Source organism: Petromyzon marinus, chromosome 10 (assembly GCF_048934315.1).
Source record: "Petromyzon marinus isolate PM22_M1 ecotype Great Lakes invasive population chromosome 10, UKy_Petmar_22M1.pri1.0, whole genome shotgun sequence".
In the NCBI taxonomy this organism is placed as follows: domain Eukaryota; kingdom Metazoa; phylum Chordata; class Hyperoartia; order Petromyzontiformes; family Petromyzontidae; genus Petromyzon; species Petromyzon marinus.
The window spans coordinates 692,193-959,149 of NC_133676.1; the positions used below are offsets into that span (position 1 = coordinate 692,193).

The 266,957-nt window shown below is 54.4% G+C and overlaps 2 protein-coding genes across 2 annotated transcripts; both read left to right on the forward strand.

Annotated features, from left to right (window-relative positions):
• Window positions 1–64,672: 64,672 nt before the first annotated feature.
• Window positions 64,673–84,552, forward strand: LOC142924186 (uncharacterized). Its single transcript, XM_076065994.1, has 12 exons — window positions 64,673–66,777; window positions 68,396–68,553; window positions 70,084–70,220; window positions 71,459–71,605; window positions 72,622–72,760; window positions 77,314–77,395; window positions 79,043–79,215; window positions 80,211–80,271; window positions 81,409–81,526; window positions 82,015–82,465; window positions 82,802–83,520; window positions 83,820–84,552. The coding sequence occupies exons 2-12, from the start codon at window positions 68,455–68,457 to the stop codon at window positions 84,160–84,162; spliced, it is 2,469 nt and encodes an 822-aa protein (XP_075922109.1). The 5' UTR covers window positions 64,673–66,777; window positions 68,396–68,454; the 3' UTR covers window positions 84,163–84,552.
• Window positions 84,553–91,151: 6,599 nt separating this feature from the next.
• LOC142924187 (uncharacterized) lies at window positions 91,152–186,268 on the forward strand. Its single transcript, XM_076065995.1, has 10 exons — window positions 91,152–91,494; window positions 107,750–107,893; window positions 170,209–170,276; window positions 171,897–171,968; window positions 179,137–179,218; window positions 180,885–181,057; window positions 182,053–182,113; window positions 183,266–183,383; window positions 183,872–185,230; window positions 185,533–186,268. Exons 1-10 carry the CDS (start codon window positions 91,152–91,154, stop codon window positions 185,870–185,872), a joined length of 2,760 nt encoding a protein of 919 aa, XP_075922110.1. The 3' UTR covers window positions 185,873–186,268.
• The last annotated feature ends 80,689 nt before the right edge of the window (window positions 186,269–266,957 follow it).

The following is a 266,957-nucleotide window of genomic DNA, read 5'->3' on the forward strand; positions in this document are numbered from 1 at the left end:
GAGTGAGTTTGTGGTTGAACGAGTGAGTGGGAGGATGAACGAGTGAGAGGGAGGGTTATTGGGTGGGTGAACGAGTGAGTGGGAGGGTGAATTAGTGAGTAGGAGGGTGAGTGGGTGGGTGAACGAGTGAGTGGGAGAGTGACTGGGTGGTTGAACGAGTGAGTGGGGAGGGTGAGTGGGTGGTTGAACGTATGAGTGGGAGGGTGAGTTGGTGGTTGAATAAGTGAGCGGGAGGGTGATCGAGTGGTTGGAAGCGTGAAATACGAGGGTGAGTGGTTGGGTGAACGAGTAAGTGGGAGGGTGAACAAGTGAGTGGGAGGGTGAGTGGGTGGGTGATGGAGTGAGAGGGTGAATGTGTCGGAGGATCAGTGGGAGGTTGAGTGGGAGCGTGAACCACCGAGTGGGAGAGTGAGTGAACGAGTAAGTGGGAGAGTGATTAGATGGGTGAACGAGTAGGAGTGTGAGTGGCAGGGTGAACGAGTAAGTGGGAGGGTGAACAAGTGCGTGGGAGGGTAAGTGAACTTGTGAGTTGGAGGGTAAGTAGGTGGGTTAACAGGTGAGTTGGAGGGTGAACAAGCGAGTGGAAGGGTGAATGGGAGGGCGTACGAGTGAGTAGGAGTGTGATTTGGAGGGTTTGGGAGGGGGAACAAGTGAGTGGGAGCGTGAACGATTGAGTGGGATGCTGAGTGGGTGTGTGAACGAGTGAGCGGGAGGGTGAGTGGATGGGAAGATGAATGTGAGGGTGAGTGGGTGGGTTAACGAGTGAGTGGGAGGGTTAGTGGGTCGGTGAACGAGTGAGTGGGAAGGTGAGTAGGAGGGTGAGTAGGTGGGCAAACAAGTGGGTAGCAGGGTGAAAGAGTGAGAAGGAGGGTGAGTGGGAGGGTGTGGGAGGGTGAGCGAGTGAGTGGGGTGTTGAGTGAGGGAGTAAGCGGGAGGGAACGAGTGAGTAGGTGGGGGAACGAATTATTTAAAGAGTAAGTAAGTGGGAGTGAGTGAGTGGGAGGCTGAGTGGGTGGGTGAACAATTGAGTAGCAGGGTGAGTTTGTGGTTGAACGAGTGAGTGGGGGTTGATCGTGTGAGTGGGAGGGTTAGTGGGTGGGTGAACGAGTGAGTGGGAGGGTGAATGAGTGAGTAGGAGGGTGAGTGGGTGGGTGGTTGAACGAGTGAGTGGGTGTGAGTGGGAGGGTGAACGAGTGAGTAAGAGGGTGAGTGGGTGGGTGAATGAGTGAGTGGCAGAGTGAGTGGGTGGGTGGGAGGATGAACGAGCGAGTGGGAGGGTGAATGAGCGAGTGGGAGGGTGAACGAGAGATTAGCAGGGTGAGTGGGTGGGTGTGTGGGAGGGTGAACGAGTGAGTAGGTGTGTAAATGAGTGAGTAGGAGGGTGAGTGGGAGGGTGAAAGAGTGGCAGCAGGAACAAAAGGATGGTAGGGTGAGTGAGTGGGAAGGTGAGTTGGTGGAAGGATATGTGGGAGGGTGAGTGGGTAGGTGGGTGAATGAGTGAGTAGGAAGGTCAGTGAGAGGATGAGTTGGTGGGTGAACGAGTGAGTTTTGAGAGTGAATGAGTGAGTAGGACGGTGAGTAGGACGGTGAGCGGGTCGGTGACCGAGTCAATGGGAGGGTGAGTGGGTGGGTGAACGTGTGAGTGGGAGGGTGAGTGTTTGGGTGAACGAATGAGTGGGAGAGTGAACGAGTTCCTGGCAGGGTGAACAAGTGAGTGGGAGATTGAGTGTGAATATCCGGCAAAAACAACCCGCTACCTCCTCGTTGGTGCCGGACGGCAATGCTGTGGTGGGCAGTGCCGTAGGGGGAGGGCCAATATTAGATTGGCCATTCCCCTCATGGCGTTTGTAACCACCACAGCGGCCAAACGGTGGCTCTGGACAGGTGCGAGTGGCTGGTAACCCCTCCACCTTCAATTAATTACCACCAAACCACGACTGAAAAATGCACTTAAAAAGCTTGTGCCGGAGGCCCAGGTGGACAGAATGGGGATTGTCTCCTGGCCAAACCCCATTTAGCGGAGCCAGGAGACCGAAACCTTACCCTCGGGGCTTCTCCAGAAACAACAAAAAAACACTACGGGTGGCCACGTGGAATGTTCAAACGCTCACTGCGGAGGAAAAGCTGCAACTCCTCTGTCGGGAGCTGGACCGGTACCACCTTGCCTAGATCTTTGTGGTATTCAGGAGGTCCGGTGGACCAGCTCTGGCTCCTGCCACTATGAGGGGTGGACAGTCCTCTACTTGGGGCAGGAGACTGTCAAACAACAGGAAGTGGCTCTTCTTGAGGTGTGGGAAGCTGTAAGCCCCAGGCTACTTTGGGCTCGCCTTCCATCATCCAGAGGTGAGGAGTGGTGGTCGTGGTTACTTATACCCCACCCCAAAGACGAACATCCGTGGAGGAATGCAGGCAAGGCCGATGAGTCAGATGCCTTCTATTACCTCCTGTCATAGGTGCTAGCTAAAGTGGCCCTTCAGGATAGAGTCATCTTGTTGGGTGACTTCAATGCCCGAGTTGGTCATGATGCTGGCACCTGGTCTGGAGTGATTGGAAGGCATGGGTCAGATCAGAACAATAACAATGGCAGGAAGTGGCTAGATTTTTGTGCAGCCCATGGGCTTGTCATTAGCAACATGCTGTTCCAGCATCGGCGCATCCACACAACATCATGGATGCATGCCGGGACTAAGCAAGAACATCTGCTGGACTACATAGTGACGGAACAGTGGATGCGGGCCCATGTCCTTGACACCAGGACCTACCGTGGAGCTTATCTGCCCTCTGACCATCGACTTGTCATCTGTAAGATGCGCCTGCCATTCTTCCACTCCGTTGGTGGGTATACTACCCAGGATCCCATTTAAACCCATAGTGGCATAGTCTCAGCTAGCTGATGAAAGTTGCAAGCGAGAATTCCATCATCACTTGCAGCTGGGGTTGTCATCGTCCCCCACTTCTCCAGATGTCGAGGGGAAATCAGCGATATTTAGGACTGTGGCTCTTGCAGCTGCAATGGCTGCTTTGGGTACACGGTCCAGACCTCCCCAGAGACCCTGGCTGACAGAGGAGGTGTTCAGGCTGAGTGAGACAAAGCGCCAGGCCAACTCTCATCGGCTAGAGCATCCCACGTCGGAGAATAAGGCTTACCGCAGCCTTTCCTCGGAGGTTCGGAGAGCCGTGAGGTACTGCAGGGTTTGGTCGAGGTCGTGGGTTGCTGAGGATATGAATTCTGCCTCAATTGCCCGCGATCACAAATCGCTCTTTAACGCCATCAAAAAAGTAACCTGCAGCACCATACCTATTACCATCATCAGGAGAAAGAACGGTGATCCAATCTCCGACCCCCAGGAACAGATTCGCAGATTTGCTGAGCATTGCCGTGAAGTCCTGGGGCAGGGGAAATCCCTCCAAATGGAAAACATCGTGGGACAAAGTGTGGATGACCCTGCTGAGACTGCAGTGCCTCATATATTGGAAGAAGAATTCACCCCCTGGCTGAGGTGCCATCTGTTAAGGAAGTACTGAAGACGATCCGGAGTCTGAGATGAGGAAAGGCACCAGGCAAAGATGATCCCCCAAGCGAAATGCTTGAGGGAGGGTAACGTCTGTGCACAGACTGCCCTACATTACATCATAATAACAGTCTGGACCACTGGATGGGTTCCGCAGGATTGGAAGGATGGCCTGGTGGTCCTCTTCTTTAAAAAGGGGGATTGCACAGACTCTAACAACTACAGGGGAAGCTCACTCCTAAGTGTACCAGGAAAGTTCCTGGAAAGGATTGTTCACCATCGCCTTGCTAGGCACACTGAGGAGAGGCTTGCGGAGCCCCAATGCGGTTTCAGGAAAGGGCAGTCCTGCACAGATGCCATATTTTCTGTCCGTTTGCTACAACGAGACCTATATATCTGCATTATTGACCTGGACAAGGCATATGATACCATAGTAGGTCTGGGCTCTGGGTTGTTCTTCGTGCTTTCAGAGTCCCTGACCCTCTGCTCTCGATCATTAAGGACCTTCATGATGGTGAGGGGGCCCGGGTAAAACTACGTGGCCGGAGTCGGAGCCATTCCCTGTACACCTTGGGGTGTGACAGGGATGTCCTCTGGCTCCCACATTATTTAACGTCTATTTCACGTAGTTCACAAAGCATTAAATAATTATAATAGGGTTTTTCTCCTTTTTTCTGGCAACAAAACTGAAACCTTTTTACAAGGATTCATGTCTGCATTAACCACAATACCTGCAGTCAAAATGCAAAGAAAAAACATACAATGATAATATATGCATTTTCATGGAAACTGATTGGTCCACACCAAAGGATGGCTTTCTTTTGAGCCTCGACCCAATTGGTGCTCGACCAGATGACGCCAAAAGTATGTTTTTTGTTTGCATTTTGACTGCAGGTATTTTGGTTAATGCAGACATGAATCCTTGTAAAAAGGTTTAAGTTTTGTTGCCAGAAAAAAGGGGGAAAAACCTATTATTACATTTTGGTACTGGTGTAGTGTTCGATTTCACTTGGACAACGTTTGTCTTTCTTCGAACACCGCTTTATTTACAACTCTCCGCATGTCCTCAATATTCCAGTTTCCATGTCGCCACGGCTCGCTCGCTGTGCTTCACTCGACTCGCTCGCCACCTTGGTCTGTCCACTCCCCACTATCACTGCGCTTACTCCACCACTAACTTCTTCGTCTCCACTCTACGCTATCACCGTCGCTATCCTCTCTCCACTGCTAACTATTTCGTCTCTGCTCTCCGCTATCGTCACGCTCTCTCTACTGCTAGCTGCTTCTCTTCTTCAGCTCCACTATCGTTACGCTCTCTCTTGTTCTAACTCTGTCTCCAAACTCCGTCTCCAACTCCGTCTCCAAACTCTGTCTCAAACTCTGTCTCCAACTCTGTCTCCAAACTCTCCAACCAACCAACTCCCCAACGAACTCCGTCTTCCCCTTCGTCTCTTCAGCTGCTCCACGTCTTGCCTCGTCCAGCCCCCAACTCCAACTCCCCACTCCCGACTCCAACTCCCGACCTTATCCCCGCTCTCATTACACCCCAATTAATTAACCCGCGTCCCAACGGCACTCCGCGTGCCCGTGCAACTGTTACCTCGCCAGACTTCAAGCCTTGACAACAACACCAACCAATCACAGCCGTCCTTGGCTCCCCCAGCTTAGTTGTCCAAACATAACCTATATTGTATTTTCCTTCGCTACAGGCTGACCCAACATAACCCGTAATGACTTTGCCTTCGCAACAGGCTGACCCAACATAAGCCGTACTGTCTTTGTTCCATGCAATCACACTGTTTGCACTACGCACCTTCCTACTCCACTACACTGGCAAAGGAGGTCTATTGCTCAACCATGTTATGTATGACGATTATCTGGGAATTGCTGCTAACTCAGAGGAGGAGTTAGAAGCCCTGCTGCTGAACCTGGAGCTTTCCACTAAGAGGTGGGGCCTTACCATCAGCTCCACCAAAACTAAGCACCTGCCTGGGTATTTTGTACCATCGGACACTCCACCCGCACAGCTCCCAATTGATGTTGGGGCAGTTGTGGAGAGAGTGGAGAGTTCATCGGTTGCATAACGCTGTGTGGAAGCTACCTGGTCTGTCGCTCCGCACGAAGCTTCAGGTCATTACAGCCACAGTCATTTCCTCCCTTCTCAACGCTTGCGAAACGTGGAGCCCCCTAATGGAACATCTTCGCCGGAGAGAAACATTTAGACTGGCCTGTCTACGATTCATCCTGTGTGTAACCAGGCTGGATTGTGAGGAGCTCACAAATCCTTGAAAGATCTGGACAAAGTCTCATTGGTGAGCTCCTCCGGCAGGCAAGGATGCATTGGCTGGGTCATGTAGCCCACATGCCCAGCCACCGCATGCCTAAACAGCTTTTGAATGGCCGGATCGAGAGGGCTAAATGGACGCGGGACAGGCTAGGGAAGAGATGGAGTGATATGACACAGGAGGATGTGGAGCTGAGTGGACTTCAAGATCGGCCTCTGTGGAGGAAGCTCGTGAAGCACGCTACTGGCAGTTAGAGGCAATCGCCCTCCATCAACAACGGAGGGCAGAGTGGCGACGATCACAACAACGAGCGGAGCGCCGGGTGTCTAAAGCACAGCAAGTTGACACAGTAGGGGGCACCGGTGGTGCATCAGGCGCTCATCTCAGTCAGTCGACGTGTGGAACCTGGGTCTGTCACATGACCTCGTGCCAGCGCCATTCGCCACTTAGTGGCGAATGACGGTTGATGTTATTGCAAATGAGTGAGTAGGAAGGTGAGTGGGAGGGTGAGTGGGTGTGTGAACGAGTGAGTGGGAGGGTGATTGGGTGGGTGAACAAGTGAGTGGGAAGGTGAGTGGGAGGGTGAGTGGGAGGGCGAACGAATGGGTGGAAGGGTGAGTGAGTGGGTGGAAGGGTGAGTGGAAGGGTAAGTGGGAGGGTGAATGGGAGGGTGAGTGGGTGGGTGAATGGGAGGGTCAGTTGGTGGGTGAACGACTGAGCGGCAAGGTGAGAGGGTAGGAGTATAAGTGGTAGGGTAAGTGGGTGGGTGAACGAGTGAGTGGAAGGTGAGTGGGAGGGTGAACACGTGAGTTGGTGTAGGAACGAATGGATGGAAGGGTGAGGGAGTGGGAGGGTGAGTGGGTGGGTGAACGAATGTGTGGGAGGGTGAGTGGATGGGTGAACGAGTGAGTGGGAAGGTGAGTGGGAGGGTGAGTGGGAGGTGAACGTGTGAATGGGAGGGTGAGTGGGTGGGTGAACTAGTAAGTGGGTGGGTGAATGAGTGAGTAGGACGGTGTGAAAGGGTGAACGAGTGATTTGTAGGGTGATGGTTTGGCTGAACGAGTGTGTGGGAGGGTCAACGAGTGAGTGGGAGGGGGAGTGAGTGGATTCGTGAACGAGTGAGTTGGTTGGTGTACGAGTGAGTAAATGGGAAGGTGAACGAGTGTGTGGGAGGGTGAACGAGTGAATAGGAGGGTGAATGGGTGGGTGGACGAGTGAGTGGGTGGGTGGATGGACGAGTGAGTAGGAGGGTGAGTGGACGAGTGACTAGGAGGGTGAGTGGGAGGGTGAATGAGTGAGTGGGTTGGGAACGAATGGATGGAAGGGTGAGTGGGAGCGTGAGTGGGAGGGTGAACAAGTGAATGGGAGGGTGAGTGGGAGGGTGAACGTGTGAGTGGGTTGGAGAAGGAATGGATGGAAGGGTGAATCGGAGGGTGAGTGGGTGGGTGAACAAGTGAGTGGGCGGGTGAATGGGTGGGTGAACGAGGGAGAGGGAGGGTGAGTGGGTGGGTGGGTGGACGAGTGCGTTGGAGGCTGAGTGGACGAGTGAGTAAGAGGGTGAGTGGGAGGGTGAACGAGTGAGTGGGTTGGGGAACGAATGGATGGAAGGGTGAGTGAGAGCGTTAAAGGGAGGGTGAACGAGTGAGTGGGAGGGTGAGTGGGAGGGTGAACCTGTAAGTGGGAGGGTGAGTGTTTGGCTGAACGAGTGTGTGGGCGGGTGAACGAGTGAGTGGGAGAGTGAGTGGGTGGATTCGTGAACGAGTGAGTTAGATGGTGTACAAGTGAGTAGGTGGGTTTGGGAGGGTGAACGTGTGAGTGGGAGGGTGAGTGGGTGGGTGAACGAGTGAGTGGGACGGTGTGGGAGGGTGAACGAGTGATTTGGAGGGTGAGTGGGTGGGTGAACGTGTGAGTGCGAGTGTGAGTGTTTGGCTGAACGATTGTGTGGGAGGGTGAACGAGTGAGTGGGAGGGTGTGTGAGTGGATTGGTGATCGAGTGACTTGGATGGTGTACGAGTGATTAGGTGGGTTTGGTGAGTGGGAGGGTGAGTGGGAGGGTGAACGAGTGAGTGGGTGGGTGGACGAGTGAGTAGGAGAGTGAGTGGGAGGGTGAACGAGTGAGTGGGAGGGTGAGTGGGAGGGTGAGTGGGATTTGAACGTGTGAGAGGAGGGTGAGTGTTTGGGTGAACGAGTGTGTGGGAGGGTGAACGAGTTAGTGGGAGGAAGAGTGAGTGGATTCGTGAACGAGTGAGTTGGATGGTGTACAAGTGAGTAGGAGGGTGAGTGGATGGGTGAACGAGTGAGTGGGTTGGGGAACTAATGGATGGAAGGGTGAGTGGGAGAGTGAACGAGTGAGTGGGTGGGTGAGGGAGTGGATTCTTGAACGAGTGAGTTAGATGGTGTACGAGTGAGTAGGTGGGATTGGGAGGGTGAACGAGTGTGTGGGAGGGTGAGTGGGTGGGTGAACGAGTTATTTGAATGGTGAGAGTTTGGGTGAACGAGTGTATGCTAGGGTGAACGAGTGAGTGGCAGGGTGAACGAGTGAGTGGGTGGGTGGATGAGTGAGTAGGAGGACGAGTGGGAGGGTGAACGAGTGAGTGGGAGGGTGAGTGGGATAGTGAACGAGTTATTTGAAGGGTGAGTGTATTGGTGAACGAGTGTGTGGGAGGGTGAACGAGTGAGTAGGAGGGTGAGTGGGTAGGTGAACGAGTGAGTGGGTGGAGGAACGAATGGATGGAAGGGCGAGTGGGAGCGCGAGTCGGATGGTGAACGATTGAGTGGGAGGGTAAATGGGTGGGTGAACGAGGGAGCGGGAGGGTGAGTGGGTGGGTGGGTGGACGAGTGCGTTGGAGGCTGAGTGGACGAGTGAGTAAGAGGGTGAGTGGGAGGGTGAACGAGTGAGTGGGTTGGGGAACGAATGGATGGAAGGGTGAGTGGGAGCGTGAATGGGAGGGTGAACGAGTGAGTGGGAGGGTGAGTGGGAGGGTGAACCTGTGAGTGGGAGCTTGATTGGGAGGGTGAACGAGTGAGTGGGTGGGTGGACGAGTGAGTAGGAGGGTGAGTGGGAGGGTGAACGAATGAGTGCAAGGGTGAGTGGGAGGGAGAACGAGATATTTGAAGGGTGAGTGTTTGGGGGAACGAGTGTGTGCGAGGGTGAAAGAGTGAATGGGAGGGTGAGTGGGTGGGTGAACGTGTGAGTAGGAGGGTGAGTGGGAGGGTGAGTGGGAGGGTGAACGAGTGAGTGGGACGGTGTGGAAGGGTGAACGAGTGATTTGGATGGTGAGGGTTTGGCTGAACGAGTGTGTGGGATGGTGAACGAGTGAGTGGGAGTGTGAGTGAGTGGATTCGTTAATGAGTGAGTTGGATGGTGTACGAGTGAGTAAATGGGAGGGTCAACGGGTGTGTGCGAGGGTGACCGAGTGAGTGGGAGGGTGGATGGAAGAGTGAGCAGGAGGGTGAGTGAACGAGTGAGTGGGAGCGTGAGTGGGAGGGTGAACGAGTGAGTGTGTAGGTGAACGTGTGAGTGGGAGGGTGCGTGTTTGGCTTAACAAGTGTGTGGGAGGGTAAACGAGTGAGTGGGAGGGTGAGTGGGTGAGTGAACTAGTAAGTGGGTGAGTGAACGAGTGAGTGGGACGGTGTGGGAGGGTGAACGAGTGTGTGGAAGGGTGAATGAGTGAGTGGGAGGGTGAGTGAGTGGATTCGTGAACGAGCGAGTGGGTGGGTGGAGGGGTGGACGAGTGAGTAGGAGGGTGAGTGGGAGGGTGAACGAGTGAGTGGGTTGGGGAATGAATGGATGGAAGGGTGAGTGGGAGGGTGAGTGGGAGGGTGAACGAGTAAGTCGTTGGGTGGAGGAGTGAATGGGAGGGTGAACAAGTGATTGGGAGGGTGAGTGGGTGGGGGAACGAGTGAGTGGGAAGGTGAGTGGAAGGGTGAGCGGGAGGGTGAACGAGTGTGTGGGTGGGTGAGCGAGTGAGTGGGAAGGTGAGTGGAAGGGTGAGTAGGAGGGTGAACGAGTGAGTGGGAGGGTGAGTGGGACGGTGTGGACGGGTGAACGAGTGATTTGGATGGTGAGGGTTTGGCTGAACGAGTGTGTGGGATGGTGAACGAGTGAGTGGGAGTGTGAGTGAGTGGATTCGTGAATGAGAGAGTTGGATGGTGTACGAGTGAGTAAATGGGAGGGTGAAGGAGTGTGTACGAGGGTGAACGAGTGAGTGGATGGAAGAGTGAGTAGGAGGGTGAGTGAACGAGTGAGTGGGAGCGTGAGTGGGAGGGTGAACGAGTGAGTGTCTGGGTGAACGTGTGAGTGGGAGGGTGAGTGGGAGGGTGAACGAGTAAGTCGTTGGGTGGAGGAGTGAATGGGAGGGTGAACAAGTGATTGGGAGGGTGAGTGGGTGGGTGAACGAGTGAGTGGGAAGGTGAGTGGAAGGGTGAGTGGGAGGGTGAACGAGTGAGTGGGTGGGTGAACGAGTGAGTGGGAGGGTGAGTGGGAGGGTGAGTGGGAGGTGAACGTGTGAGAGGAGGGTGAGTGTTTGGGTGAACGAGTGTGTGGGAGGGTGAACGAGTTAGTGGGAGGAAGAGTGAGTGGATTCATGAACGAGTGAGTTGGATGGTGTACAAGTGAGTAGGAGGGTGAGTGGATGGGTGAACGAGTGAGTGGGTTCTGGAACTAATGGATGGAAGGGTGAGTGAGAGAGTGAACGAGTGAGTGGGTGGGTGAGGGAGTGGATTCTTGAACGAGTGAGTTAGATGGTGTACGAGTGAGTAGGTGGGATTGGGAGAGTGAACAAGTGTGTGGGAGGGTGAGTGGGTGGGTGAACGAGTTATTTGAATGGTGAGTGTTTGCGTGAACGAGTGTATGCTAGGGTGAACGAGTGAGTGGGAGGGTGAACGAGTGAGTGGGTGGGTGGACGAGTGAGTAGGAGGGCGAGTGGGAGGGTGAACGAGTGAGTGGGAGGGTGAGTGGGATATTGAACGAGTTATTTGAAGGGTGAGTGTATTGGTGAACGAGTGTGTGCGAGGGTGAACGAGTGTGTGCGAGGGTGAACGAGTATGTGCGAGGGTGAACGAGTTAGTGGGAGGGTGAGTGAGTGGATTCGTGAACGATTGAGTTGGATGGTGTACGAGTGAGTAAATGGGAGGGTGAACGAGTGTGTGGGAGGGTGAACGAGTGAGTAGGAGGGTGAGTGGGTAGGTGAACGAGTGAGTGGGTGGAGGAACGAATGGATGGAAGGGTGAGTGGGAGGGTGAGTGGGAGGGTGAACGAGTAAGTCGTTGGGTGGAGGAGTGAATGCGAGGGTGAACAAGTGATTGGGAGGGTGAGTGGGTGGGTGAACGAGTGAGTGGGAAGGTGAGTGGAAGGGTGAGTGGGAGGGTGAACGAGTGAGTGGGTGGGTGAACGAGTGAGTGGGAAGGTGAGTGGAAGGGTGAGTGGGAGGGTGAACGAGTGAGTGGGAGGGTGAGTGGGAGGGTGAGTGGGAGGTGAACGTGTGAGAGGAGGGTGAGTGTTTGGGTGAACGAGTGTGTGGGAGGGTGAACGAGTTAGTGGGAGGAAGAGTGAGTGGATTCGTGAACGAGTGAGTTGGATGGTGTACAAGTGAGTAGGAGGGTGAGTGGATGGGTGAACGAGTGAGTGGGTTGGGGAACTAATGGATGGAAGGGTGAGTGGGAGAGTGAACGAGTGAGTGGGTGGGTGAGGGAGTGGATTCTTGAACGAGTGAGTTAGATGGTGTACGAGTGAGTAGGTGGGATTGGGAGGGTGAACGAGTGTGTGGGAGGGCGAGTGGGTGGGTGAACGAGTTATTTGAATGGTGAGTGTTTGGGTGAACGAGTGTATGCTAGGGTGAACGAGTGAGTGGGAGGGTGAACGAGTGAGTGGGTGGGTGGACGAGTGAGTAGGAGGGCGAGTGGGAGGGTGAACGAGTGAGTGGGAGGGTGAGTGGGATGGTGAACGAGTTATTTGAAGGGTGAGTGTATTGGTGAACGAGTGTGTGCGAGGGTGAACGAGTGTGTGCGAGGGTGAACGAGAGTGGAAGGGTGAGTGAGTGGATTCGTGAACGAGTGAGTTGAATGGTGTACGAGTGAGTAAATAGGAGGGTGAACGAGTGTGTGGGAGGGTGAACGAGTGAGTAGGAGGGTGAGTGGGTAGGTGAACGAGTGAGTGGGTGGAGGAACGAATGGATGGAAGGTTGAGTGGGAGGGTGAGTGGGAGGGTGAGTGGGAGGGTGAACGAGTAAGTCGTTGGGTGGAGGAGTGAATGGGAGGGTGAACAAGTGATTGGGAGGGTGAGTGGGTGGGTGAACGAGTGAGTGGGAAGGTGAGTGGAAGGGTGAGTGGGAGGGTGAACGAGTGAGTGGGTGGGTGAACGAGTGAGTGGGAAGGTGAGTGGAAGGGTGAGTGGGAGGGTGAACTAGTGAGTGGGAGGGTGAGTGGGAGGGTGAGTGGGAGGTGAACGTGTGAGAGGAGGGTGAGTGTTTGGGTGAACGAGTGTGTGGGAGGGTGAACGAGTTAGTGGGAGGAAGAGTGAGTGGATTCGTGAACGAGTAAGTTGGATGGTGTACAAGTGAGTAGGAGGGTGAGTGGATGGGTGAACGAGTGTGTGGGTTGGGGAACTAATGGATGGAAGGGTGAGTGGGAGAGTGAACGAGTGAGTGGGTGGGTGAGGGAGTGGATTCTTGAACGAGTGAGTTAGATGGTGTACGAGTGAGTAGGTGGGATTGGGAGGGTGAACGAGTGTGTGGGAGGGTGAGTGGGTGGGTGAACGAGTTATTTGAATGGTGAGTGTTTGGGTGAACGAGTGTATGCTAGGGTGAACGAGTGAGTGGGAGGGTGAACGAGTGAGTGGGTGGGTGGACGAGTGAGTAGGAGGGCGAGTGGGAGGGTGAACGAGTGAGTGGAAGGGTGAGTGGGATGGTGAACGGGTTATTTGAAGGGTGAGTGTATTGGTGAACGAGTGTGTGCGAGGGTGAACGAGAGTGGGAGGGTGAGTGAGTGGATTCGTGAACGAGTGAGTTGGATGGTGTACGAGTGAGTAAATGGGAGGGTGAACGAGTGTGTGGGAGGGTGAACGAGTGAGTAAGAGGGTGAATAGGTAGGTGAACGAGTGAGTGGGTGGAGGAACGAATGGATGGAAGGGTGAGTGGGAGGGTGAGTGGGAGGGTGAACGAGTAAGTCGTTGGGTGGAGGAGTGAATGGGAGGGTGAACAAGTGATTGGGAGGGTGAGTGGGTGGGTGAACGAGTGAGTGGGAAGGTGAGTGGAAGGGTGAGTGGGAGGGTGAACGAGTGAGTGGGTGGGTGAACGAGTGAGTGGGAAGGTGAGTGGAAGGGTGAGTGGGAGGGTGAACGAGTGAGTGGGAGGGTGAGTGGGAGGTGAACGTGTGAGAGGAGGGTGAGTGTTTGGGTGAACGAGTGTGTGGGAGGGTGAACGAGTTAGTGGGAGGAAGAGTGAGTGGATTCGTGAACGAGTGAGTTGGATGGTGTACAAGTGAGTAGGAGGGTGAGTGGATGGGTGAACGAGTGAGTGGGTTGGGGAACTAATGGATGGAAGGGTGAGTGGGAGAGTGAACGAGTGAGTGGGTGGGTGAGGGAGTGGATTCTTGAACGAGTGAGTTAGATGGTGTACGAGTGAGTAGGTGGGATTGGGAGGGTGAACGAGTGTGTGGGAGGGCGAGTGGGTGGGTGAACGAGTTATTTGAATGGTGAGTGTTTGGGTGAACGAGTGTATGCTAGGGTGAACGAGTGAGTGGGAGGGTGAACGAGTGAGTGGGTGGGTGGACGAGTGAGTAGGAGGGCGAGTGGGAGGGTGAACGAGTGAGTGGGAGGGTGAGTGGGATGGTGAACGAGTTATTTGAAGGGTGAGTGTATTGGTGAACGAGTGTGTGCGAGGGTGAACGAGTGTGTGCGAGGGTGAACGAGAGAGGAAGGGTGAGTGAGTGGATTCGTGAACGAGTGAGTTGGATGGTGTACGAGTGAGTAAATAGGAGGGTGAACGAGTGTGTGGGAGGGTGAACGAGTGAGTAGGAGGGTGAGTGGGTAGGTGAACGAGTGAGTGGGTGGAGGAACGAATGGATGGAAGGTTGAGTGGGAGGGTGAGTGGGAGGGTGAGTGGGAGGGTGAACGAGTAAGTCGTTGGGTGGAGGAGTGAATGGGAGGGTGAACAAGTGATTGGGAGGGTGAGTGGGTGGGTGAACGAGTGAGTGGGAAGGTGAGTGGAAGGGTGAGTGGGAGGGTGAACGAGTGAGTGGGTGGGTGAACGAGTGAGTGGGAAGGTGAGTGGAAGGGTGAGTGGGAGGGTGAACTAGTGAGTGGGAGGGTGAGTGGGAGGGTGAGTGGGAGGTGAACGTGTGAGAGGAGGGTGAGTGTTTGGGTGAACGAGTGTGTGGGAGGGTGAACGAGTTAGTGGGAGGAAGAGTGAGTGGATTCGTGAACGAGTAAGTTGGATGGTGTACAAGTGAGTAGGAGGGTGAGTGGATGGGTGAACGAGTGTGTGGGTTGGGGAACTAATGGATGGAAGGGTGAGTGGGAGAGTGAACGAGTGAGTGGGTGGGTGAGGGAGTGGATTCTTGAACGAGTGAGTTAGATGGTGTACGAGTGAGTAGGTGGGATTGGGAGGGTGAACGAGTGTGTGGGAGGGTGAGTGGGTGGGTGAACGAGTTATTTGAATGGTGAGTGTTTGGGTGAACGAGTGTATGCTAAGGTGAACGAGTGAGTGGGTGGGTGAACGAGTGAGTGGGTGGGTGGACGAGTGAGTAGGAGGGCGAGTGGGAGGGTGAACGAGTGAGTGGGAGGGTGAGTGGGATGGTGAACGAGTTATTTGAAGGGTGAGTGTATTGTTGAACGAGTGTGTGCGAGGGTGAACGAGTGTGTGCGAGGGTGAACGAGTTAGTGGGAGGGTGAGTGAGTGGATTCGTGAACGAGTGAGTTGGATGGTGTACGAGTGAGTAAATGGGAGGGTGAACGAGTGTGTTGGAGGGTGAACGAGTGAGTAGGAGGGTGAGTGGGTAGGTGAACGAGTGAGTGGGTGGAGGAACGAATGGATGGAAGGGTGAGTGGGAGGGTGAGTGGGAGGGTGAACGAGTAAGTCGTTGGGTGGAGGAGTGAATGGGAGGGTGAACAAGTGATTGGGAGGGTGAGTGGGTGGGTGAACGAGTGAGTGGGAAGGTGAGTGGAAGGGTGAGTGGGAGGGTGAACGAGTGAGTGGGTGGGTGAACGAGTGAGTGGGAAGGTGAGTGGAAGGGTGAGTGGGAGGGTGAACGAGTGAGTGGGAGGGTGAGTGGGAGGGTGAGTGGGAGGTGAACGTGTGAGAGGAGGGTGAGTGTTTGGGTGAACGAGTGTGTGGGAGGGTGAACGATTTAGTGGAAGGAAGAGTGAGTAGATTCGTGAACGAGTGAGTTGGATGGTGTACAAGTGAGTAGGAGGGTGAGTGGATGGGTGAACGAGTGAGTGGGTTGGGGAACTAATGGATGGAAGGGTGAGTGGGAGAGTGAACGATTGAGTGGGTGGGTGAGGGAGTGGATTCTTGAACGAGTGAGTTAGATGGTGTACGAGTGAGTAGGTGGGATTGGGAGGGTGAACGAGTGTGTGGGAGGGTGAGTGGGTGGGTGAACGAGTTATTTGAATGGTGAGTGTTTGGGTGAACGAGTGTACGCTAGGGTGAACGAGTGAGTGGGAGGGTGAACGAGTGAGTGGGTGGGTGGACGAGTGAGTAGGAGGGCGAGTGGGAGGGTGAACGAGTTATTTGAAGGGTGAGTGTATTGGTGAACGAGTGTGTGCGAGGGTGAACGAGAGTGAGAGGGTGAGTGAGTGGATTCGTGAACGAGTGAGTTGGATGGTATACGAGTGAGTAAATGGGAGGGTGAACGAGTGTGTGTTTGAGGGTAAACGAGTGAGTAGGAGGGTGAGTGGGTATGTGAACGAGTGAGTGGGTTGAGGAACGAATGGATGGAAGGGTGAGTGGGAGCGCGAGTCGGATGGTGAACGAGTGAGTGGGAGGGTGAATGGGTGGGTGAACGAGTGAGTGGGAGGGTGATCGAGTGAGTGGGTGGGTGGACGAGTGAGTAGGAGGGCGAGTGGGAGGGTGAACGAGTGAGTGGGAGGGTGAGTGGGATGGTGAACGAGTTAGTTGAAGGGTGAGTGTATTGGTGAAGAGTGTGTGCGAGGGTGAACGAGTGTGTGCGAGGGTGAACAAGAGTGCGAGGGTGAGTGAGTGGATTCGTGAACGAGTGAGTTGGATGGTGTACGAGTGAGTAAATGGGAGGGTGAACGAGTATGTGGGAGGGTGAACGAGTGAGTAGGAGGGTGTGTGGGTAGGTGAACGAGTGAGTGGGTGGAGGAACGAATGGATGGAAGGGTGAGTGGGAGGGTGAGTGGGAGGGTGAACGAGTAAGTCGTTGGGTGGAGGAGTGAATGGGAGGGTGAACAATTGATTGGGAGGGTGAGTGGGTGGGTGAATGAGTGAGTGGGAAGGTGAGTGGAAGGGTGAGTGGGAGGGTGAACGAGTGAGTGGGTGGGTGAACGAGTAAGTGGGAAGGTGAGTGGAAGGGTGAGTGGGAGGGTGAACGAGTGAGTGGGAGGGTGAGTGGGAGAGTGAGTGGGAGGTGAACTTGTGAGAGGAGGGTGAGTGTTTGGGTGAACGAGTGTGTGGGAGTGTGAACAAGTGTGTGCGAGTTTGAACGAGTGTGTGCGAGGGTGAACGAGAGTGGGAGGGTGAGTGAGTGGATTCGTGAACGAGTGAGTTGGATGGTGTACGAGTACGTAAATGGGAGGGTGAACGAGTGTGTGGAGGGTGAACGAGTGAGTAGGAGGGTGAGTGGGTAGGTGAACGAGTGAGTGGGTGGAGGAACGAATGGATGGAAGAGTGAGTGGGAGCGCGAGTCGGATGGTGAACGAGTGAGTGGGCAGGTGAATGGGTGGGTGAACGAGGGAGAGGGAGGGTGAGTGGGTGGGTGGACGAGTGCGTTGGAGGCTGAGTGGACGAGTGAGTAAGAGGGTGAGAGGGATGGTGAACGAGTGAGTGGGTTGGGGAACGAATGGATGGAAGGGTGAGTGGGAGCGTGAATGGGAGGGTGAACGAGTGAGTGGGTGGGTGGACGAGTGAGTAGGAGGGTAAGTGGGAGGGTGAACGAATGAGTGCAAGGGTGAGTGGGAGGGAGAACGAGATATTTGAAGGGTGAGTGTTTGGGGGAACGAGTGTGTGCGAGGGTGAAAGAGTGAAGGGGAGGGTGAGTGGGTGGGTGAACGTGTGAGTGGGAGGGTGAGTGGGAGGGTGAGTGGGTGGGTGAACCATGTGAGTGGGAGGGTGAGTGGGAGGGTGAGTGGGAGGGTGAACGAGTAAGTGGGCGGGTGGGTGGACGAGTGAGTGGGTGGAGGAACGAATGGATGGAAGGGTGAGTGGAAGGGCGAACGAGTGAGTGGGATGATGAATGGGTGGGTGAACGAGTGAGTAAGACGGTGAGTGGGAGCGTGAGTGGGAGAGTGAACGACTGAGTGGGACGGTGTGGAAGGGTGAACGAGTGATTTTGATGGTGAGCGTTTGGCTGAACGAGTGTGTGGGATGGTGAACGAGTGAGTGGGAGGGTGAGTGAGTGGATTCGTGAATGAGTGAGTTGGATGGTGTAGGAGTGAGTAAATGGGAGGGTGAACGAGTGTGTGCGAGGGTGAACGAGTGAGTGGGAAGGTGGATGGAAGAGTTAGTAGGAGGGTGAGTGGACGAGTGAGTGGGAGCGTGAGTGGGAGGGTGAACGAGTGAGTGTGTGGGTGAACGTGTGAGTGGGAGGGTCCGTGTTTGGCTGAACGAGTGTGTGGGAGGGTAAACGACTGAGTGGGAGGGTGAGTGGGTGGGTGAACTAGTAAGTGGATGGGTGAACGAGTGAGTGGGACGGTGTGGGAGGGTGAACGAGTGTGTGGAAGGGTGAATGAGTGAGTGGGAGGGTGAGTGAGTGGATTCGTGAACGAGCGAGTGGGTGGGTGGAGGGGTGTACGAGTGAGTAGGAGGGTGAGTGGGAGGGTGAACGAGTGAGTGGGTTGGGGAATGAATGGATGGAAGGGTGAGTTGGAGGGTGAGAGGGAGGGTGAACGAGTAAGTCGTTGGGTGGAGGAGTGAATGGGAGGGTGAACAAGTGATTGGGAGGGTGAGTGGGTGGGTGAACGAGTGAGTGGGAAGGTGAGTGGAAGGGTGAGTGGGAGGGTGAATGAGTGAGTGGGTGGGTGAACGAGTGAGTGGGAAGGTGAGTGGAAGGGTGAGTGGGAGGGTGAACGAGTGAGTGGGAGGGTGAGTGGGAGGGTGAGTGGGAGGTGAACGTGTGAGAGGAGGGTGAGTGTTTGGGTGAACGAGTGTGTGGGAGGGTGAACGAGTTAGTGTGAGGAAGAGTGAGTGGATTCGTGAACGAGTGAGTTGGATGGTGTACAAGTGAGTAGGAGGGTGAGTGGATGGGTGAACGAGTGAGTGGGTTGGGGAACTAATGGATGGAAGGGTGAGTGGGAGAGTGAACGAGTGAGTGGGTGGGTGAGGGAGTGGATTCTTGAACGAGTGAGTTAGATGGTGTACGAGTGAGTAGGTGGGATTGGGAGGGTGAACGAGTGTGTGGGAGGGTGAGTGGGTGGGTGAACGAGTTATTTGAATGGTGAGTGTTTGGGTGAACGAGTGTATGCTAGGGTGAACGAGTGAGTGGGAGGGTGAACGAGTGAGTGGGTGGGTGGACGAGTGAGTAGGAGGGCGAGTGGGAGGGTGAACGAGTGAGTGGGAGGGTGAGTGGGATGGTGAACGGGTTATTTGAAGGGTGAGTGTATTGGTGAACTAGTGTGTGCGAGGGTGAACGAGTGTGTGCGAGGGTAAACGAGAGTGGGAGGGTGAGTGAGTGGATTCGTGAACGAGTGAGTTGGATGGTGTACGAGTGAGTAAATGGGAGGGTGAACGAGTGTGTGGGAGGGTGAACGAGTGAGTAAGAGGGTGAATAGGTAGGTGAACGAGTGAGTAGGTGGAGGAACGAATGGATGGAAGGGTGAGTGGGAGGGTGAGTGGGAGGGTGAACGAGTAAGTCGTTGGGTGGAGGAGTGAATGGGAGGGTGAAAAAGTGATTGGGAGGGTGAGTGGGTGGGTGAACGAGTGAGTGGGAAGGTGAGTGGAAGGGTGAGTGGGAGGGTGAATGAGTGAGTGGGTGGGTGAACGAGTGAGTGGGAAGGTGAGTGGAAGGGTTAGTGGGAGGGTGAACGAGTGAGTGGGAGGGTGAGTGGTAGGGTGAGTGGGAGGTGAACGTGTGAGAGGAGGGTGAGTGTTTGGGTGAACGAGTGTGTGGGAGGGTGAACGAGTTAGTGGGAGTAAGAGTGAGTGGATTCGTGAACGAGTGAGTTGGATGGTGTACAAGTGAGTTGGAGGGTGAGTGGATGGGTGAACGAGTGAGTCGGTTGGGGAACTAATGGATGGAAGGGTGAGTGGGAGAGTGAACGAGTGAGTGGGTGGGTGAGGGAGTGGATTCTTGAACGAGTGAGTTAGATGGTGTACGAGTGAGTAGGTGGGATTGGGAGGGTGAACGAGTGTGTGGGAGGGTGAGTGGGTGGGTGAACGAGTTATTTGAATGGTGAGTGTTTGGGTGAACGAGTGTATGCTAGGGTGAACGAGTGAGTGGGAGGGTGAACGAGTGAGTGGGTGGGTGGACGAGTGAGTGGGAAGGTGAGTGGAAGGGTGAGTGGGAGGGTGAACGAGTGAGTGGGAGGGTGAGTGGGAGGGTGAGTGGGAGGTGAACGTGTGAGAGGAGGGTGAGTGTTTGGGTGAACGAGTGTATGGGAGGGTGAACGAGTTAGTGGAAGGAAGAGTGAGTGGATTCGTGAACGAGTGAGTTGGATGGTGTACAAGTGAGTAGGAGGGTGAGTGCATGGGTGAACGAGTGAGTGGGTTGGGCAACTAATGGATGGAAGGGTGAGTGAGAGAGTGAACGAGTGAGTGGGTGGGTGAGGGAGTGGATTCTTGAACGAGTGAGTTAGATGGTGTACGAGTGAGTAGGTGGGATTGGGAGGGTGAACGAGTGTGTGGGAGGGTGAGTGGGTGGGTGAACGAGTTATTTGAATGGTGAGTGTTTGGGTGAACGAGTGTATGCTAGGGTGAACGAGTGAGTGGGAGGGTGAACGAGTGAGTGGGTGGGTGGACGAGTGAGTAGGAGGGCGAGTGGGAGGGTGAACGAGTGAGTGGAAGGGTGAGTGGGATGGTGAACGGGTTATTTGAAGGGTGAGTGTATTGGTGAACGAGTGTGTGCGAGGGTGAACGAGAGTGGGAGGGTGAGTGAGTGGATTCGTGAACGAGTGAGTTGGATGGTGTACGAGTGAGTAAATGGGAGGGTGAACGAGTGTGTGGGAGGGTGAACGAGTGAGTAAGAGGGTGAATAGGTAGGTGAACGAGTGAGTGGGTGGAGGAACGAATGGATGGAAGGGTGAGTGGGAGGGTGAGTGGGAGGGTGAACGAGTAAGTCGTTGGGTGGAGGAGTGAATGGGAGGGTGAACAAGTGATTGGGAGGGTGAGTGGGTGGGTGAACGAGTGAGTGGGAAGGTGAGTGGAAGGGTGAGTGGGAGGGTGAACGAGTGAGTGGGTGGGTGAACGAGTGAGTGGGAAGGTGAGTGGAAGGGTTAGTGGGAGGGTGAACGAGTGAGTGGGAGGGTGAGTGGGAGGGTGAGTGGGAGGTGAACGTGTGAGAGGAGGGTGAGTGTTTGGGTGAACGAGTGTGTGGGAGGGTGAACGAGTTAGTGGGAGTAAGAGTGAGTGGATTCGTGAACGAGTGAGTTGGATGGTGTACAAGTGAGTTGGAGGGTGAGTGGATGGGTGAACGAGTGAGTCGGTTGGGGAACTAATGGATGGAAGGGTGAGTGGGAGAGTGAACGAGTGAGTGGGTGCGTGAGGGAGTGGATTCTTGAACGAGTGAGTTAGATGGTGTACGAGTGAGTAGGTGGGATTGGGAGGGTGAACGAGTGTGTGGGAGGGTGAGTGGGTGGGTGAACGAGTTATTTGAATGGTGAGTGTTTGGGTGAACGAGTGTATGCTAGGGTGAACGAGTGAGTGGGAGGGTGAACGAGTGAGTGGGTGGGTGGACGAGTGAGTGGGAAGGTGAGTGGAAGGGTGAGTGGGAGGGTGAACGAGTGAGTGGGAGGGTGAGTGGGAGGGTGAGTGGGAGGTGAACGTGTGAGAGGAGGGTGAGTGTTTGGGTGAACGAGTGTGTGGGAGGGTGAACGAGTTAGTGGAAGGAAGAGTGAGTGGATTCGTGAACGAGTGAGTTGGATGGTGTACAAGTGAGTAGGAGGGTGAGTGCATGGGTGAACGAGTGAGTGGGTTGGGCAACTAATGGATGGAAGGGTGAGTGAGAGAGTGAACGAGTGAGTGGGTGGGTGAGGGAGTGGATTCTTGAACGAGTGAGTTAGATGGTGTACGAGTGAGTAGGTGGGATTGGGAGGGTGAACGAGTGTGTGGGAGGGTGAGTGGGTGGGTGAACGAGTTATTTGAATGGTGAGTGTTTGGGTGAACGAGTGTATGCTAGGGTGAACGAGTGAGTGGGAGGGTGAACGAGTGAGTGGGTGGGTGGACGAGTGAGTGGGAAGGTGAGTGGAAGGGTGAGTGGGAGGGTGAACGAGTGAGTGGGAGGGTGAGTGGGAGGGTGAGTGGGAGGTGAACGTGTGAGAGGAGGGTGAGTGTTTGGGTGAACGAGTGTGTGGGAGGGTGAACGAGTTAGTGGAAGGAAGAGTGAGTGGATTCGTGAACGAGTGAGTTGGATGGTGTACAAGTGAGTAGGAGGGTGAGTGCATGGGTGAACGAGTGAGTGGGTTGGGCAACTAATGGATGGAAGGGTGAGTGAGAGAGTGAACGAGTGAGTGGGTGGGTGAGGGAGTGGATTCTTGAACGAGTGAGTTAGATGGTGTACGAGTGAGTAGGTGGGATTGGGAGGGTGAACGAGTGTGTGGGAGGGTGAGTGGGTGGGTGAACGAGTTATTTGAATGGTGAGTGTTTGGGTGAACGAGTGTATGCTAGGGTGAACGAGTGAGTGGGAGGGTGAACGAGTGAGTGGGTGGGTGGACGAGTGAGTAGGAGGGCGAGTGGGAGGGTGAACGAGTGAGTGGAAGGGTGAGTGGGATGGTGAACGGGTTATTTGAAGGGTGAGTGTATTGGTGAACGAGTGTGTGCGAGGGTGAACGAGAGTGGGAGGGTGAGTGAGTGGATTCGTGAACGAGTGAGTTGGATGGTGTACGAGTGAGTAAATGGGAGGGTGAACGAGTGTGTGGGAGGGTGAACGAGTGAGTAAGAGGGTGAATAGGTAGGTGAACGAGTGAGTGGGTGGAGGAACGAATGGATGGAAGGGTGAGTGGGAGGGTGAGTGGGAGGGTGAACGAGTAAGTCGTTGGGTGGAGGAGTGAATGGGAGGGTGAACAAGTGATTGGGAGGGTGAGTGGGTGGGTGAACGAGTGAGTGGGAAGGTGAGTGGAAGGGTGAGTGGGAGGGTGAACGAGTGAGTGGGTGGGTGAACGAGTGAGTGGGAAGGTGAGTGGAAGGGTTAGTGGGAGGGTGAACGAGTGAGTGGGAGGGTGAGTGGGAGGGTGAGTGGGAGGTGAACGTGTGAGAGGAGGGTGAGTGTTTGGGTGAACGAGTGTGTGGGAGGGTGAACGAGTTAGTGGGAGGAAGAGTGAGTGGATTCGTGAACGAGTGAGTTGGATGGTGTACAAGTGAGTAGGAGGGTGAGTGGATGGGTGAACGAGTGAGTGGGTTGGGGAACTAATGGATGGACGGGTGAGTGGGAGAGTGAACGAGTGAGTGGGTGGGTGAGGGAGTGGATTCTTGAACGAGTGAGTTAGATGGTGTACGAGTGAGTAGGTGGGATTGGGAGGGTGAACCAGTGTGTGGGAGGGTGAGTGGGTGGGTGAACGAGTTATTTGAATGGTGAGTGTTTGGGTGAACGAGTGTATGCTAGGGTGAACGAGTGAGTGGGAGGGTGAACGAGTGAGTGGGTGGGTGGACGAGTGAGTGGGAAGGTGAGTGGAAGGGTGAGTGGGAGGGTGAACGAGTGAGTGGGAGGGTGAGTGGGAGGGTGAGTGGGAGGTGAATGTGTGAGAGGAGGGTGAGTGTTTGGGTGAACGAGTGTGTGGGAGGGTGAACGAGTTAGTAGAAGGAAGAGTGAGTGGATTCGTGAACGAGTGAGTTGGATGGTGTACAATTGAGTAGGAGGGTGAGTGCATGGGTGAACGAGTGAGTGGGTTGGGCAACTAATGGATGGAAGGGTGAGTGAGAGAGTGAACAAGTGAGTGGGTGGGTGAGGGAGTGTATTCTTGAACGAGTGAGTTAGATGGTGTACGAGTGAGTAGGTGGGATTGGGAGGGTGAACGAGTGTGTGGGAGGGTGAGTGGGTGGGTGAACGAGTTATTTGAATGGTGAGTGTTTGGGTGAACGAGTGTATGCTAGGGTGAACGAGTGAGTGGGAGGGTAAACGAGTGAGTGGGTGGGTGGACGAGTGAGTAGGAGGGCGAGTGGGAGGGTGAACGAGTGAGTGGGAGGGTGAGTGGGATGGTGAACGGGTTATTTGAAGGGTGAGTGTATTGGTGAACGAGTGTGTGCGAGGGTGAACGAGAGTGGGAGGGTGAGTGAGTGGATTCGTGAACGAGTGAGTTGGATGGTGTACGAGTGAGTAAATGGGAGGGTGAACGAGTGTGTGGGAGGGTGAACGAGTGAGTAGGAGGGTGAGTGGGTAGGTGAACGAGTGAGTGGGTGGAGGAACGAATGGATGGAAGGGTGAGTGGGAGGGTGAGTGGGAGGGTGAACGAGTAAGTCGTTGGGTGGAGGAGTGAATGGAAGGGTGAACAAGTGATTGGGAGGGTGAGTGGGTGGGTGAACGAGTGAGTGGGAAGGTGAGTGGAAGGGTGAGTGGGAGGGTGAACGAGTGAGTGGGTGGGTGGACGAATGAGTAGGAGGGTGAGTGGGAGGGTGAACGAGTGAGGGGGTTGGTAACGAATGGATGGAAGGGTGAGTGGGAGCGTGAGTGGGAGGGTGAACGAGTGAGTGGGAGGGTGAGTGGGAGAGTGAGTGGGAGGTGAACGTGTGAGAGGAGGGTGAGTGTTTGGGTGAACGAGTGTGTGGGAGGGTGAACGAGTTAGTGGGAGGAAGAGTGAGTGGATTCGTGAACGAGTGAGTTGGATGGTGTACAAGTGAGTAGGAGGGTGAGTGGATGGGTGAACGAGTGAGTGGGTTGGGGAACTAATGGATGGAAGGGTGAGTGGGAGAGTGAACGAATGAGTGGGTGGGTGAGGGAGTGGATTCTTGAACGAGTGAGTTAGATGGTGTACGAGTGAGTAGGTGGGATTGGGAGGGTGAACGAGTGTGTGGGAGGGTGAGTGGGTGGGTGAACTAGTAAGTGGAGGGGTGGACGAGTGAGTAGGACGGTGTGGGAGGGTGACCGAGTGAGTGGGTGGGTGAACGAGTGAGTGGGAAGGTGAGTGGAAGGGTTAGTGGGAGGGTGAACGAGTGAGTGGGAGGGTGAGTGGTAGGGTGAGTGGGAGGTGAACGTGTGAGAGGAGGGTGAGTGTTTGGGTGAACGAGTGTGTGGGAGGGTGAACGAGTTAGTGGGAGTAAGAGTGAGTGGATTCGTGAACGAGTGAGTTGGATGGTGTACAAGTGAGTTGGAGGGTGAGTGGATGGGTGAACGAGTGAGTCGGTTGGGGAACTAATGGATGGAAGGGTGAGTGGGAGAGTGAACGAGTGAGTGGGTGGGTGAGGGAGTGGATTCTTGAACGAGTGAGTTAGATGGTGTACGAGTGAGTAGGTGGGATTGGGAGGGTGAACGAGTGTGTGGGAGGGTGAGTGGGTGGGTGAACGAGTTATTTGAATGGTGAGTGTTTGGGTGAACGAGTGTATGCTAGGGTGAACGAGTGAGTGGGAGGGTGAACGAGTGAGTGGGTGGGTGGACGAATGAGTGGGAAGGTGAGTGGAAGGGTGAGTGGGAGGGTGAACGAGTGAGTGGGAGGGTGAGTGGGAGGGTGAGTGGGAGGTGAACGTGTGAGAGGAGGGTGAGTGTTTGGGTGAACGAGTGTGTGGGAGGGTGAACGAGTTAGTGGAAGGAAGAGTGAGTGGATTCGTGAACGAGTGAGTTGGATGGTGTACAAGTGAGTAGGAGGGTGAGTGCATGGGTGAACGAGTGAGTGGGTTGGGCAACTAATGGATGGAAGGGTGAGTGAGAGAGTGAACGAGTGAGTGGGTGGGTGAGGGAGTGGATTCTTGAACGAGTGAGTTAGATGGTGTACGAGTGAGTAGGTGGGATTGGGAGGGTGAACGAGTGTGTGGGAGGGTGAGTGGGTGGGTGAACGAGTTATTTTAATGGTGAGTGTTTGGGTGAACGAGTGTATGCTAGGGTGAACGAGTGAGTGGGAGGGTGAACGAGTGAGTGGGTGGGTGGACGAGTGAGTAGGAGGGCGAGTGGGAGGGTGAACGAGTGAGTGGAAGGGTGAGTGGGATGGTGAACGGGTTATTTGAAGGGTGAGTGTATTGGTGAACGAGTGTGTGCGAGGGTGAACGAGAGTGGGAGGGTGAGTGAGTGGATTCGTGAACGAGTGAGTTGGATGGTGTACGAGTGAGTAAATGGGAGGGTGAACGAGTGTGTGGGAGGGTGAACGAGTGAGTAAGAGGGTGAATAGGTAGGTGAACGAGTGACTGGGTGGAGGAACGAATGGATGGAAGGGTGAGTGGGAGGGTGAGTGGGAGGGTGAACGAGTAAGTCGTTGGGTGGAGGAGTGAATGGGAGGGTGAACAAGTGATTGGGAGGGTGAGTGGGTGGGTGAACGAGTGAGTGGGAAGGTGAGTGGAAGGGTGAGTGGGAGGGTGAACGAGTGAGTGGGTGGGTGAACGAGTGAGTGGGAAGGTGAGTGGAAGGGTTAGTGGGAGGGTGAACGAGTGAGTGGGAGGGTGAGTGGGAGGGTGAGTGGGAGGTGAACGTGTGAGAGGAGGGTGAGTGTTTGGGTGAACGAGTGTGTGGGAGGGTGAACGAGTTAGTGGGAGTAAGAGTGAGTGGATTCGTGAACGAGTGAGTTGGATGGTGTACAAGTGAGTTGGAGGGTGAGTGGATGGGTGAACGAGTGAGTCGGTTGGGGAACTAATGGATGGAAGGGTGAGTGGGAGAGTGAACGAGTGAGTGGGTGCGTGAGGGAGTGGATTCTTGAACGAGTGAGTTAGATGGTGTACGAGTGAGTAGGTGGGATTGGGAGGGTGAACGAGTGTGTGGGAGGGTGAGTGGGTGGGTGAACGAGTTATTTGAATGGTGAGTGTTTGGGTGAACGAGTGTATGCTAGGGTGAACGAGTGAGTGGGAGGGTGAACGAGTGAGTGGGTGGGTGGACGAGTGAGTGGGAAGGTGAGTGGAAGGGTGAGTGGGAGGGTGAACGAGTGAGTGGGAGGGTGAGTGGGAGGGTGAGTGGGAGGTGAACGTGTGAGAGGAGGGTGAGTGTTTGGGTGAACGAGTGTGTGGGAGGGTGAACGAGTTAGTGGAAGGAAGAGTGAGTGGATTCGTGAACGAGTGAGTTGGATGGTGTACAAGTGAGTAGGAGGGTGAGTGCATGGGTGAACGAGTGAGTGGGTTGGGCAACTAATGGATGGAAGGGTGAGTGAGAGAGTGAACGAGTGAGTGGGTGGGTGAGGGAGTGGATTCTTGAACGAGTGAGTTAGATGGTGTACGAGTGAGTAGGTGGGATTGGGAGGGTGAACGAGTGTGTGGGAGGGTGAGTGGGTGGGTGAACGAGTTATTTGAATGGTGAGTGTTTGGGTGAACGAGTGTATGCTAGGGTGAACGAGTGAGTGGGAGGGTGAACGAGTGAGTGGGTGGGTGAACGAGTGAGTAGGAGGGCGAGTGGGAGGGTGAACGAGTGAGTGGGAGGGTGAGTGGGATGGTGAACGGGTTATTTGAAGGGTGAGTGTATTGGTGAACGAGTGTGTGCGAGGATGAACGAGAGTGGGAGGGTGAGTGAATGGATTCGTGAACGAGTGAGTTGGATGGTGTACGAGTGAGTAAATGGGAGGGTGAACGAGTGTGTGGGAGGGTGAACGAGTGAGTAGGAGGGTGAGTGGGTAGGTGAACGAGTGAGTGGGTGGAGGAACGAATGGATGGAAGGGTGAGTGGGAGGGTGAGTGGGAGGGTGAACGAGTAAGTCGTTGGGTGGAGGAGTGAATGGAAGGGTGAACAAGTGATTGGGAGGGTGAGTGGGTGGGTGAACGAGTGAGTGGGAAGGTGAGTGGAAGGGTGAGTGGGAGGGTGAACGAGTGAGTGGGTGGGTGAACGAGTGAGTGGGAAGGTGAGTGGAAGGGTGAGTGGGAGGGTGAACGAGTGAGTGGGTGGGTGAACGAGTGAGTGGGAAGGTGAGTGGAAGGGTTAGTGGGAGGGTGAACGAGTGAGTGGGAGGGTGAGTGGGAGGGTGAGTGGGAGGTGAACGTGTGAGAGGAGCGTGAGTGTTTGGGTGAACGAGTGTGTGGGAGGGTGAAGGAGTTAGTGGGAGGAAGAGTGAGTGGATTCGTGAACGAGTGAGTTGGATGGTGTACAAGTGAGTAGGAGGGTGAGTGGATGGGTGAACGAGTGAGTGGGTTGGGGAACTAATGGATGGACGGGTGAGTGAGAGAGTGAACGAGTGAGTGGGTGGGTGAGGGAGTGGATTCTTGAACGAGTGAGTTAGATGGTGTACGAGTGAGTAGGTGGGATTGGGAGGGTGAACCAGTGTGTGGGAGGGTGAGTGGGTGGGTGAACGAGTTATTTGAATGGTGAGTGTTTGGGTGAACGAGTGTATGCTAGGGTGAACGAGTGAGTGGGAGGGTGAACGAGTGAGTGGGTGGGTGGACGAGTGAGTAGGAGGGCGAGTGGGAGGGTGAACGAGTGAGTGGAAGGGTGAGTGGGATGGTGAACGGGTTATTTGAAGGGTGAGTGTATTGGTGAACGAGTGTGTGCGAGGGTGAACGAGAGTGGGAGGGTGAGTGAGTGGATTCGTGAACGAGTGAGTTGGATGGTGTACGAGTGAGTAAATGGGAGGGTGAACGAGTGTGTGGGAGGGTGAACGAGTGAGTAAGAGGGTGAATAGGTAGGTGAACGAGTGAGTGGGTGGAGGAACGAATGGATGGAAGGGTGAGTGGGAGGGTGAGTGGGAGGGTGAACGAGTAAGTCGTTGGGTGGAGGAGTGAATGGGAGGGTGAACAAGTGATTGGGAGGGTGAGTGGGTGGGTGAACGAGTGAGTGGGAAGGTGAGTGGAAGGGTGAGTGGGAGGGTGAACGAGTGAGTGGGTGGGTGAACGAGTGAGTGGGAAGGTGAGTGGAAGGGTGAGTGGGAGGGTGAACGAGTGAGTGGGTGGGTGAACGAGTGAGTGGGAAGGTGAGTGGAAGGGTTAGTGGGAGGGTGAACGAGTGAGTGGGAGGGTGAGTGGGAGGGTGAGTGGGAGGTGAACGTGTGAGAGGAGGGTGAGTGTTTGGGTGAACGAGTGTGTGGGAGGGTGAACGAGTTAGTGGGAGGAAGAGTGAGTGGATTCGTGAACGAGTGAGTTGGATGGTGTACAAGTGAGTAGGAGGGTGAGTGGATGGGTGAACGAGTGAGTGGGTTGGGGAACTAATGGATGGACGGGTGAGTGGGAGAGTGAACGAGTGAGTGGGTGGGTGAGGGAGTGGATTCTTGAACGAGTGAGTTAGATGGTGTACGAGTGAGTAGGTGGGATTGGGAGGGTGAACCAGTGTGTGGGAGGGTGAGTGGGTGGGTGAACGAGTTATTTGAATGGTGAGTGTTTGGGTGAACGAGTGTATGCTAGGGTGAACGAGTGAGTGGGAGGGTGAACGAGTGAGTGGGTGGGTGGACGAGTGAGTGGGAAGGTGAGTGGAAGGGTGAGTGGGAGGGTGAACGAGTGAGTGGGAGGGTGAGTGGGAGGGTGAGTGGGAGGTGAATGTGTGAGAGGAGGGTGAGTGTTTGGGTGAACGAGTGTGTGGGAGGGTGAACGAGTTAGTAGAAGGAAGAGTGAGTGGATTCGTGAACGAGTGAGTTGGATGGTGTACAAGTGAGTAGGAGGGTGAGTGCATGGGTGAACGAGTGAGTGGGTTGGGGAACTAATGGATGGAAGGGTGAGTGAGAGAGTGAACGAGTGAGTGGGTGGGTGAGGGAGTGTATTCTTGAACGAGTGAGTTAGATGGTGTACGAGTGAGTAGGTGGGATTGGGAGGGTGAACGAGTGTGTGGGAGGGTGAGTGGGTGGGTGAACGAGTTATTTGAATGGTGAGTGTTTGGGTGAACGAGTGTATGCTAGGGTGAACGAGTGAGTGGGAGGGTGAACGAGTGAGTGGGTGGGTGGACGAGTGAGTAGGAGGGCGAGTGGGAGGGTGAACGAGTGAGTGGGAGGGTGAGTGGGATGGTGAACGGGTTATTTGAAGGGTGAGTGTATTGGTGAACGAGTGTGTGCGAGGGTGAACGAGAGTGGGAGGGTGAGTGAGTGGATTCGTGAACGAGTGAGTTGGATGGTGTACGAGTGAGTAAATGGGAGGGTGAACGAGTGTGTGGGAGGGTGAACGAGTGAGTAGGAGGGTGAGTGGGTAGGTGAACGAGTGAGTGGGTGGAGGAACGAATGGATGGAAGGGTGAGTGGGAGGGTGAGTGGGAGGGTGAACGAGTAAGTCGTTGGGTGGAGGAGTGAATGGAAGGGTGAACAAGTGATTGGGAGGGTGAGTGGGTGGGTGAACGAGTGAGTGGGAAGGTGAGTGGAAGGGTGAGTGGGAGGGTGAACGAGTGAGTGGGTGGGTGGACGAATGAGTAGGAGGGTGAGTGGGAGGGTGAACGAGTGAGGGGGTTGGGAACGAATGGATGGAAGGGTGAGTGGGAGCGTGAGTGGGAGGGTGAACGAGTGAGTGGGAGGGTGAGTGGAAGAGTGAGTGGGAGGGTGAACGTGTGAGTGGGTTGGAGAACGAATGGATGGAAGGGTGAATGGGAAGGTGAGTGGGTGGGTGAACAATTGAGTGGGATGGTGAATGGGTTGGTGAACGAGTGAGTGGGTGGGTGGACGAGTGAGTATGAGGCTGAGTGGACGAGTGAGTAGTAGGGTGAGTGGGAGGGTGAACGAGTGAGTGGATTGGGGAACGAATGAATGGAAGGGTGAGTGGGAGGGTGAGTGGCTGGGTGAACGAGTGAGTGGGAGGGTGATTGGGTGGCAGGATGAGTGGGTGGGTAGGTTAATGAGTGGGAGGGTGAGTGGGAGGGTTAGTGTGAGGGTGAACGAGTGAGTGGGAGCGTGAGTGGGAGGTGAACGTGTGAGTGGGAGAATAAGAGGGTGGGTGAACTAGTAAGTGGGTGGGTGAACGAGTGAGTGGGACGGTGTGGGAGTGTGAACGACTGAGTCGGAGGGTGAGTGGTAAGGTGAACTAGTGAGTGGGTTGGAGAACGAATGGGTGGAAGGGTGAGTGGGAGCGTGAGTGGGAGGGTGAACGAGTGAGTGGGAGGGTGAGCGTTTGGCTGAACGAGTGTGTGGGAGGGTGAACGAGTGAGTGGGAGCTTGAGTGGGAGGGTGAACGAGTGAGTGGGTGGTCGGACGAGTGAGTAGGAGGGTGAGTGGGAGGGTGAACGAGTGAGTGCAAGGGTGAGTGGGAGGGTGAACGAGATATTTGAAGGGTGAGTGTTTGGGTGAACGAGTGTGTGCGAGGGTGGAAGAGTGAAGGGGAGAGTGAGTGGGTGGGTGAACGTGTGAGTAGGAGGGTGAGTGGGTGGGTGACCTAGTAAGTGGGTGGGTGAACGACTGAGTGGGACGGTGTGGAAGGGTGAACGAGTGATTTGTACGGTGAGGGTTTGGCTGCACGAGTGTGTGCGAGGGTGAACGAGTGAGTAAATGGGAGGGTGAACGAGTGTGTGCGAGGGTGAACGAGTGAGTGGGAGGGTGAGTGGGTGGCTGAACGAGTGAGTGGGTTGGGTGGATGGAAGAGTGAGTAGGAGGGTGAGTGGACGAGTGAGTGGGAGCGTGAGTGGCAGGGTGAACGAGTGAGTCTGAGGGTGAGTGAGTGAGTGGATTCGTGAACGAGTGAGTTGGATGGTGTACAAGTGAGTAGGTGGGTTTGGGAGGGTGAACGTGTGAGTGGGAGGGTGAGTGGGTGGGTGAACTAGTAAGTGGGTGGGTGAACTAGTAGGTGGGTGGGTGAACGGGTGAGTGGGACGGTGTGGGAGGGTGAACGAGTAATTTGAAGGGTGAATGGGTGGGTGAACGAGAGAGTGGGAGGGTGAGTGGGAGGGTTAGTGGGAGGTGAACGTCTTGACTCACACATCACCTCACCTCGTCTCTCCTCACCTATTGACTCAGCTCTTCTGCCTCTTAATCACCCATCTACTCACCTCGACTCTCCTCACCCATCACCTCACCTCGTCTACCTCACCCATCACCTCACCTCGTCCCCTTCCTCACCCATCGACTCACCTCGTCTGCCTCCTCACCCCTCACTTCACTTTGTTTCCCTCCCATCACCTCACCTCGTCTCGTCTCCCTCCCATCAACTCACCTTGTCTCTCCTCACCTATCAACTCATCACCTCGCCTCGTCGCCTTCCTCGCCCATCAACTCACCTCGTCTGGGTTCTCACCCATCACGTCACCTCGTCTCTGCTTGCTCATCACCTCAACTTGTCTCCCTGCCATCACTTCACCTCGTCTCTCCTCACCCATCACCTCGCCACGTCTTTCGGCAACTGTCACCTCAACTCTTCTAACTCCTAATCACTCATCTCCTCACCTCGCCTCCCTCCTCACCCATGACCTAACCTCATCTCTCCTCACCTATCTCCTCACCTCGTCTGCCTCCTACTCACCCATCACATCACCTCGTCTCTCCTCACCTATCACCTCAAATCGTCTCCTTCCTCACCCATCAACTCCCCTCGTCTGCCTCCTCACCCATCACTTCACCTCGTCTCCCTCCCATCACCACACCTTGTCTCTCCTCACCCATCACCTCACCTCGTCTCTCCTCACCCATCACCACATCTCTTCTACTTCACCTCGTCCCCTTCCTCACCCATCACCTCACCTCTTTACTGCTTACTCATCACCTCACCTCGTCTCCCTCCAAACCCATCACCTCACCTCGTCTCTCCTCACGCATCACCTCACCTTGTCTCTCCTCACCCATCACGTCAGCTTGTCGATCCACACTTAACACCTCTTCTGCCTCCTAATCACTTATAACCTCACCTCGTCTCTCCTCACCCATCAACTCACGTAATATGCCTCCTCACCCCTCACTTCACCTCGTCCCCTTCCTCCCCCATCAACTCACCTCGTCTGCCTCCTCACCCCTCACTTCACCTCGTTTCCCTCCCATCACCTCACCTCGTCTCCCTCCCATCAACTCACCTTGTCTCTCCTCACCTATCATCTCATCACCTCACCTCGTCCCGTTCCTCACCCATCACCTCACCTCGTCTCTGCTTGCACATCACCTAACCTTGTCTCTCCTCACCCATCACCTCATCACGTCTCCCCCCCCCATCACCTCACCATGTCTCTCTTCACCCATCACCTCACCATGTCTCTCTTCACCCATCACCTCACCTCGTTTCTCCTCACCTATCAACTCACCTCTTCTGCCTCCTAATCACCCATCGCCTCTCCTCGACTCTCCTCACCCATCACCTCACCTCGTCTACCTCACCCATCACCTCAACTCGTCCCCTTCCTCACCCACCAACTAACCTCGTCTGCCTCCTCACCCCTCACTTCACCTCGTCTCCCTCCCATCAACTCACCTTGTATCTCCTCACCTATCAACTCATCAACTCACCTCGTCCCCTTCCTCACCCATCACCTCACCTCGTCTGCCTCCTCACCCTTCACCTCACCTTGTCTCTCCTCACCCATCACCTCACCTCGTCGGCCTCACCCATTCACCTCACTTCTTCTCCCTCCTCACCCTTCACCTCACCTTGTCTCTCCTCACCCATCACCTCACCTCGTCTCTCCTCACCTATCAACTCACCTCGTCTGCCTCATAATCACCCATCTCCTCACGTCGAAATCCTCACCAATCACCTCACCTCGTTTACCTCACCCATCACCTCCCCTCGTCCCGTTTCTCACCCATAGACTCACCTCGTCTGCCTCCTCACCCCTCACTTCACCTCGTTTCCCTCCCATCTCCTCACCTCGACACTCCTCACCCATCACCTCATCTCGTGTACCTCTCCTCGTCCCCTTCCTCACCCATCACTTCTTCTCATCTGCCTTCTCACCCATCACCTCACCTCGTTTCTGCTTACTCATTACGTCACCTTGTCTCTCCCCACCCATCACCTCACCTGCCTCCTCACCCATCACCTCACCTCGTCTGCCTTCTCACCCATCACCTCACTTCGTCTCTCCTCACCCATCAGCTCATCTCGTCTCTCCTCAACCATCACATCACCTCGTCTGCCTTCTCACCCATCACCTGACCTCGTCTCTCCTCACCTATCACCTCACCTCTTCTGCCTCCTAATCACCCATAACCTCACCTCGTCTCTCCTCACCCATCAACTCACCTCGTATGCCTCCTCACCCCTCACTTCACCTCTTCTCCCTCCCATCAACTCACCTTGTCTCTCCTCACCCATCACCTCACCTCGTCCCCTTCTTCACCCACCAACTCACCTCGTCTGCCTCCTCACCCCTCACTTCACCTCGTCTCCCTCCCATCAACTCACCTTGTATCTCCTCGCCTATCAACTCATCACCTCACCTCGTCCCCTTCCTCACCCATCACCTCAGCTCATCTGCCTCCTCACCCATCACCTCACCTCGTCTGCCTTCTCACCCATCACCTGACCTCGTCTCTCCTCACCTATCACCTCACCTCTTCTGCCTCCTAATCACCCATAACCTCACCTCGTCTCTCCTCACCCATCAACTCACCTCGTATGCCTCCTCACCCCTCACTTCACCTCTTCTCCCTCCCATCAACTCACCTTGTCTCTCCTCACCCATCACCTCACCTCGTCCCCTTCTTCACCCACCAACTCACCTCGTCTGCCTCCTCACCCCTCACTTCACCTCGTCTCCCTCCCATCAACTCACCTTGTATCTCCTCGCCTATCAACTCATCACCTCACCTCGTCCCCTTCCTCACCCATCACCTCAGCTCATCTGCCTTCTCACCCATCACCTCACCTCGTCTCTCCACAGCCACCACCTCACCTCGTCTCCCTCCTCACCCATCACCTTACCTAGTCTCTCCTCACCCATTATTTCTTCTTCCACATCACCCATCACCTCACCTCGTCTCCCTCCTAACCCATCAACGTACCTCGTCCCCCCCCCCCCAACCCATAAACGCCAACCCTTAAACACCAACCCTTAAACGCCAACCTTAAACACCAACCCATAAACGCCAACCTTAAACACCAACCCATAAACGCCAACCTTAAACACTAACCGTTAAAAGCCAACCCTTAAACGTCAACCTTCATTAAACGCCAACCCTTACACACCAACCCATAAACGCCAACCTTAAACACTAACCGTTAAAAGCCAACCCTTAAACGTCAACCTTCATTAAACGCCAACCCTTACACACCAACCCATAAACGCCAACCCTTATTAAACGCCAACTCTAAAAAGCCAACCCTTAAACCCCAACCCCTAAACATCAACCCTTAAACACCAACCCTTAAACGCCAACCCTTAAACACCAACCCTTAAACGCCAACCCTTAAACCCCAACACTTAAACATCATCCCATAAACACCAACCAGTAAACACCAACCCTTAAACACCAACACTTAAACGCCGAAGCTTAAACGGCCAACCCAAAAAACACCAACCCTTAAACGCAAACTCTAAAACGCCAACCCTTAAAGCCCAACCCTTAAACACCATCCGATAAACATCAACCCGTAAACGCCAACCATTAAACACCAACCCTGAAACGCGAACCTTTAAATAGCATCCCTTGAACGCCAACCTTGAAATACCAATCCTTTAACGCCAAAGATTAAACAACCAGGTAAAAACTTAACTGTTTAATGGTTATTCCATCATATCTGCCGGGTACTAGTCTATTTTTCCGAGTTAATTTCCCCCCGGATCCCCAGCGTTTGGCATTGTTGCTGCATTGGCATTGTTGCTGCATTGGCAGTGTTGCTGCATTGGCACTGCTGCTGCATTGGAATTGTTGCTGCATTGGCGTTGTTGCTGCATTGGCGTTGTTGCTGCATTGGCATTGTTGCTGCATTGGCATTGTTGCTGCATTGGCGTTGTTGCTGCATTGGCGTTGTTGTTGCATTGGCATTGTTGCTGCATTGGCGTTGTTGCTGCATTGGCATTGTTGCTGCATTGGCGTTGTTGCTGCATTGGCATTGTTGCTGCATTGCAGTTGTTGCTGCATTGGCGTTGTTGCTGCATTGGCGTTGTTGCTGCATTGGCATTGTTGCTGCATTGGCGTTGTTGCTGCATTGGCGTTGTTGCTGCATTGGCATTGTTGCTGCATTGGCATTGTTGCTGCATTGCCGTTGTTGCTGCATTGGCGTTGTTGCTGCATTGGCGTTGCTGCTGCATTGGCATTGTTGCTGCATTGCACCGCTCGTGTGTCCCAGTTAACTTCCCCCCCGCATCCCCAGCTCTCTCGGCCTCCCACTGCCAGCCCCACCTATTTCCTCCCTGTCCAGCTTCACGTCCCTCTCCGAGCGTCCACGCAACGCCCCCCCCTACCCCCCCCCTCTCTCTCCCCTTGCCCCTCCCCAGTCTCTTACCTATATAACCTCTTACCACGGCATCTCTCTCCCACTTCAGCAAAAACAAATCTTGCTGTGGTTTTTCCCACCTGATGATGATTGCTTGTGTTGCAATCGAAACGTCGCGATTTGTTTTATTTGATTTTATTTCTAACTACGTGACTTTACCGAAAGAACCAAAGAGTATGGATTCCTGCAGTCACGAAAGCTTTAAATGAAGATTTAACCTTACCTTTATTATTTTTCTATCGACGCGACTCTACCAAAATAACCAAATAATTATTTCCGGCAGTCACGAAAGTCTAAGTCAAAACTTAGCCAGATCTTCAAACCTCAAGATATCAAAATACAACTCGTGAATAAAAAGCACGGATCACTGGATACAGACGGGGAACAAAGATTAATAAAACCCTAGGAATACATGTGGTAACAACTATGTCATCACAAAACCTTGGTTAAACATAGACCAAATAATACTTAGTAAGCATTAGACCGAGGGCCATCTAGAAGAAATACAATGCAAAACAGGTCAATCACACACAACCAAGATAATATGTATTCCATAGAATCAGTCTCCCAACCGCCTTTGTCTTCCAAACCACGACGGACGCACTGTAAACACTGCTCAAAACATACCTTGAGTCACTTAAAGAGTCAACACCGCAAAAAGGGACACATTCTAAGATAAGGTGTGGAAAATCAGGTTTATTGTTCTCGCAACTCACAACCCATCAGAGTGAACGGAAAACATGGTAACGGGAGGTCAAACTTCAAGAGACGGCGCCCCTCTTCGTGAGAGACAAGAAAATGTAACACCTCCAACCGGGAGGGAAGAGGAGGAGGTAGAACGCAGCCTGACAAAAGGAACCCCTCCTCCTTCCAGATTAATTATTGCAGAAAGTTGAAAAACTAGAAAAACACACTTAGGGGCAATTTGGAGCATCTGTTTCCATTGATCGCGGGGTGGCTTGCGGAGGGGGACGGGAACCAGGTCTTGATGAGACTTAACAGTTACTTCAATAAATTAAAACAGACACACACACACGTACACCGGACAAACAACTGCCCCCACAAGCTGAGAGCGAAATCAAAGGAATTCCGGTCCTTTCTGAGAAGGCGAGCCGAGGGGAGGGAATTTCAGATATAAGCAGAGACACAACACACACAATTCAGTTCTGCAAGTGGCAGGCTCCGGCAATCTGTCTCTGTAACAGGCACATCGATAGGGAGCTGCATCGGCGCTAACCACTGCACCACCGCTCCCCTAACAGACACACACACAGTGCGCTAACCAAAGAGTATGGATTCCTGCAGTCACGAAAGCTTCAAATGAAGATTTAACCTTACCTTGATTATTATTTTTCTATCGACGCGACTCTACCGCTCCCCACACACAGTGCGCTAACCGCTGCACCACCGTTCCCCACACACAGCACGCTAACCACTGCACCACCGCTCCGCACACACACAGCGCACTAACCACTCCACTACCGCTCCCCACACACACAGTGCGCTAACCACTGCATCACCGCTCCCCACACACACAGTGCGCAAACCACTACACCACCGCTCCCCACACACACAGTGCGCTAACCACTGCACTACCGCTCCCCACACACACAGTGCGCTAACCACTACACCACCGTTCCCCACACACACAGCACGCTAACCACTGCACCACCACTCCCAACACACAGAGCACTAACCACTCCACTACTGCTCCCCACACACACACACACACAGCACGCTAACCACTGCACCACCGCTCTCCACACACAGTGCGCTAACCACTGCACTACCGCTCCCCACACACACAGCGCACTAACCACTGCACCACCTCTCCCACACACACAGCACACTAACCACTGCACCACCACACAGAGACCCACAGACTCACCACAGAGACACAGACTCACCACACAGACTCACCACACAGAGACTCACCACACAGAGACCCACAAACTCACCACAGAGACCCACAAACTCACCACAGAGACCCACAAACTCACCACACAGAGACCCACAGACTCACCACACAGAGACTCACCACACAAAGTTCCACAGACTCACCACACACAAAAACCTACACTCACCACACAGATCCACAAACCACACAGAAACCCACAGACTCGCCACACAGAGACTCACCACACTGAGACCCACAAACTCATCACATAGACCCACAGACTCACCACACATAGACCCACAGACTCGCCACAGAGATCCACAGACTCACCACACAGAGACCCACAAACTCACCACAGAGACCCATAAACTCACCACACAGAGACCCACAGACTCACCACACAGAGACCCACAGACTCGCCACACAAACTCACCACAGAGACCCATAAACCACACAGAGGCCCACAGAGACCCACAGACTCATCACACTGAGACCCTCACTCATCACACTGAGACCCACAGATTCACCACAGAGACCCACAGACTCACCACACAGAGACTCACCACACAAAGTTCCACAGACTCGCAACACACAAAAACCTACTCTCACCACACAGAGATCCACAAACCACACAGAAACCCACAGACTCGCCACACAGAGACTCACCACACTGAGACCCACAAACTCATCACATAGACCCACAGACTCACCACACATAGACCCACAGACTCACCACAGAGATCCACAGACTCGCCACACAGACTCACCAAACAGAGACCCACAAACTCACCACAGAGACCCATAAACTCACCACACTGAAACCCACAGCCTCACCACACAGAGACTCACCACACAAAGTTCCACAGACTCACCACACACAAAAACCTACACTCACCACACACAAAAACCTACACTCACCACACAGAGATCCACAAACCACACAGAAACCCACAGACTCGCCACACAGAGACTCACCACACAGAGACCCACAAACTCACCACAGAGACCCATAAACTCACCACACAGAGACCCACAGACTCATCACACTGAGTCCCGTGTAGGCACCTTCAGGCTGCGTCGACCTAGAGGAGGCCCAGATAGGGTTCAGATTTTCCCGCCACCGCCTCCAATCTCCATAACCCGGAAGTAGACGCGGGGGTGGTGGGTGGTGCCCAGGGGAGGAGCTGTCGGTGGGCGTGGTCGCGTTGTAAGACGTCACTCGACGGGGCGTGGCTGCAATAACGTCTCTTCAGAATTTTAGACGGATGTGAAGGAGGCGGCTGCTGCTGGATCTACGGCTGCTTCATTTTCATCATCGACTTTCGAGCAGGTTCTGTCGAAGCCATCCACTCGAAAATCTTTACGAGGTGAGCTGTGTGTGTCCGTGTTGTGGATTCGTGGTGAGTGTGTGGGTCCGTGTTGTGGGTTCGTGGTGAGTGTATGGGTCCGTGTTGTGGGTTCGTGGTGAGTGTGTGGGTCCGTGTTGTGGGTTCGTGGTGAGTATGTGGGTCCGTGTTGTGGGTTCGTGGTGAGTGTGTGGGTCCGTGTTGTGGTAAGAGTGTGTGGGTCCGTGTTGTGGGTTCGTGGTGAGTGTGTGGATCCATGTTGTGGGTTCGTGGTGAGTGTGTGGGTCCGTGGTGAGTGTGTGGGTCCGTGTTGTGGGTTCGTGGTGAGTGTGTGGGTCCGTGGTGAGTGTGTGGGTCCGTGTTGTGGGTTCGTGGTGAGTGTGTGGGTCCGTGTTGTGGGTTCGTGGTGAATGTATTGGTCTGTGTTGTGGGTTCTTGATGAGTGGGTGGATCCGTGTTGTGGATTCTGGTGAGTGTGGGTTTGTATTGTGGGTTCGTGGTGAGTGTGTGGGTCCATGTTGTGGGTTCGTGGTGAGTGTATGAGTCCGTGTTGTGGGTTCGTGGTGAGTGTGTGGGCCCATGTTACAGGTTCGTGGTGAGTATGTTGGTCTGTGTTGTGGGTTCGTGGTGTGTGGGTCCGTGTTGTGGGTTCGTGGGAAGAGTGTGGGTCCGTGTTGTGGGTTCGTGTTGAGTGTGTTGGTCTGTGTTGTGGGTTCGTGGTGAGTGTGTTGGTCTGTGTTGTGGGTTCGTGGTGAGTGTGTGGGTCCGTGTTGTGGGTTCGTGTTGAGTGTGTGGGTCCGTGTTGTGGGTTCGTGGTGAGTGTGTGGGTCCGTGTTGTGGGTTCGTGGTGAGTGTGTTGGTCTGTGTTGTGGGTTCGTGGTGAGTGTGTGGGTCCGTGTTGTGGGTTCGTGGTGAGTGTGTTGGTCTGTGTTGTGGGTTCGTGGTGAGTGTGTGGGTCCGTGTTGTGGGTTCGTGTTGAGTGTGTGGGTCCGTGTTGTGGGTTCGTGGTGAGTGTGTGGGTCCGTGTTGTGGGTTCGTGGTAAGCGTGTGGGTCCGTGTTGTGGGTTCGTGGTGAGCGTGTGGGTCCGTGTTGTGGGTTCGTGGTGAGAGTGTGGGTCCGTGTTGTGGGTTCGTGGTGAGTGTGTGGGTCCGTGTTGTGGGTTCGTGGTGAGTGTGTGGGTCCGTGTTGTGTGTTCGTGGTGAGTGTGTGGGTCCGTGTTCTGGGTTCGTGGTGAGTGTGTGGGTCCATGTTGTGGGTTCGTGGTGAGTGTGTGGGTCCGTGTTGTGGGTTCGTGGTGAGTGTGTGGGTCCGTGTTGTGGGTTCGTGGTGAGTGTGTGGGTCCATGTTGTGGGTTCGTGGTGAGTATGTGGGTCCGTGTTGTGGGTTCGTGGTGAGTGTGTGGGTCCGTGTTGTGGGTTCGTGGTCTAGTGTGTTGGTCCGTGTTGTGGGTTCGTGGTGAGTGTGTGGGTCCGTGTTGTGGGTTCGTGGTGAATGTATTGGTCTGTGTTGTGGGTTCTTGGTGAGTGGGTGGATCCGTGTTGTGGGTTCTTGGTGAGTGTGGGTTTGTATTGTGGGTTCGTGGTGAGTGTGTGGGTCCGTGTTGTGGGTTCGTGGTGAGTGTATGAGTCCGTGTTGTGGGTTCGTGGTGAGTGCGTGGGTCCGTGTTGTGGGTTCGTGGTGAGTGTGTGGGTCCGTGTTGTGGGTTCGTGTTGAGTGTGTGGGTCCGTGTTGTGGGTTCGTGGGAAGTGTGTGGGTCCATGTTGTGGGTTCGTGGTGAGTGTGTGGGTCCGTGTTGTGGGTTCGTGGTGAGTGTGTGTGTCCGTGTTGCGGGTTCGTGGTGAATGTATTGGTCTGTGTTGTGGGTTTTTGGTGAGTGTGTGGGTCCGTGTTGTGGGTTCTTGGTGAGTGTGGGTTTGTATTGTGGGTTCGTGGTGAGAGTGTGGGTCCGTGTTGTGGGTTCGTGGTGAGTGTGTGGGTCCGTGTTGTGGGTTCGTGGTGAGTATGTGGGTCCGTGTTGTGGGTTCGTGGTGAGTGTGTGGGTCCGTGTTGTGGTAAGAGTGTGTGGGTCCGTGTTGTGGGTTCGTGGTGAGTGTGTGGATCCATGTTGTGGGTTCGTGGTGAGTGTGTGGGTCCATGGTGAGTGTGTGGGTCCGTGTTGTGGGTTCGTGGTGAGTGTGTGGGTCCGTGTTGTGGGTTCGTGGTGAATGTATTGGTCTGTGTTGTGGGTTCTTGATGAGTGGGTGGATCCGTGTTGTGGATTCTGGTGAGTGTGGGTTTGTATTGTGGGTTCGTGGTGAGTGTGTGGGTCCATGTTGTGGGTTCGTGGTGAGTGTATGAGTCCGTGTTGTGGGTTCGTGGTGAGTGTGTGGGCCCATGTTACAGGTTCGTGGTGAGTATGTTGGTCTGTGTTGTGGGTTCGTGGTGTGTGGGTCCGTGTTGTGGGTTCGTGGGAAGAGTGTGGGTTCGTGGTGTGTGGGTCCGTGTTGTGGGTTCGTGGGAAGAGTGTGGGTCCGTGTTGTGGGTTCGTGTTGAGTGTGTTGGTCTGTGTTGTGGGTTCGTGGTGAGTGTGTTGGTCTGTGTTGTGGGTTCGTGGTGAGTGTGTGGGTCCGTGTTGTGGGTTCGTGTTGAGTGTGTGGGTCCGTGTTGTGGGTTCGTGGTGAGTGTGTGGGTCCGTGTTGTGGGTTCGTGGTGAGTGTGTTGGTCTGTGTTGTGGGTTCGTGGTGAGTGTGTGGGTCCGTGTTGTGGGTTCGTGGTGAGTGTGTTGGTCTGTGTTGTGGGTTCGTGGTGAGTGTGTGGGTCCGTGTTGTGGGTTCGTGTTGAGTGTGTGGGTCCGTGTTGTGGGTTCGTGGTGAGTGTGTGGGTCCGTGTTGTGGGTTCGTGGTAAGTGTGTGGGTCCGTGTTGTGGGTTCGTGGTGAGCGTGTGGGTCCGTGTTGTGGGTTCGTGGTGAGAGTGTGGGTCCGTGTTGTGGGTTCGTGGTGAGTGTGTGGGTCCGTGTTGTGGGTTCGTGGTGAGTGTGTGGGTCCGTGTTGTGTGTTCGTGGTGAGTGTGTGGGTCCGTGTTCTGGGTTCGTGGTGAGTGTGTGGGTCCATGTTGTGGGTTCGTGGTGAGTGTGTGGGTCCGTGTTGTGGGTTCGTGGTGAGTGTGTGGGTCCGTGTTGTGGGTTCGTGGTGAGTGTGTGGGTCCGTGTTGTGGGTTCGTGGTGAGTGTGTGGGTCCATGTTGTGGGTTCGTGGTGAGTGTGTGGGTCCGTGTTGTGGGTTCGTGGTGAGTGTGTGGGTCCGTGTTGTGGGTTCGTGGTCTAGTGTGTTGGTCCGTGTTGTGGGTTCGTGGTGAGTGTGTGGGTCAGTGTTGTGGGTTCGTGGTGAATGTATTGGTCTGTGTTGTGGGTTCTTGGTGAGTGGGTGGATCCGTGTTGTGGGTTCATCCGTGTTGTGGGTTCTTGGTGAGTGTGGGTTTGTATTGTGGGTTCGTGGTGAGTGTGTGGGTCCGTGTTGTGGGTTCGTGGTGAGTGTGTGGGTCCGTGTTGTGGGTTCGTGTTGAGTGTGTGGGTCCGTGTTGTGGGTTCGTGGGAAGTGTGTGGGTCCATGTTGTGGGTTCGTGGTGAGTGTGTGGGTCCGTGTTGTGGGTTCGTGGTGAGTGTGTGTGTCCGTGTTGCGGGTTCGTGGTGAATGTATTGGTCTGTGTTGTGGGTTTTTGGTGAGTGTGTGGGTCCGTGTTGTGGGTTCTTGGTGAGTGTGGGTTTGTATTGTGGGTTCGTGGTGAGAGTGTGGGTCCGTGTTGTGGGTTCGTGGTAAGAGTGTGGGTCCGTTTTGCGGGTTCCTGGTGAGTGTGTTGGTCTGTGTTGTGGGTTCGTGGTGAGTGTGTGGGTCCATGTTGTGGGTTCGTGGTGAGTGTGTGGGTCCGTGTTGTGGGTTCGTGGTGAGTGTGTGGGTCCGTGTTGTGGGTTCATGGTGAGTGTGTGGGTCCGTGTTGTGGGTTCGTGGTGAGTGTGTGGGTCCGTGTTGCGGGTTCGTGGTGAATGTATTGGTCTGTGTTGTGGGTTCTTGGTGAGTGTGTGGATCCGTATTGTGGGTTCTTGGTGAGTGTGGGTTTGTATTGTGGGTTCGTGGTGAGAGTGTGGGTCCGTATTGTGGGTTCGTGGTGAGTGTGTGGGTCCGTGGTGAGTGTGTGGGTCCGTGTTGTGGGTTCGTGGTGAGTGTGTGGGTCCGTGTTGTGGGTTCGTGGTGAATGTATTGGTCTGTGTTGTGGGTTCTTGATGAGTGGGTGGATCCGTGTTGTGGATTCTGGTGAGTGTGGGTTTGTATTGTGGGTTCGTGGTGAGTGTGTGGGTCCATGTTGTGGGTTCGTGGTGAGTGTATGAGTCCGTGTTGTGGGTTCGTGGTGAGTGTGTGGGCCCATGTTACAGGTTCGTGGTGAGTATGTTGGTCTGTGTTGTGGGTTCGTGGTGTGTGCGTCCGTGTTGTGGGTTCGTGGGAAGAGTGTGGGTCCGTGTTGTGGGTTCGTGTTGAGTGTGTGGGTCCGTGTTGTGGGTTCGTGGTGAGTGTGTTGGTCTGTGTTGTGGGTTCGTGGTGAGTGTGTGGGTCCGTGTTGTGGGTTCGTGTTGAGTGTGTGGGTCCGTGTTGTGGGTTCGTGGTGAGTGTGTGGGTCCGTGTTGTGGGTTCGTGGTAAGTGTGTGGGTCCGTGTTGTGGGTTCATGGTGAGCGTGTGGGTCCGTGTTGTGGGTTCGTGGTGAGTGTGTGGGTCCGTGTTGTGGGTTCGTGGTGAGTGTGTGGGTCCGTGTTGTGGGTTCGTGGTGAGTGTGTGGGTCCGTGTTCTGGGTTCGTGGTGAGTGTGTGGGTCCATGTTGTGGGTTCGTAGTGAGTGTGTGGGTCCGTGTTGTGGGTTCGTGGTGAGTGTGTGGGTCCGTGTTGTGGGTTCGTGGTGAGTGTGTGGGTCCGTGTTGTGGGTTCGTGGTGAGTGTGTGGGTCCATGTTGTGGGTTCGTGGTGAGTGTGTGGGTCCGTGTTGTGGGTTCGTGGTAAGAGTCTGTGGGTCCGTGTTGTGGGTTCGTGGTCTAGTGTGTGGGTCCGTGTTGTGGGTTCGTGGTGAGTGTGTGGGTCCGTGTTGTGGGTTCGTGGTGAATGTATTGGTCTGTGTTGTGGGTTCTTGGTGAGTGGGTGGATCCGTGTTGTGCGTTCTTGGTGAGTGTGGGTTTGTATTGTGGGTTCGTGGTGAGTGTGTGGGTCCGTGTTGTGGGTTCGTGGTGAGTGTATGAGTCCGTGTTGTGGGTTCGTGGTGAGTGTGTGGGCCCATGTTGCAGGTTCGTGGTGAGTATGTTGGTCTGTGTTGTGGGTTCGTGGTGAGTGCGTGGGTCCGTGTTGTGGGTTCGTGGGAAGAGTGTGGGTCCGTATTGCGGGTTCCTGGTGAGTGTGTTGGTCTGTGTTGTGGGTTCGTGGTGAGTGTGTGGGTCCGTGTTGTGGGTTCGTGGTGAGTGCGTGGGTCCGTGTTGTGGGTTCGTGGTGAGTGTGTGGGTCCGTGTTGTGGGTTCGTGTTGAGTGTGTGGGTCCGTGTTGTGGGTTCGTGTTGAGTGTGTGGGTCCGTGTTGTGGGTTCGTGGGAAGTGTGTGCGTCCATGTTGTGGGTTCGTGGTGAGTGTATGGGTCCGTGTTGTGGGTTCGTGGTGAGTGTGTGTGTCCGTGTTGCGGGTTCGTGGTGAATGTATTGGTCTGTGTTGTGGGTTTTTGGTGAGTGTGTGGGTCCGTGTTGTGGGTTCGTGGTGAGTGTGTGGGTCCGTGTTGTGGGTTCATGGTGAGTGTGTGGGTCCGTGTTGTGGGTTCGTGGTGAGTGTGTGGGTCCGTGTTGCGGGTTCGTGGTGAATGTATTGGTCTGTGTTGTGGGTTCTTGGTGAGTGTGTGGATCCGTATTGTGGGTTCTTGGTGAGTGTGGGTTTGTATTGTGGGTTCGTGGTGAGAGTGTGGGTCCGTATTGTGGGTTCGTGGTGAGTGTGTGGGTCCGTGGTGAGTGTGTGGGTCCGTGTTGTGGGTTCGTGGTGAGTGTGTGGGTCCGTGTTGTGGGTTCGTGGTGAATGTATTGGTCTGTGTTGTGGGTTCTTGATGAGTGGGTGGATCCGTGTTGTGGATTCTGGTGAGTGTGGGTTTGTATTGTGGGTTCGTGGTGAGTGTGTGGGTCCATGTTGTGGGTTCGTGGTGAGTGTATGAGTCCGTGTTGTGGGTTCGTGGTGAGTGTGTGGGCCCATGTTACAGGTTCGTGGTGAGTATGTTGGTCTGTGTTGTGGGTTCGTGGTGTGTGCGTCCGTGTTGTGGGTTCGTGGGAAGAGTGTGGGTCCGTGTTGTGGGTTCGTGTTGAGTGTGTGGGTCCGTGTTGTGGGTTCGTGGTGAGTGTGTTGGTCTGTGTTGTGGGTTCGTGGTGAGTGTGTGGGTCCGTGTTGTGGGTTCGTGTTGAGTGTGTGGGTCCGTGTTGTGGGTTCGTGGTGAGTGTGTGGGTCCGTGTTGTGGGTTCGTGGTAAGTGTGTGGGTCCGTGTTGTGGGTTCATGGTGAGCGTGTGGGTCGGTGTTGTGGGTTCGTGGTGAGAGTGTGGGTCCGTGTTGTGGGTTCGTGGTGAGTGTGTGGGTCCGTGTTGTGGGTTCGTGGTGAGTGTGTGGGTCCGTGTTGTGGGTTCGTGGTGAGTGTGTGGGTCCGTGTTCTGGGTTCGTGGTGAGTGTGTGGGTCCATGTTGTGGGTTCGTAGTGAGTGTGTGGGTCCGTGTTGTGGGTTCGTGGTGAGTGTGTGGGTCCGTGTTGTGGGTTCGTGGTGAGTGTGTGGGTCCGTGTTGTGGGTTCGTGGTGAGTGTGTGGGTCCATGTTGTGGGTTCGTGGTGAGTGTGTGGGTCCGTGTTGTGGGTTCGTGGTAAGAGTCTGTGGGTCCGTGTTGTGGGTTCGTGGTCTAGTGTGTGGGTCCGTGTTGTGGGTTCGTGGTGAGTGTGTGGGTCCGTGTTGTGGGTTCGTGGTGAATGTATTGGTCTGTGTTGTGGGTTCTTGGTGAGTGGGTGGATCCGTGTTGTGCGTTCTTGGTGAGTGTGGGTTTGTATTGTGGGTTCGTGGTGAGTGTGTGGGTCCGTGTTTTGGGTTCGTGGTGAGTGTATGAGTCCGTGTTGTGGGTTCGTGGTGAGTGTGTGGGCCCATGTTGCAGGTTCGTGGTGAGTATGTTGGTCTGTGTTGTGGGTTCGTGGTGAGTGCGTGGGTCCGTGTTGTGGGTTCGTGGGAAGAGTGTGGGTCCGTATTGCGGGTTCCTGGTGAGTGTGTTGGTCTGTGTTGTGGGTTCGTGGTGAGTGTGTGGGTCCGTGTTGTGGGTTCGTGGTGAGTGCGTGGGTCCGTGTTGTGGGTTCGTGGTGAGTGTGTGGGTCCGTGTTGTGGGTTCGTGTTGAGTGTGTGGGTCCGTGTTGTGGGTTCGTGTTGAGTGTGTGGGTCCGTGTTGTGGGTTCGTGGGAAGTGTGTGCGTCCATGTTGTGGGTTCGTGGTGAGTGTATGGGTCCGTGTTGTGGGTTCGTGGTGAGTGTGTGTGTCCGTGTTGCGGGTTCGTGGTGAATGTATTGGTCTGTGTTGTGGGTTTTTGGTGAGTGTGTGGGTCCGTGTTGTGGGTTCTTGGTGAGTGTGGGTTTGTATTGTGGGTTCGTGGTGAGAGTGTGGGTCCGTGTTGTGGGTTCGTGGTGAGTGTGTGGGTCCGTGTTGTGGGTTCGTGGTAAGAGTGTGGGTCCGTATTGCGGGTTCCTGGTGAGTGTGTTGGTCTGTGTTGTGGGTTCGTGGTGAGTGTGTGGGTCCATGTTGTGGGTTCGTGGTGAGTGTGTGGGTCCGTGTTGTGGGTTCGTGGTGAGTGTGTGGGTCCGTGTTGTGGGTTCGTGGTGAGTGTGTGGGTCCGTGTTGTGGGTTCATGGTGAGTGTGTGGGTCCGTGTTGTGGGTTCGTGGTGAGTGTGTGGGTCCGTGTTGCGGGTTCGTGGTGAATGTATTGGTCTGTGTTGTGGGTTCTTGGTGAGTGTGTGGATCCGTATTGTGGGTTCTTGGTGAGTGTGGGTTTGTATTGTGGGTTTGTATTGTGGGTTCGTGGTGAGAGTGTGGGTCCGTATTGCGGGTTCGTGGTGAGTGTGTGGGTCCGTGGTGAGTGTGTGGGTCCGTGTTGTGGGTTCGTGGTGAGTGTGTAGGTCCGTGTTGTGGGTTCGTGGTGAATGTATTGGTCTGTGTTGTGGGTTCTTGATGAGTGGGTGGATCCGTGTTGTGGATTCTGGTGAGTGTGGGTTTGTATTGTGGGTTCGTGGTGAGTGTGTGGGTCCATGTTGTGGGTTCGTGGTGAGTGTATGAGTCCGTGTTGTGGGTTCGTGGTGAGTGTGTGGGCCCATGTTACAGGTTCGTGGTGAGTATGTTGGTCTGTGTTGTGGGTTCGTGGTGTGTGGGTCCGTGTTGTGGGTTCGTGGGAAGAGTGTGGGTCCGTGTTGTGGGTTCGTGTTGAGTGTGTGGGTCCGTGTTGTGGGTTCGTGGTGAGTGTGTTGGTCTGTGTTGTGGGTTCGTGGTGAGTGTGTGGGTCCGTGTTGTGGGTTCGTGTTGAGTGTGTGGGTCCGTGTTGTGGGTTCGTGGTGAGTGTGTGGGTCCGTGTTGTGGGTTCGTGGTAAGTGTGTGGGTCCGTGTTGTGGGTTCGTGGTGAGCGTGTGGGTCCATGTTGTGGGTTCGTGGTGAGAGTGTAGGTCCGTGTTGTGGGTTCGTGGTAAGTGTGTGGGTCCGTGTTGTGGGTTCGTGGTGAGCGTGTGGGTCCGTGTTGTGGGTTCGTGGTGAGAGTGTAGGTCCGTGTTGTGGGTTCGTGGTGAGTGTGTGGGTCCGTGTTGTGGGTTCGTGGAGAGTGTGTGGGTCCGTGTTGTGGGTTCGTGGTGAGTGTGTGGGTCCGTGTTCTGGGTTCGTGGTGAGTGTGTGGGTCCATGTTGTGGGTTCGTGGTGAGTGTGTGGGTCCGTGTTGTGGGTTCGTGGTGAGTGTGTGGGTCCGTGTTGTGGGTTCGTGGTGAGTGTGTGGGTCCGTGTTGTGGGTTCGTGGTGAGTGTGTGGGTCCATGTTGTGGGTTCGTGGTGAGTGTGTGGGTCCGTGTTGTGGGTTCGTGGTGAGTGTGTGGGTCCGTGTTGTGGGTTCGTGGTGAGTGTGTGGGTCCGTATTGTGGGTTCTTGGTGAGTGTGGGTTTGTATTGTGGGTTTGTATTGTGGGTTCGTGGTGAGAGTGTGGGTCCGTATTGCGGGTTCGTGGTGAGTGTGTGGGTCCGTGGTGAGTGTGTGGGTCCGTGTTGTGGGTTCGTGGTGAGTGTGTGGGTCCGTGTTGTGGGTTCGTGGTGAATGTATTGGTCTGTGTTGTGGGTTCTTGATGAGTGGGTGGATCCGTGTTGTGGATTCTGGTGAGTGTGGGTTTGTATTGTGGGTTCGTGGTGAGTGTGTGGGTCCATGTTGTGGGTTCGTGGTGAGTGTATGAGTCCGTGTTGTGGGTTCGTGGTGAGTGTGTGGGCCCATGTTACAGGTTCGTGGTGAGTATGTTGGTCTGTGTTGTGGGTTCGTGGTGTGTGGGTCCGTGTTGTGGGTTCGTGGGAAGAGTGTGGGTCCGTGTTGTGGGTTCGTGTTGAGTGTGTGGGTCCGTGTTGTGGGTTCGTGGTGAGTGTGTTGGTCTGTGTTGTGGGTTCGTGGTGAGTGTGTGGGTCCGTGTTGTGGGTTCGTGTTGAGTGTGTGGGTCCGTGTTGTGGGTTCGTGGTGAGTGTGTGGGTCCGTGTTGTGGGTTCGTGGTAAGTGTGTGGGTCCGTGTTGTGGGTTCGTGGTGAGCGTGTGGGTCCATGTTGTGGGTTCGTGGTGAGAGTGTAGGTCCGTGTTGTGGGTTCGTGGTAAGTGTGTGGGTCCGTGTTGTGGGTTCGTGGTGAGCGTGTGGGTCCGTGTTGTGGGTTCGTGGTGAGAGTGTAGGTCCGTGTTGTGGGTTCGTGGTGAGTGTGTGGGTCCGTGTTGTGGGTTCGTGGAGAGTGTGTGGGTCCGTGTTGTGGGTTCGTGGTGAGTGTGTGGGTCCGTGTTCTGGGTTCGTGGTGAGTGTGTGGGTCCATGTTGTGGGTTCGTGGTGAGTGTGTGGGTCCGTGTTGTGGGTTCGTGGTGAGTGTGTGGGTCCGTGTTGTGGGTTCGTGGTGAGTGTGTGGCTCCGTGTTGTGGGTTCGTGGTGAGTGTGTGGGTCCATGTTGTGGGTTCGTGGTGAGTGTGTGGGTCCGTGTTGTGGGTTCGTGGTGAGTGTGTGGGTCCGTGTTGTGGGTTCGTGGTGAGTGTGTGGGTCCATGTTGTGGGTTCGTGGTGAGTGTGTGGGTCCGTGTTGTGGGTTCGTGGTGAGTGTGTGGGTCCGTGTTGTGGGTTCGTGGTGAGTGTGTGGGTCCGTATTGTGGGTTCTTGGTGAGTGTGGGTTTGTATTGTGGGTTTGTATTGTGGGTTCGTGGTGAGAGTGTGGGTCCGTATTGCGGGTTCGTGGTGAGTGTGTGGGTCCGTGGTGAGTGTGTGGGTCCGTGTTGTGGGTTCGTGGTGAGTGTGTGGGTCCGTGTTGTGGGTTCGTGGTGAATGTATTGGTCTGTGTTGTGGGTTCTTGATGAGTGGGTGGATCCGTGTTGTGGATTCTGGTGAGTGTGGGTTTGTATTGTGGGTTCGTGGTGAGTGTGTGGGTCCATGTTGTGTGTTCGTGGTGAGTGTATGAGTCCGTGTTGTGGGTTCGTGGTGAGTGTGTGGGCCCATGTTACAGGTTCGTGGTGAGTATGTTGGTCTGTGTTGTGGGTTCGTGGTGTGTGGGTCCGTGTTGTGGGTTCGTGGGAAGAGTGTGGGTCCGTGTTGTGGGTTCGTGTTGAGTGTGTGGGTCCGTGTTGTGGGTTCGTGGTGAGTGTGTTGGTCTGTGTTGTGGGTTCGTGGTGAGTGTGTGGGTCCGTGTTGTGGGTTCGTGTTGAGTGTGTGGGTCCGTGTTGTGGGTTCGTGGTGAGTGTGTGGGTCCGTGTTGTGGGTTCGTGGTAAGTGTGTGGGTCCGTGTTGTGGGTTCGTGGTGAGCGTGTGGGTCCATGTTGTGGGTTCGTGGTGAGAGTGTAGGTCCGTGTTGTGGGTTCGTGGTAAGTGTGTGGGTCCGTGTTGTGGGTTCGTGGTGAGCGTGTGGGTCCGTGTTGTGGGTTCGTGGTGAGTGCGTGGGTCCGTGTTGTGGGTTCGTGGTGAGTGTGTGGGTCCGTGTTGTGGGTTCGTGGTGAGTGTGTGGGCCCATGTTGCAGGTTCGTGGTGAGTATGTTGGTCTGTGTTGTGGGTTCGTGGTGAGTGCGTGGGTCCGTGTTGTGGGTTCGTGGGAAGAGTGTGGGTCCGTATTGCGGGTTCCTGGTGAGTGTGTTGGTCTGTGTTGTGGGTTCGTGGTGAGTGTGTGGGTCCGTGTTGTGGGTTCGTGGTGAGTGCGTGGGTCCGTGTTGTGGGTTCGTGGTGAGTGTGTGGGTCCGTGTTGTGGGTTCGTGTTGAGTGTGTGGGTCCGTGTTGTGGGTTCGTGTTGAGTGTGTGGGTCCGTGTTGTGGGTTCGTGGGAAGTGTGTGCGTCCATGTTGTGGGTTCGTGGTGAGTGTATGGGTCCGTGTTGTGGGTTCGTGGTGAGTGTGTGTGTCCGTGTTGCGGGTTCGTGGTGAATGTATTGGTCTGTGTTGTGGGTTTTTGGTGAGTGTGTGGGTCCGTGTTGTGGGTTCTTGGTGAGTGTGGGTTTGTATTGTGGGTTCGTGGTGAGAGTGTGGGTCCGTGTTGTGGGTTCGTGGTGAGTGTGTGGGTCCGTGTTGTGGGTTCGTGGTAAGAGTGTGGGTCCGTATTGCGGGTTCCTGGTGAGTGTGTTGGTCTGTGTTGTGGGTTCGTGGTGAGTGTGTGGGTCCATGTTGTGGGTTCGTGGTGAGTGTGTGGGTCCGTGTTGTGGGTTCGTGGTGAGTGTGTGGGTCCGTGTTGTGGGTTCGTGGTGAGTGTGTGGGTCCGTGTTGTGGGTTCATGGTGAGTGTGTGGGTCCGTGTTGTGGGTTCGTGGTGAGTGTGTGGGTCCGTGTTGCGGGTTCGTGGTGAATGTATTGGTCTGTGTTGTGGGTTCTTGGTGAGTGTGTGGATCCGTATTGTGGGTTCTTGGTGAGTGTGGGTTTGTATTGTGGGTTTGTATTGTGGGTTCGTGGTGAGAGTGTGGGTCCGTATTGCGGGTTCGTGGTGAGTGTGTGGGTCCGTGGTGAGTGTGTGGGTCCGTGTTGTGGGTTCGTGGTGAGTGTGTAGGTCCGTGTTGTGGGTTCGTGGTGAATGTATTGGTCTGTGTTGTGGGTTCTTGATGAGTGGGTGGATCCGTGTTGTGGATTCTGGTGAGTGTGGGTTTGTATTGTGGGTTCGTGGTGAGTGTGTGGGTCCATGTTGTGGGTTCGTGGTGAGTGTATGAGTCCGTGTTGTGGGTTCGTGGTGAGTGTGTGGGCCCATGTTACAGGTTCGTGGTGAGTATGTTGGTCTGTGTTGTGGGTTCGTGGTGTGTGGGTCCGTGTTGTGGGTTCGTGGGAAGAGTGTGGGTCCGTGTTGTGGGTTCGTGTTGAGTGTGTGGGTCCGTGTTGTGGGTTCGTGGTGAGTGTGTTGGTCTGTGTTGTGGGTTCGTGGTGAGTGTGTGGGTCCGTGTTGTGGGTTCGTGTTGAGTGTGTGGGTCCGTGTTGTGGGTTCGTGGTGAGTGTGTGGGTCCGTGTTGTGGGTTCGTGGTAAGTGTGTGGGTCCGTGTTGTGGGTTCGTGGTGAGCGTGTGGGTCCATGTTGTGGGTTCGTGGTGAGAGTGTAGGTCCGTGTTGTGGGTTCGTGGTAAGTGTGTGGGTCCGTGTTGTGGGTTCGTGGTGAGCGTGTGGGTCCGTGTTGTGGGTTCGTGGTGAGAGTGTAGGTCCGTGTTGTGGGTTCGTGGTGAGTGTGTGGGTCCGTGTTGTGGGTTCGTGGAGAGTGTGTGGGTCCGTGTTGTGGGTTCGTGGTGAGTGTGTGGGTCCGTGTTCTGGGTTCGTGGTGAGTGTGTGGGTCCATGTTGTGGGTTCGTGGTGAGTGTGTGGGTCCGTGTTGTGGGTTCGTGGTGAGTGTGTGGGTCCGTGTTGTGGGTTCGTGGTGAGTGTGTGGGTCCGTGTTGTGGGTTCGTGGTGAGTGTGTGGGTCCATGTTGTGGGTTCGTGGTGAGTGTGTGGGTCCGTGTTGTGGGTTCGTGGTGAGTGTGTGGGTCCGTGTTGTGGGTTCGTGGTGAGTGTGTGGGTCCGTATTGTGGGTTCTTGGTGAGTGTGGGTTTGTATTGTGGGTTTGTATTGTGGGTTCGTGGTGAGAGTGTGGGTCCGTATTGCGGGTTCGTGGTGAGTGTGTGGGTCCGTGGTGAGTGTGTGGGTCCGTGTTGTGGGTTCGTGGTGAGTGTGTGGGTCCGTGTTGTGGGTTCGTGGTGAATGTATTGGTCTGTGTTGTGGGTTCTTGATGAGTGGGTGGATCCGTGTTGTGGATTCTGGTGAGTGTGGGTTTGTATTGTGGGTTCGTGGTGAGTGTGTGGGTCCATGTTGTGGGTTCGTGGTGAGTGTATGAGTCCGTGTTGTGGGTTCGTGGTGAGTGTGTGGGCCCATGTTACAGGTTCGTGGTGAGTATGTTGGTCTGTGTTGTGGGTTCGTGGTGTGTGGGTCCGTGTTGTGGGTTCGTGGGAAGAGTGTGGGTCCGTGTTGTGGGTTCGTGTTGAGTGTGTGGGTCCGTGTTGTGGGTTCGTGGTGAGTGTGTTGGTCTGTGTTGTGGGTTCGTGGTGAGTGTGTGGGTCCGTGTTGTGGGTTCGTGTTGAGTGTGTGGGTCCGTGTTGTGGGTTCGTGGTGAGTGTGTGGGTCCGTGTTGTGGGTTCGTGGTAAGTGTGTGGGTCCGTGTTGTGGGTTCGTGGTGAGCGTGTGGGTCCATGTTGTGGGTTCGTGGTGAGAGTGTAGGTCCGTGTTGTGGGTTCGTGGTAAGTGTGTGGGTCCGTGTTGTGGGTTCGTGGTGAGTGTGTAGGTCCGTGTTGTGGGTTCGTGGTGAATGTATTGGTCTGTGTTGTGGGTTCTTGATGAGTGGGTGGATCCGTGTTGTGGATTCTGGTGAGTGTGGGTTTGTATTGTGGGTTCGTGGTGAGTGTGTGGGTCCATGTTGTGGGTTCGTGGTGAGTGTATGAGTCCGTGTTGTGGGTTCGTGGTGAGTGTGTGGGCCCATGTTACAGGTTCGTGGTGAGTATGTTGGTCTGTGTTGTGGGTTCGTGGTGTGTGGGTCCGTGTTGTGGGTTCGTGGGAAGAGTGTGGGTCCGTGTTGTGGGTTCGTGTTGAGTGTGTGGGTCCGTGTTGTGGGTTCGTGGTGAGTGTGTTGGTCTGTGTTGTGGGTTCGTGGTGAGTGTGTGGGTCCGTGTTGTGGGTTCGTGTTGAGTGTGTGGGTCCGTGTTGTGGGTTCGTGGTGAGTGTGTGGGTCCGTGTTGTGGGTTCGTGGTAAGTGTGTGGGTCCGTGTTGTGGGTTCGTGGTGAGCGTGTGGGTCCATGTTGTGGGTTCGTGGTGAGAGTGTAGGTCCGTGTTGTGGGTTCGTGGTAAGTGTGTGGGTCCGTGTTGTGGGTTCGTGGTGAGCGTGTGGGTCCGTGTTGTGGGTTCGTGGTGAGAGTGTAGGTCCGTGTTGTGGGTTCGTGGTGAGTGTGTGGGTCCGTGTTGTGGGTTCGTGGAGAGTGTGTGGGTCCGTGTTGTGGGTTCGTGGTGAGTGTGTGGGTCCGTGTTCTGGGTTCGTGGTGAGTGTGTGGGTCCATGTTGTGGGTTCGTGGTGAGTGTGTGGGTCCGTGTTGTGGGTTCGTGGTGAGTGTGTGGGTCCGTGTTGTGGGTTCGTGGTGAGTGTGTGGGTCCGTGTTGTGGGTTCGTGGTGAGTGTGTGGGTCCATGTTGTGGGTTCGTGGTGAGTGTGTGGGTCCGTGTTGTGGGTTCGTGGTGAGTGTGTGGGTCCGTGTTGTGGGTTCGTGGTGAGTGTGTGGGTCCGTATTGTGGGTTCTTGGTGAGTGTGGGTTTGTATTGTGGGTTTGTATTGTGGGTTCGTGGTGAGAGTGTGGGTCCGTATTGCGGGTTCGTGGTGAGTGTGTGGGTCCGTGGTGAGTGTGTGGGTCCGTGTTGTGGGTTCGTGGTGAGTGTGTGGGTCCGTGTTGTGGGTTCGTGGTGAATGTATTGGTCTGTGTTGTGGGTTCTTGATGAGTGGGTGGATCCGTGTTGTGGATTCTGGTGAGTGTGGGTTTGTATTGTGGGTTCGTGGTGAGTGTGTGGGTCCATGTTGTGGGTTCGTGGTGAGTGTATGAGTCCGTGTTGTGGGTTCGTGGTGAGTGTGTGGGCCCATGTTACAGGTTCGTGGTGAGTATGTTGGTCTGTGTTGTGGGTTCGTGGTGTGTGGGTCCGTGTTGTGGGTTCGTGGGAAGAGTGTGGGTCCGTGTTGTGGGTTCGTGTTGAGTGTGTGGGTCCGTGTTGTGGGTTCGTGGTGAGTGTGTTGGTCTGTGTTGTGGGTTCGTGGTGAGTGTGTGGGTCCGTGTTGTGGGTTCGTGTTGAGTGTGTGGGTCCGTGTTGTGGGTTCGTGGTGAGTGTGTGGGTCCGTGTTGTGGGTTCGTGGTAAGTGTGTGGGTCCGTGTTGTGGGTTCGTGGTGAGCGTGTGGGTCCATGTTGTGGGTTCGTGGTGAGAGTGTAGGTCCGTGTTGTGGGTTCGTGGTAAGTGTGTGGGTCCGTGTTGTGGGTTCGTGGTGAGCGTGTGGGTCCGTGTTGTGGGTTCGTGGTGAGAGTGTAGGTCCGTGTTGTGGGTTCGTGGTGAGTGTGTGGGTCCGTGTTGTGGGTTCGTGGAGAGTGTGTGGGTCCGTGTTGTGGGTTCGTGGTGAGTGTGTGGGTCCGTGTTCTGGGTTCGTGGTGAGTGTGTGGGTCCATGTTGTGGGTTCGTGGTGAGTGTGTGGGTCCGTGTTGTGGGTTCGTGGTGAGTGTGTGGGTCCGTGTTGTGGGTTCGTGGTGAGTGTGTGGCTCCGTGTTGTGGGTTCGTGGTGAGTGTGTGGGTCCATGTTGTGGGTTCGTGGTGAGTGTGTGGGTCCGTGTTGTGGGTTCGTGGTGAGTGTGTGGGTCCGTGTTGTGGGTTCGTGGTGAGTGTGTGGGTCCATGTTGTGGGTTCGTGGTGAGTGTGTGGGTCCGTGTTGTGGGTTCGTGGTGAGTGTGTGGGTCCGTGTTGTGGGTTCGTGGTGAGTGTGTGGGTCCGTATTGTGGGTTCTTGGTGAGTGTGGGTTTGTATTGTGGGTTTGTATTGTGGGTTCGTGGTGAGAGTGTGGGTCCGTATTGCGGGTTCGTGGTGAGTGTGTGGGTCCGTGGTGAGTGTGTGGGTCCGTGTTGTGGGTTCGTGGTGAGTGTGTGGGTCCGTGTTGTGGGTTCGTGGTGAATGTATTGGTCTGTGTTGTGGGTTCTTGATGAGTGGGTGGATCCGTGTTGTGGATTCTGGTGAGTGTGGGTTTGTATTGTGGGTTCGTGGTGAGTGTGTGGGTCCATGTTGTGTGTTCGTGGTGAGTGTATGAGTCCGTGTTGTGGGTTCGTGGTGAGTGTGTGGGCCCATGTTACAGGTTCGTGGTGAGTATGTTGGTCTGTGTTGTGGGTTCGTGGTGTGTGGGTCCGTGTTGTGGGTTCGTGGGAAGAGTGTGGGTCCGTGTTGTGGGTTCGTGTTGAGTGTGTGGGTCCGTGTTGTGGGTTCGTGGTGAGTGTGTTGGTCTGTGTTGTGGGTTCGTGGTGAGTGTGTGGGTCCGTGTTGTGGGTTCGTGTTGAGTGTGTGGGTCCGTGTTGTGGGTTCGTGGTGAGTGTGTGGGTCCGTGTTGTGGGTTCGTGGTAAGTGTGTGGGTCCGTGTTGTGGGTTCGTGGTGAGCGTGTGGGTCCATGTTGTGGGTTCGTGGTGAGAGTGTAGGTCCGTGTTGTGGGTTCGTGGTAAGTGTGTGGGTCCGTGTTGTGGGTTCGTGGTGAGCGTGTGGGTCCGTGTTGTGGGTTCGTGGTGAGAGTGTAGGTCCGTGTTGTGGGTTCGTGGTGAGTGTGTGGGTCCGTGTTGTGGGTTCGTGGAGAGTGTGTGGGTCCGTGTTGTGGGTTCGTGGTGAGTGTGTGGGTCCGTGTTCTGGGTTCGTGGTGAGTGTGTGGGTCCATGTTGTGGGTTCGTGGTGAGTGTGTGGGTCCGTGTTGTGGGTTCGTGGTGAGTGTGTGGGTCCGTGTTGTGGGTTCGTGGTGAGTGTGTGGGTCCGTGTTGTGGGTTCGTGGTGAGTGTGTGGGTCCATGTTGTGGGTTCGTGGTGAGTGTGTGGGTCCGTGTTGTGGGTTCGTGGTGAGTGTGTGGGTCCGTGTCGTGGGTTCGTGGTGAGTGTGTGGGTCCATGTTGTGGGTTCGTGGTGAGTGTGTGGGTCCGTGTTGTGGGTTCGTGGTGAGTGTGTGGGTCCGTGTTGTGGGTTCGTGGTGAGTGTGTGGGTCCGTATTGTGGGTTCTTGGTGAGTGTGGGTTTGTATTGTGGGTTTGTATTGTGGGTTCGTGGTGAGAGTGTGGGTCCGTATTGCGGGTTCGTGGTGAGTGTGTGGGTCCGTGGTGAGTGTGTGGGTCCGTGTTGTGGGTTCGTGGTGAGTGTGTGGGTCCGTGTTGTGGGTTCGTGGTGAATGTATTGGTCTGTGTTGTGGGTTCTTGATGAGTGGGTGGATCCGTGTTGTGGATTCTGGTGAGTGTGGGTTTGTATTGTGGGTTCGTGGTGAGTGTGTGGGTCCATGTTGTGGGTTCGTGGTGAGTGTATGAGTCCGTGTTGTGGGTTCGTGGTGAGTGTGTGGGCCCATGTTACAGGTTCGTGGTGAGTATGTTGGTCTGTGTTGTGGGTTCGTGGTGTGTGGGTCCGTGTTGTGGGTTCGTGGGAAGAGTGTGGGTCCGTGTTGTGGGTTCGTGTTGAGTGTGTGGGTCCGTGTTGTGGGTTCGTGGTGAGTGTGTTGGTCTGTGTTGTGGGTTCGTGGTGAGTGTGTGGGTCCGTGTTGTGGGTTCGTGTTGAGTGTGTGGGTCCGTGTTGTGGGTTCGTGGTGAGTGTGTGGGTCCGTGTTGTGGGTTCGTGGTAAGTGTGTGGGTCCGTGTTGTGGGTTCGTGGTGAGCGTGTGGGTCCGTGTTGTGGGTTCGTGGTGAGAGTGTAGGTCCGTGTTGTGGGTTCGTGGTGAGTGTGTGGGTCCGTGTTGTGGGTTCGTGGAGAGTGTGTGGGTCCGTGTTGTGGGTTCGTGGTGAGTGTGTGGGTCCGTGTTCTGGGTTCGTGGTGAGTGTGTGGGTCCATGTTGTGGGTTCGTGGTGAGTGTGTGGGTCCGTGTTGTGGGTTCGTGGTGAGTGTGTGGGTCCGTGTTGTGGGTTCGTGGTGAGTGTGTGGGTCCGTGTTGTGGGTTCGTGGTGAGTGTGTGGGTCCATGTTGTGGGTTCGTGGTGAGTGTGTGGGTCCGTGTTGTGGGTTCGTGGTGAGTGTGTGGGTCCGTGTTGTGGGTTCGTGGTGAGTGTGTGGGTCCGTATTGTGGGTTCTTGGTGAGTGTGGGTTTGTATTGTGGGTTTGTATTGTGGGTTCGTGGTGAGAGTGTGGGTCCGTATTGCGGGTTCGTGGTGAGTGTGTGGGTCCGTGGTGAGTGTGTGGGTCCGTGTTGTGGGTTCGTGGTGAGTGTGTGGGTCCGTGTTGTGGGTTCGTGGTGAATGTATTGGTCTGTGTTGTGGGTTCTTGATGAGTGGGTGGATCCGTGTTGTGGATTCTGGTGAGTGTGGGTTTGTATTGTGGGTTCGTGGTGAGTGTGTGGGTCCATGTTGTGGGTTCGTGGTGAGTGTATGAGTCCGTGTTGTGGGTTCGTGGTGAGTGTGTGGGCCCATGTTACAGGTTCGTGGTGAGTATGTTGGTCTGTGTTGTGGGTTCGTGGTGTGTGGGTCCGTGTTGTGGGTTCGTGGGAAGAGTGTGGGTCCGTGTTGTGGGTTCGTGTTGAGTGTGTGGGTCCGTGTTGTGGGTTCGTGGTGAGTGTGTTGGTCTGTGTTGTGGGTTCGTGGTGAGTGTGTGGGTCCGTGTTGTGGGTTCGTGTTGAGTGTGTGGGTCCGTGTTGTGGGTTCGTGGTGAGTGTGTGGGTCCGTGTTGTGGGTTCGTGGTAAGTGTGTGGGTCCGTGTTGTGGGTTCGTGGTGAGCGTGTGGGTCCATGTTGTGGGTTCGTGGTGAGAGTGTAGGTCCGTGTTGTGGGTTCGTGGTAAGTGTGTGGGTCCGTGTTGTGGGTTCGTGGTGAGCGTGTGGGTCCGTGTTGTGGGTTCGTGGTGAGAGTGTAGGTCCGTGTTGTGGGTTCGTGGTGAGTGTGTGGGTCCGTGTTGTGGGTTCGTGGAGAGTGTGTGGGTCCGTGTTGTGGGTTCGTGGTGAGTGTGTGGGTCCGTGTTCTGGGTTCGTGGTGAGTGTGTGGGTCCATGTTGTGGGTTCGTGGTGAGTGTGTGGGTCCGTGTTGTGGGTTCGTGGTGAGTGTGTGGGTCCGTGTTGTGGGTTCGTGGTGAGTGTGTGGCTCCGTGTTGTGGGTTCGTGGTGAGTGTGTGGGTCCATGTTGTGGGTTCGTGGTGAGTGTGTGGGTCCGTGTTGTGGGTTCGTGGTGAGTGTGTGGGTCCGTGTTGTGGGTTCGTGGTGAGTGTGTGGGTCCATGTTGTGGGTTCGTGGTGAGTGTGTGGGTCCGTGTTGTGGGTTCGTGGTGAGTGTGTGGGTCCGTGTTGTGGGTTCGTGGTGAGTGTGTGGGTCCGTATTGTGGGTTCTTGGTGAGTGTGGGTTTGTATTGTGGGTTTGTATTGTGGGTTCGTGGTGAGAGTGTGGGTCCGTATTGCGGGTTCGTGGTGAGTGTGTGGGTCCGTGGTGAGTGTGTGGGTCCGTGTTGTGGGTTCGTGGTGAGTGTGTGGGTCCGTGTTGTGGGTTCGTGGTGAATGTATTGGTCTGTGTTGTGGGTTCTTGATGAGTGGGTGGATCCGTGTTGTGGATTCTGGTGAGTGTGGGTTTGTATTGTGGGTTCGTGGTGAGTGTGTGGGTCCATGTTGTGTGTTCGTGGTGAGTGTATGAGTCCGTGTTGTGGGTTCGTGGTGAGTGTGTGGGCCCATGTTACAGGTTCGTGGTGAGTATGTTGGTCTGTGTTGTGGGTTCGTGGTGTGTGGGTCCGTGTTGTGGGTTCGTGGGAAGAGTGTGGGTCCGTGTTGTGGGTTCGTGTTGAGTGTGTGGGTCCGTGTTGTGGGTTCGTGGTGAGTGTGTTGGTCTGTGTTGTGGGTTCGTGGTGAGTGTGTGGGTCCGTGTTGTGGGTTCGTGTTGAGTGTGTGGGTCCGTGTTGTGGGTTCGTGGTGAGTGTGTGGGTCCGTGTTGTGGGTTCGTGGTAAGTGTGTGGGTCCGTGTTGTGGGTTCGTGGTGAGCGTGTGGGTCCATGTTGTGGGTTCGTGGTGAGAGTGTAGGTCCGTGTTGTGGGTTCGTGGTAAGTGTGTGGGTCCGTGTTGTGGGTTCGTGGTGAGCGTGTGGGTCCGTGTTGTGGGTTCGTGGTGAGAGTGTAGGTCCGTGTTGTGGGTTCGTGGTGAGTGTGTGGGTCCGTGTTGTGGGTTCGTGGAGAGTGTGTGGGTCCGTGTTGTGGGTTCGTGGTGAGTGTGTGGGTCCGTGTTCTGGGTTCGTGGTGAGTGTGTGGGTCCATGTTGTGGGTTCGTGGTGAGTGTGTGGGTCCGTGTTGTGGGTTCGTGGTGAGTGTGTGGGTCCGTGTTGTGGGTTCGTGGTGAGTGTGTGGGTCCGTGTTGTGGGTTCGTGGTGAGTGTGTGGGTCCATGTTGTGGGTTCGTGGTGAGTGTGTGGGTCCGTGTTGTGGGTTCGTGGTGAGTGTGTGGGTCCGTGTTGTGGGTTCGTGGTGAGTGTGTGGGTCCATGTTGTGGGTTCGTGGTGAGTGTGTGGGTCCGTGTTGTGGGTTCGTGGTGAGTGTGTGGGTCCGTGTTGTGGGTTCGTGGTGAGTGTGTGGGTCCGTATTGTGGGTTCTTGGTGAGTGTGGGTTTGTATTGTGGGTTTGTATTGTGGGTTCGTGGTGAGAGTGTGGGTCCGTATTGCGGGTTCGTGGTGAGTGTGTGGGTCCGTGGTGAGTGTGTGGGTCCGTGTTGTGGGTTCGTGGTGAGTGTGTGGGTCCGTGTTGTGGGTTCGTGGTGAATGTATTGGTCTGTGTTGTGGGTTCTTGATGAGTGGGTGGATCCGTGTTGTGGATTCTGGTGAGTGTGGGTTTGTATTGTGGGTTCGTGGTGAGTGTGTGGGTCCATGTTGTGGGTTCGTGGTGAGTGTATGAGTCCGTGTTGTGGGTTCGTGGTGAGTGTGTGGGCCCATGTTACAGGTTCGTGGTGAGTATGTTGGTCTGTGTTGTGGGTTCGTGGTGTGTGGGTCCGTGTTGTGGGTTCGTGGGAAGAGTGTGGGTCCGTGTTGTGGGTTCGTGTTGAGTGTGTGGGTCCGTGTTGTGGGTTCGTGGTGAGTGTGTTGGTCTGTGTTGTGGGTTCGTGGTGAGTGTGTGGGTCCGTGTTGTGGGTTCGTGTTGAGTGTGTGGGTCCGTGTTGTGGGTTCGTGGTGAGTGTGTGGGTCCGTGTTGTGGGTTCGTGGTAAGTGTGTGGGTCCGTGTTGTGGGTTCGTGGTGAGCGTGTGGGTCCATGTTGTGGGTTCGTGGTGAGAGTGTAGGTCCGTGTTGTGGGTTCGTGGTAAGTGTGTGGGTCCGTGTTGTGGGTTCGTGGTGAGCGTGTGGGTCCGTGTTGTGGGTTCGTGGTGAGAGTGTAGGTCCGTGTTGTGGGTTCGTGGTGAGTGTGTGGGTCCGTGTTGTGGGTTCGTGGAGAGTGTGTGGGTCCGTGTTGTGGGTTCGTGGTGAGTGTGTGGGTCCGTGTTCTGGGTTCGTGGTGAGTGTGTGGGTCCATGTTGTGGGTTTGTGGTGAGTGTGTGGGTCCGTGTTGTGGGTTCGTGGTGAGTGTGTGGGTCCGTGTTGTGGGTTCGTGGTGAGTGTGTGGGTCCGTGTTGTGGGTTCGTGGTGAGTGTGTGGGTCCATGTTGTGGGTTCGTGGTGAGTGTGTGGGTCCGTGTTGTGGGTTCGTGGTGAGTGTGTGGGTCCGTGTTGTGGGTTCGTGGTGAGTGTGTGGGTCCGTATTGTGGGTTCTTGGTGAGTGTGGGTTTGTATTGTGGGTTTGTATTGTGGGTTCGTGGTGAGAGTGTGGGTCCGTATTGCGGGTTCGTGGTGAGTGTGTGGGTCCGTGGTGAGTGTGTGGGTCCGTGTTGTGGGTTCGTGGTGAGTGTGTGGGTCCGTGTTGTGGGTTCGTGGTGAATGTATTGGTCTGTGTTGTGGGTTCTTGATGAGTGGGTGGATCCGTGTTGTGGATTCTGGTGAGTGTGGGTTTGTATTGTGGGTTCGTGGTGAGTGTGTGGGTCCATGTTGTGGGTTCGTGGTGAGTGTATGAGTCCGTGTTGTGGGTTCGTGGTGAGTGTGTGGGCCCATGTTACAGGTTCGTGGTGAGTATGTTGGTCTGTGTTGTGGGTTCGTGGTGTGTGGGTCCGTGTTGTGGGTTCGTGGGAAGAGTGTGGGTCCGTGTTGTGGGTTCGTGTTGAGTGTGTGGGTCCGTGTTGTGGGTTCGTGGTGAGTGTGTTGGTCTGTGTTGTGGGTTCGTGGTGAGTGTGTGGGTCCGTGTTGTGGGTTCGTGTTGAGTGTGTGGGTCCGTGTTGTGGGTTCGTGGTGAGTGTGTGGGTCCGTGTTGTGGGTTCGTGGTAAGTGTGTGGGTCCGTGTTGTGGGTTCGTGGTGAGCGTGTGGGTCCATGTTGTGGGTTCGTGGTGAGAGTGTAGGTCCGTGTTGTGGGTTCGTGGTAAGTGTGTGGGTCCGTGTTGTGGGTTCGTGGTGAGCGTGTGGGTCCGTGTTGTGGGTTCGTGGTGAGAGTGTAGGTCCGTGTTGTGGGTTCGTGGTGAGTGTGTGGGTCCGTGTTGTGGGTTCGTGGAGAGTGTGTGGGTCCGTGTTGTGGGTTCGTGGTGAGTGTGTGGGTCCGTGTTCTGGGTTCGTGGTGAGTGTGTGGGTCCATGTTGTGGGTTCGTGGTGAGTGTGTGGGTCCGTGTTGTGGGTTCGTGGTGAGTGTGTGGGTCCGTGTTGTGGGTTCGTGGTGAGTGTGTGGGTCCGTGTTGTGGGTTCGTGGTGAGTGTGTGGGTCCATGTTGTGGGTTCGTGGTGAGTGTGTGGGTCCGTGTTGTGGGTTCGTGGTGAGTGTGTGGGTCCGTGTTGTGGGTTCGTGGTGAGTGTGTGGGTCCGTGTTGTGGGTTCGTGGTAAGAGTCTGTGGGTCCGTGTTGTGGGTTCGTGGTCTAGTGTGTGGGTCCGTGTTGTGGGTTCGTGGTGAGTGTGTGGGTCCGTGTTGTGGGTTCGTGGTGAATGTATTGGTCTGTGTTGTGGGTTCTTGGTGAGTGGGTGGATCCGTGTTGTGGGTTCTTGGTGAGTGTGGGTTTGTATTGTGGGTTCGTGGTGAGTGTGTGGGTCCGTGTTGTGGGTTCGTGGTGAGTGTATGAGTCCGTGTTGTGGGTTCGTGGTGAGTGTGTGGGCCCATGTTGCAGGTTCGTGGTGAGTATGTTGGTCTGTGTTGTGGGTTCGTGGTGAGTGCGTGGGTCCGTGTTGTGGGTTCGTGGGAAGAGTGTGGGTCCGTATTGCGGGTTCCTGGTGAGTGTGTTGGTCTGTGTTGTGGGTTCGTGGTGAGTGTGTGGGTCCGTGTTGTGGGTTCGTGGTGAGTGCGTGGGTCCGTGTTGTGGGTTCGTGGTGAGTGTGTGGGTCCGTGTTGTGGGTTCGTGTTGAGTGTGTGGGTCCGTGTTGTGGGTTCGTGGGAAGTGTGTGGGTCCATGTTGTGGGTTCGTGGTGAGTGTGTGGGTCTGTGTTGTGGGTTCGTGGTGAGTGTGTGTGTCCGTGTTGCGGGTTCGTGGTGAATGTATTGGTCTGTGTTGTGGGTTTTTGGTGAGTGTGTGGGTCCGTGTTGTCGGTTCTTGGTGAGTGTGGGTTTGTATTGTGGGTTCGTGGTGAGAGTGTGGGTCCGTGTTGTGGGTTCGTGGTGAGTGTGTGGGTCCGTGTTGTGGGTTCGTGGTAAGAGTGTGGGTCCGTATTGCGGGTTCCTGGTGAGTGTGTTGGTCTGTGTTGTGGGTTCGTGGTGAGTGTGTGGGTCCGTGTTGTGGGTTCATGGTGAGTGTGTGGGTCCGTGTTGTGGGTTCGTGGTGAGTGTGTGGGTCCGTGTTGCGGGTTTGTGGTGAATGTATTGGTCTGTGTTGTGGGTTCTTGGTGAGTGTGTGGATCTGTATTGTGGGTTCTTGGTGAGTGTGGGTTTGTATTGTGGGTTTGTATTGTGGGTTCGTGGTGAGAGTGTGGGTCCGTATTGCGGGTTCGTGGTAAGAGTGTGTTTGTCTGTGTTGTGGGTTCTTGGTGAGTGTAAGGGTCCGTGTTGTGGGTTCGTGGTAAGTGTGTGGGTTCGTGTTGTGGGTTCGTGGTGAGTGTGTGGGTCCGTGTTGTGGGTTCGTGGGAAGTGTGTGGGTCCGTGTTGCGGGTTCGTGGTGAGTGTGTGGGTCCGTGTTGTGGGTTCGTCGTGAGTGTGTGGGTCCGTGTTGTGGGCTCGTGGTGAGTGTGTGGGTCCGTGTTGTGGGTTCGTGGTGAGTGTATGAGTCCGTGTTGTGGGTTCGTGGTGAGTGTGGGGGCCCATGTTGCAGGTTCGTGGTGAGTATGTTGGTCTGTGTTGTGGGTTCGTGGTGAGTGCGTGGGTCCGTGTTGTGGGTTCGTGGGAAGAGTGTGGGTCCGTATTGCGGGTTCCTGGTGAGTGTGTTGGTCTGTGTTGTGGGTTCGTGGTGAGTGTGTGGGTCCGTGTTGTGGGTTCGTGGTGAGTGCGTGGGTCCGTGTTGTGGGTTCGTGGTGAGTGTGTGGGTCCGTGTTGTAGGTTTGTGGTGAGTGTGTGGGTCCGTGTTGTGGGTTCTTGGTGAGTGTGGGTTTGTATTGTGGGTTCGTGGTGAGTGCGTGGGTCCGTGTTGTTGGTTCGTGGTGAGTGTGTGAGTCCGTGTTGTGGGTTCGTGTTGAGTGTGTGGGTCCGTGTTGTGGGTTCGTGGGAAGTGGGTGGGTCCATGTTGTGGGTTCGTGGTGAGTGTGGGTCCGTGTTGTGGGTTCGTGGTGAGTGTGTGTGTCCGTGTTGCGGGTTCGTGGTGAATGTATTGGTCTTTGTTGTGGGTTTTTGGTGAGTGTGTGGGTCCGTGTTGTGGGTTCGTGGTAAGAGTGTGGGTCCGTATTGCGGGTTCCTGGTGAGTGTGTTGGTCTGTGTTGTGGGTTCGTGGTGAGTGTGTGGGTCCATGTTGTGGGTTCGTGGTGAGTGTGTGGGTCCGTGTTGTGGGTTCGTGGTGAGTGTGTGGGTCCGTGTTGTGGGTTCGTGGTGAGTGTGTGGGTCCGTGTTGTGGGTTCGTGGTGAGTGCGTGGGTCTGTGTTGTGGGTTCGTGGTGAGTGCGTGGGTCTGTGTTGTGGGTTCGTGGGAAGAGTGTGGGTCCGTATTGCGGGTTCCTGGTGAGTGTGTTGGTCTGTGTTGTGGGTTCGTGGTGAGTGTGTGGGTCCGTGTTGTGGGTTCGTGGTGAGTGCGTGGGTCCGTGTTGTGGGTTCGTGGTGAGTCTGTGGGTCCGTGTTGTGGGTTCGTGTTGAGTGTGTGGGTCCGTGTTGTGGGTTCGTGGTGAGTGTGTGTGTCCTTGTTGCGGGTTCGTGGTGAATGTATTGGTCTGTGTTGTGGGTTTTTGGTGAGTGTGTGGGTCCGTGTTGTGGGTTCTTGGTGAGTGTGGGTTTGTATTGTGGGTTCGTGGTGAGAGTGTGGGTCCGTGTTGTGGGTTCGTGGTGAGTGTGTGGGTCCGTGTTGTGGGTTCGTGGTAAGAGTGTGGGTCCGTATTGCGGGTTCCTGGTGAGTGTGTTGGTCTGTGTTGTGGGTTCGTGGTGAGTGTGTGGGTCCATGTTGTGGGTTCGTGGTGAGTGTGTGGGTCCGTGTTGTGGGTTCGTGGTGAGTGTGTGGGTCCGTGTTGTGGGTTCGTGGTGAGTGTGTGGGTCCGTGTTGTGGGTTCATGGTGAGTGTGTGGGTCCGTGTTGTGGGTTCGTGGTGAGTGTGTGGGTCCGTGTTGCGGGTTCGTGGTGAATGTATTGGTCTGTGTTGTGGGTTCTTGGTGAGTGTGTGGATCCGTATTGTGGGTTCTTGGTGAGTGTGGGTTTGTATTGTGGGTTTGTATTGTGGGTTCGTGGTGAGAGTGTGGGTCCGTATTGCGGGTTCGTGGTAAAAGTGTGTTTGTCTGTGTTGTGGGTTCTTGGTGAGTGTAAGGGTCCGTGTTGTGGGTTCGTGGTAAGTGTGTGGGTTCGTGTTGTGGGTTCGTGGTGAGTGTGTGGGTCCGTGTTGTGGGTTCGTGGGAAGTGTGTGGGTCCGTGTTGCGGGTTCGTGGTGAGTGTGTGGGTCCGTGTTGTGGGTTCGTCGTGAGTGTGTGGGTCCGTGTTGTGGGCTCGTGGTAAGAGTGTGTTTGTCTGTTTTGTGGGTTCTTGGTGAGTGTGTGGATCCGTGTTGTGGGTTCTTGGTGAATGGGGTTTGTATTGTGGGTTATTGGTGAGGGTGTGATTCCGTAGTGAGGATGCGGGTTCGTGGTGAGGATGTGAGTTTGTGATTAATGTGTGAGTCCGTGTTGACGATGTGAGTCCACTTGTGATCGCGGTGACCTCGCCCTCCACTGACTCTCTCCTCCGTCCCCCCCCTCCACTCTCCACGCAGAGACACCGAGATATTTACGGAGCACAACAACGCTACTCTCAGAATTAGCGCCATGGTATGCGTGACCCCTTTTGCTCGACATATGAACCACACCAGGACTTACAAAACACCACCCACACTGATGAACACCCTCACTTACAAACACCACACCAACACCCTCACTGACGAACACCCTCACTGACGAACATCCTCACTTACGAACACCACCCACACCTATGAACACCCACACTTACGAACACCACCCACACTTACAAAGATCCACACTTGCGAACACTACCCACCTACGAACACCCACACTTACAAACACCACCCACACTTACAAAGATCCACACTTACGAACACTACCCACCTACGAACACCCACAATTACGAACACCACCCACACTCATGAACACCCACACTTACAAACACCCACACCTTTGAACACAGTTTTGTTACAGCCTCAAGGGGACCGTTGTCTTTGTGTGTGTGTGTTGACGAGTCTACTGCACCTTTGTCTATGTGTGTGTGTATGTGTGTAGCGATAGTGTAGCGGTTAGCGCGCTGCGCTATGAACCTGGCGACCCGGGTTCGATTCCCGCTCACGGCCAACACCAGTGACGATTATCTGAACCGGTCCCGGGCCTCCCCTAGGTCGACTCAGCCTCAAATGAGTACCTGGTGCGGTGTGTAAACATCGCCACTAGGGAGAAAAAGGCGGTCGGGCGTGGTGCTGGCCACCCACCCCCTCGTGTACCGTTCCGGCCTTCATAGGTGCTCGCTAACAGCACTTGCCCCCTACAGTCTGTTAAGGCTATATGGGGGATCTTTATTTTTTATTTATGTGTATGTGGGGAGCGGTAGTGTAGCAGTTTGCGCACTGCCACGAACCTGGCAACCCGGGTTCGATTCCCGCTTATGGCCAACACCAGTGACGATTATTTGAACCGGTCCTGGGCCTCCCGTAGGTCGACTCAGCCTCAAATGAGTACCGTGTGTGGTGTGTAAACATCGCCACTGTGGAGACAAAGGCGGCCGGGCATGGTGCTGCCCACCTACCCCCTCGTGTGCCATGCTGGGCTTCATAGGGGCTCGCTATAAGCACTTTCCCCAACAGTCTGTTACAAGCTATACGGGGGATCTTTGTACGTGTGTGTGTTTGTGTGTGTGTAGACAAGTCGAGCTGGACCGAGTGGGAGGCAGCCTCCATCTATCACCACGTGGAGCGCGTTCACCTCCGGCACCGGATTAATCCGCAGCAAATCACCCAAAGGTTAGAGAGAGAGAGAGATGAGCAGGAAAATCATCAAAGTCTAAGAATGATATTAGCTCAAATAGCAGCAGCTCAACCAAGTGGCCTGATATCATCAAATCATCATCATTGTCATCGCCTGGAAATGCACAGCAGCAGCGAAAAAACACTTTGATAAAAGCGTGACGATGGTGATTCCTCAAAATGTGGAGGGGAACAAATCCACGCAGTGACCACCACGGAGACCCACAGAGACACACATAGAGACCCACAGACACCCAGCCACCCACAGAGACACCCATAGAGACCCTTAGACCCACAGAGACACCTATAGACACATAGAGACTCACAGATATACCCATAGACACATAGAGACACCCATAGAGACCCATAGACACACAGAGATACCCAAAGAGACTCCAAAGACACATAGAGACACCCATAGAGACCCATAAACACACAGATACACCCCACAAAGAACCATAGATCCACAGAGACCCATACCTTAGCACGGTTAGCTACGTGCAGTGCGAACGAAGTTCATCATCCGTACACGCACCCTGTACCGCTCCGTGGGTCTCTGAGTATCGGTCTCTGTGGGTCTATATGGTTCTATATGAGTATAGGTCTTTGTGGGTCTCTGGTTCTATATGAGTGGCAGTCTCTGTGGGTCTCTATGGTTCTATATGAGTATGGGTCTCTGTGGGTCTATGAGGGTCTCTGTGCGTCTCTGTGGGGCTCTATGGTTCTATATAAGTATGGGTCTCTGTGGGTCTCTGGTTCTATATGAATATGGGTCTCAGTGGGTCTCTGAGGGTCTCTGCGTCTCTGTGGAGCTCTATGGGTATCCTTGGGTCTCTATGGTTCTATATGAGTATGGTTCTGTGTGGGTCTCTGTGGGTCTCCATGGTTCTATATGAATATGGGTCTCTGTGGGTCTCTGGTTCTATATGAGTATGGGTCTATGAGGGTCTCTATGCATCTCTGTGGGGCTCTATGGTCTATATGAGTGGGTCTCTGTGGGTCTCTGGTTCTATATGAGTATGGGTCTCTGTGAGTCTATGAGGGTCTCTGTGCATCTCTGTGGGGCTCTATGGGTCTCCTTGGGTCTCTATGGTTCTATATGAGTATGGTTCTTTGTGGGTCTCTGAGGATCTCTGTGGTTCTCTATGAGTCTCTATAAGTCTGTATCAACGTGCACTTAGAGCAAATGGCTCCCACATGGTGATGACGACGATGGTGACGATGATGATGACGGTGATGATGACGACGACGATGACGTTGATGATGATGTTGACGATGATGATGATTATGACGACGATGACGACGATGATGATGATGACGACGATGATGATGACGATGATGACGACGATGACGACGATGACAACGATGATGATGACGATGATGATAATGAAGATGACGACGATGATGATGACGATGACTATGACGACGATGATGACGACGATGATGACAATGATAATGATGACGACGACGATGATGACAATGATGATAATGATGATGACGATGATGACGACGATTAGGATGATGATACCAGTCACTTCGGTGGGGGGCTTAACCCGGTGTGTGCGTAAATAAAATTAGTTTATAGTTTAAGTTGTTATTGTTGTCACGTGTGCAGCGATCCTGAGTCTCTTCAAGCCTCACTTGACTGAGCGCCAGAAGCTGGAGCTGGCCACCATGCAGGAAGTTTGGTTCTTCACTCTGGACGGGGAAGGAAGCTCACGAGGGGGAGTGAAGAACGGAGAATTTGACGACGACGACAACAACTACATCCTTGTGAGACTCACAGACACACACAAAGACACAGACACAACAACCGCCATTCGCCACTAAGTGGCGGTGACGTCACCACAACGCTTGTGCCAGGCCAGGTGCACCTTGAGGCCACGTGAAGTGTTGAACGCCCGCTGCCAGGAGGTCACGGGGTAGACCCAGGTGCCACGGGACGACTGTCTGAGATGACTGGCTGATGCACCACCTGTGCCCCCTACTGTGCCATCCTGCTGTGCTTTAGCCACCCGGCGCTCCGCTCATTGTTGTGACCGTCGCTCCTCCGCCCTCCGTTGTTGTTGGAGGGCGGCTGCCTCCAACTTCCCAGTAGCGTCCTTCACGAGCCTCCTCCACAGAGGCTGATCTTGACACCGCATCCTCCTGTACCACATCACTCCATCTCTTCTCTAGCCCGTGCTGCGCCCGTTTAGCCCCCTTGATCCGGCCGAATAAAATCTGTTTCGGCATGCGTTGGCTGGGCATGCGGGCTACATGACCCATCCAACGCAGCCTTGCCTGCCGGAGGAGCTCACCGATGGGACCTTGCCCAGATCTTTCAAAGATTTGTGAGCTCCTCACACAATCCAGCCTGGTTAAACCCATGATGGATCGTAGGCAGGCTAGCCTAAATGTTTCTAACCGGTGAAGATGTTCCATTTGGGGGGTCCACGTTTCGCAAGTGTAGAGAAGGGAGGGAATGACCGTGGCCGAGAAGACCTGAAGCTTAGTGCGGAGCGACAGACCAGGTAGCTTCCACACAGCGTTACACAACCGATGAAAATATATTGCCGCCCGACTGATTCTGAGTGAGACCTCTGCTGTTAAACTGTAGCTGGTCATAAGCACACTGCCCAGGTATGGGAAACTCTCCACTCTCTCCACAATTGCCCCATCACCGATTGGGAGTTGTGGGGGTGGAGTATCCGATGGTACAAAATACCCAGGCAGGTGCTTAGTTTTGGTGGGGCTGATGGTAAGGCCCCATCTCTTAGTGGCACACTCCAGTCTCAGCAGCAGCGTCTCCAACTCCTCCTCTGAATGAGCAGCTATTACCAAATCATCGGCATACATAACGTGGTTGAGCAATAGGGAGCCATCCGTTGACCGCACCCGGGCATCGATCAGCCTCCCATTATATCTGTACCAAATGGAGATTCCCCCGGTACAGCTATTGAAGGCTTCACGAACTACGTGGTCAAAATAGATGTTAAATAATATGGGAGCCAGAGGACATCCCTGTCACACCCCAAGGTGTACAGGGAATGGCTCTGACTCCCGGCCACGTAGTTTTACCCGGGCCTGTTCACTATCATGAAGGCCCACACAGAGACACTGATACCCATAAAGCACCACAGATTAGCACGGTTGGCTACGTACAGTGCGAAAGAAGTTCAACATACACACATACAGAGACACACAGACACATAGAGACGCACAGAGACACCCACAGACACCCACAGTGACCCACAGATTAGCACTGTTGGCTACATGTGACCTCCTCGTGACCCCCACCCTGACCTCCCGTGACCCCTGCAGGTCCAGAACGAGCACTTCTACTACCGCTTCCAGCTGGACAGGAAGATTGGGCAGGGTGGGCAGAGCGTGGTGGTGAGGTGTCTGGACCACAAGACTCGGACGATGGTGGCTCTCAAGATCCTCGCCTCGCCCTCCACGTGAGTGGGCCCTGGCGCAGCAGTGCAGTCAACAACAACAATAACACCACCAATAACAAGAACAATAAACAAACACACACTATGGGACTGCTGCTGGCTGTGAACCACAACAACAAACAATGACTGAACATCCTTTACTTGAATCTCCATCGCTCAACCACCACCTCCCCACCACCACCTCCACAGCGACACTCCCACCCCACCACCACCTCCCCACCACCCTCACCACCACCGCCACCACTGGTTGTGTGTTGGAGACGAACCCCACCACAACACTGACAATTGACTTTGACACTTTCCAACACAACAACCAGTTAAGTGCTGAGCAAGTAACGAGCTGGCCAAGCGTTTTGTGTTTAGGTGACAAACCACCTCAACCAATTGGGCGTGTGTCAGTGTGGCGGGTTTAATGACACAACATTTATATTTACGTCATATAACCCAAACTCACCTCTATTGTGGATAATATTGATAGCGACAGACCAACTACGCATTACCCATTACTACTACTCAGTGTTACAGACACAGACCCACTACTACTAATCAGTGTTACACACATAGACCCACTACTACTACTCAGTGTTACACACACAGACACATTACTACTACTCACTGTTACACACACAGACCCACTACTACTACTCAGTGTTACACACACAGACCCACTACTACTACTCAGTGTTACACACACAGACCCATTACTACTACTCAGTGTTACACACACAGACCCACTACTACTCAGTGTTACACACACAGACCCACTACTACTACTCAGTGTTACACACATAGACCCACTACTACTACACAGTGTTACACACAGATCCAATACGACTTCTACTCAGTGTTACACACACAGACCCACTACTACTATTCAGTGTTACACACACAGACCCACTACTACTACACAGTGTTACACACACAGATCCAATACGACTTCTACGCAGTGTTACACACACAGACCCACTACTACTACTCTGTGTTACACACACAGACCCACTACTACTACTCAGTGTTCCACACACAGACCCACTATTACTACTCAGTGTTCCACACACAGACCCACTACTACTACTCAGTGTTCCACACACAGACCCACTGTATATTAAAGTCTAAACTCTCTGTCTCTGTCTCTCTCTGTCTGTCTCTGTCTTGATCTCTGTTTCTTTATGTCTCTTTCTCTCTATCTGTCTCTCTTTCTTTCTCGCTCTCGTTCTGTGAACTTGCTCACTCGCTCGCAGCTCCAGGGAAGAAAAGCACCAGAGAACAGAGCTGCTAATGTCCATGGAGCTCCAGAGCGACCGTAGCAACGTGGACTACAACGTAGTCAGGGTCCTGGAGACTTTCTACTTTCGAGGCCACAAATGCCTTGTCATGGAGCTGTTGAAGTACGCACACCACCAGCACCACTACCACCACTCACTCACTCATTAACTCACCACCAACATTCACTCACCCACTCACTCGTTCACTCACTCACCCACCACTCACTCACCACCACCACCGACTAACTCACCATCACCACCACCACCACTCACCCACCACCACCACCACTCACCCACTCACTCACTCACCACCACCACTTACCCACTCACTCACTCACCACCACACCACTCACCCACTCACCCTCCACCACCCACCCACCATCACCACCACACCACCCACTCAACCACCCACCATCACCAGCACAACCCCTCACCCAACCACCCACCATAACCACCCACCCACCACCCATCCACCATCACCCACCAGCACCCACCACCACCAAACACCACCACCAAACACCACCACCACCAAACACCACCACCACAACACCACCACCACCCATACAGACCCATAGAGACACCCATACCCATACATTAGTACGGTTGGCTATGTATGGTGCAAAAGAAGTTCTGCATACATTCACACACAGAGACCCACAGACCCCCAGACCCACAGAGACCCATAGAGACCCACAGAGACACCCACACAGACACCCATAGAGACCCACACATTAGCATGCTTGGCTACGTACGGTGTGAATGAATTTCAACATACGCACACAAAGATCAAAGATCCCCCATATAGCCTTAACAGACTGTAGTGGCAAGTGCTGTTAGCGAGCACCTTTAAAGGCCGGCACGGCACACGAGGGGGTGGGTGGCCAACACCACGCGCGGCCGTCTTTGTCTCCCCAGTGGCGATGTTTACACATCGCACCAGGTACTCATTTGAGGCTGAGTCGACCTAGGGTAGACCCAGGACCGGTTCAGATAATCGTCACTGGGTGTTGGCCATGAGCGGGAACCGAGCCCAGTTCGCCAGGTTCGCAGCGCAGCACGCTAACCGCTGATGTCACTGACGTCGTCGCTGACGTCGTCGCTGATGTGACTGACATGGTCGCTGTCTCTCCGCGTGGCAGGGCGAAACTCCATTGCGTGCTCAGACAGATGACGCTGTGGCAAAGTCACGAGGATGCGGTGAGGTCGTACACTAGGGCCATCCTCCACTTCCTGGCCCACACCAAGTCCCGGGGCATCGTACACGGGGACATCAAGCCCGTGAGTGGAGTGCATGCTGTGTAATGGTGTCTGTGTGTGTGGGTGTATATGTGTGTGGGTGTCTGTGTGTGAGTGTGTGTGTGTGAGTGTCTGTGTGTGGGTGTGTCTGCGTGTGTGGGTGAGTACACGGTAAAACAACCCGCTAACTCCTCGCAGTGCCGGATGGGCAACTCTGTCGTGGACAGTGCTGTGGGGGGAGGGCCAATTCCGATTGGCTACTCCCCTCATGGCGTCTGTGACCACCACAGTGGCTAAACGGGGGGCTCTGGATGGGTGCGAGGGGCTGGTAACCCCTCCACCTTCAAAATTTTACCACTAAACCACGACTGAAATATGTAACTAATAAGCTTGTGCCGGAGGCCCCAGGGGGACAAGCATTTTTGACGTCTCCTGGCCAAACTCCAATTGGCGGAGCCAGGAGATTGAATCTCTACACTCGGGGCTCCTCCAGAAACAACGAAAAGCCACTTCGTGTGGCCACGTGGAATGTTCGAACGCTCACTGCGGAGGAGAGGCTGCCACTCCTCTGTCGGGAGCTGGACCGGTACCGCCTGGATCTCTGTGGCATTCAGGAGGTCCGGTGGACCGGTTCTGGCTCCTGCCACCATGAGGGGTGGACAGTCCTCTACTCGGGGCAACAGACTGCCAAACAACAGGATGTGGCTCTTCTTTTGAACAAAAGAATGAAGGGGGCGTGGGAGCGTGGCGGTGAGGTGTGGGAAGCTGTAAGCCCCAGGCTACTTTGGGCTCGCCTTCCCATCAACCGGAGGAGAGGAGTGGTGTTCGTGGTTATTTATGCCCCCTCCGAAGACGAACATCCGTGGAGGGATGCAGGCAAAGCCGATGAGTCAGATGCCTTCTATGACCTCGTGCCACAGGTGCTGGCTAAAGTGGCCCCTCAGGATAGAGTCATCTTGTTGGGTGACTTCAATACCCGAGTTGGTCATGATGCTGGCACCTGGTCTGGAGTGATTGGAGGGCATGGGCCAGATCAGCTCAATAACAACGGTAGGAGGCTGCTAGATTTTTGTGCAACCCATGGGCTTGTAATTACCAACACGCTGTTCCGGCATCGGCGCATCCACACAACATCATGGATGCATGCCGGGTCCAAGCAAGAACATCTGCTGGACTACATAGTGACGGACTAGAGGATGCGAGCCCATGTCCTTGACACCAGGACCTACCGTGGAGCTGATCTGCCCTCTGACCATCGACTAGTCATCTGTAAGATGCACCTGCCATTCTTCCACTCCGGTGTTGGGTGTACACCCAGGACCCCATTCCAACCTAAAGTGGCCTGGTCTCAGTTATCTGATGAAAGTTGCAAGTGAGAATTTCATCATTGCTTGCGGCTGGGGTTGGCATTGTCCCCCACTCCTCCTGATGTCGAGGGTAAATGGGCGAGGTTTAGGACTGTGACTCATGCAGCTGCAATGGCTGCTTTGGGTACGTGGTCCAGACCTCCCCAGAGACCCTGACTGACAGAGGAGGTGTTGAGGTTGGTTGAGAAAAAGCGACAGGCCCACTGTCATTGGCTACAGAATCCCACGTCAGAGAATGAGGAGGCTTACCACAGCCTTCGCTCGGAGGTTTGGAGAGCCGTGAGGCGCTGCAATGATGGGTGGTGGTCGCAGGTTGCTGAGGAGATGGAGTCTGCCTCAGTGGCCCGCGATCACAAATCTCTATTTAACTCCATCAAAAAAGTAACCTGCAGCGCCACACCTATTACCATCATTAGGGGAAAAAACGGTGATCCAATCTCTGACCCCCAGGAACAGGTTTGCAGATTTGCTGAGCATTTCTGTGAGGTCCTGGGGGAGGGGAAATCCATCAGCCAGGAAAACATCGTGGCACAAAGTGGGGATGATCCTGCTGAGGCTGCAGTGCCTCAAATATTGGAAGAAGTCACCCCCTGTGAGTGGCTGGCTGAGGTGCCATCTGTTGAGGAAGTACTGAAGGTGATCCGGAGTCTGAGACCAGGAAAGGCACCGGGTAGAGATGATCTCCCAAGCGAAATGCTGAGGGAGGGTGGCGTTTGTGCACAGACTGCCCTATATGACTTCATAACAACAGTCTGGACCACTGGATGGGTTCCGCAGGATTGGCAGAAGGGGGACCGCAAAAACTGTAACAACTACAGGGGCATCTCACTCCTCAGTGTGCCGGGAAAGGTCCTGGCAAGGATTATTCAACATCGCCTTGCCAGGCACGCTGAGGAGAGGCTTGCGGAGCCCCAATGTGGTTTCAGGAAAGGGCGGTCCTGCACAGATGCCATATTTTCTGTCCGTCTGCTACAGCAGAGGTGTAGGGAATTCCAACAAGACCTACATCTCTGCTTTATTGACCTTGATCTTCGTGCTTTTGGAGTCCCTGACCCTCTGCTCACGATCATTAAGGACCTTCATGATGGTGAGCCGGCCCGGGTAAAACTACGTGGCCGGGAGTCAGAGCCATTACCTGTACACCTTGGGGTGCGACAGGGATGTCCTCTGGCTCCCACATTATTTCACATCAATTTTGACTACGTAGTTCGTTAAGCCTTCAATAGCTGTACCGGGGGAATCTCCATTTGGTACAGATATAATGAGGGGCTGATCGATGCCCGGGTGCGGTCAAGGGATGGCTCTCTATTGCTCAACCACGTTATGTATGCCGATGATTTGGTAATAGCTGCTCATTCAGAGGAGGAGTTGGAGATGCTGCTGCTGAGACTGGAGCGTGCCACTAAGAGATGGGGCCTTACCATCAGCCCCACCAAAACTAAGCACCTGCCTGGGTATTTTGTACCATTGGACACTCCACCCCCACAACTCTCAATCGGTGATTGGGCAGTTGTGGAGAGAGTGGAGAGTTTCCCATACCTGGGCAGTGTGCTTATGACCGGCTCCAGTTTAATAGCAGAGGTCTCACTCTGAATTAGTCGAGTGTCAATATCTTTTCATTGGTTGCGTAACGCTGTGTGGAAGCTACCTGGTCTGTCGCTCTGCACTAAGCTTCAGGTCTTCTCGGCCACGGTTATTCCCTCCCTTCTCTACGCTTGCGAAACGTGGACCCCCCTAATGGAACATCTTTGCCGGTTAGAAACATATAGGCTAGCCTGCCTACGATCCATCCTGGGTTTAACCTGGCTGGATTGTGTGAGGAGCTCACAAATCTTTCAAAGATCTTGGCACGGTTCCATCGGTGAGCTCCTCCGGCAGGCAAGGCTGCGTTGGCTGGGTCATGTAGCCTGCATGCCCAGCCACCGCATGCCGAAACAGCTTTTGTTCGGCCGGATCTAGGGAGCTAAATGGGCGCGGCACGGGCTAGAGAAGAGATGGAGTGATGTGGCACAGAAGGACGTGGAGCTAAGTGGACTTGCCGATGACTGGTACCAGTGGTGTCAAGATCGGCCTCTGTGGAGCAGGCTCGTGAAGGACGCTGCTGGGCAGTTGGAGGCAGTTGCCCTCCAACAACAACGGAGGATGGAGGAGCGACGCTCACAATAACGAGCGGAGCACCGGGTGGCTAAAGCACAGAAGGTTGGCACAGTAGGGGGCACAGGTGGTGCATCAGCCAGTCATCTGAGTCAGTCGACCCGTGGCACTTGGGTCTGCCCCGTGACCTCCTGCCAGCGGGCGTTCGACACTTCACGTAGCCTCAAGGTGCACATGGCCTGGCACAAGCGTCGTGGTGACGTCACCGCCACTTAGTGGCGAATGGCGGTTGTTGTACACGCTGGGGTGCTGGTGCTCGCTCTGCAGATGTAAATGCCACTGATTATTCATGTTCTGCAGATGTAGATGTCACTGGTGTTCTTCATGTTCTGCAGATGTAGATACCACTGGTTCTTCACGTTCTGCAAATGTAGATGCCACTATGTCTTAACGTCCTGTAGATGTAGATGGCACTGGTTTTTCACGTCCTGTAGATGTAGATGCCACTGGTTTTTCACGTTCTGCAGATGCAGATGCCACTCGTTCTTCACGTTCTGCAGATGTAGATGTCACTCGTTCTTCATGTTCTGCAGATGTAGATGCAAATAGTTCCTCATGTTCTGCGGATGTAGATGCGACTGGTTCTTCACGTTCTGCAGATGTAGATGCCACTGGCTCTTCACGTTCTGCAGATGTAGATACCACTGGTTCTTCACGTTCTGTAGATGTAGATGCCACTGGTTCCTCACGTTCTGTAAATATAGATGCCACTGTTCCGTCACGTTATGTAGATGAAGATGTCACTGGTTCTTCATGCTCTGTAGATCCCACTGGTTCTTCACGTTCTGTAGATGCCACTGGTTTTCCATGTTCTGTTGATGTAGATACCACTGGTTCTTCCCGTTCTGTAGGTGCCACAGGTTGTTCATGTTCTGTTGATGTAGATGCCACAGGTTCTTCACGTTCTGCAGATGTAGATGTCACTGTTTTTTTGCGCATATCTCTGAAACTTCGTAAGTTGAACGTCTGTGAGCGGAGGCAGTCCCCCTGCACAGACGCTCGGTCGTAAACGACGCTCACCGCCTTTACCATGCTGGGTGTGAATTCCCTCCCTGCGGCTCACTCCCCATCCAGAGCAACGTTCTGTTGGCGAACATCGCGGATGGCATCGTCAGGGTCAGGAACTTCGCCTCAAGCTTCTTTGTGGATGGCAAAAGTGAGTGGAGACACCCACACACACCCACCCATCCACCCACTGACACCCCCACACACCCATCTACCCACCCATCCACCCACCTACACATCCATTCGCCATCAACCCATCCATTCCCCCACCCATCAAGCCACCCACCGACCCCCCCATCAATCCACCCACCTATCCACCCACCCACTGACCCATCCACCCACCCACCCATCCATCCACCCACCCACCCATCCACACACCCAGCCACCCACCTACCCATTCACCCACCCAGCCACTGACCCATCCACCAACCCACTCACCCACCCATCCATATATCCATCCATGCACCTACCCACCCACCCAGCCATCCAGCCACCCACTCACCCACCCACCCATCCACCCACCCACCCACCCATCCACCCACTAGCCCATCCACCCACCCGCTCACCCACCCACCCACACATCCATTCACCCATCCACCCATCAACCCATCAACCCACCGACCCATCCACCCACCCACCCACCCACTCTCCCACCCACCCACCCATCCATCTATCCATCCATCTATCCATCCATGCACCCACCCACACAGCCATTCACCCACCCATCCATCCACCCACCCAGTCATCCAGACACCCACCAACCCAGCCATCCAGCCACCAACTCACCCGCCCACTCACCGAGCGATCCACGCACCCACCCAGCGAGCCATCCACCCACTCACCCACCCACCCACTGATTCAGCTACCCAGCCACCCACTCACCCAGCCACCCACTCACCCAACCACCCACTCACCCACCCACCCATCCATCTATCCATACATCCACCTACCCAGCCATCCACCCACCCACCCAGCCATCCATCTACCCACCCATCCACCCCTCCACCCAGCCATCCAGCCACCCACTCACCCAACCACCCACCCGGCCATCCACCCACCCACTCATCCATCCAGCGACCTACTCACCCATCCACCCAGCCAGCCATCCGCCCACTCACCCACCCACCCACTCACCCAGCCAGCCAGCCAGCCATCCACCCACTTACCCACCCACCCACTCATCCACCCAGCCAGGTAGCCATCCACCCACTCACCCACGCGCCCATCCACCCACCCATCCACCCACCCACCCACCGACCCCCCCCATCCAGCGACCCACCCACACACCCATCCACCCATACACCCATCCACCCATACACCCACTCAACCACCCATCCATCTATCTACCCACCCACCCAGCCATCCACCCACCCAGCCATCAAGCCACCCACCCACCCACCCAGCCGGATATCCACCCACTCACCCACCCACTCACCCACTCACCCACCCAGCCATCCACCCACCCGCCCAGCCACTGACCCACCCACCCATCCATCTATGCACCCACCCACCCACCGACCCATCCAGCCACCTACCCACTCACCCACTGACCTGCCCATCCAGTCACCCACCCATGAATCCACCCACCCACCCACTCACCCACCCGCCCACCCACTCACCCATCCATGTATCCATCCACCCACCCACTCACCCACCTAACCATCCACCCCCCACCCAGCCACTGCCCCAGCCACCCAACCCAGCCACCCAACCCAGCCACCCAACCCACCCACCCACCTACACACACGTACCTAGTCTACAATCTTCATCATCATCGCTGCTGTTGTCGTCTGCACAGCCTCGCACGTGGGAGGAACCCTCGCCTACGTGGCCCCCGAGGTGCTTCTCGGCTACCCGGCGACCTGCGCTGTGGACACATGGTCGCTGGGCTGCACCGTCGCCAAGCTGGCCACCGACAGGGAACTCTTCCTCTCGTTCAGCCGCGACGACCACCTGGCTTGCTGCATCGAGGTGACTGGGGAGCCTCCCTGGGGGGCCTCGAGCGACGACCTGGCCCACAGCCAGCCAGTCACCCAGCCAGTCACTCAGTCACCCAACCCTGTCAGCCAGTCACCCAACCAGCCACCCAACCACCCACCCACTCACCTACCCACCCACCTACCTACGCATCCTCTCACTCACCTACACATTTACCCACCCACCCATCTACCTACTTACCCGCACACTCACCCACCTACTTACCCAGCCACCCACCTACCTACACACCCACGTAACCACCCACTCACCCACCTACCTACCTACCCACCCACTCACTCATCCACCTACCCACCCACTCGTCCACCCCCTCACCCACCCACCTACCCCCTCACCCACCCACCTACTCACTGACTCACCCACCTACCCACCCAGTAACCCTCCCACCTACACACCCACTGACCTATCCACCCATCCACTCACCCACTCACCCACTCACCCATCCACTCACCCACTCACCCACTCACCCACCCACTTACCCACCGACCTACCCACCCATTCACCCACTCACCTACCTACCCACTCACCCACCCACCTACCTATCCACTAACCCACCCACTCACCCTCCCCCCACCCACCTACTCACCCATGATGCTAGATGCGCTGAGCAACAACGATAATGTCACGTTCAGGTCTTTCGTCGTACAGCCAATGAAAAACAGCCACGTAGCTCAGTGGGGCCTTCCCTGGTGAAATCAAAATAGTTCAGTTTTAGTGTGGGCCTCTGAGTCTCAATGGTTTTATATGAGTCTCTGGACCTCTATGGGTCTATGTATGGGTCTCTGTCGGTCCGTATGGGTCTCTCTATGGGTCTCTGTGGATCCATATGGGTCTCTGTGAGTCCCTATGGTTTTATATAAGTCTCTGGATCTCTATGGGTCTCTGTATGGGTCCCCGTGTGTAACACGCGTGTAACATTCGTGTAACATGCGTGTGTCCCTCTGTGTGTCTGTCTTGAAATGGTTGCGCAGATCCTGGGCATGCCTCCAAAAGAAATGGTGGAGAAAGCTCGCAAAAGAGCGGCATACTTTGGTGAGTTGAAGGGTGGTGTGATGGTGGTGTGGTGGTGGTGAGGTGGTGGTGTGGTGGTGGTGAAGTGCTGGTGAGGTAGTGGTGAGGTGGTGGTGGTGGTGGTGTAACGCTAGCGGTGTGGTGGTGAGGTGGTGATGGTGTGGTGGTGGTGGTGGTGAGGTGGTGGTGGTGAGGTGGTGGTGGTGTAGAGGTGGTAGTGGTGTAGAGGTGGTAGTGGAGGTGGTGAGGTGGTGGTGAGGTGGTGGTGTGGTGGTTGTGTGGCAGTGGATAGTGGTGAGGTGGTGGTGTGATGGTCGTGAGGTGTAGTGATGGTGAGGTGTTAGTGGTGGCGATAGTGGTGGTGTGGTGGTGGCGGGGTGGTGGTGTGGTGGTGGTGTAGAGGTGGCAGTGTGGTGGTATGGTGGTAGTGGTGGTGTGGTGGTGTAGAGGTGGCAATAATGGTGGTGAAGTAGTGGTCATGTGGTGGTGGTATAGGGCTAGCGGTGTGGTGTGAGGTGGTGATGGTGTGGTGGTGGTGGTGGTGAGGTGGTGGTGGTATGGTGGTGTAGATGGGGTAGTGGAGGTGGTGTGGTGGTGTTGGTGAGGTGGTGGTATGGCAATGGATAGTGGTGGTGTGGTGGTGGTGGTGAGGTGGTGTTGTAGGGGTAGCGGTGTGGTGGTGAGGTGGTGGTGGTGTGGTGGTGAGGTGGTGGTGTGGTTTTGGTGTGGTTGTGGTGAGGTAGTGGTGAGGTAGTGGTGGTGAGGTGTTGGTGGTGGCGATGGTGGTGGTGTGGTGGTGTTCTAGGGGTAGCGGTGTCGTGGTATGGTGGTAGTGGTGGTGTGGTCAGGTGGTGGTGGTGTGGTGGTGAGGTGGTGGTCGTGCTTTGGTGGTGGCGTAGAGGTGGTAGTGGAGGTGGTGTGGGGGTGAGGTGGTGGTGTTGTAGGGGTAGCGGTGTGGTGGTGAGTGGGTGGGTAGGTGGGTAGGTGGTTGGTGACACTGTGCGTGCCTCTCTCTGTGTGTCTCTCTTTCCATCTCTCTGTCTGTGTATGTGTCTCTCTCTCTGTCTCTCTTCCTCTTTGTTTGTCTCTCTGTGTATCTCTCTGTCTCTATCTCCCTCTCTGTGTGTATGTATATCTCTCTCTGTCTCTGTCCTACAGATGAGGCCGGCCAGCCTCACTGCCCGGCCAGGAAACGACTCCCGGCAAGTGTCCCCCTGCGTTTGGTGCTGCGGGGATGTGGAGCTCAGCTTGTGGCCTTCATTAGCAGCTGCTTGCAGTAAGAACACAGACACATACCGCTCGTGTAGCCTCAAGCCGACTGTAGGGGCAAGTGCTGTTAGTACTAGCGAGTAGCAGCGCCTATACACAGACAAAGATCCCCCGTGTAGACTCTAGCAGATTGTAGGGGCAAGTGCTGTTAGTAGTAGCGAGTAGCAGCACCGCCTATGAAGGCCTCCGGCACTGTGGCACACACAGAGGAGGTGGGTGGCTAGCACCACCACGTCCGGCCACCTTTGTCTCCCCAGTGGCGATGTTTACACTAGGTACTCATTTGAGGCTGAGTCGACCTAGGGGAGGCCTAGGACCAGTTCAGATAATATAATTGCTGTCACTGGTGTTGGCCGTGTGCAGGAATCTAACTCGGGTTTCTGCCGGGTTCATAACACCACCGCTGTCCATTACACACACACACGTACACACACACGTACAGATGGGAACGTCAAATCCTCACCTCCCCTGTCTCCATCCCCCCCGCCTCCCCAGGTGGGATCCAGAACTCCGCATGACACCGGAGCAGGCGCTGAGTCACGGCTGGCTCCAGAACGAGACCACCACCATCGAGGCCACCCCCACCACCATCGAGGCCACCCCCACCACCATCGAGGTCACGCCCACCACCATCGAGGCCACCCCCACCACCATCGAGTCCACCACCATCGAGGCCACTCCCACCACCATGGAGGCCACCCCAACCACCATAGAGGCCACCCCCACCACCATGGAGGCCACCCCAACCACCATGGAGGCCACCCCCACCACCATGGAGGCCACCCCCACCACCATGGAGGCCACCCCCACCACCATCGAGGCCACCCCCACCACCATCGAGGCCACCCCCACCACCATCGAGGCCACCCCCACCACCATCGAGGCCACCCCCACCACCATCGAGGCCACCCCCACCACCATCGAGGCCACCCCCACCACCATCGAGGCCACCCCCACCACCATCGAGGCCACCCCCACCACCATCGAGGCCACCCCCACCACCATCGAGGCCACCCCCACCACCATCGAGGCCACCCCCACCACCATCGAGGCCACCCCCACAACCATCGAGGCCACCCCCACCACCATCGAGGCCACCCCCACCACCATCGAGGCCACCCCCACCACCATCGAGGCCACCCCCACCACCATCGAGGCCACCCCCACCACGATCGAGGCCACCCCCACCACCATCGAGGCCACCCCCACCACCATCGAGGCCACCCCCACCACCATCGAGGCCACCCCCACCACCATCGAGGCCACCCCCACCACCATCGAGGCCACCCCCACCACCATCGAGGCCACCCCCACCACCATCGAGGCCACCCCCACCACCATCGAGGCCACCCCCACCACCATCGAGGCCACCCCCACCACCATCGAGGCCACCCCCACCACCATCGAGGCCACCCCCACCACCATCGAGGCCACCGCCACCACCATCGAGGCCACCCCCACCACCATCGAGGCCACCACCATCGAGGCCACCCCCACCACCATCGAGGCCACCCCCACCACCATCGAGGCCACCCCCACCACCGTCGAGGCCACCTCCACCACCATCGAGGCCACCCCCACCACCATCGAGGCCACCGCCACCACCATCGAGGCCACCCCCACCACCATCCAGGCCACCACCATCGAGGCCACCCCCACCACCATCGAGGCCACCCCCACCACCATCGAGGCCACCCCCACCACCGTCGAGGCCACCCCCACCACCGTCGAGGCCACCCCCACCACCGTCGAGGCCACCCCCACCACCGTCGAGGCCACCCCCACCACCGTCGAGGGCACCCCCACCACCGTCGAGGCCACCCCCACCACCGTCGAGGCCACCCCCACCACCATCCAGGCCACCACCAGCGAGGCCACCCCCACCACCATCGAGGCCACCCCCACCACCAGCGAGGCCACCCCCACCACCAGCGAGGCCACCCCCACCACCATCGAGGCCACCCCCATCACCAGCGAGGCCTTTGGAGCTGCGGATCTACGGTGAGACTCCCTCTGTGTGCTCAGTGCAGGGTCTCTGAGTATGGGTCGTTGTGAGTCTGTATGGGTCTCTGAGTATGGGTCTCGATGCATCTATATGAATTTAGTATTTGGTCTGCCGCTATGAATCCCCACGTGACGATGATGATGATGACATCAGCCACTTGGTTGAGCTGCTTTCATTTGTGATGGCCAGGTCCACTTCTGGCCGTGGGGACCGATCGCGACCTCTGGCTGTAGTACCAGCATGACGATGATTATGATGATGTGCTGCTGTGGTGTTGCTGCCTCTCTCTCCACAGAGCTGAGTCGGAGAAAAAGCCCCCATCATCATCATCCTTGTCATCATCGCTGGATGAGGATGAGACAGAGGAGGTGGAGGAGGAGGAGAACGAGGATCAGACGGAGGATGAGACAGAGGAAGAGGAGAAGATGGAAGTGGAGGAGAAGACAGAAGACGAGGAGCAGATGGAAGTGGACGAGAAGACAGAAGAGGATGAGCAGATTGAAGAGGAGGAGGTGCAACAGCAGCAGGAGAAGAAGAAGAAGAAAAAGAAGCAAAGGGGTCTGGCCCATATGGGCAGGGCGCTCTCCTCGATCTTCCGCCGCCTGCTGCTGTGTGGTGGGCAGCCCACGGCAGAGTAGCGGGGGGGTGGTGGTGGAGTCGGTGCCAACCACCACCACCACGAGCAGCAGCACCGCACCACCCACCCACCCACACACAGTCACCCCACACACACCCAGCCACCCACACTCACTCACCCCACACACCCACTCACCACACTCACTATCGTGGAGACCAGCTGTGGAAGACGACTGAAGAGCGGCCGCCAGACATGGACTGGACACAGCCACTCACTGCACTCACCACACGCTCACCCCACCACACACTCACCAGTAGCTTACCCAGGGCCCCCCTTATCTCAGGCTACAACCCTAACACGTGGTGTGTGTTAAAATAGCATTGTACGTGTGTAGTTTTGTATATTATTATTGTAAATATGATTGTTATAATTATATATGAAGTCACCAGTATGTGAAAAACGTTGCAGACGTTTTTTTTCGTGGGGTTTGGTGCCTTCGATCGTCAGTGCCGTGTGGGGGTCTGAGTTCATAATGTCCAGGTAGGGTGGGGTTATAATGGCCAGGTAAGGTGGGTTATAATGGTCAGGAAGGGTGGGGTTATAATGGTCAGGTAGGGTGGGGTCATAATAGCCAGGTAGAGTGGGGTTATAATGGCCAGGTAAGGTGGGTTATAATGGTCAGGAAGGGTGGGGTTATAATGCCCAGCTAGGGTGGGTTCATAATGCCCAGCTAGGGTGGGCATAATGGCGGTTGGGCGCCTTCCCCACGTAAAATGGCGGTTGTGCGGCTTCCCCACGCAAGATGGTGGTTGGGCAAAGTCCCTACCTAAGATGGCGATTGGCCACCTTCCCAACGTAAAATGGCGGTTGGGCACCTTCCCCACGCACAATGGCGGTTTGCCGTCTTCCTTACCTAAGAGGGCGTTTGTGGGGTTATAATGCCCAGCTAGAGTGGGTTCATAATGCCCAGCTAGAGTGGGTTCATAATGCCCAGCTAGGGTGGGCATAATGGCGGTTGGGCGCCTTCCCCACGTAAAATGGCGGTTGTGCGGCTTCCCCACGCAAGATGGTGGTTGGGCAAAGTCCCTACCTAAGATGGCGATTGGCCACCTTTCCAACGTAAAATGGCGGTTGGGCACCTTCCCCACGCACAATGGCGGTTTGCCGTCTTCCTTACCTAAGAGGGCGTTTGTGCGCCTTTCCTACGTAAGATGGCGGTTGGACGCCTTCCACGTGAAATAATGGTGGGTGGCCGCCTGGTGGTTGGGCGCCTTCCCCACACAAGATGGCGGCTGAGCACCGTATATACGCTAGAAATGGCTAGATGTTGTGTGAGGGCTGATGCCCCCCTCCTCCTCTCCCCCTTGGACCTCCTCTCTTTTACGCCGGGCTGCCGCCGATCGAGTCATCGGCCTCCCCGCACCAGCATCCTCTCTGTCGGGCATGGCTCGTTGCTGGCTCTCCACCACCTCACGTTATTCTGCCTCCCACCCCCCACGTAAACCACCACTCACGCTGCGGGGGCTGCGGGCGCGCGCACAACCGGACCTGCTGCCCACCACGTGCACGCGCTAAAAATAGCGCGGCTGCTGCGCGAGCGCTGGCGCAGGTAATGAGTTAGTGCGCAGCGCAGCCTTACTTGCACACACGCCAGAATTACGCACCACGCCGAACCCTTAATGCGATCGCCGCCACGTAAACCCCCTGCGTAAAACGCGCTCGGTAAATACGCACGCGACCGCAAACACCGGGTGGGTGTGAGAATGAGTGTTGAGTGAGTGTGTGTGTGAGGATGAGTGGCGGGTGGGTGAGCGGGCGTGAGAGTGGGTGGGTGTGAGAATGAGTGGTGAGTGATTGGACGGGCGTGAGAGTGAGTGGTGAGTGAGCGGGCGGGAGAGTGGGTGGGTGTGAGAGTGAGTGGTGGGTGGGCGTGAGAGTGAGTGGTGAGTGTTTGGTGGCTGGATGTGAGAGTGAGTGGTGAGCGAGTAGGCGGGCGTGAGAGTGGGTGGGTGTGAGAGTTAGTGGTGGGTGGGTTGTGAGAGTGAGTGGTGGGTGGGCGTGAGAGTGAGTGGGTGGGTGGGTGGGAGAGTGTTAGAGTGAGTGGTGGGTGGGTGTGGGTGAGGGTTAGTGGGTGGGCATGAGAGTCGTGAATTAGTGGTGAGTGGGTGTGCGTGAGTGATTCGTGAGAGTGGTGGGTGGGCGTGAGAGTGAATGGTGGGTGGGTCGGTGTGAGTGGTGTGTGTGAGAGTGGGTATATGCGTGTGAGAGTGAGTGGTGGGTGGGTGTGAGAGTCAGTGGGTGGGTAGGCAGGCGTGAGAGTGATTGGTGAGTGGGTGTTGAGCAGATTACAACAACAAAACAAAACCAAAAGAAGTGCAAAGTGTAAGGAAGTCACACAAAAAAATAAAGCATATAAATACAAATTGTTTAAATCAAATCCTGTCAGTTTTTCAATACTCAATGCAAGCTTGGGTAAGGCAAAAAAAAAACAATAAAAAACTGCCCCAGACCACACCAAGACAACACAAAGTCCATCAATAAAATTGCACATTAAAATTTCACTTCCATTCCTTTGGGTTTGGCAGTGGAAGCCTCACACACACGCTGTGCAACAAGTGTTGGATGGACATCCCCGCCAATGTTGGAAATTGAATCTTCAAATCATTCAATTCGGATCACACAGCAGCAGTAGCAGTAAATTTGTTCTGTACTGCAAACAACTTGGCAGGACCCTCCTGAAAAAGACTCTTGAGACTGAGTGAGGCTCGTGCTGGCTAAATAAGCGTAGTCGTAGTCATAAAAAGAAATCGATACTAAACACACACACAGGAGCAGAGTCGTTCCCCAGGTACGGTGATTGGGGCGACTACACCGGGCCCCATGCTTTGGGGGGCCCTGCGCTTCGGTGTCACAGTGTCAGACATTACTTCCGTTTAACACGTAGGCTATCGCACCAGAATGTCTCACAAGTAATGACATCACATGCATCATTCTAATTAAGACCAAAAGAGGATTTATCCGCAATTCGAAGGCCCACACGTTGTGATTAGCCCCAGGCCCCGCACGCCCCTATAGACTTCCTTGACCACGAGACAAGCAGGTAGTGGCTTACCGTGGCTCAGCAGCTCAAGAGCTCTTCACACTGCCAGCAGCAGCAGTGGTGGTGGTGGCTTTGCTGGTGGTGGTGCTGGTGGCCACGGTCCCGAGCCAGCTATGAGCCAGCACCTGCGCTGGCGTCATGCGACAATTCGGATCCCATCTGTTGACATACGCATGGGGGACACACGCAGCCACGTGGTTAGAGAGTCATGGTGAGAGCTTTGATGTTCCTTCCCTTCTCCCAAGAGGTCCAGGAACGCACAGCAGCAGCGGAAGCAGCAGTAGCAGTGGCAGTCCTCTGATGCCCAGCAGCGTCTTGCACAAACCTCCCACTCCGCCACAGAGGGCTAACTTCACGCCGGTGGTACCGCTTATTGGCAGGTCCACTCGGCTCCACATCTTTCTGGTGATCGGTGGAGAGCAGTCGCGATCACATGGAGGGGAGCAAACTTAGTGGGGAGGTGGTGGGAGTGGTAGGTGGTTCTTACCGCAGCCATGAGCTGTTGAATTCGACAAACTCCGGGTCATCGCTTTTGAGCACCCTGTGAAGTTGGAAGCACCCCGGCACCCTTTTCTTGCCTGGGCAGAACATCTTCCCCCGATGGTCTGCAGGAGCCATGCACAGCGGGAGAGACCAAGTCACCAACCACCACGTCACCCACCTACCCACTTACTGACCGATCCATCAACCAACGCATACACATTACCCACCCACCCATCCACTCTTCCACCTACCCAATCACTCACCTATCCGCCTATCCACACACCGACCCACCCACTCACCAACCTATTCGCCTACTCACCCACATAACCACCCACTTTCCCACATACTAATTTACCCACCCACACACCCAAATAATTTAAAATACAAAGAGGCTCCCTCCAAAAAAATATAACACACCGAGGCCACTCCCTAAAACAGAATCCGGTCCGTCACTCGCACCACCCTTCAACTCACCAAAGAACTGCGTTCTGTTGGGAGCTGCATCCACCATGTACCTTGGAGGCATCCCCAGAATCTGCACACGGTTGATATGAAGACAAAGGTCACCCGTATAGCTTCGGCACACTGTATGGGGCAAGTGCTGTTAGTATTGAATAGCAAAAGCAGCAGCACACAAAGACAGGGGTGGCGGGCCACGTTGACCAAGGTACTTCACACACTCCACCAGGTACTCAGTTGAGACTGACTCGAACTAGGGGAGGCCCAGGACCACTTTAGATCATCGTCACTGGTGTTGGCCATGAGCTGGACTCGAACTCAGTTTCTAGCACAGCAGGCTAACCGCTACACTACCGCACCCCCACACATGCAAGATGCACACGTGTACACACAACCACACGCAACATACGACGGCCATTATTCACAGATCACAAAGTGGCCACCCACCCTCCTGCCCCCCCCGCCCCCCCCCCCGCCCCCCCCCCCCCATGGCCCACGACTCCAAGGAAAGAGAGGGGGATCACGTGGCTGTCGGACAAAAAAAATTCCCTGCCCGTCGCCAACTCCGCCACCGTGCAGCCCAGTGCCCACATATCCTCTCCACAGGTCAAGCTATAGCCCAGCAACAGTTCCGGAGAAAAGTATTCCAGGGTCCCATGAACATCCATAGCTGCACAATAATCACAAGAACAACATACATATGTGTGTTAACACACTGACTTAAACAGCATCAACATTACACACATAAACAGTCACAAGTACAGACACTCAGATACACAGAGACAGTCAGACGGACACTTAGAGACGAATACTTGCACACAGCCACAGAGACTGTGGTGCCGCCGCAGCGGAGCCGCTCCATCGGGGCTGTGCCCACCGCCGTGACACCACCACCGGGGAGTGACAGCGCCGACGCGGCGCGCCTCTCGCTGCCCCTTCTCCCCCCCGCCCCACATGATTGCACACATACCCCACGTAGAGCCGGGAGGGAAGGTCACCTGGCCGACAGGTTTTTATCCAGAAGCCCCTAATGGGATCAAGCTTCATGGTTTCCTGCGGGCGGGCAATTGGGCGATCTACCCCCGAGGCTGACATGCACCTCAGCGCCGTGACCTGATATTAAAGTTACGTGGTCACGGCAGAGGCCGTTGAGCCACCGCGAATGAAACCGCACACACACAAGCACGAGTATGGATCGGAATGCCTTTGTTAGGATTAGGGATCTAGATAACAAAGGGACAAGAATAGCCAGGCCTCTGAATGGACAGGGCGGCACGGGTGCGGAAGCATCTGAATGCCTTTTGTTATAAAGTTGAGATTACGGATCCAAATAACAACGGGACAGGAGCATTCCGACATCTGAATGGACAGGGCGGCACGGGGTGTGGGAACAGCGGAACGCCTTTGTTATAGGCAAGATTAGGGATCTAGATCATGAAGGGACAAGAATAACCAGGCCTCTGAATGGACAAAAGGGCACGGACAAACAAGGTCCGCGGAAATGCCTTTTGTGATAGGTAGGATAAAAGGCAGGTGATTGAGACAGTAGGAGAGTTCTTCTTCAAGAGATCGAGAGCAGCGAGGTGTTAGGGTCAGCCATTCGAGACGTCCATGTGACGAGCTTCAACGCAGCCAGGCACAACCCTCTACGGAGATGACCCACAGCATCGCCCTTCTACAGCTTCCAGCGCAGCAGAGTGGACGTAGGCATAAGTGAGAGAGCGGTGAGTTTGAGCTATTTAATCGAGGGAAGAGAGCAGAGCGATAGGCAGGATAAATTGAGCCTAGGAGCCCAGGGGGAATAGGCTGGCATCCACTGACCCACACAATCACGCGTAGTTTAACGGGTTACTCGCGGTAAATAAAATAGCTAGTAGGGGGATAAACTGTGTCGTGTGGTCTTTGGGAGTGTGAAGAGAAGGGTAGAGCGCGCTTGGTGTTCGCGTGCATGCGCGGTTGTTTACCACGAGGCGGAGTGTTCAGCGTGCGCGTGCCTGCGCGACTGTTTTCGGCGGTGTTTAGTGCTCGCGTACCTGTGCGATTGTTTACAGTAGTGCTTAGCGCTCGCATGCCTGTGTGACTGTGTTGCGGTCGCGTGCCTGCGCGATTGTTTATAGCGAGGTAGCGAGCTAGGCGCCTGGCGTGCGCGTATTCGCGCGGCTGTTTAAACGACCCTTTAAATCGGAGCGAAGTGACCCTCTCCAATCAGCAGGCCGCGCATGGCAGACACCCCTGGCCTCCCGCCCCTGACCCCCCACTCCCTCGCGTGGGATTTGTGTACGGGGCTCGGCAGGTAGCAGCATCGTGTTTGTTATTGCCTGAGCGTGTGTGTGAGGGAATCACACGTCGGCGCACCATACCTGTTTGTTCACGTGCGGGACGGGGTTTTACTTTGCGAGCGCGCTCACCGCGGCACGCCGCCACTGAACAACATAGCGCATCATAAGCGTAGAGCAGGCGGCCCCACTAATTGAGCCATGCCTAAGCGGTCGGCAACAAAGTCAGGGGCCCCGGGGGGGTGAGGAGGTGGAGGTTGCTAACCCGAACCCCACAGAACAACCGGCGGGTAGTGGTATGAATGGAACGGGGGAGTCGGAGGGCAACGGCCCCGACAATTCGGTGATGGCAGGGGACAGTAGCCCCCACAGTTTGGCGTCAGAAGCGGTACGAACCCCCGCGTAACCCCACATAAAAATAAGGCATATATTTACTGGCCAGGGGACCCCGTCATTGAAGGCGTTTGCCCGCAACGTTTTAGGGGCTAAAAAAAATAATGGGTGGACAGACGCACAGGAGTTAGAGCAACTAACCATAAACTTAGATGGACGGGCGGCTGACTTCACAGAAACCCTACCCGCGAGCACACAAACCCAGCTAGCAGAGCTAATGCGCCAACTTGACTTGGGTTCGGCGTGAGCAATGAGGAGGAGGCAAAGACCGCCTTAGAGGCACGCCGCCGCCAACCCAACGAGGATTTGTGTGACTATGCCGAGGACGTGCGTACGCTAATGCAGCTCGCACACCCAGGGTACACGGCGGAGGCAGTTGAGGACCTCGCCTCCGAGAAAATCCTACAATACTTGACTCGCACCTCATGGTGGCACCCCGATCTAAGCTGCATCCGCCTTTCCTTTAATGCCCTAGTTGAGCGCGCGCGTAAGTGTGAAAGACTTTCCAGCCAACGCGCGCAGCTCCGGGGCCCAGGACGAGAGCGAGCCATCGCGAGCCTGGGCCCAGAGGAAAAGGAAGAGGAGGAGCAAGAGGGACTCACCCGCACGATAAAGGGTCGAGCAAGAGAGTCTACGGGGCCCTGCGAGACAACCCCGGGCTGGGTAGCGGGGATACAGACGGGTATAAAAGATATACGGGACGAAGCGAACAAAAATGTAAAAACCATTCAATCCGAAATGGGTGAGCTACGCTCCACAGTAGGGGGACTGGCCGGACGGGTGACCCAGTTAGAAGCCGACCTTGGGCAGCTACGTACGGGAAGGGGGAAAGGGGGTGGACAGGGGACCTCCTACGGAACCGCCCCCGGGCATGTTACCTGTGCGACCACAGGGGACATCTAGTGAGAGACTGTCCTCAGATCACCCACGCTAGAAACGTGCCAGGGTTAAGCGCCAACGCCCCCTAGAGAGTGGACCACCTAGGAGTGCAATCAATGAGGTCCCGAAACAAACGACAATAATAATAATGGTGAGCGAGTGACCCCCACGCAGATTCCGACCCCAACACCCAAGGATGCGGTGAGGACGGGCGACTGGCTGCGGGAGCTGGTGGCAGGAATCACGGGGGCCACGTCGCTGGTGGAAGGACAGGTGAACGGGCAGCGCACCCGGATCCTACTGGACACGGGGGACGTAGCCTCACTCGTGAGCGCCGCACACTGCAGCGTGCTCGGGGTTGACGTGAGCCGCCTGCAGGCCCCGGATCGCCCGCTGCACACAGCGAGCGGAGCCGGGATGGGGTTGCTGGGAAGGATCTCCCTCGAGGTCCGTTTCGGACACCAGGTGTGCACACAGGAATTCTATGTCTCGAGTGTGTTATGCCACGAGTGTATTGCAGGTACGGACCTGCTGGAAAAGCTGGGGCTCAACGTGCAGCCCCGCCAGCGATGCGCCACCGTGGAGGGCAGTGGGGAGCGGATCCCGTTCCTGGGACCCGAGCCGAATCGCCCTCGCTTCACACCCGTGGCCGCTACACTGGTGTCGGCCGTCACCATCGGGCCGCTCGCCGAGATGCTGGTGCGAGTGGCAACCCCCTCCGCCGACCCCACACACCGACGATCGGGCGAGGTAATGCTAACTCCTCACTCGGAGTTGGCAGCACGGTACGGAGTTGTAGGGTCAGCCACGCTGGTAAACGCAGATGGGGGCCGACTGTTCATGCGGGTGTTTAACCCACACAGTACCCCGGCGATGCTATGACGACGCACCCCAGTAGCTACCATACACCCCCTGCACGCACGACACTCTAACGACTCGGTGTTTGCCCTCTGGGCAGAGGACCCTGGCCGCCCCGAGGACAACCAGGACCTGGCCTGGCGAGTCAGCCCCACTCCCCAAGCCGAGATCGTCCCCCTACATGATGCGTTACATGTACCTTGGGCAGATTTACCTAAGGGGGAGGCCGACCAGCTGCGCAGGTTATTGCAGGAGTACGCCGACGTGTTCGGTGAGCACGATTCAGATGTAGGCCGGACAGACCTTGTTAAACACCAAATTGACACAGGTGAAACCCGACCTATCAAACTCCCCGCATACCGAGTGGGCGCACCTGAACGGACCCAGATCAAGGAGCCAGTCGCGGATAGTGCTACGTGATAACATAATCCAGCCCTTGGCGAGCCCCTGGTCTGCCCCAGTGGTGGTAGTGATGAAAAGGGATGGGTCGACCCGGTTCTGCGTTGATTAGCGAAAGTTGAACGCAGTCACCCTCGGCGACGCCTTCCCCATACCGCGCATCGATGACACCTTTGACAGCCTCCCAGGAGCACGGTATTTTTCCACCCACTATCTGGCGTCCGGGTACTGGCAGGTGGAGATGGCGGAGGAGGATCGGCCAAAAACCGCATTTACCACCCCGATGGGACTGTTCGAGTTTCGAGTGCTTCCGTTCGGACTCACTAACACGCCCGCGACGTTCCAACGGTTGATCGAGTTGGTAATTCGGGGCTTGCAGTGGGAACAGTGCCTGATTTACCTGGACGACGTGATAGTGTTCAGCAGTTCTCTGTCTGAGCACTGGTCTAGGCTGCGAGAGGTGTCCAACGATTGCGAGTAGCTCATCTCAAGCTCAAGCCGCGTAAGTGTTACCTTGCGCAGCGCGAGGTGGGGTACCTCGGACACCGAGTAAGCAAGGCAGGGGTGCGCACCGATCCAGAGAAGGTGCGCGCCGTAGTGGAATGGCCACGGCCAAGGAACCTGACGGAAATCAGATCATTCTTGGGGCTCGCCACCTATTATCGCCGATTCGTAAAGGGATTCAGCGAGGTTGCAAGCCCCCTCACCCAACTCACCTCCCCTAAGAACCCTTATCAGTAGACGGAGGCCTGCCAGACGGCCTTCACCACCCTCAAAGACCACCTCACCCACACCCCCACCCTAGCTTTCCCCGATTTCACCACTGATTTTATTTTAGACACCAACGCCTGCAGCAGTGGGCTGGGCGCGGTGCTGTCACAAGTGCAGGGTGGGATGGAGCGGGTCATCGCATACGCCAGTCGGACCCTGAGTGGGGCCGAGCTGAATTATTGCGTGACCCGTCAAGAACTGTATGCCGTGATCTTCGCGTGTAAACAATTATGACCGTATTTGTACAGCAGGAAATGTCGGGCGTGCACCGACCATTATGCCCTGCAGTTCCTCCTTACGAGCAAGGAACCACGGGGGCAGATGGCCCGATGGTTGGCACAGTTGCAGGAGTATAACCTGCAAATCGAGTACCAAGCGGGGCGTACACACGCAAACGCGAACGCCTTGTCGAGGCAACCCGCGGTGTGCGCCGAAACAAGGGCGGAGGAAGTCTGCCCGTGCTTCACGGGGGGCCGTTGCCAGCAGGTGGCAGGCCCCCAGGAGCACGCCAAGACTAACCCTCCTCCAATGAGAGACAGTGCAGTATGTGCCACGGAGACCCCGGCAGGAGAGATCAGGGACTCAGAGGACCACCCGGCGGGCACGGAGCCCACACCCCGGGGCCCGACGGGTCGCGCAACCCCACCCGATCAGATCCAAGAGGACGTCGGCTGCGCCTTCCCGGGCCTGGACGACGAGCAGCTGAGACGGACCCAGCTGCAGGATCCAGATCTGGCGGTGGTGGAAGCGGCCCTACGGGAGAAGAAGGACGCCTTACCAGGACCCTGGAGTGGTTTGTACGCCCGGTTGTGCGTGCAGAACGGGGTGGTACGAGAGCTGACCAAAGCCGGCCAGCCTGGGTGCATCTGTGTTCCCGCCCAGGTGCGACCCCAGCTGCTAAGGCTGGTGCACGACCACCCGCTCGGGGGCCATGACGGGGAACGGCGCACTCGGGAAATCCTGCATCGCCAATATCTCTGGCCCAAGTTAGCACAAGACATGGCCGCCTGGGTACAGGGCTGCCACGTGTGTCAGCAATGCGGGCCAAAACCACCGCGATATCAGGTACCCCTGAAGCCGTTCCGCGTCAGTCGAACAAATCAGCTGGTTGGGATTGACCTGCAAGGGCCATTCCCGCGATCCCACCGGGGCAACTGATATATTCTCGTAGCGGTGGAGTACTTCACACGCTATCCCGTAGCGGTGGCCATTCCCGATAAGACAGCCCTCGTAGTGGCCCGAGTATTCGTGGAACACTACGTACTTAAGAAAGGGATCCCCGAACGAGTCATCACCGACCAGGGTAGTGAGTTCAAGGCAGAGCTATTCCAGGCGCTGTGCCGGGAGTTCGGGATCCAGAAGGACTGAACTACGGCGTATCACCCCCAGGCAAATGGGATGGTAGAGAGGATGAACCAGACTCTAGCCGGGAAGCTTAAACACATGGCGGCCGCGAATCAACGGGACTGGGACGAACACCTCCCCTATGCCCTGTTCGCCTACGCCACCACAGTACACACATCTACAGGACAGACCCGAGTCTCGCCTGCCCGCAGATCTACTGTTCGGTGTCCCTCCACCACAACGGGAGGAAGGGAGCCGCCCCGTGGAGCACCTGATGGAGACCCTACGAGGAGCTAGGGTCCGGGCATACCCGCAAGGCGAGGCCGCACACCAGCGGCAGGAACAGGGCGCCCGACCCCGCATAGAGCCCCCCTTCTACTCGGCGGGCTCTAAGGTGTGGCTGCACACCCCTCGCGTTGGGGCCGGACAGGTGGGGAAGCTAACCACCTACTGGCGGGGACCCTGGACCGTGGGGCAACAGATCTCCCCCTGGACTGTACTGATTCAGCGGGGAGAGAGGGGCCGGGAGATGGTGGTAAATGTCCAGCAGCTAAACCCATGGAGGACGGCCCCAGCGAGGGAGAACCCCGCCGTTCGAGCACCCCGAAACCCCGGGGTCCCCACACCCCCATACCCGGGGGCCTCGCACAGTATATGGGCCCCACGGAGCCCCGGGCTCCAGGGGGTCCCGACCCAAGGCAGGAGAGACGGGGACGACGGCCCCTGAACCCTACCGCCCCCGACTTTGTCTCACCGCCCGCAGGTACCCAGGACCGGAGAAAGCCACTGGAGTAGAGGAGGAGACCGCCGCCAGAACCCCGAGAGACGGAGCCATCACCGCCGAGGCCAGCCACGAGAGCCGGACGAGTCCCGCGGACCCTGCGGCGCTACCTCATAGGGGCAACCCAGGCGAGGTGCTCTAGTCAACTCGGGACGGGGACTGACACCCCGAGGGGTTGTGTGGTGCCGCCACAGCGGAGCCGCTTCATTGGGGCCGTGCCCACCGCGATGACACCGCCACCGGGGAGTGACGGCGCCAATGCGGCGCGCCCCTCGCTGCCCCTACCCACCCCCCACATGAATGCACGCACACCCCACGTAGAGCTGGGAGGGAAGGTCAACTGGCCGACAGGATTTTATCCAGAAGCCCCTAATTGGATCAAGCTTCATGGTTTCCTGCGGCCGGGCAATTGGGCGATCTACCCCCGAGGCTGACATGCACCTCAGCGCCGTGACCTGATATTAAAGTTACGTGGTCACGGCAGAAGCCGTTGAGCCACCGCGAGTGAAACCGCACACACATAAGCACGAGTACGGAGGCCAAAGGGGTACGGATCGGAATGCCTTTGTTAGGATTAGGGATCTACATAATAAATCGACAAGAATAGCCAGGCCTCTGAATGGACAGGGCGGCACGGGTGCGGAAGCAAGCATCTGAATGCCTTTTGTTATAAAGTTGAGATTACGGATTCAAATAACAACGGGACAGGAGCATTCCGACATCTGAATGGACAGGGCGGCACGGGGTGTGGGAACAGCGGAACGCCTTTGTTATAGGCAGGATTAGGGATCTAGATAACAAAGGGACAAGAATAACCAGGCGTCTGAATGTACAAAAGGGCACGGGCAAGCAAGGTCCGCGGAAATGCCTTTTGTGATAGGTAGGATAAAAGGCAGGTGATTGAGACAGTAGGAGAGTTCTTCAAGAGATCGAGAGCAGCGAGGTGTTAGCGTCAGCCGTTCGAGACGTCCGTGTGACGAGCTTCAACGCAGCCAGGCTCAACCCTCTACGGAGACGACCCACAGCATCGCCCTTCTACAGCTTCCAGCGCAGCAGAGTGGACGTAGGCATAAGTGAGAGAGCGGTGAGTTTGAGCTATTTAATCGAGGGTAGAGAGCGGAGCGATAGGCAGGATAAATTGAGCCTAGGAGCCCAGGGGGAATAGGCTGGCATCCACTGACCCACACAATCACGCGTAGTTTAACGGGTTACTCGCGGTAAATAAAATAGCTAGTAGGGGGATAAACTGTGTCGTGTGGTCTTTGGGAGTGTGAAGAGGAGGTTAGAGCGTGCTTGGTGTTCGCGTGCATGCGCGGTTGTTTACCACGAGGCGGAGTATTCAGCGTGCGCGTGCGCGTGCCTACGCGACTGTTTACGGTAGTGTTTAGCGCTCGCATACCTGTGCGATTGTTTACAGTAGTGCTTAGCGCTCGCGTGCCTACGCGACTGTTTTCGGTGGTATTTAGCGCTCGCGTACCTGTGCGATTGTTTACAGTAGTGCTTAGCGCTCGCATGCCTGTGTGACTGTGTTGCGGTCGTGTGCCTGCGCGATTGTTTATAGCGAGGTAGCGAGCTAAGCGCCTGGCGTGCGCGTATTCGCACGGCTGTTTGAACGGCCCTTTAAATCGGAGCGAAGTGACCCCCTCCAATCAGCAGCACGCGCACGGCAGACGCCCCTGGCCTCCCACCCCCGACCCCCCACTCCCTCGCGTGGGATTGGTGCACGGGGCTCGGCAGGTAGCAGCGTCGTGTTTGTTATTGCCTGAGCGCGTAGAGCGTGTGTGTGAGGGAATCACGCGTCGGCGCACCGTACCTGTTTGTTCACGTGCGGGATGGGGTTTTACTTTGCGAGCGCGCTCACCGCGGCACGCCGCCACGGAACAACGTAGCGCGTCGTAAGCGTAGAGCAGGTGGCCCCACTAATTGAGCCATGCCTACGCAGTCGGCAACAAAGTCAGGGGCCCCGGGAGGTGAGGAGGTGGAGGTCGCTAACCCGAACCCCACAGAACAACCGAGGGGTAGTGGTATGAATGGAACGGGGGAGTCGGGGGGCAACGGCCCCAACAATTTGGTGATGGCGGGGGACGGTAGCCCCCACAAAACACCCATACACAATGACACCAACACAGACACCAACACAGACGCTCAGATACTCACACAGACAAACTCACAGACACTTACAGACACTCAGACAGACGCAGATACACCCATGCATAAAGACAGTCATACAGACACCCACACGAAGGCACCCACACACCCAGGTGAGGTCACTCACGTGGATTTTCCACAAAAAAGCTCGTGCCAAAGTCCGTGACCCTCACAGTGTCAGTCACAGTGTGCTTGACGAGAACATTTTTCTGGAGGAGGAGTAGAATGAATTCAAACTCAGAGGTTATGCTGATATAATTCAGTCAGCAGTGGACCGATCACGTATCACGACACATGCTAAACAGGGGAACTAGATGAGGCATAGGGCTGTCAACAAGCGTCAGTCAAGTGCAACATTCGCTGTTTTCTGACAGTTGTCACTGGGGGGTGCCCCTTTCAAATGCGTCAAGATTGGCGATGTGAGTAGATGGATATCACATTCAAAGCACTCTCAGGCACCATCAAAGTAAAGGGGGTGGCTCTATCGACAACCGATTGACATTGCTCTGACGAGAGCTGTATGGAGCTTCACAGCTGCACGAGTGCCCTTTAACGAGTTACAGACAAGCCATGCACAAGAGAGCGTGCAGATTCCGTGAGGCTTTCCACTGCGCGTTTGTCTTCGGACGTTTTCCATTTACAGTTTGGAATTCGACAACGGGCAGTTGTCAGGCTAAAACGCGCGTTTCGCACGTTTAGAAATGCGTTCTTTTCGGCTCCGGTTCGTGTTTCCCAAAGTTTGGGGCAATGCTCATCAACGTTGCCGGTTTTCTCTCTGGTGAATCCCCAAGAGCGACACGACTCAACACTATAGTTTAATTCATACCGGATAATCTGCACCAAAAATAGCGTGACCCTGCCTCCTTCCAGTGAGATGGGCAGAGCGAACATATTGATCCTGTGACCAATGTGGCCGGTTTTTTCTGTGGAACGAGTCCCCAATAAAGATACACCTATGCACCAAAATAAAGGCTAAACGCTGTGTCCACTCACTGGCTTGATGTTCGCGTGGACGTTTTTCCTGGAATTAATGTGGCACAAGAATTGAGGATGCCCCTGGTGTAGGTTTTCACCATCACCATGTCCAACCGCCGGAGCCCCGCTTTTCTAATCACTTCATGAAGGCTCTCCCTGTGAGAGAGGCAGAAGCAGCAACAAAAACACAGCGTCAGTGCCATCCCCTGCAATGCCGCACTGATTCTGATAACGATAATCATGTTAATATTGTACGTGCACATTCACAACCAATATTAAGAGTCATAGTTCCGTGTGGGTTGAGGTCGTTGGTTTGCAGATAAACCAAATCAGTTGGCACATCTGCTCACTTGACAACTTGATTTCATTGGCTTTGTTGCCGGATGGTGGAGGGTTATCGTTTGGGAGAAGATAAAAACTCCAAAGAGAAAGGCGCCCGAATTGAGAACCAAAGCTCGGAATTCTCGCCGAGAGGCACAAGCATCACCACTGCCATGTAGCCACCCTGCTGATTGAGTCGAGGTGTGGCTCGGTAAAAGTAACAGGGCTAATGGAGAAAAGATAATTGGCCTCCAATGAACCCGTGACACATGGCAGCTCCACAGTATTACAATGCATGGGTGGCGTGTGCGTCTCAAAAGTAACTTGCTGCGGTGGCGATATGTTATCTCCCCCACGTGGTATGAAGGAGGTCGTAGGTTCGATCCTGATCCTGACACCTGTACATTTGGGGTTTGCATGTTCTCTCCGTGGTCACTTGGATTTTTCTGTGGGTCCACTGGTTTTCCCCTCCACATTTAAAATCAACATGCTACTTTGTTAAGCTTTAATTTGTGGCCAGGTCACTTAAAAAATATTATGAAAGGTTGTTAAGTTAGTTAACCACGTTACAGGCGGGGGGGGGGGGGGGGGCAGCACACAGTGCAGGTAATCTTTCAGCAATGGGATGTTTTGCCCCAATACCAGTTTACACTGTCTGCGTGTATTTTAAGCTTTAGGGAGGAAAGATATGAAAACCCAGAAGGAAATGATGCAGAACAGAGGTAGAACATGCAAACTCCATACAAGACGGCGCCTGAATCAGGAGTCGAACCCAGGCCCCCCTCCTCGCTGCGAAGCATGAGTGTCACCACTACATTGCACGGCCGCCCGTGGAGACGGACTTAACACAAACGTCGGCCTCAAAGGGTGTTCCTTTTGTGATCAAGGCACTGGATCACCTGGCCTTGACCTCCAATCTTTTTCAGCAAGTCATGTGTAGTATTTCAGGGGATTCTGAAGTGCGTTGGTGTGTGCGTGTGTGATAGCCCTGTTTGGTACTTCAGGTGCAATAATAAGAGGCCACAAGCCCTGCTACCGATGGGCCCTGTGACCACGCCCACAGCCGGTGTTTTGTGGCAAGCTTCACCAGAGTGGAATTTTGTCCGTAGTTGACACCCTAGGATTTGTTGTAGAGTGCAAAGTACCACACTTGCTGCATGGCTGCGAGTTCCCGCTTCTCACAGTTGGTTAAGTGAGGGCCAAAGAGAGCCAGGATTTGTGCAGACATGAGAATAACAACAGCTGTTTGATCCAAAATTGAAGCAATTTGTAGGCAAAATATATTAATGATTGGGATGTTTTGGCCAATCCCAGTTATATCTGTATATATGTTGAGCTTATTTTGCACCATACATAGCCAATTGTGCTAAATGGATATGTGGGGAAAGGACAATAAACTAAACATGAAAGAAGTTCTAAAGAAATGAGTCTTCAATCTAGATGATTTAAAAGTGTATAGCTCCAGTGGCTTTCTAATATCGGAAGTGCATCTGAAAGCGTGATGTCCTAAGGCTAGAGCACAGATAATGATCCCCATACAACATGGCCACCATGATGCAGTCCCTCATGCAACATGGTTGCCATTAAGTCCCCCATGCAACTTGGCTACTGTGACTTCCCCATGTAACATGGCCATCGTGATGTTCCACCATTCACCATGGCCTTCTGTGACATCCCACATGACTGTTCTTACCTTGCTGCAATTTGCTGCAGATGGAGGCGGTGTCCTCTGAGGACAGCGCACTCCACGTGGTGCAAGATTCGCCCTTACTCCTCGCCTCTCCACACAAACAAAGACAAAGGTCCACCACATAGGCTTTAGCAAGATGTTAGGAAAAGTGCAGGAGGCTGGCACTGAGCCAGGATCTCTGAGATCCTGGGCTCGACTTCCAGGATGGTTCTTCCGAGATTTCGTCAGTTCTCAGCGTTGGGATATTTGGCCAATATCAGATGTCACACTTGGATTTACAATGAGACACGTGTGGATTTAGAGGACACACGCAGGTTATTGGATCCTTCAAACTGTTAAGAGGAGTGGGGCTGGGCCAGGACGTGCCACGGCCAGGAGGAACAACGATGGCCAATGGTTAAGAACAACAATGGAGCTGCAGCCAAGTATCGGAACACGCCTGAGAGGACAGTTGCCAGAAAGATGGAGCGACGAAATCGGTGCTTGGTGGATTATTACATCACAGGATTGTGCGGGGTAGCAGGGTCTCAGGGAAGGAGGCCTTCATCCAGTGGTGGATAGATAAAAGTACTGTAGAACATTCACGTGTAGACAGGCAGGTACACAGACAGGATCTCGGGGAGATACTCTGATAGATGCACACACACTCTGGCGGGCAAGCAGATGCACATGCAGGTATATGTATAGATGACAGGTAGGTAAACAGAAAGTGGAGAGCACACGTCCATCCATAATTCACCACACGAGTGGAGGAGCCACACGTACCTCCATCGTGGCAACTTGCAGAGCAGGGTGCACAGAACTTCAAGCGTCTCTGCATGCGGAGCAGGAGACGAAGGCGAGGATCACACAGAGTCGAGGGGGCGTGACAGCACCGCGTCTCAACACGAGTCAAGTCACAACGCGGATTCACATTCACACCATGAACCTACATCATCAACACAAACTCGCATCATCACCACTTACCCAAAACACGAAACAAAAAAACAAGAACCGACATTCGCCACTAATTACTGGGGATGTCACCACGGCGCCTGTGCTAGGCCAGGTGCACTTTGTGGCCACGTGAAGTGTCGAAGGCTCGCTAACAAGACATCACAGGACAGACCCAGAGTTTCAAAGGTTGGCCAAGTGAGATGACTGGTAGATACACCAGTTGCACCCCTAACAGTGCCTACTTGCTGAATTTTATCCACCCAGTGCTCCACTCATTGTGAATGTCGCTCCTCTGCCCTCAGTTGTTGTTGGAGGGCGACTGCCTCCAACTGCCCAGTAGCATCCTTCACGAGCTTCCTCTACAGATACCGATATTTACACCGCTGGTACCAGTCTTCTGCAAATCCACTCAGCTCCACAACCTCCCGTACTTCATGAGTCCATCTACTCTACAGCCCATGTCATACCCGTTTAGCCCTCTTTATGCGGCCAAAAAAAAACTGCTTGGGTATGCGGGCTACAAGACCCAGCCAACACAGCCTTGCCTGCCGGAGGAGCTTACTGGTGGAAATGTGTCCAGATCTTTCAAGGATCTGTGAGCTCCTCACACAATCCAGCTAGGTTAAACCCAGGATGGATCGTAGGAACCACCACCAACACCACCAATAACACCACCCACAACACCACCACTACCAACACTACCACCAACATCACTACCACCAGCAACACCAGCACCAACAACGCCACCACCAACAACGCCACCACCAACACCACCGCCAACAACATCACCATCAACACCAACACCACCACGAACACCAGTAACATCACCACCAGCTCGACGACCAACATCAACACCACCAACACCACTATCAACACCACTAACACCACCACCAACTCGACCACCAACACCACCATTAACACCATCAACATCACCACCCACATAGAATCCTATCTGAAACCTGATTCTCACCACCATCAAGCCCAGAAGAATTCCCTCATCAAAACACTACACCATAGAGCCCACTGCATTTCCGACCAACACCAACTAGCCAGTGAACTGGAACACGTACACCAGGCCCTCAAAATGAATGGGTACTCGGACCGCATTATTCGCAAAGCTGTTTCTCCAACCATGGAGAAAAAATCCCTTGAGAAGCCATTTAAAACCATTAACTCTACCATACATCGCAAGATTAACCAAAAATATTTCTAAAATCTTAAACAAACACAAGATCCAGGTCAGATTCAAAACCGTACTCAAAATCGGACCACGAATTTCAGAAGAGTGTTAAATTTCGTGTTAAACCTTTGGATTGCACATACCAGCATAGATAGAATGAAAAATTCGAGGTACACGGTCAGTAGAAATACATATACAAGTCCACCAAGAGGTAAGGAGGGAGGAAAGACGGACAGGGAGGCAGAGAGAGGGGGGGGCGGAGGGATGAACAGAAGCTTAAATAGGAAATACGGTTGGAGGGGGGGAGGGGCCAGAGCGAGAGCGGCAGCTCAAACATGCACATCTTACACATAAAAAACGGCAGCTCAAAAAAGGACCACCTCTTGTAAATACAAAACGGCAGCTCAAAAAGGGCACATCTTACACATAATTACAACGGTAACTTCCCCGTAGAAGTGTGATAATAAAGTATTAAAGCTTTCGTGACTGCATAAAATTACTCATTGGTTTTTTCGGTAAAGTCACGTATGTAAAAATACAATAAAATTATGTTAAAACAAAAAACAATCACGACGTTTCGATCATTGGAAGGATGGTATTAACCAGTCAAAGCCTTAACTGGTTCGAAATGTAATTTTATTGTATTTCTACATACGTGACTTTAATGAAAAAAACAATGAGTAATTTTATGCAGTGACGAAAGCTTTAATACTTTATTATCACACTTCTACGGGGAAGTTACCGTTGTAATTATGTGTAAGATGTACCCTTTTTGAGCTGCCGTTTGTATTTACAAGAGGTGGTTATTTTTTGAGCTGCCGTTTTGTATTTACAGGAGGTGGTCCTTTTTTGAGCTGCCGTTTTATATGCGTAAGATGTGCGTGTTTGAGCTGCCGCTCTCGCTCTGGCCCCTCCTCCCCTCCAACCGTATTTCCTATTTTAGCTTCTGTTCATCCCTCCGCCCCCCCCACATCTCTCTGCCTCCCTGTCCATCTTTCCTCCCTCCTTACCTCTTGGTGGACTTGTATATGTATTTCTACTGACCGTGTACCTCGTATTTTTCATTCTATCTATGCTGGTATGTGCAATCCAAAGGTTAAACACTAATTTTTACACTCTTCTGAAATTCGTGGTCCGCCAGGACGTGTCTAATTGTGTTGTTGGCCTGACTGGATGTGCTTCACATAATGTTTTTTCAGGTTTGTTGAATTCTCGTCTCTCATCTTTTTGTTGTATTTACCTCCATGATTTGTTCTTGACACCTGCTGAAGATCGCTTGCGTTGTGATAGAAACGTCGTGATTGTTTTTTGTTTTAATATAATTTTATTGTATTTCTACATACGTAACTTTACTGAGAAAACCAATGAGTAGGCACTGCCTTACCAACACTTTCTTCACCTGGAATGGTACTTTCTACAAACAAAATGAAGGTACCCCCATGGGTTCCTCTTATCACCAGTGATAGCGAATGTTTTCATGGAAAAAAAATTCACCATGGAAGTGGAGAAGGATGGTAAGCTACCATTCCTGGATGTTTTGTTTGAGAACAGACACTCTGTCCACAGGAAAGCCACCCACACATTCCTATCTGAAACCTGATTCCCACCACCATCCAGCACAGAAGAATTCCCTAATCAAAACACTACAACATAGGGTCCACTGCATTTCCGACCAACACCAGCTAGCCATTGAACTGGAACATGTACACCAGGCCCTCAAGATGAATGGGTACCCGGACGGCATTATTCGCAAAACTGTTTCTCCAATAATAGAGAATCAATCCCGTTAGAAGCCAATCAAAACCATCACTTTACCATACATAACAGGTGTTACCAAAAATATTTCTAAAATCTTAAACAAACACAAGATCCAGGTCCGATTCAATGCAGTATACCAAATCTGTGATCTAATCCCATATGTGAAGGAGGAAATCCCTGACATGCAATATCCTGGAGTTTACAAACTGAGTTGTATCTGCGGTAGCAGATACATTCGAGAAACGAAACGACATGTCTCGGACCATGTTTGCGAACACAAGGCAGATCTGAAACACGGCAGAACCAATACCTCTGCCGTGGCTGACCATTGTTATAACGCTGTGGGCTCACATGATATTGTTTTTTCCGAGACCAAGGTGATCTGCAAACCTTCGGGCAATGAGCAAAGGTTTGTTCATGAAGCCATCCAGATAAATAAACATAGACATAACTTCAACCGAGAAGATGGATACAAATTGAGCAATCATTGGAAGAATGCTATTAACCAGGTAAAGCCTTAACTGGTTGTGGTTGTTTCCATCATACCTGCCGGGTACTAGTGTTGAGGCATAAGTGATGACCCCGAGGCAGATCTTCGTGGAGGGGCTCACGCCAGTTTTATTAAGGGCTTACGCCAGTTGTTTTATTAAAGACCTCTCCGACACTCCACACCCCAGGGGAAAGTTACTGGGAAGGTCCCTAGCACACCCACGGCTACCCTAGCCTGGTGCCAATTTCCCCCTACCCCAGGGTCCCATCGCTCTCCCAGGGGAAAGGTCCTGGGGAGGTCCCTAGCACACCCACGGCTACCCTAGCCTGGTGCCAATTTCTCCCTACCCCAGGTCCCGACTGTGCAGTACACGTTCCCGGACTCTCCAGACGACCCTGAACCCGTGACGGGTTCCGGCTTAAATCCCCCAGGGGGACATGATGTCACCGTCCCGCCCCCTCTGCATGACGTCACCATCCGTGACGTCATCGTACCAGAGGGCGAGCGTGACATGACGTCACTAACTCCTACTCTACATCACCCTCCCGTGAAAAAAATCAGTCGACCCGGCTGCAACCATCACGAGAGCAGAGCCCGGCAACCCGAATGGGAAGACAACTCCCCACACGGGACACCGGAACGTGTCTGACGAAGGCAGGGGATGAAGAAACGGCCTCACTGGCCGTCACCGTATCCGCATGCCCTGCGAGCGTGTGCGTGACGCCGGCCGGTTCTTCTGTGCGCGTCGGCGTCAGAATCGGCGGTGTGCTGGCAGGTGTCCAATCCGCCGGCCAATCCGCCAGGTGAGGCGCCGCTGGTGGAATTATTGGCGGGGCTTCTGCAGGCGCACACAAAGGCACGGCATCGCTCGCGCCATCACAACTCGTGCTGCCCGGCTCAGCGGACATAATAGACACCCGGCCCTTGTGTAGTGGAGATGAGGGGATTCCGGCCAGCGCGAGAGAGGAGAAGAACAAAATAACACAAATTCAGACGCCTTGGATGCACAACCAACGCCGCGATGAACCCAAATACAGTAGAACCTCGGAGATGGAATGCACCAGAACCCGAACAAATTGGTGTTGGAACAAATCGGTGTTGGAACGAATCAAGTTTGATCTCCGGTGTACAACTGTACGTTCACCTTCACCCACACAACACGGGTGGCAGGGTTCCCCGACCCCTAGCCCCCGTTCCATCCACCAGATTGTGATAGAGCGAAGATGGAAGAACTGCCTAGCGCTCACTTACTGCACGACATGCACCCTAACAACTGACGGATACAGTCTAAACGCAACTGGACAACAACGCCCGAACACCACGAATCACCAGCCCTCTGTTGCAACGCGCCTCGGAGTGTCTCAATCTCCAGGCTGGCAGGGCGAGCCTCCAGCTCCAGATGCATCACGGAGGGTCTCAACCTCCGGGCCGCCAGGTCAAGCCGTCAGCCGTAGCATGACAGGACCCCACTCTCCAAGCCATGTGAGCGCCCAGCCCACTAGGCTATCCACACCACGGAGTGTTTCAATCTCCGGGCAGCCAGGTCAAGCCGTCAGCCATAGCATGACGGGACCACAACTGCCATGTTAGGCACGCAACACCCCCTGGACCCTCCTGGTCAGGATCTGTGCCCCAAGAAATTTGACAGCCAGCACAACAATTCCAACCACTGGCAGCATGTCACCGTCTCAATTTAAATGCTCCGTACCAATGACGGCAGAGCCACAAACCAAGGCAATCATCCCCCGCACAATCGCAATCTCACACCCTCACAAACACGTACAATTTGAACCTTGCATTTCAAAACCCCCCTCAACATTTACCATGGGACTCCAATTTGAGGAGCAAAAAATAATGTATACACAAAATGCCTAATAATCGCCAAATGGGGTAATACAGTATATGCAGTCTATGCATTCTGCATACAGCCAACCATCTCGAGCAATGCTTCATACAGTCTATACACTGAACAATCACAGCACAGCTATACATTAACAATGATGAACAGGGTTTTCCACAGTCACACGTTGACAACACTCACAAGCGAAGCTCCATACTGTATACCCAAAACAATCGCGACTCCGCAACGGCAACCAACAAGTGTCAACAAATCATAAACCCGGCAATCCACTGGATTTTAACGGAGCGCGAGACCCACACCTAGCCGAATTAATCATTAACTGGCTCCTTAAGATAACAATCCCGACGCCGTAATGAACAAAAATGGTACATGCGGACACCCGACATGAACGCCACGAACAGACGCAAATTATTAAAAGCGATTGGACACCCGGCATCCCGGCGGGAAAACAATAAAAAATAACATTAACTCACAACCAGGCGCACGCAAGATGGATGAGGTGTCAACAGGGGCCGGTGTGTGTCGCGTCACACCTCGCCTGACAAGCTGTGACGAGCGGAGGACGGCAGGGTGGAGCGCTGGGAAGAATCTTGCACGCCGACCACGGACTCCTCTTGCGACTGCAGCCGCCACCCGCGCTCGAGCAGAAGTCGGGCCGCCACCCGAACGTGTGGAGCTCCGCCTCCACAGGTGTTGACGTCGGCGGGAACGGCATTTTGGCGGGAACAGCATCCTGGCCAGCTGCCGAAATGGCGGCCCCACCGCGGACCCAGCATGCCCTCCGCGCCTCCTCCGCCAGGCCCCCGAAGCGACGACGGCGTCCTCTCCTTGCGGCTCCTTCCCGTGCCACAGCTGCTTCAGCAGCAGGCTGCGCACCACGTGGCACCTCCAAAATGGCCGGTCCCGCCCGCTTCTCCACCGCGATGGTCAAGATGGCGGCGGCCTGCCACGTGGTCGCTAGAGGACCTGTAATGGCGTCTCCCCAGCGCGCCCGATGTCCTTCACTGGTGCTGTAGACACACCAGCCGTGGCCGCAACAACCGGGGCCACGGAGCCCGGGATCGTCCGGTCCCGGGTTGCCGCCTCTGCGTCGTTGGAAGACGCAACAAGTGGGTTCCGCTTTTTCAAGAGCATCGCCTTGAAAAAGTCCACTCCTGACGTCAGTTGGTGAGGCGTAAATGATGACTCCGAGGCAGATCTTCGTGTAGGGGCTCACGCCAGTTTTATTAAGGGCTTACGCCAGTTGTTTTATTAAAGACTTCTCCGCACACGACTCCGTGTACTGCACACTCAGTGCCTACACTCCACACCCCAGGGGAAAGTTACTGGGGAGGTCCCTAGCACACCCGCAGGCTACCCTAGCCTGGTGCCAATTCCCCCCCCCCCCCCCCCCCCCCTGGGTCCCGACTGTGCAGTACACGTTCCCGGACTCTCCAGACGACCCTGAACCCGTGACGGGTTCCGGCTTAAATCCCCGAGGGGGACATAACATCACCGTCCCGCCCCCTGTGCATGACGTCACCATCCGTGACGTCATCGTACCAGAGGGCGAGCGTGACATGACGTCACTAACTCCTACTCTACACTAGTATAATTTTTCCGAGTTACTTTCCCCCCGTGTCCCACACTCAGCTTCCCACTTCTAGCCCCGCCTACTTCCCCCCCAGCCTCACTGCTTCTCCCCCTAGCGCTCACACAGCCCCCCTTCCCCTGCTCCACACCCCCTCCCCCCTCTCTCTATCTCCCCTTGCCCTTCTCGCCTTTCTTACTGATAAAACCTCTTGCCACGGCAGCTCTCTCGCCTACTTCAGCATTTTTCTTGCTGTGGTTGTTCCACCTCATGAAGATTGCTTCTGTTGCGATCGAAACATCATGATTTGTTTTATTTTATTTCTACCTACGTGACTTTACCGAAATAATCAAAGAGTATAGATTCCCGCAGTCACAAAAGCTTCAAATCAAGATTGTATCACCACCTACATAAGTGTGTTCACATTAGAGTGTTCCTGGATATAAAAGTTGCTTACACAGAAGATCGTGAGTGCTTCCTTCCTAAGTTCATGCGTAATTATCTTAATTATAAGATCCTGTGGCGAGATCTCAGTCCTGAGACCAGACATAAATACACAAAATCATTATCAGTAAATGTTTAAGCGAGAATCATAATCAGTAAAAGTTAAAATGAAAATTATTGTATTATCAAAATTGTGAATACACCCCTAAACAACGATGGTAAGCATTACACATAGATACACAGGTTAATCACACACACACAATACGCCCCTAGACAATGAAGCCTAGCCCCACCCTCACAATCACACATCAATTACAAATAACGACACACATAATACACCCCCAAGACAACGAAAGAGCCAATAATAATAATACATGTAACTACACACACCTATTGATCGTAATACAAACTAACACACCGCCATTCGCCACTAAGTGGCGGTGACGTCACCACGACACCTTTGCCAGGCTATGTACACGTTGAGGCCACGTGAAGTGTCGAACACCTGCTGCCAGGAGGTTGCGGGGCAGACCCAGGTGCCAGGGGTCGACTGACTGAGATGACTGGCTGATGATTCATTCTAAAAAAGACTGGCTGATGCACCATCTGTGCCCACTACTGTGCCAAATTGCTGTGCTTTAGCCACCCGGCGCTCAGCTCCTTGTTGCGAGCGTCGCTCCTCTGCCCTCCGTTGTTGTTGGATGGCGACTGCCTCCAATTGCCCAGTAGCATCCTTCACGAGCCTCCTCCAAAGAGCCCGATCTTGACACCGATGGATCCAGTCATCGGCAAGTCCACTCAGCTCCACATCCTCCTATACCACATCACTTCATCTCTTCTCTAGCCCGTGCCACGCCCATTTAGCCCCCTTAATCCGGCCAAGCAAAAGCTGTTTAGGCACGCAGTGGCTGGGCAGGCGGGCTACATGACCTAGCCAACGCAGCCTTGCCTGCCGGAGGAGCTCACCAATGGACTTTGTCCAGATCTTTCAAGGATTTGTGAGCTCCTCACAAGCCAGCCTGGATAAACCGGGGATGGGTCGTAGGCAGGCCAGCCTACATGTTTCTAACCAGCGAAGATGTTCCATTAGGGGGATTGACGACAGACCAGGTAGCTTCCACACAGCGTTATGTACAGTAACTGATGAAAAGATAATGCCGCTCGACTGATTCGAAATGAGACCTCTGCTGTCAAACCAGAGCCGGTCATGAGCACACTGCCCAGACATGGGAAACTCTCCACTCTCTCCACAACTGCCTCATCACCAATTGAGAGTTGTGGGGGAGGAGTGTCCGATGCTACAAAATACCCAGACAGGTGCTTCGTTTTGGTGGAGCTGATGGTAAGGCCCCACTGCTTAGTGGCACGCTCCAGTTCAGCAGCATACCTAACATGGTTGACCAATAGGGAGCCATCCCTTGACCACACCCGGGCATCGATCAGCCTCCCATTGTATCTGTACCAGATGGAAGTTCCTCCGGTACAGTTGTTGAAGGCTTCACGAACTACGTGGTTGAAATAGATGCTAAAAAAATGTGAGAGCCAGAGGACATCCCTGTCACACCCCAAGGTGTACAGGGAAAGGCTCCGACTCTCGACCATGTAGTTTTACCCGGGCCCGCTCACCATCATGAAGGTCCTTAATGATCGTGAGCAGAGGGTCAGGAACTCTGAAATCATGAAGAACAACCCAGAGCCCAGGCCTGATGGTATCATAGACCTTGACCAGGGCAATAATGCAGAGATGTAGGTCTTGTTGGAATTCCCTACGTCTTTGCTGTAGCAGACGGACAGAAAATATGGCATGTGCCATGTGCACAAACGCCACCCTCCCTCAGCATTTCGCTTGGGAGATCAGCTCTGCCCCGTGCCTTTCCTGGTCTCAGACTCCGGATCGCCTATGGTAATTTCTCAACAGATGGCACCTCAGCCAGCCACTCACAGGGCTGGCTGACCATCGACTTGTCATCTTACAGATGACAAGCCGATGGTTAGTGGGCAGATCAGCTCCACGGTAAGTCCTGGTGTCAAGGACATGGGCCCACATCCGCTTTTCCATGACTATGTAGTCCAGCAGATGTTCTTGCTTAGACCCGGCATGCATCCATGATGTTGTGTGGATACGCCGAAGCCGGAACAGCATGTTGGTAATTACAAGCCCCTGGGCTGCACAAAAATCTAGCCACCTTCTGCCGTTGTTATCGAGCTGATCTGGCCCATGCCTTCTAATCACTCCAGACCAGGTGCTAGCATCATGACCAACTCGGGCATTGAAGTCACCCAACAAGATGACTCTTTTCCAAGGGGCAACTTTAGCTTGCACCTTTTACAGGAGGTCATAGAAGGCATCTGACTCATCGGCCTTGCCTGCATCCCTCCACGGATGTTCGTCTTCGGTGGGGGCATAAGTAACCACGACCAATACTCCTCACTTCTGGTTGATGGGAAGGCGAACCCAATGTAGCCTGGGGCTTACAGCTTCGCACACCTCACCGGCACGCTCCCTTCATTATTTTGTTCAGAAGAAGAGCCAATCCCTGTTTGTTGGCAGTTTCCTGCCCCACCGGACCGCCAGAATACCACAGAGATCCAGGCGGTACCAGACCAGCTCCCAACAGAGGAGTTGCAGCTTCTCCTCCGCAGTGGGAGTTTGAACATTCCACGTGGCCACACGTAGTGGTTTTTTGTTGTTTCTGGAGGAGGCCCGAGGGTAAGGATTCAGTCTCCTGGCTCTGCCAAATGGGGTTTGGTCAGGAGACGTCATAGACGCCTGTCCCCCCGGGGCCTCCGGCATAAGCTTTTTAATTAAAAATTTCAGTCGTTGTTTTGGGGTAATGAATTGAAGGTGGAGAAGTTACCAGCCCCTCGCACCCGTCCAGAGCCCCCTATTGGCCGCTGTAGTTGGTGACAACCGCCATGAGGGGAATGGACAATCTAAAAAGGCCCTCCCCCCATGGCACTACCCACCAAAGCGTTGCCGTCTGGCACCAACGAGGAGGTAGGGGGTTGTTCTTGCCAGACACACATTAATAATATTCCGAAACACACACATATAGATCATATACCTACTTTTCCACGTGATATTTTACACACGTTTAATCACACATACGAGTGATCACATCACACTTACCCTAAATTAACATCAATTAACATGAAATACATACGTTTCATTATTTTATAATTTTTGCTTAATTTTATAATTTCATACATTTGCATAATTTTATAAATTTTCGAACGACAGAGTGGGAGGGTGAGTGGGTGGGTGAACGAGTGACCAGGAGGGTGAACGAGTAACTAGGCGGGTGAGTGGGAAGTTGTAGGAGATTGAACGAGTGAGAGGGAGGGTGAACGATTGAGTGGGTGGGGGAACGAATGGATGGAAGGGTGAACAAGTGAGTAGGAAGGTGAGTGGGTGGATGAACGAGTGAGTGGGAGGATGAGTTGGTGGGTGAACGAGTAAGTGGTAGGGTGAGTAGGTGGGTGAACGAGTGAGTAGGAGGGTGAGTGGGTGGGTGAGTGTGGGAGAGTGAGCGAGTGAGTATGAGGGTGTGGGAGGGTGTTGAAGTGAGTGGGAGGGTGTGGGAAGGTGAACAATTGAGTGGGAGCGTGAACGAGTCTGTGGGAGGGTAAGTAAACACGTGAGTGGGAGGGTGAGTAGGTTGGTGAACAGTTTGGTGGGAGGTTGAACAAGTGAGTGTAAGGGTCAGTGGGAGGGTAGACGAGTGAGTAGAAAGGTGGGTTGGAGGGTTTGGGAGGGTGAATCAGTGAGTGGTAGCGTGAACGAGTGAGTAGAACGTGAAAGAGTGAGTGGTAGGGTGAACGAGTGAGTGGGAGGGTGAGTGGGTGGGTGAACGAGTAAGTGGAAGGGTGAGTGGGTGTGTGAACTAGTGAGTGATACGGTGAGTGGGAGGGTGTGGCAGGGTGGACGAGTGAGTGGGAGGGTGAGGGAACGAGTGAGTGGGAGGTTGTGGGAGATTGAACGAGTGAGTGGGAGGGTGAGTGATTGGGTGAACAAGTGAGTGGGAGGGTGAGTTGGTGGGTGAACAAGTGAGTGGGAGGGTGATCGAGTGGGTGGAAGCGTGAAATAGGAGGGTGAGTGGTTGGGTGAACGAGTAAGTGGGAGGGTGATCAAGTGAGTGGGAGGGTGAGTGGGTGGGTGATGGAGTGAGTGGGAGGGTGAATGTGTCGGAGGATGAGTGGGAGGGTGAGTGGGAGCGTGAACCACCGAGTGGGAGAGTGAGTGAACGAGTAAGTGGGAGAGTGACTGGGTGGGTGAACGAGTGGGAGGGTAAGTAGGAGGGGTTAACATGTGAGTGGGAGGGTGAAGAATTGAGTGGGATGGTGAGTGGGTGGGTTAGTGGATAGGTGAACGAATGAATGGGAGATTGTGGGAGATTGAACGAGTGAGTGGAAGCGTGAAGGAGTGAGGAGGAGGGTGAGTATGTGATTTAACAGGTGAGTGAGAGGGTGAACAAGCGAGTGGAAGGGTGAACGATTGAGTGGGATGGTGAGTAGGTGTGTGAACGAGTGAGCGGGAGGGTGAGTGTATGGGAAGATGAATGTGAGGGTGAGTGGGTGGGTTAACGAGTGAGTGGGAGGGTTAGTGGGTCGGTGAACGAGTGAGTGGGAGGGTGATTTGGAGGGTTTGGGAGGGTGAACAAGTGAGTGGGAGGGTGAACGATTGAGTGGGATGGTGAGTGGGTGTGTGAACGAGTGAGCGGGAGGGTGAGTGGATGAGAAGATGAAAGTGAGGGTGAGTGGGTGGGTTAACGAGTGAGTGGGAGGGCTAGTGGGTCGGTGAACGAATGAGTGGGAAGGTGAGTAGGAGGGTGAGTATGTGGGCAAACAAGTGGGTTGCAGGGTGAAAGAGTGAGTAGGAGGGTGAGTGGGAGGGAGTGGGAGGGTGAGCGAGTGAGTGGGGTGTTGAGTGAGAGAGTAAGTGGGAGGGAACGAGTGGGTAGGTGGGGGAACGAATTAATTAAAGAGTAAGTAAGTGGGAGTGAGTGAGTGAGTGGGAGGCTGAGTCGGTGGGTGAACAATTGAATAGCAGAGTGAGTTTGTGGTTGAAAGAGTGAGTGGGAGGGTGATCGTGTGAGTGGGAGGGTGAGTGGGTGGGTGAACGAGTGAGCGGGAGGATGAACGAGTGAGAGGGAGGGTTATTGGGTGGGTTAACGAGTGAGTGGGAGGGTGAATGAGTGAGTAGGAGGATGAGTGGGTGGGTGGGTTGTTGTATATGCCCCCCTTTCCATCTTAATATTAACAAGTAATTTTTCAATACATATAGATACATATTTCTATTGTTTCTTTTAATTTTAATAATGAATAAAAACACCAAACCAGGCCTCAGCATGGCATGTGGAGGTCATCTTTACCATGACCCACTAACACGATTTTGACATTAAGAGCCCTCCCAGGGTCAGAGGGAGCAGATAGAGAGCAGAGCACAGCGAATTGCCAGGGGCTGACGTAAACACACCAAGCCAGGGTCACTGGGAGTTTGCGTTAGCCTAGATATAGTTCAGTCAAAAAGCTGATTGGTTCTACATTACTATTAAAGTAACTTAAAATCGGAATTCAACGACAGGGTAGGCTAAAGTTATTGATCTTCACACCAACTTCAATTGAACCCTGCCAATAGCTACGTCAATGTAACCATCACCCGTCTATTAATTTAATATGAAATGTATTTCCATGTTTTAATAATTTCTATACGACTTGACCCGAAGCCTATAACAATCAGGTTTTCCTAAGTCAACATAAATGCTCTAGCCTCCACCCATACGCAAATAATAAGCAGGGTTAAAGTAAGAGTAGAGAGGAAAAGAAATGCAAGCGCACATCAAAACTGCAACGTAAGCAAAGGGCGATGTAAAACCCAGGGTCGGAGAGAAAGGGAAATCCCGGCCGTCTTTGTATCCCTGCAGCGCGGGGTAGGAGTGTGTATACGCTCGGGGAAACACGAGTCAAACACCACAACGGGAAGCTGACCCAGACCTTGGATTAATACAGAATCATAACTGTGGAACTCTGATGAAATGAAATGTTAACTTAAAACTTTTAAACCATTTCTTTGTGCGTCGGTGAAAGTCGGAGGGAATATCGCCCCTCCCTCCAGGTTGTGCACCCAGACAGAGAGGCGCCTTCGAGACAATTTATAACATTTGATTGTTTTACTTGTGGGTTTTATGGTAGGAGTATGACAACGGAATATACCGTCGGTGATGCACAAGGACACACACTGACACACGTACGGACACACATGGACGCAGATACATACGAACAAATCCTGACACAGCAAACATCGAAAGAAACCCCGCCTTGTGGGCAGGATCCGAGTGAAGGGATTTTTGGGCATAAAAAGAGGATCCTGAGCATTGAAACCTCAGTTCGACAGGAGTGGGTCGGCTCACCAGAGTTCGACCCGGGGGGGGTCGGCTCACCAGAGTCGACCGGTGGGTCGACTCTCGGGAGACAGTTTGACTCGGAGGAGCAACTCGGAAGAGTTCGACCGGGGGGGGGTCGACTCTCGGGAGACAGTTCGACTCGGAGGGGTCGGAACTCGGGGAGTTCGACCAGGGGGGTCGGAACTCGGGGAGTTCGACTCGGAGGAGGTCGGAACGCGGGGAGTTCGACCAGTGGGTCGGCTCAGGAGCCGTTCCAATTGGGAACGAGAGCAACAGGTCGCCAGCCGGCGAGCTGCAGAGCAGGGGGCGGCGAGCAGAAGCCAAAGTGGCCCCGTCGCTACCCACTGACGTTGGCAAGACTCGCAGGGTAGTGAGGCGTCACCTAGTGTGATTTCCAAGAGCTGAAAGACAGAGTATTGCTGAAAGATTATTCTACATTGAGTCCAGCTGCAGAGCGACCGACGCACCAAGCAAGAGCTTCTGCAAACCAGAGCAAGAGCACGTGCGACTTGAGTCATCCAGCAGTGAAGAAAAACCTGCTTTCAGCAAACCAGCAACGAGCACGTTCCAGTTCTCCACCCAGAGAGAGGGAGCGTGCCGATGCAGCTCATCCAACAGCGGAGAGAAACTGCTGTCAGCGAACCAGCACGAGCGTGATCGCGCATCTCATCCAGCAGTGGAGAGAGGTGTCCACTGAGCAGAACTGAGAGCGATCAAGCAACTCTCCCCCGTGGACAGAGGCTGGCTGCTGTGTGGAGGAGGGAACGCCGATACGTATGATGCACAACTCCCACACACCTCACCGCTCTAAAGGGAGCGAGGCTACTTCTACAAGCGATGCCAACTTCAGCGTATGGCAACGCAAAGAATTAATTCCAAACACTGACCATTCAAAACAATTCATATCACTCAAACATACATGGGTCCTTAACCAGAGGCGAACACTCAAGTCCGTGAACCATCTGGCTGTGGAAGCATCGATCGTGTGATAACAGTCTGACATTTAAAAGTATATTCATAATTTCCCTCTTTAATATTTTGTTTTGGACTGTACTTCTAATCGCATAAATTACCAACCGATCCAACAATACGAATTAACCCTTGGCACCTTCGCCCCGGAGCTACGCTCCCGGGGAGGAATCGTGCTAAACCGATTTTCTGATCATACAATCTTATTCACGAATTAATTAATTAATCTCCCGTGAGATAACACGTTCCGCCGCATACCCTCACACTAAGCCATTTCGGTAATCTTATATTCTGTCCGGTGGATCTGTTGTTACATTTATGCCTTTGGAAATAATAACTGTTTGATTGTCTTTTTATATGAATACCGTTGCATGTTAATCAATCGCCTGTGATAATGTGCTGACCATTTCAAGCATAATGATCGTTCATAATATAATGTATAAGCTTTTGTGTAGCATAGCATTTGCATGTTCTGACTCTCTCACTAATAGCAATCGCTTTATGCGGGGTCCATGTGTTATCAAAGTGAAGTCGTACAGTCGTGGATGATACTGTCTTGATACCGTGTGGATACCGTGTTGAAGTTCCGAGATTGAAAGTTCACATACATATTATAGTTAAGGTTTAATTAGAAAATAAATTGATTAATACAGAAGTGGTCGTGTGATTCTTTCCTGGAAATTTTGCATAAATCTGTATCCTGCGACGAGATATGAACTCGGGAACCTAAACTATAAACACACCAATCCACACTCATTAAACTTTAAAGCGAATGATATGAACTTGGGACCTAAAATATGAACACTCGGGGAGTGTTAAAGCGAAAATCATTGTATTATGCTGATCAATAATACGAAGTTAGACAACGAGGCCGAATTGACACTAGCGTAACTGCACACGATTGATTGCGTTATCCTGATTGATAACCCCACCTCGTCAACGAGGCGGGGCCTGATTATCATAAAGGCTATCATTAACACAACCACACCCACTCGTATAAATTAATACGATGACCTCTCTAATTAGCATAGTTATACGCATAATTACACGAATTAACATAATTTTGGATTAATTATGCAAATTTCGAATTTCATTTTATTTTAATTATTTTTCATCAATTTTCACACACCCACATATACAACAGGGTGAACGAGTGAGTGGGAGAGTGACTGGGTGGTTGAACGAGTGAGTGGGAGGGTGAGTGGGTGGGTGAACGTGTGAGTGGGAGGGTGAGTTGGTGGGTGAACAAGTGAGCGGGAGGGTGATTGAGTGGGTGGAAGCGTGAAATAGGAGGGTGAGTAGTTAGGTGAACGAGTAAGTGGGAGGGTGAACAAGTGAGTGGGAGGGTGAGTGGGTGGGTGATGGAGTGAATGGTACGGTGAATGTGTTGGAGGATCAGTGGGAGGGTGAGTGGGAGCGTCAACCACCGAGTGGGAGAGTGAGTGAACGAGTAAGTGGGAGAGTGATTAGGTGGGTGAACGAGTGGGAGCGTCAGTGGCTGGGTGAACGAGTAAGTGGGAGGGTGAACAAGTGAGTGGGAGGGTAAGTGAACTTGTGAGTTGGAGGGTAAGTAGGTGGGTTAGCAGGTGAGTGGGAGGGTGAACAAGCGAGTGGAAGGGTGAGTGGGAGGGCGTACGAGTGAGTAGGAGTGTGATTTGGAGGATTTGGGATGGTGAAAAAGTAAGTGCGAGGGTGAAGAATTGAGTGGGATGGTGAGTGGGTGGGTTAGTGGATAGGTGAACGAGTGAGTGGGAGATTGTGGGAGATTGAACGAGTGAGTGGGAGGGTGAGTGAGTGGGTGAACAAGGGGGTGGGAGGGTGAGTGGTTGGGTGAACGAGTAAGGGAGGAGGGTGAACAAGTGAGTGGGAAGGTGAGTGGGTGGGTGATCGAGTGAGTGGGAGGGTGAATGTGTCGGAGGATGAGTGGGAGGAAAAGTGGGAGCGTGAACCACTGAGTGGGAAAGTGAGTGAACGAGTAAGTGGGAGAGTGATTGGGTGTGTGAACGAGTGGGCGGGTGAGTGGCTGGGTGAGCGAGTGAGTGGAAGCGTGAAGGAGTGAGGAGGAGGGTGAGTATGTGATTTAACAGGTGAGTGAGAGGGTGAACAAGCGAGTGGAAGGGTGAACGATTGAGTGGGATGGTGAGTGGGTGTGTGAACGAGTGAGCGGGAGGGTGATATGGAGGGTTTGGGAGGGTGAACAAGTGAGTGGTAGGGTGAACGATTGAGTGCGATGGTGAGTGGGTGTGTGAACGAGTGAGCGGGAGGGTGAGTGGATGAGAAGATTAATGTGAGGGTGAGTGGGTGGGTTAACGAGTGAGTGGGAGGGCTAGTGGGTCGGTGAACGAGTGAGTGGGAAGGTGAGTAGGAGGGTGAGTAGGTGGGCAAACAAGTGGGTGGCAGGGTGAAAGAGTGAGTAGGAGGGTGAGTGGGAGGGAGTGGGAGGGTGAGCGAGTGAGTGGGGTGTTGCGTGAGAGAGTAAGTGGGAGGGAACGAGTGAGTAGGTGGGGGAACGAATTAATTAAAGAGTAAGTAAGTGGGAGTGAGTGAGTGAGTGGGAGGCTGAGTCGGTGGGTGAACAATTGAGTAGCAGAGTGAGTTTGTGGTTGAACGAGTGAGTGGGAGGATGAACGAGTGAGAGGGAGGGTTATTGGGTGGGTGAACGAGTGAGTGGGAGGGTGAATTAGTGAGTAGGAGGGTGAGTGGGTGGGTGAACGAGTGAGTGGGAGAGTGACTGGGTGGTTGAACGAGTGAGTGGGGAGGGTGAGTGGGTGGTTGAACGTATGAGTGGGAGGGTGAGTTGGTGGGTGAATAAGTGAGCGGGAGGGTGATCGAGTGGTTGGAAGCGTGAAATACGAGGGTGAGTGGTTGGGTGAACGAGTAAGTGGGAGGGTGAACAAGTGAGTGGGAGGGTGAGTGGGTGGGTGATGGAGTGAGAGGGTGAATGTGTCGGAGGATCAGTGGGAGGTTGAGTGGGAGCGTGAACCACCGAGTGGGAGAGTGAGTGAACGAGTAAGTGGGAGAGTGATTAGGTGGGTGAACGAGTAGGAGTGTGAGTGGCAGGGTGAACGAGTAAGTGGGAGGGTGAACAAGTGCGTGGGAGGGTAAGTGAACTTGTGAGTTGGAGGGTAAGTAGGTGGGTTAACAGGTGAGTTGGAGGGTGAACAAGCGAGTGGAAGGGTGAATGGGAGGGCGTACGAGTGAGTAGGAGTGTGATTTGGAGGGTTTGGGAGGGGGAACAAGTGAGTGGGAGCGTGAACGATTGAGTGGGATGCTGAGTGGGTGTGTGAACGAGTGAGCGGGAGGGTGAGTGGATGGGAAGATGAATGTGAGGGTGAGTGGGTGGGTTAACGAGTGAGTGGGAGGGTTAGTGGGTCGGTGAACGAGTGAGTGGGAAGGTGAGTAGGAGGGTGAGTAGGTGGGCAAACAAGTGGGTAGCAGGGTGAAAGAGTGAGAAGGAGGGTGAGTGGGAGGGTGTGGGAGGGTGAGCGAGTGAGTGGGGTGTTGAGTGAGGGAGTAAGCGGGAGGGAACGAGTGAGTAGGTGGGGGAACGAATTATTTAAAGAGTAAGTAAGTGGGAGTGAGTGAGTGGGAGGCTGAGTGGGTGGGTGAACAATTGAGTAGCAGGGTGAGTTTGTGGTTGAACGAGTGAGTGGGGGTTGATCGTGTGAGTGGGAGGGTTAGTGAGTGGGTGAACGAGTGAGTGGGAGGGTGAATGAGTGAGTAGGAGGGTGAGTGGGTGGGTGGTTGAACGAGTGAGTGGGTGTGAGTGGGAGGGTGAACGAGTGAGTAAGAGGGTGAGTGGGTGGGTGAATGAGTGAGTGGCAGAGTGAGTGGGTGGGTGGGAGGATGAACGAGCGAGTGGGAGGGTGAATGAGCGAGTGGGAGGGTGAACGAGAGATTAGCAGGGTGAGTGGGTGGGTGTGTGGGAGGGTGAACGAGTGAGTAGGTGTGTAAATGAGTGAGTAGGAGGGTGAGTGGGAGGGTGAAAGAGTGGCAGCAGGAACAAAAGGATGGTAGGGTGAGTGAGTGGGAAGGTGAGTTGGTGGAAGGATATGTGGGAGGGTGAGTGGGTAGGTGGGTGAATGAGTGAGTAGGAAGGTCAGTGAGAGGATGAGTTGGTGGGTGAACGAGTGAGTTTTGAGAGTGAATGAGTGAGTAGGACGGTGAGTAGGACGGTGAGCGGGTCGGTGACCGAGTCAATGGGAGGGTGAGTGGGTGGGTGAACGTGTGAGTGGGAGGGTGAGTGTTTGGGTGAACGAATGAGTGGGAGAGTGAACGAGTTCCTGGCAGGGTGAACAAGTGAGTGGGAGATTGAGTGTGAATATCCGGCAAAAACAACCCGCTACCTCCTCGTTGGTGCCGGACGGCAATGCTGTGGTGGGCAGTGCCGTAGGGGGAGGGCCAATATTAGATTGGCCATTCCCCTCATGGCGTTTGTAACCACCACAGCGGCCAAACGGGGGCTCTGGACAGGTGCGAGTGGCTGGTAACCCCTCCACCTTCAATTAATTACCACCAAACCACGACTGAAAAATGCACTTAAAAAGCTTGTGCCGGAGGCCCAGGTGGACAGAATGGGGATTGTCTCCTGGCCAAACCCCATTTAGCGGAGCCAGGAGACCGAAACCTTACCCTCGGGGCTTCTCCAGAAACAACAAAAAAACACTACGGGTGGCCACGTGGAATGTTCAAACGCTCACTGCGGAGGAAAAGCTGCAACTCCTCTGTCGGGAGCTGGACCGGTACCACCTTGCCTGGATCTTTGTGGTATTCAGGAGGTCCGGTGGACCAGCTCTGGCTCCTGCCACTATGAGGGGTGGACAGTCCTCTACTTGGGGCAGGAGACTGTCAAACAACAGGAAGTGGCTCTTCTTGAGGTGTGGGAAGCTGTAAGCCCCAGGCTACTTTGGGCTCGCCTTCCATCATCCAGAGGTGAGGAGTGGTGGTCGTGGTTACTTATACCCCACCCCAAAGACGAACATCCGTGGAGGAATGCAGGCAAGGCCGATGAGTCAGATGCCTTCTATTACCTCCTGTCATAGGTGCTAGCTAAAGTGGCCCTTCAGGATAGAGTCATCTTGTTGGGTGACTTCAATGCCCGAGTTGGTCATGATGCTGGCACCTGGTCTGGAGTGATTGGAAGGCATGGGTCAGATCAGAACAATAACAATGGCAGGAAGTGGCTAGATTTTTGTGCAGCCCATGGGCTTGTCATTAGCAACATGCTGTTCCAGCATCGGCGCATCCACACAACATCATGGATGCATGCCGGGACTAAGCAAGAACATCTGCTGGACTACATAGTGACGGAACAGTGGATGCGGGCCCATGTCCTTGACACCAGGACCTACCGTGGAGCTTATCTGCCCTCTGACCATCGACTTGTCATCTGTAAGATGCGCCTGCCATTCTTCCACTCCGTTGGTGGGTATACTACCCAGGATCCCATTTAAACCCATAGTGGCATAGTCTCAGCTAGCTGATGAAAGTTGCAAGCGAGAATTCCATCATCACTTGCAGCTGGGGTTGTCATCGTCCCCCACTTCTCCAGATGTCGAGGGGAAATCAGCGATATTTAGGACTGTGGCTCTTGCAGCTGCAATGGCTGCTTTGGGTACACGGTCCAGACCTCCCCAGAGACCCTGGCTGACAGAGGAGGTGTTCAGGCTGAGTGAGACAAAGCGCCAGGCCAACTCTCATCGGCTAGAGCATCCCACGTCGGAGAATAAGGCTTACCGCAGCCTTTCCTCGGAGGTTCGGAGAGCCGTGAGGTACTGCAGGGTTTGGTCGAGGTCGTGGGTTGCTGAGGATATGAATTCTGCCTCAATTGCCCGCGATCACAAATCGCTCTTTAACGCCATCAAAAAAGTAACCTGCAGCACCATACCTATTACCATCATCAGGAGAAAGAACGGTGATCCAATCTCCGACCCCCAGGAACAGATTCGCAGATTTGCTGAGCATTGCCGTGAAGTCCTGGGGCAGGGGAAATCCCTCCAAATGGAAAACATCGTGGGACAAAGTGTGGATGACCCTGCTGAGACTGCAGTGCCTCATATATTGGAAGAAGAATTCACCCCCTGGCTGAGGTGCCATCTGTTAAGGAAGTACTGAAGACGATCAGGAGTCTGAGATGAGGAAAGGCACCAGGCAAAGATGATCCCCCAAGCGAAATGCTTGAGGGAGGGTAACGTCTGTGCACAGACTGCCCTACATTACATCATAATAACAGTCTGGACCACTGGATGGGTTCCGCAGGATTGGAAGGATGGCCTGGTGGTCCTCTTCTTTAAAAAGGGGGATTGCACAGACTCTAACGACTACAGGGGAAGCTCACTCCTAAGTGTACCAGGAAAGTTCCTGGAAAGGATTATTCACCATCGCCTTGCTAGGCACACTGAGGAGAGGCTTGCGGAGCCCCAATGCGGTTTCAGGAAAGGGCAGTCCTGCACAGATGCCATATTTTCTGTCCGTTTGCTACAACGAGACCTATATATCTGCATTATTGACCTGGACAAGGCATATGATACCATAGTAGGTCTGGGCTCTGGGTTGTTCTTCGTGCTTTCAGAGTCCCTGACCCTCTGCTCTCGATCATTAAGGACCTTCATGATGGTGAGGGGGCCCGGGTAAAACTACGTGGCCGGAGTCGGAGCCATTCCCTGTACACCTTGGGGTGTGACAGGGATGTCCTCTGGCTCCCACATTATTTAACGTCTATTTCACGTAGTTCACAAAGCATTAAATAATTATAATAGGGTTTTTCTCCTTTTTTCTGGCAACAAAACTGAAACCTTTTTACAAGGATTCATGTCTGCATTAACCACAATACCTGCAGTCAAAATGCAAAGAAAAAACATACAATGATAATATATGCATTTTCATGGAAACTGATTGGTCCACACCAAAGGATGGCTTTCTTTTGAGCCTCGACCCAATTGGTGCTCGACCAGATGACGCCAAAAGTATGTTTTTTGTTTGCATTTTGACTGCAGGTATTTTGGTTAATGCAGACATGAATCCTTGTAAAAAGGTTTAAGTTTTGTTGCCAGAAAAAAGGGGGAAAAACCTATTATTACATTTTGGTACTGGTGTAGTGTTCGATTTCACTTGGACAACTTTTGTCTTTCTTCGAACACCGCTTTATTTACAACTCTCCGCATGTCCTCAATATTCCAGTTTCCATGTCGCCACGGCTCGCTCGCTGTGCTTCACTCGACTCGCTCGCCACCTTGGTCTGTCCACTCCCCACTATCACTGCGCTTACTCCACCACTAACTTCTTCGTCTCCACTCTACGCTATCACCGTCGCTATCCTCTCTCCACTGCTAACTATTTCGTCTCTGCTCTCCGCTATCGTCACGCTCTCTCTACTGCTAGCTGCTTCTCTTCTTCAGCTCCACTATCGTTACGCTCTCTCTTGTTCTAACTCTGTCTCCAAACTCCGTCTCCAACTCCGTCTCCAAACTCTGTCTCAAACTCTGTCTCCAACTCTGTCTCCAAACTCTCCAACCAACCAACTCCCCAACGAACTCCGTCTTCCCCTTCGTCTCTTCAGCTGCTCCACGTCTTGCCTCGTCCAGCCCCCAACTCCAACTCCCCACTCCCGACTCCAACTCCCGACCTTATCCCCGCTCTCATTACACCCCAATTAATTAACCCGCGTCCCAACGGCACTCCGCGTGCCCGTGCAACTGTTACCTCGCCAGACTTCAAGCCTTGACAACAACACCAACCAATCACAGCCGTCCTTGGCTCCCCCAGCTTAGTTGTCCAAACATAACCTATATTGTATTTTCCTTCGCTACAGGCTGACCCAACATAACCCGTAATGACTTTGCCTTCGCAACAGGCTGACCCAACATAAGCCGTACTGTCTTTGTTCCATGCAATCACACTGTTTGCACTACGCACCTTCCTACTCCACTACACTGGCAAAGGAGGTCTATTGCTCAACCATGTTATGTATGACGATTATCTGGGAATTGCTGCTAACTCAGAGGAGGAGTTAGAAGCCCTGCTGCTGAACCTGGAGCTTTCCACTAAGAGGTGGGGCCTTACCATCAGCTCCACCAAAACTAAGCACCTGCCTGGGTATTTTGTACCATCGGACACTCCACCCGCACAGCTCCCAATTGATGTTGGGGCAGTTGTGGAGAGAGTGGAGAGTTCATCGGTTGCATAACGCTGTGTGGAAGCTACCTGGTCTGTCGCTCCGCACGAAGCTTCAGGTCATTACAGCCACAGTCATTTCCTCCCTTCTCAACGCTTGCGAAACGTGGAGCCCCCTAATGGAACATCTTCGCCGGAGAGAAACATTTAGACTGGCCTGTCTACGATTCATCCTGTGTGTAACCAGGCTGGATTGTGAGGAGCTCACAAATCCTTGAAAGATCTGGACAAAGTCTCATTGGTGAGCTCCTCCGGCAGGCAAGGATGCATTGGCTGGGTCATGTAGCCCACATGCCCAGCCACCGCATGCCTAAACAGCTTTTGAATGGCCGGATCGAGAGGGCTAAATGGACGCGGGACAGGCTAGGGAAGAGATGGAGTGATATGACACAGGAGGATGTGGAGCTGAGTGGACTTCAAGATCGGCCTCTGTGGAGGAAGCTCGTGAAGCACGCTACTGGCAGTTAGAGGCAATCGCCCTCCAACAACAACGGAGGGCAGAGTGGCGACGATCACAACAACGAGCGGAGCGCCGGGTGTCTAAAGCACAGCAAGTTGACACAGTAGGGGGCACCGGTGGTGCATCAGGCGCTCATCTCAGTCAGTCGACGTGTGGAACCTGGGTCTGTCACATGACCTCGTGCCAGCGCCATTCGCCACTTAGTGGCGAATGACGGTTGATGTTGTTATTGCAAATGAGTGAGTAGGAAGGTGAGTGGGAGGGTGAGTGGGTGTGTGAACGAGTGAGTGGGAGGGTGATTGGGTGGGTGAACAAGTGAGTGGGAAGGTGAGTGGGAGGGTGAGTGGGAGGGCGAACGAATGGGTGGAAGGGTGAGTGAGTGGGTGGAAGGGTGAGTGGAAGGGTAAGTGGGAGGGTGAATGGGAGGGTGAGTGGGTGGGTGAATGGGAGGGTCAGTTGGTGGGTGAACGACTGAGCGGCAAGGTGAGAGGGTAGGAGTATAAGTGGTAGGGTAAGTGGGTGGGTGAACGAGTGAGTGGAAGGTGAGTGGGAGGGTGAACACGTGAGTTGGTGTAGGAACGAATGGATGGAAGGGTGAGGGAGTGGGAGGGTGAGTGGGTGGGTGAACGAATGTGTGGGAGGGTGAGTGGATGGGTGAACGAGTGAGTGGGAAGGTGAGTGGGAGGGTGAGTGGGAGGTGAACGTGTGAATGGGAGGGTGAGTGGGTGGGTGAACTAGTAAGTGGGTGGGTGAATGAGTGAGTAGGACGGTGTGAAAGGGTGAACGAGTGATTTGTAGGGTGATGGTTTGGCTGAACCAGTGTGTGGGAGGGTCAACGAGTGAGTGGGAGGGGGAGTGAGTGGATTCGTGAACGAGTGAGTTGGTTGGTGTACGAGTGAGTAAATGGGAAGGTGAACGAGTGTGTGGGAGGGTGAACGAGTGAATAGGAGGGTGAATGGGTGGGTGGACGAGTGAGTGGGTGGGTGGATGGACGAGTGAGTAGGAGGGTGAGTGGACGAGTGACTAGGAGGGTGAGTGGGAGGGTGAATGAGTGAGTGGGTTGGGAACGAATGGATGGAAGGATGAGTGGGAGCGTGAGTGGGAGGGTGAACAAGTGAATGGGAGGGTGAGTGGGAGGGTGAACGTGTGAGTGGGTTGGAGAAGGAATGGATGGAAGGGTGAATCGGAGGGTGAGTGGGTGGGTGAACAAGTGAGTGGGCGGGTGAATGGGTGGGTGAACGAGGGAGAGGGAGGGTGAGTGGGTGGGTGGGTGGGTGGACGAGTGCGTTGGAGGCTGAGTGGACGAGTGAGTAAGAGGGTGAGTGGGAGGGTGAACGAGTGAGTGGGTTGGGGAACGAATGGATGGAAGGGTGAGTGAGAGCGTTAAAGGGAGGGTGAACGAGTGAGTGGGAGGGTGAGTGGGAGGGTGAACCTGTGAGTGGGAGGGTGAGTGTTTGGCTGAACGAGTGTGTGGGCGGGTGAACGAGTGAGTGGGAGAGTGAGTGGGTGGATTCGTGAACGAGTGAGTTAGATGGTGTACAAGTGAGTAGGTGGGTTTGGGAGGGTGAACGTGTGAGTGGGAGGGTGAGTGGGTGGGTGAACGAGTGAGTGGGACGGTGTGGGAGGGTGAACGAGTGATTTGGAGGGTGAGTGGGTGGGTGAACGTGTGAGTGCGAGTGTGAGTGTTTGGCTGAACGATTGTGTGGGAGGGTGAACGAGTGAGTGGGAGGGTGTGTGAGTGGATTGGTGATCGAGTGACTTGGATGGTGTACGAGTGATTAGGTGGGTTTGGGAGGGTGAACGAGTGTGTGGGAAGGTGAGTGGGAGGGTGAGTGGGAGGGTGAACGAGTGAGTGGGTGGGTGGACGAGTGAGTAGGAGAGTGAGTGGGAGGGTGAACGAGTGAGTGGGAGGGTGAGTGGGAGGGTGAGTGGGATTTGAACGTGTGAGAGGAGGGTGAGTGTTTGGGTGAACGAGTGTGTGGGAGGGTGAACGAGTTAGTGGGAGGAAGAGTGAGTGGATTCGTGAACGAGTGAGTTGGATGGTGTACAAGTGAGTAGGAGGGTGAGTGGATGGGTGAACGAGTGAGTGGGTTGGGGAACTAATGGATGGAAGGGTGAGTGGGAGAGTGAACGAGTGAGTGGGTGGGTGAGGGAGTGGATTCTTGAACGAGTGAGTTAGATGGTGTACGAGTGAGTAGGTGGGATTGGGAGGGTGAACGAGTGTGTGGGAGGGTGAGTGGGTGGGTGAACGAGTTATTTGAATGGTGAGAGTTTGGGTGAACGAGTGTATGCTAGGGTGAACGAGTGAGTGGCAGGGTGAACGAGTGAGTGGGTGGGTGGATGAGTGAGTAGGAGGACGAGTGGGAGGGTGAACGAGTGAGTGGGAGGGTGAGTGGGATAGTGAACGAGTTATTTGAAGGGTGAGTGTATTGGTGAACGAGTGTGTGGGAGGGTGAACGAGTGAGTAGGAGGGTGAGTGGGTAGGTGAACGAGTGAGTGGGTGGAGGAACGAATGGATGGAAGGGCGAGTGGGAGCGCGAGTCGGATGGTGAACGAGTGAGTGGGAGGGTAAATGGGTGGGTGAACGAGGGAGCGGGAGGGTGAGTGGGTGGGTGGGTGGACGAGTGCGTTGGAGGCTGAGTGGACGAGTGAGTAAGAGGGTGAGTGGGAGGGTGAACGAGTGAGTGGGTTGGGGAACGAATGGATGGAAGGGTGAGTGGGAGCGTGAATGGGAGGGTGAACGAGTGAGTGGGAGGGTGAGTGGGAGGGTGAACCTGTGAGTGGGAGCTTGATTGGGAGGGTGAACGAGTGAGTGGGTGGGTGGACGAGTGAGTAGGAGGGTGAGTGGGAGGGTGAACGAATGAGTGCAAGGGTGAGTGGGAGGGAGAACGAGATATTTGAAGGGTGAGTGTTTGGGGGAATGAGTGTGTGCGAGGGTGAAAGAGTGAATGGGAGGGTGAGTGGGTGGGTGAACGTGTGAGTAGGAGGGTGAGTGGGAGGGTGAGTGGGAGGGTGAACGAGTGAGTGGGACGGTGTGGAAGGGTGAACGAGTGATTTGGATGGTGAGGGTTTGGCTGAACGAGTGTGTGGGATGGTGAACGAGTGAGTGGGAGTGTGAGTGAGTGGATTCGTTAATGAGTGAGTTGGATGGTGTACGAGTGAGTAAATGGGAGGGTCAACGGGTGTGTGCGAGGGTGAACAAGTGAGTGGGAGGGTGGATGGAAGAGTGAGTAGGAGGGTGAGTGAACGAGTGAGTGGGAGCGTGAGTGGGAGGGTGAACGAGTGAGTGTGTAGGTGAACGTGTGAGTGGGAGGGTGCGTGTTTGGCTTAACAAGTGTGTGGGAGGGTAAACGAGTGAGTGGGAGGGTGAGTGGGTGAGTGAACTAGTAAGTGGGTGAGTGAACGAGTGAGTGGGACGGTGTGGGAGGGTGAACGAGTGTGTGGAAGGGTGAATGAGTGAGTGGGAGGGTGAGTGAGTGGATTCGTGAACGAGCGAGTGGGTGGGTGGAGGGGTGGACGAGTGAGTAGGAGGGTGAGTGGGAGGGTGAACGAGTGAGTGGGTTGGGGAATGAATGGATGGAAGGGTGAGTGGGAGGGTGAGTGGGAGGGTGAACGAGTAAGTCGTTGGGTGGAGGAGTGAATGGGAGGGTGAACAAGTGATTGGGAGGGTGAGTGGGTGGGGGAACGAGTGAGTGGGAAGGTGAGTGGAAGGGTGAGCGGGAGGGTGAACGAGTGTGTGGGTGGGTGAGCGAGTGAGTGGGAAGGTGAGTGGAAGGGTGAGTGGGAGGGTGAACGAGTGAGTGGGAGGGTGAGTGGGACGGTGTGGACGGGTGAACGAGTGATTTGGATGGTGAGGGTTTGGCTGAACGAGGGTGTGGGATGGTGAACGAGTGAGTGGGAGTGTGAGTGAGTGGATTCGTGAATGAGAGAGTTGGATGGTGTACGAGTGAGTAAATGGGAGGGTGAAGGAGTGTGTACGAGGGTGAACGAGTGAGTGGATGGAAGAGTGAGTAGGAGGGTGAGTGAACGAGTGAGTGGGAGCGTGAGTGGGAGGGTGAACGAGTAAGTCGTTGGGTGGAGGAGTGAATGGGAGGGTGAACAAGTGATTGGGAGGGTGAGTAGGTGGGTGAACGAGTGAGTGGGAAGGTGAGTGGAAGGGTGAGTGGGAGGGTGAACGAGTGAGTGGGTGGGTGAACGAGTGAGTGGGAGGGTGAGTGGGAGGGTGAGTGGGAGGTGAACGTGTGAGAGGAGGGTGAGTGTTTGGGTGAACGAGTGTGTGGGAGGGTGAACGAGTTAGTGGGAGGAAGAGTGAGTGGATTCATGAACGAGTGAGTTGGATGGTGTACAAGTGAGTAGGAGGGTGAGTGGATGGGTGAACGAGTGAGTGGGTTCTGGAACTAATGGATGGAAGGGTGAGTGAGAGAGTGAACGAGTGAGTGGGTGGGTGAGGGAGTGGATTCTTGAACGAGTGAGTTAGATGGTGTACGAGTGAGTAGGTGGGATTGGGAGAGTGAACAAGTGTGTGGGAGGGTGAGTGGGTGGGTGAACGAGTTATTTGAATGGTGAGTGTTTGGGTGAACGAGTGTATGCTAGGGTGAACGAGTGAGTGGGAGGGTGAACGAGTGAGTGGGTGGGTGGACGAGTGAGTAGGAGGGCGAGTGGGAGGGTGAACGAGTGAGTGGGAGGGTGAGTGGGATATTGAACGAGTTATTTGAAGGGTGAGTGTATTGGTGAACGAGTGTGTGCGAGGGTGAACGAGTGTGTGCGAGGGTGAACGAGTATGTGCGAGGGTGAACGAGTTAGTGGGAGGGTGAGTGAGTGGATTCGTGAACGAGTGAGTTGGATGGTGTACGAGTGAGTAAATGGGAGGGTGAACGAGTGTGTGGGAGGGTGAACGAGTGAGTAGGAGGGTGAGTGGGTAGGTGAACGAGTGAGTGGGTGGAGGAACGAATGGATGGAAGGGTGAGTGGGAGGGTGAGTGGGAGGGTGAACGAGTAAGTCGTTGGGTGGAGGAGTGAGTGGGAGGGTGAACAAGTGATTGGGAGGGTGAGTGGGTGGGTGAACGAGTGAGTGGGAAGGTGAGTGGAAGGGTGAGTGGGAGGGTGAACGAGTGAGTGGGTGGGTGAACGAGTGAGTGGGAAGGTGAGTGGAAGGGTGAGTGGGAGGGTGAACGAGTGAGTGGGAGGGTGAGTGGGAGGGTGAGTGGGAGGTGAACGTGTGAGAGGAGGGTGAGTGTTTGGGTGAACGAGTGTGTGGGAGGGTGAACGAGTTAGTGGGAGGAAGAGTGAGTGGATTCGTGAACGAGTGAGTTGGATGGTGTACAAGTGAGTAGGAGGGTGAGTGGATGGGTGAACGAGTGAGTGGGTGGGTGAGGGAGTGGATTCTTGAACGAGTGAGTTAGATGGTGTACGAGTGAGTAGGTGGGATTGGGAGGGTGAACGAGTGTGTGGGAGGGCGAGTGGGTGGGTGAACGAGTTATTTGAATGGTGAGTGTTTGGGTGAACGAGTGTATGCTAGGGTGAACGAGTGAGTGGGAGGGTGAACGAGTGAGTGGGTGGGTGGACGAGTGAGTAGGAGGGCGAGTGGGAGGGTGAACGAGTGAGTGGGAGGGTGAGTGGGATGGTGAACGAGTTATTTGAAGGGTGAGTGTATTGGTGAACGAGTGTGTGCGAGGGTGAACGAGTGTGTGCGAGGGTGAACGAGAGTGGAAGGGTGAGTGAGTGGATTCGTGAACGAGTGAGTTGGATGGTGTACGAGTGAGTAAATAGGAGGGTGAACGAGTGTGTGGGAGGGTGAACGAGTGAGTAGGAGGGTGAGTGAGTAGGTGAACGAGTGAGTGAGTGGAGGAACGAATGGATGGAAGGTTGAGTGGGAGGGTGAGTGGGAGGGTGAGTGGGAGGGTGAACGAGTAAGTCGTTGGGTGGAGGAGTGAATGGGAGGGTGAACAAGTGATTGGGAGGGTGAGTGGGTGGGTGAACGAGTGAGTGGGAAGGTGAGTGGAAGGGTGAGTGGGAGGGTGAACGAGTGAGTGGGAGGGTGAGTGGGAGGGTGAGTGGGAGGTGAACGTGTGAGAGGAGGGTGAGTGTTTGGGTGAACGAGTGTGTGGGAGGGTGAACGAGTTAGTGGGAGGAAGAGTGAGTGGATTCGTGAACGAGTGAGTTGGATGGTGTACAAGTGAGTAGGAGGGTGAGTGGATGGGTGAACGAGTGAGTGGGTTGGGGAACTAATGGATGGAAGGGTGAGTGGGAGAGTGAACGAGTGAGTGGGTGGGTGAGGGAGTGGATTCTTGAACGAGTGAGTTAGATGGTGTACGAGTGAGTAGGTGGGATTGGGAGGGTGAACGAGTGTGTGGGAGGGCGAGTGGGTGGGTGAACGAGTTATTTGAATGGTGAGTGTTTGGGTGAACGAGTGTATGCTAGGGTGAACGAGTGAGTGGGAGGGTGAACGAGTGAGTGGGTGGGTGGACGAGTGAGTAGGAGGGCGAGTGGGAGGGTGAACGAGTGAGTGGGAGGGTGAGTGGGATGGTGAACGAGTTATTTGAAGGGTGAGTGTATTGGTGAACGAGTGTGTGCGAGGGTGAACGAGTGTGTGCGAGGGTGAACGAGAGTGGAAGGGTGAGTGAGTGGATTCGTGAACGAGTGAGTTGGATGGTGTACGAGTGAGTAAATAGGAGGGTGAACGAGTGTGTGGGAGGGTGAACGAGTGAGTAGGAGGGTGAGTGAGTAGGTGAACGAGTGAGTGGGTGGAGGAACGAATGGATGGAAGGTTGAGTGGGAGGGTGAGTGGGAGGGTGAGTGGGAGGGTGAACGAGTAAGTCGTTGGGTGGAGGAGTGAATGGGAGGGTGAACAAGTGATTGGGAGGGTGAGTGGGTGGGTGAACGAGTGAGTGGGAAGGTGAGTGGAAGGGTGAGTGGGAGGGTGAACGAGTGAGTGGGTGGGTGAACGAGTGAGTGGGAAGGTGAGTGGAAGGGTGAGTGGGAGGGTGAACTAGTGAGTGGGAGGGTGAGTGGGAGGGTGAGTGGGAGGTGAACGTGTGAGAGGAGGGTGAGTGTTTGGGTGAACGAGTGTGTGGGAGGGTGAACGAGTTAGTGGGAGGAAGAGTGAGTGGATTCGTGAACGAGTAAGTTGGATCGTGTACAAGTGAGTAGGAGGGTGAGTGGATGGGTGAACGAGTGTGTGGGTTGGGGAACTAATGGATGGAAGGGTGAGTGGGAGAGTGAACGAGTGAGTGGGTGGGTGAGGGAGTGGATTCTTGAACGAGTGAGTTAGATGGTGTACGAGTGAGTAGGTGGGATTGGAAGGGTGAACGCGTGTGTGGGAGGGTGAGTGGGTGGGTGAACGAGTTATTTGAATGGTGAGTGTTTGGGTGAACGAGTGTATGCTAAGGTGAACGAGTGAGTGGGTGGGTGAACGAGTGAGTGGGTGGGTGGACGAGTGAGTAGGAGGGCGAGTGGGAGGGTGAACGAGTGAGTGGGAGGGTGAGTGGGATGGTGAACGAGTTATTTGAAGGGTGAGTGTATTGTTGAATGAGTGTGTGCGAGGGTGAACGAGTGTGTGCGAGGGTGAACGAGTTAGTGGGAGGGTGAGTGAGTGGATTCGTGAACGAGTGAGTTGGATGGTGTACGAGTGAGTAAATGGGAGGGTGAACGAGTGTGTTGGAGGGTGAACGAGTGAGTAGGAGGGTGAGTGGGTAGGTGAACGAGTGAGTGGGTGGAGGAACGAATGGATGGAAGGGTGAGTGGGAGGGTGAGTGGGAGGGTGAACGAGTAAGTCGTTGGGTGGAGGAGTGAATGGGAGGGTGAACAAGTGATTGGGAGGGTGAGTGGGTGGGTGAACGAGTGAGTGGGAAGGTGAGTGGAAGGGTGAGTGGGAGGGTGAACGAGTGAGTGGGTGGGTGAACGAGTGAGTGGGAAGGTGAGTGGAAGGGTGAGTGGGAGGGTGAACGAGTGAGTGGGAGGGTGAGTGGGAGGGTGAGTGGTAGGTGAACGTGTGAGAGGAGGGTGAGTGTTTGGGTGAACGAGTGTGTGGGAGGGTGAACGATTTAGTGGAAGGAAGAGTGAGTAGATTCGTGAACGAGTGAGTTGGATGGTGTACAAGTGAGTAGGAGGGTGAGTGGATGGGTGAACGAGTGAGTGGGTTGGGGAACTAATGGATGGAAGGGTGAGTGGGAGAGTGAACGAGTGAGTGGGTGGGTGAGGGAGTGGATTCTTGAACGAGTGAGTTAGATGGTGTACGAGTGAGTAGGTGGGATTGGGAGGGTGAACGAGTGTGTGGGAGGGTGAGTGGGTGGGTGAACGAGTTATTTGAATGGTGAGTGTTTGGGTGAACGAGTGTACGCTAGGGTGAACGAGTGAGTGGGAGGGTGAACGAGTGAGTGGGTGGGTGGACGAGTGAGTAGGAGGGCGAGTGGGAGGGTGAACGAGTTATTTGAAGGGTGAGTGTATTGGTGAACGAGTGTGTGCGAGGGTGAACGAGAGTGAGAGGGTGAGTGAGTGGATTCGTGAACGAGTGAGTTGGATGGTATACGAGTGAGTAAATGGGAGGGTGAACGAGTGTGTGTTTGAGGGTAAACGAGTGAGTAGGAGGGTGAGTGGGTAGGTGGACGAGTGAGTGGGTTGAGGAACGAATGGATGGAAGGGTGAGTGGGAGCGCGAGTCGGATGGTGAACGAGTGAGTGGGAGGGTGAATGGGTGGGTGAACGAGTGAGTGGGAGGGTGATCGAGTGAGTGGGTGGGTGGACGAGTGAGTAGGAGGGCGAGTGGGAGGGTGAACGAGTGAGTGGGAGGGTGAGTGGGATGGTGAACGAGTTATTTGAAGGGTGAGTGTATTGGTGAAGAGTGTGTGCGAGGGTGAACGAGTGTGTGTGAGGGTGAACAAGAGTGCGAGGGTGAGTGAGTGGATTCGTGAACGAGTGAGTTGGATGGTGTACGAGTGAGTAAATGGGAGGGTGAACGAGTATGTGGGAGGGTGAACGAGTGAGTAGGAGGGTGTGTGGGTAGGTGAACGAGTGAGTGGGTGGAGGAACGAATGGATGGAAGGGTGAGTGGGAGGGTGAGTGGGAGGGTGAACGAGTAAGTCGTTGGGTGGAGGAGTGAATGGGAGGGTGAACAATTGATTGGGAGGGTGAGTGGGTTGGTGAATGAGTGAGTGGGAAGGTGAGTGGAAGGGTGAGTGGGAGGGTGAACGAGTGAGTGGGTGGGTGAACGAGTAAGTGGGAAGGTGAGTGGAAGGGTGAGTGGGAGGGTGAACGAGTGAGTGGGAGGGTGAGTGGGAGAGTGAGTGGGAGGTGAACTTGTGAGAGGAGGGTGAGTGTTTGGGTGAACGAGTGTGTGGGGGTGTGAACAAGTGTGTGCGAGGGTGAACGAGTGTGTGCGAGGGTGAACGAGAGTGGGAGGGTGAGTGAGTGGATTCGTGAACGAGTGAGTTGGATGGTGTACGAGTACGTAAATGGGAGGGTGAACGAGTGTGTGGAGGGTGAACGAGTGAGTAGGAGGGTGAGTGGGTAGGTGAACGAGTGAGTGGGTGGAGGAACGAATGGATGGAAGAGTGAGTGGGAGCGCGAGTCGGATGGTGAACGAGTGAGTGGGCAGGTGAATGGGTGGGTGAACGAGGGAGAGGGAGGGTGAGTGGGTGGGTGGACGAGTGCGTTGGAGGCTGAGTGGACGAGTGAGTAAGAGGGTGAGTGGGATGGTGAACGAGTGAGTGGGTTGGGGAACGAATGGATGGAAGGGTGAGTGGGAGCGTGAATGGGAGGGTGAACGAGTGAGTGGGTGGGTGGACGAGTGATTAGGAGGGTAAGTGGGAGGGTGAACGAATGAGTGCAAGGGTGAGTGGGAGGGAGAACGAGATATTTGAAGGGTGAGTGTTTGGGGGAACGAGTGTGTGCGAGGGTGAAAGAGTGAAGGGGAGGGTGAGTGGGTGGGTGAACGTGTGAGTGGGAGGGTGAGTGGGAGGGTGAGTGGGTGGGTGAACCATGTGAGTGGGAGGGTGAGTGGGAGGGTGAGTGGGAGGGTGAACGAGTGAGTGGGCGGGTGGGTGGACGAGTGAGTGGGTGGAGGAACGAATGGATGGAAGGGTGAGTGGAAGGGCGAACGAGTGAGTGGGATGATGAATGGGTGGGTGAACGAGTGAGTAAGACGGTGAGTGGGAGCGTGAGTGGGAGAGTGAACGACTGAGTGGGACGGTGTGGAAGGGTGAACGAGTGATTTTGATGGTGAGCGTTTGGCTGAACGAGTGTGTGGGATGGTGAACGAGTGAGTGGGAGGGTGAGTGAGTGGATTCGTGAATGAGTGAGTTGGATGGTGTAGGAGTGAGTAAATGGGAAGGTGAACGAGTGTGTGCGAGGGTGAACGAGTGAGTGGGAAGGTGGATGGAAGAGTTAGTAGGAGGGTGAGTGGACGAGTGAGTGGGAGCGTGAGTGGGAGGGTGAACGAGTGAGTGTGTGGGTGAACGTGTGAGTGGGAGGGTCCGTGTTTGGCTGAACGAGTGTGTGGGAGGGTAAACGACTGAGTGGGAGGGTGAGTGGGTGGGTGAACTAGTAAGTGGATGGGTGAACGAGTGAGTGGGACGGTGTGGGAGGGTGAACGAGTGTGTGGAAGGGTGAATGAGTGAGTGGGAGGGTGAGTGAGTGGATTCGTGAACGAGCGAGTGGGTGGGTGGAGGGGTGTACGAGTGAGTAGGAGGGTGAGTGGGAGGGTGAACGAGTGAGTGGGTTGGGGAATGAATGGATGGAAGGGTGAGTTGGAGGGTGAGAGGGAGGGTGAACGAGTAAGTCGTTGGGTGGAGGAGTGAATGGGAGGGTGAACAAGTGATTGGGAGGGTGAGTGGGTGGGTGAACGAGTGAGTGGGAAGGTGAGTGGAAGGGTGAGTGGGAGGGTGAATGAGTGAGTGGGTGGGTGAACGAGTGAGTGGGAAGGTGAGTGGAAGGGTGAGTGGGAGGGTGAACGAGTGAGTGGGAGGGTGAGTGGGAGGGTGAGTGGGAGGTGAACGTGTGAGAGGAGGGTGAGTGTTTGGGTGAACGAGTGTGTGGGAGGGTGAACGAGTTAGTGTGAGGAAGAGTGAGTGGATTCGTGAACGAGTGAGTTGGATGGTGTACAAGTGAGTAGGAGGGTGAGTGGATGGGTGAACGAGTGAGTGGGTTGGGGAACTAATGGATGGAAGGGTGAGTGGGAGAGTGAACGAGTGAGTGGGTGGGTGAGGGAGTGGATTCTTGAACGAGTGAGTTAGATGGTGTACGAGTGAGTAGGTGGGATTGGGAGGGTGAACGAGTGTGTGGGAGGGTGAGTGGGTGGGTGAACGAGTTATTTGAATGGTGAGTGTTTGGGTGAACGAGTGTATGCTAGGGTGAACGAGTGAGTGGGAGGGTGAACGAGTGAGTGGGTGGGTGGACGAGTGAGTAGGAGGGCGAGTGGGAGGGTGAACGAGTGAGTGGGAGGGTGAGTGGGATGGTGAACGGGTTATTTGAAGGGTGAGTGTATTGGTGAACTAGTGTGTGCGAGGGTGAACGAGTGTGTGCGAGGGTAAACGAGAGTGGGAGGGTGAGTGAGTGGATTCGTGAACGAGTGAGTTGGATGGTGTACGAGTGAGTAAATGGGAGGGTGAACGAGTGTGTGGGAGGGTGAACGAGTGAGTAGGAGGGTGAATAGGTAGGTGAACGAGTGAGTAGGTGGAGGAACGAATGGATGGAAGGGTGAGTGGGAGGGTGAGTGGGAGGGTGAACGAGTAAGTCGTTGGGTGGAGGAGTGAATGGGAGGGTGAACAAGTGATTGGGAGGGTGAGTGGGTGGGTGAACGAGTGAGTGGGAAGGTGAGTGGAAGGGTGAGTGGGAGGGTGAATGAGTGAGTGGGTGGGTGAACGAGTGAGTGGGAAGGTGAGTGGAAGGGTTAGTGGGAGGGTGAACGAGTGAGTGGGAGGGTGAGTGGTAGGGTGAGTGGGAGGTGAACGTGTGAGAGGAGGGTGAGTGTTTGGGTGAACGAGTGTGTGGGAGGGTGAACGAGTTAGTGGGAGTAAGAGTGAGTGGATTCGTGAACGAGTGAGTTGGATGGTGTACAAGTGAGTTGGAGGGTGAGTGGATGGGTGAACGAGTGAGTCGGTTGGGGAACTAATGGATGGAAGGGTGAGTGGGAGAGTGAACGAGTGAGTGGGTGGGTGAGGGAGTGGATTCTTGAACGAGTGAGTTAGATGGTGTACGAGTGAGTAGGTGGGATTGGGAGGGTGAACGAGTGTGTGGGAGGGTGAGTGGGTGGGTGAACGAGTTATTTGAATGGTGAGTGTTTGGGTGAACGAGTGTATGCTAGGGTGAACGAGTGAGTGGGAGGGTGAACGAGTGAGTGGGTGGGTGGACGAGTGAGTGGGAAGGTGAGTGGAAGGGTGAGTGGGAGGGTGAACGAGTGAGTGGGAGGGTGAGTGGGAGGGTGAGTGGGAGGTGAACGTGTGAAAGGAGGGGGAGTGTTTGGGTGAACGAGTGTATGGGAGGGTGAACGAGTTAGTGGAAGGAAGAGTGAGTGGATTCGTGAACGAGTGAGTTGGATGGTGTACAAGTGAGTAGGAGGGTGAGTGCATGGGTGAACGAGTGAGTGGGTTGGGCAACTAATGGATGGAAGGGTGAGTGAGAGAGTGAACGAGTGAGTGGGTGGGTGAGGGAGTGGATTCTTGAACGAGTGAGTTAGATGGTGTACGAGTGAGTAGGTGGGATTGGGAGGGTGAACGAGTGTGTGGGAGGGTGAGTGGGTGGGTGAACGAGTTATTTGAATGGTGAGTGTTTGGGTGAACGAGTGTATGCTAGGGTGAACGAGTGAGTGGGAGGGTGAACGAGTGAGTGGGTGGGTGGACGAGTGAGTAGGAGGGCGAGTGGGAGGGTGAACGAGTGAGTGGAAGGGTGAGTGGGATGGTGAACGGGTTATTTGAAGGGTGAGTGTATTGGTGAACGAGTGTGTGCGAGGGTGAACGAGAGTGGGAGGGTGAGTGAGTGGATTCGTGAACGAGTGAGTTGGATGGTGTACGAGTGAGTAAATGGGAGGGTGAACGAGTGTGTGGGAGGGTGAACGAGTGAGTAAGAGGGTGAATAGGTAGGTGAACGAGTGAGTGGGTGGAGGAACGAATGGATGGAAGGGTGAGTGGGAGGGTGAGTGGGAGGGTGAACGAGTAAGTCGTTGGGTGGAGGAGTGAATGGGAGGGTGAACAAGTGATTGGGAGGGTGAGTGGGTGGGTGAACGAGTGAGTGGGAAGGTGAGTGGAAGGGTGAGTGGGAGGGTGAACGAGTGAGTGGGTGGGTGAACGAGTGAGTGGGAAGGTGAGTGGAAGGGTTAGTGGGAGGGTGAACGAGTGAGTGGGAGGGTGAGTGGGAGGGTGAGTGGGAGGTGAACGTGTGAGAGGAGGGTGAGTGTTTGGGTGAACGAGTGTGTGGGAGGGTGAACGAGTTAGTGGGAGTAAGAGTGAGTGGATTCGTGAACGAGTGAGTTGGATGGTGTACAAGTGAGTTGGAGGGTGAGTGGATGGGTGAACGAGTGAGTCGGTTGGGGAACTAATGGATGGAAGGGTGAGTGGGAGAGTGAACGAGTGAGTGGGTGGGTGAGGGAGTGGATTCTTGAACGAGTGAGTTAGATGGTGTACGAGTGAGTAGGTGGGATTGGGAGGGTGAACGAGTGTGTGGGAGGGTGAGTGGGTGGGTGAACGAGTTATTTGAATGGTGAGTGTTTGGGTGAACGAGTGTATGCTAGGGTGTACGAGTGAGTGGGAGGGTGAACGAGTGAGTGGGTGGGTGGACGAGTGAGTGGGAAGGTGAGTGGAAGGGTGAGTGGGAGGGTGAACGAGTGAGTGGGAGGGTGAGTGGGAGGGTGAGTGGGAGGTGAACGTGTGAGAGGAGGGTGAGTGTTTGGGTGAACGAGTGTGTGGGAGGGTGAACGAGTTAGTGGAAGGAAGAGTGAGTGGATTCGTGAACGAGTGAGTTGGATGGTGTACAAGTGAGTAGGAGGGTGAGTGCATGGGTGAACGAGTGAGTGGGTTGGGCAACTAATGGATGGAAGGGTGAGTGAGAGAGTGAACGAGTGAGTGGGTGGGTGAGGGAGTGGATTCTTGAACGAGTGAGTTAGATGGTGTACGAGTGAGTAGGTGGGATTGGGAGGGTGAACGAGTGTGTGGGAGGGTGAGTGGGTGGGTGAACGAGTTATTTGAATGGTGAGTGTTTGGGTGAACGAGTGTATGCTAGGGTGAACGAGTGAGTGGGAGGGTGAACGAGTGAGTGGGTGGGTGGACGAGTGAGTGGGAAGGTGAGTGGAAGGGTGAGTGGGAGGGTGAACGAGTGAGTGGGAGGGTGAGTGGGAGGGTGAGTGGGAGGTGAACGTGTGAGAGGAGGGTGAGTGTTTGGGTGAACGAGTGTGTGGGAGGGTGAACGAGTTAGTGGAAGGAAGAGTGAGTGGATTCGTGAACGAGTGAGTTGGATGGTGTACAAGTGAGTAGGAGGGTGAGTGCATGGGTGAACGAGTGAGTGGGTTGGGCAACTAATGGATGGAAGGGTGAGTGAGAGAGTGAACGAGTGAGTGGGTGGGTGAGGGAGTGGATTCTTGAACGAGTGAGTTAGATGGTGTACGAGTGAGTAGGTGGGATTGGGAGGGTGAACGAGTGTGTGGGAGGGTGAGTGGGTGGGTGAACGAGTTATTTGAATGGTGAGTGTTTGGGTGAACGAGTGTATGCTAGGGTGAACGAGTGAGTGGGAGGGTGAACAAGTGAGTGGGTGGGTGGACGAGTGAGTAGGAGGGCGAGTGGGAGGGTGAACGAGTGAGTGGAAGGGTGAGTGGGATGGTGAACGGGTTATTTGAAGGGTGAGTGTATTGGTGAACGAGTGTGTGCGAGGGTGAACGAGAGTGGGAGGGTGAGTGAGTGGATTCGTGAACGAGTGAGTTGGATGGTGTACGAGTGAGTAAATGGGAGGGTGAACGAGTGTGTGGGAGGGTGAACGAGTGAGTAAGAGGGTGAATAGGTAGGTGAACGAGTGAGTGGGTGGAGGAACGAATGGATGGAAGGGTGAGTGGGAGGGTGAGTGGGAGGGTGAACGAGTAAGTCGTTGGGTGGAGGAGTGAATGGGAGGGTGAACAAGTGATTGGGAGGGTGAGTGGGTGGGTGAACGAGTGAGTGGGAAGGTGAGTGGAAGGGTGAGTGGGAGGGTGAACGAGTGAGTGGGTGGGTGAACGAGTGAGTGGGAAGGTGAGTGGAAGGGTTAGTGGGAGGGTGAACGAGTGAGTGGGAGGGTGAGTGGGAGGGTGAGTGGGAGGTGAACGTGTGAGAGGAGGGTGAGTGTTTGGGTGAACGAGTGTGTGGGAGGGTGAACGAGTTAGTGGGAGGAAGAGTGAGTGGATTCGTGAACGAGTGAGTTGGATGGTGTACAAGTGAGTAGGAGGGTGAGTGGATGGGTGAACGAGTGAGTGGGTTGGGGAACTAATGGATGGACGGGTGAGTGGGAGAGTGAACGAGTGAGTGGGTGGGTGAGGGAGTGGATTCTTGAACGAGTGAGTTAGATGGTGTACGAGTGAGTAGGTGGGATTGGGCGGGTGAACCAGTGTGTGGGAGGGTGAGTGGGTGGGTGAACGAGTTATTTGAATGGTGAGTGTTTGGGTGAACGAGTGTATGCTAGGGTGAACGAGTGAGTGGGAGGGTGAACGAGTGAGTGGGTGGGTGGACGAGTGAGTGTGAAGGTGAGTGGAAGGGTGAGTGGGAGGGTGAACGAGTGAGTGGGAGGGTGAGTGGGAGGGTGAGTGGGAGGTGAATGTGTGAGAGGAGGGTGAGTGTTTGGGTGAACGAGTGTGTGGGAGGGTGAACGAGTTAGTAGAAGGAAGAGTGAGTGGATTCGTGAACGAGTGAGTTGGATGGTGTACAAGTGAGTAGGAGGGTGAGTGCATGGGTGAACGAGTGAGTGGGTTGGGGAACTAATGGATGGAAGGGTGAGTGAGAGAGTGAACGAGTGAGTGGGTGGGTGAGGGAGTGTATTCTTGAACGAGTGAGTTAGATGGTGTACGAGTGAGTAGGTGGGATTGGGAGGGTGAACGAGTGTGTGGGAGGGTGAGTGGGTGGGTGAACTAGTAAGTGGAGGGGTGGACGAGTGAGTAGGACGGTGTGGGAGGGTGACCGAGTGAGTGGGTGGGTGAACGAGTGAGTGGGAAGGTGAGTGGAAGGGTTAGTGGGAGGGTGAACGAGTGAGTGGGAGGGTGAGTGGTAGGGTGAGTGGGAGGTGAACGTGTGAGAGGAGGGTGAGTGTTTGGGTGAACGAGTGTGTGGGAGGGTGAACGAGTTAGTGGGAGTAAGAGTGAGTGGATTCGTGAACGAGTGAGTTGGATGGTGTACAAGTGAGTTGGAGGGTGAGTGGATGGGTGAACGAGTGAGTCGGTTGGGGAACTAATGGATGGAAGGGTGAGTGGGAGAGTGAACGAGTGAGTGGGTGGGTGAGGGAGTGGATTCTTGAACGAGTGAGTTAGATGGTGTACGAGTGAGTAGGTGGGATTGGGAGGGTGAACGAGTGTGTGGGAGGGTGAGTGGGTGGGTGAACGAGTTATTTGAATGGTGAGTGTTTGGGTGAACGAGTGTATGCTAGGGTGAACGAGTGAGTGGGAGGGTGAACGAGTGAGTGGGTGGGTGGACGAGTGAGTGGGAAGGTGAGTGGAAGGGTGAGTGGGAGGGTGAACGAGTGAGTGGGAGGGTGAGTGGGAGTGTGAGTGGGAGGTGAACGTGTGAGAGGAGGGTGAGTGTTTGGGTGAACGAGTGTGTGGGAGGGTGAACGAGTTAGTGGAAGGAAGAGTGAGTGGATTCGTGAACGAGTGAGTTGGATGGTGTACAAGTGAGTAGGAGGGTGAGTGCATGGGTGAACGAGTGAGTGGGTTGGGCAACTAATGGATGGAAGGGTGAGTGAGAGAGTGAACGAGTGAGTGGGTGGGTGAGGGAGTGGATTCTTGAACGAGTGAGTTAGATGGTGTACGAGTGAGTAGGTGGGATTGGGAGGGTGAACGAGTGTGTGGGAGGGTGAGTGGGTGGGTGAACGAGTTATTTGAATGGTGAGTGTTTGGGTGAACGAGTGTATGCTAGGGTGAACGAGTGAGTGGGAGGGTGAACGAGTGAGTGGGTGGGTGGACGAGTGAGTAGGAGGGCGAGTGGGAGGGTGAACGAGTGAGTGGAAGGGTGAGTGGGATGGTGAACGGGTTATTTGAAGGGTGAGTGTATTGGTGAACGAGTGTGTGCGAGGGTGAACGAGAGTGGGAGGGTGAGTGAGTGGATTCGTGAACGAGTGAGTTGGATGGTGTACGAGTGAGTAAATGGGAGGGTGAACGAGTGTGTGGGAGGGTGAACGAGTGAGTAAGAGGGTGAATAGGTAGGTGAACGAGTGAGTGGGTGGAGGAACGAATGGATGGAAGGGTGAGTGGGAGGGTGAGTGGGAGGGTGAACGAGTAAGTCGTTGGGTGGAGGAGTGAATGGGAGGGTGAACAAGTGATTGGGAGGGTGAGTGGGTGGGTGAACGAGTGAGTGGGAAGGTGAGTGGAAGGGTGAGTGGGAGGGTGAACGAGTGAGTGGGTGGGTGAACGAGTGAGTGGGAAGGTGAGTGGAAGGGTTAGTGGGAGGGTGAACGAGTGAGTGGGAGGGTGAGTGGGAGGGTGAGTGGGAGGTGAACGTGTGAGAGGAGGGGGAGTGTTTGGGTGAACGAGTGTGTGGGAGGGTGAACGAGTTAGTGGGAGTAAGAGTGAGTGGATTCGTGAACGAGTGAGTTGGATGGTGTACAAGTGAGTTGGAGGGTGAGTGGATGGGTGAACGAGTGAGTCGGTTGGGGAACTAATGGATGGAAGGGTGAGTGGGAGAGTGAACGAGTGAGTGGGTGGGTGAGGGAGTGGATTCTTGAACGAGTGAGTTAGATGGTGTACGAGTGAGTAGGTGGGATTGGGAGGGTGAACGAGTGTGTGGGAGGGTGAGTGGGTGGGTGAACGAGTTATTTGAATGGTGAGTGTTTGGGTGAACGAGTGTATGCTAGGGTGAACGAGTGAGTGGGAGGGTGAACGAGTGAGTGGGTGGGTGGACGAGTGAGTGGGAAGGTGAGTGGAAGGGTGAGTGGGAGGGTGAACGAGTGAGTGGGAGGGTGAGTGGGAGGGTGAGTGGGAGGTGAACGTGTGAGAGGAGGGTGAGTGTTTGGGTGAACGAGTGTGTGGGAGGGTGAACGAGTTAGTGGAAGGAAGAGTGAGTGGATTCGTGAACGAGTGAGTTGGATGGTGTACAAGTGAGTAGGAGGGTGAGTGCATGGGTGAACGAGTGAGTGGGTTGGGCAACTAATGGATGGAAGGGTGAGTGAGAGAGTGAACGAGTGAGTGGGTGGGTGAGGGAGTGGATTCTTGAACGAGTGAGTTAGATGGTGTACGAGTGAGTAGGTGGGATTGGGAGGGTGAACGAGTGTGTGGGAGGGTGAGTGGGTGGGTGAACGAGTTATTTGAATGGTGAGTGTTTGGGTGAACGAGTGTATGCTAGGGTGAACGAGTGAGTGGGAGGGTGAACGAGTGAGTGGGTGGGTGGACGAGTGAGTAGGAGGGCGAGTGGGAGGGTGAACGAGTGAGTGGAAGGGTGAGTGGGATGGTGAACGGGTTATTTGAAGGGTGAGTGTATTGGTGAACGAGTGTGTGCGAGGGTGAACGAGAGTGGGAGGGTGAGTGAGTGGATTCGTGAACGAGTGAGTTGGATGGTGTACGAGTGAGTAAATGGGAGGGTGAACGAGTGTGTGGGAGGGTGAACGAGTGAGTAAGAGGGTGAATAGGTAGGTGAACGAGTGAGTGGGTGGAGGAACGAATGGATGGAAGGGTGAGTGGGAGGGTGAGTGGGAGGGTGAACGAGTAAGTCGTTGGGTGGAGGAGTGAATGGGAGGGTGAACAAGTGATTGGGAGGGTGAGTGGGTGGGTGAACGAGTGAGTGGGAAGGTGAGTGGAAGGGTGAGTGGGAGGGTGAACGAGTGAGTGGGTGGGTGAACAAGTGAGTGGGAAGGTGAGTGGAAGGGTGAGTGGGAGGGTGAACGAGTGAGTGGGTGGGTGAACGAGTGAGTGGGAAGGTGAGTGGAAGGGTTAGTGGGAGGGTGAACGAGTGAGTGGGAGGGTGAGTGGGAGGGTGAGTGGGAGGTGAACGTGTGAGAGGAGGGTGAGTGTTTGGGTGAACGAGTGTGTGGGAGGGTGAACGAGTTAGTGGGAGGAAGAGTGAGTGGATTCGTGAACGAGTGAGTTGGATGGTGTACAAGTGAGTAGGAGGGTGAGTGGATGGGTGAACGAGTGAGTGGGTTGGGGAACTAATGGATGGACGGGTGAGTGGGAGAGTGAACGAGTGAGTGGGTGGGTGAGGGAGTGGATTCTTGAACGAGTGAGTTAGATGGTGTACGAGTGAGTAGGTGGGATTGGGAGGGTGAACCAGTGTGTGGGAGGGTGAGTGGGTGGGTGAACGAGTTATTTGAATGGTGAGTGTTTGGGTGAACGAGTGTATGCTAGGGTGAACGAGTGAGTGGGAGGGTGAACGAGTGAGTGGGTGGGTGGACGAGTGAGTGGGAAGGTGAGTGGAAGGGTGAGTGGGAGGGTGAACGAGTGAGTGGGAGGGTGAGTGGGAGGGTGAGTGGGAGGTGAATGTGTGAGAGGAGGGTGAGTGTTTGGGTGAACGAGTGTGTGGGAGGGTGAACGAGTTAGTAGAAGGAAGAGTGAGTGGATTCGTGAACGAGTGAGTTGGATGGTGTACAAGTGAGTAGGAGGGTGAGTGCATGGGTGAACGAGTGAGTGGGTTGGGGAACTAATGGATGGAAGGGTGAGTGAGAGAGTGAACGAGTGAGTGGGTGGGTGAGGGAGTGTATTCTTGAACGAGTGAGTTAGATGGTGTACGAGTGAGTAGGTGGGATTGGGAGGGTGAACGAGTGTGTGGGAGGGTGAGTGGGTGGGTGAACGAGTTATTTGAATGGTGAGTGTTTGGGTGAACGAGTGTATGCTAGGGTGAACGAGTGAGTGGGAGGGTGAACGAGTGAGTGGGTGGGTGGACGAGTGAGTAGGAGGGCGAGTGGGAGGGTGAACGAGTGAGTGGGAGGGTGAGTGGGATGGTGAACGGGTTATTTGAAGGGTGAGTGTATTGGTGAACGAGTGTGTGCGAGGGTGAACGAGAGTGGGAGGGTGAGTGAGTGGATTCGTGAACGAGTGAGTTGGATGGTGTACGAGTGAGTAAATGGGAGGGTGAACGAGTGTGTGGGAGGGTGAACGAGTGAGTAGGAGGGTGAGTGGGTAGGTGAACGAGTGAGTGGGTGGAGGAACGAATGGATGGAAGGGTGAGTGGGAGGGTGAGTGGGAGGGTGAACGAGTAAGTCGTTGGGTGGAGGAGTGAATGGAAGGGTGAACAAGTGATTGGGAGGGTGAGTGGGTGGGTGAACGAGTGAGTGGGAAGGTGAGTGGAAGGGTGAGTGGGAGGGTGAACGAGTGAGTGGGTGGGTGGACGAATGAGTAGGAGGGTGAGTGGGAGGGTGAACGAGTGAGGGGGTTGGGAACGAATGGATGGAAGGGTGAGTGGGAGCGTGAGTGGGAGGGTGAACGAGTGAGTGGGAGGGTGAGTGGAAGAGTGAGTGGGAGGGTGAACGTGTGAGTGGGTTGGAGAACGAATGGATGGAAGGGTGAATGGGAAGGTGAGTGGGTGGGTGAACAATTGAGTGGGATGGTGAATGGGTTGGTGAACGAGTGAGTGGGTGGGTGGACGAGTGAGTATGAGGCTGAGTGGACGAGTGAGTAGTAGGGTGAGTGGGAGGGTGAACGAGTGAGTGGATTGGGGAACGAATGAATGGAAGGGTGAGTGGGAGGGTGAGTGGCTGGGTGAACGAGTGAGTGGGAGGGTGATTGGGTGGCAGGATGAGTGGGTGGGTAGGTTAATGAGTGGGAGGGTGAGTGGGAGGGTTAGTGTGAGGGTGAATGAGTGAGTGGGAGCGTGAGTGGGAGGTGAACGTGTGAGTGGGAGAATAAGAGGGTGGGTGAACTAGTAAGTGGGTGGGTGAACGAGTGAGTGGGACGGTGTGGGAGTGTGAACGACTGAGTCGGAGGGTGAGTGGTAAGGTGAACTAGTGAGTGGGTTGGAGAACGAATGGGTGGAAGGGTGAGTGGGAGCGTGAGTGGGAGGGTGAACGAGTGAGTGGGAGGGTGAGCGTTTGGCTGAACGAGTGTGTGGGAGGGTGAACGAGTGAGTGGGAGCTTGAGTGGGAGGGTGAACGAGTGAGTGGGTGGTCGGACGAGTGAGTAGGAGGGTGAGTGGGAGGGTGAACGAGTGAGTGCAAGGGTGAGTGGGAGGGTGAACGAGATATTTGAAGGGTGAGTGTTTGGGTGAACGAGTGTGTGCGAGGGTGGAAGAGTGAAGGGGAGAGTGAGTGGGTGGGTGAACGTGTGAGTAGGAGGGTGAGTGGGTGGGTGAACTAGTAAGTGGGTGGGTGAACGACTGAGTGGGACGGTGTGGAAGGGTGAACGAGTGATTTGTACGGTGAGGGTTTGGCTGCACGAGTGTGTGCGAGGGTGAACGAGTGAGTAAATGGGAGGGTGAACGAGTGTGTGCGAGGGTGAACGAGTGAGTGGGAGGGTGAGTGGGTGGCTGAACGAGTGAGTGGGTGGGTGGATGGAAGAGTGAGTAGGAGGGTGAGTGGACGAGTGAGTGGGAGCGTGAGTGGGAGGGTGAACGAGTGAGTCTGAGGGTGAGTGAGTGAGTGGATTCGTGAACGAGTGAGTTGGATGGTGTACAAGTGAGTAGGTGGGTTTGGGAGGGTGAACGTGTGAGTGGGAGGGTGAGTGGGTGGGTGAACTAGTAAGTGGGTGGGTGAACTAGTAGGTGGGTGGGTGAACGGGTGAGTGGGACGGTGTGGGAGGGTGAACGAGTAATTTGAAGGGTGAATGGGTGGGTGAACGAGAGAGTGGGAGGGTGAGTGGGAGGGTTAGTGGGAGGTGAACGTCTTGACTCACACATCACCTCACCTCGTCTCTCCTCACCTATTGACTCAGCTCTTCTGCCTCTTAATCACCCATCTACTCACCTCGACTCTCCTCACCCATCACCTCACCTCGTCTACCTCACCCATCACCTCACCTCGTCCCCTTCCTCACCCATCGACTCACCTCGTCTGCCTCCTCACCCCTCACTTCACTTTGTTTCCCTCCCATCACCTCACCTCGTCTCGTCTCCCTCCCATCAACTCACCTTGTCTCTCTTCACCTATCAACTCATCACCTCGCCTCGTCGCCTTCCTCGCCCATCAACTCACCTCGTCTGGGTTCTCACCCATCACGTCACCTCGTCTCTGCTTGCTCATCACCTCAACTTGTCTCCCTGCCATCACTTCACCTCGTCTCTCCTCACCCATCACCTCGCCACGTCTTTCGGCAACTGTCACCTCAACTCTTCTAACTCCTAATCACTCATCTCCTCACCTCGCCTCCCTCCTCACCCATGACCTAACCTCATCTCTCCTCACCTATCTCCTCACCTCGTCTGCCTCCTACTCACCCATCACATCACCTCGTCTCTCCTCACCTATCACCTCAAATCGTCTCCTTCCTCACCCATCAACTCCCCTCGTCTGCCTCCTCACCCATCACTTCACCTCGTCTCCCTCCCATCACCACACCTTGTCTCTCCTCACCCATCACCTCACCTCGTCTCTCCTCACCCATCACCACATCTCTTCTACTTCACCTCGTCCCCTTCCTCACCCATCACCTCACCTCTTTACTGCTTACTCATCACCTCACCTCGTCTCCCTCCAAACCCATCACCTCACCTTGTCTCTCCTCACCCATCATTCACCTCGTCGCCCTCACCCATCACCTCACCTTGTTTCTCCTCACCCATCACCTCACCTCGTCACTCCTCACCTATCTCCTCACATCTTCTGCCTCGTAATCACCCAAAACCTCACCTCGTCTAATCCTCACCGATCAACTCATCTCGTCTACCTCACCCATCACCTCATCTCCCTTCTCAAACGTTACCTCACCTCGTATCTCCTCACCCATCCCCTCAACTCGTCCCCTTCATCACCCATCCCCTCAACTCGTCTCTCCTCACGCATCACCTCACCTTGTCTCTCCTCACCTATCACGTCAGCTTGTCGATCCACACTTAACACCTCTTCTGCCTCCTAATCACTTATAACCTCACCTCGTCTCTCCTCACCCATCAACTCACGTAATATGCCTCCTCACCCCTCACTTCACCTCGTCCCCTTCCTCCCCCATCAACTCACCTCGTCTGCCTCCTCACCCCTCACTTCACCTCGTCTCCCTCCCATCACCTCACCTCGTCTCCCTCCCATCAACTCACCTTGTCTCTCCTCACCTATCATCTCATCACCTCACCTCGTCCCGTTCCTCACCCATCACCTCACCTCGTCTCTGCTTGCACATCACCTAACCTTGTCTCTCCTCACCCATCACCTCATCACGTCTCCCCCCCCCATCACCTCACCATGTCTCTCTTCACCCATCACCTCACCATGTCTCTCTTCACCCATCACCTCACCTCGTTTCTCCTCACCTATCAACTCACCTCTTCTGCCTCCTAATCACCCATCGCCTCTCCTCGACTCTACTCACCCATCACCTCACCTCGTCTACCTCACCCATCACCTCAACTCGTCCCCTTCCTCACCCACCAACTAACCTCGTCTGCCTCCTCACCCCTCACTTCACCTCGTCTCCCTCCCATCAACTCACCTTGTATCTCCTCACCTATCAACTCATCAACTCACCTCGTCCCCTTCCTCACCCATCACCTCACCTCGTCTGCCTCCTCACCCTTCACCTCACCTTGTCTCTCCTCACCCATCACCTCACCTCGTCGGCCTCACCCATTCACCTCACTTCTTCTCCCTTCTCACCCTTCACCTCACCTTGTCTCTCCTCACCCATCACCTCACCTCGTCTCTCCTCACCTATCAACTCACCTCGTCTGCCTCATAATCACCCATCTCCTCACGTCGAAATCCTCACCAATCACCTCACCTTGTTTACCTCACCCATCACCTCCCCTCGTCCCGTTTCTCACCCATCGACTCACCTCGTCTGCCTCCTCACCCCTCACTTCACCTCGTTTCCCTCCCATCTCCTCACCTCGACACTCCTCACCCATCACCTCATCTCGTGTACCTCTCCTCGTCCCCTTCCTCACCCATCACTTCTTCTCATCTGCCTTCTCACCCATCACCTCACCTCGTTTCTGCTTACTCATTACGTCACCTTGTCTCTCCCCACCCATCACCTCACCTGCCTCCTCACCCATCACCTCACCTCGTCTGCCTTCTCACCCATCACCTCACTTCGTCTCTCCTCACCCATCAGCTCATCTCGTCTCTCCTCAACCATCACCTCACCTCGTCTGCCTTCTCACCCATCACCTGACCTCGTCTCTCCTCACCTATCACCTCACCTCTTCTGCCTCCTAACCACCCATAACCTCACCTCGTCTCTCCTCACCCATCAACTCACCTCGTATGCCTCCTCACCCCTCACTTCACCTCTTCTCCCTCCCATCAACTCACCTTGTCTCTCCTCACCCATCACCTCACCTCGTCCCCTTCTTCACCCACCAACTCACCTCGTCTGCCTCCTCACCCCTCACTTCACCTCGTCTCCCTCCCATCAACTCACCTTGTATCTCCTCGCCTATCAACTCATCACCTCACCTCGTCCCCTTCCTCACCCATCACCTCAGCTCATCTGCCTTCTCACCCATCACCTCACCTCGTCTCTCCACAGCCACCACCTCACCTCGTCTCCCTCCTCACCCATCACCTTACCTAGTCTCTCCTCACCCATTATTTCTTCTTCCACATCACCCATCACCTCACCTCGTCTCCCTCCTAACCCATCAACGTACCTCGTCCCCCCCCCCCCCCCAACCCATAAACGCCAACCCTTAAACACCAACCCTTAAACGCCAACCTTAAACACCAACCCATAAACGCCAACCTTAAACACCAACCCATAAACGCCAACCTTAAACACTAACCGTTAAAAGCCAACCCTTAAACGTCAACCTTCATTAAACGCCAACCCTTACACACCAACCCATAAACGCCAACCTTAAACACTAACCGTTAAAAGCCAACCCTTAAACGTCAACCTTCATTAAACGCCAACCCTTACACACCAACCCATAAACGCCAACCCTTATTAAACGCCAACTCTAAAAAGCCAACCCTTAAACCCCAACCCCTAAACATCAACCCTTAAACACCAACCCTTAAACGCCAACCCTTAAACACCAACCCTTAAACGCCAACCCTTAAACCCCAACACTTAAACATCATCCCATAAACACCAACCAATAAACACCAACCCTTAAACACCAACACTTAAACGCCGAAGCTTAAACGGCCAACCCAAAAAACACCAACCCTTAAACGCAAACTCTAAAACGCCAACCCTTAAAGCCCAACCCTTAAACACCATCCGATAAACATCAACCCGTAAACGCCAACCATTAAACACCAACCCTGAAACGCGAACCTTTAAATAGCATCCCTTGAACGCCAACCTTGAAATACCAATCCTTTAACGCCAAAGATTAAACAACCAGGTAAAAACTTAACTGTTTAATGGTTATTCCATCATATCTGCCGGGTACTAGTCTATTTTTCCGAGTTAATTTCCCCCCGGATCCCCAGCGTTTGGCATTGTTGCTGCATTGGCATTGTTGCTGCATTGGCAGTGTTGCTGCATTGGCATTGCTGCTGCATTGGAATTGTTGCTGCATTGGCGTTGTTGCTGCATTGGCATTGTTGCTGCATTGGCATTGTTGCTGCATTGGCGTTGTTGCTGCATTGGCGTTGTTGTTGCATTGGCATTGTTGCTGCATTGGCGTTGTTGCTGCATTGGCATTGTTGCTGCATTGGCGTTGTTGCTGCATTGGCATTGTTGCTGCATTGCCGTTGTTGCTGCATTGGCGTTGTTGCTGCATTGGCGTTGTTGCTGCATTGGCATTGTTGCTGCATTGGCGTTGTTGCTGCATTGGCGTTGCTGCTGCATTGGCATTGTTGCTGCACTGCACCGCTCGTGTGTCCCAGTTAACTTCCCCCCCGCATCCCCAGCTCTCTCGGCCTCCCACTGCCAGCCCCACCTATTTCCTCCCTGTCCAGCTTCACGTCCCTCTCCGAGCGTCCACGCAACGCCCCCCCCTACCCCCCCCCTCTCTCTCCCCTTGCCCCTCCCCAGTCTCTTACCTATATAACCTCTTACCACGGCATCTCTCTCCCACTTCAGCAAAAAAAAATCTTGCTGTGGTTTTTCCCACCTGATGATGATTGCTTGTGTTGCAATCGAAACGTCGCGATTTGTTTTATTTGATTTTATTTCTAACTACGTGACTTTACCGAAAGAACCAAAGAGTATGGATTCCTGCAGTCACGAAAGCTTTAAATGAAGATTTAACCTTACCTTTATTATTTTTCTATCGACGCGACTCTACCAAAATAACCAAATAATTATTTCCGGCAGTCACGAAAGTCTAAGTCAAAACTTAGCCAGATCTTCAAACCTCAAGATATCAAAATACAACTCGTGAATAAAAAGCACGGATCACTGGATACAGACGGGGAACAAAGATTAATAAAACCCTAGGAATACATGTGGTAACAACTATGTCATCACAAAACCTTGGTTAAACATAGACCAAATAATACTTAGTAAGCATTAGACCGAGGGCCATCTAGAAGAAATACAATGCAAAACAGGTCAATCACACACAACCAAGATAATATGTATTCCATAGAATCAGTCTCCCAACCGCCTTTGTCTTCCAAACCACGACGGACGCACTGTAAACACTGCTCAAAACATACCTTGAGTCACTTAAAGAGTCAACACCGCAAAAAGGGACACATTCTAAGATAAGGTGTGGAAAATCAGGTTTATTGTTCTCGCAACTCACAACCCATCAGAGTGAACGGAAAACATGGTAACGGGAGGTCAAACTTCAAGAGACGGCGCCCCTCTTCGTGAGAGACAAGAAAATGTAACACCTCCAACCGGGAGGGAAGAGGAGGAGGTAGAACGCAGCCTGACAAAAGGAACCCCTCCTCCTTCCAGATTAATTATTGCAGAAAGTTGAAAAACTAGAAAAACACACTTAGGGGCAATTTGGAGCATCTGTTTCCATTGATCGCGGGGTGGCTTGCGGAGGGGGACGGGAACCAGGTCTTGATGAGACTTAACAGTTACTTCAATAAATTAAAACAGACACACACACACGTACACCGGACAAACAACTGCCCCCACAAGCTGAGAGCGAAATCAAAGGAATTCCGGTCCTTTCTGAGAAGGCGAGCCGAGGGGAGGGAATTTCAGATATAAGCAGAGACACAACACACACAATTCAGTTCTGCAAGTGGCAGGCTCCGGCAATCTGTCTCTGTAACAGGCACATCGATAGGGAGCTGCATCGGCGCTAACCACTGCACCACCGCTCCCCTAACAGACACACACACAGTGCGCTAACCAAAGAGTATGGATTCCTGCAGTCACGAAAGCTTCAAATGAAGATTTAACCTTACCTTGATTATTATTTTTCTATCGACGCGACTCTACCGCTCCCCACACACAGTGCGCTAACCGCTGCACCACCGTTCCCCACACACAGCACGCTAACCACTGCACCACCGCTCCGCACACACACAGCGCACTAACCACTCCACTACCGCTCCCCACACACACAGTGCGCTAACCACTGCATCACCGCTCCCCACACACACAGTGCGCAAACCACTACACCACCGCTCCCCACACACACAGTGCGCTAACCACTGCACTACCGCTCCCCACACACACAGTGCGCTAACCACTACACCACCGTTCCCCACACACACAGCACGCTAACCACTGCACCACCACTCCCAACACACAGAGCACTAACCACTCCACTACTGCTCCCCACACACACACACACACAGCACGCTAACCACTGCACCACCGCTCTCCACACACAGTGCGCTAACCACTGCACTACCGCTCCCCACACACACAGCGCACTAACCACTGCACCACCTCTCCCACACACACAGCACACTAACCACTGCACCACCACACAGAGACCCACAGACTCACCACAGAGACACAGACTCACCACACAGACTCACCACACAGAGACTCACCACACAGAGACCCACAAACTCACCACAGAGACCCACAAACTCACCACAGAGACCCACAAACTCACCACACAGAGACCCACAGACTCACCACACAGAGACTCACCACACAAAGTTCCACAGACTCACCACACACAAAAACCTACACTCACCACACAGATCCACAAACCACACAGAAACCCACAGACTCGCCACACAGAGACTCACCACACTGAGACCCACAAACTCATCACATAGACCCACAGACTCACCACACATAAACCCACAGACTCGCCACAGAGATCCACAGACTCACCACACAGAGACCCACAAACTCACCACAGAGACCAATAAACTCACCACACAGAGACCCACAGACTCACCACACAGAGACCCACAGACTCGCCACACAAACTCACCACAGAGACCCATAAACCACACAGAGGCCCACAGAGACCCACAGACTCATCACACTGAGACCCTCACTCATCACACTGAGACCCACAGATTCACCACAGAGACCCACAGACTCACCACACAGAGACTCACCACACAAAGTTCCACAGACTCGCAACACACAAAAACCTACTCTCACCACACAGAGATCCACAAACCACACAGAAACCCACAGACTCGCCACACAGAGACTCACCACACTGAGACCCACAAACTCATCACATAGACCCACAGACTCACCACACATAGACCCACAGACTCACCACAGAGATCCACAGACTCGCCACACAGACTCACCACACAGAGACCCACAAACTCACCACAGAGACCCATAAACTCACCACAGAGACCCACAGCCTCACCACACAGAGACTCACCACACAAAGTTCCACAGACTCACCACACACAAAAACCTACACTCACCACACACAAAAACCTACACTCACCACACAGAGATCCACAAACCACACAGAAACCCACAGACTCGCCACACAGAGACTCACCACACAGAGACCCACAAACTCACCACAGAGACCCATAAACTCACCACACAGAGACCCACAGACTCATCACACTGACTCCCGTGTAGGCACCTTCAGGCTGCGTCGACCTAGAGGAGGCCCAGATAGGGTTCAGATTTTCCCGCCACCGCCTCCAATCTCCATAACCCAGAAGTAGACGCGGGGGTGGTGGGTGGTGCCCAGGGGAGGAGCTGTCGGTGGGCGTGGTCGCGTTGTAAGACGTCACTCGACGGGGCGTGGCTGCAATAACGTCTCTTCAGAATTTTAGACGGATGTGAAGGAGGCGGCTGCTGCTGGATCTACGGCTGCTTCATTTTCATCATCGACTTTCGAGCAGGTTCTGTCGAAGCCATCCACTCGAAAATCTTTACGAGGTGAGCTGTGTGTGTCCGTGTTGTGGATTCGTGGTGAGTGTGTGGGTCCGTGTTGTGGGTTCGTGGTGAGTGTATGGGTCCGTGTTGTGGGTTCGTGGTGAGTGTGTGGGTCCGTGTTGTGGGTTCGTGGTGAGTATGTGGGTCCGTGTTGTGGGTTCGTGGTGAGTGTGTGGGTCCGTGTTGTGGTAAGAGTGTGTGGGTCCGTGTTGTGGGTTCGTGGTGAGTGTGTGGATCCATGTTGTGGGTTCGTGGTGAGTGTGTGGGTCCGTGGTGAGTGTGTGGGTCCGTGTTGTGGGTTCGTGGTGAGTGTGTGGGTCCGTGTTGTGGGTTCGTGGTGAATGTATTGGTCTGTGTTGTGGGTTCTTGATGAGTGGGTGGATCCGTGTTGTGGATTCTGGTGAGTGTGGGTTTGTATTGTGGGTTCGTGGTGAGTGTGTGGGTCCATGTTGTGGGTTCGTGGTGAGTGTATGAGTCCGTGTTGTGGGTTCGTGGTGAGTGTGTGGGCCCATGTTACAGGTTCGTGGTGAGTATGTTGGTCTGTGTTGTGGGTTCGTGGTGTGTGGGTCCGTGTTGTGGGTTCGTGGGAAGAGTGTGGGTCCGTGTTGTGGGTTCGTGTTGAGTGTGTTGGTCTGTGTTGTGGGTTCGTGGTGAGTGTGTTGGTCTGTGTTGTGGGTTCGTGGTGAGTGTGTGGGTCCGTGTTGTGGGTTCGTGTTGAGTGTGTGGGTCCGTGTTGTGGGTTCGTGGTGAGTGTGTGGGTCCGTGTTGTGGGTTCGTGGTGAGTGTGTTGGTCTGTGTTGTGGGTTCGTGGTGAGTGTGTGGGTCCGTGTTGTGGGTTCGTGGTGAGTGTGTTGGTCTGTGTTGTGGGTTCGTGGTGAGTGTGTGGGTCCGTGTTGTGGGTTCGTGTTGAGTGTGTGGGTCCGTGTTGTGGGTTCGTGGTGAGTGTGTGGGTCCGTGTTGTGGGTTCGTGGTAAGTGTGTGGGTCCGTGTTGTGGGTTCGTGGTGAGCGTGTGGGTCCGTGTTGTGGGTTCGTGGTGAGAGTGTGGGTCCGTGTTGTGGGTTCGTGGTGAGTGTGTGGGTCGGTGTTGTGGGTTCGTGGTGAGTGTGTGTGTTCGTGGTGAGTGTGTGGGTCCGTGTTCTGGGTTCGTGGTGAGTGTGTGGGTCCATGTTATGGGTTCGTGGTGAGTGTGTGGGTCCGTGTTGTGGGTTCGTGGTGAGTGTGTGGGTCCGTGTTGTGGGTTCGTGGTGAGTGTGTGGGTCCGTGTTGTGGGTTCGTGGTGAGTGTGTGGGTCCATGTTGTGGGTTCGTGGTGAGTGTGTGGGTCCGTGTTGTGGGTTCGTGGTGAGTGTATGGGTCCGTGTTGTGGGTTCGTGGTCTAGTGTGTTGGTCCGTGTTGTGGGTTCGTGGTGAGTGTGTGGGTCCGTGTTGTGGGTTCGTGGTGAATGTATTGGTCTGTGTTGTGGGTTCTTGGTGAGTGGGTGGATCCGTGTTGTGGGTTCTTGGTGAGTGTGGGTTTGTATTGTGGGTTCGTGGTGAGTGTGTGGGTCCGTGTTGTGGGTTCGTGGTGAGTGTATGAGTCCGTGTTGTGGGTTCGTGGTGAGTGCGTGGGTCCGTGTTGTGGGTTCGTGGTGAGTGTGTGGGTCCATGTTGTGGGTTCGTGTTGAGTGTGTGGGTCCGTGTTGTGGGTTCGTGGGAAGTGTGTGGGTCCATGTTGTGGGTTCGTGGTGAGTGTGTGGGTCCGTGTTGTGGGTTCGTGGTGAGTGTGTGTGTCCGTGTTGCGGGTTCGTGGTGAATGTATTGGTCTGTGTTGTGGGTTTTTGGTGAGTGTGTGGGTCCGTGTTGTGGGTTCTTGGTGAGTGTGGGTTTGTATTGTGGGTTCGTGGTGAGAGTGTGGGTCCGTGTTGTGGGTTCGTGGTGAGTGTGTGGGTCCGTGTTGTGGGTTCGTGGTGAGTATGTGGGTCCGTGTTGTGGGTTCGTGGTGAGTGTGTGGGTCCGTGTTGTGGTAAGAGTGTGTGGGTCCGTGTTGTGGGTTCGTGGTGAGTGTGTGGATCCATGTTGTGGGTTCGTGGTGAGTGTGTGGGTCCGTGGTGAGTGTGTGGGTCCGTGTTGTGGGTTCGTGGTGAGTGTGTGGGTCCGTGTTGTGGGTTCGTGGTGAATGTATTGGTCTGTGTTGTGGGTTCTTGATGAGTGGGTGGATCCGTGTTGTGGATTCTGGTGAGTGTGGGTTTGTATTGTGGGTTCGTGGTGAGTGTGTGGGTCCATGTTGTGGGTTCGTGGTGAGTGTATGAGTCCGTGTTGTGGGTTCGTGGTGAGTGTGTGGGCCCATGTTACAGGTTCGTGGTGAGTATGTTGGTCTGTGTTGTGGGTTCGTGGTGTGTGGGTCCGTGTTGTGGGTTCGTGGGAAGAGTGTGGGTTCGTGGTGTGTGGGTCCGTGTTGTGGGTTCGTGGGAAGAGTGTGGGTCCGTGTTGTGGGTTCGTGTTGAGTGTGTTGGTCTGTGTTGTGGGTTCGTGGTGAGTGTGTTGGTCTGTGTTGTGGGTTCGTGGTGAGTGTGTGGGTCCGTGTTGTGGGTTCGTGTTGAGTGTGTGGGTCCGTGTTGTGGGTTCGTGGTGAGTGTGTGGGTCCGTGTTGTGGGTTCGTGGTGAGTGTGTTGGTCTGTGTTGTGGGTTCGTGGTGAGTGTGTGGGTCCGTGTTGTGGGTTCGTGGTGAGTGTGTTGGTCTGTGTTGTGGGTTCGTGGTGAGTGTGTGGGTCCGTGTTGTGGGTTCGTGTTGAGTGTGTGGGTCCGTGTTGTGGGTTCGTGGTGAGTGTGTGGGTCCGTGTTGTGGGTTCGTGGTAAGTGTGTGGGTCCGTGTTGTGGGTTCGTGGTGAGCGTGTGGTTCCGTGTTGTGGGTTCGTGGTGAGAGTGTGGGTCCGTGTTGTGGGTTCGTGGTGAGTGTGTGGGTCCGTGTTGTGGGTTCGTGGTGAGTGTGTGGGTCCGTGTTGTGTGTTCGTGGTGAGTGTGTGGGTCCGTGTTCTGGGTTCGTGGTGAGTGTGTGGGTCCATGTTGTGGGTTCGTGGTGAGTGTGTGGGTCCGTGTTGTGGGTTCGTGGTGAGTGTGTGGGTCCGTGTTGTGGGTTCGTGGTGAGTGTGTGGGTCCGTGTTGTGGGTTCGTGGTGAGTGTGTGGGTCCATGTTGTGGGTTCGTGGTGAGTGTGTGGGTCCGTGTTGTGGGTTCGTGGTGAGTGTGTGGGTCCGTGTTGTGGGTTCGTGGTCTAGTGTGTTGGTCCGTGTTGTGGGTTCGTGGTGAGTGTGTGGGTCCGTGTTGTGGGTTCGTGGTGAATGTATTGGTCTGTGTTGTGGGTTCTTGGTGAGTGGGTGGATCCGTGTTGTGGGTTCTTGGTGAGTGTGGGTTTGTATTGTGGGTTCGTGGTGAGTGTGTGGGTCCGTGTTGTGGGTTCGTGGTGAGTGTGTGGGTCCGTGTTGTGGGTTCGTGTTGAGTGTGTGGGTCCGTGTTGTGGGTTCGTGGGAAGTGTGTGGGTCCATGTTGTGGGTTCGTGGTGAGTGTGTGGGTCCGTGTTGTGGGTTCGTGGTGAGTGTGTGTGTCCGTGTTGCGGGTTCGTGGTGAATGTATTGGTCTGTGTTGTGGGTTTTTGGTGAGTGTGTGGGTCCGTGTTGTGGGTTCTTGGTGAGTGTGGGTTTGTATTGTGGGTTCGTGGTGAGAGTGTGGGTCCGTGTTGTGGGTTCGTGGTGAGTGTGTGGGTCCGTGTTGTGGGTTCGTGGTAAGAGTGTGGGTCCGTTTTGCGGGTTCCTGGTGAGTGTGTTGGTCTGTTGTGGGTTCGTGGTGAGTGTGTGGGTCCATGTTGTGGGTTCGTGGTGAGTGTGTGGGTCCGTGTTGTGGGTTCGTGGTGAGTGTGTGGGTCCGTGTTGTGGGTTCGTGGTGAGTGTGTGGGTCCGTGTTGCGGGTTCGTGGTGAATGTATTGGTCTGTGTTGTGGGTTCTTGGTGAGTGTGTGGATCCGTATTGTGGGTTCTTGGTGAGTGTGGGTTTGTATTGTGGGTTCGTGGTGAGAGTGTGGGTCCGTATTGCGGGTTCGTGGTGAGTGTGTGGGTCCGTGGTGAGTGTGTGGGTCCGTGTTGTGGGTTCGTGGTGAGTGTGTGGGTCCGTGTTGTGGGTTCGTGGTGAATGTATTGGTCTGTGTTGTGGGTTCTTGATGAGTGGGTGGATCCGTGTTGTGGATTCTGGTGAGTGTGGGTTTGTATTGTGGGTTCGTGGTGAGTGTGTGGGTCCATGTTGTGGGTTCGTGGTGAGTGTATGAGTCCGTGTTGTGGGTTCGTGGTGAGTGTGTGGGCCCATGTTACAGGTTCGTGGTGAGTATGTTGGTCTGTGTTGTGGGTTCGTGGTGTGTGCGTCCGTGTTGTGGGTTCGTGGGAAGAGTGTGGGTCCGTGTTGTGGGTTCGTGTTGAGTGTGTGGGTCCGTGTTGTGGGTTCGTGGTGAGTGTGTTGGTCTGTGTTGTGGGTTCGTGGTGAGTGTGTGGGTCCGTGTTGTGGGTTCGTGTTGAGTGTGTGGGTCCGTGTTGTGGGTTCGTGGTGAGTGTGTGGGTCCGTGTTGTGGGTTCGTGGTAAGTGTGTGGGTCCGTGTTGTGGGTTCATGGTGAGCGTGTGGGTCCGTGTTGTGGGTTCGTGGTGAGAGTGTGGGTCCGTGTTGTGGGTTCGTGGTGAGTGTGTGGGTCCGTGTTGTGGGTTCGTGGTGAGTGTGTGGGTCCGTGTTGTGGGTTCGTGGTGAGTGTGTGGGTCCGTGTTCTGGGTTCGTGGTGAGTGTGTGGGTCCATGTTGTGGGTTCGTGGTGAGTGTGTGGGTCCGTGTTGTGGGTTCGTGGTGAGTGTGTGGGTCCGTGTTGTGGGTTCGTGGTGAGTGTGTGGGTCCGTGTTGTGGGTTCGTGGTGAGTGTGTGGGTCCATGTTGTGGGTTCGTGGTGAGTGTGTGGGTCCGTGTTGTGGGTTCGTGGTGAGTGTGTGGGTCCGTGTTGTGGGTTCGTGGTGAGTGTGTGGGTCCGTGTTGTGGGTTCGTGGTAAGAGTCTGTGGGTCCGTGTTGTGGGTTCGTGGTCTAGTGTGTGGGTCCGTGTTGTGGGTTCGTGGTGAGTGTGTGGGTCCGTGTTGTGGGTTTGTGGTGAATGTATTGGTCTGTGTTGTGGGTTCTTGGTGAGTGGGTGGATCCGTGTTGTGCGTTCTTGGTGAGTGTGGGTTTGTATTGTGGGTTCGTGGTGAGTGTGTGGGTCCGTGTTGTGGGTTCGTGGTGAGTGTATGAGTCCGTGTTGTGGGTTCGTGGTGAGTGTGTGGGCCCATGTTGCAGGTTCGTGGTGAGTATGTTGGTCTGTGTTGTGGGTTCGTGGTGAGTGCGTGGGTCCGTGTTGTGGGTTCGTGGGAAGAGTGTGGGTCCGTATTGCGGGTTCCTGGTGAGTGTGTTGGTCTGTGTTGTGGGTTCGTGGTGAGTGTGTGGGTCCGTGTTGTGGGTTCGTGGTGAGTGCGTGGGTCCGTGTTGTGGGTTCGTGGTGAGTGTGTGGGTCCGTGTTGTGGGTTCGTGTTGAGTGTGTGGGTCCGTGTTGTGGGTTCGTGGGAAGTGTGTGCGTCCATGTTGTGGGTTCGTGGTGAGTGTGTGGGTCCGTGTTGTGGGTTCGTGGTGAGTGTGTGTGTCCGTGTTGCGGGTTCGTGGTGAATGTGTTGGTCTGTGTTGTGGGTTTTTGGTGAGTGTGTGGGTCCGTGTTGTGGGTTCTTGGTGAGTGTGGGTTTGTATTGTGGGTTCGTGGTGAGAGTGTGGGTCCGTGTTGTGGGTTCGTGGTGAGTGTGTGGGTCCGTGTTGTGGGTTCGTGGTAAGAGTGTGGGTCCGTATTGCGGGTTCCTGGTGAGTGTGTTGGTCTGTGTTGTGGGTTCGTGGTGAGTGTGTGGGTCCATGTTGTGGGTTCGTGGTGAGTGTGTGGGTCCGTGTTGTGGGTTCGTGGTGAGTGTGTGGGTCCGTGTTGTGGGTTCGTGGTGAGTGTGTGGGTCCGTGTTGTGGGTTCATGGTGAGTGTGTGGGTCCGTGTTGTGGGTTCGTGGTGAGTGTGTGGGTCCGTGTTGCGGGTTCGTGGTGAATGTATTGGTCTGTGTTGTGGGTTCTTGGTGAGTGTGTGGATCCGTATTGTGGGTTCTTGGTGAGTGTGGGTTTGTATTGTGGGTTTGTATTGTGGGTTCGTGGTGAGAGTGTGGGTCCGTATTGCGGGTTCGTGGTGAGTGTGTGGGTCCGTGGTGAGTGTGTGGGTCCGTGTTGTGGGTTCGTGGTGAGTGTGTGGGTCCGTGTTGTGGGTTCGTGGTGAGTGTGTGGGTCCGTGTTGCGGGTTCGTGGTGAATGTATTGGTCTGTGTTGTGGGTTCTTGGTGAGTGTGTGGATCCGTATTGTGGGTTCTTGGTGAGTGTGGGTTTGTATTGTGGGTTTGTATTGTGGGTTCGTGGTGAGAGTGTGGGTCCGTATTGCGGGTTCGTGGTGAGTGTGTGGGTCCGTGGTGAGTGTGTGGGTCCGTGTTGTGGGTTCGTGGTGAGTGTGTGGGTCCGTGTTGTGGGTTCGTGTTGAGTGTGTGGGTCCGTGTTGTGGGTTCGTGGTGAGTGTGTGGGTCCGTGTTGTGGGTTCGTGTTGAGTGTGTGGGTCCGTGTTGTGGGTTCATGGTGAGCGTGTGGGTCCGTGTTGTGGGTTCGTGGTGAGAGTGTGGGTCCGTGTTGTGGGTTCGTGGTGAGTGTGTGGGTCCGTGTTGTGGGTTCGTGGTGAGTGTGTGGGTCCGTGTTGTGGGTTCGTGGTGAGTGTGTGGGTCCGTGTTCTGGGTTCGTGGTGAGTGTGTGGGTCCATGTTGTGGGTTCGTGGTGAGTGTGTGGGTCCGTGTTGTGGGTTCGTGGTGAGTGTGTGGGTCCGTGTTGTGGGTTCGTGGTGAGTGTGTGGGTCCGTGTTGTGGGTTCGTGGTGAGTGTGTGGGTCCATGTTGTGGGTTCGTGGTGAGTGTGTGGGTCCGTGTTGTGGGTTCGTGGTGAGTGTGTGGGTCCGTGTTGTGGGTTCGTGGTGAGTGTGTGGGTCCGTGTTGTGGGTTCGTGGTAAGAGTCTGTGGGTCCGTGTTGTGGGTTCGTGGTCTAGTGTGTGGGTCCGTGTTGTGGGTTCGTGGTGAGTGTGTGGGTCCGTGTTGTGGGTTTGTGGTGAATGTATTGGTCTGTGTTGTGGGTTCTTGGTGAGTGGGTGGATCCGTGTTGTGCGTTCTTGGTGAGTGTGGGTTTGTATTGTGGGTTCGTGGTGAGTGTGTGGGTCCGTGTTGTGGGTTCGTGGTGAGTGTATGAGTCCGTGTTGTGGGTTCGTGGTGAGTGTGTGGGCCCATGTTGCAGGTTCGTGGTGAGTATGTTGGTCTGTGTTGTGGGTTCGTGGTGAGTGCGTGGGTCCGTGTTGTGGGTTCGTGGGAAGAGTGTGGGTCCGTATTGCGGGTTCCTGGTGAGTGTGTTGGTCTGTGTTGTGGGTTCGTGGTGAGTGTGTGGGTCCGTGTTGTGGGTTCGTGGTGAGTGTGTGGGTCCGTGTTGTGGGTTCGTGGTGAGTGTGTGGGTCCGTGTTGTGGGTTCGTGTTGAGTGTGTGGGTCCGTGTTGTGGGTTCGTGGGAAGTGTGTGCGTCCATGTTGTGGGTTCGTGGTGAGTGTGTGGGTCCGTGTTGTGGGTTCGTGGTGAGTGTGTGTGTCCGTGTTGCGGGTTCGTGGTGAATGTGTTGGTCTGTGTTGTGGGTTTTTGGTGAGTGTGTGGGTCCGTGGTGTGGGTTCTTGGTGAGTGTGGGTTTGTATTGTGGGTTCGTGGTGAGAGTGTGGGTCCGTGTTGTGGGTTCGTGGTGAGTGTGTGGGTCCGTGTTGTGGGTTCGTGGTAAGAGTGTGGGTCCGTATTGCGGGTTCCTGGTGAGTGTGTTGGTCTGTGTTGTGGGTTCGTGGTGAGTGTGTGGGTCCATGTTGTGGGTTCGTGGTGAGTGTGTGGGTCCGTGTTGTGGGTTCGTGGTGAGTGTGTGGGTCCGTGTTGTGGGTTCGTGGTGAGTGTGTGGGTCCGTGTTGTGGGTTCATGGTGAGTGTGTGGGTCCGTGTTGTGGGTTCGTGGTGAGTGTGTGGGTCCGTGTTGCGGGTTCGTGGTGAATGTATTGGTCTGTGTTGTGGGTTCTTGGTGAGTGTGTGGATCCGTATTGTGGGTTCTTGGTGAGTGTGGGTTTGTATTGTGGGTTTGTATTGTGGGTTCGTGGTGAGAGTGTGGGTCCGTATTGCGGGTTCGTGGTGAGTGTGTGGGTCCGTGGTGAGTGTGTGGGTCCGTGTTGTGGGTTCGTGGTGAGTGTGTGGGTCCGTGTTGTGGGTTCGTGGTGAATGTATTGGTCTGTGTTGTGGGTTCTTGATGAGTGGGTGGATCCGTGTTGTGGATTCTGGTGAGTGTGGGTTTGTATTGTGGGTTCGTGGTGAGTGTGTGGGTCCATGTTGTGGGTTCGTGGTGAGTGTATGAGTCCGTGTTGTGGGTTCGTGGTGAGTGTGTGGGCCCATGTTACAGGTTCGTGGTGAGTATGTTGGTCTGTGTTGTGGGTTCGTGGTGTGTGGGTCCGTGTTGTGGGTTCGTGGGAAGAGTGTGGGTCCGTGTTGTGGGTTCGTGTTGAGTGTGTGGGTCCGTGTTGTGGGTTCGTGGTGAGTGTGGTGGTCTGTGTTGTGGGTTCGTGGTGAGTGTGTGGGTCCGTGTTGTGGGTTCGTGTTGAGTGTGTGGGTCCGTGTTGTGGGTTCGTGGTGAGTGTGTGGGTCCGTGTTGTGGGTTCGTGGTAAGTGTGTGGGTCCGTGTTGTGGGTTCGTGGTGAGCGTGTGGGTCCATGTTGTGGGTTCGTGGTGAGAGTGTAGGTCCGTGTTGTGGGTTCGTGGTAAGTGTGTGGGTCCGTGTTGTGGGTTCGTGGTGAGCGTGTGGGTCCGTGTTGTGGGTTCGTGGTGAGAGTGTAGGTCCGTGTTGTGGGTTCGTGGTGAGTGTGTGGGTCCGTGTTGTGGGTTCGTGGAGAGTGTGTGGGTCCGTGTTGTGGGTTCGTGGTGAGTGTGTGGGTCCGTGTTCTGGGTTCGTGGTGAGTGTGTGGGTCCATGTTGTGGGTTCGTGGTGAGTGTGTGGGTCCGTGTTGTGGGTTCGTGGTGAGTGTGTGGGTCCGTGTTGTGGGTTCGTGGTGAGTGTGTGGGTCCGTGTTGTGGGTTCGTGGTGAGTGTGTGGGTCCATGTTGTGGGTTCGTGGTGAGTGTGTGGGTCCGTGTTGTGGGTTCGTGGTGAGTGTGTGGGTCCGTGTTGTGGGTTCGTGGTGAGTGTGTGGGTCCGTGTTGTGGGTTCGTGGTAAGAGTCTGTGGGTCCGTGTTGTGGGTTCGTGGTCTAGTGTGTGGGTCCGTGTTGTGGGTTCGTGGTGAGTGTGTGGGTCCGTGTTGTGGGTTCGTGGTGAATGTATTGGTCTGTGTTGTGGGTTCTTGGTGAGTGGGTGGATCCGTGTTGTGGGTTCTTGGTGAGTGTGGGTTTGTATTGTGGGTTCGTGGTGAGTGTGTGGGTCCGTGTTGTGGGTTCGTGGTGAGTGTATGAGTCCGTGTTGTGGGTTCGTGGTGAGTGTGTGGGCCCATGTTGCAGGTTCGTGGTGAGTATGTTGGTCTGTGTTGTGGGTTCGTGGTGAGTGCGTGGGTCCGTGTTGTGGGTTCGTGGGAAGAGTGTGGGTCCGTATTGCGGGTTCCTGGTGAGTGTGTTGGTCTGTGTTGTGGGTTCGTGGTGAGTGTGTGGGTCCGTGTTGTGGGTTCGTGGTGAGTGCGTGGGTCCGTGTTGTGGGTTCGTGGTGAGTGTGTGGGTCCGTGTTGTGGGTTCGTGTTGAGTGTGTGGGTCCGTGTTGTGGGTTCGTGGGAAGTGTGTGGGTCCATGTTGTGGGTTCGTGGTGAGTGTGTGGGTCCGTGTTGTGGGTTCGTGGTGAGTGTGTGTGTCCGTGTTGCGGGTTCGTGGTGAATGTATTGGTCTGTGTTGTGGGTTTTTGGTGAGTGTGTGGGTCCGTGTTGTCGGTTCTTGGTGAGTGTGGGTTTGTATTGTGGGTTCGTGGTGAGAGTGTGGGTCCGTGTTGTGGGTTCGTGGTGAGTGTGTGGGTCCGTGTTGTGGGTTCGTGGTAAGAGTGTGGGTCCGTATTGCGGGTTCCTGGTGAGTGTGTTGGTCTGTGTTGTGGGTTCGTGGTGAGTGTGTGGGTCCATGTTGTGGGTTCGTGGTGAGTGTGTGGGTCCGTGTTGTGGGTTCGTGGTGAGTGTGTGGGTCCATGTTGTGGGTTCGTGGTGAGTGTGTGGGTCCGTGTTGTGGGTTCATGGTGAGTGTGTGGGTCCGTGTTGTGGGTTCGTGGTGAGTGTGTGGGTCCGTGTTGCGGGTTCGTGGTGAATGTATTGGTCTGTGTTGTGGGTTCTTGGTGAGTGTGTGGATCTGTATTGTGGGTTCTTGGTGAGTGTGGGTTTGTATTGTGGGTTTGTATTGTGGGTTCGTGGTGAGAGTGTGGGTCCGTATTGCGGGTTCGTGGTAAGAGTGTGTTTGTCTGTGTTGTGGGTTCTTGGTGAGTGTAAGGGTCCGTGTTGTGGGTTCGTGGTAAGTGTGTGGGTTCGTGTTGTGGGTTCGTGGTGAGTGTGTGGGTCCGTGTTGTGGGTTCGTGGGAAGTGTGTGGGTCCGTGTTGCGGGTTCGTGGTGAGTGTGTGGGTCCGTGTTGTGGGTTCGTCGTGAGTGTGTGGGTCCGTGTTGTGGGCTCGTGGTGAGTGTGTGGGTCCGTGTTGTGGGTTCGTGGTGAGTGTATGAGTCCGTGTTGTGGGTTCGTGGTGAGTGTGTGGGCCCATGTTGCAGGTTCGTGGTGAGTATGTTGGTCTGTGTTGTGGGTTCGTGGTGAGTGCGTGGGTCCGTGTTGTGGGTTCGTGGGAAGAGTGTGGGTCCGTATTGCGGGTTCCTGGTGAGTGTGTTGGTCTGTGTTGTGGGTTCGTGGTGAGTGTGTGGGTCCGTGTTGTGGGTTCGTGGTGAGTGCGTGGGTCCGTGTTGTGGGTTCGTGGTGAGTGTGTGGGTCCGTGTTGTGGGTTTTTGGTGAGTGTGTGGGTCCGTGTTGTGGGTTCTTGGTGAGTGTGTGAGTCCGTGTTGTGGGTTCGTGTTGAGTGTGTGGGTCCGTGTTGTGGGTTCGTGTTGAGTGTGTGGGTCCGTGTTGTGGGTTCGTGGGAAGTGTGTGGGTCCATGTTGTGGGTTCGTGGTGAGTGTGGGTCCGTGTTGTGGGTTCGTGGTGAGTGTGTGTGTCCGTGTTGCGGGTTCGTGGTGAATGTATTGGTCTGTGTTGTGGGTTTTTGGTGAGTGTGTGGGTCCGTGTTGTGGGTTCGTGGTAAGAGTGTGGGTCCGTATTGCGGGTTCCTGGTGAGTGTGTTGGTCTGTGTTGTGGGTTCGTGGTGAGTGTGTGGGTCCATGTTGTGGGTTCGTGGTGAGTGTGTGGGTCCGTGTTGTGGGTTCGTGGTGAGTGTGTGGGTCCGTGTTGTGGGTTCGTGGTGAGTGTGTGGGTCCGTGTTGTGGGTTCGTGTTGAGTGTGTGGGTCCGTGTTGTGGGTTCGTGGTGAGTGTGTGTGCTTGTTGCGGGTTCGTGGTGAATGTATTGGTCTGTGTTGTGGGTTTTTGGTGAGTGTGTGGGTCCGTGTTGTGGGTTCTTGGTGAGTGTGGGTTTGTATTGTGGGTTCGTGGTGAGAGTGTGGGTCCGTGTTGTGGGTTCGTGGTGAGTGTGTGGGTCCGTGTTGTGGGTTCGTGGTAAGAGTGTGGGTCCGTATTGCGGGTTCCTGGTGAGTGTGTTGGTCTGTGTTGTGGGTTCGTGGTGAGTGTGTGGGTCCATGTTGTGGGTTCGTGGTGAGTGTGTGGGTCCGTGTTGTGGGTTCGTGGTGAGTGTGTGGGTCCGTGTTGTGGGTTCATGGTGAGTGTGTGGGTCCGTGTTGTGGGTTCGTGGTGAGTGTGTGGGTCCGTGTTGCGGGTTCGTGGTGAATGTATTGGTCTGTGTTGTGGGTTCTTGGTGAGTGTGTGGATCCGTATTGTGGGTTCTTGGTGAGTGTGGGTTTGTATTGTGGGTTTGTATTGTGGGTTCGTGGTGAGAGTGTGGGTCCGTATTGCGGGTTCGTGGTAAAAGTGTGTTTGTCTGTGTTGTGGGTTCTTGGTGAGTGTAAGGGTCCGTGTTGTGGGTTCGTGGTAAGTGTGTGGGTTCGTGTTGTGGGTTCGTGGTGAGTGTGTGGGTCCGTGTTGTGGGTTCGTGGGAAGTGTGTGGGTCCGTGTTGCGGGTTCGTGGTGAGTGTGTGGGTCCGTGTTGTGGGTTCGTCGTGAGTGTGTGGGTCCATGTTGTGGGCTCGTGGTAAGAGTGTGTTTGTCTGTTTTGTGGGTTCTTGGTGAGTGTGTGGATCCGTGTTGTGGGTTCTTGGTGAATGGGGTTTGTATTGTGGGTTATTGGTGAGGGTGTGATTCCGTAGTGAGGATGCGGGTTCGTGGTGAGGATGTGAGTTTGTGATGAATGTGTGAGTCCGTGTTGACGATGTGAGTCCACTTGTGATCGTGGTGACCTCGCCCTCCACTGACTCTCTCCTCCGTCCCCCCCCTCCACTCTCCACGCAGAGACACCGAGATATTTACGGAGCACAACAACGCTACTCTCAGAATTAGCGCCATGGTATGCGTGACCCCTTTTGCTCGACATATGAACCACACCAGGACTTACAAAACACCACCCACACTGATGAATACCCTCACTTACAAACACCACACCAACACCCTCACTGACGAACACCCTCACTGACGAACATCCTCACTTACGAACACCACCCACACCTATGAACACCCACACTTACGAACACCACCCACACTTACAAAGATCCACACTTGCGAACACTACCCACCTACGAACACCCACACTTACAAACACCACCCACACTTACAAAGATCCACACTTACGAACACTACCCACCTACGAACACCCACAATTACGAACACCACCCACACTCATGAACACCCACACTTACAAACACCCACACCTTTGAACACAGTTTTGTTACAGCCTCAAGGGGACCGTTGTCTTTGTGTGTGTGTGTTGACGAGTCTACTGCACCTTTGTCTATGTGTGTGTGTATGTGTGTAGCGATAGTGTAGCGGTTAGCGCGCTGCGCTATGAACCTGGCGACCCGGGTTCGATTCCCGCTCACGGCCAACACCAGTGACGATTATCTGAACCGGTCCCGGGCCTCCCCTAGGTCGACTCAGCCTCAAATGAGTACCTGGTGCGGTGTGTAAACATCGCCACTAGGGAGAAAAAGGCGGTCGGGCGTGGTGCTGGCCACCCATCCCCTCGTGTACCGTTCCGGCCTTCATAGGTGCTCGCTAACAGCACTTGCCCCCTACAGTCTGTTAAGGCTATATGGGGGATCTTTATTTTTTATTTATGTGTATGTGGGGAGCGGTAGTGTAGCAGTTTGCGCACTGCCACGAACCTGGCAACCCGGGTTCGATTCCCGCTTATGGCCAACACCAGTGACGATTATTTGAACCGGTCCTGGGCCTCCCGTAGGTCGACTCAGCCTCAAATGAGTACCGTGTGTGGTGTGTAAACATCGCCACTGTGGAGACAAAGGCGGCCGGGCATGGTGCTGCCCACCTACCCCCTCGTGTGCCATGCTGGGCTTCATAGGGGCTCGCTATAAGCACTTTCCCCAACAGTCTGTTACAAGCTATACGGGGGATCTTTGTCTTTGTACGTGTGTGTGTTTGTGTGTGTGTAGACAAGTCGAGCTGGACCGAGTGGGAGGCAGCCTCCATCTATCACCACGTGGAGCGCGTTCACCTCCGGCACCGGATTAATCCGCAGCAAATCACCCAAAGGTTAGAGAGAGAGAGAGATGAGCAGGAAAATCATCAAAGTCTAAGAATGATAGCAGCTCAAATAGCAGCAGCTCAACCAAGTGGCCTGATATCATCAAATCATCATCATTGTCATCGCCTGGAAATGCACAGCAGCAGCGAAAAAACACTTTGATAAAAGCGTGACGATGGTGATTCCTCAAAATGTGAAGGGGAACAAATCCACGCAGTGACCACCACGGAGACCCACAGAGACACACATAGAGACCCACAGACACCCAGCCACCCACAGAGACACCCATAGAGACCCTTAGACCCACAGAGACACCTATAGACACATAGAGACTCACAGATATACCCATAGACACATAGAGACACCCATAGAGACCCATAGACACACAGAGATACCCAAAGAGACTCCAAAGACACATAGAGACACCCATAGAGACCCATAAACACACAGATACACCCCACAAAGAACCATAGATCCACAGAGACCCATACCTTAGCACGGTTAGCTACGTGCAGTGCGAACGAAGTTCATCATCCGTACACGCACCCTGTACCGCTCCGTGGGTCTCTGAGTATCGGTCTCTGTGGGTCTATATGGTTCTATATGAGTATAGGTCTTTGTGGGTCTCTGGTTCTATATGAGTGGCAGTCTCTGTGGGTCTCTATGGTTCTATATGAGTATGGGTCTCTGTGGGTCTATGAGGGTCTCTGTGCGTCTCTGTGGGGCTCTATGGTTCTATATAAGTATGGGTCTCTGTGGGTCTCTGGTTCTATATGAATATGGGTCTCAGTGGGTCTCTGAGGGTCTCTGCGTCTCTGTGGAGCTCTATGGGTATCCTTGGGTCTCTATGGTTCTATATGAGTATGGTTCTGTGTGGGTCTCTGTGGGTCTCCATGGTTCTATATGAATTCTGGGTCTCTGTGGGTCTCTGGTTCTATATGAGTATGGGTCTATGAGGGTCTCTATGCATCTCTGTGGGGCTCTATGGTCTATATGAGTGGGTCTCTGTGGGTCTCTGGTTCTATATGAGTATGGGTCTCTGTGAGTCTATGAGGGTCTCTGTGCATCTCTGTGGGGCTCTATGGGTCTCCTTGGGTCTCTATGGTTCTATATGAGTATGGTTCTTTGTGGGTCTCTGAGGATCTCTGTGGTTCTCTATGAGTCTCTATAAGTCTGTATCAACGTGCACTTAGAGCAAATGGCTCCCACATGGTGATGACGACGATGGTGACGATGATGATGACGGTGATGATGACGACGACGATGACGTTGATGACGATGTTGACGATGATGATGATGATGATGACGACGATGACGACGATGATGATGATGACGACGATGATGATGACGATGATGACGACGATGACGACGATGACAACGATGATGATGACGATGATGATAATGAAGATGACGACGATGATGATGACGATGACTATGACGACGATGATGACGACGATGATGACAATGATAATGATGACGACGACGATGATGACAATGATGATAATGATGATGACGATGATGACGACGATTAGGATGATGATACCAGTCACTTCGGTGGGGGGCTTAACCCGGTGTGTGCGTAAATAAAATTAGTTTATAGTTTAAGTTGTTATTGTTGTCACGTGTGCAGCGATCCTGAGTCTCTTCAAGCCTCACTTGACTGAGCGCCAGAAGCTGGAGCTGGCCACCATGCAGGAAGTTTGGTTCTTCACTCTGGACGGGGAAGGAAGCTCACGAGGGGGAGTGAAGAACGAAGAATTTGACGACGACGACAACAACTACATCCTTGTGAGACTCACAGACACACACAAAGACACAGACACAACAACCGCCATTCGCCACTAAGTGGCGGTGACGTCACCACAACGCTTGTGCCAGGCCAGGTGCACCTTGAGGCCACGTGAAGTGTTGAACGCCCACTGCCAGGAGGTCACGGGGTAGACCCAGGTGCCACGGGACGACTGTCTGAGATGACTGGCTGATGCACCACCTGTGCCCCCTACTGTGCCATCCTGCTGTGCTTTAGCCACCCGGCGCTCCGCTCATTGTTGTGACCGTCGCTCCTCCGCCCTCCGTTGTTGTTGGAGGGCGGCTGCCTCCAACTTCCCAGTAGCGTCCTTCACGAGCCTCCTCCACAGAGGCTGATCTTGACACCGCATCCTCCTGTACCACATCACTCCATCTCTTCTCTAGCCCGTGCTGCGCCCGTTTAGCCCCCTTGATCCGGCCGAATAAAATCTGTTTCGGCATGCGTTGGCTGGGCATGCGGGCTACATGACCCATCCAACGCAGCCTTGCCTGCCGGAGGAGCTCACCGATGGGACCTTGCCCAGATCTTTCAAAGATTTGTGAGCTCCTCACACAATCCAGCCTGGTTAAACCCATGATGGATCGTAGGCAGGCTAGCCTAAATGTTTCTAACCGGTGAAGATGTTCCATTTGGGGGGTCCACGTTTCGCAAGTGTAGAGAAGGGAGGGAATGACCGTGGCCGAGAAGACCTGAAGCTTAGTGCGGAGCGACAGACCAGGTAGCTTCCACACAGCGTTACACAACCGATGAAAATATATTGCCGCCCGACTGATTCTGAGTGAGACCTCTGCTGTTAAACTGTAGCTGGTCATAAGCACACTGCCCAGGTATGGGAAACTCTCCACTCTCTCCACAATTGCCCCATCACCGATTGGGAGTTGTGGGGGTGGAGTATCCGATGGTACAAAATACCCAGGCAGGTGCTTAGTTTTGGTGGGGCTGATGGTAAGGCCCCATCTCTTAGTGGCACACTCCAGTCTCAGCAGCAGCGTCTCCAACTCCTCCTCTGAATGAGCAGCTATTACCAAATCATCGGCATACATAACGTGGTTGAGCAATAGGGAGCCATCCGTTGACCGCACCCGGGCATCGATCAGCCTCCCATTATATCTGTACCAAATGGAGATTCCCCCGGTACAGCTATTGAAGGCTTCACGAACTACGTGGTCAAAATAGATGTTAAATAATATGGGAGCCAGAGGACATCCCTGTCACACCCCAAGGTGTACAGGGAATGGCTCTGACTCCCGGCCACGTAGTTTTACCCGGGCCTGTTCACTATCATGAAGGCCCACACAGAGACACTGATACCCATAAAGCACCACAGATTAGCACGGTTGGCTACGTACAGTGCGAAAGAAGTTCAACATACACACATACAGAGACACCCAGACACATAGAGACGCACAGAGATACCCACAGACACCCACAGTGACCCACAGATTAGCACTGTTGGCTACATGTGACCTCCTCGTGACCCCCACCCTGACCTCCCGTGACCCCTGCAGGTCCAGAACGAGCACTTCTACTACCGCTTCCAGCTGGACAGGAAGATTGGGCAGGGTGGGCAGAGCGTGGTGGTGAGGTGTCTGGACCACAAGACTCGGACGATGGTGGCTCTCAAGATCCTCGCCTCGCCCTCCACGTGAGTGGGCCCTGGCGCAGCAGTGCAGTCAACAACAACAATAACACCACCAATAACAAGAACAATAAACAAACACACACTATGGGACTGCTGCTGGCTGTGAACCACAACAACAAACAATGACTGAACATCCTTTACTTGAATCTCCATCGCTCAACCACCACCTCCCCACCACCACCTCCACAGCGACACTCCCACCCCACCACCACCTCCCCACCACCCTCACCACCACCGCCACCACTGGTTGTGTGTTGGAGACGAACCCCACCACAACACTGACAATTGACTTTGACACTTTCCAACACAACAACCAGTTAAGTGCTGAGCAAGTAACGAGCTGGCCAAGCGTTTTGTGTTTAGGTGACAAACCACCTCAACCAATTGGGCGTGTGTCAGTGTGGCGGGTTTAATGACACAACATTTATATTTACGTCATATAACCCAAACTCACCTCTATTGTGGATAATATTGATAGCGACAGACCAACTACGCATTACCCATTACTACTACTCAGTGTTACAGACACAGACCCACTACTACTAATCAGTGTTACACACATAGACCCACTACTACTACTCAGTGTTACACACACAGACACATTACTACTACTCACTGTTACACACACAGACCCACTACTACTACTCAGTGTTACACACACAGACCCACTACTACTACTCAGTGTTACACACACAGACCCATTACTACTACTCAGTGTTACACACACAGACCCACTACTACTCAGTGTTACACACACAGACCCACTACTACTACTCAGTGTTACACACATAGACCCACTACTACTACACAGTGTTACACACAGATCCAATACGACTTCTACTCAGTGTTACACACACAGACCCACTACTACTATTCAGTGTTACACACACAGACCCACTACTACTACACAGTGTTACACACACAGATCCAATACGACTTCTACGCAGTGTTACACACACAGACCCACTACTACTACTCTGTGTTACACACACAGACCCACTACTACTACTCAGTGTTCCACACACAGACCCACTATTACTACTCAGTGTTCCACACACAGACCCACTACTACTACTCAGTGTTCCACACACAGACCCACTGTATATTAAAGTCTAAACTCTCTGTCTCTGTCTCTCTCTGTCTGTCTCTGTCTTGATCTCTGTTTCTTTATGTCTCTTTCTCTCTATCTGTCTCTCTTTCTTTCTCTCTCTCGTTCTGTGAACTTGCTCACTCGCTCGCAGCTCCAGGGAAGAAAAGCACCAGAGAACAGAGCTGCTAATGTCCATGGAGCTCCAGAGCGACCGTAGCAACGTGGACTACAACGTAGTCAGGGTCCTGGAGACTTTCTACTTTCGAGGCCACAAATGCCTTGTCATGGAGCTGTTGAAGTACGCACACCACCAGCACCACTACCACCACTCACTCACTCATTAACTCACCACCAACATTCACTCACCCACTCACTCGTTCACTCACTCACCCACCACCCACTCACTCACCACCACCACCGACTAACTCACCATCACCACCACCACCACCACTCACCCACCACCACCACCACTCACCCACTCACTCACTCACCACCACCACTTACCCACTCACTCACTCACCACCACACCACTCACCCACTCACCCTCCACCACCCACCCACCATCACCACCACACCACCCACTCAACCACCCACCATCACCAGCACAACCCCTCACCCAACCACCCACCATAACCACCCACCCACCACCCATCCACCATCACCCACCAGCACCCACCACCACCAAACACCACCACCAAACACCACCACCACCAAACACCACCACCACAACACCACCACCACCACCCATACAGACCCATAGAGACACCCATACCCATACATTAGTACGGTTGGCTATGTATGGTGCAAAAGAAGTTCTGCATACATTCACACACAGAGACCCACAGACCCCCAGACCCACAGAGACCCATAGAGACCCACAGAGACATCCACACAGACACCCATAGAGACCCACACATTAGCATGCTTGGCTACGTACGGTGTGAATGAATTTCAACATACGCACACAAATATCAAAGATCCCCCATATAGCCTTAACAGACTGTAGTGGCAAGTGCTGTTAGCGAGCACCTTTAAAGGCCGGCACGGCACACGAGGGGGTGGGTGGCCAACACCACGCGCGGCCACCTTTGTCTCCCCAGTGGCGATGTTTACACATCGCACCAGGTACTCATTTGAGGCTGAGTCGACCTAGGGTAGACCCAGGACCGGTTCAGATAATCGTCACTGGGTGTTGGCCATGAGCGGGAACCGAGCCCAGTTCGCCAGGTTCGCAGCGCAGCACGCTAACCGCTGATGTCACTGACGTCGTCGCTGACGTCGTCGCTGATGTGACTGACATGGTCGCTGTCTCTCCGCGTGGCAGGGCGAAACTCCATTGCGTGCTCAGACAGATGACGCTGTGGCAAAGTCACGAGGATGCGGTGAGGTCGTACACTAGGGCCATCCTCCACTTCCTGGCCCACACCAAGTCCCGGGGCATCGTACACGGGGACATCAAGCCCGTGAGTGGAGTGCATGCTGTGTAATGGTGTCTGTGTGTGTGGGTGTATATGTGTGTGGGTGTCTGTGTGTGAGTGTGTGTGTGTGAGTGTCTGTGTGTGGGTGTGTCTGCGTGTGTGGGTGAGTACACGGTAAAACAACCCGCTAACTCCTCGCAGTGCCGGATGGGCAACTCTGTCGTGGACAGTGCTGTGGGGGGAGGGCCAATTCCGATTGGCTACTCCCCTCATGGCGTCTGTGACCACCACAGTGGCTAAACGGGGGGCTCTGGATGGGTGCGAGGGGCTGGTAACCCCTCCACCTTCAAAATTTTACCACTAAACCACGACTGAAATATGTAACTAATAAGCTTGTGCCGGAGGCCCCAGGGGGACAAGCATTTTTGACGTCTCCTGGCCAAACTCCAATTGGCGGAGCCAGGAGATTGAATCTCTACACTCGGGGCTCCTCCAGAAACAACAAAAAGCCACTTCGTGTGGCCACGTGGAATGTTCGAACGCTCACTGCGGAGGAGAGGCTGCCACTCCTCTGTCTGGAGCTGGACCGGTACCGCCTGGATCTCTGTGGCATTCAGGAGGTCCGGTGGACCGGTTCTGGCTCCTGCCACCATGAGGGGTGGACAGTCCTCTACTCGGGGCAACAGACTGCCAAACAACAGGATGTGGCTCTTCTTTTGAACAAAAGAATGAAGGGGGCGTGGGAGCGTGGCGGTGAGGTGTGGGAAGCTGTAAGCCCCAGGCTACTTTGGGCTCGCCTTCCCATCAACCGGAGGAGAGGAGTGGTGTTCGTGGTTATTTATGCCCCCTCCGAAGACGAACATCCGTGGAGGGATGCAGGCAAAGCCGATGAGTCAGATGCCTTCTATGACCTCGTGCCACAGGTGCTGGCTAAAGTGGCCCCTCAGGATAGAGTCATCTTGTTGGGTGACTTCAATACCCGAGTTGGTCATGATGCTGGCACCTGGTCTGGAGTGATTGGAGGGCATGGGCCAGATCAGCTCAATAACAACGGTAGGAGGCTGCTAGATTTTTGTGCAACCCATGGGCTTGTAATTACCAACACGCTGTTCCGGCATCGGCGCATCCACACAACATCATGGATGCATGCCGGGTCCAAGCAAGAACATCTGCTGGACTACATAGTGACGGACTAGAGGATGCGAGCCCATGTCCTTGACACCAGGACCTACCGTGGAGCTGATCTGCCCTCTGACCATCGACTAGTCATCTGTAAGATGCACCTGCCATTCTTCCACTCCGGTGTTGGGTGTACACCCAGGACCCCATTCCAACCTAAAGTGGCCTGGTCTCAGTTATCTGATGAAAGTTGCAAGTGAGAATTTCATCATCGCTTGCGGCTGGGGTTGGCATTGTCCCCCACTCCTCCTGATGTCGAGGGTAAATGGGCGAGGTTTAGGACTGTGACTCATGCAGCTGCAATGGCTGCTTTGGGTACGTGGTCCAGACCTCCCCAGAGACCCTGACTGACAGAGGAGGTGTTGAGGTTGGTTGAGAAAAAGCGACAGGCCCACTGTCATTGGCTACAGAATCCCACGTCAGAGAATGAGGAGGCTTACCACAGCCTTCGCTCGGAGGTTTGGAGAGCCGTGAGGCGCTGCAATGATGGGTGGTGGTCGCAGGTTGCTGAGGAGATGGAGTCTGCCTCAGTGGCCCGCGATCACAAATCTCTATTTAACTCCATCAAAAAAGTAACCTGCAGCGCCACACCTATTACCATCATTAGGGGAAAAAACGGTGATCCAATCTCTGACCCCCAGGAACAGGTTTGCAGATTTGCTGAGCATTTCTGTGAGGTCCTGGGGGAGGGGAAATCCATCAGCCAGGAAAACATCATGGCACAAAGTGGGGATGATCCTGCTGAGGCTGCAGTGCCTCAAATATTGGAAGAAGTCACCCCCTGTGAGTGGCTGGCTGAGGTGCCATCTGTTGAGGAAGTACTGAAGGTGATCCGGAGTCTGAGACCAGGAAAGGCACCGGGTAGAGATGATCTCCCAAGCGAAATGCTGAGGGAGGGTGGCGTTTGTGCACAGACTGCCCTATATGACTTCATAACAACAGTCTGGACCACTGGATGGGTTCCGCAGGATTGGCAGAAGGGGGACCGCAAAAACTGTAACAACTACAGGGGCATCTCACTCCTCAGTGTGCCGGGAAAGGTCCTGGCAAGGATTATTCAACATCGCCTTGCCAGGCACGCTGAGGAGAGGCTTGCGGAGCCCCAATGTGGTTTCAGGAAAGGGCGGTCCTGCACAGATGCCATATTTTCTGTCCGTCTGCTACAGCAGAGGTGTAGGGAATTCCAACAAGACCTACATCTCTGCTTTATTGACCTTGATCTTCGTGCTTTTGGAGTCCCTGACCCTCTGCTCACGATCATTAAGGACCTTCATGATGGTGAGCCGGCCCGGGTAAAACTACGTGGCTGGGAGTCAGAGCCATTACCTGTACACCTTGGGGTGCGACAGGGATGTCCTCTGGCTCCCACATTATTTCACATCAATTTTGACTACGTAGTTCGTTAAGCCTTCAATAGCTGTACCGGGGGAATCTCCATTTGGTACAGATATAATGAGGGGCTGATCGATGCCCGGGTGCGGTCAAGGGATGGCTCCCTATTGCTCAACCACGTTATGTATGCCGATGATTTGGTAATAGCTGCTCATTCAGAGGAGGAGTTGGAGATGCTGCTGCTGAGACTGGAGCGTGCCACTAAGAGATGGGGCCTTACCATCAGCCCCACCAAAACTAAGCACCTGCCTGGGTATTTTGTACCATTGGACACTCCACCCCCACAACTCTCAATCGGTGATTGGGCAGTTGTGGAGAGAGTGGAGAGTTTCCCATACCTGGGCAGTGTGCTTATGACCGGCTCCAGTTTAACAGCAGAGGTCTCACTCCGAATCAGTCGAGTGGCAATATCTTTTCATTGGTTGCGTAACGCTGTGTGGAAGCTACCTGGTCTGTCGCTCCGCACTAAGCTTCAGGTCTTCTCGGCCACGGTTATTCCCTCCCTTCTCTACGCTTGCGAAACGTGGACCCCCCTAATGGAACATCTTTGCCGGTTAGAAACATATAGGCTAGCCTGCCTACGATCCATCCTGGGTTTAACCTGGCTGGATTGTGTGAGGAGCTCACAAATCTTTCAAAGATCTTGGCACGGTTCCATCGGTGAGCTCCTCCGGCAGGCAAGGCTGCGTTGGCTGGGTCATGTAGCCTGCATGCCCAGCCACCGCATGCCGAAACAGCTTTTGTTCGGCCGGATCTAGGGAGCTAAATGGGCGCGGCACGGGCTAGAGAAGAGATGGAGTGATGTGGCACAGAAGGACGTGGAGCTAAGTGGACTTGCCGATGACTGGTACCAGTGGTGTCAAGATCGGCCTCTGTGGAGCAGGCTCGTGAAGGACGCTGCTGGGCAGTTGGAGGCAGTTGCCCTCCAACAACAACGGAGGATGGAGGAGCGACGCTCACAATAACGAGCGGAGCACCGGGTGGCTAAAGCACAGAAGGTTGGCACAGTAGGGGGCACAGGTGGTGCATCAGCCAGTCATCTGAGTCAGTCGACCCGTGGCACTTGGGTCTGCCCCGTGACCTCCTGCCAGCGGGCGTTCGACACTTCACGTAGCCTCAAGGTGCACATGGCCTGGCACAAGCGTCGTGGTGACGTCACCGCCACTTAGTGGCGAATGGCGGTTGTTGTACACGCTGGGGTGCTGGTGCTCGCTCTGCAGATGTAAATGCCACTGATTATTCATGTTCTGCAGATGTAGATGTCACTGGTGTTCTTCATGTTCTGCAGATGTAGATACCACTGGTTCTTCACGTTCTGCAAATGTAGATGCCACTATGTCTTAACGTCCTGTAGATGTAGATGGCACTGGTTTTTCACGTCCTGTAGATGTAGATGCCACTGGTTTTTCACGTTCTGCAGATGCAGATGCCACTCGTTCTTCACGTTCTGCAGATGTAGATGTCACTCGTTCTTCATGTTCTGCAGATGTAGATGCAAATAGTTCCTCATGTTCTGCGGATGTAGATGCGACTGGTTCTTCACGTTCTGCAGATGTAGATGCCACTGGCTCTTCACGTTCTGCAGATGTAGATACCACTGGTTCTTCACGTTCTGTAGATGTAGATGCCACTGGTTCCTCACGTTCTGTAAATATAGATGCCACTGTTCCGTCACGTTATGTAGATGAAGATGTCACTGGTTCTTCATGCTTTGTAGATCCCACTGGTTCTTCACGTTCTGTAGATGCCACTGGTTTTCCATGTTCTGTTGATGTAGATACCACTGGTTCTTCCCGTTCTGTAGGTGCCACAGGTTGTTCATGTTCTGTTGATGTAGATGCCACAGGTTCTTCATGTTCTGCAGATGTAGACGTCACTGTTTTTTTGCGCATATCTCTGAAACTTCGTAAGTTGAACGTCTGTGAGCGGAGGCAGTCCCCCTGCACAGACGCTCGGTCGTAAACGACGCTCACCGCCTTTACCATGCTGGGTGTGAATTCCCTCCCTGCGGCTCACTCCCCATCCAGAGCAACGTTCTGTTGGCGAACATCGCGGATGGCATCGTCAGGGTCAGGAACTTCGCCTCAAGCTTCTTTGTGGATGGCAAAAGTGAGTGGAGACACCCACACACACCCACCCATCCACCCACTGACACCCCCACACACCCATCTACCCACCCATCCACCCACCTACACATCCATTCGCCATCAACCCATCCATTCCCCCACCCATCAAGCCACCCACCGACCCCCCCATCAATCCACCCACCTATCCACCCACCCACTGACCCATCCACCCACCCACCCATCCATCCACCCACCCATCCACCCACCCAGCCACCCACCTACCCATTCACCCACCCAGCCACTGACCCATCCACCAACCCACTCACCCACCCATCCATATATCCATCCATGCACCTACCCACCCACCCAGCCATCCACCCATCCATCTACCCACCCAGCCATCCAGCCACCCACTCACCCACCCACCCATCCACCCACCCACCCACCCATCCACCCACTAGCCCATCCACCCACCCGCTCACCCACCCACCCACACATCCATTCACCCATCCACCCATCAACCCATCAACCCATCAACCCACCGACCCATCCACCCACCCACCCACCCACTCTCCCACCCACCCACCCATCCATCTATCCATCCATCTATCCATCCATGCACCCACCCACACAGCCATTCACCCACCCATCCATCCACCCACCCAGTCATCCAGACACCCACCCACCCAGCCATCCAGCCACCAACTCACCCGCCCACTCACCGAGCGATCCACGCACCCACCCAGCGAGCCATCCACCCACTCACCCACCCACCCACTGATTCAGCTACCCAGCCACCCACTCACCCAGCCACCCACTCACCCAACCACCCACTCACCCACCCACCCATCCATCTATCCATACATCCACCTACCCAGCCATCCACCCACCCACCCAGCCATCCATCTACCCACCCATCCACCCCTCCACCCAGCCATCCAGCCACCCACTCACCCAACCACCCACCCGGCCATCCACCCACCCACTCATCCATCCAGCGACCTACTCACCCATCCACCCAGCCAGCCATCCGCCCACTCACCCACCCACCCACTCACCCAGCCAGCCAGCCAGCCATCCACCCACTTACCCACCCACCCACTCATCCACCCAGCCAGGTAGCCATCCACCCACTCACCCACGCGCCCATCCACCCACCCATCCACCCACCCACCCACCGACCCCCCCCATCCAGCGACCCACCCACACACCCATCCACCCATACACCCATCCACCCATACACCCACTCAACCACCCATCCATCTATCTACCCACCCACCCAGCCATCCACCCACCCAGCCATCAAGCCACCCACCCACCCACCCAGCCGGATATCCACCCACTCACCCACCCACTCACCCACTCACCCACCCAGCCATCCACCCACCCGCCCAGCCACTGACCCACCCACCCATCCATCTATGCACCCACCCACCCACCGACCCATCCAGCCACCTACCCACTCACCCACTGACCTGCCCATCCAGTCACCCACCCATGAATCCACCCACCCACCCACTCACCCACCCGCCCACCCACTCACCCATCCATGTATCCATCCACCCACCCACTCACCCGCCTAACCATCCACCCCCCACCCAGCCACTGCCCCAGCCACCCAACCCAGCCACCCAACCCACCCACCCACCTAGACACACGTACCTAGTCTACAATCTTCATCATCATCGCTGCTGTTGTCGTCTGCACAGCCTCCCACGTGGGAGGAACCCTCGCCTACGTGGCCCCCGAGGTGCTTCTCGGCTACCCGGCGACCTGCGCTGTGGACACATGGTCGCTGGGCTGCACCGTCGCCAAGCTGGCCACCGACAGGGAACTCTTCCTCTCGTTCAGCCGCGACGACCACCTGGCTTGCTGCATCGAGGTGACTGGGGAGCTTCCCTGGGGGGCCTCGAGCGACGACCTGGCCCACAGCCAGCCAGTCACCCAGCCAGTCACTCAGTCACCCAACCCTGTCAGCCAGTCACCCAACCAGCCACCCAACCACCCACCCACTCACCTACCCACCCACCTACCTACGCATCCTCTCACTCACCTACACATTTACCCACCCACCCATCTACCTACTTACCCACACACTCACCCACCTACTTACCCAGCCACCCACCTACCTACACACCCACGTAACCACCCACTCACCCACCTACCTACCTACCCACCCACTCACTCATCCACCTACCCACCCACTCGCCCACCCCCTCACCCACCCACCTACCCCCTCACCCACCCACCTACTCACTGACTCACCTACCTACCCACCCAGTAACCCTCCCACCTACACACCCACTGACCTATCCACCCATCCACTCACCCACTCACCCACTCACCCATCCACTCACCCACTCACCCACTCACCCACCCACTTACCCACCGACCTACCCACCCATTCACCCACTCACCTACCTACCCACTCACCCACCCACCTACCTATCCACTAACCCACCCACTCACCCTCCCCCCACCCACCTACTCACCCATGATGCTAGATGCGCTGAGCAACAACGATAATGTCACGTTCAGGTCTTTCGTCGTACAGCCAATGAAAAACAGCCACGTAGCTCAGTGGGGCCTTCCCTGGTGAAATCAAAATAGTTCAGTTTTAGTGTGGGCCTCTGAGTCTCAATGGTTTTATATGAGTCTCTGGACCTCTATGGGTCTATGTATGGGTCTCTGTCGGTCCGTATGGGTCTCTCTATGGGTCTCTGTGGATCCATATGGGTCTCTGTGAGTCCCTATGGTTTTATATAAGTCTCTGGATCTCTATGGGTCTCTGTATGGGTCCCCGTGTGTAACACGCGTGTAACATTCGTGTAACATGCGTGTGTCCCTCTGTGTGTCTGTCTTGAAATGGTTGCGCAGATCCTGGGCATGCCTCCAAAAGAAATGGTGGAGAAAGCTCGCAAAAGAGCGGCATACTTTGGTGAGTTGAAGGGTGGTGTGATGGTGGTGTGGTGGTGGTGAGGTGGTGGTGTGGTGGTGGTGAAGTGCTGGTGAGGTAGTGGTGAGGTGGTGGTGGTGGTGGTGTAACGCTAGCGGTGTGGTGGTGAGGTGGTGATGGTGTGGTGGTGGTGGTGGTGGTGAGGTGGTGGTGGTGAGGTGGTGGTGGTGTAGAGGTGGTAGTGGTGTAGAGGTGGTAGTGGTGTAGAGGTGGTAGTGGAGGTGGTGAGGTGGTGGTGAGGTGGTGGTGTGGTGGTTGTGTGGCAGTGGATAGTGGTGAGGTGGTGGTGTGATGGTCGTGAGGTGTAGTGATGGTGAGGTGTTAGTGGTGGCGATAGTGGTGGTGTGGTGGTGGCGGGGTGGTGGTGTGGTGGTGGTGTAGAGGTGGCAGTGTGGTGGTATGGTGGTAGTGGTGGTGTGGTGGTGTAGAGGTGGCAATAATGGTGGTGAAGTAGTGGTCATGTGGTGGTGGTATAGGGCTAGCGGTGTGGTGTGAGGTGGTGATGGTGTGGTGGTGGTGGTGGTGAGGTGGTGGTGGTATGGTGGTGTAGATGGGGTAGTGGAGGTGGTGTGGTGGTGTTGGTGAGGTGGTGGTATGGCAATGGATAGTGGTGGTGTGGTGGTGGTGGTGGTGAGGTGGTGTTGTAGGGGTAGCGGTGTGGTGGTGGTGGTGTGGTGGTGAGGTGGTGGTGTGGTTTTGGTGTGGTTGTGGTGAGGTAGTGGTGAGGTAGTGGTGGTGAGGTGTTGGTGGTGGCGATGGTTGTGGTGTGGTGGTGTTCTAGGGGTAGCGGTGTCGTGGTATGGTGGTAGTGGTGGTGTGATCAGGTGGTGGTGGTGTGGTGGTGAGGTGGTGGTCGTGCTTTGGTGGTGGCGTAGAGGTGGTAGTGGAGGTGGTGTGGGGGTGAGGTGGTGGTGTTGTAGGGGTAGCGGTGTGGTGGTGAGTGGGTGGGTAGGTGGGTAGGTGGTTGGTGACACTGTGCGTGCCTCTCTCTGTGTGTCTCTCTTTCCATCTCTCTGTCTGTGTATGTGTCTCTCTCTCTGTCTCTCTTCCTCTTTGTTTGTCTCTCTGTGTATCTCTCTGTCTCTATCTCCCTCTCTGTGTGTATGTATATCTCTCTCTGTCTCTGTCCTACAGATGAGGCCGGCCAGCCTCACTGCCCGGCCAGGAAACGACTCCCGGCAAGTGTCCCCCTGCGTTTGGTGCTGCGGGGATGTGGAGCTCAGCTTGTGGCCTTCATTAGCAGCTGCTTGCAGTAAGAACACAGACACATACCGCTCGTGTAGCCTCAAGCCGACTGTAGGGGCAAGTGCTGTTAGTACTAGCGAGTAGCAGCGCCTATACACAGACAAAGATCCCCCGTGTAGACTCTAGCAGATTGTAGGGGCAAGTGCTGTTAGTAGTAGCGAGTAGCAGCACCGCCTATGAAGGCCTCCGGCACTGTGGCACACACAGAGGAGGTGGGTGGCTAGCACCACCACGTCCGGCCACCTTTGTCTCCCCAGTGGCGATGTTTACACTAGGTACTCATTTGAGGCTGAGTCGACCTAGGGGAGGCCTAGGACCAGTTCAGATAATATAATTGCTGTCACTGGTGTTGGCCGTGTGCAGGAATCTAACTCGGGTTTCTGCCGGGTTCATAACACCACCGCTGTCCATTACACACACACACGTACACACACACGTACAGATGGGAACGTCAAATCCTCACCTCCCCTGTCTCCATCCCCCCCGCCTCCCCAGGTGGGATCCAGAACTCCGCATGACACCGGAGCAGGCGCTGAGTCACGGCTGGCTCCAGAACGAGACCACCACCATCGAGGCCACCCCCACCACCATCGAGGCCACCCCCACCACCATCGAGGTCACGCCCACCACCATCGAGGCCACCCCCACCACCATCGAGTCCACCACCATGGAGGCCACTCCCACCACCATGGAGGCCACCCCAACCACCATGGAGGCCACCCCCACCACCATGGAGGCCACCCCAACCACCATGGAGGCCACCCCCACCACCATGGAGGCCACCCCCACCACCATGGAGGCCACCCCCACCACCATCGAGGCCACCCCCACCACCATCGAGGCCACCCCCACCACCATCGAGGCCACCCCCACCACCATCGAGGCCACCCCCACCACCATCGAGGCCACCCCCACCACCATCGAGGCCACCCCCACCACCATCGAGGCCACCCCCACCACCATCGAGGCCACCCCCACCACCATCGAGGCCACCCCCACCACCATCGAGGCCACCCCCACCACCATCGAGGCCACCCCCACCACCATCGAGGCCACCCCCACCACCATCGAGGCCACCCCCACCACCATCGAGGCCACCCCCACCACCATCGAGTCCACCCCCACCACCATCGAGGCCACCCCCACCACCATCGAGGCCACCCCCACCACCATCGAGGCCACCCCCATCACCATCGAGGCCACCCCCACCACCATCGAGGCCACCCCCACCACCATCGAGGCCACCCCCACCACCATCGAGGCCACCCCCACCACCATCGAGGCCACCCCCACCACCATCGAGGCCACCGCCACCACCATCGAGGCCACCCCCACCACCATCCAGGCCACCACCATCGAGGCCACCCCCACCACCATCGAGGCCACCCCCACCACCATCGAGGCCACCCCCACCACCGTCGAGGCCACCTCCACCACCATCGAGGCCACCCCCACCACCATCGAGGCCACCGCCACCACCATCGAGGCCACCCCCACCACCATCCAGGCCACCACCATCGAGGCCACCCCCACCACCATCGAGGCCACCCCCACCACCGTCGAGGCCACCCCCACCACCGTCGAGGCCACCCCCACCACCGTCGAGGCCACCCCCACCACCGTCGAGGCCACCCCCACCACCGTCGAGGCCACCCCCACCACCGTCGAGGCCACCCCCACCACCATCGAGGCCACCCCCACCACCATCCAGGCCACCACCAGCGAGGCCACCCCCACCACCATCGAGGCCACCCCCACCACCAGCGAGGCCACCCCCACCACCAGCGAGGCCACCCCCACCACCATCGAGGCCACCCCCATCACCAGCGGGGCCTTTGGAGCTGCGGATCTACGGTGAGACTCCCTCTGTGTGCTCAGTGCAGGGTCTCTGAGTATGGGTCGTTGTGAGTCTGTATGGGTCTCTGAGTATGGGTCTCGATGCATCTATATGAATTTAGTATTTGGTCTGCCGCTATGAATCCCCACGTGACGATGATGATGATGATGACATCAGCCACTTGGTTGAGCTGCTTTCATTTGTGATGGCCAGGTCCACTTCTGGCCGTGGGGACCGATCGCGACCTCTGGCTGTAGTACCAGCATGACGATGATTATGATGATGTGCTGCTGTGGTGCTGCTGCCTCTCTCTCCACAGAGCTGAGTCGGAGAAAAAGCCCCCATCATCATCATCCTTGTCATCATCGCTGGATGAGGATGAGACAGAGGAGGTGGAGGAGGAGGAGAACGAGGATCAGACGGAGGATGAGACAGAGGAAGAGGAGAAGATGGAAGTGGAGGAGAAGACAGAAGACGAGGAGCAGATGGAAGTGGACGAGAAGACAGAAGAGGATGAGCAGATGGAAGAGGAGGAGGTGCAACAGCAGCAGGAGAAGAAGAAGAAAAAGAAGCAAAGGGGTCTGGCCCATATGGGCAGGGCGCTCTCCTCGATCTTCCGCCGCCTGCTGCTGTGTGGTGGGCAGCCCACGATAGAGTAGCGGGGGGGTGGTGGTGGAGTCGGTGCCAACCACCACCACCACGAGCAGCAGCACCGCACCACCCACCCACACACACACAGTCACCCCACACACACCCAGCCACCCACACTCACTCACCCCACACACACACACCCACTCACCACACTCACTATCGTGGAGACCAGCTGTGGAAGACGACTGAAGAGCGGCCGCCAGACATGGACTGGACACAGCCACTCACTGCACTCACCACACGCTCACCCCACCACACACTCACCAGTAGCTTACCCAGGGCCCCCCTTATCTCAGGCTACAACCCTAACACGTGGTGTGTGTTAAAATAGCATTGTACGTGTGTAGTTTTGTATATTATTATTGTAAATATGATTGTTATAATTATATATGAAGTCACCAGTATGTGAAAAACGTTGCAGACGTTTTTTTTCGTGGGGTTTGGTGCCTTCGATCGTCAGTGCCGTGTGGGGGTCTGGGTTCATAATGTCCAGGTAGGGTGGGGTTATAATGGCCAGGTAAGGTGGGTTATAATGGTCAGGAAGGGTGGGGTTATAATGGTCAGGTAGGGTGGGGTCATAATAGCCAGGTAGAGTGGGGTTATAATGGCCAGGTAAGGTGGGTTATAATGGTCAGGAAGGGTGGGGTTATAATGCCCAGCTAGGGTGGGTTCATAATGCCCAGCTAGGGTGGGCATAATGGCGGTTGGGCGCCTTCCCCACGTAAAATGGCGGTTGTGCGGCTTCCCCACGCAAGATGGTGGTTGGGCAAAGTCCCTACCTAAGATGGCGATTGGCCACCTTCCCAACGTAAAATGGCGGTTGGGCACCTTCCCCACGCACAATGGCGGTTTGCCGTCTTCCTTACCTAAGAGGGCGTTTGTGGGGTTATAATGCCCAGCTAGAGTGGGTTCATAATGCCCAGCTAGGGTGGGCATAATGGCGGTTGGGCGCCTTCCCCACGTAAAATGGCGGTTGTGCGGCTTCCCCACGCAAGATGGTGGTTGGGCAAAGTCCCTACCTAAGATGGCGATTGGCCACCTTTCCAACGTAAAATGGCGGTTGGGCACCTTCCCCACGCACAATGGCGGTTTGCCGTCTTCCTTACCTAAGAGGGCGTTTGTGCGCCTTTCCTACGTAAGATGGCGGTTGGACGCCTTCCACGTGAAATAATGGTGGGTGGCCGCCTGGTGGTTGGGCGCCTTCCCCACACAAGATGGCGGCTGAGCACCGTATATACGCTAGAAATGGCTAGATGGTGTGTGAGGGCTGATGCCCCCCTCCTCCTCTCCCCCTTGGACCTCCTCTCTTTTACGCCGGGCTGCCGCCGATCGAGTCATCGGCCTCCCCGCACCAGCATCCTCTCTGTCGGGCATGGCTCGTTGCTGGCTCTCCACCACCTCACGTTATTCTGCCTCCCACCCCCCACGTAAACCACCACTCACGCTGCGGGGGCTGCGGGCGCGCGCACAACCGGACCTGCTGCCCACCACGTGCACGCGCTAAAAATAGCGCGGCTGCTGCGCGAGCGCTGGCGCAGGTAATGAGTTATTGCGCAGCGCAGCCTTACTTGCACACACGCCAGAATTACGCACCACGCCGAACCCTTAATGCGATCGCCGCCACGTAAACCCCCTGCGTAAAACGCGCTCGGTAAATACGCACGCGACCGCAAACACCGGGTGGGTGTGAGAATGAGTGTTGAGTGAGTGTGTGTGTGAGGATGAGTGGCGGGTGGGTGAGCGGGCGTGAGAGTGGGTGGGTGTGAGAATGAGTGGTGAGTGTTTGGTGGCTGGCTGTGAGAGTGAGTGGTGAGTGATTGGACGGGCGTGAGAGTGAGTGGTGAGTGAGCGGGCGGGAGAGTGGGTGGGTGTGAGAGTGAGTGGTGGGTGGGCGTGAGAGTGAGTGGTGAGTGTTTGGTGGCTGGATGTGAGAGTGAGTGGTGAGCGAGTAGGCGGGCGTGAGAGTGGGTGGGTGTGAGAGTTAGTGGTGCGTGGGTTGTGAGAGTGAGTGGTGGGTGGGCGTGAGAGTGAGTGGGTGGGTGGGTGGGAGAGTGTTAGAGTGAGTGGTGGGTGGGTGTGGGTGAGGGTTAGTGGGTGGGCATGAGAGTCGTGAATTAGTGGTGAGTGGGTGTGCGTGAGTGATTCGTGAGAGTGGTGGGTGGGCGTGAGAGTGAATGGTGGGTGGGTCGGTGTGAGTGGTGTGTGTGAGAGTGGGTATATGCGTGTGAGAGTGAGTGGTGGGTGGGTGTGAGAGTCAGTGGGTGGGTAGGCAGGCGTGAGAGTGATTGGTGAGTGGGTGTTGAGCAGATTACAACAACAAAACAAAACCAAAAGAAGTGCAAAGTGTAAGGAAGTCACACAAAAAAATAAAGCATATAAATACAAATTGTTTAAATCAAATCCTGTCAGTTTTTCAATACTCAATGCAAGCTTGGGTAAGGCAAAAAAAAAACTATAAAAAACTGCCCCAGACCACACCAAGACAACACAAAGTCCATCAATAAAATTGCACATTAAAATTTCACTTCCATTCCTTTGGGTTTGGCAGTGGAAGCCTCACACACACGCTGTGCAACAAGTGTTGGATGGACATCCCCGCCAATGTTGGAAATTGAATCTTCAAATCACTCAATTCGGATCACACAGCAGCAGTAGCAGTAAATTTGTTCTGTACTGCAAACAACTTGGCAGGACCCTCCTGAAAAAGACTCTTGAGACTGAGTGAGGCTCGTGCTGGCTAAATAGGCGTAGTCGTAGTCATAAAAAGAAATCGATACTAAACACACACACAGGAGCAGAGTCGTTCCCCAGGTACGGTGATTGGGGCGACTACACCGGGCCCCATGCTTTGGGGGGCCCTGCGCTTCGGTGTCACAGTGTCAGACATTACTTCCGTTTAACACGTAGGCTATCGCACCAGAATGTCTCACAAGTAATGACATCACATGCATCATTCTAATTAAGACCAAAAGAGGATTTATCCGCAATTCGAAGGCCCACACGTTGTGATTAGCCCCAGGCCCCGCACGCCCCTATAGACTTCCTTGACCACGAGACAAGCAGGTAGTGGCTTACCGTGGCTCAGCAGCTCAAGAGCTCTTCACACTGCCAGCAGCAGCAGTGGTGGTGGTGGCTTTGCTGGTGGTGGTGCTGGTGGCCACGGTCCCGAGCCAGCTATGAGCCAGCACCTGCGCTGGCGTCATGCGACAATTCGGATCCCATCTGTTGACATACGCATGGGGGACACACGCAGCCACGTGGTTAGAGAGTCATGGTGAGAGCTTTGATGTTCCTTCCCTTCTCCCAAGAGGTCCAGGAACGCACAGCAGCAGCGGAAGCAGCAGTAGCAGTGGCAGTCCTCTGATGCCCAGCAGCGTCTTGCACAAACCTCCCACTCCGCCACAGAGGGCTAACTTCACGCCGGTGGTACCGCTTATTGGCAGGTCCACTCGGCTCCACATCTTTCTGGTGATCGGTGGAGAGCAGTCGCGATCACATGGAGGGGAGCAAACTTAGTGGGGAGGTGGTGGGAGTGGTAGGTGGTTCTTACCGCAGCCATGAGCTGTTGAATTCGACAAACTCCGGGTCATCGCTTTTGAGCACCCTGTGAAGTTGGAAGCACCCCGGCACCCTTTTCTTGCCTGGGCAGAACATCTTCCCCCGATGGTCTGCAGGAGCCATGCACAGCGGGAGAGACCAAGTCACCAACCACCACGTCACCCACCTACCCACTTACTGACCGATCCATCAACCAACGCATACACATTACCCACCCACCCATCCACTCTTCCACCTACCCAATCACTCACCTATCCGCCTATCCACACACCGACCCACCCACTCACCAACCTATTCGCCTACTCACCCACATAACCACCCACTTTCCCACATACTAATTTACCCACCCACACACCCAAATAATTTAAAATACAAAGAGGCTCCCTCCAAAAAAATATAACACACCGAGGCCACTCCCTTAAACAGAATCCGGTCCGTCACTCGCACCACCCTTCAACTCACCAAAGAACTGCGTTCTGTTGGGAGCTGCATCCACCATGTACCTTGGAGGCATCCCCAGAATCTGCACACGGTTGATATGAAGACAAAGGTCACCCGTATAGCTTCGGCACACTGTATGGGGCAAGTGCTGTTTGTATTGAATAGCAAAAGCAGCAGCACACAAAGACAGGGGTGGCGGGCCACGTTGACCAAGGTACTTCACACACTCCACCAGGTACTCAGTTGAGACTGACTCGAACTAGGGGAGGCCCAGGACCACTTTAGATCATCGTCACTGGTGTTGGCCATGAGCTGGACTCGAACTCAATTTCTAGCACAGCAGGCTAACCGCTACACTACCGCACCCCCACACATGCAAGATGCACACGTGTACACACAACCACACGCAACATACGACGGCCATTATTCACAGATCACAAAGTGGCCACCCACCCTCCTGCCCCCCCCGCCCCCCCCCCCGCCCCCCCCCCCATGGCCCACGACTCCAAGGAAAGAGAGGGGGATCACGTGGCTGTCGGACAAAAAAAATTCCCTGCCCGTCGCCAACTCCGCCACCGTGCAGCCCAGTGCCCACATATCCTCTCCACAGGTCAAGCTATAGCCCAGCAACAGTTCCGGAGAAAAGTATTCCAGGGTCCCATGAACATCCATAGCTGCACAATAATCACAAGAACAACATACATATGTGTGTTAACACACTGACTTAAACAGCATCAACATTACACACATAAACAGTCACAAGTACAGACACTCAGATACACAGAGACAGTCAGACGGACACTTAGAGACGAATACTTGCACACAGCCACAGAGACTGTGGTGCCGCCGCAGCGGAGCCGCTCCATCGGGGCTGTGCCCACCGCCGTGACACCACCACCGGGGAGTGACAGCGCCGACGCGGCGCGCCTCTCGCTGCCCCTTCTCCCCCCCGCCCCACATGATTGCACACATACCCCACGTAGAGCCGGGAGGGAAGGTCACCTGGCCGACAGGTTTTTATCCAGAAGCCCCTAATGGGATCAAGCTTCATGGTTTCCTGCGGGCGGGCAATTGGGCGATCTACCCCCGAGGCTGACATGCACCTCAGCGCCGTGACCTGATATTAAAGTTACGTGGTCACGGCAGAGGCCGTTGAGCCACCGCGAATGAAACCGCACACACACAAGCACGAGTATGGATCAGAATGCCTTTGTTAGGATTAGGGATCTAGATAACAAAGGGACAAGAATAGCCAGGCCTCTGAATGGACAGGGCGGCACGGGTGCGGAAGCATCTGAATGCCTTTTGTTATAAAGTTGAGATTACGGATCCAAATAACAACGGGACAGGAGCATTCCGACATCTGAATGGACAGGGCGGCACGGGGTGTGGGAACAGCGGAACGCCTTTGTTATAGGCAAGATTAGGGATCTAGATCATGAAGGGACAAGAATAACCAGGCCTCTGAATGGACAAAAGGGCACGGACAAACAAGGTCCGCGGAAATGCCTTTTGTGATAGGTAGGATAAAAGGCAGGTGATTGAGACAGTAGGAGAGTTCTTCTTCAAGAGATCGAGAGCAGCGAGGTGTTAGGGTCAGCCATTCGAGACGTCCATGTGACGAGCTTCAACGCAGCCAGGCACAACCCTCTACGGAGATGACCCACAGCATCGCCCTTCTACAGCTTCCAGCGCAGCAGAGTGGACGTAGGCATAAGTGAGAGAGCGGTGAGTTTGAGCTATTTAATCGAGGGAAGAGAGCAGAGCGATAGGCAGGATAAATTGAGCCTAGGAGCCCAGGGGGAATAGGCTGGCATCCACTGACCCACACAATCACGCGTAGTTTAACGGGTTACTCGCGGTAAATAAAATAGCTAGTAGGGGGATAAACTGTGTCGTGTGGTCTTTGGGAGTGTGAAGAGAAGGGTAGAGCGCGCTTGGTGTTCGCGTGCATGCGCGGTTGTTTACCACGAGGCGGAGTGTTCAGCGTGCGCGTGCCTGCGCGACTGTTTTCGGCGGTGTTTAGTGCTCGCGTACCTGTGCGATTGTTTACAGTAGTGCTTAGCGCTCGCATGCCTGTGTGACTGTGTTGCGGTCGCGTGCCTGCGCGATTGTTTATAGCGAGGTAGCGAGCTAGGCGCCTGGCGTGCGCGTATTCGCGCGGCTGTTTAAACGACCCTTTAAATCGGAGCGAAGTGACCCTCTCCAATCAGCAGGCCGCGCATGGCAGACACCCCTGGCCTCCCGCCCCTGACCCCCCACTCCCTCGCGTGGGATTTGTGTACGGGGCTCGGCAGGTAGCAGCATCGTGTTTGTTATTGCCTGAGCGTGTGTGTGAGGGAATCACACGTCGGCGCACCATACCTGTTTGTTCACGTGCGGGACGGGGTTTTACTTTGCGAGCGCGCTCACCGCGGCACGCCGCCACTGAACAACATAGCGCATCATAAGCGTAGAGCAGGCGGCCCCACTAATTGAGCCATGCCTAAGCGGTCGGCAACAAAGTCAGGGGCCCCGGGGGGGTGAGGAGGTGGAGGTTGCTAACCCGAACCCCACAGAACAACCGGCGGGTAGTGGTATGAATGGAACGGGGGAGTCGGAGGGCAACGGCCCCGACAATTCGGTGATGGCAGGGGACAGTAGCCCCCACAGTTTGGCGTCAGAAGCGGTACGAACCCCCGCGTAACCCCACATAAAAATAAGGCATATATTTACTGGCCAGGGGACCCCGTCATTGAAGGCGTTTGCCCGCAACGTTTTAGGGGCTAAAAAAAATAATGGGTGGACAGACGCACAGGAGTTAGAGCAACTAACCATACACTTAGATGGACGGGCGGCTGACTTCACAGAAACCCTACCCGCGAGCACACAAACCCAGCTAGCAGAGCTAATGCGCCAACTTGACTTGGGTTCGGCGTGAGCAATGAGGAGGAGGCAAAGACCGCCTTAGAGGCACGCCGCCGCCAACCCAACGAGGATTTGTGTGACTATGCCGAGGACGTGCGTACGCTAATGCAGCTCGCACACCCAGGGTACACGGCGGAGGCAGTTGAGGACCTCGCCTCCGAGAAAATCCTACAATACTTGACTCGCACCTCATGGTGGCACCCCGATCTAAGCTGCATCCGCCTTTCCTTTAATGCCCTAGTTGAGCGCGCGCGTAAGTGTGAAAGACTTTCCAGCCAACGCGCGCAGCTCCGGGGCCCAGGACGAGAGCGAGCCATCGCGAGCCTGGGCCCAGAGGAAAAGGAAGAGGAGGAGCAAGAGGGACTCACCCGCACGATAAAGGGTCGAGCAAGAGAGTCTACGGGGCCCTGCGAGACAACCCCGGGCTGGGTAGCGGGGATACAGACGGGTATAAAAGATATACGGGACGAAGCGAACAAAAATGTAAAAACCATTCAATCCGAAATGGGTGAGCTAGGCTCCACAGTAGGGGGACTGGCCGGACGGGTGACCCAGTTAGAAGCCGACCTTGGGCAGCTACGTACGGGAAGGGGGAAAGGGGGTGGACAGGGGACCTCCTACGGAACCGCCCCCCGGGCATGTTACCTGTGCGACCACAGGGGACATCTAGTGAGAGACTGTCCTCAGATCACCCACGCTAGAAACGTGCCAGGGTTAAGCGCCAACGCCCCCTAGAGAGTGGACCACCTAGGAGTGCAATCAATGAGGTCCCGAAACAAACGACAATAATAATAATGGTGAGCGAGTGACCCCCACGCAGATTCCGACCCCAACACCCAAGGATGCGGTGAGGACGGGCGACTGGCTGCGGGAGCTGGTGGCAGGAATCACGGGGGCCACGTCGCTGGTGGAAGGACAGGTGAACGGGCAGCGCACCCGGATCCTACTGGACACGGGGGACGTAGCCTCACTCGTGAGCGCCGCACACTGCAGCGTGCTCGGGGTTGACGTGAGCCGCCTGCAGGCCCCGGATCGCCCGCTGCACACAGCGAGCGGAGCCGGGATGGGGTTGCTGGGAAGGATCTCCCTCGAGGTCCGTTTCGGACACCAGGTGTGCACACAGGAATTCTATGTCTCGAGTGTGTTATGCCACGAGTGTATTGCAGGTACGGACCTGCTGGAAAAGCTGGGGCTCAACGTGCAGCCCCGCCAGCGATGCGCCACCGTGGAGGGCAGTGGGGAGCGGATCCCGTTCCTGGGACCCGAGCCGAATCGCCCTCGCTTCACACCCGTGGCCGCTACACTGGTGTCGGCCGTCACCATCGGGCCGCTCGCCGAGATGCTGGTGCGAGTGGCAACCCCCTCCGCCGACCCCACACACCGACGATCGGGCGAGGTAATGCTAACTCCTCACTCGGAGTTGGCAGCACGGTACGGAGTTGTAGGGTCAGCCACGCTGGTAAACGCAGATGGGGGCCGACTGTTCATGCGGGTGTTTAACCCACACAGTACCCCGGCGATGCTATGACGACGCACCCCAGTAGCTACCATACACCCCCTGCACGCACGACACTCTAACGACTCGGTGTTTGCCCTCTGGGCAGAGGACCCTGGCCGCCCCGAGGACAACCAGGACCTGGCCTGGCGAGTCAGCCCCACTCCCCAAGCCGAGATCGTCCCCCTACATGATGCGTTACATGTACCTTGGGCAGATTTACCTAAGGGGGAGGCCGACCAGCTGCGCAGGTTATTGCAGGAGTACGCCGACGTGTTCGGTGAGCACGATTCAGATGTAGGCCAGACAGACCTTGTTAAACACCAAATTGACACAGGTGAAACCCGACCTATCAAACTCCCCGCATACCGAGTGGGCGCACCTGAACGGACCCAGATCAAGGAGCCAGTCGCGGATAGTGCTACGTGATAACATAATCCAGCCCTTGGCGAGCCCCTGGTCTGCCCCAGTGGTGGTAGTGATGAAAAGGGATGGGTCGACCCGGTTCTGCGTTGATTAGCGAAAGTTGAACGCAGTCACCCTCGGCGACGCCTTCCCCATACCGCGCATCGATGACACCTTTGACAGCCTCCCAGGAGCACGGTATTTTTCCACCCTCTATCTGGCGTCCGGGTACTGGCAGGTGGAGATGGCGGAGGAGGATCGGCCAAAAACCGCATTTACCACCCCGATGGGACTGTTCGAGTTTCGAGTGCTTCCGTTCGGACTCACTAACACGCCCGCGACGTTCCAACGGTTGATCGAGTTGGTACTTCGGGGCTTGCAGTGGGAACAGTGCCTGATTTACCTGGACGACGTGATAGTGTTCAGCAGTTCTCTGTCTGAGCACTGGTCTAGGCTGCGAGAGGTGTCCAACGATTGCGAGTAGCTCATCTGAAGCTCAAGCCGCGTAAGTGTTACCTTGCGCAGCGCGAGGTGGGGTACCTCGGACACCGAGTAAGCAAGGCAGGGGTGCGCACCGATCCAGAGAAGGTGCGCGCCGTAGTGGAATGGCCACGGCCAAGGAACCTGACGGAAATCAGATCATTCTTGGGGCTCGCCACCTATTATCGCCGATTCGTAAAGGGATTCAGCGAGGTTGCAAGCCCCCTCACCCAACTCACCTCCCCTAAGAACCCTTATCAGTAGACGGAGGCCTGCCAGACGGCCTTCACCACCCTCAAAGACCACCTCACCCACACCCCCACCCTAGCTTTCCCCGATTTCACCACTGATTTTATTTTAGACACCAACGCCTGCAGCAGTGGGCTGGGCGCGGTGCTGTCACAAGTGCAGGGTGGGATGGAGCGGGTCATCGCATACGCCAGTCGGACCCTGAGTGGGGCCGAGCTGAATTATTGCGTGACCCGTCAAGAACTGTATGCCGTGATCTTCGCGTGTAAACAGTTATGACCGTATTTGTACAGCAGGAAATGTCGGGCGTGCACCGACCATTATGCCCTGCAGTTCCTCCTTACGAGCAAGGAACCACGGGGGCAGATGGCCCGATGGTTGGCACAGTTGCAGGAGTATAACCTGCAAATCGAGTACCAAGCGGGGCGTACACACGCAAACGCGAACGCCTTGTCGAGGCAACCCGCGGTGTGCGCCGAAACAAGGGCGGAGGAAGTCTGCCCGTGCTTCACGGGGGGCCGTTGCCAGCAGGTGGCAGGCCCCCAGGAGCACGCCAAGACTAACCCTCCTCCAATGAGAGACAGTGCAGTATGTGCCACGGAGACCCCGGCAGGAGAGATCAGGGACCCAGAGGACCACCCGGTGGGCACGGAGCCCACACCCCGGGGCCCGACGGGTCGCGCAACCCCACCCGATCAGATCCAAGAGGACGTCGGCTGCGCCTTCCCGGGCCTGGACGACGAGCAGCTGAGACGGACCCAGCTGCAGGACCCAGATCTGGCGGTGGTGGAAGCCGCCCTACGGGAGAAGAAGGACGCCTTACCAGGACCCTGGAGTGGTTTGTACGCCCGGTTGTGCGTGCAGAACGGGGTGGTACGAGAGCTGACCAAAGCCGGCCAGCCTGGGTGCATCTGTGTTCCCGCCCAGGTGCGACCCCAGCTGCTAAGGCTGGTGCACGACCACCCGCTCGGGGGCCATGATGGGGAACGGCGCACTCGGGAAATCCTGCATCGCCAATATCTCTGGCCCAAGTTAGCACAAGACATGGCCGCCTGGGTACAGGGCTGCCACGTGTGTCAGCAATGCGGGCCAAAACCACCGCGATATCAGGTACCCCTGAAGCCGTTCCGCGTCAGTCGAACGAATCAGCTGGTTGGGATTGACCTGCAAGGGCCATTCCCGCGATCCCACCGGGGCAACTGATATATTCTCGTAGCGGTGGAGTACTTCACACGCTATCCCGTAGCGGTGGCCATTCCCGATAAGACAGCCCTCGTAGTGGCCCGAGTATTCGTGGAACACTACGTACTTAAGAAAGGGATCCCCGAACGAGTCATCACCGACCAGGGTAGTGAGTTCAAGGCAGAGCTATTCCAGGCGCTGTGCCGGGAGTTCGGGATCCAGAAGGACTGAACTACGGCGTATCACCCCCAGGCAAATGGGATGGTAGAGAGGATGAACCAGACTCTAGCCGGGAAGCTTAAACACATGGCGGCCGCGAATCAACGGGACTGGGACGAACACCTCCCCTATGCCCTGTTCGCCTACGCCACCACAGTACACACATCTACAGGACAGACCCGAGTCTCGCCTGCCCGCAGATCTACTGTTCGGTGTCCCTCCACCACAACGGGAGGAAGGGAGCCGCCCCGTGGAGCACCTGATGGAGACCCTACGAGGAGCTAGGGTCCGGGCATACCCGCAAGGCGAGGCCGCACACCAGCGGCAGGAACAGGGCGCCCGACCCCGCATAGAGCCCCCCTTCTACTCGGCGGGCTCTAAGGTGTGGCTGCACACCCCTCGCGTTGGGGCCGGACAGGTGGGGAAGCTAACCACCTACTGGCGGGGACCCTGGACCGTGGGGCAACAGATCTCCCCCTGGACTGTACTGATTCAGCGGGGAGAGAGGGGCCCGGAGATGGTGGTCAATGTCCAGCAGCTAAACCCATGGAGGACTGCCCCAGCGAGGGAGAACCCCGCCGTTCGAGCACCCCGAAACCCCGGGGTCCCCACACCCCCATACCCGGGGGCCTCGCACAGTATATGGGCCCCACGGAGCCCCGGGCTCCAGGGGGTCCCGACCCAAGGCAGGAGAGACGGGGACGACGGCCCCTGAACCCTACCGCCCCCGACTTTGTCTCCCCGCCCGCAGGTACCCAGGACCGGAGAAAGCCACTGGAGTAGAGGAGGAGACCGCCGCCAGAACCCCGAGAGACGGAGCCATCACCGCCGAGGCCAGCCACGAGAGCCGGACGAGTCCCGCGGACCCTGCGGCGCTACCTCATAGGGGCAACCCAGGCGAGGTGCTCTAGTCAACTCGGGACGGGGACTGACACCTCGAGGGGTTGTGTGGTGCCGCCACAGCGGAGCCGCTTCATTGGGGCCGTGCCCACCGCGATGACACCGCCACCGGGGAGTGACGGCGCCAATGCGGCGCGCCCCTCGCTGCCCCTACCCACCCCCCACATGAATGCACGCACACCCCACGTAGAGCTGGGAGGGAAGGTCACCTGGCCGACAGGTTTTTATCCAGAAGCCCCTAATTGGATCAAGCTTCATGGTTTCCTGCGGCCGGGCAATTGGGCGATCTACCCCCGAGGCTGACATGCACCTCAGCGCCGTGACCTGATATTAAAGTTACGTGGTCACGGCAGAAGCCGTTGAGCCACCGCGAGTGAAACCGCACACACATAAGCACGAGTACGGAGGCCAAAGGGGTACGGATCGGAATGCCTTTGTTAGGATTAGGGATCTAGATAATAAATCGACAAGAATAGCCAGGCCTCTGAATGGACAGGGCGGCACGGGTGCGGAAGCAAGCATCTGAATGCCTTTTGTTATAAAGTTGAGATTACGGATCCAAATAACAACGGGACAGGAGCATTCCGACATCTGAATGGACAGGGCGGCACGGGGTGTGGGAACAGCGGAACGCCTTTGTTATAGGCAGGATTAGGGATCTAGATAACAAAGGGACAAGAATAACCAGGCGTCTGAATGTACAAAAGGGCACGGGCAAGCAAGGTCCGCGGAAATGCCTTTTGTGATAGGTAGGATAAAAGGCAGGTGATTGAGACAGTAGGAGAGTTCTTCAAGAGATCGAGAGCAGCGAGGTGTTAGCGTCAGCCGTTCGAGACGTCCGTGTGACGAGCTTCAACGCAGCCAGGCTCAACCCTCTACGGAGACGACCCACAGCATCGCCCTTCTACAGCTTCCAGCGCAGCAGAGTGGACGTAGGCATAAGTGAGAGAGCGGTGAGTTTGAGCTATTTAATCGAGGGTAGAGAGCGGAGCGATAGGCAGGATAAATTGAGCCTAGGAGCCCAGGGGGAATAGGCTGGCATCCACTGACCCACACAATCACGCATAGTTTAACGGGTTACTCGCGGTAAATAAAATAGCTAGTAGGGGGATAAACTGTGTCGTGTGGTCTTTGGGAGTGTGAAGAGGAGGTTAGAGCGTGCTTGGTGTTCGCGTGCATGCGCGGTTGTTTACCACGAGGCGGAGTATTCAGCGTGCGCGTGCGCGTGCCTACGCGACTGTTTACGGTAGTGTTTAGCGCTCGCATACCTGTGCGATTGTTTACAGTAGTGCTTAGCGCTCGCGTGCCTACGCGACTGTTTTCGGTGGTATTTAGCGCTCGCGTACCTGTGCGATTGTTTACAGTAGTGCTTAGCGCTCGCATGCCTGTGTGACTGTGTTGCGGTCGTGTGCCTGCGCGATTGTTTATAGCGAGGTAGCGAGCTAAGCGCCTGGCGTGCGCGTATTCGCACGGCTGTTTGAACGGCCCTTTAAATCGGAGCGAAGTGACCCCCTCCAATCAGCAGCACGCGCACGGCAGACGCCCCTGGCCTCCCACCCCCGACCCCCCACTCCCTCGCGTGGGATTGGTGCACGGGGCTCGGCAGGTAGCAGCGTCGTGTTTGTTATTGCCTGAGCGCGTAGAGCGTGTGTGTGAGGGAATCACGCGTCGGCGCACCGTACCTGTTTGTTCACGTGCGGGATGGGGTTTTACTTTGCGAGCGCGCTCACCGCGGCACGCCGCCACGGAACAACGTAGCGCGTCGTAAGCGTAGAGCAGGTGGCCCCACTAATTGAGCCATGCCTACGCAGTCGGCAACAAAGTCAGGGGCCCCGGGAGGTGAGGAGGTGGAGGTCGCTAACCCGAACCCCACAGAACAACCGAGGGGTAGTGGTATGAATGGAACGGGGGAGTCGGGGGGCAACGGCCCCAACAATTTGGTGATGGCGGGGGACGGTAGCCCCCACAAAACACCCATACACAATGACACCAACACAGACACCAACACAGACGCTCAGATACTCACACAGACAAACTCACAGACACTTACAGACACTCAGACAGACGCAGATACACCCATGCATAAAGACAGTCATACAGACACCCACACGAAGGCACCCACACACCCAGGTGAGGTCACTCACGTGGATTTTCCACAAAAAAGCTCGTGCCAAAGTCCGTGACCCTCACAGTGTCAGTCACAGTGTGCTTGACGAGAACATTTTTCTGGAGGAGGAGTAGAATGAATTCAAACTCAGAGGTTATGCTGATATAATTCAGTCAGCAGTGGACCGATCACGTATCACGACACATGCTAAACAGGGGAACTAGATGAGGCATAGGGCTGTCAACAAGCGTCAGTCAAGTGCAACATTCGCTGTTTTCTGACAGTTGTCACTGGGGGGTGCCCCTTTCAAATGCGTCAAGATTGGCGATGTGAGTAGATGGATATCACATTCAAAGCACTCTCAGGCACCATCAAAGTAAAGGGGGTGGCTCTATCGACAACCGATTGCCATTGCTCTGACGAGAGCTGTATGGAGCTTCACAGCTGCACGAGTGCCCTTTAACGAGTTACAGACAAGCCATGCACAAGAGAGCGTGCAGATTCCGTGAGGCTTTCCACTGCGCGTTTGTCTTCGGACGTTTTCCATTTACAGTTTGGAATTCGACAACGGGCAGTTGTCAGGCTAAAACGCGCGTTTCGCACGTTTAGAAATGCGTTCTTTTCGGCTCCGGTTCGTGTTTCCCAAAGTTTGGGGCAATGCTCATCAACGTTGCCGGTTTTCTCTCTGGTGAATCCCCAAGAGCGACACGACTCAACACTATAGTTTAATTCATACCGGATAATCTGCACCAAAAATAGCGTGACCCTGCCTCCTTCCAGTGAGATGGGCAGAGCGAACATATTGATCCTGTGACCAATGTGGCCGGTTTTTTCTGTGGAACGAGTCCCCAATAAAGATACACCTATGCACCAAAATAAAGGCTAAACGCTGTGTCCACTCACTGGCTTGATGTTCGCGTGGACGTTTTTCCTGGAATTAATGTGGCACAAGAATTGAGGATGCCCCTGGTGTAGGTTTTCACCATCACCATGTCCAACCGCCGGAGCCCCGCTTTTCTAATCACTTCATGAAGGCTCTCCCTGTGAGAGAGGCAGAAGCAGCAACAAAAACACAGCGTCAGTGCCATCCCCTGCAATGCCGCACTGATTCTGATAACGATAATCATGTTAATATTGTACGTGCACATTCACAACCAATATTAAGAGTCATAGTTCCGTGTGGGTTGAGGTCGTTGGTTTGCAGATAAACCAAATCAGTTGGCACATCTGCTCACTTGACAACTTGATTTCATTGGCTTTGTTGCCGGATGGTGGAGGGTTATCGTTTGGGAGAAGATAAAAACTCCAAAGAGAAAGGCGCCCGAATTGAGAACCAAAGCTCGGAATTCTCGCCGAGAGGCACAAGCATCACCACTGCCATGTAGCCACCCTGCTGATTGAGTCGAGGTGTGGCTCGGTAAAAGTAACAGGGCTAATGGAGAAAAGATAATTGGCCTCCAATGAACCCGTGACACATGGCAGCTCCACAGTATTACAATGCATGGGTGGCGTGTGCGTCTCAAAAGTAACTTGCTGCGGTGGCGATATGTTATCTCCCCCACGTGGTATGAAGGAGGTCGTAGGTTCGATCCTGATCCTGACACCTGTACATTTGGGGTTTGCATGTTCTCTCCGTGGTCACTTGGATTTTTCTGTGGGTCCACTGGTTTTCCCCTCCACATTTAAAATCAACATGCTACTTTGTTAAGCTTTAATTTGTGGCCAGGTCACTTAAAAAATATTATGAAAGGTTGTTAAGTTAGTTAACCACGTTACAGGCGGGGGGGGGGGGGGGCAGCACACAGTGCAGGTAATCTTTCAGCAATGGGATGTTTTGCCCCAATACCAGTTTACACTGTCTGCGTGTATTTTAAGCTTTAGGGAGGAAAGATATGAAAACCCAGAAGGAAATGATGCAGAACAGAGGTAGAACATGCAAACTCCATACAAGACGGCGCCTGAATCAGGAGTCGAACCCAGGCCCCCCTCCTCGCTGCGAAGCATGAGTGTCACCACTACATTGCACGGCCGCCCGTGGAGACGGACTTAACACAAACGTCGGCCTCAAAGGGTGTTCCTTTTGTGATCAAGGCACTGGATCACCTGGCCTTGACCTCCAATCTTTTTCAGCAAGTCATGTGTAGTATTTCAGGGGATTCTGAAGTGCGTTGGTGTGTGCGTGTGTGATAGCCCTGTTTGGTACTTCAGGTGCAATAATAAGAGGCCACAAGCCCTGCTACCGATGGGCCCTGTGACCACGCCCACAGCCGGTGTTTTGTGGCAAGCTTCACCAGAGTGGAATTTTGTCCGTAGTTGACACCCTAGGATTTGTTGTAGAGTGCAAAGTACCACACTTGCTGCATGGCTGCGAGTTCCCGCTTCTCACAGTTGGTTAAGTGAGGGCCAAAGAGAGCCAGGATTTGTGCAGACATGAGAATAACAACAGCTGTTTGATCCAAAATTGAAGCAATTTGTAGGCAAAATATATTAATGATTGGGATGTTTTGGCCAATCCCAGTTATGTCTGTATATATGTTGAGCTTATTTTGCACCATACATAGCCAATTGTGCTAAATGGATATGTGGGGAAAGGACAATAAACTAAACATGAAAGAAGTTCTAAAGAAATGAGTCTTCAATCTAGATGATTTAAAAGTGTATAGCTCCAGTGGCTTTCTAATATCGGAAGTGCATCTGAAAGCGTGATGTCCTAAGGCTAGAGCACAGATAATGATCCTCATACAACATGGCCACCATGATGCAGTCCCTCATGCAACATGGTTGCCATTAAGTCCCCCATGCAACTTGGCTACTGTGACTTCCCCATGTAACATGGCCATCGTGATGTTCCACCATTCACCATGGCCTTCTGTGACATCCCACATGACTGTTCTTACCTTGCTGCAATTTGCTGCAGATGGAGGCGGTGTCCTCTGAGGACAGCGCACTCCACGTGGTGCAAGATTCGCCCTTACTCCTCGCCTCTCCACACAAACAAAGACAAAGGTCCACCACATAGGCTTTAGCAAGATGTTAGGAAAAGTGCAGGAGGCTGGCACTGAGCCAGGATCTCTGAGATCCTGGGCTCGACTTCCAGGATGGTTCTTCCGAGATTTCGTCAGTTCTCAGCGTTGGGATATTTGGCCAATATCAGATGTCACACTTGGATTTACAATGAGACACGTGTGGATTTAGAGGACACACGCAGGTTATTGGATCCTTCAAACTGTTAAGAGGAGTGGGGCTGGGCCAGGACGTGCCACGGCCAGGAGGAACAACGATGGCCAATGGTTAAGAACAACAATGGAGCTGCAGCCAAGTATCGGAACACGCCTGAGAGGACAGTTGCCAGAAAGATGGAGCGACGAAATCGGTGCTTGGTGGATTATTACATCACAGGATTGTGCGGGGTAGCAGGGTCTCAGGGAAGGAGGCCTTCATCCAGTGGTGGATAGATAAAAGTACTGTAGAACATTCACGTGTAGACAGGCAGGTACACAGACAGGATCTCGGGGAGATACTCTGATAGATGCACACACACTCTGGCGGGCAAGCAGATGCACATGCAGGTATATGTATAGATGACAGGTAGGTAAACAGAAAGTGGAGAGCACACGTCCATCCATAATTCACCACACGAGTGGAGGAGCCACACGTACCTCCATCGTGGCAACTTGCAGAGCAGGGTGCACAGAACTTCAAGCGTCTCTGCATGCAGAGCAGGAGACGAAGGCGAGGATCACACAGAGTCGAGGGGGCGTGACAGCACCGCGTCTCAACACGAGTCAAGTCACAACGCGGATTCACATTCACACCATGAACCTACATCATCAACACAAACTCGCATCATCACCACTTACCCAAAACACGAAACAAAAAAACAAGAACCGACATTCGCCACTAATTACTGGGGATGTCACCACGGCGCCTGTGCTAGGCCAGGTGCACTTTGTGGCCACGTGAAGTGTCGAAGGCTCGCTAACAAGACATCACAGGACAGACCCAGAGTTTCAAAGGTTGGCCAACTGAGATGACTGGTAGATACACCAGTTGCACCCCTAACAGTGCCTACTTGCTGAATTTTATCCACCCAGTGCTCCACTCATTGTGAATGTCGCTCCTCTGCCCTCAGTTGTTGTTGGAGGGCGACTGCCTCCAACTGCCCAGTAGCATCCTTCACGAGCTTCCTCTACAGATACCGATATTTACACCGCTGGTACCAGTCTTCTGCAAATCCACTCAGCTCCACAACCTCCCGTACTTCATGAGTCCATCTACTCTACAGCCCATGTCATACCCGTTTAGCCCTCTTTATGCGGCCAAAAAAAAACTGCTTGGGTATGCGGGCTACAAGACCCAGCCAACACAGCCTTGCCTGCCGGAGGAGCTTACTGGTGGAAATGTGTCCAGATCTTTCAAGGATCTGTGAGCTCCTCACACAATCCAGCTAGGTTAAACCCAGGATGGATCGTAGGAACCACCACCAACACCACCAATAACACCACCCACAACACCACCACTACCAACACTACCACCAACATCACTACCACCAGCAACACCAGCACCAACAACGCCACCACCAACAACGCCACCACCAACACCACCGCCAACAACATCACCATCAACACCAACACCACCACGAACACCAGTAACATCACCACCAGCTCGACGACCAACATCAACACCACCAACACCACTATCAACACCACTAACACCACCACCAACTCGACCACCAACACCACCATTAACACCATCAACATCACCACCCACATAGAATCCTATCTGAAACCTGATTCTCACCACCATCAAGCCCAGAAGAATTCCCTCATCAAAACACTACACCATAGAGCCCACTGCATTTCCGACCAACACCAACTAGCCAGTGAACTGGAACACGTACACCAGGCCCTCAAAATGAAAGGGTACTCGGACCGCATTATTCGCAAAGCTGTTTCTCCAACCATGGAGAAACAATCCCTTGAGAAGCCATTTAAAACCATTAACTCTACCATACATCGCAAGATTAACCAAAAATATTTCTAAAATCTTAAACAAACACAAGATCCAGGTCAGATTCAAAACCGTACTCAAAATCGGACCACGAATTTCAGAAGAGTGTTAAATTTCGTGTTAAACCTTTGGATTGCACATACCAGCATAGATAGAATGAAAAATTCGAGGTACACGGTCAGTAGAAATACATATACAATCCACCAAGAGGTAAGGAGGGAGGAAAGACGGACAGGGAGGCAGAGAGAGGGGGGGGCGGAGGGATGAACAGAAGCTTAAATAGGAAATACGGTTGGAGGGGGGGAGGGGCCAGAGCGAGAGCGGCAGCTCAAACATGCACATCTTACACATACAAAACGGCAGCTCAAAAAAGGACCACCTCTTGTAAATACAAAACGGCAGCTCAAAAAGGGCACATCTTACACATAATTACAACGGTAACTTCCCCGTAGAAGTGTGATAATAAAGTATTAAAGCTTTCGTGACTGCATAAAATTACTCATTGGTTTTTTCGGTAAAGTCACGTATGTAAAAATACAATAAAATTATGTTAAAACAAAAAACAATCACGACGTTTCGATCATTGGAAGGATGGTATTAACCAGTCAAAGCCTTAACTGGTTCGAAATGTAATTTTATTGTATTTCTACATACGTGACTTTAATGAAAAAAACAATGAGTAATTTTATGCAGTGACGAAAGCTTTAATACTTTATTATCACACTTCTACGGGGAAGTTACCGTTGTAATTATGTGTAAGATGTACCCTTTTTGAGCTGCCGTTTGTATTTACAAGAGGTGGTCATTTTTTGAGCTGCCGTTTTGTATTTACAGGAGGTGGTCCTTTTTTGAGCTGCCGTTTTATATGCGTAAGATGTGCGTGTTTGAGCTGCCGCTCTCGCTCTGGCCCCTCCTCCCCTCCAACCGTATTTCCTATTTTAGCTTCTGTTCATCCCTCCGCCCCCCCCCCCACATCTCTCTGCCTCCCTGTCCATCTTTCCTCCCTCCTTACCTCTTGGTGGACTTGTATATGTATTTCTACTGACCGTGTACCTCGTATTTTTCATTCTATCTATGCTGGTATGTGCAATCCAAAGGTTAAACACTAATTTTTACACTCTTCTGAAATTCGTGGTCCGCCAGGACGTGTCTAATTGTGTTGTTGGCCTGACTGGATGTGCTTCACATAATGTTTTTTCAGGTTTGTTGAATTCTCGTCTCTCATCTTTTTGTTGTATTTACCTCCATGATTTGTTCTTGACACCTGCTGAAGATCGCTTGCGTTGTGATAGAAACGTCGTGATTGTTTTTTGTTTTAATATAATTTTATTGTATTTCTACATACGTAACTTTACTGAGAAAACCAATGAGTAGGCACTGCCTTACCAACACTTTCTTCACCTGGAATGGTACTTTCTACAAACAAAATGAAGGTACCCCCATGGGTTCCTCTTATCACCAGTGATAGCGAATGTTTTCATGGAAAAAAAATTCACCATGGAAGTGGAGAAGGATGGTAAGCTACCATTCCTGGATGTTTTGTTTGAGAACAGACACTCTGTCCACAGGAAAGCCACCCACACATTCCTATCTGAAACCTGATTCCCACCACCATCCAGCACAGAAGAATTCCCTAATCAAAACACTACAACATAGGGTCCACTGCATTTCCGACCAACACCAGCTAGCCATTGAACTGGAACATGTACACCAGGCCCTCAAGATGAATGGGTACCCGGACGGCATTATTCGCAAAACTGTTTCTCCAATAATAGAGAATCAATCCCGTTAGAAGCCAATCAAAACCATCACTTTACCATACATAACAGGTGTTACCAAAAATATTTCTAAAATCTTAAACAAACACAAGATCCAGGTCCGATTCAATGCAGTATACCAAATCTGTGATCTAATCCCATATGTGAAGGAGGAAATCCCTGACATGCAATATCCTGGAGTTTACAAACTGAGTTGTATCTGCGGTAGCAGATACATTCGAGAAACGAAACGACATGTCTCGGACCATGTTTGCGAACACAAGGCAGATCTGAAACACGGCAGAACCAATACCTCTGCCGTGGCTGACCATTGTTATAACGCTGTGGGCTCACATGATATTGTTTTTTCCGAGACCAAGGTGATCTGCAAACCTTCGGGCAATGAGCAAAGGTTTGTTCATGAAGCCATCCAGATAAATAAACATAGACATAACTTCAACCGAGAAGATGGATACAAATTGAGCAATCATTGGAAGAATGCTATTAACCAGGTAAAGCCTTAACTGGTTGTGGTTGTTTCCATCATACCTGCCGGGTACTAGTGTTGAGGCATAAGTGATGACCCCGAGGCAGATCTTCGTGGAGGGGCTCACGCCAGTTTTATTAAGGGCTTACGCCAGTTGTTTTATTAAAGACCTCTCCGACACTCCACACCCCAGGGGAAAGTTACTGGGAAGGTCCCTAGCACACCCACGGCTACCCTAGCCTGGTGCCAATTTCCCCCTACCCCAGGGTCCCATCGCTCTCCGAGGGGAAAGGTCCTGGGGAGGTCCCTAGCACACCCACGGCTACCCTAGCCTGGTGCCAATTTCTCCCTACCCCAGGTCCCGACTGTGCAGTACACGTTCCCGGACTCTCCAGACGACCCTGAACCCGTGACGGGTTCCGGCTTAAATCCCCCAGGGGGACATGATGTCACCATCCCGCCCCCTCTTCATGACGTCACCATCCGTGACGTCATCGTACCAGAGGGCGAGCGTGACATGACGTCACTAACTCCTACTCTACATCACCCTCCCGTGAAAAAAATCAGTCGACCCGGCTGCAACCATCACGAGAGCAGAGCCCGGCAACCCGAATGGGAAGACAACTCCCCACACGGGACACCGGAACGTGTCTGACGAAGGCAGGGGATGAAGAAACGGCCTCACTGGCCGTCACCGTATCCGCATGCCCTGCGAGCGTGTGCGTGACGCCGGCCGGTTCTTCCGTGCGCGTCGGCGTCAGAATCGGCGGTATGCTGGCAGGTGTCCAATCCGCCGGCCAATCCGCCAGGTGAGGCGCCGCTGGTGGAATTATTGGCGGGGCTTCTGCAGGCGCACACAAAGGCACGGCATCGCTCGCGCCATCACAACTCGTGCTGCCCGGCTCAGCGGACATAATAGACACCCGGCCCTTGTGTAGTGGAGATGAGGGGATTCCGGCCAGCGCGAGAGAGGAGAAGAACAAAATAACACAAATTCAGACGCCTTGGATGCACAACCAACGCCGCGATGAACCCAAATACAGTAGAACCTCGGAGATGGAATGCACCAGAACCCGAACAAATTGGTGTTGGAACAAATCGGTGTTGGAACGAATCAAGTTTGATCTCCGGTGTACAACTGTACGTTCACCTTCACCCACACAACACGGGTGGCAGGGTTCCCCGACCCCTAGCCCCCGTTCCATCCACCAGATTGTGATAGAGCGAAGATGGAAGAACTGCCTAGCGCTCACTTACTGCACGACATGCACCCTAACAACTGACGGATACAGTCTAAACGCAACTGGACAACAACGCCCGAACACCACGAATCACCAGCCCTCTGTTCCAACGCGCCTCGGAGTGTCTCAATCTCCAGGCTGGCAGGGCGAGCCTCCAGCTCCAGATGCATCACGGAGGGTCTCAACCTCCGGGCCGCCAGGTCAAGCCGTCAGCCGTAGCATGACAGGACCCCACTCTCCAAGCCATGTGAGAGCCCAGCCCACTAGGCTATCCACACCACGGAGTGTTTCAATCTCCGGGCAGCCAGGTCAAGCCGTCAGCCATAGCATGACGGGACCACAACTGCCATGTTAGGCACGCAACACCCCCTGGACCCTCCTGGTCAGGATCTGTGCCCCAAGAAATTTGACAGCCAGCACAACAATTCCAACCACTGGCAGCATGTCACCGTCTCAATTTAAATGCTCCGTACCAATGACGGCAGAGCCACAAACCAAGGCAATCATCCCCCGCACAATCGCAATCTCACACCCTCACAAACACGTACAATTTGAACCTTGCATTTCAAAACCCCCCTCAACATTTACCATGGGACTCCAATTTGAGGAGCAAAAAATAATGTATACACAAAATGCCTAATAATCGCCAAATAGGGTAATACAGTATATGCAGTCTATGCATTCTGCATACAGCCAACCATCTCGAGCAATGCTTCATACAGTCTATACACTGAACAATCACAGCACAGCTATACATTAACAATGATGAACAGGGTTTTCCACAGTCACACGTTGACAACACTCACAAGCGAAGCTCCATACTGTATACCCAAAACAATCGCGACTCCGCAACGGCAACCAACAAGTGTCAACAAATCATAAACCCGGCAATCCACTGGATCTTAACGGAGCGCGAGACCCACACCTAGCAGAATTAATCATTAACTGGCTCCTTAAGATAACAATCCCGACGCCGTAATGAACAAAAATGGTATATGCGGACACCCGACATGAACGCCACGAACAGACGCAAATTATTAAAAGCGATTGGACACCCGGCATCCCGGCGGGAAAACAATAAAAAATAACATTAACTCACAACCAGGCGCACGCAAGATGGATGAGGTGTCAACAGGGGCCGGTGTGTGTCGCGTCACACCTCGCCTGACAAGCTGTGACGAGCGGAGGACGGCAGGGTGGAGCACTGTGAAGAATCTTGCACGCCGACCACGGACTCCTCTTGCGACTGCAGCCGCCACCCGTGCTCGAGCAGAAGTCGGGCAGCCACCCGAACGTGTGGAGCTCCGCCTCCACAGGTGTTGACGTCGGCGGGAACGGCATTTTGGCGGGAACAGCATCCTGGCCAGCTGCCGAAATGGCGGCCCCACCGCGGACCCAGCATGCCCTCCGCGCCTCCTCCGCCAGCCCCCCGAAGCGACGACGGCGTCCTCCCCTTGCGGCTCCTTCCCGTGCCACAGCTGCTTCAGCAGCAGGCTGCGCACCACGTGGCACCTCCAAAATGGCCGGTCCCGCCCGCTTCTCCACCGCGATGGTCAAGATGGCGGCGGCCTGCCACGTGGTCGCTAGAGGACCTGTAATGGCGTCTCCCCAGTGCGCCCGATGTCCTTCACTGGTGCTGTAGACACACCAGCCGTGGCCGCAACAACCGGGGCCACGGAGCCCGGGATCGTCCGGTCCCGGGTTGCCGCCTCTGCGTCGTTGGAAGACGCAACAAGTGGGTTCCGCTTTTTCAAGAGCATCGCCTTGAAAAAGTCCACTCCTGACGTCAGTTGGTGAGGCGTAAATGATGACTCCGAGGCAGATCTTCGTGTAGGGGCTCACGCCAGTTTAATTAAGGGCTTACGCCAGTTGTTTTATTAAAGACTTCTCCGCACACGACTCCGTGTACTGCACACTCAGTGCCTACACTCCACACCCCAGGGGAAAGGTACTGGGGAGGTCCCTAGCACACCCTCAGGCTACCCTAGCCTGGTGCCAATTCCCCCCCCCCCCCCCCCCCTGGGTCCCGACTGTGCAGTACACGTTCCCGGACTCTCCAGACGACCCTGAACCCGTGACGGGTTCCGGCTTAAATCCCCGAGGGGGACATAACGTCACCGTCCCGCCCCCTGTGCATGACGTCATCATCCGGCACGTCATCGTACCAGAGGGCGAGCGTGACATGACGTCACTAACTCCTACTCTACACTAGTATAATTTTTCCGAGTTACTTTCCCCCCGTGTCCCACACTCAGCTTCCCACTTCTAGCCCCGCCTACTTCCCCCCCAGCCTCACTGCTTCTCCCCCTAGCGCTCACACAGCCCCCCTTCCCCTGCTCCACACCCCCTCCCCCCTCTCTCTATCTCCCCTTGCCCTTCTCGCCTTTCTTACTGATAAAACCTCTTGCCACGGCAGCTCTCTCGCCTACTTCAGCATTTTTCTTGCTGTGGTTGTTCCACCTCATGAAGATTGCTTCTGTTGCGATCGAAACATCATGATTTGTTTTATTTTATTTCTACCTACGTGACTTTACCGAAATAATCAAAGAGTATAGATTCCCGCAGTCACAAAAGCTTCAAATCAAGATTGTATCACCACCTACATAAGTGTGTTAACATTAGAGTGTTCCTGGATATAAAAGTTGCTTACACAGAAGATCGTGAGTGCTTCCTTCCTAAGTTCATGCGTAATTATCTTAATTATAAGATCCTGTGGCGAGATCTCAGTCCTGAGACCAGACATAAATACACAAAATCATGATCAGTAAATGTTTAAGCGAGAATCATAATCAGTAAAAGTTAAAATGAAAATTATTGTATTATCAAAATTGTGAATACACCCCTAAACAACGATGGTAAGCATTACACATAGATACACAGGTTAATCACACACACACAATACGCCCCTAGACAATGAAGCCTAGCCCCACCCTCACAATCACACATCAATTACAAATAACGACACACATAATACACCCCCAAGACAACGAAAGAGCCAATAATAATAATACATGTAACTACACACACCTATTGATCGTAATACAAACTAACACACCGCCATTCGCCACTAAGTGGCGGTGACGTCACCACGACACCTTTGCCAGGCTATGTACACGTTGAGGCCACGTGAAGTGTCGAACACCTGCTGCCAGGAGGTTGCGGGGCAGACCCAGGTGCCAGGGGTCGACTGACTGAGATGACTGGCTGATGATTCATTCTAAAAAAGACTGGCTGATGCACCATCTGTGCCCACTACTGTGCCAAATTGCTGTGCTTTAGCCACCCGGCGCTCAGCTCCTTGTTGCGAGCGTCGCTCCTCTGCCCTCCGTTGTTGTTGGATGGCGACTGCCTCCAATTGCCCAGTAGCATCCTTCACGAGCCTCCTCCAAAGAGCCCGATCTTGACACCGATGGATCCAGTCATCGGCAAGTCCACTCAGCTCCACATCCTCCTATACCACATCACTTCATTTCTTCTCTAGCCCGTGCCACGCCCATTTAGCCCCCTTAATCCGGCCAAGCAAAAGCTGTTTAGGCACGCAGTGGCTGGGCAGGCGGGCTACATGACCTAGCCAACGCAGCCTTGCCTGCCGGAGGAGCTCACCAATGGACTTTGTCCAGATCTTTCAAGGATTTGTGAGCTCCTCACAAGCCAGCCTGGATAGGCAGGCCAGCCTACATGTTTCTAACCAGCGAAGATGTTCCATTAGGGAGATTGACGACAGACCAGGTAGCTTCCACACAGCGTTATGTACAGTAACTGATGAAAAGATAATGCCGCTCGACTGATTCGAAATGAGACCTCTGCTGTCAAACCAGAGCCGGTCATGAGCACACTGCCCAGACATGGGAAACTCTCCACTCTCTCCACAACTGCCTCATCACCAATTGAGAGTTGTGGGGGAGGAGTGTCCGATGCTACAAAATACCCAGACAGGTGCTTCGTTTTGGTGGAGCTGATGGTAAAGCCCCACTGCTTAGTGGCACGCTCCAGTTCAGCAGCATACCTAACATGGTTGACCAATAGGGAGCCATCCCTTGACCACACCCGGGCATCGATCAGCCTCCCATTGTATCTGTACCAGATGGAAGTTCCTCCGGTACAGTTGTTGAAGGCTTCACGAACTACGTGGTTGAAATAGATGCTAAAAAATGTGAGAGCCAGAGGACATCCCTGTCACACCCCAAGGTGTACAGGGAAAGGCTCCGACTCTCGGCCATGTAGTTTTACCCGGGCCCGCTCACCATCATGAAGGTCCTTAATGATCGTGAGCAGAGGGTCAGGAACTCTGAAATCATGAAGAACAACCCAGAGCCCAGGCCTGATGGTATCATAGACCTTGACCAGGGCAATAATGCAGAGATGTAGGTCTTGTTGGAATTCCCTACGTCTTTGCTGTAGCAGACGGACAGAAAATATGGCATGTGCCATGTGCACAAACGCCACCCTCCCTCAGCATTTCGCTTGGGAGATCAGCTCTGCCCCGTGCCTTTCCTGGTCTCAGACTCCGGATCGCCTATGGTAATTTCTCAACAGATGGCACCTCAGCCAGCCACTCACAGGGCTGGCTGACCATCGACTTGTCATCTTACAGATGACAAGCCGATGGTTAGTGGGCAGATCAGCTCCACGGTAAGTCCTGCTGTCAAGGACATGGGCCCACATCCGCTTTTCCATGACTATGTAGTCCAGCAGATGTTCTTGCTTAGACCCGGCATGCATTCATGATGTTGTGTGGATACGCCGAAGCCGGAACAGCATGTTGGTAATTACAAGCCCCTGGGCTGCACAAAAATCTAGCCACCTTCTGCCGTTGTTATCGAGCTGATCTGGCCCATGCCTTCTAATCACTCCAGACCAGGTGCTAGCATCATGACCAACTCGGGCATTGAAGTCACCCAACAAGATGACTCTTTTCCAAGGGGCAACTTTAGCTTGCACCTTTTACAGGAGGTCATAGAAGGCATCTGACTCATCGGCCTTGCCTGCATCCCTCCACGGATGTTCGTCTTCGGTGGGGGCATAAGTAACCACGACCAACACTCCTCACTTCTGGTTGATGGGAAGGCGAGCCCAATGTAGCCTGGGGCTTACAGCTTCGCACACCTCACCGGCACGCTCCCTTCATTATTTTGTTCAGAAGAAGAGCCAATCCCTGTTTGTTGGCAGTTTCCTGCCCCACCGGACCGCCAGAATACCACAGAGATCCAGGCGGTACCAGACCAGCTCCCAACAGAGGAGTTGCAGCTTCTCCTCCGCAGTGGGAGTTTGAACATTCCACGTGGCCACACGTAGTGGTTTTTTGTTGTTTCTGGAGGAGGCCCGAGGGTAAGGATTCAGTCTCCTGGCTCTGCCAAATGGGGTTTGGTCAGGAGACGTCATAGACGCCTGTCCCCCCGGGGCCTCCGGCATAAGCTTTTTAATTACAAATTTCAGTCGTTGTTTTGGGGTAATGAATTGAAGGTGGAGAAGTTACCAGCCCCTCGCACCCGTCCAGAGCCCCCTATTGGCCGCTGTAGTTGGTGACAACCGCCATGAGGGGAATGGACAATCTAAAAAGGCCCTCCCCCCATGGCACTACCCACCAAAGCGTTGCCGTCTGGCACCAACGAGGAGGTAGGGGGTTGTTCTTGCCAGACACACATTAATAATACTCCGAAACACACACATATAGATCATATACCTACTTTTCCACGTGATATTTTACACACGTTTAATCACACATACGAGTGATCACATCACACTTACCCTAAATTAACATCAATTAACATGAAATACATACGTTTCATTATTTTATAATTTTTGCTTAATTTTATAATTTCATACATTTGCATAATTTTATAAATTTTCGAACGACAGAGTGGGAGGGTGAGTGGGTGGGTGAACGAGTGACCAGGAGGATGAACGAGTAACTAGGCGGGTGAGTGGGAAGTTGTAGGAGATTGAACGAGTGAGAGGGAGGGTGAACGATTGAGTGGGTGGGGGAACGAATGGATGGAAGGGTGAACAAGTGAGTAGGAAGGTGAGTGGGTGGATGAACGAGTGAGTGGGAGGATGAGTTGGTGGGTGAACGAGTAAGTGGTAGGGTGAGTAGGTGGGTGAACGAGTGAGTAGGAGGGTGAGTGGGTGGGTGAGTGTGGGAGAGTGAGCGAGTGAGTATGAGGGTGTGGGAGGGTGTTGAAGTGAGTGGGAGGGTGTGGGAAGGTGAACAATTGAGTGGGAGCGTGAACGAGTCTGTGGGAGGGTAAGTAAACACGTGAGTGGGAGGGTGAGTAGGTTGGTGAACAGTTTGGTGGGAGGTTGAACAAGTGAGTGTAAGGGTCAGTGGGAGGGTAGACGAGTGAGTAGAAAGGTGGGTTGGAGGGTTTGGGAGGGTGAATCAGTGAGTGGTAGCGTGAACGAGTGAGTAGAACGTGAAAGAGTGAGTGGTAGGGTGAACGAGTGAGTGGGAGGGTGAGTGGGTGGGTGAACGAGTAAGTGGAAGGGTGAGTGGGTGTGTGAACTAGTGAGTGATACGGTGAGTGGGAGGGTGTGGCAGGGTGGACGAGTGAGTGGGAGGGTGAGGGAACGAGTGAGTGGGAGGTTGTGGGAGATTGAACGAGTGAGTGGGAGGGTGAGTGATTGGGTGAACAAGTGAGTGGGAGGGTGAGTTGGTGGGTGAACAAGTGAGTGGGAGGGTGATCGAGTGGGTGGAAGCGTGAAATAGGATGGTGAGTGGTTGGGTGAACGAGTAAGTAGGAGGGTGATCAAGTGAGTGGGAGGGTGAGTGGGTGGGTGATGGAGTGAGTGGGAGGGTGAATGTGTCGGAGGATGAGTGGGAGGGTGAGTGGGAGCGTGAACCACCGAGTGGGAGAGTGAGTGAACGAGTAAGTGGGAGAGTGACTGGGTGGGTGAACGAGTGGGAGGGTAAGTAGGAGGGGTTAACATGTGAGTGGGAGGGTGAAGAATTGAGTGGGATGGTGAGTGGGTGGGTTAGTGGATAGGTGAACGAATGAATGGGAGATTGTGGGAGATTGAACGAGTGAGTGGAAGCGTGAAGGAGTGAGGAGGAGGGTGAGTATGTGATTTAACAGGTGAGTGAGAGGGTGAACAAGCGAGTGGAAGGGTGAACGATTGAGTGGGATGGTGAGTAGGTGTGTGAACGAGTGAGCGGGAGGGTGAGTGGATGGGAAGATGAATGTGAGGGTGAGTGGGTGGGTTAACGAGTGAGTGGGAGGGTTAGTGGGTCGGTGAACGAGTGAGTGGGAGGGTGATTTGGAGGGTTTGGGAGGGTGAACAAGTGAGTGGGAGGGTGAACGATTGAGTGGGATGGTGAGTGGGTGTGTGAACGAGTGAGCGGGAGGGTGAGTGGATGAGAAGATGAAAGTGAGGGTGAGTGGGTGGGTTAACGAGTGAGTGGGAGGGCTAGTGGGTCGGTGAACGAGTGAGTGGGAAGGTGAGTAGGAGGGTGAGTATGTGGGCAAACAAGTGGGTTGCAGGGTGAAAGAATGAGTAGGAGGGTGAGTGGGAGGGAGTGGGAGGGTGAGCGAGTGAGTGGGGTGTTGAGTGAGAGAGTAAGTGGGAGGGAACGAGTGAGTAGGTGGGGGAACGAATTAATTAAAGAGTAAGTAAGTGGGAGTGAGTGAGTGGGAGGCTGAGTCGGTGGGTGAACAATTGAGTAGCAGAGTGAGTTTGTGGTTGAAAGAGTGAGTGGGAGGGTGATCGTGTGAGTGGGAGGGTGAGTGGGTGGGTGAACGAGTGAGCGGGAGGATGAACGAGTGAGAGGGAGGGTTATTGGGTGGGTGAACGAGTGAGTGGGAGGGTGAATGAGTGAGTAGGAGGGTGAGTGGGTGGGTGGGTTGTTGTATATGCCCCCCTTTCCATCTTAATATTAACAAGTAATTTTTCAATACATATAGATACATATTTCTATTGTTTCTTTTACTTTTAATAATGAATAAAAACACCAAACCAGGCCTCAGCATGGCATGTGGAGGTCATCTTTACCATGACCCACTAACACGATTTTGACATTAAGAGCCCTCCCAGGGTCAGAGGGAGCAGATAGAGAGCAGAGCACAGCGAATTGCCAGGGGCTGACGTAAACACACCAAACCAGGGTCACTGGGAGTTTGCGTTAGCCTAGATATAGTTCAGTCAAAAAGCTGATTGGTTCTACATTACTATTAAAGTAACTTAAAATCGGAATTCAACGACAGGGTAGGCTAAAGTTATTGATCTTCACACCAACTTCAATTGAACCCTGCCAATAGCTACGTCAATGTAACCATCACCCGTCTATTAATTTAATATGAAATGTATTTCCATGTTTTAATAATTTCTATACGACTTGACCCGAAGCCTATAACAATCAGGTTTTCCTAAGTCAACATAAATGCTCTAGCCTCCACCCATACGCAAATAATAAGCAGGGTTAAAGTGAGAGTAGAGAGGAAAAGAAATGCAAGCGCACATCAAAACTGCAACGTAAGCAAAGGGCGATGTTAAACCCAGGGTCGGAGAGAAAGAGAAATCCCGGCCGTCTTTGTATCCCTGCAGCGCGGGGTAGGAGTGTGTATACGCTCGGGGAAACACGAGTCAAACACCACAACGGGAAGCTGACCCAGATCTTGGATTAATACAGAATCATAACTGTGGAACCCTGATGAAATGAAATGTTAACTTAAAACTTTTTAACCATTTCTTTGTGCGTCGGAGAAAGTCGGAGGGAATATCGCCCCTCCCTCCAGGTTGTGCACCCAGAAAGAGAGGCGCCTTCGAGACAATTTATAACATTTGATTGTTTTACTTGTGGGTTTTATGGTAGGAGTATGACAACGGAATATACCGTCGGTGATGCACAAGGACACACACTGACACACGTACGGACACACATGGACGCAGATACATACGAACAAATCCTGACACAGCAAACATCGAAAGAAACCCCGCCTTGTGGGCAGGATCCGAGTGAAGGGATTTTTGGGCATAAAAAGAGGATCCTGAGCATTGAAACCTCAGTTCGACAGGAGTGGGTCGGCTCACCAGAGTTCGACCCGGGGGGGGTCGGCTCACCAGAGTCGACCGGTGGGTCGACTCTCGGGAGACAGTTTGACTCGGAGGAGCAACTCGGAAGAGTTCGACCGGGGGGGGGTCGACTCTCGGGAGACAGTTCGACTCGAAGGGGTCGGAACTCGGGGAGTTCGACCAGGGGGGTCGGAACTCGGGGAGTTCGACTCGGAGGAGGTCGGAACGCGGGGAGTTCGACCAGTGGGTCGGCTCAGGAGCCGTTCCAATCGGGAACGAGAGCAACAGGTCGCCAGCCGGCGAGCTGCAGAGCAGGGGACGGCGAGCAGAAGCCAAAGTGGCCCCGTCGCTACCCACTGACGTTGGCAAGACTCGCAGGGTAGTGAGGCGTCACCTAGTGTGATTTCCAAGAGCTGAAAGACAGAGTATTGCTGAAAGATTATTCTACATTGAGTCCAGCTGCAGAGCGACCGACGCACCAAGCAAGAACTTCTGCAAACCAGAGCAAGAGCACGTGCGACTTGAGTCATCCAGCAGTGGAGAAAAACCTGCTTTCAGCAAACCAGCAACGAGCACGTTCGAGTTCTCCACCCAGAGAGAGGGAGCGTGCCGATGCAGCTCATCCAACAGCGGAGAGAAACTGCTGTCAGCGAACCAGCACGAGCGTGATCGCGCATCTCATCCAGCAGTGGAGAGAGGTGTCCACTGAGCAGAACTGAGAGCGATCAAGCAACTCTCCCCCGTGGACAAAGGCTGGCTGCTGTGTGGAGGAGGGAACGCCGATACGTATGATGCACAACTCCCACACACCTCACCGCTCTAAAGGGAGCGAGGCTACTTCTACAAGTGATGCCAACTTCAGCGTATGGCAACGCAAAGAATTAATTCCAAACACTGACAATTCAAAACAATTCATATCACTCAAACATACATGGGTCCTTAACCAGAGGCGAACACTCAAGTCCGTGAACCATCTGGCTGTGGAAGCATCGATCGTGTGATAACAGTCTGACATTTAAAAGTATATTCATAATTTCCCTCTTTAATATTTTGTTTTGGACTGTACTTCTAATCGCATAAGTTACCAACCGATCCAACAATACGAATTAACCCTTGGCACCTTCGCCCCGGAGCTACGCTCCCGGGGAGGAATCGTGCTAAACCGATTTTCTGATCATACAATCTTATTCACGAATTAATTAATTAATCTCCCGTGAGATAACACGTTCCGCCGCATACCCTCACACTAAGCCATTTCGGTAATCTTATATTCTGTCCGGTGGATCTGTTGTTACATTTATGCCTTTGGAAATAATAACTGTTTGATTGTATTTTTATATGAATACCGTTGCATGTTAATCAATCGCCTGTGATAATGTGCTGACCATTTCAAGCATAATGATCGTTCATAATATAATGTATAAGCTTTTGTGTAGCATAGCATTTGCATGTTCTGACTCTCTCTCTCTCACTAATAGCAATCGCTTTATGCGGGGTCCATGTGTTATCAAAGTGAAGTCGTACAGTCGTGGATGATACTGTCTTGATACCGTGTGGGACCGTGTTGAAGTTCCGAGATTGAGAGTTCACATACATATTATAGTTAAGGTTTAATTAGAAAATAAATTGATTAATACAGAAGTGGTCGTGTGATTCTTTCCTGGAAATTTTGCATACATCTGTATCCTGCGACGAGATATGAACTCGGGAACCTAAACTATAAACACACCAATCCACACTCATTAAACTTTAAAGCGAATGATATGAACTTGGGACCTAAAATATGAACACTCGGGGAGTGTTAAAGCGAGAATCATTGTATTATGCTGATCAATAATACGAAGTTAGACAACGAGGCCGAATTGACACTAGCGTAACTGCACACGATTGATTGCGTTATCCTGATTGATAACCCCACCTCGTCAACGAGGCGGGGCCTGATTATCATAAAGGCTATCATTAACACAACCACACCCACTCGTATAAATTAATACGATGACCTCTCTAATTAGCATAGTTATACGCATAATTACACGAATTAACATAATTTTGGATTAATTATGCAAATTTCGAATTTCATTTTATTTTAATTATTTTTCATCAATTTTCACACACCCACATATACAACAGGGTGAACGAGTGAGTGGGAGAGTGACTGGGTGGTTGAACGAGTGAGTGGGAGGGTGAGTGGGTGGGTGAACGTGTGAGTGGGAGGGTGAGTTGGTGAGTGAACAAGTGAGCGGGAGGGTGATTGAGTGGGTGGAAGCGTGAAATAGGAGGGTGAGTAGTTAGGTGAACGAGTAAGTGGGAGGGTGAACAAGTGAGTGGGAGGGTGAGTGGGTGGGTGATGGAGTGAATGGTACGGTGAATGTGTTGGAGGATCAGTGGGAGGGTGAGTGGGAGCGTCAACCACCGAGTGGGAGAGTGAGTGAACGAGTAAGTGGGAGAGTGATTAGGTGGGTGAACGAGTGGGAGCGTCAGTGGCTGGGTGAACGAGTAAGTGGGAGGGTGAACAAGTGAGTGGGAGGGTAAGTGAACTTGTGAGTTGGAGGGAAAGTAGGTGGGTTAACAGGTGAGTGGGAGGGTGAACAAGCGAGTGGAAGGGTGAGTGGGAGGGCGTACGAGTGAGTAGGAGTGTGATTTGGAGGGTTTGGGATGGTGAAAAAGTGAGTGCGAGGGTGAAGAATTGAGTGGGATGGTGAGTGGGTGGGTTAGTGGATAGGTGAACGAGTGAGTGGGAGATTGTGGGAGATTGAACGAGTGAGTGGGAGGGTGAGTGAGTGGGTGAACAAGGGGGTGGGAGGGTGAGTGGTTGGGTGAACGAGTAAGGGAGGAGGGTGAACAAGTGAGTGGGAAGGTGAGTGGGTGGGTGATCGAGTGAGTGGGAGGGTGAATGTGTCGGAGGATGAGTGGGAGGAAAAGTGGGAGCGTGAACCACTGAGTGGGAAAGTGAGTGAACGAGTAAGTGGGAGAGTGATTGGGTGTGTGAACGAGTGGGCGGGTGAGTGGCTGGGTGAGCGAGTGAGTGGAAGCGTGAAGGAGTGAGGAGGAGGGTGAGTATGTGATTTAACAGGTGAGTGAGAGGGTGAACAAGCGAGTGGAAGGGTGAACGATTGAGTGGGATGGTGAGTGGGTGTGTGAACAAGTGAGCGGGAGGGTGATATGGAGGGTTTGGGAGGGTGAACAAGTGAGTGGGAGGGTGAACGATTGAGTGCGATGGTGAGTGGGTGTGTGAACGAGTGAGCGGGAGGGTCAGTGGATGAGAAGATGAATGTGAGGGTGAGTGGGTGGGTTAACGAGTGAGTGGGAGGGCTAGTGGGTCGGTGAACGAGTGAGTGGGACGGTGAGTAGGAGGGTGAGTAGGTGGGCAAACAAGTGGGTGGCAGGGTGAAAGAGTGAGTAGGAGGGTGAGTGGGAGGGAGTGGGAGGGTGAGCGAGTGAGTGGGGTGTTGCGTGAGAGAGTAAGTGGGAGGGAACGAGTGAGTAGGTGGGGGAACGAATTAATTAAAGAGTAAGTAAGTGGGAGTGAGTGAGTGAGTGGGAGGCTGAGTCGGTGGGTGAACAATTGAGTAGCAGAGTGAGTTTGTGGTTGAACGAGTGAGTGGGAGGATGAACGAGTGAGAGGGAGGGTTATTGGGTGGGTGAACGAGTGAGTGGGAGGGTGAATTAGTGAGTAGGAGGGTGAGTGGGTGGGTGAACGAGTGAGTGGGAGAGTGACTGGGTGGTTGAACGAGTGAGTGGGGAGGGTGAGTGGGTGGTTGAACGTATGAGTGGGAGGGTGAGTTGGTGGGTGAACAAGTGAGCGGGAGGGTGATCGAGTGGTTGGAAGCGTGAAATACGAGGGTGAGTGGTTGGGTGAACGAGTAAGTGGGAGGGTGAACAAGTGAGTGGGAGGGTGAGTGGGTGGGTGATGGAGTGAGAGGGTGAATGTGTCGGAGGATCAGTGGGAGGTTGAGTGGGAGCGTGAACCACCGAGTGGGAGAGTGAGTGAACGAGTAAGTGGGAGAGTGATTAGGTGGGTGAACGAGTAGGAGTGTGAGTGGCAGGGTGAACGAGTAAGTGGGAGGGTGAACAAGTGCGTGGGAGGGTAAGTGAACTTGTGAGTTGGAGGGTAAGTAGGTGGGTTAACAGGTGAGTTGGAGGGTGAACAAGCGAGTGGAAGGGTGAATGGGAGGGCGTACGAGTGAGTAGGAGTGTGATTTGGAGGGTTTGGGAGGGGGAACAAGTGAGTGGGAGCGTGAACGATTGAGTGGGATGCTGAGTGGGTGTGTGAACGAGTGAGCGGGAGGGTGAGTGGATGGGAAGATGAATGTGAGGGTGAGTGGGTGGGTTAACGAGTGAGTGGGAGGGTTAGTGGGTCGGTGAACGAGTGAGTGGGAAGGTGAGTAGGAGGGTGAGTAGGTGGGCAAACAAGTGGGTGGCAGGGTGAAAGAGTGAGAAGGAGGGTGAGTGGGAGGGTGTGGGAGGGTGAGCGAGTGAGTGGGGTGTTGAGTGAGGGAGTAAGCGGGAGGGAACGAGTGAGTAGGTGGGGGAACGAATTATTTAAAGAGTAAGTAAGTGGGAGTGAGTGAGTGGGAGGCTGAGTGGGTGGGTGAACAATTGAGTAGCAGGGTGAGTTTGTGGTTGAACGAGTGAGTGGGGGTTGATCGTGTGAGTGGGAGGGTTAGTGGGTGGGTGAACGAGTGAGTGGGAGGGTGAATGAGTGAGTAGGAGGGTGAGTGGGTGGGTGGTTGAACGAGTGAGTGGGTGTGAGTGGGAGGGTGAACGAGTGAGTAAGAGGGTGAGTTGGTGGGTGAATGAGTGAGTGGCAGAGTGAGTGGGTGGGTGGGAGGATGAACGAGCGAGTGGGAGGGTGAATGAGCGAGTGGGAGGGTGAACGAGAGATTAGGAGGGTGAGTGGGTGGGTGTGTGGGAGGGTGAACGAGTGGCAGCAGGAACAAAAGGATGGTAGGGTGAGTGAGTGGGAAGGTGAATTGGTGGAAGGATATGTGGGAGGGTGAGTGGGTAGGTGGGTGAATGAGTGAGTAGGAAGGTCAGTGAGAGGATGAGTTGGTGGGTGAACGAGTGAGTTTTGAGAGTGAATGAGTGAGTAGGACGGTGAGTTGGACGGTGAGCGGGTCGGTGACCGAGTCAATGGGAGGGTGAGTGGGTGGGTGAACGTGTGAGTGGGAGGGTGAGTGTTTGGGTGAACGAATGAGTGGGAGAGTGAACGAGTTCCTGGCAGGGTGAACAAGTGAGTGGGAGATTGAGTGTGAATATCCGGCAAAAACAACCCGCTACCTCCTCGTTGGTGCCGGACGGCAATGCTGTGGTGGGCAGTGCCGTAGGGGGAGGGCCAATATTAGATTGGCCATTCCCCTCATGGCGTTTGTAACCACCACAGCGGCCAAACGGGGGCTCTGGACAGGTGCGAGTGGCTGGTAACCCTTCCACCTTCAATTAATTACCACCAAACCACGACTGAAAAATGCACTTAAAAAGCTTGTGCCGGAGGCCCAGGTGGACAGAATGGGGATTGTCTCCTGGCCAAACCCCATTTAGCGGAGCCAGGAGACCGAAACCTTACCCTCGGGGCTTCTCCAGAAACAACAAAAAAACACTACGGGTGGCCACGTGGAATGTTCAAACGCTCACTGCGGAGGAAAAGCTGCAACTCCTCTGTCGGGAGCTGGACCGGTACCACCTTGCCTGGATCTTTGTGGTATTCAGGAGGTCCGGTGGACCAGCTCTGGCTCCTGCCACTATGAGGGGTGGACAGTCCTCTACTTGGGGCAGGAGACTGTCAAACAACAGGAAGTGGCTCTTCTTGAGGTGTGGGAAGCTGTAAGCCCCAGGCTACTTTGGGCTCGCCTTCCATCATCCAGAGGTGAGGAGTGGTGGTCGTGGTTACTTATACCCCACCCCAAAGACGAACATCCGTGGAGGAATGCAGGCAAGGCCGATGAGTCAGATGCCTTCTATTACCTCCTGTCATAGGTGCTAGCTAAAGTGGCCCTTCAGGATAGAGTCATCTTGTTGGGTGACTTCAATGCCCGAGTTGGTCATGATGCTGGCACCTGGTCTGGAGTGATTGGAAGGCATGGGTCAGATCAGAACAATAACAATGGCAGGAAGTGGCTAGATTTTTGTGCAGCCCATGGGCTTGTCATTAGCAACATGCTGTTCCAGCATTGGCGCATCCACACAACATCATGGATGCATGCCGGGACTAAGCAAGAACATCTGCTGGACTACATAGTGACGGAACAGTGGATGCGGGCCCATGTCCTTGACACCAGGACCTACCGTGGAGCTTATCTGCCCTCTGACCATCGACTTGTCATCTGTAAGATGCGCCTGCCATTCTTCCACTCCGTTGGTGGGTATACTACCCAGGATCCCATTTAAACCCATAGTGGCATAGTCTCAGCTAGCTGATGAAAGTTGCAAGCGAGAATTCCATCATCACTTGCAGCTGGGGTTGTCATCGTCCCCCACTTCTCCAGATGTCGAGGGGAAATCAGCGATATTTAGGACTGTGGCTCTTGCAGCTGCAATGGCTGCTTTGGGTACACGGTCCAGACCTCCCCAGAGACCCTGGCTGACAGAGGAGGTGTTCAGGCTGAGTGAGACAAAGCGCCAGGCCAACTCTCATCGGCTAGAGCATCCCACGTCGGAGAATAAGGCTTACCGCAGCCTTTCCTCGGAGGTTCGGAGAGCCGTGAGGTACTGCAGGGTTTGGTCGAGGTCGTGGGTTGCTGAGGATATGAATTCTGCCTCAATTGCCCGCGATCACAAATCGCTCTTTAACGCCATCAAAAAAGTAACCTGCAGCACCATACCTATTACCATCATCAGGAGAAAGAACGGTGATCCAATCTCCGACCCCCATGAACAGATTCGCAGATTTGCTGAGCATTGCCGTGAAGTCCTGGGGCAGGGGAAATCCCTCCAAATGGAAAACATCGTGGGACAAAGTGTGGATGACCCTGCTGAGACTGCAGTGCCTCATATATTGGAAGAAGAATTCACCCCCTGGCTGAGGTGCCATCTGTTAAGGAAGTACTGAAGACGATCCGGAGTCTGAGACGAGGAAAGGCACCAGGCAAAGATGATCCCCCAAGCGAAATGCTTGAGGGAGGGTAACGTCTGTGCACAGACTGCCCTACATTACATCATAATAACAGTCTGGACCACTGGATGGGTTCCGCAGGATTGGAAGGATGGCCTGGTGGTCCTCTTCTTTAAAAAGGGGGATTGCACAGACTCTAACAACTACAGGGGCAGCTCACTCCTAAGTGTACCAGGAAAGTTCCTGGAAAGGATTATTCACCATCGCCTTGCTAGGCACACTGAGGAGAGGCTTGCGGAGCCCCAATGCGGTTTCAGGAAAGGGCAGTCCTGCACAGATGCCATATTTTCTGTCCGTTTGCTACAACGAGACCTATATATCTGCATTATTGACCTGGACAAGGCATATGATACCATAGTAGGTCTGGGCTCTGGGTTGTTCTTCGTGCTTTCAGAGTCCCTGACCCTCTGCTCTCGATCATTAAGGACCTTCATGATGGTGAGGGGGCCCGGGTAAAACTACGTGGCCGGAGTCGGTGCCATTCCCTGTACACCTTGGGGTGTGACAGGGATGTCCTCTGGCTCCCACATTATTTAACGTCTATTTCACGTAGTTCACAAAGCATTAAATAATTATAATAGGGTTTTTCTCCTTTTTTCTGGCAACAAAACTGAAACCTTTTTACAAGGATTCATGTCTGCATTAACCACAATACCTGCAGTCAAAATGCAAAGAAAAAACATACAATGATAATATATGCATTTCCATGGAAACTGATTGGTCCACACCAAAGGATGGCTTTCTTTTGAGCCTCGACCCAATTGGTGCTCGACCAGATGACGCCAAAAGTATGTTTTTTGTTTGCATTTTGACTGCAGGTATTTTGGTTAATGCAGACATGAATCCTTGTAAAAAGGTTTAAGTTTTGTTGCCAGAAAAAAGGGGGAAAAACCTATTATTACATTTTGGTACTGGTGTAGTGTTCGATTTCACTTGGACAACTTTTGTCTTTCTTCGAACACCGCTTTATTTACAACTCTCCGCATGTCCTCAATATTCCAGTTTCCATGTCGCCACGGCTCGCTCGCTGTGCTTCACTCGACTCGCTCGCCACCTTGGTCTGTCCACTCCCCACTATCACTGCGCTTACTCCACCACTAACTTCTTCGTCTCCACTCTACGCTATCACCGTCGCTATCCTCTCTCCACTGCTAACTATTTCGTCTCTGCTCTCCGCTATCGTCACGCTCTCTCTACTGCTAGCTGCTTCTCTTCTTCAGCTCCGCTATCGTTACGCTCTCTCTTGTTCTAACTCTGTCTCCAAACTCCGTCTCCAACTCCGTCTCCAAACTCTGTCTCAAACTCTGTCTCCAACTCTGTCTCCAAACTCTCCAACCAACCAACTCCCCAACGAACTCCGTCTTCCCCTTCGTCTCTTCAGCTGCTCCACGTCTTGCCTCGTCCAGCCCCCAACTCCAACTCCCCACTCCCGACTCCAACTCCCGACCTTATCCCCGCTCTCATTACACCCCAATTAATTAACCCGCGTCCCAACGGCACTCCGCGTGCCCGTGCAACTGTTACCTCGCCAGACTTCAAGCCTTGACAACAACACCAACCAATCACAGCCGTCCTTGGCTCCCCCAGCTTAGTTGTCCAAACATAACCTATATTGTATTTTCCTTCGCTACAGGCTGACCCAACATAACCCGTAATGACTTTGCCTTCGCAACAGGCTGACCCAACATAAGCCGTACTCTCTTTGTTTCCATGCAATCACACTGTTTGCACTACGCACCTTCCTACTCCACTACACTGGCAAAGGAGGTCTATTGCTCAACCATGTTATGTATGACGATGATCTGGGAATTGCTGCTAACTCAGAGGAGGAGTTAGACGCCCTGCTGCTGAACCTGGAGCTTTCCACTAAGAGGTGGGGCCTTACCATCAGCTCCACCAAAACTAAGCACCTGCCTGGGTATTTTGTACCATCGGACACTCCACCCGCACAGCTCCCAATTGATGTTGGGGCAGTTGTGGAGAGAGTGGAGAGTTCATCGGTTGCATAACGCTGTGTGGAAGCTACCTGGTCTGTCGCTCCGCACGAAGCTTCAGGTCATTACAGCCACAGTCATTTCCTCCCTTCTCAACGCTTGCGAAACGTGGAGCCCCCTAATGGAACATCTTCGCCGGAGAGAAACATTTAGACTGGCCTGTCTACGATTCATCCTGTGTGTAACCAGGCTGGATTGTGAGGAGCTCACAAATCCTTGAAAGATCTGGACAAAGTCTCATTGGTGAGCTCCTCCGGCAGGCAAGGATGCATTGGCTGGGTCATGTAGCCCACATGCCCAGCCACCGCATGCCTAAACAGCTTTTGAATGGCCGGATCGAGAGGGCTAAATGGACGCGGGACAGGCTAGGGAAGAGATGGAGTGATATGACACAGGAGGATGTGGAGCTGAGTGGACTTCAAGATCGGCCTCTGTGGAGGAAGCTCGTGAAGCACGCTACTGGCAGTTAGAGGCAATCCCCCTCCAACAACAACGGAGGGCAGAGTGGCGACGATCACAACAACGAGCGGAGCACCGGGTGTCTAAAGCACAGCAAGTTGACACAGTAGGGGGCACCGGTGGTGCATCAGGCGCTCATCTCAGTCAGTCGACGCGTGGAACCTGGGTCTGTCTCATGACCTCGTGCCAGCGCCATTCGCCACTTAGTGGCGAATGACGGTTGATGTTGTTATTGCAAATGAGTGAGTAGGAAGGTGAGTGGGAGGGTGAGTGGGTGTGTGAATGAGTGAGTGGGAGGGTGATTGGGTGGGTGAACAAGTGAGTGGGAAGGTGAGTGGGAGGGTGAGTGGGAGGGCGAACGAATGGGTGGAAGGGTGAGTGAGTGGGTGGAAGGGTGAGTGGGAGGGTAAGTGGGAGGGTGAATGGGAGGGTGAGTGGGTGGGTGAATGGGAGGGTCAGTTGGTGGGTGAACGACTGAGCGGCAAGGTGAGAGGGTAGGAGTATAAGTGGTAGGGTAAGTGGGTGGGTGAACGAGTGAGTGGAAGGTGAGTGGGAGGGTGAACACGTGAGTTGGTGTAGGAACGAATGGATGGAAGGGTGAGGGAGTGGGAGGGTGAGTGGGTGGGTGAACGAATGTGTGGGAGGGTGAGTGGATGGGTGAACGAGTGAGTGGGAAGGTGAGTGGGAGGGTGAGTGGGAGGTGAACGTGTGAATGGGAGGGTGAGTGGGTGGGTGAACTAGTAAGTGGGTGGGTGAATGAGTGAGTAGGACGGTGTGAAAGGGTGAACGAGTGATTTGTAGGGTGATGGTTTGGCTGAACGAGTGTGTGGGAGGGTCAACGAGTGAGTGGGAGGGGGAGTGAGTGGATTCGTGAACGAGTGAGTTGGTTGGTGTACGAGTGAGTAAATGGGAAGGTGAACGAGTATGTGGGAGGGTGAACGAGTGAATAGGAGGGTGAATGGGTGGGTGAACGAGTGAGTGGGTGGGTGGATGGACGAGTGAGTAGGAGGGTGAGTGGACGAGTGACTAGGAGGGTGAGTGGGAGGGTGAATGAGTGAGTGGGTTGGGAACGAATGGATGGAAGGGTGAGTGGGAGCGTGAGTGGGAGGGTGAACAAATGAATGGGAGGGTGAGTGGGAGGGTGAACGTGTGAGTGGGTTGGAGAAGGAATGGATGGAAGGGTGAATCGGAGGGTGAGTGGGTGGGTGAACAAGTGAGTGGGCGGGTGAATGGGTGGGTGAACGAGGGAGAGGGAGGGTGAGTGGGTGGGTGGGTGGACGAGTGCGTTGGAGGCTGAGTGGACGAGTGAGTAAGAGGGTGAGTGGGAGGGTGAACGATTGAGTGGGTTGGGGAACGAATGGATGGAAGGGTGAGTGAGAGCGTGAATGGGAGGGTGAACGAGTGAGTGGGAGGGTGAGTGGGAGGGTGAACCTGTGAGTGGGAGGGTGAGTGTTTGGCTGAACGAGTGTGTGGGCGGGTGAACGAGTGAGTGGGAGAGTGAGTGGGTGGATTCGTGAACGAGTGAGTTAGATGGTGTACAAGTGAGTAGGTGGGTTTGGGAGGGTGAACGTGTGAGTGGGAGGGTGAGTGGGTGGGTGAACGAGTGAGTGGGACGGTGTGGGAGGGTGAACGAGTGATTTGGAGGGTGAGTGAGTGGGTGAACGTGTGAGTGCGAGTGTGAGTGTTTGGCTGAACGATTGTGTGGGAGGGTGAACGAGTGAGTGGGAGGGTGTGTGAGTGGATTGGTGATCGAGTGACTTGGATGGTGTACGAGTGATTAGGTGGGTTTGGGAGGGTGAACGAGTGTGTGGGAAGGTGAGTGGGAGGGTGAGTGGGAGGGTGAACGAGTGAGTGGGTGGGTGGACGAGTGAGTAGGAGAGTGAGTGGGAGGGTGAACGAGTGAGTGGGAGGGTGAGTGGGAGGGTGAGTGGGATTTAAACGTGTGAGAGGAGGGTGAGTGTTTGGGTGAACGAGTGTGTGGGAGGGTGAACGAGTTAGTGGGAGGAAGAGTGAGTGGATTCGTGAACGAGTGAGTTGGATGGTGTACAAGTGAGTAGGAGGGTGAGTGGATGGGTGAACGAGTGAGTGGGTTGGGGAACTAATGGATGGAAGGGTGAGTGGGAGAGTGAACGAGTGAGTGGGTGGGTGAGGGAGTGGATTCTTGAACGAGTGAGTTAGATGGTGAACGAGTGAGTAGGTGGGATTGGGAGGGTGAACGAGTGTGTGGGAGGGTGAGTGGGTGGGTGAACGAGTTATTTGAATGGTGAGAGTTTGGGTGAACGAGTGTATGCTAGGGTGAACGAGTGAGTGGCAGGGTGAACGAGTGAGTAGGTGGGTGGATGAGTGAGTAGGAGGACGAGTGGGAGGGTGAACGAGTGAGTGGGAGGGTGAGTGGGATAGTGAACGAGTTATTTGAAGGGTGAGTGTATTGGTGAACGAGTGTGTGGGAGGGTGAACGAGTGAGTAGGAGGGTGAGTGGGTAGGTGAACGAGTGAGTGGGTGGAAGAACGAATAGATGAAAGGGCGAGTGGGAGCGCGAGTCGGATGGTGAACGAGTGAGTGGGAGGGTAAATGGGTGGGTGAACGAGGGAGCGGGAGGGTGAGTGGGTGGGTGGGTGGACGAGTGCGTTGGAGGCTGAGTGGACGAGTGAGTAAGAGGGTGAGTGGGAGGGTGAACGAGTGAGTGGGTTGGGGAACGAATGGAAGGAAGGGTGAGTGGGAGCGTGAATGGGAGGGTGAACGAGTGAGTGGGAGGGTGAGTGGGAGGGTGAACCTGTGAGTGGGAGCTTGATTAGGAGGGTGAACGAGTGAGTGGGTGGGTGGACGAGTGAGTAGGAGGGTGAGTGGGAGGGTGAACGAATGAGTGCAAGGGTGAGTGGGAGGGAGAACGAGATATTTGAAGGGTGAGTGTTTGGGGGAACGAGTGTGTGCGAGGGTGAAAGAGTGAATGGGAGGGTGAGTGGGTGGGTGAACGTGTGAGTGGGAGGGTGAGTGGGAGGGTGAGTGGGAGGGTGAACGAGTGAGTGGGACGGTGTGGAAGGGTGAACGAGTGATTTGGATGGTGAGGGTTTGGCTGAACGAGTGTGTGGGATGGTGAACGAGTGAGTGGGAGTGTGAGTGAGTGGATTCGTTAATGAGTGAGTTGGATGGTGTACGAGTGAGTAAATGGGATGGTCAACGGGTGTGTCCGAGGGTGACCGAGTGAGTGGGAGGGTGGATGGAAGAGTGAGTAGGAGGGTGAGTGAACGAGTGAGTGGGAGCGTGAGTGGGAGGGTGAACGAGTGAGTGTGTGGGTGAACGTGTGAGTGGGAGGGTGCGTGTTTGGCTGAACGAGTGTGTGGGAGGGTAAACAAGTGAGTGGGAGGGTGAGTGGGTGAGTGAACTAGTAAGTGGGTGAGTGAACGAGTGAGTGGGACGGTGTGGGAGGGTGAACGAGTGTGTGGAAGGGTGAATGAGTGAGTGGGAGGGTGAGTGAGTGGATTCGTGAACGAGCGAGTGGGTGGGTGGAGGGGTGGACGAGTGAGTAGGAGGGTGAGTGGGAGGGTGAACGAGTGAGTGGGTTGGGGAATGAATGGATGGAAGGGTGAGTGGGAGGGTGAGTGGGAGGGTGATCGAGTAAGTCGTTGGGTGGAGGAGTGAATGGGAGGGTGAACAAGTGATTGGGAGGGTGAGTGGGTGGGTGAACGAGTGAGTGGGAAGGTGAGTGGAAGGGTGAGTGGGAGGGTGAACGAGTGAGTGGGAGGGTGAGTGGGACGGTGTGGACGGGTGAACGAGTGATTTGGATGGTGAGGGTTTGGCTGAACGAGTGTGTGGGATGGTGAACGAGTGAGTGGGAGTGTGAGTGAGTGGATTCGTGAATGACAGAGTTGGATGGTGTACGAGTGAGTAAATGGGAGGGTGAAGGAGTGTGTGCGAGGGTGAACGAGTGAGTGGATGGAAGAGTGAGTAGGAGGGTGAGTGAACGAGTGAGTGGGAGCGTGAGTGGGAGGGTGAACGAGTGAGTGTGTGGGTGAACGTGTGAGTGGGAGGGTGAGTGGGAGGGTGAACGAGTAAGTCGTTGGGTGGAGGAGTGAATGGGAGGGTGAACAAGTGATTGGGAGGGTGAGTGGGTGGGTAAACGAGTGAGTGGGAAGGTGAGTGGAAGGGTGAGTGGGAGGGTGAACGAGTGAGTGGGTGGGTGAACGAGTGAGTGGGAGGGTGAGTGGGAGGGTGAGTGGGAGGTGAACGTGTGAGAGGAGGGTGAGTGTTTGGGTGAACGAGTGTGTGGGAGGGTGAACGAGTTAGTGGGAGGAAGAGTGAGTGGATTCATGAACGAGTGAGTTGGATGGTGTACAAGTGAGTAGGAGGGTGAGTGGATGGGTGAACGAGTGAGTGGGTTCTGGAACTAATGGATGGAAGGGTGAGTGAGAGAGTGAACGAGTGAGTGGGTGGGTGAGGGAGTGGATTCTTGAACGAGTGAGTTAGATGGTGTACGAGTGAGTAGGTGGGATTGGGAGAGTGAACAAGTGTGTGGGAGGGTGAGTGGGTGGGTGAACGAGTTATTTGAATGGTGAGTGTTTGGGTGAACGAGTGTATGCTAGGGTGAACGAGTGAGTGGGAGGGTGAACGAGTGAGTGGGTGGGTGGACGAGTGAGTAGGAGGGCGAGTGGGAGGGTGAACGAGTGAGTGGGAGGGTGAGTGGGATATTGATCGAGTTATTTGAAGGGTGAGTGTATTGGTGAACGAGTGTGTGCGAGGGTGAACGAGTGTGTGCGAGGGTGAACGAGTATGTGCGAGGGTGAACGAGTTAGTGGGAGGGTGAGTGAGTGGATTCGTGAACGAGTGAGTTGGATGGTGTACGAGTGAGTAGGAGGGTGAGTGGGTAGGTGAACGAGTGAGTGGGTGGAGGAACGAATGGATGGAAGGGTGAGTGGGAGGGTGAGTGGGAGGGTGAACGAGTAAGTCGTTGGGTGGAGGAGTGAATGGGAGGGTGAACAAGTGATTGGGAGGGTGAGTGGGTGGGTGAACGAGTGAGTGGGAAGGTGAGTGGAAGGGTGAGTGGGAGGGTGAACGAGTGAGTGGGTCGGTGAACGAGTGAGTGGGAAGGTGAGTGGAAGGGTGAGTGGGAGGGTGAACGAGTGAGTGGGAGGGTGAGTGGGAGGGTGAGTGGGAGGTGAACGTGTGAGAGGAGGGTGAGTGTTTGGGTGAACGAGTGTGTGGGAGGGTGAACGAGTTAGTGTGAGGAAGAGTGAGTGGATTCGTGAACGAGTGAGTTGGATGGTGTACAAGTGAGTAGGAGGGTGAGTGGATGGGTGAACGAGTGGGTGGGTTGGGGAACTAATGGATGGAAGGGTGAGTGGGAGAGTGAACGAGTGAGTGGGTGGGTGAGGGAGTGGATTCTTGAACGAGTGAGTTAGATGGTGTACGAGTGAGTAGGTGGGATTGGGAGGGTGAACGAGTGTGTGGGAGGGTGAGTGGGTGGGTGAACGAGTTATTTGAATGGTGAGTGTTTGGGTGAACGAGTGTATGCTAGGGTGAACGAGTGAGTGGGAGGGTGAACGAGTGAGTGGGTGGGTGGACGAGTGAGTAGGAGGGCGAGTGGGAGGGTGAACGAGTGAGTGGGAGGGTGAGTGGGATGGTGAACGGGTTATTTGAAGGGTGAGTGTATTGGTGAACTAGTGTGTGCGAGGGTGAACGAGTGTGTGCGAGGGTGAGTGGGTGGGTGAACGAGTTATTTGAATGGTGAGTGTTTGGGTGAACGAGTGTATGCTAGGGTGAACGAGTGAGTGGGAGGGTGAACGAGTGAGTGGGTGGGTGGACGAGTGAGTGGGAAGGTGAGTGGAAGGGTGAGTGGGAGGGTGAACGAGTGAGTGGGAGGGTGAGTGGGAGGGTGAGTGGGAGGTGAACGTGTGAGAGGAGGGTGAGTGTTTGGGTGAACGAGTGTGTGGGAGGGTGAACGAGTTAGTGGAAGGAAGAGTGAGTGGATTCGTGAACGAGTGAGTTGGATGGTGTACAAGTGAGTAGGAGGGTGAGTGCATGGGTGAACGAGTGAGTGGGTTGGGCAACTAATGGATGGAAGGGTGAGTGAGAGAGTGAACGAGTGAGTGGGTGGGTGAGGGAGTGGATTCTTGAACGAGTGAGTTAGATGGTGTACGAGTGAGTAGGTGGGATTGGGAGGGTGAACGAGTGTGTGGGAGGGTGAGTGGGTGGGTGAACGAGTTATTTGAATGGTGAGTGTTTGGGTGAACGAGTGTATGCTAGGGTGAACGAGTGAGTGGGAGGGTGAACGAGTGAGTGGGTGGGTGGACGAGTGAGTAGGAGGGCGAGTGGGAGGGTGAACGAGTGAGTGGAAGGGTGAGTGGGATGGTGAACGGGTTATTTGAAGGGTGAGTGTATTGGTGAACGAGTGTGTGCGAGGGTGAACGAGAGTGGGAGGGTGAGTGAGTGGATTCGTGAACGAGTGAGTTGGATGGTGTACGAGTGAGTAAATGGGAGGGTGAACGAGTGTGTGGGAGGGTGAACGAGTGAGTAAGAGGGTGAATAGGTAGGTGAACGAGTGAGTGGGTGGAGGAACGAATGGATGGAAGGGTGAGTGGGAGGGTGAGTGGGAGGGTGAACGAGTAAGTCGTTGGGTGGAGGAGTGAATGGGAGGGTGAACAAGTGATTGGGAGGGTGAGTGGGTGGGTGAACGAGTGAGTGGGAAGGTGAGTGGAAGGGTGAGTGGGAGGGTGAACGAGTGAGTGGGTGGGTGAACGAGTGAGTGGGAAGGTGAGTGGAAGGGTTAGTGGGAGGGTGAACGAGTGAGTGGGAGGGTGAGTGGGAGGGTGAGTGGGAGGTGAACGTGTGAGAGGAGGGTGAGTGTTTGGGTGAACGAGTGTGTGGGAGGGTGAACGAGTTAGTGGGAGTAAGAGTGAGTGGATTCGTGAACGAGTGAGTTGGATGGTGTACAAGTGAGTTGGAGGGTGAGTGGATGGGTGAACGAGTGAGTCGGTTGGGGAACTAATGGATGGAAGGGTGAGTGGGAGAGTGAACGAGTGAGTGGGTGGGTGAGGGAGTGGATTCTTGAACGAGTGAGTTAGATGGTGTACGAGTGAGTAGGTGGGATTGGGAGGGTGAACGAGTGTGTGGGAGGGTGAGTGGGTGGGTGAACGAGTTATTTGAATGGTGAGTGTTTGGGTGAACAAGTGTATGCTAGGGTGAACGAGTGAGTGGGAGGGTGAACGAGTGAGTGGGTGGGTGGACGAGTGAGTGGGAAGGTGAGTGGAAGGGTGAGTGGGAGGGTGAACGAGTGACTTGGAGGGTGAGTGGGAGGGTGAGTGGGAGTTGAACGTGTGAGATGAGGGTGAGTGTTTGGGTGAACGAGTGTGTGGGAGGGTGAACGAGTTAGTGGAAGGAAGAGTGAGTGGATTCGTGAACGAGTGAGTTGGATGGTGTACAAGTGAGTAGGAGGGTGAGTGCATGGGTGAACGAGTGAGTGGGTTGGGCAACTAATGGATGGAAGGGTGAGTGAGAGAGTGAACGAGTGAGTGGGTGGGTGAGGGAGTGGATTCTTGAACGAGTGAGTTAGATGGTGTACGAGTGAGTAGGTGGGATTGGGATGGTGAACGAGTGTGTGGGAGGGTGAGTGGGTGGGTGAACGAGTTATTTGAATGGTGAGTGTTTGGGTGAACGAGTGTATGCTAGGGTGAACGAGTGAGTGGGAGGGTGAACGAGTGAGTGGGTGGGTGGACGAGTGAGTAGGAGGGCGAGTGGGAGGGTGAACGAGTGAGTGGAAGGGTGAGTGGGATGGTGAACGGGTTATTTGAAGGGTGAGTGTATTGGTGAACGAGTGTGTGCGAGGGTGAACGAGAGTGGGAGGGTGAGTGAGTGGATTCGTGAACGAGTGAGTTGGATGGTGTACGAGTGAGTAAATGGGAGGGTGAACGAGTGTGTGGGAGGGTGAACGAGTGAGTAAGAGGGTGAATAGGTAGGTGAACGAGTGAGTGGGTGGAGGAACGAATGGATGGAAGGGTGAGTGGGAGGGTGAGTGGGAGGGTGAACGAGTAAGTCGTTGGGTGGAGGAGTGAATGGGAGGGTGAACAAGTGATTGGGAGGGTGAGTGGGTGGGTGAACGAGTGAGTGGGAAGGTGAGTGGAAGGGTGAGTGGGAGGGTGAACGAGTGAGTGGGAGGGTGAGTGGGAGGGTGAGTGGGAGGTGAACGTGTGAGAGGAGGGTGAGTGTTTGGGTGAACGAGTGTGTGGGAGGGTGAACGAGTTAGTGGGAGGAAGAGTGAGTGGATTCGTGAACGAGTGAGTTGGATGGTGTACAAGTGAGTAGGAGGGTGAGTGGATGGGTGAACGAGTGAGTGGGTTGGGGAACTAATGGATGGACGGGTGAGTGGGAGAGTGAACGAGTGAGTGGGTGGGTGAGGGAGTGGATTCTTGAACGAGTGAGTTAGATGGTGTACGAGTGAGTAGGTGGGATTGGGAGGGTGAACCAGTGTGTGGGAGGGTGAGTGGGTGGGTGAACGAGTTATTTGAATGGTGAGTGTTTGGGTGAACGAGTGTATGCTAGGGTGAACGAGTGAGTGGGAGGGTGAACGAGTGAGTGGGTGGGTGGACGAGTGAGTGGGAAGGTGAGTGGAAAGGTGAGTGGGAGGGTGAACGAGTGAGTGGGAGGGTGAGTGGGAGGGTGAGTGGGAGGTGAACGTGTGAGAGGAGGGTGAGTGTTTGGGTGAACGAGTGTGTGGGAGGGTGAACGAGTTAGTAGAAGGAAGAGTGAGTGGATTCGTGAACGAGTGAGTTGGATGGTGTACAAGTGAGTAGGAGGGTGAGTGCATGGGTGAACGAGTGAGTGGGTTGGGGAACTAATGGATGGAAGGGTGAGTGAGAGAGTGAACGAGTGAGTGGGTGGGTGAGGGAGTGTATTCTTGAACGAGTGAGTTAGATGGTGTACGAGTGAGTAGGTGGGATTGGGAGGTAGAACGAGTGTGTGGGAGGGTGAGTGGGTGGGTGAACGAGTTATTTGAATGGTGAGTGTTTGGGTGAACGAGTGTATGCTAGGGTGAACGAGTGAGTGGGAGGGTGAACGAGTGAGTGGGAGGGTGAGTGGGATGGTGAACGGGTTATTTGAAGGGTGAGTGTATTGGTGAACGAGTGTGTGCGAGGGTGAACGAGAGTGGGAGGGTGAGTGAGTGGATTCGTGAAAGAGTGAGTTGGATGGTGTACGAGTGAGTAGGTGGGATTGGGAGGTAGAACGAGTGTGTGGGAGGGTGAGTGGGTGGGTGAACGAGTTATTTGAATGGTGAGTGTTTGGGTGAACGAGTGTATGCTAGGGTGAACGAGTGAGTGGGAGGGTGAACGAGTGAGTGGGTGGGTGGACGAGTGAGTAGGAGGGCGAGTGGGAGGGTGAACGAGTGAGTGGGAGGGTGAGTGGGATGGTGAACGGGTTATTTGAAGGGTGAGTGTATTGGTGAACGAGTGTGTGCGAGGGTGAACGAGAGTGGGAGGGTGAGTGAGTGGATTCGTGAACGAGTGAGTTGGATGGTGTACGAGTGAGTAAATGGGAGGGTGAACGAGTGTGTGGGAGGGTGAACGAGTGAGTAGGAGGGTGAGTGGGTAGGTGAACGAGTGAGTGGGTGGAGGAACGAATGGATGGAAGGGTGAGTTGGAGGGTGAGTGGGAGGGTGAACGAGTAAGTCGTTGGGTGTAGGAGTGAATGGAAAGGTGAACAAGTGATTGGGAGGGTGAGTGGGTGGGTGAACGAGTGAGTGGGAAGGTGAGTGGAAGGGTGAGTGGGAGGGTGAACGAGTGAGTGGGTGAACGAGTGAGTGGGAAGGTGAGTGGAAGGGTGAGTGGGAGGGTGAACGAGTGAGTGGGAGGGTGAGTGGGAGGGTGAGTGGGAGGTGAACGTGTGAGAGGAGGGTGAGTGTTTGCGTGAACGAGTGTGTGGGAGGGTGAACGAGTTAGTGGGAGGAAGAGTGAGTGGATTCGTGAACGAGTGAGTTGGATGGTGTACAAGTGAGTAGGAGGGTGAGTGGATGGGTGAACGAGTGAGTGGGTTGGGGAACTAATGGATGGAAGGGTGAATGGGAGAGTGAACGAGTGAGTGGGTGGGTGAGGGAGTGGATTCTTGAACGAGTGAGTTAGATGGTGTACGAGTGAGTAGGTGGGATTAGGAGGGTGAACGAGTGTGTGGGAGGGTGAGTGGGTGGGTGAACGAGTTATTTGAATGGTGAGTGTTTGGGTGAACGAGAGTATGCTAGGGTGAACGAGTGAGTGGGAGGGTGAACGAGTGAGTGGGTGGGTGGACGAGTGAGTAGGAGGGCGAGTGGAAGGGTGAGTGGGAGGGTGAACGAGTGAGTGGGAGGGTGAGCGGAAGGGTGAGTGGGAGGTGAACGTGTGAGAGGAGGGTGAGTGTTTGGGTGAACGAGTGTGTGGGAGGGTGAACGAGTTAGTAGAAGGAAGAGTGAGTGGATTCGTGAACGAGTGAGTTGGATGGTGTACAAGTGAGTAGGAGGGTGAGTGCATGGGTGAACGAGTGAGTGGGTTGGGGAACTAATGGATGGAAGGGTGAGTGAGAGAGTGAACGAGTGAGTGGGTGGGTGAGGGAGTGTATTCTTGAACGAGTGAGTTAGATGGTGTACGAGTGAGTAGGTGGGATTGGGAGGGTGAACGAGTGTGTGGGAGGGTGAGTGGGTGGGTGAACGAGTTATTTGAATGGTGAGTGTTTGGGTGAACGAGTGTATGCTAGGGTGAACGAGTGAGTGGGAGGGTGAACGAGTGAGTGGGTGGGTGGACGAGTGAGTAGGAGGGCGAGTGGGAGGGTGAACGAGTGAGTGGGAGGGTGAGTGGGATGGTGAACGAGTTATTTGAAGGGTGAGTGTATTGGTGAACGAGTGTGTGCGAGGGTGAACGAGTGTGTGCGAGGGTGAACGAGTATGTGCGAGGGTGAACGAGAGTGGGAGGGTGAGTGAGTGGATTCGTGAACGAGTGAGTTGGACGGTGTACGAGTGAGTAAATGGGAGGGTGAACGAGTGTGTGGGAGGGTGAACGAGTGAGTAGGAGGGTGAGTGGGTAGGTGAACGAGTGAGTGGATGGAGGAACGAATGGATGGAAGGGTGAGTGGGAGGGTGAGTGGGAGGGTGAACGAGTAAGTCGTTGGGTGGAGGAGTGAATGGGAGGGTGAACAAGTGATTGGGAGGGTGAGTGGGTGGGTGAACGAGTGAGTGGGAAGGTGAGTGGAAGGGTGAGTGGGAGGGTGAACGAGTGAGTGGGTTGGTGAACGAGTGAGTGGGAAGGTGAGTGGAAGGGTGAGTGGGAGGGTGAACGAGTGAGTGTCAGGGTGAGTGGGAGGGTGAGTGGGAGGTGAAAGACTGAGTGGGACGGTGTGGAAGGGTGAACGAGTGATTTGGATGGTGAGCGTTTGGCTGAACGAGTGTGTGGGATGGTGAACGAGTGAGTGGGAGGGTGAGTGAGTGGATTCGTGAATGCGTGAGTTGGATGGTGTAGGAGTGAGTAAATGGGAGGGTGAACGAGTGTGTGGGAGGGTGAACGAGTGAGTAGGAGGGTGAGTGCATGGGTGAACGAGTGAGTGGGTTGGGGAACTAATGGATGGAAGGGTGAGTGAGAGAGTGAACGAGTGAGTGGGTGGGTGAGGGAGTGTATTCTTGAACGAGTGAGTTAGATGGTGTACGAGTGAGTAGGTGGGATTGGGAGGGTGAACGAGTGTGTGGGAGGGTGAGTGGGTGGGTGAACGAGTTATTTGAATGGTGAGTGTTTGGGTGAACGAGTGTATGCTAGGGTGAACGAGTGAGTGGGAGGGTGAACGAGTGAGTGGGTGGGTGGACGAGTGAGTAGGAGGGCGAGTGGGAGGGTGAACGAGTGAGTGGGAGGGGGAGTGGGATGGTGAACGAGTTATTTGAAGGGTGAGTGTATTGGTGAACGAGTGTGTGCGAGGGTGAACGAGTGTGTGCGAGGGTGAACGAGTATGTGCGAGGGTGAACGAGAGTGGGAGGGTGAGTGAGTGGATTCGTGAACGAGTGAGTTGGACGGTGTACGAGTGAGTAAATGGGAGGGTGAACGAGTGTGTGGGAGGGTGAACGAGTGAGTAGGAGGGTGAGTGGGTAGGTGAACGAGTGAGTGGATGGAGGAACGAATGGATGGAAGGGTGAGTGGGAGGGTGAGTGGGAGGGTGAACGAGTAAGTCGTTGGGTGGAGGAGTGAATGGGAGGGTGAACAAGTGATTGGGAGGGTGAGTGGGTGGGTGAACGAGTGAGTGGGAAGGTGAGTGGAAGGGTGAGTGGGAGGGTGAACGAGTGAGTGGGTTGGTGAACGAGTGAGTGGGAAGGTGAGTGGAAGGGTGAGTGGGAGGGTGAACGAGTGAGTGTCAGGGTGAGTGGGAGGGTGAGTGGGAGGTGAAAGACTGAGTGGGACGGTGTGGAAGGGTGAACGAGTGATTTGGATGGTGAGCGTTTGGCTGAACGAGTGTGTGGGATGGTGAACGAGTGAGTGGGAGGGTGAGTGAGTGGATTCGTGAATGCGTGAGTTGGATGGTGTAGGAGTGAGTAAATGGGAGGGTGAACGAGTGTGTGGGAGGGTGAACGAGTGAGTAGGAGGGTGAGTGCATGGGTGAACGAGTGAGTGGGTTGGGGAACTAATGGATGGAAGGGTGAGTGAGAGAGTGAACGAGTGAGTGGGTGGGTGAGGGAGTGTATTCTTGAACGAGTGAGTTAGATGGTGTACGAGTGAGTAGGTGGGATTGGGAGGGTGAACGAGTGTGTGGGAGGGTGAGTGGGTGGGTGAACGAGTTATTTGAATGGTGAGTGTTTGGGTGAACGAGTGTATGCTAGGGTGAACGAGTGAGTGGGAGGGTGAACGAGTGAGTGGGTGGGTGGACGAGTGAGTAGGAGGGCGAGTGGGAGGGTGAACGAGTGAGTGGGCGGGTGAGTGGGATGGTGAACGGGTTATTTGAAGGGTGAGTGTATTGGTGAACGAGTGTGTGCGAGGGTGAACGAGAGTGGGAGGGTGAGTGAGTGGATTCGTGAACGAGTGAGTTGGATGGTGTACGAGTGAGTAAATGGGAGGGTGAACGAGTGTGTGGGAGGGTGAACGAGTGAGTAGGAGGGTGAGTGGGTAGGTGAACGAGTGAGTGGGTGGAGGAACGAATGGATGGAAGGGTGAGTGGGAGGGTGAGTGGGAGGGTGAACGAGTAAGTCGTTGGGTGTAGGAGTGAATGGAAAGGTGAACAAGTGATTGGGAGGGTGAGTGGGTGGGTGAACGAGTGAGTGGGAAGGTGAGTGGAAGGGTGAGTGGGAGGGTGAACGAGTGAGTGGGTGAACGAGTGAGTGGGAAGGTGAGTGGAAGGGTGAGTGGGAGGGTGAACGAGTGAGTGGGAGGTTGAGTGGGAGGGTGAGTGGGAGGTGAACGTGTGAGAGGAGGGTGAGTGTTTGCGTGAACGAGTGTGTGGGAGGGTGAACGAGTTAGTGGGAGGAAGAGTGAGTGGATTCGTGAACGAGTGAGTTGGATGGTGTACAAGTGAGTAGGAGGGTGAGTGGATGGGTGAACGAGTGAGTGGGTTGGGGAACTAATGGATGGAAGGGTGAATGGGAGAGTGATCGAGTGAGTGGGTGGGTGAGGGAGTGGATTCTTGAACGAGTGAGTTAGATGGTGTACGAGTGAGTAGGTGGGATTAGGAGGGTGAACGAGTGTGTGGGAGGGTGAGTGGGTGGGTGAACGAGTTATTTGAATGGTGAGTGTTTGGGTGAACGAGTGTATGCTAGGGTGAACGAGTGAGTGGGAGGGTGAACGAGTGAGTGGGTGGGTGGACGAGTGAGTAGGAGGGCGAGTGGGAGGGTGAACGAGTGAGTGGGAGGGTGAGTGGGATGGTGAACGAGTTATTTGAAGGGTGAGTGTATTGGTGAACGAGTGTGTGCGAGGGTGAACGAGTGTGTGCGAGGGTGAACGAGTATGTGCGAGGGTGAACGAGAGTGGGAGGGTGAGTGAGTGGATTCGTGAACGAGTGAGTTGGACGGTGTACGAGTGAGTAAATGGGAGGGTGAACGAGTGTGTGGGAGGGTGAACGAGTGAGTAGGAGGGTGAGTGGGTAGGTGAACGAGTGAGTGGATGGAGGAACGAATGGATGGAAGGGTGAGTGGGAGGGTGAGTGGGAGGGTGAACGAGTAAGTCGTTGGGTGGAGGAGTGAATGGGAGGGTGAACAAGTGATTGGGAGGGTGAGTGGGTGGGTGAACGAGTGAGTGGGAAGGTGAGTGGAAGGGTGAGTGGGAGGGTGAACGAGTGAGTGGGAGGGTGAGTGGGAGGGTGAGTGGGAGGTGAACGTGTGAGAGGAGGGTGAGTGTTTGCGTGAACGAGTGTGTAGGAGGGTGAACGAGTTAGTGGGAGGAAGAGTGAGTGGATTCGTGAACGAGTGAGTTGGATGGTGTACAAGTGAGTAGGAGGGTGAGTGGATGGGTGAACGAGTGAGTGGGTTGGGGAACTAATGGATGGAAAGGTGAATGGGAGAGTGAACGAGTGAGTGGGTGGGTGAGGGAGTGGATTCTTGAACGAGTGAGTTAGATGGTGTACGAGTGAGTAGGTGGGATTAGGAGGGTGAACGAGTGTGTGGGAGGGTGAGTGGGTGGGTGAACGAGTTATTTGAATGGTGAGTGTTTGGGTGAACGAGAGTATGCTAGGGTGAACGAGTGAGTGGGAGGGTGAACGAGTGAGTGGGTGGGTGGACGAGTGAGTAGGAGGGCGAGTGGAAGGGTGAGTGGGAGGGTGAACGAGTGAGTGAGAGGGTGAGCGGAAGGGTGAGTGGGAGGTGAACGTGTGAGAGGAGGGTGAGTGTTTGGGTGAACGAGTGTGTGGGAGGGTGAACGAGTTAGTAGAAGGAAGAGTGAGTGGATTCGTGAACGAGTGAGTTGGATGGTGTACAAGTGAGTAGGAGGGTGAGTGCATGGGTGAACGAGTGAGTGGGTTGGGGAACTAATGGATGGAAGGGTGAGTGAGAGAGTGAACGAGTGAGTGGGTGGGTGAGGGAGTGTATTCTTGAACGAGTGAGTTAGATGGTGTACGAGTGAGTAGGTGGGATTGGGAGGGTGAACGAGTGTGTGGGAGGGTGAGTGGGTGGGTGAACGAGTTATTTGAATGGTGAGTGTTTGGGTGAACGAGTGTATGCTAGGGTGAACGAGTGAGTGGGAGGGTGAACGAGTGAGTGGGTGGGTGGACGAGTGAGTAGGAGGGCGAGTGGGAGGGTGAACGAGTGAGTGGGAGGGTGAGTGGGATGGTGAACGAGTTATTTGAAGGGTGAGTGTATTGGTGAACGAGTGTGTGCGAGGGTGAACGAGTGTGTGCGAGGGTGAACGAGTATGTGCGAGGGTGAACGAGAGTGGGAGGGTGAGTGAGTGGATTCGTGAACGAGTGAGTTGGACGGTGTACGAGTGAGTAAATGGGAGGGTGAACGAGTGTGTGGGAGGGTGAACGAGTGAGTAGGAGGGTGAGTGGGTAGGTGAACGAGTGAGTGGATGGAGGAACGAATGGATGGAAGGGTGAGTGGGAGGGTGAGTGGGAGGGTGAACGAGTAAGTCGTTGGGTGGAGGAGTGAATGGGAGGGTGAACAAGTGATTGGGAGGGTGAGTGGGTGGGTGAACGAGTGAGTGGGAAGGTGAGTGGAAGGGTGAGTGGGAGGGTGAACGAGTGAGTGGGTTGGTGAACGAGTGAGTGGGAAGGTGAGTGGAAGGGTGAGTGGGAGGGTGAACGAGTGAGTGTCAGGGTGAGTGGGAGGGTGAGTGGGAGGTGAAAGACTGAGTGGGACGGTGTGGAAGGGTGAACGAGTGATTTGGATGGTGAGCGTTTGGCTGAACGAGTGTGTGGGATGGTGAACGAGTGAGTGGGAGGGTGAGTGAGTGGATTCGTGAATGCGTGAGTTGGATGGTGTAGGAGTGAGTAAATGGGAGGGTGAACGAGTGTGTGGGAGGGTGAACGAGTGAGTAGGAGGGTGAGTGCATGGGTGAACGAGTGAGTGGGTTGGGGAACTAATGGATGGAAGGGTGAGTGAGAGAGTGAACGAGTGAGTGGGTGGGTGAGGGAGTGTATTCTTGAACGAGTGAGTTAGATGGTGTACGAGTGAGTAGGTGGGATTGGGAGGGTGAACGAGTGTGTGGGAGGGTGAGTGGGTGGGTGAACGAGTTATTTGAATGGTGAGTGTTTGGGTGAACGAGTGTATGCTAGGGTGAACGAGTGAGTGGGAGGGTGAACGAGTGAGTGGGTGGGTGGACGAGTGAGTAGGAGGGCGAGTGGGAGGGTGAACGAGTGTGTGGGAGGGTGAACGAGTGAGTAGGAGGGTGAGTGGGTAGGTGAACGAGTGAGTGGGTGGAGGAACGAATGGATGGAAGGGTGAGTGGGAGGGTGAGTGGGAGGGTGAACGAGTAAGTCGTTGGGTGTAGGAGTGAATGGAAAGGTGAACAAGTGATTGGGAGGGTGAGTGGGTGGGTGAACGAGTGAGTGGGAAGGTGAGTGGAAGGGTGAGTGGGAGGGTGAACGAGTGAGTGGGTGAACGAGTGAGTGGGAAGGTGAGTGGAAGGGTGAGTGGGAGGGTGAACGAGTGAGTGGGAGGTTGAGTGGGAGGGTGAGTGGGAGGTGAACGTGTGAGAGGAGGGTGAGTGTTTGCGTGAACGAGTGTGTGGGAGGGTGAACGAGTTAGTGGGAGGAAGAGTGAGTGGATTCGTGAACGAGTGAGTTGGATGGTGTACAAGTGAGTAGGAGGGTGAGTGGATGGGTGAACGAGTGAGTGGGTTGGGGAACTAATGGATGGAAGGGTGAATGGGAGAGTGATCGAGTGAGTGGGTGGGTGAGGGAGTGGATTCTTGAACGAGTGAGTTAGATGGTGTACGAGTGAGTAGGTGGGATTAGGAGGGTGAACGAGTGTGTGGGAGGGTGAGTGGGTGGGTGAACGAGTTATTTGAATGGTGAGTGTTTGGGTGAACGAGTGTATGCTAGGGTGAACGAGTGAGTGGGAGGGTGAACGAGTGAGTGGGTGGGTGGACGAGTGAGTAGGAGGGCGAGTGGGAGGGTGAACGAGTGAGTGGGAGGGTGAGTGGGATGGTGAACGAGTTATTTGAAGGGTGAGTGTATTGGTGAACGAGTGTGTGCGAGGGTGAACGAGTGTGTGCGAGGGTGAACGAGTATGTGCGAGGGTGAACGAGAGTGGGAGGGTGAGTGAGTGGATTCGTGAACGAGTGAGTTGGACGGTGTACGAGTGAGTAAATGGGAGGGTGAACGAGTGTGTGGGAGGGTGAACGAGTGAGTAGGAGGGTGAGTGGGTAGGTGAACGAGTGAGTGGATGGAGGAACGAATGGATGGAAGGGTGAGTGGGAGGGTGAGTGGGAGGGTGAACGAGTAAGTCGTTGGGTGGAGGAGTGAATGGGAGGGTGAACAAGTGATTGGGAGGGTGAGTGGGTGGGTGAACGAGTGAGTGGGAAGGTGAGTGGAAGGGTGAGTGGGAGGGTGAACGAGTGAGTGGGTTGGTGAACGAGTGAGTGGGAAGGTGAGTGGAAGGGTGAGTGGGAGGGTGAACGAGTGAGTGTCAGGGTGAGTGGGAGGGTGAGTGGGAGGTGAAAGACTGAGTGGGACGGTGTGGAAGGGTGAACGAGTGATTTGGATGGTGAGCGTTTGGCTGAACGAGTGTGTGGGATGGTGAACGAGTGAGTGGGAGGGTGAGTGAGTGGATTCGTGAATGCGTGAGTTGGATGGTGTAGGAGTGAGTAAATGGGAGGGTGAACGAGTGTGTGGGAGGGTGAACGAGTGAGTAGGAGGGTGAGTGCATGGGTGAACGAGTGAGTGGGTTGGGGAACTAATGGATGGAAGGGTGAGTGAGAGAGTGAACGAGTGAGTGGGTGGGTGAGGGAGTGTATTCTTGAACGAGTGAGTTAGATGGTGTACGAGTGAGTAGGTGGGATTGGGAGGGTGAACGAGTGTGTGGGAGGGTGAGTGGGTGGGTGAACGAGTTATTTGAATGGTGAGTGTTTGGGTGAACGAGTGTATGCTAGGGTGAACGAGTGAGTGGGAGGGTGAACGAGTGAGTGGGTGGGTGGACGAGTGAGTAGGAGGGCGAGTGGGAGGGTGAACGAGTGAGTGGGCGGGTGAGTGGGATGGTGAACGGGTTATTTGAAGGGTGAGTGTATTGGTGAACGAGTGTGTGCGAGGGTGAACGAGAGTGGGAGGGTGAGTGAGTGGATTCGTGAACGAGTGAGTTGGATGGTGTACGAGTGAGTAAATGGGAGGGTGAACGAGTGTGTGGGAGGGTGAACGAGTGAGTAGGAGGGTGAGTGGGTAGGTGAACGAGTGAGTGGGTGGAGGAACGAATGGATGGAAGGGTGAGTGGGAGGGTGAGTGGGAGGGTGAACGAGTAAGTCGTTGGGTGTAGGAGTGAATGGAAAGGTGAACAAGTGATTGGGAGGGTGAGTGGGTGGGTGAACGAGTGAGTGGGAAGGTGAGTGGAAGGGTGAGTGGGAGGGTGAACGAGTGAGTGGGTGAACGAGTGAGTGGGAAGGTGAGTGGAAGGGTGAGTGGGAGGGTGAACGAGTGAGTGGGAGGTTGAGTGGGAGGGTGAGTGGGAGGTGAACGTGTGAGAGGAGGGTGATTGTTTGCGTGAACGAGTGTGTGGGAGGGTGAACGAGTTAGTGGGAGGAAGAGTGAGTGGATTCGTGAACGAGTGAGTTGGATGGTGTACAAGTGAGTAGGAGGGTGAGTGGATGGGTGAACGAGTGAGTGGGTTGGGGAACTAATGGATGGAAGGGTGAATGGGAGAGTGATCGAGTGAGTGGGTGGGTGAGGGAGTGGATTCTTGAACGAGTGAGTTAGATGGTGTACGAGTGAGTAGGTGGGATTAGGAGGGTGAACGAGTGTGTGGGAGGGTGAGTGGGTGGGTGAACGAGTTATTTGAATGGTGAGTGTTTGGGTGAACGAGTGTATGCTAGGGTGAACGAGTGAGTGGGAGGGTGAACGAGTGAGTGGGTGGGTGGACGAGTGAGTAGGAGGGCGAGTGGGAGGGTGAACGAGTGAGTGGGAGGGTGAGTGGGATGGTGAACGAGTTATTTGAAGGGTGAGTGTATTGGTGAACGAGTGTGTGCGAGGGTGAACGAGTGTGTGCGAGGGTGAACGAGTATGTGCGAGGGTGAACGAGAGTGGGAGGGTGAGTGAGTGGATTCGTGAACGAGTGAGTTGGACGGTGTACGAGTGAGTAAATGGGAGGGTGAACGAGTGTGTGGGAGGGTGAACGAGTGAGTAGGAGGGTGAGTGGGTAGGTGAACGAGTGAGTGGATGGAGGAACGAATGGATGGAAGGGTGAGTGGGAGGGTGAGTGGGAGGGTGAACGAGTAAGTCGTTGGGTGGAGGAGTGAATGGGAGGGTGAACAAGTGATTGGGAGGGTGAGTGGGTGGGTGAACGAGTGAGTGGGAAGGTGAGTGGAAGGGTGAGTGGGAGGGTGAACGAGTGAGTGGGTTGGTGAACGAGTGAGTGGGAAGGTGAGTGGAAGGGTGAGTGGGAGGGTGAACGAGTGAGTGTCAGGGTGAGTGGGAGGGTGAGTGGGAGGTGAAAGACTGAGTGGGACGGTGTGGAAGGGTGAACGAGTGATTTGGATGGTGAGCGTTTGGCTGAACGAGTGTGTGGGATGGTGAACGAGTGAGTGGGAGGGTGAGTGAGTGGATTCGTGAATGCGTGAGTTGGATGGTGTAGGAGTGAGTAAATGGGAGGGTGAACGAGTGTGTGGGAGGGTGAACGAGTGAGTAGGAGGGTGAGTGCATGGGTGAACGAGTGAGTGGGTTGGGGAACTAATGGATGGAAGGGTGAGTGAGAGAGTGAACGAGTGAGTGGGTGGGTGAGGGAGTGTATTCTTGAACGAGTGAGTTAGATGGTGTACGAGTGAGTAGGTGGGATTGGGAGGGTGAACGAGTGTGTGGGAGGGTGAGTGGGTGGGTGAACGAGTTATTTGAATGGTGAGTGTTTGGGTGAACGAGTGTATGCTAGGGTGAACGAGTGAGTGGGAGGGTGAACGAGTGAGTGGGTGGGTGGACGAGTGAGTAGGAGGGCGAGTGGGAGGGTGAACGAGTGAGTGGGAGGGGGAGTGGGATGGTGAACGAGTTATTTGAAGGGTGAGTGTATTGGTGAACGAGTGTGTGCGAGGGTGAACGAGTGTGTGCGAGGGTGAACGAGTATGTGCGAGGGTGAACGAGAGTGGGAGGGTGAGTGAGTGGATTCGTGAACGAGTGAGTTGGACGGTGTACGAGTGAGTAAATGGGAGGGTGAACGAGTGTGTGGGAGGGTGAACGAGTGAGTAGGAGGGTGAGTGGGTAGGTGAACGAGTGAGTGGATGGAGGAACGAATGGATGGAAGGGTGAGTGGGAGGGTGAGTGGGAGGGTGAACGAGTAAGTCGTTGGGTGGAGGAGTGAATGGGAGGGTGAACAAGTGATTGGGAGGGTGAGTGGGTGGGTGAACGAGTGAGTGGGAAGGTGAGTGGAAGGGTGAGTGGGAGGGTGAACGAGTGAGTGGGTTGGTGAACGAGTGAGTGGGAAGGTGAGTGGAAGGGTGAGTGGGAGGGTGAACGAGTGAGTGTCAGGGTGAGTGGGAGGGTGAGTGGGAGGTGAAATACTGAGTGGGACGGTGTGGAAGGGTGAACGAGTGATTTGGATGGTGAGCGTTTGGCTGAACGAGTGTGTGGGATGGTGAACGAGTGAGTGGGAGGGTGAGTGAGTGGATTCGTGAATGCGTGAGTTGGATGGTGTAGGAGTGAGTAAATGGGAGGGTGAACGAGTGTGTGGGAGGGTGAACGAGTGAGTAGGAGGGTGAGTGCATGGGTGAACGAGTGAGTGGGTTGGGGAACTAATGGATGGAAGGGTGAGTGAGAGAGTGAACGAGTGAGTGGGTGGGTGAGGGAGTGTATTCTTGAACGAGTGAGTTAGATGGTGTACGAGTGAGTAGGTGGGATTGGGAGGGTGAACGAGTGTGTGGGAGGGTGAGTGGGTGGGTGAACGAGTTATTTGAATGGTGAGTGTTTGGGTGAACGAGTGTATGCTAGGGTGAACGAGTGAGTGGGAGGGTGAACGAGTGAGTGGGTGGGTGGACGAGTGAGTAGGAGGGCGAGTGGGAGGGTGAACGAGTGAGTGGGCGGGTGAGTGGGATGGTGAACGGGTTATTTGAAGGGTGAGTGTATTGGTGAACGAGTGTGTGCGAGGGTGAACGAGAGTGGGAGGGTGAGTGAGTGGATTCGTGAACGAGTGAGTTGGATGGTGTACGAGTGAGTAAATGGGAGGGTGAACGAGTGTGTGGGAGGGTGAACGAGTGAGTAGGAGGGTGAGTGGGTAGGTGAACGAGTGAGTGGGTGGAGGAACGAATGGATGGAAGGGTGAGTGGGAGGGTGAGTGGGAGGGTGAACGAGTAAGTCGTTGGGTGTAGGAGTGAATGGAAAGGTGAACAAGTGATTGGGAGGGTGAGTGGGTGGGTGAACGAGTGAGTGGGAAGGTGAGTGGAAGGGTGAGTGGGAGGGTGAACGAGTGAGTGGGTGAACGAGTGAGTGGGAAGGTGAGTGGAAGGGTGAGTGGGAGGGTGAACGAGTGAGTGGGAGGTTGAGTGGGAGGGTGAGTGGGAGGTGAACGTGTGAGAGGAGGGTGAGTGTTTGCGTGAACGAGTGTGTGGGAGGGTGAACGAGTTAGTGGGAGGAAGAGTGAGTGGATTCGTGAACGAGTGAGTTGGATGGTGTACAAGTGAGTAGGAGGGTGAGTGGATGGGTGAACGAGTGAGTGGGTTGGGGAACTAATGGATGGAAGGGTGAATGGGAGAGTGATCGAGTGAGTGGGTGGGTGAGGGAGTGGATTCTTGAACGAGTGAGTTAGATGGTGTACGAGTGAGTAGGTGGGATTAGGAGGGTGAACGAGTGTGTGGGAGGGTGAGTGGGTGGGTGAACGAGTTATTTGAATGGTGAGTGTTTGGGTGAACGAGTGTATGCTAGGGTGAACGAGTGAGTGGGAGGGTGAACGAGTGAGTGGGTGGGTGGACGAGTGAGTAGGAGGGCGAGTGGGAGGGTGAACGAGTGAGTGGGAGGGTGAGTGGGATGGTGAACGAGTTATTTGAAGGGTGAGTGTATTGGTGAACGAGTGTGTGCGAGGGTGAACGAGTGTGTGCGAGGGTGAACGAGTATGTGCGAGGGTGAACGAGAGTGGGAGGGTGAGTGAGTGGATTCGTGAACGAGTGAGTTGGACGGTGTACGAGTGAGTAAATGGGAGGGTGAACGAGTGTGTGGGAGGGTGAACGAGTGAGTAGGAGGGTGAGTGGGTAGGTGAACGAGTGAGTGGATGGAGGAACGAATGGATGGAAGGGTGAGTGGGAGGGTGAGTGGGAGGGTGAACGAGTAAGTCGTTGGGTGGAGGAGTGAATGGGAGGGTGAACAAGTGATTGGGAGGGTGAGTGGGTGGGTGAACGAGTGAGTGGGAAGGTGAGTGGAAGGGTGAGTGGGAGGGTGAACGAGTGAGTGGGAGGGTGAGTGGGAGGGTGAGTGGGAGGTGAACGTGTGAGAGGAGGGTGAGTGTTTGCGTGAACGAGTGTGTAGGAGGGTGAACGAGTTAGTGGGAGGAAGAGTGAGTGGATTCGTGAACGAGTGAGTTGGATGGTGTACAAGTGAGTAGGAGGGTGAGTGGATGGGTGAACGAGTGAGTGGGTTGGGGAACTAATGGATGGAAAGGTGAATGGGAGAGTGAACGAGTGAGTGGGTGGGTGAGGGAGTGGATTCTTGAACGAGTGAGTTAGATGGTGTACGAGTGAGTAGGTGGGATTAGGAGGGTGAACGAGTGTGTGGGAGGGTGAGTGGGTGGGTGAACGAGTTATTTGAATGGTGAGTGTTTGGGTGAACGAGAGTATGCTAGGGTGAACGAGTGAGTGGGAGGGTGAACGAGTGAGTGGGTGGGTGGACGAGTGAGTAGGAGGGCGAGTGGAAGGGTGAGTGGGAGGGTGAACGAGTGAGTGAGAGGGTGAGCGGAAGGGTGAGTGGGAGGTGAACGTGTGAGAGGAGGGTGAGTGTTTGGGTGAACGAGTGTGTGGGAGGGTGAACGAGTTAGTAGAAGGAAGAGTGAGTGGATTCGTGAACGAGTGAGTTGGATGGTGTACAAGTGAGTAGGAGGGTGAGTGCATGGGTGAACGAGTGAGTGGGTTGGGGAACTAATGGATGGAAGGGTGAGTGAGAGAGTGAACGAGTGAGTGGGTGGGTGAGGGAGTGTATTCTTGAACGAGTGAGTTAGATGGTGTACGAGTGAGTAGGTGGGATTGGGAGGGTGAACGAGTGTGTGGGAGGGTGAGTGGGTGGGTGAACGAGTTATTTGAATGGTGAGTGTTTGGGTGAACGAGTGTATGCTAGGGTGAACGAGTGAGTGGGAGGGTGAACGAGTGAGTGGGTGGGTGGACGAGTGAGTAGGAGGGCGAGTGGGAGGGTGAACGAGTGAGTGGGAGGGTGAGTGGGATGGTGAACGAGTTATTTGAAGGGTGAGTGTATTGGTGAACGAGTGTGTGCGAGGGTGAACGAGTGTGTGCGAGGGTGAACGAGTATGTGCGAGGGTGAACGAGAGTGGGAGGGTGAGTGAGTGGATTCGTGAACGAGTGAGTTGGACGGTGTACGAGTGAGTAAATGGGAGGGTGAACGAGTGTGTGGGAGGGTGAACGAGTGAGTAGGAGGGTGAGTGGGTAGGTGAACGAGTGAGTGGATGGAGGAACGAATGGATGGAAGGGTGAGTGGGAGGGTGAGTGGGAGGGTGAACGAGTAAGTCGTTGGGTGGAGGAGTGAATGGGAGGGTGAACAAGTGATTGGGAGGGTGAGTGGGTGGGTGAACGAGTGAGTGGGAAGGTGAGTGGAAGGGTGAGTGGGAGGGTGAACGAGTGAGTGGGTTGGTGAACGAGTGAGTGGGAAGGTGAGTGGAAGGGTGAGTGGGAGGGTGAACGAGTGAGTGTCAGGGTGAGTGGGAGGGTGAGTGGGAGGTGAAAGACTGAGTGGGACGGTGTGGAAGGGTGAACGAGTGATTTGGATGGTGAGCGTTTGGCTGAACGAGTGTGTGGGATGGTGAACGAGTGAGTGGGAGGGTGAGTGAGTGGATTCGTGAATGCGTGAGTTGGATGGTGTAGGAGTGAGTAAATGGGAGGGTGAACGAGTGTGTGGGAGGGTGAACGAGTGAGTAGGAGGGTGAGTGCATGGGTGAACGAGTGAGTGGGTTGGGGAACTAATGGATGGAAGGGTGAGTGAGAGAGTGAACGAGTGAGTGGGTGGGTGAGGGAGTGTATTCTTGAACGAGTGAGTTAGATGGTGTACGAGTGAGTAGGTGGGATTGGGAGGGTGAACGAGTGTGTGGGAGGGTGAGTGGGTGGGTGAACGAGTTATTTGAATGGTGAGTGTTTGGGTGAACGAGTGTATGCTAGGGTGAACGAGTGAGTGGGAGGGTGAACGAGTGAGTGGGTGGGTGGACGAGTGAGTAGGAGGGCGAGTGGGAGGGTGAACGAGTGTGTGGGAGGGTGAACGAGTGAGTAGGAGGGTGAGTGGGTAGGTGAACGAGTGAGTGGGTGGAGGAACGAATGGATGGAAGGGTGAGTGGGAGGGTGAGTGGGAGGGTGAACGAGTAAGTCGTTGGGTGTAGGAGTGAATGGAAAGGTGAACAAGTGATTGGGAGGGTGAGTGGGTGGGTGAACGAGTGAGTGGGAAGGTGAGTGGAAGGGTGAGTGGGAGGGTGAACGAGTGAGTGGGTGAACGAGTGAGTGGGAAGGTGAGTGGAAGGGTGAGTGGGAGGGTGAACGAGTGAGTGGGAGGTTGAGTGGGAGGGTGAGTGGGAGGTGAACGTGTGAGAGGAGGGTGAGTGTTTGCGTGAACGAGTGTGTGGGAGGGTGAACGAGTTAGTGGGAGGAAGAGTGAGTGGATTCGTGAACGAGTGAGTTGGATGGTGTACAAGTGAGTAGGAGGGTGAGTGGATGGGTGAACGAGTGAGTGGGTTGGGGAACTAATGGATGGAAGGGTGAATGGGAGAGTGATCGAGTGAGTGGGTGGGTGAGGGAGTGGATTCTTGAACGAGTGAGTTAGATGGTGTACGAGTGAGTAGGTGGGATTAGGAGGGTGAACGAGTGTGTGGGAGGGTGAGTGGGTGGGTGAACGAGTTATTTGAATGGTGAGTGTTTGGGTGAACGAGTGTATGCTAGGGTGAACGAGTGAGTGGGAGGGTGAACGAGTGAGTGGGTGGGTGGACGAGTGAGTAGGAGGGCGAGTGGGAGGGTGAACGAGTGAGTGGGAGGGTGAGTGGGATGGTGAACGAGTTATTTGAAGGGTGAGTGTATTGGTGAACGAGTGTGTGCGAGGGTGAACGAGTGTGTGCGAGGGTGAACGAGTATGTGCGAGGGTGAACGAGAGTGGGAGGGTGAGTGAGTGGATTCGTGAACGAGTGAGTTGGACGGTGTACGAGTGAGTAAATGGGAGGGTGAACGAGTGTGTGGGAGGGTGAACGAGTGAGTAGGAGGGTGAGTGGGTAGGTGAACGAGTGAGTGGATGGAGGAACGAATGGATGGAAGGGTGAGTGGGAGGGTGAGTGGGAGGGTGAACGAGTAAGTCGTTGGGTGGAGGAGTGAATGGGAGGGTGAACAAGTGATTGGGAGGGTGAGTGGGTGGGTGAACGAGTGAGTGGGAAGGTGAGTGGAAGGGTGAGTGGGAGGGTGAACGAGTGAGTGGGTTGGTGAACGAGTGAGTGGGAAGGTGAGTGGAAGGGTGAGTGGGAGGGTGAACGAGTGAGTGTCAGGGTGAGTGGGAGGGTGAGTGGGAGGTGAAAGACTGAGTGGGACGGTGTGGAAGGGTGAACGAGTGATTTGGATGGTGAGCGTTTGGCTGAACGAGTGTGTGGGATGGTGAACGAGTGAGTGGGAGGGTGAGTGAGTGGATTCGTGAATGCGTGAGTTGGATGGTGTAGGAGTGAGTAAATGGGAGGGTGAACGAGTGTGTGGGAGGGTGAACGAGTGAGTAGGAGGGTGAGTGCATGGGTGAACGAGTGAGTGGGTTGGGGAACTAATGGATGGAAGGGTGAGTGAGAGAGTGAACGAGTGAGTGGGTGGGTGAGGGAGTGTATTCTTGAACGAGTGAGTTAGATGGTGTACGAGTGAGTAGGTGGGATTGGGAGGGTGAACGAGTGTGTGGGAGGGTGAGTGGGTGGGTGAACGAGTTATTTGAATGGTGAGTGTTTGGGTGAACGAGTGTATGCTAGGGTGAACGAGTGAGTGGGAGGGTGAACGAGTGAGTGGGTGGGTGGACGAGTGAGTAGGAGGGCGAGTGGGAGGGTGAACGAGTGAGTGGGCGGGTGAGTGGGATGGTGAACGGGTTATTTGAAGGGTGAGTGTATTGGTGAACGAGTGTGTGCGAGGGTGAACGAGAGTGGGAGGGTGAGTGAGTGGATTCGTGAACGAGTGAGTTGGATGGTGTACGAGTGAGTAAATGGGAGGGTGAACGAGTGTGTGGGAGGGTGAACGAGTGAGTAGGAGGGTGAGTGGGTAGGTGAACGAGTGAGTGGGTGGAGGAACGAATGGATGGAAGGGTGAGTGGGAGGGTGAGTGGGAGGGTGAACGAGTAAGTCGTTGGGTGTAGGAGTGAATGGAAAGGTGAACAAGTGATTGGGAGGGTGAGTGGGTGGGTGAACGAGTGAGTGGGAAGGTGAGTGGAAGGGTGAGTGGGAGGGTGAACGAGTGAGTGGGTGAACGAGTGAGTGGGAAGGTGAGTGGAAGGGTGAGTGGGAGGGTGAACGAGTGAGTGGGAGGTTGAGTGGGAGGGTGAGTGGGAGGTGAACGTGTGAGAGGAGGGTGAGTGTTTGCGTGAACGAGTGTGTGGGAGGGTGAACGAGTTAGTGGGAGGAAGAGTGAGTGGATTCGTGAACGAGTGAGTTGGATGGTGTACAAGTGAGTAGGAGGGTGAGTGGATGGGTGAACGAGTGAGTGGGTTGGGGAACTAATGGATGGAGAGGTGAATGGGAGAGTGAACGAGTGAGTGGGTGGGTGAGGGAGTGGATTCTTGAACGAGTGAGTTAGATGGTGTACGAGTGAGTAGGTGGGATTAGGAGGGTGAACGAGTGTGTGGGAGGGTGAGTGGGTGGGTGAACGAGTTATTTGAATGGTGAGTGTTTGGGTGAACGAGTGTATGCTAGGGTGAACGAGTGAGTGGGAGGGTGAACGAGTGAGTGGGTGGGTGGACGAGTGAGTAGGAGGGCGAGTGGGAGAGTGAACGAGTGAGTGGGAGGGTGAGTTGGATGGTGAACGAGTTATTTGAAGGGTGAGTGTATTGGTGAACGAGTGTGTGCGAGGGTGAACGAGTGTGTGCGAGGGTGAACGAGTATGTGCGAGGGTGAACGAGAGTGGGAGGGTGAGTGAGTGGATTCGTGAACGAGTGAGTTGGACGGTGTACGAGTGAGTAAATGGGAGGGTGAACGAGTGTGTGGGAGGGTGAACGAGTGAGTAGGAGGGTGAGTGGGTAGGTGAACGAGTGAGTGGATGGAGGAACGAATGGATGGAAGGGTGAGTGGGAGGGTGAGTGGGAGGGTGAACGAGTAAGTCGTTGGGTGGAGGAGTGAATGGGAGGGTGAACAAGTGATTGGGAGGGTGAGTGGGTGGGTGAACGAGTGAGTGGGAAGGTGAGTGGAAGGGTGAGTGGGAGGGTGAACGAGTGAGTGGGTTGGTGAACGAGTGAGTGGGAAGGTGAGTGGAAGGGTGAGTGGGAGGGTGAACGAGTGAGTGTGAGGGTGAGTGGGAGGGTGAGTGGGAGGTGAAAGACTGAGTGGGACGGTGTGGAAGGGTGAACGAGTGATTTGGATGGTGAGCGTTTGGCTGAACGAGTGTGTGGGATGGTGAACGAGTGAGTGGGAGGGTGAGTGAGTGGATTCGTGAATGAGTGAGTTAGATGGTGTAGGAGTGAGTAAATGGGAGGGTGAACGAGTGTGTGCGAGGGTGAATGAGTGAGTGGGAGGGTTGATGGGAGAGTTAGTAGGAGGGTGAGTGGACGAGTGAGTGGGAGCGTGAGTGGGAGGGTGAACGAGTGAGTGTGTGGGTGAACGTGTGAGTGGGAGGGTGAGTGAGTGGATTCGTGAACGAGCGAGTGGGTGGGTGGAGGGGTAGACGAGTGAGTAGGAGGGTGAGTGGGAGGGTGAACGAGTGAGTGGGTTGGGGAATGAATGGATGGAAGGGTGAGTGGGAGGGTGAGTGGGAGGGTGAACGAGTAAGTCGTTGGGTGGAGGAGTGAATGGGAGGGTGAACAAGTGATTGGGAGGGTGAGTGGGTGGGTGAACGAGTGAGTGGGAAGGTGAGTGGAAGGGTGAGTGGGAGGGTGAACGAGTGAGTGGGTGGGTGAACGAGTGAGTGGGAAGGTGAGTGGGAGGGTAAGTGGGAGGTGAACGTGTGAGAGGAGGGTGAGTGTTTGGATGAACGAGTGTGTGGGAGGGTGAACGAGTTAGTGGGAGGAAGAGTGAGTGGATTCGTGAACGAGTGAGTTGGATGGTGTACAAGTGAGTAGGAGGGTGAGTGGATGGGTGAACGAGTGAGTGGGTTGGGGAACTAATGGATGTAAGGGTGAGTGGGAGAGTGAACGAGTGAGTGGGTGGGTGAGGGAGTGGATTCTTGAACGAGTGAGTTTGATGGTGTACGAGTGAGTAGGTGGGATTGGGATGGTGAACGAGTGTGTGGGAGGGTGAGTGGGTGGGTGAACGAGTTATTTGAATGGTGAGTGTTTGGGTGAACGAGTGTATGCTAGGGTGAACGAGTGAGTGGGAGGGTGAACGAGTGAGTGGGTGGGTGGACGAGTGAGTAGGAGGGCGAGTGGGAGGGTGAACGAGTGAGTGGGAGGGTGAGTGGGATGGTGAACGAGTTATTTGAAGGGTGAGTGTATTGGTGAACGAGTGTGTGCGAGGGTGAACGAGTGTGTGCGAGGGTGAACGAGTGTGTGCGAGGGTGAACGAGTGAGTAGGAGGGTGAGTGGGTAGGTGAACAAGTGAGTGGGTGTAGGAACGAATGGATGGAAGGGTGAGTGGGAGCGCGAGTCGGATGGTGAACGAGTGAGTGTGAATGGGTGGGTGAACGAGGGAGAGGGAGGGTGAGCGAGTGGGTGGGTGGACGAGTGCGTTGGAGGCTGAGTGGACGAGTGAGTAAGAGGGTGAGTGGGAGGGTGAGCGAGTGAGTGGGTTGGGGAACGAATGGATGGAAGGGTGAGTGGGAGCGTGAATGGGAGGGTGAACGAGTGAGTGGGAGGGTGAGTGGGAGGATGAACCTGTGAGTGGGAGCTTGATTGGGAGGGTGAACTAGTGAGTGGGTGGGTGGACGAGTGAGTAGGAGGGTGAGTGGGTGGGTGAACGAATGAGTGCAAGGGTGAGTGGGAGGGAGAACGAGATATTTGAAGGGTGAGTGTTTGGGGGAACGAGTGTGTGCGAGGGTGAAAGAGTGAAGGGGAGGGTGAGTGGGTGGGTGAACGTGTGAGTGGGAGGGTGAGTGGGAGGGTGAGTGGGAGGGTGAACGAGTGAGTGGGTGGGTGGGTGGACGAGTAAGTGGGTGGAGGAACGAATGGATGGAAGGGTGAGTGGAAGGGCGAATGAGTGAGTGGGATGATGAATGGGTGGGTGAACGACTGAGTAAGACGGTGAGTGGCAGCGTGACTGGGAGAGTGAACGACTGAGTGGGACGGTGTGGAAGGGTGAACGAGTGATTTGGATGGTGAGCGTTTGGCTGAACGAGTGTGTGGGATGGTGAACGAGTGAGTGGGAGGGTGAGTGAGTGGATTCGTGAATGATTGAGTTGGATGGTGTAGGAGTGAGTAAATGGGAGGGTGAACGAGTGTGTGCGAGGGTGAACAAGTGAGTGGGAGGGTGGATGGAAGAGTTAGTAGGAGGGTGAGTGGACGAGTGGGAGCGTGAGTGGGAGGGTGAACGAGTGAGTGTAAGGGTGAACGTGTGAGTGGGAGGGTGCGTGTTTGGCTGAACGAGTGTGTGGGAGGGTAAACGAGTGAGTGGGAGGGTGAGTGGGTGGGTGAATTAGTAAGTGGGTGGGTGAACGAGTGAGTGGGACGGTGTGGGAGGGTGAACGAGTGTGTGGAAGGGTGAATGAGTGAGTGGGAGGGTGAGTGAGTGGATTCGTGAACGAGCGAGTGGGTGAGTGGAGGGGTGGACGAGTGAGTAGGAGGGTGAGTGGGAGGGTGAACGAGTGAGTGGGTTGGGGAATGAATGGATGGAAGGGTGAGTGGAAGGGTGAGTGGGAGGGTGAACGAGTAAGTCGTTGCGTGGAGGAGTGAATGGGAGGGTGAACAAGTGATTGGGAGGGTGAGTGGGTGGGTGAACGAGTGAGTGGGAAGGTGAGTGGAAGGGTGAGTGGGAGGGTGAACGAGTGAGTGGGTGGGTGGACGAATGAGTAGGAGGGTGAGTGGGAGGGTGAACGAGTGAGGGGGTTGGGAACGAATGGATGGAAGGGTGAGTGGGAGCGTGAGTGGGAGGGTGAACGAGTGAGTGGGAGGGTGAGTGGGAGAGTGAGTGGGAGGGTGAACGTGTGAGTGGGTTGAAGAACGAATGGATGGAAGGGTGAATGGGAAGGTGAGTGGGTGGGTGAACAATTGAGTGGGATGGTGAATGGGTTGGTGAACGAGTGAGTGGGTGGGTGGACGAGTGAGTATGAGGCTGAGTGGACGAGTGAGTAGTAGGGTGAGTGGGAGGGTGAACGAGTGAGTGGGTTGGGGAACGAATGGATGGAAGGGTGAGTGGGAGCGTGAATGGGAGGGTGAACGAGTGAGTGGGAGGGTGAGTGGGAGGGTGAACCTGTGAGTGGGAGCTTGATTGGGAGGGTGAACGAGTGAGTGGGTGGGTGGACGAGTGAGTAGGAGGGTGAGTGGGAGGGTGAACGAATGAGTGCAAGGGTGAGTGGGAGGGAGAACGAGATATTTCAAGGGTGAGTGTTTGGGGGAACGAGTGTGTGCGAGGGTGAAAGAGTGAAGGGGAGGGTGAGTGGGTGGGTGAACGTGTGAGTGGGAGGGTGAGTGGGAGGGTGAGTGGGAGGGTGAACGAGTGAGTGGGTGGGTGGGTGGACGAGTAAGTGGGTGGAGGAACGAATGGATGGAAGGGTGAGTGGAAGGGCGAATGAGTGAGTGGGATGATGAATGGGTGGGTGAACGACTGAGTAAGACGGTGAGTGGGAGCGTGACTGGGAGAGTGAACGACTGAGTGGGACGGTGTGGAAGGGTGAACGAGTGATTTGGATGGTGAGCGTTTGGCTGAACGAGTGTGTGGGATGGTGAACGAGTGAGTGGGAGGGTGAGTGAGTGGATTCGTGAATGATTGAGTTGGATGGTGTAGGAGTGAGTAAATGGGAGGGTGAACGAGTGTGTGCGAGGGTGAACAAGTGAGTGGGAGGGTGGATGGAAGAGTTAGTAGGAGGGTGAGTGGACGAGTGAGTGGGAGCGTGAGTGGGAGGGTGAACGAGTGAGTGTAAGGGTGAACGTGCGAGTGGGAGGGTGCGTGTTTGGCTGAACGAGTGTGTGGGAGGGTAAACGAGTGAGTGGGAGGGTGAGTGGGTGGGTGAATTAGTAAGTGGGTGGGTGAACGAGTGAGTGGGACGGTGTGGGAGGGTGAACGAGTGTGTGGAAGGGTTAATGAGTGAGTGGGAGGGTGAGTGAGTGGATTCGTGAACGAGCGAGTGGGTGGGTGGAGGGGTGGACGAGTGAGTAGGAGGGTGAGTGGGAGGGTGAACGAGTGAGTGGGTTGGGGAATGAATGGATGGAAGGGTGAGTGGGAGGGTGAGTGGGAGGGTGAACGAGTAAGTCGTTGCGTGGAGGAGTGAATGGGAGGGTGAACAAGTGATTGGGAGGGTGAGTGGGTGGGTGAACGAGTGAGTGGGAAGGTGAGTGGAAGGGTGAGTGGGAGGGTGAACGAGTGAGTGGGTGGGTGGACGAATGAGTAGGAGGGTGAGTGGGAGGGTGAACGAGTGAGGGGGTTGGGAACGAATGGATGGAAGGGTGAGTGGGAGCGTGAGTGGGAGGGTGAACGAGTGAGTGGGAGGGTGAGTGGGAGAGTGAGTGGGAGGGTGAACGTGTGAGTGGGTTGGAGAACGAATGGATGGAAGGGTGAATGGGAAGGTGAGTGGGTGGGTGAACAATTGAGTGGGATGGTGAATGGGTTGGTGAACGAGTGAGTGGGTGGGTGGACGAGTGAGTATGAGGCTGAGTGGACGAGTGAGTAGTAGGGTGAGTGGGAGGGTGAACGAGTGAGTGGATTGGGGAACGAATGGATGGAAGGGTGAGTGGGAGGGTGAGTGGCTGGGTGAACGAGTGAGTGGGAGGGTGATTGGGTGGCAGGATGAGTGGGTGGGTAGGTTAATGAGTGGGAGGGTGAGTGGGAGGGTTAGTGTGAGGGTGAACGAGTGAGTGGGAGCGTGAGTGGGAGGTGAACGTGTGAGTGGGAGAATAAGAGGGTGGGTGAACTAGTAAGTGGGTGGGTGAACGAGTGAGTGGGACGGTGTGGGAGTGTGAACGACTGAGTCGGAGGGTGAGTGGTAAGGTGAACTAGTGAGTGGGTTGGAGAACGAATGGGTGGAAGGGTGAGTGGGAGCGTGAGTGGGAAGGTGAACGAGTGAGTGGGAGGGTGAGCGTTTGGCTGAACGAGTGTGTGGGAGGGTGAACGAGTGAGTGGGAGCTTGAGTGGGAGGGTGAACGAGTGAGTGGGTGGTCGGACGAGTGAGTAGGAGGGTGAGTGGGAGGGTGAACGAGTGAGTGCAAGGGTGAGTGGGAGGGTGAACGAGATATTTGAAGGGTGAGTGTTTGGGTGAACGAGTGTGTGCGAGGGTGAAAGAGTGAAGGGGAGAGTGAGTGGGTGGGTGAACGTGTGAGTAGGAGGGTGAGTGGGTGGGTGAACTAGTAAGTGGGTGGGTGAACGACTGAGTGGGACGGTGTGGAAGGGTGAACGAGTGATTTGTACGGTGAGGGTTTGGCTGCACGAGTGTGTGCGAGGGTGAACGAGTGAGTAAATGGGAGGGTGAACGAGTGTGTGCGAGGGTGAACGAGTGAGTGGGAGGGTGAGTGGGTGGCTGAACGAGTGAGTGGGTGGGTGGATGGAAGAGTGAGTAGGAGGGTGAGTGGACGAGTGAGTGGGAGCGTGAGTGGGAGGGTGAACGAGTGAGTCTGAGGGTGAGTGAGTGAGTGGATTCGTGAACGAGTGAGTTGGATGGTGTACAAGTGAGTAGGTGGGTTTGGGAGGGTGAACGTGTGAGTGGGAGGGTGAGTGGGTGGGTGAACTAGTAAGTGGGTGGGTGAACGGGTGAGTGGGACGGTGTGGGAGGGTGAACGAGTAATTTGAAGGGTGAGTGGGTGGGTGAACGAGAGAGTGGGAGGGTGAGTGGGAGGGTTAGTGGGAGGTGAACGTCTTGACTCACACATCACCTCACCTCGTCTCTCCTCACCTATTGACTCAGCTCTTCTGCCTCTTAATCACCCATCTACTCACCTTGACTCTCCTCACCCATCACCTCACCTCGTCTACCTCACCCATCACCTCACCTCGTCCCCTTCCTCACCCATCGACTCACCTCGTCTGCCTCCTCACCCCTCACTTCACTTTGTTTCCCTCCCATCACCTCACCTCGTCTCGTCTCCCTCCCATCAACTCACCTTGTCTCTCCTCACCTATCAACTCATCACCTCGCCTCGTCGCCTTCCTCGCCCATCAACTCACCTCGTCTGGGTTCTCACCCATCACGTCACCTCGTCTCTGCTTGCTCATCACCTCAACTTGTCTCCCTGCCATCACTTCACCTCGTCTCTCCTCACCCATCACCTCGCCACGTCTTTCGGCAACTGTCACCTCAACTCTTCTAACTCCTAATCACTCATCTTCTCACCTCGCCTCCCTCCTCACCCATGACCTAACCTCATCTCTCCTCACCTATCACCTCACCTCGTCTGCCTCCTACTCACCCATCACATCACCTCGTCTCTCCTCACCTATCACCTCAAATCGTCTCCTTCCTCACCCATCAACTCCCCTCGTCTGCCTCCTCACCCATCACTTCACCTCGTCTCCCTCCCATCACCACACCTTGTCTCTCCTCACCCATCACCTCACCTCGTCTCTCCTCACCCATCACCACATCTCTTCTACTTCACCTCGTCCCCTTCCTCACCCATCACCTCACCTCTTTACTGCTTACTCATCACCTCACCTCGTCTCCCTCCAAACCCATCACCTCACCTTGTCTCTCCTCACCCATCATTCACCTCGTCGCCCTCACCCATCACCTCACCTTGTTTCTCCTCACCCATCACCTCACCTCGTCACTCCTCACCTATCTCCTCACATCTTCTGCCTCGTAATCACCCAAAACCTCACCTCGTCTAATCCTCACCGATCAACTCATCTCGTCTACCTCACCCATCACCTCATCTCCCTTCTCAAACGTTACCTCACCTCGTATCTCCTCACCCATCCCCTCAACTCGTCCCCTTCATCACCCATCCCCTCAACTCGTCTCTCCTCACGCATCACCTCACCTTGTCTCTCCTCACCCATCACGTCAGCTTGTCGATCCACACTTAACACCTCTTCTGCCTCCTAATCACTTATAACCTCACCTCGTCTCTCCTCACCCATCAACTCACGTCACATGCCTCCTCACCCCTCACTTCACCTCGTCCCCTTCCTCCCCCATCAACTCACCTCGTCTGCCTCCTCACCCCTCACTTCACCTCGTTTCCCTCCCATCACCTCACCTCGTCTCCCTCCCATCAACTCACCTTGTCTCTCCTCACCTATCATCTCATCACCTCACCTCGTCCCGTTCCTCACCCATCACCTCATCACGTCTCCCCCCCCATCACCTCACCATGTCTCTCTTCACCCATCACCTCACCATGTCTCTCTTCACCCATCACCTCACCTCGTTTCTCCTCACCTATCAACTCACCTCTTCTGCCTCCTAATCACCCATCGCCTCTCCTCGACTCTCCTCACCCATCACCTCACCTCGTCTACCTCACCCATCACCTCAACTCGTCCCCTTCCTCACCCACCAACTAACCTCGTCTGCCTCCTCACCCCTCACTTCACCTCGTCTCCCTCCCATCAACTCACCTTGTATCTCCTCACCTATCAACTCATCAACTCACCTCGTTCCCTTCCTCACCCATCACCTCACCTCGTCTGCCTCCTCACCCTTCACCTCACCTTGTCTCTCCTCACCCATCACCTCACCTCGTCGGCCTCACCCATTCACCTCACTTCTTCTCCCTCCTCACCCTTCACCTCACCTTGTCTCTCCTCACCCATCACCTCACCTCGTCTCTCCTCACCTATCAACTCACCTCGTCTGCCTCATAATCACCCATCTCCTCACGTCGAAATCCTCACCAATCACCTCACCTCGTTTACCTCACCCATCACCTCCCCTCGTCCCGTTTCTCACCCATCGACTCACCTCGTCTGCCTCCTCACCCCTCACTTCACCTCGTTTCCCTCCCATCTCCTCACCTCGACACTCCTCACCCATCACCTCATCTCGTGTACCTCTCCTCGTCCCCTTCCTCACCCATCACTTCTTCTCATCTGCCTTCTCACCCATCACCTCACCTCGTTTCTGCTTACTCATTACGTCACCTTGTCTCTCCCCACCCATCACCTCACCTGCCTCCTCACCCATCACCTCACCTCGTCTGCCTTCTCACCCATCACCTCACTTCGTCTCTCCTCACCCATCAGCTCATCTCGTCTCTCCTCAACCATCACCTCATCTCGTCTGCCTTCTCACCCATCACCTGACCTCGTCTCTCCTCACCTATCACCTCACCTCTTCTGCCTCCTAATCACCCATAACCTCACCTCGTCTCTCCTCACCCATCAACTCACCTCGTATGCCTCCTCACCCCTCACTTCACCTCTTCTCCCTCCCATCAACTCACCTTGTCTCTCCTCACCCATCACCTCACCTCGTCCCCTTCTTCACCCACCAACTCACCTCGTCTGCCTCCTCACCCCTCACTTCACCTCGTCTCCCTCCCATCAACTCACCTTGTATCTCCTCGCCTATCAACTCATCACCTCACCTCGTCCCCTTCCTCACCCATCACCTCAGCTCATCTGCCTTCTCACCCATCACCTCACCTCGTCTCTCCACAGCCACCACCTCACCTCGTCTCCCTCCTCACCCATCACCTTACCTAGTCTCTCCTCACCCATTATTTCTTCTTCCACATCACCCATCACCTCACCTCGTCTCCCTCCTAACCCATCAACGTACCTCGTCCCCCCCCCCCCAACCCATAAACGCCAACCCTTAAACACCAACCCTTAAACGCCAACCTTAAACACCAACCCATAAACGCCAACCTTAAACACCAACCCATAAACGCCAACCTTAAACACTAACCGTTAAAAGCCAACCCTTAAACGTCAACCTTCATTAAACGCCAACCCTTACACACCAACCCATAAACGCCAACCTTAAACACTAACCGTTAAAAGCCAACCCTTAAACGTCAACCTTCATTAAACGCCAACCCTTACACACCAACCCATAAACGCCAACCCTTATTAAACGCCAACTCTAAAAAGCCAACCCTTAAACCCCAACCCCTAAACATCAACCCTTAAACACCAACCCTTAAACGCCAACCCTTAAACACCAACCCTTAAACGCCAACCCTTAAACCCCAACACTTAAACATCATCCCATAAACACCAACCAATAAACACCAACCCTTAAACACCAACACTTAAACGCCGAAGCTTAAACGGCCAACCCAAAAAACACCAACCCTTAAACGCAAACTCTAAAACGCCAACCCTTAAAGCCCAACCCTTAAACACCATCCGATAAACATCAACCCGTAAACGCCAACCATTAAACACCAACCCTGAAACGCGAACCTTTAAATAGCATCCCTTGAACGCCAACCTTGAAATACCAATCCTTTAACGCCAAAGATTAAACAACCAGGTAAAAACTTAACTGTTAAAATGGTTATTCCATCATATCTGCCGGGTACTAATCTATTTTTCCGAGTTAATTTCCCCCCGGATCCCCAGCGTTTGGCATTGTTGCTGCATTGGCATTGTTGCTGCATTGGCAGTGTTGCTGCATTGGCATTGCTGCTGCATTGGAATTGTTGCTGCATTGGCGTTGTTGCTGCATTGGCGTTGTTGCTGCATTGGCATTGTTGCTGCATTGGCATTGTTGCTGCATTGGCGTTGTTGCTGCATTGGCGTTGTTGTTGCATTGGCATTGTTGCTGCATTGGCGTTGTTGCTGCATTGGCATTGTTGCTGCATTGGCGTTGTTGCTGCATTGGCATTGTTGCTGCATTGCCGTTGTTGCTGCATTGGCGTTGTTGCTGCATTGGCGTTGTTGCTGCATTGGCATTGTTGCTGCATTGGCGTTGTTGCTGCATTGGCGTTGTTGCTGCATTGGCATTGTTGCTGCATTGGCATTGTTGCTGCATTGCCGTTGTTGCTGCATTGGCGTTGTTGCTGCATTGGCGTTGCTGCTGCATTGGCATTGTTGCTGCACTGCACCGCTCGTGTGTCCCAGTTAACTTCCCCCCCGCATCCCCAGCTCTCTCGGCCTCCCACTGCCAGCCCCACCTATTTCCTCCCTGTCCAGCTTCACGTCCCTCTCCGAGCGTCCACGCAACGCCCCCCCCTACCCCCCCCCCTCTCTCTCCCCTTGCCCCTCCCCAGTCTCTTACCTATATAACCTCTTACCACGGCATCTCTCTCCCACTTCAGCAAAAAAAATTCTTGCTGTGGTTTTTCCCACCTGATGATGATTGCTTGTGTTGCAATCGAAACGTCGCGATTTGTTTTATTTGATTTTATTTCTAACTACGTGACTTTACCGAAAGAACCAAAGAGTATGGATTCCTGCAGTCACGAAAGCTTTAAATGAAGATTTTACCTTACCTTTATTATTTTTCTATCGACGCGACTCTACCAAAATAACCAAATAATTATTTCCGGCAGTCACGAAAGTCTAAGTCAAAACTTAGCCAGATCTTCAAACCTCAAGATATCAAAATACAACTCGTGAATAAAAAGCACGGATCACTGGATACAGACGGGGAACAAAGATTAATAAAACCCTAGGAATACATGTGGTAACAACTATGTCATCACAAAACCTTGGTTAAACATAGACCAAATAATACTTAGTAAGCATTAGACCGAGGGCCATCTAGAAGAAATACAATGCAAAACAGGTCAATCACACACAACCAAGATAATATGTATTCCATAGAATCAGTCTCCCAACCGCCTTTGTCTTCCAAACCACGACGGACGCACTGTAAACACTGCTCAAAACATACCTTGAGTCACTTAAAGAGTCAACACCGCAAAAAGGGACACATTCTAAGATAAGGGGTGGAAAATCATGTTTATTGTTCTCGCAACTCACAACCCATCAGAGTGAACGGAAAACATGGTAACGGGAGGTCAAACTTCAAGAGACGGCGCCCCTCTTCGTGAGAGACAAGAAAATGTAACACCTCCAACCGGGAGGGAAGAGGAGGAGGTAGAACGCAGCCTGACAAAAGGAACCCCTCCTCCTTCCAGATTAATTATTGCAGAAAGTTGAAAAACTAGAAAAACACACTTAGGGGCAATTTGGAGCATCTGTTTCCATTGATCGCGGGGTGGCTTGCGGAGGGGGACGGGAACCAGGTCTTGATGAGACTTAACAGTTACTTCAATAAATTAAAACAGACACACACACACGTACACCGGACAAACAACTGCCCCCACAAGCTGAGAGCGAAATCAAAGGAATTCCGGTCCTTTCTGAGAAGGCGAGCCGAGGGGAGGAAATTTCAGATATAAGCAGAGACACAACACACACAATTCAGTTCTGCAAGTGGCAGGCTCCGGCAATCTGTCTCTGTAACAGGCACATCGATAGGGAGCTGCATCGGCGCTAACCACTGCACCACCGCTCCCCCAACAGACACACACACAGTGCGCTAACCAAAGAGTATGGATTCCTGCAGTCACGAAAGCTTCAAATGAAGATTTAACCTTACCTTGATTATTATTTTTCTATCGACGCGACTCTACCGCTCCCCACACACAGTGCGCTAACCACTGCACCACCGTTCCCCACACACAGCACGCTAACCACTGCACCACCGCTCCGCACACACAGCGCACTAACCACTCCACTACCGCTCCCCACACACACAGTGCGCTAACCACTGCATCACCGCTCCCCACACACACAGTGCGCAAACCACTACACCACCGCTCCCCACACACACAGTGCGCTAACCACTGCACTACCGCTCCCCACACACACAGTGCGCTAACCACTACACCACCGTTCCCCACACACACAGCACGCTAACCACTGCACCACCACTCCCAACACACAGCGCACTAACCACTCCACTACTGCTCCCCACACACACACACAGCACGCTAACCACTGCACCACCGCTCCCCACACACAGTGCGCTAACCACTGCACTACCGCTCCCCACACACACAGCGCACTAACCACTGCACCACCTCTCCCACACACACAGCACACTAACCACTGCACCACCACACAGAGACCCACAGACTCACCACAGAGACACACAGACTCACCACACAGAGACTCACCACACAGAGACCCACAAACTCACCACAGAGACCCACAAACTCACCACACAGAGACCCACAGACTCACCACACAGAGACTCACCACACAAAGTTCCACAGACTCACCACACACAAAAACCTACACTCACCACACAGATCCACAAACCACACAGAAACCCACAGACTCGCCACACAGAGACTCACCACACTGAGACCCACAAACTCATCACATAGACCCACAGACTCGCCACACAAACTCACCACAGAGACCCATAAACCACACAGAGGCCCACAGAGACCCACAGACTCATCACACTGAGACCCTCACTCATCACACTGAGACCCACAGATTCACCACAGAGACCCACAGACTCACCACACAGAGACTCACCACACAAAGTTCCACAGACTCACCACACACAAAAACCTACTCTCACCACACAGAGATCCACAAACCACACAGAAACCCACAGACTCGCCACACAGAGACTCACCAC

Bases quoted from the DNA above. Each gene is read 5' to 3' on its own strand.
- LOC142924186 (XM_076065994.1), top strand. From the start codon at position 68,455: ATGCAGGAAGTTTGGTTCTTCACTCTGGACGGGGAAGGAAGCTCACGA. The intron at 72,761-77,313 runs GTGAGTGGAGTG...CTCCCCATCCAG, and splicing joins TACACGGGGACATCAAGCCC to AGCAACGTTCTGTTGGCGAA. The intron at 82,466-82,801 runs GCCACCCCCACC...ACCACCATCGAG, and splicing joins CCACCCCCACCACCATCGAG to GCCACCCCCACCACCATCGA.
- LOC142924187 (XM_076065995.1), top strand. From the start codon at position 91,152: ATGCAGCTCGCACACCCAGGGTACACGGCGGAGGCAGTTGAGGACCTC. The intron at 179,219-180,884 runs GTGAGTGGAGAC...TCGTCTGCACAG, and splicing joins CTTCTTTGTGGATGGCAAAA to CCTCCCACGTGGGAGGAACC. The intron at 182,114-183,265 runs GTGAGTTGAAGG...TCTGTCCTACAG, and splicing joins CAAAAGAGCGGCATACTTTG to ATGAGGCCGGCCAGCCTCAC.